Genomic DNA, 211490 nt, shown 5'->3' on the forward strand with positions numbered 1-211490 from the left:
CACTGTCGCTAAATATGGGATGTCTTGATAAAACAGCAGATATTTGAAGTTTACACACCTACATTCTCGCCTGAAAATATCTTAAAAGTTATTTTGTGACCTAGAAACACGAATAAAGACATATAAAACGAAGTGGTGGCCGCCATTGTTCACTCTGTAGAGGCGTGCTATGAATTGTGGGATATGGAGTTTTCAACACAAGGATAAATCTTTTCGGCTGTACTACTCCCGGTATACCACTAGAGAGAGCCAAGACACCACAAATGAGTCTGTTTATTTGGCGCCAAAAGATGAATTGGCCTAAATTTGTACTAAAATATTAATATTTAAAACTATAAAGTCATAAACACCAAAATCACAAATAATAGTCCAGCTCCAGCCGCACAAAATGATCTAACATATGTAATCCTAATGTCAAACTGTTTGGCAGAGGAGCGCGGGAAAATTTCACTAAAATATTAATATTTAAAAAACTATAAAATTCAAAACACCAAAGTCATAGCACACCATTCCAGATCCGGCCGCACAAAATGAGGTAACATATATGAAGCTGTCTCAAAACTGCGGGGTGATACGTGCCGAAATTTAGCGGAGATGGGGAATATAATAATAAGAATAATAAATCCGACGAATAGTAATATGTGTTGCCTCTTGGCATAGGCACACATAATAAGAATAACAGAAAGCGAAAATTTCAGAAGAATTTTATGTGTGCCTATGCCGCTGCTAATCTGTGTAGTTTTCCATTCATACGGCTACAGACAGCAAACTCAGAAGAGCAGCCATTCTCCACCATGAATTATGGTAAAAAAAACACGCTCGCGCCTCACAGATGACAGCTTACAGTTTTGGGTAAAGATGAGGTCACTTTGTACAGCCCGATTTGCAGACGCTGTGCACACAGGTTCATAAGCAGAAGTCCCTCTGTACCACGGCAGACCCCGACAATGTTTGCACGAACACACTTTGAACCAGTACGTTATGGACCACTTTTCACACATGGTTGGTGTACCCTCCAGCCAGCTGTAGCTTTTCAACTCACAGCCCGACACACACCCAAAAAACAGCCGAGAGAGCACAGACTACGCCCGAGAGGTGTGATTGCAGATGCCCTCAGGTGGGTCCACCTCCCCTGCAGCGGCACTGCAGACCACGCCCCGCCACACATATCAAACACGTAAATAATATTATGCACTTTTGCATTCACTTTTCTTTTTGTTATTTTTACACAGTGTTCTGAATGATGAACAATGGTCTACAGCCAATCTTGTGTATTATTATACAAACTTTGGTTGTAAGATTCAGATAACTATTTAATAAAAGCTAAATATTTTATACAGGGAGTGCAGAATTATTAGGCAAATGAGTATTTTGTCCACATCATCCCTTCATGCATGTTGTCTTACTCCAAGCTGTATAGGCTCGAAAGCCTACTACCAATTAAGCATATTAGGTGATGTGCATCTCTGTAATGAGAAGGGGTATGGTCTAATGACATCAACACCCTATATCAGGTGTGCATAATTATTAGGCAACTTCCTTTCCTTTGGCAAAATGGGTCAAAAGAAGGACTTGACAGGCTCAGAAAAGTCAAAAATAGTGAATATCTTGCAGAGGGATGCAGCAGTCTAAAATTGCAAGCTTCTGAGCGTGATCATCGAACAATCAAGCGTTTCATTCAAAATAGTCAACAGGGTCGCAAGAAGCGTGTGGAAAAACCAAGGCGCAAAATAACTGCCCATGAACTGAGAAAAGTCAAGCGTGCAGCTGCCAAGATGCCACTTGCCACCATTTGGCCATATTTCAGAGCTGCAACATCACTGGAGTGCCCAAAAGCACAAGGTGTGCAATACTCAGAGACATGGCCAAGGTAAGAAAGGCTGAAAGACCACCACCACTGAACAAGACACACAAGCTGAAACGTCAAGACTGGGCCAAGAAATATCTCAAGACTGATTTTTCTAAGGTTTTATGGACTGATGAAATGAGAGTGAGTCTTGATGGGCCAGATGGATGGGCCCGTGGCTGGATTGGTAAAGGGCAGAGAGCTCCAGTCCACTCAGACGCCAGCAAGGTGGAGGTGGAGTACTGGTTTGGGCCGGTATCATCAAAGTGAGCTTGTGGGCCTTTTCGGGTTGAGGATGGCGTCAAGCTCAACTCCCAGTCCTACTGCAAGTTTCTGGAAGACACCTTCTTCAAGCAGTGGTACAGGAAGAAGTCTGCATCCTTCAAGAAAAACATGATTTTCATGCAGGACAATGCTCCATCACACGCGTCCAAGTACTCCACAGCGTGGCTGGCAAGAAAGGGTTTAAAAGAAGAAAACTAATGACATGGCCTCCTTGTTCACCTGATCTGAACCCATTGAGAACCTGTGGTCCATCATCAAAGTGAGATTTACAAGGAGGGAAAACAGTACACCTCTCTGAACAGTGTCTGGGAGGCTGTGGTTGCTGCTGCACGCAATGTTGATGGTGAACAGATCAAAACACTGACAGAATCCATGGATGGCAGGCTTTGAGTGTCCTTGCAAAGAAAGGTGGCTATATTGGTCGCTGATTTGTTTTTGTTTTGTTTTTGAATGTCAGAAATGTATATTTGTGAATGTGGAGATGTTATATTGGTTTCACTGGTAAAATAAATAATTGAAATGGGTATATATTTGTTTTTTGTTAAGTTGCCTAATAATTATGCACAGTAATAGTCACCTGCACACACAGATATCCCCCTAAAATAGCTAAAACTAAACACAAACTAAAAACTACTTCCGAAAACATTCAGCTTTGATATTAATGTGTTTTTTGGGTTCATTGAGAACATGGTTGTTGTTCAATAATAAAATTATTCCTCAAAAATACAACTTGCCTAATAATTCTGCACTCCCTGTATGAGAGTAAGAAAGAAAAGTATATCTTTGTGTCCACCTTTCTCTGTTAATGCCCTACCTGGACCCCTGGCAAAAGCTTTGCTAGATCCGCCCCTGCACAGTTACCAGCTGTCAGCTAAATAAAAAAAGGAGCTTGGTGTTTATTTCTCTCAGAAACAGTTCATAACTTCCCTTCAACTCATTCATGTCACCTAAAAAAAGGTAAACCTGTTTCTCCATCACCAGTTCAGCTCTGATGATTCAGTAAGGTCATCTCCTGGTTTCGACCAGCCGCTTCTACAGCTGTGGCTCCAGCAAACATCAGCTGATACTAGAAATTAAAATCAAATGAATTCTAACAACAGCTGATCAAGCTTAAACGTGCTGCTGTTGTTTAGCGCGATAAACAAACAAGAGAGAAAAGCCGATCATTGATCAGTTTCATGACTGAAGTTTGAACAGGCGAGAGAATGACAGGGGAGGCTGTCATAAAGTTCAACATCAGTAACTTAGCGCGCACACAGCTGTATAGAAACTCCATCGTGCTAGCTACCACGCAGTACGAGTTATTATAACTGATTGTAAAAAGTCAGCACAACGAAAATAAACTACACCTAAACTCGGTTTATATCTGACCCAAATAGAGTGCAGGTCATAACTTCTTACCTGAAATTCAGTTCACCTCACGCTCCGACCGGCAGCCGCCTGCTTCTCCTGCCTTCGGTTTCCCTGATCCACGATCTACCACCGGTCGATCGCGGTCGCCTCGCCGCCTCGTTCCCGCATGTTCTTTCTGACACACACCGGTGGATAGCTGCCCTCGGTTGTAGCTCCGCGTCAGCGACTACCAAACAACTCAGTTATTTTTTCCACATCGACCAGCATCTGGACAATCACCGCCTTTCACTGTTTGTACCGTTACTAAAAAAAAACCCTCATCGGCTCATAAAAACGAAAAATAAGTCCAGCTATGACCCTGAGTCAAAAAGACAGCCAGCTCGGGTTAGCTAGCTACCTGTCTAGCTCTTTGCAGGCACCGAAAACATCAGAGCTAATATGGGATGTCTTGGTAACACGAGCAGATATTTGAAGTTTACATCTGGCCAATCCACCACCTTTCACTGTTTATACCGTTACTAAAATGAATAAATAAATAAATCATCGGTCCATATAAACGAAAAATAAGTCCAGCTAAAACACATACTGTCGGCGAGCGACCGGGTGCTGACACGAGTTTCACCCGCCTCAATATAAGCCAAGCCTGGGTGCTTTTTCACGAAGGGTCGCTAGCGGTGCTAGCTAACTATGCTAGCGGCGCTAGCTAGCTAGCCGGCTATCAGCAACACATAAGAGAACTGCTGCTAAATAAACTACACCTAAACTCGGTTTATATCTGACCCAATAGAGTGCAGGTCATAACTTCTTACCTGAAATTCAGTTCACCTCACGCTCCTGCCTTCGCTTTCCCTGATCCACGATTGACCTCCGCGTTAGCAAACACCGGTCGATCGGCGGTCGCGGCATGTCCTTTCTGTCATACACCGGTGGATAGCTGCCCACTGTTGTAGCTCCGCGTTATAGCACCACCAAACAACTCAGTTATTTTTTCCACATCCAGCTGTAACTCCGATTCTGTGCGAGCATTTGCGAGAGACCGGGGAGGTGAAACGACAGAGAGAGTCCCCTCGCTATCCATTTGCAGCCAAGTGCGGCAGCTAGCTAGGTAGCCGGCTAGCTGTCAGGCAGGACCAACGTCGTCAGAGCACTGTCGCTAAATATGGGATGTCTTGATAAAACAAGCAGATATTTGAAGTTTACACACCTACATTCTCGCCTGAAAATATCTTAAAAGTTTATTTTGTGACCTAGAAACACGAATAAAAGACATATAAAACGAAGTGGTGGCCGCCATTGTTCACTCTGTAGAGGCGTGCTATGAATTGTGGGATATGGAGTTTTCAACACAAGGATAAATCTTTTCGGCTGTACTACTCCCGGTATACCACTAGAGAGAGCCAAGACACCACAAATGAAGTCTGTTTATTTGGCGCCAAAAGATGAATTGGCCTAAATTTGTACTAAAATATTAATATTAAAAAAACTATAAAAGTCATAAACACCAAAAGTCACAACATAATAGTCCAGCTCCAGCCGCACAAAATGATCTAACATATGTAATCCTAATGTCAAAACTGTTTGGCAGAGGAGCGCGGGAAAATTTTCACTAAAATATTAATATTTAAAAAACTATAAAATTCATAAACACCAAAAGTCATAGCACACCATTCCAGATCCGGCCGCACAAAATGAGGTAACATATATGAAGCTTGTCTCAAAACTGCGGGGCGTGATACGTGCCGAAATTTAGGCGGAAGATGGAGAATAATAATAACTAGAAAAATTTGCATTTCCTGCGAAAATGCAGTGTGGATGCTGGAACGCTGAAGCTGTCAGCTGAAACTAGCTGAAAAAGCTGAAAAGTTGCAGAAATTGTAAAAACTTTGCAGAAGCAAAGGAACGTTGCTAAAATGTAGTAACTTAGCAGAACTGCAATATCTTAGAGGAAGCATAATACTTGGCAGAAATACAATAGCATAGCAGAACTTAGCAGAAATATTGTAACTTACCAGAAACACGATAACTTCCCAAAAATACAAGAATTTCGGAGAAATAGTATAAGATAACAGAAAGAATATATTTAGCCAAACATTCTTAAACATTACAGAAATACTACTCTATAGCAGAAATGATATATTTAGAAAGAAAAATATAATATAGTAGAAATACTATGATTTAGCAGAACTCCTACAATATAGCTCAATAACAATGATTTAGAACAGATACTATGATTGAGCAGAATAGTAATAACTTAAGTGAAAATATTGGAAAGGTAAAATGACAAGCTGAATAAAAAGGAACATGGTTAAGTTTGCTCAAAACTAATTTTTGTTCACCTGTGAAAAAATAAAATAAAAATACATTTAGAAATACAAATAAGAACAGCCAACAGATACACACAAAATTAAATATGGATACACAAATCAACAAATACACACAAAATCAAATATGGATACACAAATGTACAGAGAGAGACACACACACAGGGTCTATGCCAGTCAACCAGTCTGAATATATTATATTTTTATCCCACAATGAGATACTGCCCTAAAAAGGGCTTTGTGTGTCTTTCTCTCTCTCTCTCTCTCTCTCTCTCTCTCACACACACACACACACACACACACTCAAACACTCACACCCACACTCAGGCTCACACACACACGCGCGCACACACACACATAGCATCAGCAAGTGAACAGGGGCTGTTAACAGCATGTTTCTAGGTCAGTCAAACAGCTGTGAGATTCTCAATTTGAATCCACCAATCAGAGGGGCTGTGTGCTTTTTCCTGCCAAAACTGGTGCACCAAGTGCAGGCTTTTACAGCACAGAGAGAGACAGGATTTTTGCAGTCTATTTCTCATAGTGAGGACTCCCCTCAAACAAACAGCCATAAATTCCGCTAAAACAGTCATTCTTAGACCGTTGTGTTCAGAAGACATGGGAGAATCTTGAAATGTTGACCATTTAAAATAAAAATATGAAATATCATAGATATATGACATAGATGATTGGTTGTCTTAGAAGCCATGATTGCCCCAATATGCAAATTTGAATGTGCAAGGCCTAAGATATGATTGGCTGGCTGGGAAGCCATGAAGGCAACAATATGCAAATTTGAATGTGCAAGCCCTCGGATATGATTGGTTGTCTTAGAAGCCATATAAAAAGCAGTAAAACTGTACTATGATTCGGTAGAAAAAATATAATTAATCAAAAATACTATATTTGGCAGAAATACTATTTTGTAGCAGAAACACTATATTTAGCACAAATCTGATGAAATAGAAGAAATAGTATGATTTAGCAGAAATGCTGTATTTAGCAGAAATACTGAAAAGCAGCAGAAATGCTATGACTTAGCACAACAGTAATAACTTATAGAAAAATTGGAAAAGCAAAATGGACAGCTGGAAAAATCCTGAACATGCTAAGGGTCCCTCAAATCTAATTGTTAATTGAAAAAAAAATCAGCAAAAAAAAGTATAACAGTCACACAATCACAAATATGGACACATATGGAAACACACATGCACAGAGAGACACACACAGGACCAAATTCAGTCAACCAGTCTAAATATATTGAATTTAAGTGATATAATAAGATGCTCCCATCAAAAGGCTCTCTCTCGCTCTCTCTCTCACACACAAACACACACACACACACACACACACACACACACACACACACACACACACACACAGAGCGTAAAGGGAACAGTATTTGTGCCATGGAGTGTTAACAAGAATCTGAGGTCCATATTACAAAAGCTGCTAAAATCATAAAAGGTTGCAGAATTGTAATAAATGATGAATATGAATTAGTGGTCTGTGATAGTGTATTAATTTGTAGGGAAAAAAACATGTTGCCCAAGGTGTAATTGAACCCACGACCTTTGGGTTGCAGACCTGTGTCATTACCAACTGCGCCACTGGGAAAGAGAGCGAACGCCTGGAAAACAGGGTGATGAGCAGTCAGAATTAGATTGCGGTGAGAGGCGAAAAACGCCGTTTTTTGCAGTTACAAAACGTCGTGTAACTCAAAAACTAGGTGGACTAGAAGCATAATTCTTGTACTGGGTGAATCAGCGGACTTTGGTGTACTTTGACTGTGATTTGCATTGCTCTTTGTACATCTGTCGCTGAGATATGACAAGAGAAGAAAGGGCAGACCTCAGATATGATTGGCTGGCTGGGAAGCCGTGCAGGCCCTGATATGTATTTGTATGTATGAGTCCTCACAGAGGATTAGCTGCCTGGGGACGTGGCAGAAATATATAGAAATAGTATGATTAAGCATAAATACTACATTTTTTAGAAAAACTATATTAAGCACAAATCCTATAAAAAGCAGAAATACTATATTAAGCAATATAAATATCCTCTAAAAATCCTATAAAAAGCAGTAAAACTGTACTATGATTGGTAGAAAAACCCTAATTAATCAAAAATACTATATTTGGCAGAAATAGCAGAAACACTATATTTAGCACAAATCTTATGAAATAGCAGACATAGTATGATTTTGCAGAAATGCTGTATTTAGCACAAATACTGAAAAGCAGCACAAATGCTATGACTCAACACAATAGTAATAACTTAAATAGAAAAATTGGAAAAGCAAAATGGACAGCTGAAAAAATGCTGAACATTCTAAGGGTCCCTCAAATGTAATTGTTGAATGAAAAAAAAATCAGCAAAAAAAAGTATAACAGTCACACAATCAAAAATATGTACACATATGGAAACACACATGCACAGAGAGACACACACAGGATCAAATTCAGTCAACCAGTCTAAATATATTGAATTTAAATCATACAATAAGATGCTCCCATAAAAACTCTCTCTCGCCCTCTTTCTCTCTCTCTCTGTCACACACACACACACACACACACACACACACACACACACACACACACATATAGGGAGAGAAAATCAAGTTTCCAGGTCAGTCAAGCAGCCTGGGAGCTGCTAAATTTGAATCCACCAATCAGAGAGGCTGTGTACTTTTTCCCGCCAAAACAGGTGCACCTGTTTTTACACAGACACAGCACAGAGACAGGATTTGTGCTGTCTATTTTTCATAGTCAGGATTCCCCTCAAACAAATGGCTATAATTTCCTAACCATAGGGGCTAGAATAGACCTCAGATATGATTGGCTGGCTGGGAAGCTGGCACAAATATATAGTAATAGTGTGATTAAGCATAAATACTACATTTAGCAGAAATACTGTATTAAGCACAAATCCTATAAAAAGCAGAAATACTATATTAAGCACAAATCCTATAAAAAGCAGAAATACTATATTAAGCAATATAAAAATCCTATAAAAATGGTATAAAAAGCAAAAATACTGTAATATGATTTGGTAGAAAAACTATAATTAATCAGAAATACTATATTTGGCAGAAATACTGTAATCAGCACATATACTGTAACATTTTAGAAATTCCTCCACTTAGTAGTAATACTATAACATAACACAAATGTTATGATGAGTTGAGCGGCTGGTACTCTGGTGCAGTCAGCACAATCTGGAGCTGAACACTCTTAAAACTGTAGAGATGACAGTGGACTTCAGGAGACATCCCTCAACTCTGCCCCCCATCATCATATCAGACAGCCCTGTGTCGACTGTGGAGATCTTCAAGTTGCTGGGTACCACCATCTCCCAGGACCTGAAGTGGGAGACCAACATCAACTCCATCCTCAAAAAGACCCAGCAGAGGATGTACTTCCTGAGACAACTGGGGAAGTACAGTCTTCCACAGGAGCTGCTGATCCAGTTCTACACTGCAGTCATTGAGTCTGTCCTGTGCTCCTCCATCACAGTCTGGTATGGTGCAGCCACTAAACAGGACAGGTGCAGACTGCAGCGGACTGTACGGGCAGCAGAAAGGATCATCGGCGCCCCCCTGCCCTCCATCCAGGATCTGTACCTCTCAAGAACCAGGAAACGGGCAGGGAAAATCATCACAGACCCCTCACACCCTGGACACAGACTTTTTGATCTGCTGCCCTCTGGCACACGGTACAGAAGCCTGCAGAGCAGGACCACCCGACACAGGAACAGTTTCTTTCCCCTCGCCATCTCCCTTCTAAACAGTTGAACTGTCACACTGCTCCCACTGCCAGACTGCAACTGCACCTTATGTACATTCTGTAGTATTCATTCCACCTCATTTCATTTCTGTATTTTATGTATATACGTTTAGATTAGTTATTTGTAGTTGGGTTACACAGCTTTGTGTATGTATGTGTATGCATGTGTAATGTATATATAGATACGTGTGTGTGTGGGTGCGTGTGTGTGTGTGTGTGAGATTTACATTGCTGTGCTCGAGAGCCACCATCTACTGGAACCAAATTCCTTGTATTTGTCTGCACATATACTTGGCCAATAAACACGATTCCGATGATTTGGCACAAAAACCATGATTTGGCAAAAATACTATAATTTAGCAGAAATACTATGATTGAGCAGAAGTACTAAGATGTAGTAAAAGTACTTTGATTTAAGAGAAATCCAATTATGGAGGAGTAATACTTTAAAATGGGAGAAATATTGATACACACACACATTCACAGAGCCTAAAGGGAAGAGTATTTGTGCCATGGAGTGTTAAGAAGAATGTGAGGTCCATATTAGAAAAGCTGGTAAAAAGTTTTCAGAATTGTAATAAATGATGAATATGAATTAGTGGTCTGTGATAGTGTATTAATTTGTAGGGCAAAAAACATGTTGTCCAAGGTGGAGTTGAACCCACGACTTGTGGGTTGCAGACCTGTGTCATTACCAGCTGCGCCACTGGGAAAGACAGTGAGCTGTTGGGAAACAGGGTGATGAGCAGTCAGAATTAGATCGCGGTGAGAGTCAAAGAGCGCCGTTTTTTGGAGTTACAAAACGTCGTGTAACTCAAAAACTAGGTGGACTAGAAGCATAATTCTTGTACTGGGTGAATCAGCGGACTTTGGTGTACTTTGACTGCGATTTTCATTGCCCTTTGTACATCCGTCGCTGAGATATGACGAGAGAAGAAACTGCAGACCTCAGATATGATTGGCTGGCTGGGAAGCTGGCACAAATATATAGTAATAGTGTGATTAAGCATAAATACTACATTTAGCAGAAATACTGTATTAAGCACAAATCCTATAAAAAGCAGAAATACTATATTAAGCACAAATCCTATAAAAAGCAGAAAAAGTATATTAAGCAATATAAATATCCTATAAGAATGGTATGAAAAGCAAAAATTCTGTAATATGATTTGGTAGAAAAACTATAATTAATCAGAAATACTATATTGGGCAGAAATACTATATTTAGCACAAATCTTATAAAATAGCAGAAATAGTATGATTCAGCACAATAGTAATAACTTAAACAGAAAAATTGGAAAAGCAAATTGGACAGCTGAAAAAATGCTGAACATGCTAAGGGTCCTTCAAATGTACTTGTTAAATGAAAAAAAAACTCAGCAAAAAAAGTGTAACAGTCACACAATCACAAATATGGAAACATATGGAAACACACATGCACAGAGAGACACACACAGGATCCAATTCAGTCAACCAGTCTAAATATATTGAATTTAAATCATACAATAAGATGCTCCCATAAAAACTCTGTCTCGCCCTCTCTTTCTCTCTCTCTGTCACACACACACACACACACACACACACACACACACACACAAGATCCAATTCAGTCAAGCAGTCTAAATATATTGAATTTGAATCTTACAATGAGATCATCCCATAAAAAGGCTTTCTCTCTCTCTCTCTCTCTCTCTCTCTGTCACACACACACACACACACACACACACACACACACACACACACACACACACAAGATCCAATTCAGTCAACCAGTCTAAATATATTGAATTTAAATGTTACAATGAGATCATCCCATAAAAAGGCTTTCTCTCTCTCTCTCTCTCTCTCTCTCTCTCTCTCTCTCTCTCTCTCTGTCACACACACACACACACACACACACACACACACACACAAGATCCAATTCAGTCAACCAGTCTAAATATATTGAATTTGACTCTTACAATGAGATCATCCCATAAAAAGGCTTTCTCTCTCTCTCTCTCTCTCTCTCTCTGTCACACACACACACACACACACACACACACACACACACACACACAAGATCCAATTCAGTCAAGCAGTCTAAATATATTGAATTTGAATCTTACAATGAGATCATCCCATAAAATGGCTTTCTCTCTCTCTCTGTCACACACACACACACACACACACACACACACACACACACACAGGGAGAGAGAAGTAAGTTTCTATGTCAGTCAAGCAGCCTGGGAGCTGCTGAATTTGAATCCACCAATCAGAGAGCCTGTGCACTTTTTCCCGCCAAAACAGGTGCAGCCGTTTTTAGACACACAGAGCACAGAGACAGGATTTCTGCAGTGAATTTCTCATAGTGAGGATTCCTCTCAAACAAATGACCATAATTTCCTAACCGTAGGGGCTAGAACGGTCATTCTTACACCGTTTTGTTCAGAAGAGATGGGGGAATCTTAAAGTGTTGACACTTTATCATTAAAATATGAATTATTGAAGATATTTGACTTCTAATGCACCATAACTGAGTAGAGGCAAGCGAAAACTGCCTTGGCTTGCCCTCAAACAACGCTTTCTAACTCTAAATCTATTTGGAGTATTGATATCATTCTTTCACCGTAAGAGACAGCAGGCTTTGGTGAACAATCATGGAAATTTTCAGGTCTCTGTTGATATCCATTAAAAAGATATGACGAGAGAAAAAAGTGGATCATTTCCAGAGTTTGAAATCTGAAGAAATCTGAGCGAGGGACGAATTTCCTACCCTCAAACAAGTCTAACTCATTTCAGAATGGTAATAGGTGAGAAAGAAATTCTTGAATTGTGAGTGTCAGGAGTGTCTGAAGATATACTGGGACAAGCCTCATGTTTTAACTTCGCTTCGTTAAGGAGATATGACGATTCGAATATGCCTCTCATTACAGAAATCAAGCTGTGATTTTGAACAAGCTCTCCATTGACTTTCTATGGGGATTTTTGAGACTTTGTGTTGGTCTGAGGAGATTTGCCAAAATTCTATAAATCTCACAACAATGATGGTGACATTTTCTGAAAGCCAGCAAAAATACCTACGTTTTGATGTATAATTTGTGGAAGTTGAGTGAAAATTGAGCAAGTAGCAAGAAGTTGTTCGGACATGAAGAGAAGACTGCAAAACCTTCAGTGGCACACTGGAAGCCAAGTGCATAGCAACCATAACAACGCATGTATTTTGTGAAAAATCACAATTTTGCAACTCAAAACTTTAAGAGGCATAAAAGTAAAACGGTAAAAGATTTGAAAAAGCTGATTTATTCCTGAATAGCCCAATAATTTGAGAACATTTTAAAGTTTGAATGGTTGTTCTACGTGAAAGTAGGAAAAAGTAGTTAAGTTTCAAAAACAAGCAAGTTTTAGCAGAATTGCGGAAGTTTCCCATTTATTTCAATGGGACAAAAATAAGCACAAAAAGCTTAATATTTTAAAAAGTATAACAGTATAAAATACCAAAAGATATAGCGCACATTAGCAGAAATAGCAGAATAGTTTAAAATTTGAACGGTGAAAATCGGCTGAAAATTGTGGCACTAGTTAAGTGCCAAAAAGTGTACGGAACGCAACTAGAATAATAAAGAATAAAGAGAAACAGGAACTCAATAGTGTGGATGCTTAAAGCATCCACACAATAAGAATAATAAATCCGACGAATAGTAATATGTGTGCCTCTTGGCATAGGCACACATAATAAATCCGACGAATAGTAATATGTGTGCCTCTTGGCATAGGCACACATAATAAATCCGAGGAATAGTAATATGTGTGCCTCTTGTCATAGGCACACATAACAACCAAAAAAAAGGGGGGGGGCAGCTAACCAACGGAGGCCGGCAGGAATCGCTTTATATAAGATGAGGTAGTTGCTGCTTGTTTCGTTTAACTAAATGAATTCATCAGTGTGCAACCACACCTGATGAAAGACGACTGATGAGGGAGAAGGGTGTGTGTGTGTGTGTGTGTGTGTGTGTGGACGGAGTGTGAACAGATAAAGGTGTGAACGAGCAGGAAACGGGTTGAGGAAGAATATAGGGGGAGAAGAGGGGAGGATAAGGAAGAGGAGTAGGGGTGAGGAGGAGACAGAGAGAGACAGAGAGAGAGGGGGACGGAGGAAAACAGATGATGTGAGGGGGGAGGAGAAGGAGGAGCAGAGAGGAGGCAGGCACTCAGTCTGCTTTGCTTCGCAGGAGGAATCGGCAGCAACAGAAGGACAATGGACAGTGTTCACCGCGGGTCCTAACGAGCACCGGGCAGCTTCATCAAGCTGGAATACAAGGTATGGCTGAAGGTTAGCACACGGGTCAGTTCGTGCCGTCGTTTTACCCGCGTTAAAAAAGCTGCCGTGTGTCTGCGGGAGAGGAGAGAGGCTGCAGGAAGGAAGCGACGCGGCGCAGCAGACGCTGAGCGGGGCCTGCGTACCGGCTGCCTCTGGGTCCCGGAACCGGCCGGTGAAACCGTCCGATACCGCCACAGCTCTGCGCCTTCATCGTATCAACCGGGTTATAACGGCCGTGCTGAAACACAGCAGGAAAAGACACGCGGGAACACCCCATTCCACTGCTCATGCTTATCCTTAGAGAACGCCACGCCAAAGTCCTTTACAAAAACATGAGATTTTACATTCGACTCACTGCCAGCAGGGTTACCCACCTTTTTATCAGTCCATTTGAAACTTCCTCGGATTCCTCGGGGTACTCTGTCGGATTCGGCGCCAGACTAATTAATCAAACCTTTTTATTTCAAATTACAATCAATGATAACGTGCGAGCGTAGTGCTCGTCGCCTGCTGCTACAGCGTATTGGTATTGACGTGCGGGGAGCAGGACCACGGCACGCGACCCGCAAACAATAGTTGAGATTAGTGTGAGATAAACGCTGCTGTGTGTGCTGCACGGACGCCGATTTGTTGAAAAGTGTGCGCTTACTAACAGTACATATTCAGTCGTATTCGGCGAATGATGTGTTTGCTAGAAAAGAAGCTCCACCAAAAAGGAGCCGTTTTCGAATAGGAGTTTGGTGCGTGCAGCATATGTCGCTATGCCAACAAAGCCTCTCTCGAGCTTGCCAATAGTGGCAGCAGCAGCAGGAGGAGCACGCAGGCAGACTGTCTGCCAGAATGAACCTTTGCACTAGCCGAGGCCCGATGCAGCGATTGTCGTGTGAATAGATGGACTCATTGTGTTTACCATAATGTGGCTTCTGTTGGACACTGTGTGCGTGACGCACGCAGGGCATAAGGACTTTAATGCTCGAGTCTGAACGGCCAGTGTATTATCGTGCCAGTTTCAAGCATTATGTAGCTGAGCTGCTGCAGAGACTGTGACACACAGACAGATGTGAGCGGTTACAGTGAACTGAGCACTCCTCGGTTTTACAGTATATCATGAGACAAGGTCACTTGTGCCATACTAACCACCCAAACACTTAGAAAAACACAGGGAAGGCTGTGCGTGTGATGTAGCCTGTATTTAGTGATGGGAGGAGGCGTTCAGGGACCTCCCATAAATAGATTACAAGTCAATAGATGCTTGCCTCCATATGCTTAGGGTGACTGGTGCAGGCAGTGGTTCTGGTGCATTGTTTTTATTTTTTGGATTGTATTGCCGTACTTGTCTGTGAGTGGAGGATGGGAGCCCTGTCTGTGAGTACAGGTGAAAGCAATATCCTGTTATCTAGTTAGAGATTAGAGAAGTCAGTAAGAGCTGAAGCAAATCAGTGACCCTGATGTTTCGAGAGTGAGACCAGCTGGTTATAATAAACTGAAAAAGACACTGCTGCGTGTGAAACCATGTGTGTTCTTGAACAGGAAAACCGGAGCCCAGCTGGTAGTTAGACTCTACACTGAATGGCAGGAAGCAACCCCAAACCGCGAGGGATGAGAGGCAGGCAGGAGGCGGATTGAGTTGTTCTTCGAAAGATGTGCTTCACCATACTTGTGCTGGATTTAGTTACGTTTCTTTTAACTGGTGGCTACACACCAACGAATGAAGAGGCGCAAAGGCCTGCCCACGTCACGCTGGAGACTGGAGTTGGAGCCTGTTTGCTGGTGTTGTGCGTTTTGGGGGTTTGTGTGTTTGTCATGCTGTTTCTCAATCAGAGTGCGAGCTTCATTTGAACAATATCAGGAAACGAGCCAAGAACTATAAAAGCTGTTTGTGTGTGTGTGTGTGTGTGTGTGTGTGTGTGTGTGTGTGTGTGTGTGTGTGTGAATTTTGTTGGGCTTGTGTGAAAGTTATTGGCTTTACATTCAATTTGCTCACTTGACTTCACATGATCAGTATGTGAGAATTGAGTATTTAGCAAGACAGTGTCACAAGACTGTTGTTGCACTGTGTGTGTGTGTGTGTGTCTGTTTGTCCGCCCGTGGCCGGCAGTGCCATCTGGAGTAAGTGTGAGGCCAGACTGTACTATAAACACTGCTTCTTATTACCCAGACTGCCTTTCAGCTATGTTTACAAGTAGAATTCATCATTGTTTTGTCTGATAATTTCTTTTTAATTACTGGTTTTCTCCATATAAGGACTTCCTGCAGGCAAAGATGGCAAAAGTTCAGACATGTGACCCATACTCTAGCATCCAAAGATATTTAGATTACCCTCGTGTCTGAGTAAGAAATCATTAGATCCTCATAGGAGGCGTCGGATAGGTACATATTGACCTCACTGGATAACACTTTAAGCCAGTCCATAATACTGTTTGTTTGCCAGGTAACTACTCACTACTTACATTTACTTACAATGTAAATTTATCTTCTTTCCTGTAAAATACACAAAGTATGCAATACTTAAAACTGATCATGCATTACGTATACCTAGTTACACATTACTTAAAATTACTTAGTTTAATTATTTGTTCTTTCCTGTAAAAACATGACCTTATTCTAGTGTTTGTAGGTGAATATAATGATTTCAAAATAAATGCATTGAAATTCCACGTAGCTAAAGCCGTGGGCGGTAATATAAAGTGCTGCCTTTGGTAGTTTAATTAGTTTCACATCTCTAAAAACGGTTTCATCTCCATCAACATCCGGTTTGTTAGCACCGTCACGGAAAGCTAAACAGCTACATGATCCAACCTGCTCGGGGTTCCTTCAGCACCGATCCATGTTGCTGCAAAGCATTTGTAAGTAGCTGCAAGTGGGAATGAGTGGAGTTTTACGTGCAACAGCAAACGTTGGAACGTCAAACGTGCACTATGAATCTCAGTGAGTCGGTATCTCAGTCTTCAGGCTTCTGCAAACATTCTGTTTCAATCTTTTTCTCTTACCTTTGGGCCTCTGTGATGTCAGCTACACCAGCTATTCCTAATACGGCATCTCAGGCACACAGCTTTGGTTGTGAGCACAGAGGTCAAGCCAGTCCAGACCTTCTGTTTATGAGGGGCAGCCAATCAGAATGAAGCTGTCTTAGAACAACTTGCTAAAAAGCTATTCCAGAAGTTCCAACAATAAAAACATGGAGTTGGAAATGTTTAAACGTTAAGCACAAACCGCTGAGGAACATCCATTTTCATTAAGTTCTAGTTTATCATGAAGCAAAAGGAAAACATCTGCTAGTTCTTGCTACTGAGCTGTAAAGATTTCTTAGTCTGTTGAGTAGAGAGTTGCTACCTGATGTATTATGGGAAATGTTGGCGTGAGTGGCATGCTAAGGAAATGGAAAATGTAGCGATTTAGTTCGGGCAGTTTGTGGTGACCTTGTAAATTCAAGTTGTGGAAGACAAATTAAACACACCCTCAGTTGCCCATGAAATCGCGGGCTCCTGTATTGTGGGCTATCCTCATTCGGGGTCCGTTTGGTACAATCCTTAGTGGAAATTCTGATTCAGGTTTTATACTTGAAACTCAAAGAGGCAAAGTATAAGTAAATGCTGCTCGCAGTAAAATGAACTGTTGCGCTTCTTTGCATTGAGCAATGGTAAGTTAAAGTAGAGGTAACATTGTGACAGTTTAACATAAATGACAGTATGAATCTTCACACATCAGCTGTGAATTTTCACACGAATCCCACAGTCTGCTGGAAAAATTAGACGTGTCTCTGGCTGTGTCCACGTTCCATTAGATAATCCTTAAAATTACAAATTTATTTATTTATTTTTCATCAGGGGTAGATTATTGAAGTACTAAAGAAGGGGAATCACCCATCTTATCACCTTGATGCTACTTCTGCTAGCTAAGAAATGTATTTGCACAAAACCCCGTAGCACTATTTATGAAGATGTAACAGAGAAGACTGCTACAAATTGGTAACCATAGACTGTATGTAAAAGATGGATGCAGTGGTTGGTTCTGATTTTACATTTTAAGGCTTTAATGTTAGTTAATGTTAATGTTAGTTTTGGCCTCTGCCGTGTTCATTTCTTTCAGCCAGAAGTTAGCATATTTAGATGAGAGGCTTAGATACTAATTAGTGCTAAACAACAGACTACTAAAATACAAAAGCTGAAGCACACATTCCTTGGGCAGGCTGTACCACACACAAGCCATAATATTTGTCAGATAAGTCCAAAAAAAACCAAAAGCACTCCAGAATGGATCGATGCTTCAGAAGTGTTAGAGACGTTCAAATCAGTGATGCTAATAATTAGAACTGTGGCGTAGCACTAAGCTATCAGCTGTGTATGTAGACTCAGCAGCAGCTGCACTCTTTAGCACCTTCTAGGGCGTAACAGATGTATAAAAAAAAAACATACATTATACATTTGTTATGAGGAGGAAGACTATGAATCCAAACCTCCTGTACCAGGTTCACTTCTTAATATTGTAAAGTTGGACGTTTTAGCATTGGAATCTGTGGAGATTGAATCACCTTTTTTTTTTTTTTTTTTTTTTTTTTAAGCCAATTTCAAGTGGTCATTAGTAGTAGTTGTTGTTTTTTTGGGAACTTGTGCTTTGGCAGGGTTGTGCAATGTTGCCAATGGTAGCATGTGAGGGGTTGCGTAATGTAGGAGCTAGAGATGCTAGCAGTAATTGTTTGTTTTGGATTGTACAAGGCTAGCTGTCTACCCGAGTTAAGCTAAGCTAATGTAACTTTCCTAATTTAGTTTGATCTGTTAAATTTGGTGCACTCAAAACTACTGCCGTGACCTTAAATCATAAAAAGTCAGGCAACTATCAAAGAAAAATAATCAAATCAAAGTTGTCGTTATTTTTTTTTTAGTTTAGCATGTCATTGGCAGATTATCAAGAAACCCCATTACTCTTTCTATAATTCATTCTATTCTAATTGCTGTCTCTGTTATACTACATCATTTTTTCATAGTCAATCAAGCCTGATGAAAACATCAGGAATCCCCGTTGCAAAGATCTGACACTACAATCCACAGTTGCTCTCAACCAGTAAATGAGATGGCTATCACGAGAAAACACTGCGATATCTTGGGACCACAGGGGTGTTCTGTATTCGTGCTATGTATTCATGTGGCAAGTCTATCACAAAGCAAGTTTGGCATAAGGAGCAGCAATATAAAGACACGCACGGCGGGGAGGGTGTCACACTGCGTCATTGTTTTAATTGGATTATATTGACGGCTGCGGCAGTGCCGTGTGGGTGTACACAGAGGGGCGATTGTGATGTTGTTTAATGCCAAGTTTGCTCATCTTCAGCTTATGTATACTCTGTTAATATTCTCCCAGCTGGCTCTTACAGGTGGCACAAATAAATGTGTTCGTTAAAGAATCTTTGATTATTAATCACAATCATTGGCAGCCTAATTGTATGTATCAAAAACCTTGTCTGAGCAACAGCATACAGCCAAGAGGTCCTGAGTAAACTAGCATAGTTACCCTTGAGAAGCTGGCACCACTGACTGTTTGGGATTTAGGGCTAAAGTATTACTTCAGTGAAACAAAATGAAGGCCTGCTGGGTGGTTTCAGCTGTTCACTGTGAACATCTGTGGTTCCTATCTGCATGTTTGCCTTAGTTGCACAGCAATTTGCTGGTTAAAGCTTTGAAAAATCCAACATGTAAATTTCATTTGCCTCATATTCTTCAAAATGTTTAAACAGATGCACAGACGTGTCCCGTGTGCACGGCTCATTGATCTATTTCTGTTTTATTCAGGAGGTGAATGTTAGACAGCTCCAGGATGCTGCCCCCCTCATTCCTGCCAACCTGCTATTCACCACGGGACATTTGACTCGCCAAACATGATGAAGACTGAGCCTCCGTCGGCCACGGGAGGCAACGGGGCCTCCGGTGGGAGCAACGGGAGCTCTAATCTGCGAAGTCCGTCTCCCCACCGCAACGCCTACGAGGCAGGTCTTGCGGCGCTGAAGAAGGCCACAGACCACCTCAACAATGCCGCCAATGGAGGCGCTGACCCTGCCTCAAAACCTGCTCCTCTGCCCCGGCCTACTGGGAGGGGCCGGAAATACGGCTCAAACGTTCACCGTATCAAGAACATGTTCATGCAGATGCAATCTCCCGGCGATGAAGAGGATGGAGCCAAAATGATTGGTAACTAGCCTTTTCACAGAACCCTGTAGAATCAAAGAATGTAGCAACTTGTAGGGTCGGTTACCGAATTCAGTACCTTTTAGGGCTGCAGTCCCCAACCCCTGGGCCGCGGACCGGTATTGGTCTGTGAGTCATGTGGTACCGGGCCGCGAGAGTTGAGGCTCGGGTGTGAAATTTATGGTTTTCAGGGTTTTTATCGGGTTTTATCGTTATTTTTTTTATCGTTTTTAATCGTTAACTCGGTTTCCCTGGGTCTTTTCCCGTGTGTTATGAATAAATCTACCAGTACTGGTTTTATTTTGTTGTATTTATCCGCGACACCTTAAAGGCCGGTCAGAGAAAATATTGTCGGACATAAACCGGTCCGTGGCACAAAAAAAAGGTTGGGGACCGCTGTTTTAGGGTACCGACAAAATTACATTGGTACTAATGAAGATTGATTCATAGTACATAAGTGACATCGAGTGTATCCCTCGATGTCACTCTCTGTATAATTACAAGTTCTACAGAGAGAGATGCGGCAATAGTTTTGGAAAAAAACATCTGAAAAAAATTCTGCAATGTGTTGATGTATTTGCTTTCTGTCTCGACCGCTTCTGCTACTATACCAGCGCTGATGTGGAGGTTTTGTGTCTAGTGTTGATCAGAAGAATACTTCAGCAAGTGTGGCTCTCAGAGACCAAACTTAGAATATATTATGCCAAAAAGATAAACCCAATACTTGCAATGACAATGATTCCTTTTCTGACTTCTGACAATAACAGGCCAAGTAACAAATGGTGAAATGAAGAGGCCGAGTATCAAGTTAGCTAATGTGAAATATAAGACAGGATTGAATGACTACCAATGGAAAGTTGATAGACAGTAATGTGAGTGATGTGTTGGAAATATACAAGAGGGTTACAACTAGAACCACAAATATCCTCTAATGCTCAGGTGTCGGCCATCGAAAGACGGTAAAATTTTAAATTCTCCAGCGTTCACAAAGAGAAGCGGGTTTACTATATTTGATCTAGAAATCTTTAAAAACAAATGATCTGATAAGTCAGCTTCAAATGTTAGCATGGCTAGTCATGGTGTGTGTGTGTGTGTTGAGTGCTGTGCTCAACAAGTATTTTTACCTCTCACCAGTCAAACACAGTCAGAGAGGGTGGGGCTTTATGTATCTGCATTGTGATCAAAAGATGGGTTTTTTGTAACCTGGAAACAACAAATGCTTGAGAAGTGCTCTGAAAATAAAGTCACCCATATGGAAAAGAAATGGTAAAAACGTATAAAAGACTTGCATAAGATGTGGCCTACTTCATATAGTGAATCATATAAGGCTTATATGATTTACTCATGAAAGTGGCCACTTTCTCATTACTTTCATATATTATTTTAGTAAGTATTGAAAACATACAAGTTTCATTTATATAATGTTTCAGTGGATCTTATATCTGTTTTCACTCTTGTATGAAAAGCATACAAGTTTCACACAAGACAGATATAAACTTTATAATATTTATATATATTTTTTCCATATGGGCATGGAGACCATTAGTCGTCACACTCAAAGCATTTTTTGCTGTGATGATTTAGTTCTCCTCTGCCTCCTGTCAGAGTGGAACTGAGCATCCAAATACGTTAATAAAAAGATCCTCATTTTCATATCCTCAAAAGATTTTTTCTTAAATGTAAAAACACTGTAGCTTCTGTATTTTTCCACCAAGTATTTGCAACCTTAGCACTTGCACTAGTACTGCACGAAAGACAGAATAAGCCTTTTTTTAACATGGATAAGCTAGTAAGGTTGCTAGCTAGGAACTAGCTAACTAGCCTTTAGCCGTTAGCCTGTCTTTTGTGACCAGTATCCTTATTTTTCATATCATGTGCGTATTCTTTTTACAAGATTATGGTTTTGAAGTAAGTTCAGATTTTGTTTTTAACCAATTACAATGCTAACATATATTATTAAGCTCCTGCTAAAGCGGCTAAATTTGACCACCAACACTTGAGACCGTGTTTATTGATAGTAGCAGGCTTAGAAACTGGGTTATGAACACAGACAAATGTGTTGATGATATCCATGCTGTGATACTTCGTGTAGCCAAAATTCATTAATGATAAAACCACCTGCTCTGGTGAACTGCAGTGTTGTTAGCCTGTACTTCCCTTAAAGGACAATTTCGTTTTTTTACAACTTGTTTATTTTCTGTCATTGGTAGGTAAGGAACAGGCAGTGAAACTGTCCCTGCCGAGGGTATCCAGCCTCAATGAGAACGTCGACCACAGCGCCCTGCTGAAACTTGGGGGCACGGTCTCTGAAAGGGTCAACCGTTTTGACTCTAAAGTTGGCAGGGAGGGCAGTGGCTCATCTGTGGGCTTGTCCAAGCTCCAGGAGACCAGGAGGATCTTTGAGCAGCGGACTCTGCAGGTCAGATGTTACACTTGTGTTGTTATTTTTTATCATTTAGTTGACATAGCTCGCTTATAATCTTTAACTGACTGGTTATTTGTGCGTCCTTCAGGAGAAGCAAGCTGCCACTAACCGCATCTTGCTGAAGAAAGAGCGGGCATCGGGCTTCCAGGGCAGCCGTCTAGATGTCGTGGCTCGCTTTAATGGATCCACCGAAGCCCTGGACCGGCTAGATGATCCCCCTGTTCCCACCCCTCCTTCTATTCCCTCTACTGCAGCTTTAGTCGGGCCAGGCGAGGCCGTCAGTCCCACTGTGAGCCAACTCAGCGCCGCGTTTGAAAAGGGTGATCTGCAAAACAATCTCTACCTCCCTCAGCGTCGGTCAGCCCCTGCTTTGGCACCAAAACCCAAACCTCCACCCAAAGTGGAAGCAGCAGAGAGGAAGGTGAAAAGGATGTTCTCAAAAACTTGAATCTTTGCAATTAAGCAATTAATTAATTGATTGCCCTACTACATGATCTCCCTGTGCTTTTCTTCCAGACAAAGGTGATACCTGCAGATAAGGAAGAGAAAGATGAGGTAAAAGCAGGAGTTATAAGTAACAAGGCAGCAGAGCTACCTGAAGAAACGGGTTCTCTAGAAAGGAACTTGGAGGGACCAGCGACGAATGAAGAGAAGGATGGATTTGGACTGTTGGGGGACCAGCTCTCCAACTCCTCCTATTCCTCCTCTTCCTCAGTGACTGTCACTTCCATCTCTTCTTCATCGGAGGCCAAACCAGAGCCGGCAGCAACTGAGGCCAAGGGTTCGAGTACAGTGGAAGCCTCTGGGCTGCAGCCACAGTCTGGCGATCAGGACAGTGCCGCTGTGGGATCTGAGGCCGCGGGCAGGCTGGTGCAAGCTGAGGTTCACGCCTCGCTGGAAAATGGAGAGAAAGAGCCTCCGTCTTCCTCTCCTTCATCGGAGGAAAAAGAAGAGGACTCTGAGGAGAGGGCCAAAGAAGATGAGAATGACGAGGATGGTTCAAGGAAGGAGGATTATTCTGAGGGAGATCTGATAGATATCAGCGCATACAGCGGGCTTGGGGAGGAAGACTCTGGGGGAAGCCAGCTGGACGATGAGGAAGATGAAGACGACGAGGAGGCATATCAGCCAGAGTCCAGCTGCTCAGAAATCCCAGGCCTTCCGGAGGAAGAAGAGCCTCCGCCACCCAGTAGAAAGATTCGCTTCAGCACTCAGCCAATCACAGTGAGTTTTTTCTTCTTCTTTTCTTTTTTTTTGTGCTCACATAGCACACATTAGTCTTAATTTTACTGTATCCAGCACTCCAATTTCATAAGAGGAAGTCAATCTTGAGCCACTTCCTCTGTGGTTTCATCTTCCAGACACGGCAGTTATTGCTTTAGTGATATTTAAAGCAAACACCAGCAGCTTTCCAGTAGTGCACAGACTCTTAAGTGGTCATTACAATTAATATGAAACAGTCGGCTTCATTAGATTCTCTGGATTTGTGTGTGCATTTTGTGCTGATGTCAGCACAGAAAGAAAGGTTAAGGAACTAGCTGATCATTAGGATTCATCCTCCTCCTGGATTAAGGTCCTGGTCAAGGGAAAATTTTGAAGGTAGCACCAAACAAGAAGCGCTGATCTTTTAATAAATATGAGGACTTAACAATTTATTTAATTGCTCATAAAGTTGTACCTGTTACATATTTTTCTGTTCGATTGAATAATCATTTTCTGAGTGAATTATGGCGTTAGCTTGTGGTCCCTTTTGCCTCGGTGTTTTAGCGTCTTGAAGCTATATGTGTTGGTATTTCAGAACCACAAGTTTAGTTTCACAACAACCCGAGTAGCTGCTGTTTTCAGCAAGGAAGCCCTCCACAGCGCTAGCTAATAAGCACTGAAAAGGCAGGAAGACGGGGTCAGTAGCATATGAGTTAAAAAAACTTACACTGGAGTTGGTCTACATCAAAGTCTATTGTCATCATTTAGCCAGAAGTGGGATTTCAAACCAGTGCTCCCATTTTACTCTCAACAGCATGTTAATTAGCTTGTACCATCATGTATACTGGACTGCAGCCTTCTGCTCAGTATCTTGAGCTCGAGACTCTTGGTTTTCAGTAAGTTAGATCATAAAGAAGTTGAGCGATGGCACTCGCTTCACGCATGTTCTGCAGTTTATTAAACCATGGAAACTCAAAGAAAAAATTAACAGTGCCCTAAAACGATTGAAAAAGACTGACTTCCTTCTTCCTTCATCACACACGAAGGGTGCACAGGGGATTTTCACTCTTTGATTTCGCCATGCTACTTCCTGCCAGTGCTCAAAGTGTGTGTTTGTGTGTTTGTTAATGTAGCTCTAGATTCAAAAGAAGCTCTTTTCTCTGATGTAGAGCCGTACTCGTTTGTCCTGCAGCCTTGCAACAGTCAGCTGGTTTAGCTTGTTGCGTCCTGCAACTTGTCTCGACCTGCAATAATAATACAGCGTGTCCCTAATACGTTTAGACAGACCGCTGAATGACATACCACAGAGTTTGATGATGTACCACGTAACACTGATAAGAACAGGAAGGAAGAGCTGTGCTGGTATCAAAACACAGCATGTCGATGTAGAATTAATGTCACTGTATAACGGAAAGTGATGGCGAGCTTTGCCTGCTCGGTCATGTTTGCTAATGCGGGGTGGTAGCAGGAAGAACGGGTTTCATTTCAGGCCAAGCGTCAGGTCAAAAAAAGGAATTCCTTTCATTTTCATGGACCTGGAAACGTTTAGCTTCTGACCTCTTTGGCCACAGAGCGGCTAAAAGTGGAGCTGTGGCCTGAGGCTGTGTTGTGTTGTTTACTACAAAGGTAACAGCTGCACCCGGTTAGATTTACAACTTTGGATCTCAGATTCAAATTGTTTTTTTTTAAGGTAAATGTGTGTGTGTGTGTGTGTGTGTTGCTGTTCTTCCCTCTTGATTGAAAGACATATTTAAGTAATTGTAAAAGATTTACAGAGAAGAAGTATAATTCTTGGCGATGAAGTGCAAGAGTGGGCTGCAAAAACATTTCAGTCACAGTGATTCAGTTGGTTGCTAGCTGCAGCTTTGTGGCCAGTGTTTTCAAGGTACACTTCCTCCATGCCCGCCCTGTCTTTGCATCTCTGCATCATCTCTGGAGAGTGGGCTCTCACTTTGAATAAAACGCAGCGGCTTCTAAGATTTAACATTTAGGTTGTTTTTTGTTTGTTTGTTCTTTCTTTTCTTGTTTAACGCACTTCATCTGAGTTCTGCAGTAAAGACCATCCGGCTCGTGCGAGTTAGATGATGTTTGTGTGCATGGCTTTTCAGCTTTGGACAAAAACAGAGAAGATACAAGGATGCACTTTTATCCAGTCTGATACCTGATGATGATGATAATGATGCATGCAGGTGAAGTGCTGATTGGCCAACACAGGAAGAGTAATGAAAGCAGAGTTTGCAACAAAGAAAGCCAAAATAATAAATCATCAAAGATGGGAGTAAAAACGAGCCCAGACGATTAGCACAGATGACAGCGGACGTTGTTTTTGACACTTGATTTCGACTTCTTCGTTCTCCACATCAGGAGGATTTTTCATTTACTCTGTTCTTCATTGTATATTTGAGCAACTATTTTGAATCATTATTCAAAGTTAAGGTTATTATTGAAAATAACTTTGACTAAATTTACTTAATAACCATTAAAGTAGAGTTTAAGATGTAAAAACTGCATCTATGCAATCAAAATCTGAAGACATGGCATTTAAACCTCTTTGTCTTTACTCCAACAAATTGTACTTTTTCTCATGAAAGTGTCCTTCTAACTTCATTCCTCTGATAACATTTTCTGAGCATTTTAACCGTGCCTAGTGCACATTACTGGTTGTTCTACATATTTTGACCCCCCCCCCCAGCTGTGTGTACACTAAGGCTGAAACGCGTAGACGTGGGTCTACAGACGTGTCCGTAACACCTACAGGCTTCCAACACAGCAGCAGCTTAAAGCACAGCTTCTGCTGTCAATTTCAGGAGGCTAGAAACACAGTTTTAATCAAGTTTGAGGGTCAAAACTGGGAGAAAAATATTTGTTTACCAGTTTATCCTTTGCAGTGTGGACATGAGCTTAAAATGAGCTAGAAAAACATCCACAGAATTAGAACTAAGCTAGCTAAAGACTGACTGTGCTGACATAGACTCAGTTGGGAAGGTTACAGTTTCCTCCTGTTATTTCCTTTCAGTCACACTTTTGAAGCTGACTTATAAAGTCACAGAATAATACATAACATGTAGTCCACTTTCGTCCTCCTGTTCACTTTGTCGTGCTATCTCCAGTTCAACCCCGGCACTAGCTGACAGTAGATTTCGCTGTCTTTGGGACTGCTCTAAACTGGTCAAAATCAAGTAAGTTTCGCCTCTTGGTAGTCACCCTGAAACACCTCGGGGCATTTATTCTAACTAAAGTGGTCACTGGGAAATAAAAACGCCATGAAAAGTGCTAAAAAATAGCTTAAAAAGTTTTCCCCAAAACAAGGCTTTATCAAGCTCACTTCTTCTGTACCTTCTGACACCTTGTACATATCAACAAAGAACAGTTTCAGGGTTTTTCCAGGGGTAGTCGCGTGGCAGAGACCATCCTCTCTAACTTCTGATAAACACCCTGTCGTATAAGCAGGCCCGAAATATGACAGAAACCATTCAGCACAGAGGAGAGATTCAGAGGTTACTCCTAGTAAGGATAAAGCGTTGAAAAGCCTCTTTCCACTGGAAGTTACACTTCTACAACCATCTTTTTTGTTGCACGATTCTTCCACAGATTCAGATTCAGGATTCTTTGAGTGGCACATCCCTTTATCTACAATTTGCTGTTCATGCGGAACTTGTAGAACATTATACTTAGTAAAGAATCTGACAACTTCATCCACCTTTGTAAAATAAAAAAATGTTAGTATACATGACATCATCTCAGACCTATTACTGAGAGTTTCAGGAGAAACTGAGTAGGCATTCACGTATAAACTGGTGCCGTTTTTTTACAATGCAAAGAAGAAAACAGTGATACTTGCCCAGTCTCTTTGACATTACTGCATTACAAGAAACGTCAGACATGAAGAATTATTAATAAATCAAATCTGACACAGCAGATATGATAAGTTTGGTTCAGAAAAAGGCTAAAGCTTCAACAGTTAAAGCTAGACTCAGCAGTTATCTAAGTGTGGGCATGAACAAGCTTCCTGTCTGTGCGCACACACACACACACACACACACACACACACACACACACACACACACACACACTTCCTACTCATATGCTTGTTGTTATAGAAGATCTATAAATGACGCCGCACTGAAGCGGAGGTTTATGAGGGGGAAATGGACCACTTTCTCTTCTGGAGCAAATCACACCCAACCAGCAGTGCAGATTAGCCACAGTCTAAAGGAGAAAAAACCAGTGATTTCAGAGTACTGAAGCTACCTGTCAGTAGCTTCAGCTGGACCAGGGAACAATAGTCTTTCAACAGGCCTCGCCCCAGGGGCATCTTCTGTCAGGAAAAGTTGTGCAGTGCTGACACGGTGCCAAGCTAGCTAAACTTGGAAACATAAACATCCCGTCTGACAGAAAGTTGGCTTGCTTCAAAAGAGTGTTGGACCTCAACCAGATGCAGGAAGACCATTGGTTGTGCTGGGTGAAGCGCCTGATAAGCCTTTACAGGCAGGTTATATGCTTTTGGAGGGGCCTCGGTTCTCGGCACAATACAATCAAAAGAACATTACGTGATATATCTGCTATTTCGGGGTAGATCTGAATGAGTGTGGAAAATATTAGTGGGAAAACACCCACAAGCTTTAATTTCAGGTAAAACAAATAATTAAATTCTGACATATTTGTTGGAACAAACACATTTGGTGTACACGAAGCCCCATTAGAGGAGCGGACGTCGTTGTTTGATTTGAACCCATCGCTCATGTACGAGGTGTCCCGCTGCAGGGAACAAAGACGCTCACTGTCCGAGCATGTTGAGTGCCGTCAGCAACCGGTTTCTGGAATTGAGTAATTGCTGTTCTTACATCATGAAGTTAGAGTTAGCCAGCACAGCTCAGAGCTCCTCAAGTGTTGAGCAAGTCTGCAGAACATCACTTCATTAAAATGTCCTCTGCAGTTGAAATGCCACGTGATTACAGCACGGGTTAACAAGCCTGTCTGAGAGGTCTTGTGATTTTTGGACTTGCACGTGGACGCTGTGTCATCATAAAGGTTAATGCATGATAAAGACACGTCGGGGTGGCCGCTGTAGGTTGCTATGCGATTGATCTAAACTTTCTGTCACACACACAGTGGAGATGCTGACTTGTGTACAAGGCCACCTCTGTAAGACTGTTAAAAGCAGCAGTTGGAATGTGGATGGGTGTGTTTGTTTTCCTTGGGGAGGAAAAAAAAGCGCGCACAAGCACAGGGGAAGCCGGCTGATAAGAATCACAGAATAGAGCTTTGTTTGGGTTTTTAAAAAAAACTACCTGTTGTATGCAATTATGTGAACTGAGGGGGAAAAAAATCTCTTTACAAAGTTAATGATGCTCCCGGTTGTGGCTGAAATCAGTTAAAAGCCGTCTTTGAATCTGATTACGTGTGGCACAGATTCAACGAGATGCTGGAAGCGTTGCTCAGCATCACATAGCGGCTGCAGATTTGTCAGCTGCGCATCCAGGATGTAAAATCTCCCGTCTCATCCCACGTTCTACTGGATTGAGATCTGGGGACTGTTCAAACTGGTTTCTTCAACAGGTTCAAAAACCATTTTGAGATGATTGGAGCTTTGGGACATGGTGTGCTATCCTGCTGGAAGTAACCATCAGAAAATGGGTACACTGTGCTCATAGAGGGATGAACGTGGTCAGCAACAATACTCAGATCAGCCCGTCTGCAAGTTCAAAGTCACTTAATCTCCTTTTTTCTTCATTCTGATGCTTAGTTTGAACATGTCTGGACGTCTAGATAACCTGAGTTACTGCTGCGATTGGCTGATTAGATAATTGAGTTAACAAACAGGTGGACCTAATGAAGTGGCTGGTGATGGTGGATGTTCATATTAAACAGGGTTTCACATATGCATAAATGTTTAAAGCTTCAGACTGCTCTGTTTCAGACCTTTCTTTCTGCTCTTGGGTCTTTATGATGTCATAAAGACAGTTTAGGGAGTGAATGGCCTCAAATGGAAGTTTCATAAAACGGATGAATTGAGAGTCTGCAACAGGAATAAGATAAATAAGGATTATTTAAAGTTACCTAGTAGAGTCCAGGAATAAAAATACTGAGCTTGAAATGAGCATAGATAAAATGGAGCCCACCTAAATCACTGCAGGACCAGTGTGGAGGGGGAGGAGGGTCATTGGGAGGAAGAGTTGGAAGAGTGGCTTCCCTTTAACTAAGTAATGAGCAGAAACTGAAAGTAGTGTGATTCACAAATTCAGAACTAGAAGATTATGCAAACCCCCAGAGGAGCTCTGCCCACACCACTAACTCATGCTCAGTGTCACATCACTAATTAAATCGATTAAATCTGGTGCCTGTTGTTTATTAACTCAGGTTCACTCAGAGGTCATGTGACGACAGCGATACGCAGCCGTACCCTGAGCCGCCCAATGAAGACTGGCTGGCTAAAATTCTGATCCAATCCGAAATGAATGAAAGATGCCAAAAAGAAATTCAATTAAAGATCCAAATTCAGACTTCATTGTGGTAGTGAAAATAAAACTTACCTGGAGGCCTGCGATCTGGACTCGTCAAATCTGAATCCTTGGAGCGTTCAGTGAGAAACTTTCCACTGCCAGCTGCTTCTTGGCTCTGTGCTGCCTTTCAGCACGGCCAAATTACAACCCAGAAGAGTGCCAACGCCTGAGGACTCGTCTCCACCAGATATGACTCAACCTGAATTTTCTTGTGATCCATCTGTCAGACCTTAATTTAGACCCATGCTTCATCCAGGTGGCGTTCACATAAGACGCTTTTTCAAATATTTATCAAGGCACACCTAGCTCCTCTGTTGTACAGTATGTGATGGTGTTCTCCGGCTCAGTTGACGGGCGGCTAACTCGGATGACAGTTTTGATATCTCTCTGGCAGCTCACGCCACTTAAAGAGGGGGTGTCGGCACATTTGATTTTGTTTCTACCTGTTGGGACGTGCCAGCTGCCGGGACAATTGGATCACATGACTAAGCTGAACATATTTGAAAGAGGTGTTAAATCCAGACGTTAATTCCAGTTTTATTTGTACAGCTCCGGCTCACAACAACAGTTGTCTCACGATGCTTTAAACGGAGAGTTTAAAACTGTAAATTACACGGCCTCTGTGACTGACCTCCTGCTTACAAAGGCCTTAGGAAAATACTGGTTTTAAAGACATGCTGAGACAGGCAGACCTGCAGGAGGATACAAACAAACTGAGAACACCCACACGTTTATAATTACTCCGACATTTTACAGTGGGAAAGGCGAGTTTTCTCTATATAAACACTGTTTAGCTTGTTATCACGTGGAAAACTCATTTTTTAAAAAGGAGCTAATGCTCACGTATCAGAAACCAGAACTAGGAAGTCTTTGGCTTTTTTTTTTTCTCACCTGATAAATTATGTGAGCTGATTGGCCAGTACACCAGTATAAATCGATAAATTTTAGCATGACTGCAAAAAACTCAAAATATCAGGATGTGCTTGTTTGCGTTCTTGCTTAAAAAAAAAAAGTATGTTTACATGAATAATACGACTTTAAAAATCTCTACAGTCGGTAAACAAAAACTGATGGGTGGTTAACCAATGTTAGCCTGACCCAAGTACAAGCTAGCTGTTTCCTCCTGTTTACAGTGTTTATGCTACGCTACATTATCTGACTGCTGGTTCCAGCTACATACCTGCTTATAGAGATCTGACAAAAATGTATATAGTTCATGTCAAGTGAACGCACCAAAGCTTTACCTATTGCTTTGTTTTATTTTTAACTTTAAAAAAAAAAAAATATTAGATTTTTATTTAACTTATTACTTGTAGGGTTTTTTTTTTAATTGAATAAGTAAAATTAAATGTATAATGTCAGTAAAAACCAGCCTCATATCCATCCACACTAACTGAGACTGAGCCCGGCCGATATATTGGACCATGTCAGCTATTTGCTGATATATCAGTATCAGCAAATAGCTGATCTGAGCAAAGAATTTGAAATGAAATAGGAAATTAAATGAGGATCTCTTTTCTTTTAACTGTACCTTTCTAAGCACTCTAAGAAAAAACCATCAGATACAGTTGCATTAGATTTTTTGAAAGCAAAATATTGGCACCAGTTTGGGTCTGACAGGCTTTGAATCAATCCTTCACTCCAGCTATTGGTGTAGTTTCAAGAATTTTGTGTGGCACCTCTGATTGGTTTTAGCTTCACATGACTTTGGAGACAAAGCTTACTGCTGTAAGCTACAGAGAGGCTAAACAGTGATGGCGTGTGTTGAAGGCCCAGGCTGGTCCCCGGGGACTTCTCAGTGGCTTGGCTTTTATCCAGCGTGTAGTAAGTTTGTAGCTTCAGACTGACCCGGTTCTGCTGAGGCTTCCATTCACAGCGTTGTCAGTCGAAAAAAAGAAATGTATTGTTTTCACATCATATTCACTGAAGGGCTGTGCTGATCTGTATGAGCTTCACTTGTTCCCAAAGACACATTACTGTTTATTCATTCAAATTGGCAAAAAAGGAGGTATTAATACACAATTATGAAGCAGTCTGCAGGTTTGATTTGATTTTTGTAATTAACAGTCATGATTACAGAAGTGACTTCTCAAGCAGAAATTATCATTTTTGAAGTAACTCCATCTGTTCAAATACACAAAGTCGCCCGAGTTTAAAATGAACATTTTAATATTTGTCAGTGTTTGTTTCTCTCTGAGTCTGCAGCAGAGTCTGTGAGCCACACTGCCAAACCCAGTGGAGCTATAAAGTGAATAACAACAGGACAGTGCCTCTTAGCTGACCTGGTAGCTAGCTGGCCAAATCGGTCAACGGAGCCCGATACCAAGGTTTATTCTAATTATGCAAACTGCACAAACTACCAGCATATGTTTACCTGTTTCAAGAGAGTAAAATTGAATGTATTGATCCTGTGTTAAGAAAGCAATATAGATTAGTAAAGTAACAAACTTCATTAAAATACATTAAGGAGATTGAATTGTGAGTATGGATTGGACTGTAACTCATGTTTAATTGAGTAACCTCCATTGGTTTTACTCACTGTTTAACTCCGATTAAATACTATGTAGTACCACAACCAGTACTGTGGAAATGTTCATGAAGTGGCTTGAAGCACTGGAGGAGGTTCTCTCGTGAAGAACAGCCAAGATTAAGTCATAATGATGTCATTAGGTTTATCTCAGCCTGAAATCTGAGACTATAAATTTCAGAGAGATGGCCTGAGTTACAAAGCGGATGAAAATCACTATCAGGTTACATTATGGGATTCTTCTTCAGAGTGGGCCTAAATTTGGGACTCTAATGCTTCTTCCAACAAACACTCCTTTTTTTGTGCAAATCTGCCAGTCTTAAGTTAAAATATTACTAAACTGCTGAAGAAGCCATTTTATCTTAAAATGTCTAAACCGTGTTTAGTTTAGTGTTGTGGCGATTTTGGCTTTTATTTTAAGGCACCTGTTGTAATATTGGAATGTGTATTGATCTTCTGTAGAAATCCAGCTTTTCTATCATTGCTGTTATGTTCTGCTCACAGCTGATGGCCGTCCCTCCCTGAGCCTGGCTCTGCCAGTTTCTTCCTGTCAGAAGGGAGTTTTTCTTTCCCACTGTCAGCAAAGTGCTTTCTCCTGTTAGTTTTCTCTCTATTATTGTTTACCTTTGGCGCTATACAAGTAACACTGAATTGAATCTAGGTTGTTTACTCCCATGAATCTTGGTTACAGGTCCATCTTAACTTTACAGGTCAGCTTTGAGGTCAGCTTTTCTGTTAAGAGTACTTCTGCAGGGTTATAGATTTTAAAGGCGACCTTGTTCCTGTCAGAGGGTGCGCGTTGCTTTGCATTTTAGTTTTTTGTTTATGTTCTACCTGCTGTTTTATCTTTCTCTTTGTTTGTGTGTTTGTTTTCCTGAGGAAAAGTAGAGATTGTGTTTCTGACATCTTAAGGGAACACCCTAAAGCTTCATGTACACACAGACACACACTCACACACACACGCTAGCTAAACTTTAAAGCTACTTGACAGGAAGGAAGCGTGACAACAGGAAGCAGTCTTACAATCCCGCCCTCTGACCCTGTTTGTGTCACAGTATTTGTGTGTGTACCTCCTACGCTCGAGGGAATGTAATAATACTGTTACATAAAGGCCTATGGGTCTGTCTCGGACTGTCTGTCCCCACACACACACACACACATTAGCATATCTACCAGACAGGGACAGAGAGAGAGCATGTCAGTGCCAGTGCCAAAATCACGCTGGGCAAGCCTGAGGTTGCCATGGAAATGAAGCCACGTGATCACAGAGGTGGTCACCAGGGAGACAGATGCTGCTGACCTTTTTTAACAGTGGAGGGGGGGTGTGAGGTGGTTGAAGGGTGGTGGGTGGTTTGGATGGGCTTCAGTAGAAAGATCTATGGAGCAGAGTACAGTACAGGTACAGTGAGAGTGTACAGATTGTGTCTAAAGCCACAATAGATGGAAATGGTTATTGTGAGATAATATTTCTGGATGCTTTACCCAGTATCGCATGCTAATGATGTGCAGTAAAGATCTAATGCATCCGTTAAAAACGAGGGAAGTATGTGGAGGCGTACTTCCCTAGCATGCAAACATGCTAACTGTCGAAACCAAGCCACAGCAAGACCCAGCGTCCTCCTACATGTCCTGGTCTGTGTACAGTAAGCTTATAGCTCTAGAATAAAAAGAGCTAAAGCTGCACCTTTTTTAAAGCAGCACTGGATCAAAATTGCTGTATGGAATGGAAAAAGTGTTGAGACGGAGGTTTATTATGAGGCTCTCCGGCTCCCCTCAGCTCATTAGTTTTGGTGTGTGTCCTTGCACCTTTTGATTGACTCTCAGCTGCTGTCTTTCCCATTGGAGAGCTTTCAATTTCTCTTAGGAGTTGATGAAGCCAGAGGTAAATGCATATAGAGCTTATTCACTGTGTGGACAGGAAGAACAACTTTATCTGGCCTCAAATGTTGCTGTATGATGAGAGCATATGTATAATCTAATAATAATACAAGAATAATAGTATACACAGTAAGTATATACATACATACATACCTTTTCAAAAAGGTGTTGTTTTCACATTATGATCATTTTTGAGCTTTAATTTGTGATTTTTAATTAATTAATCAATTGTTTTGCAACTAAGCGGTGTTTAAGGTGTACCTAAAGAAATATTTTAAAGGATGAACCGCTTTTACCTTCATAACTGCCTTAATTATCCATTGCATAGATTCAACGAGGTGCTGGAAACATTCCTCAGAGATTGTAGTCCATATCGACATGACAGCGTCACACAGTTGCTGCAGATTTGTTGCCTACACATCCAAAGGCGCTCTATTGATTTGCGACCTAGTGGAGGCCATTTGAGTACAGTGTGTTGTCCAGGAAATAAGTGTGAGATGATTTGAGCTTTGTGACATGGGACATTATCCTGTTGGAAACCATCAAATATGGGTACGCTGTGGTCATAAAGGGATGCACATGGTCAATAACAATACTGCTGTGGTGTTAAAATGATGCTCAGCTGGTACTAATGGGCCCAAAATGTACCATTACAATATTCCTCACACCATTACACCACCAGCGGCCTTATCCACTGATACAATGGATCCATGCCTTCATGCTGTTTATGGCAAATTCTGACTTCTGAGAGTAAGAGAAAATGAGACTCGTCACACCAGGCAACATTTTAAAAAATAGTCTTTTTTACCTTTATTTGACAGCTTTGCAGTGAAGAGTAGACAGTAAAGTGTTTTCCCCAGAGAACTGGTGCTTACCGGATATTAACTGTTTTTTGGGCCATCTGTAAACCCTGCAGATGGTGATGTGGGGAAATCCAGTAGTTTCTGAAAGTGTTGTCTGATCAGCAGTTTGTGAAATACTCATACCAACCTGTCAACAACAATACCATGTTCAGACTCATCTTTCTTTGGGGCACAGCTACAGCTAATTTGGTTGAGCAGGCAATGCATATGCTGAAAGGCTGCTTTCCTCTCTGTCATTCTTCTTTGTGCCTTCACTTGTTTCCTTTCTGTTCTCTACAGTCTCTGTCCAAAAATGCCCAAAAAAGAATAATTGGACAGAAAAAAAAATCCCCAGTGTTATGCTTGGTTTAAACTTTAGCAGGTCTTCTTAACCATACCTCAGTGCACTAAGTTCCTGATTAGATATTTGGTTTAACAAGCAGTTGAACAGGTGTTGCTGACATAGTAGCCATCTTTGTTCTTGTCTACAACGTGAACAAAAACAAGAACAAAATATCCCCAAACAGTTGCTTGAAGAATACCTTTTTCAAATGGCAGATACAGTTTGATGATGTTTAAGGTTAAATATTTCAATTTTTTGTATGAAAAATGATTGGGACATATACCTGAACATGCTAAGTGACGTGTGTAACACATTAGCATCAAACCTTCACCAGTCACTGTGAACTTATGAGGCTTTTATGAAGGAGTTCCTCAGGGAACTTTCCGAGTGCCTCTGTTTTTACAGTTTTTTGTCCAACACTTAGCTAGTCCAAATGCATCAAACTAAGAGGGCTATCTGATCTTTTGCCCTCTGCATAGGTCTTTACCACCTACTCTAATGAAGATTACGACCGACGTAATGATGACGTTGACCCCATGGCAGCGTCAGCTGAGTACGAGCTGGAGAAGAGGGTCGAAAAGTTGGATCTGTTTCCCGTCGAGCTGGAGAAAGGTTTGCACGCGTCTTACATGTCACCGAGAGTCACTCAGTCAAGCCTCTTATGTAACTGTGCACACTCACACAAGAGTGACAGGCTGCTGTTAGTGGACATACACTGTCGCTCTGCTAACAGCTCCATTATCCCTTTATGGGATTAAACTTAGCACCGATTGGCCTAATTAGTAGCTAGTAATTCTGAAGGTAATGGATTTGAACCCTTGAACCATGCGTGACGGCTGCTCTCAGCACTGTACAATAGCTATAATTTGACTAATATTTAATAGCCTTGAATGTGGATAAATCCCACATGCTTTTTTTTCTGTCACTCTATAATATGATTAGTTATTATGATAGCATAATAAATATGACGGGATTCTAATTAACAGTAATGATGTATTTATGTTTTAATTTTCAGCAGTGAGATATGGTTCTGTTGTCTGTGTGTCTTTCAGACAGTGACGGCCTCGGTATCAGTATCATTGGTATGGGTGCAGGTGCTGATATGGGCCTGGAGAAACTGGGGATCTTTGTTAAGACGGTCACTGAGGGTGGAGCTGCGCAGAGAGACAGCAGGTACCTTCTTCAACCTGCCTGTACCTGCCCTGACTTTGGTTTTGACCAAAACCTGCATCTAAAAGTTGGAAGCAGCCACCATAACATTTTTCATTCTTTCAGTTTTACTTATATAGCTCAAAATCACAACAACAGCTGTCTCAAGGTGCTTTTTATTGTAAGGTAAAGAACCTACACTAAATCAAAGAAAACCGAGAAAACCCAACAATCATATGACCCCCTATGAGCGAGCACTTTGACGACAGTGGGATGGAAAAACTCCCTTAACAGGAAGAAACCTCCAGCAGAGCCAGGTTCAGGGAGTCGCAGCCTAGACCTAATGCAGCATAAGGGATGATTCAAGGTCACATGATCCAACCCTAACTTTATCAAAAAGGAAAGTTGTCAAAAACCAATAGTTGGCCTATTTTTTTGTAGGCTTAACACAATTTTTCTTTGGACAGGACACATGATTATTGATTATTAGCAAAATGTACACTAGTACATTTTGCCTTAAATGTATTTCTTTGCAAATTTACTTTATTCTTTAGCTAATAATTGCACCAATATGCTTACAAGCTAGTTGCTCACTACTGTTACCTTCTTCCCATTAGTGTGCAGTGCAAGTTTTTAAAGCTCTTTGTTAGAGACAACAGATTAAAATAAACAAGCAAAAGCATAAAATGCCATAGGCTAGGATATTACATGGAGCCAGTGCTAGTCTACAATCCTGTCTGGTCAAAGTGAATAGACTCATAGTTACATTTGTCTTTGCATGTGAGAGATGAAGATTAAAATAAAGTATGTTCACTGACTGACCTTGGTCTTTTCCAAACATCGCTCTGCATACAGTGTTCTCTTTGTGTCTCTGTATGTAGGATCCAGGTGAATGACCTCATAGTGGAGGTTGATGGGACCAGCCTGGTTGGTGTTACTCAGAGCTTTGCTGCCTCTGTCCTCCGCAATACCACCGGCAAAGTCAGGTCTGTCTCGCACTCTCTCTAAAACACGCACACACAGTTGTGTTTTCAAATGTTCGTGAGGACATCCAATTGACATAGTGCTTTCCCTAGCCGCTTACCCTAACCATCAACCCTAACCCTAAACCTAACCATAACCTAATTGTAATCCTGACACTAAAACCACATTTTGAGCCTCGTGGGGCATTTTGTCCTCACAAGGGCTGTTGGTCCCCACAAGTATAGTAACATTCCAATTTGTGGTCCCCACATCTCCCTTTTTGAAACACATTTTTTGTGAATGATAAATCCTAAGTTTTTCGTTTTGTTTTTGATACTGTTTTCTAGGTTTGTGATTGGCCGGGAGAAGCCGGGGGAACAGAGTGAAGTGGCTCAGCTGATCCAGCAGACTCTGGAACAGGAGAGGTGGCAGAGAGAGATGATGGAGCAGAGATACAAACAGTACATGGATGATGATGAGGAGGTACATGCTCAACCTCTCTTATGTTGTGTGGGAGGGGGAAAAAACAGCCACTGATATCATTTTCGAGGCACAGCTACCACACCAGCGTTGGCTGGGTGCACGCCGCTGCTTGTTGACAAAGCTCGACAAGCAGCGGCGTAGACATGGCTCAGTAGGCAACTCCCCTATGACATTTCATTGTCCTGCCCTGCGTGTGGTCTTCCTGTTGACGCGCTGCTGAGGGGCGGCTCTTGACACATGTCATGTGACACATTGCAGCAGCAGTGCTCTCAGCTTGAGAGGGAGATAAACACAGTGTATGCTCAAACATAGATGGTCAGTTCTCCTCACTGCACCTCCTTTGTCCTTTGAAATAGTCCCAAATAGTGAAAAAGTAGTTGTTTTTAGTCAGTAAACACAGATTCCAAAAGCACTTTGGCCTGCATTTGGAAGACAACATTGCACTACTTCACAAAGATATCCTGCATGTATTCATTAAATTTGTTTTCACAAGCCTTTTGATGGTGTAAGTGGTTGTTAGCCACAGGAAATCCAACATGTGTGCATGGGGAAAATGCCTGTCTGTGCTCCACCACATGCCATTTCAAACTCAGTCCAGCGTCTCCACCTTCTGGTCAGAGAGAGAAACTGCATCAATACAGAAATCATTTAAATTCATAGTTTCTAGCGTCAGGTTTCATTACTTAAAACAGTGGGATCAGGCTATTTCCTAAACGTGGCTCATAGGACAGAGTGTGGCTTGTAGGGCTGCGAATCGTCACTGATTTCTAGAATCAATTCGATTCCGATTCATAAGGTCCTGATTCGATTCAAATCGGGGAAATTTTGCCTCACACAGTCAGAAATATTATAATTCTGATAATTTATCGGTACACATCCATATTTTTATATCTATTAAAAGACAGCTGACGCTTATGAGGCTTTATCAGAGGTGTAAGCATCACAGCAGATGCCTTTGTGTCAAAGTAACTGAGCATAAAACATGAAGGAGATTCTCCTGGCCTGGCTTTTTATAGCAGATAACCTTAAAAATATTCTGCAGTACAATGAATCACCACATAAACATTACCTGATGCTGCTGAAGTGAAGCAGAGCAAAGTTACAGAGGTTTAATTAGAGACATAGAAAAGCATTTTGCAATTTCGCATAATTTTAAAATGTTTACATTTCTCCAGTATTGAACAGCAGAAATGAGACTTTCTTGTCAGAAATCAGTTAAATTAAAAAAAAAAACAGCGGCAGGCAGCGCTGTACACAACGGTAGACTGTTCTTGAAGCACACTGAGAGAGAGAGAGAGCTGTGCCCATTGTCATTTTACCGTGGTGGAAGCAAAATAGCAAAAGTCAGAGGGAATTCATGACGATGTTTATGTGAAGCTTAGTTCGGATCTTCGTTTGCTGCTGGTTCTGTCATTTTTGGTTGGAGAGTGTTGAAACCTGCAGCTTCAGAATCGAGCGCAAAAAAAGGCGTAAACACAAAGCGCGAACCCGCCGACGCATCAGAATCTGTGCGCTGTCGGCTTTACGTGCCGTCGGGTGAGAAAGCCGACATCTCTGATGCGTCGGCGGTACGCGCTTTGCGTTCACGTCTTTGTGCAAAATCCGTTTACCTGCTCTGGTTTGCTGTTTTACCTGTTTGGTGGTTGTCGAAATTTTGTGAGGCTTAACCTGAGATTCTGGCGTTTCGGGCAAAATAAATTTATATTTAAAAGTCGATTCAGGATTTTAATGAATCGATATGGCGTTATTCAAGCTAGAATCGATTTTAATTGGAAAATCGATAATCCTAGTGGCTTGTCCCAGTGATAACTTGTTAAAAAAAATTGCAACGAAGTGTTCGTTCCCAATTTCTGGTGCTAGAGCTACCATCTATTTATACATTATGGAAAACAAATAAAAGTTCACAATAACACAAATTCCCACTAGATGTAAACTTTGGGAAAGTCATAATGTGCTGAGATACAAATAAAAAAAAATAAATGTCACTGTGCATTCAGTTTTCCTGTGGAGAATCTGCTTGTTTGCCTTGCCTTGTCCACATGAGCTACTGCGAGAAATAGACTGCTATTATTTCATCACTCTATAGCCTAAAATGAAAGCGCTCTGATTTCATGCCTCGGGGCAAATATTTTGGCAACTCGAGGCTTGTGTACTTTGGTTTGGTTAGCCAGAGAAGCCACAGAGCACAGCTGCATTTATTAGAGGATGTTGATATGGACGGCAGCGTGTGCTGTGGTTTGCTGCAGCCTTGTAATAAATACAGTTACTTTACAGTATTTACCTCAAATTGTGTCAAAGGAGTAAGCAGAGAGGAAGATACAGTACAGTCATTATGCAAAGCAGTCATGTAGTAAGTAATACGTTTTAGTTAATGCATCTGTTAGCCTGGAAGAAAACATGCTGGACACGGGCTAATGTGAGGCTAATTTACTTTGCAACACAAAAGAGAAGAATAAGACAAATGATCAGCAGGCTGTTATCGATTGTGTGAATGCTTTTAGTGGAAGACCGATGTGCTGGCTGCATTTTGTTCCAAGGGAATGAGTCTGAACTGTCAAACCACTGACCAGATCGTTTCTTTCACTTAATTTGTGACTGCATACTTGACCTAGTTGCCATTTATATCATTTTATATGACAGGTACTCCTCCCAATTACATTATAAGAGACAGACAACTGAAATGTACCACACAGTGCTATGAGTGTGAAGCTAATGCTAGCAACTAGCTAGCAACTAACAAATGACTAAGTTCTGTTTGAAAAAATAATTTAAAAAAAGATAACTGAGTGAAAGAAAGACTTTACTAATCATGTTTGGGTTTTTCTGTAACATGAAATGGTTACCTTTGGAGATGTTGGTAGGTGACTGAGATACCTTTTGTCTACCAGAGCAACCTAGCTTTGCACTAAGCAGCATAAGACGCTTTGAAGCTAACTAGCTTAAAGAGTATAAGCCACCAAACTGTGAAACCACATGCATGAGCTTAGGCTAGCCAAGAGTCCTTTTTGACTCTTGGAATGACCAAAACTTACCAAATGGACTTTTGACTTCAAACAATCGCAACTGAACCCATAAACCCAAAGTATAGTGTACAGTGTATCAAACATGAGCATTGCTTCTGGGTTAGAAATATCTACTAAATGTGGTGGTGCATGCATTAGATCTGAAAGCCACCAGATGGCGATAGCTTTGATTGCAAAAAGATTTTGGGACCATGGAAAAGGCTTTCTGACCTGACTGCAGACAGTTTCCTGGTCAGCTACTTGTTTTGGGTCATACTGAATAAAACATTTAGTCTATTTTGGTAAAACTATTTTTCCATTGGATTTTCCATTGATTTGCTCTTTGGCTAAAAACTTGGAGATTGACAAGCGTCAGGCAGTGAGCCGGCGGGTTCATTGGTCTGCTATGTAACCTTATACCTGTAAAACCTACTCATACAATATGTATAAAATATCACACCTATTACCAAATGTAACTGTATTTTTTGTGTGTGTTTACCTGCAGACAGGTGAATATGCGACAGACGAAGAGGAGGAGATGAGTCCGATGTTTCCGAACTCGATAGAGGTTTTCGATCTGGCAGAAAACCAGGAAATGCTGTCCCCTGTGGAGCTGGACCCAGAGAAACTGGCCCACAAGTTCAAAGAGGTATATGTGATATAAATTATTTGGATGTAAAATGTCATTATTTTATTCAGTCTTTTGTTTCCAGTTTTACCTGGCTTGATTTTTGTTATGTTTTTTTGTTGTTTAAAGAAATCAGATTGGTTCAGATTGTTTCTCCCTTTGTCTGCAGCTCCAGATTAAACATGCAGTAACCCAGGCTGAGATCCAGCTGCTCAAGAGGAAGGTGAGCCTGTTTAATACACACTTATAAACATGCAGGTAACTAAAAAACACAAAACAACTGCACATTCAGGTTGCACTGCAGATGTACACATGCATAACACCAGTTCTTTTTGGCTCTATGATGACTTAATGCTTCCCACATACCACCTCCTCCTCCCACACTGACCCCCACCCTACCTCCAGCTGGCTCACGCGGAGCAGGATAAGTTGCGTTGGCGGATGGAGCGTGCTCAGTTGGAGCAAAATATCCGGGACAGTAAAGAGAGGATGGAAAAACTTGAGGGCTACTGGATGGAGGCACAGTCTCTATGTAAGGTAAGAGAGTAAACCTAAACTTCAAAAAGGCACGAATGAATCAAGTGTTTCTGTTTTTTTCCTCATCCCTTAAAAACTTAAAAAATGAGCTCACTGTCACCCTAAAACTAGTTTTGTTATCGTTTACTCACAGTGAGAATTTGTCTTTTCAGGCTGTGGATGAACACCTGAAGGAAACTCAGTCTCAGTATCAAACCCTGGAGAGGAAATACAGCAAAGCCAAGAGGCTGATTAAAGAATACCAGCAGAAGTAAGCAAGAAGAAGGGACAAAATAAAAAGATAGAAGGAGTAAAAAAAAAAAAAAACACCACTCCAATATGTGTGTGTGTTTGTGCATTTTAGGGAGATCGAGTACCTGAAGAAAGAGACTGCTCAGCGTCGGGCACAAGAAGAGAGCGAGGCAACACACAAAGAGGAGACAGACAACCTGCAGGAAAAGGTACGCAGTAGACTCACCTGAATCTCTCATTGTCAAGCAGCAGGAAAAGCAAAGGAGACACTAATAACAAAGGCTGCATTCCATTCAGGGTAGTGACAACCAGGGTCCTGCGTTAGTGTGCGCCAGGCCACCGTCATAGCTTGCTGGGTCACACTAGCTACCTTTTAAAAAGCCCTTTGACACAAGTTATGAAGTAATAAAAGTTCACTGTAAAATCTTGATGGCCGTGTCACTCCATTATGTTTTAGTTCACTGCTCAAACGAATCAAAGGAACACTTGGAAAACACATCTGATCTCAGTCTATGCTGTTACAGAGCAGGTAATGTGTTAGGAAAAAAAGGATGGAAATGAAAATGATCAACCTACAGATTATCGTCCCACAGGTTTCATTCACTTGATGCTTTAATTAAGTGTTTCTTTAACACTTCTCATAAAAGGTTTAACGTTATATTTCTTGAAGTTATCATCAACTATGTTTTCCACAGATTACAGACTTGGAGACCAAAGTGGATGCCTTGAAGACCCCCCAAACCCTCCTAGACTGCTGCTACTTCCTGCCTCCTATCTGTGACTGAAAGAGGAGGAGCTCCCCCATCATCCTACCGCAGGGGGGCTGTAATTTATTCCAATCAACCATTCACTGCAACGGACAGGTAGCAGAGGAGGGTAAAAATCCCAACAAGTATAACTGTAGAGAGGACCGTAGAGAAGGAAAGACTCAACCTCTCATGTGACATCTGCCAGTGGCTTAGTGCTCCGTCAGTCAACAACAAATCCCAGAATGCACCTTCTGTCATATCCAGAATCCTCCTTATGTGTCTTCCTGGCAACTGGCTTGGCGTTCAACCCGGAAACCATATTCAGCAAGTCAGTTTGTAGACGATGTGTTTTCTCCTCTCTCTTTAGCAGCATTACCCAGGTTCTATGAATAATTCCGATTTATTAAAAACAAAAAGCGCTTTTAATAACCAGGCTCGTCACAAAGTGCTTTATAGAGCGACAGAGGGAATGAAGCAGAGCAAAAGGGACAAAAGGATTGATGTTATACGACCTTTGAACTACGCAATTGTCGAACCATCCCTTAAGAGAAGAGGACGAGCCTCTCCTCTGCCCGTGGCGATGCTCGTTTTCATCTGAAACTACCAGGAGAAGCGGTGACCTTATTTTTAGAGACACGACACCTTTCAAGAAGTGGAACCTCGGTGGTAAGACTCGACAAAACTCTGAAATGGCCACGTTACCGCCCATTAGCGAAGTAATAAAATCTATGGAGCAAGATGGCCTCCCCGTTTCAAAACTGTCAAAGCCCAGCTTTTTGCTTCCTTTTTTCCGACCTAACTCTGCAAACGGTGGTATTAGTAAAGAAGAAGTGTGCATTTCAGGTCTGAACTATGTGGCGTAATGTTTGTATATATTCTATACATTTATTTAAAAGTGTTGAAGTGGCTTAAGCAATTAGATGGATCTGGAATCTAAGAGTAAGGCGGTGATGCCTTACTGTGGAGGGAATGGTTCAGTAGTCCTCAGTCTGTTTCATCTCTTTTCTCTCAACATCAATGGCAAACAGGGTGTGAATAGTCTAATTTGTGCTTGTAGAGCTTCTAATTGTGTATATCTGTTGGTGTTTACTATATAATCTGTGGGTTTACATGCACACAAACCTGCTTTCAGGTCAGCCGTGCACTATATTCTCACGTGTAGGAAGGCTTCCTTTCTAGTTTTAGAATATCCTCTTAGCTCGCACTCTCAGCTACTACCATATACATAAAATATTAAAAAATCTATCGTCCAAACATGTCATGGAAGCAGAGAATGACTACAGATAGAAACTGATTCACTGAGTTAGCAATTGAGGTCAAATCCAAAGTGGAAAACTGCACTAAGATTAGAGAATTTGCTCATTTAAAATCCTATAACAATATATTGGATATTCACTAAAAAGATACATTCATAATTTGTCCAAAAGCAGGTCCAGTTATTAATAACTTTTAGATTGGAGTTTACTATTATTACTGCCACTAATGTCCCCCATCAATAATAATGTTCCTATATTGCGCAGTAAAACTTTTCCAAGCAATTTATATACCTAACTAAAGACTCATATGAAATGTAATTTTCATTTTAATTATTATTATTTCATTAGTATGGAAAACTATTATGGCCACGGGGGACCTTTTTATTTATTTATTTTTTTGGGTCCCTAAAAACAGGGACCAGCTGAACAGAATCAACCTTTTGGGATTTACTTACCTGGATGATTGAGCATGCATCAAGACTCCCTAAACTTCAGGGTTTTTTTTCCAGAACTATCGTGCTAATCCTCTTCCAAAACTAGCGAGTATAAAAAGTATCTGGAAACTACTACTGAAAAAATTAAAATTGATCCTCCAGTTTGTTTGTTTTATAATTCGCTCACTTAAATTTCCAGATCATAAATTGACTAACATTATATAAACTGAGTATAGTGAAACACTGGACACTCAAATCCTTTATTTTATTTTTGTGAACATTAAAAAAACATAAAATGTTGAACTTTACTAGTTAAAAGTTACCTTTATGAAGTAGTTTCGATTTCTGTAAGTGTTATTGTAATAGTTAAATAGTTTTTTTGGTTTGAACATTACATACTGACTAGTCAAATATCACTAGTTCTAAATGAAGTTGGACCTCTCTGTTGTTCTGTATTGGCTAATGTCATTTGGTTGTCGGTTAGCTTGATAGGCTATAAGCGTCGACGGGCAGTAGTAGTTGTTAGCTGTCAATATGTTAATTTAACTTCCCAAAATCACAAACTAGATCTATCGAGCATGCCAGAGTCTTTGCCAGTTCTGTTTTATATTGATATTTTTATCAGTATTTATCAATTCTCATTAGCTAGTAACACCTCACTAGCTAGTGAAGCCTGCTAGCGTACCAGGATAGTGTAGCCATTGAAGTGTTTGTGTAACAAGACCGTCACACGGATATGAGCATCGGGGTTATTCAGAAAACTGTGTGCATGTAAACACACTCCACATATCTTACATTAGGAGAAAAGTAGAGGGTCCCAGTGCCAGTATTATACCTATAGAAAATGAATTTAAGTTAGCGATTCATGCCTGACGTAGTCCAAATACTGGTTAAATTTGAAAGTGTTATTATAGCCATTAAAGGTCAGGTGTTTCTTCAGGAATTCAATAACCAATGTGTCAACTCCATCTACCCAAATATGATTTTTTTTCTTTTCTTTTCCCCAAACTCCTCTTTGGTCAGATCAGTGTAATGAGTTGCAACCTTTAAGATTAGCAGAATAAAAAGGTTGATTTGCTGAGAATAGACTAATTAGATAAGGATTGAACCCGTGACACTGTGGTTACTGTACGCTCTATATGTTTATAAAAAATAATGTGAAAATTATAATGTGGACCATTTCAAATATGAAACTTGTATTCACGTGAATGCCAAAATGGTGCTCTGAAAGATGGCCTTTACATGTGAAACAAAATTCTGAACTGGTAGATTATGTATTTTACTGCTGTCATTCCCCGTGGTAGCTGTTATGAGCTCACGTGTTAATCAAGATAGTAGAGAGAGTAAAGACAGTAGAGCTTGCTGGCAAGCTCTGATTAGGTCACATTACTCGAAAAAACCACAAGTGGAGTACAATCCAGAGATCTAATTGGGCTACTTAAGCTTAACTCATAATGAATGGAGCAGTTTTGAGGTTGACAAGTTAAAACCAACCTCTACAGCTTTTTCCCCAAACTTAGCCACGCTAGCACCCTGGTTCTGAGGATGGTATCTTTTACGTCGTAACTTTGCTGCCATTATCTTCAAACCATTGTACTGATATTCATGGTGCCCAGAGGAAGCATACAGAGTTTCCCTTTTGCACCAACAGCCGGTTATAAAGGTTAATTCATCAAATATTAAGGTTCTCAAATCCACTAATGTCAGCATGCTAACGTGTTGAATGGATTTCACAAACACGGTAAGCCTGCTCAACATTACCCTGCTGGGCCTGCGATCACGTTCGTATGCCAGTGTTAGCATTTCGAAGCACTGCTGTGCCTGAGTATAGCATCACAGAGCTTATAGCATGGCTACATTGATCGTCATTTCTTTGAAACCCAAAATAATTTTGACAAATCACGATTATTTAGATAAAGCTGCTATCTGCTTGAAAATGAAGTTGCATTTCCAAGCTTACTTGCTAGGTAGAAGCATGTTTTCCTGAAGTATTTGCTTTAAAAAAAAAAAGGGAAAGAAAAGAAAAAAAGCTTGTTTTGCTAAGACCAATCTGCCCCTGCCTTCAGCCTCAGCCTGGCTTTGTTCTTCACACCCACTCTGTTGGAGCTGAAACTGATCTGAATCTGTGCTTCACCTTTGACCTACAGTATTTGTGCATTAACAGATATCTAGAGAGACATGGGAGCAGAATTTTAAGTCTTTGCACTTTTCTGTTTGAGAACTGTCGGGGGACTTGGACACAAACAGGAATATGAGGACATTCAACCACCAGGCAATTATTTTTTGTGTTTGTACTGTTTGGCTGATGAACATGGAGGAGTGACTCCAAAATCACATGTATGATTATTTTCATGTAAGAATTCTTCTTCTTTTTCTTCTAAAAAGACACCAAGTATTTGTTCCAAACCTGCAGTATGTTTTAAAGTGTTGTCTTAATAGATGGAAACAAGGATGAAAGAGCATTTTTTTTTTAAAGGAATGAAAATCAGCCATAAGCAACTCACTTGAGTATTTTTATTTCTTAAGTATTTTTTATTACAGTTTCATCTCGGTGTTGAAACAGTGTGAGCTGTACAAAAGCTGTTGCATCACCAAATCGAACCCTGGTCACTTTGGGTTTTAATGTCTAAACACAGGAAGTGATCAGCTTGCCTTTTTATGACCTATAAGTTAACCTGCTGCTTTTGCCTCTAAAAAGCCTTCCGATGTTTGCTAACTGTAGCTGACTGTCGTTTGTTACCCATCCCGCCCCATCCGCTGTGTCTGCGTTGGATAAAACAAAATTAGCTTGTCCTCATTAGTTTAAAGATAATACCAGTGATTACAGACAAACTGCCATAATGGTAGACTGACCGATTGTAGCACTACACAATGTAAGAGTTGTTACAGATTGATTTTTGATAATAAACTCATCTTTTGCCCCCACTTCATATTTCGGGGAATGACCTTCAAAACCATTTTCGTCAACAGGCGGCCTCTGAAGTGAGAGGGTTCAGTGCCTTGCTTGTAGGTAAAGGATTACGGTTCTTTCTAATCACTTTGTACATTTCAAGGAGTCATAACTGGTTGTTGTTGTTGGGGGAGGTTATAATCAGTCTTAAGTAGCCAGTACACAGAAACTGCTTAATGGGTCATTCACAAGTGTCTCAGGTTAGTCAAATTAGATTTGTTTGTGAAAGTCAGACGGTTAGCTTTGCCATCTGTTCATATCCTCTATGGACAACATATTCTAGATGTAGCTAAAGGGCGTACTGGCTTTGGTTTGGTGGCGCTGGCAATTCAGAAGTGACGTGGTCCTTTTAGGCTTTGTCAAGTGGTTAACCTCTAGCTTACAATGTTGTGCTTTTCTGCGAAGATGAGAATTGCCCTGTCCATGATTGGCGATGAGGTCCTGCCTCGGGTATCACCGGTTCTTGTTCAAGACTGGAGAAGTGGAGCCGGAGAAGTGGAGCCAGAGATTGGTGAAGGGTCTGTTGTAATGCAGATGTAGTACCAGCTTATTGCTGTGAAGAGAAAGCTGAGCGTGGAGCAAAGTTGTCAATTTACTGGTTGGATCTTTCTATCCCCATCACCTGTGACCTCAAGCTGTGGGCAGTGACCTAAAGATTGAGATAGTGGATACAAGCATCAGCTTCCTCCGGTGGGCGTCTGCTCTCCTCTTAGAGATAAGATGACAGACTCAAAATAGATCCTCCACATCGAAAGGAGCCAGTTGAGGTGGTTGGGGTGTCTGCCTAGATGCCTCTAAGGTGAGGTGTTTAAGGCATATTCTACTGGGAGGAGACACTGGATGAACTGGAGAGATTGCATCTCTTGGCTGCCACTGGAACACCTCAGCGACCCTCCTGAAAAGCTGGAGGTGGTTGAGAGATGGAGGTCTAGGTACTTCTGCTTGAACTGCTGACCCTGCAGTTCAGACCTTGATAAGCTATACTGGATGGATGGATGTTTGGACATGTACTTGCTATTATCTCTGCCTTCAGATCGCCTTGGTTGATGAGCCTCAGTCCAAATTGCACTGAAATGCTAGGACCCAAAGTCAAGTTGCTTCTGATTGTGTTCGCATAATGACCGTTTTTGATGTTCAAGGTGAAAAGCTTAAAAACTACACCCTGGCATGTTCTGTGCTGTAACCACTGGTAGCCAATCTTTAAACACCCAGACTCTGTAGAACTAGAAGAACAGATGCTTGCTATGTAGAGCAGATGCAATCTTGTGCTCACATCATACGTGTCACACCGCAACTTTTCAAAGAAACTGGAAGAAAAATGGGGGATGGGGGGGGGATTACAAGATACAAAAGCACTATGAGAATCCCTGCAATTTGTTTTCTGTTTGTTTGGGTTTTTGTTCATTTTCATGCATCGCCAAAATTTACTGCACTTTGGAGCAATTCTGTCCTTTTCTTTACAAAACTATTAGCCCTTGGCTTGAATTAGACAGTGAAGTCATGTGGTTTGAAAGACTAACAGTCATGCGGTGCCAAATGATGAGAGCGGGACAATCTGACAGTGTGTGAGCAGACCTCCGAGTGCATCTCGGGTCTGAAACGGATTTCCTTCTCTGCCTGGTTCTGTTCTTCAGTTGATGCCACCATGTTTGTCTGAACCAATACCTGTCTGTCAGCATTAATAAAGATAAAATATGACAACAAAAAAACATGGCGGCCTTTTATTTAACTTCATATTTCACTGTTCACATATGTTTGAAATGTGCATGGCTTTACAGATCTTACTTCCCCAACCTCTAGCTAACTGTTCTCTCAGAGTACTGGAGGAAGAAGAAGGGCAACCCAATGGCCTCAGGCTTCAAGGGGGATTTCTTGATGCTCTGGATGCACCTTCCGTTTCGCAGCAGCTGCATGACAATATGATGGAAGATATACTGAGAATTACCTCAATTCACCCCCTGCTTCAATAAAGCTGTTTTACCTGAGAGTCTGAAAAGTGAAGCCAACATGTTGAAACCCCTTAAACATGCATTTTTTGTAATGGCCAGCAGAATGGTTGCAGTCTGTGGAGAAAATGATCATGAGTATTTTGTTTTTAAATACCTTAGTAAACACTTTGCTAAAAACTTTCAGTTGCTAATTTTACATCTAGTTTAATACAATGTGGCTTTTATGTTGTAAAATTACGGTTCCCAAGCAAAGTAGACAAAGCAGGAAAGGCCTATTGAATGGTTGCAAACAGTGTAACTTCCTCATGAAGAAGCTTCTTGGATGAGCCCCAACTAACCCTGCAGATACTCATCAATGTTGCTAGCACTACAAAAGAGGAGTGATCATAAAGGGAGTGATGTTTTTGAGAATCAAGGCAATTCAAATGCAACTTTTCAATCAGCACGACAAACATCACCAAACACACATTTTTTGTGTGCAGTTTGTGACAGTGTGATGCTAGCTAAAGGTCCAGCTACTCTATTTCAGAGGGAGAGAAAAGAAGGGCTGACTTCGCTCAGAGATGGAGAAAGAAAGACGACAGAGGAAGAAGAGAGGTTAGATTTAAGGACTGTTCAGTGGAAATTTAAAGCTTACATGTAAGTCCTCATGTTTTTAAATCAGATATTGGGTCTGAACGTGACATATTGTCAAACTGGAGCAAATCAAACTGAGGTAGACTAACTATTTAAAGGTAACATGAAAATCCTCTGCAGGTTAGTGCAGAATAAAGAGGTTACTTTCCTGTACTGTGATGGATTTAAAGTAAAGAACAGTGTGTGTGACTGGTGCACAGTGGCTGTGGTTTCATGGTCTGAGTGAGGATGCATCAAATGTAAGTGAAGTTAAGCTGATGATACTGACCAACGTTATTCTGTCTAATATAAAGACAGCATAAACAGTGTACCATCAGTGTAGAGGATGGAAATCAGCCAGGACGCCATCTGCTGACATCTTGTTCATTTCAGTTGTGTAAATACACAAAGAGCAGTAGTAGCCCAAATCAGCTGATCACAGCTTGTACATTAGCTTGTACCTGCTGAATCCACTTTGACCTCTTCCCTACTTATTTCCTGTTCAAAGACAAAGTCACATCTACGATGTAGACATCAGACACAGCGATTTTCCATTTTTCTGATCATGCTCGACTTAACTCATTCAAGCTGAGTACCTTTATTAGAATTAAAATTTTGAGTGATATAAAGTTTGCTTTCCTATCTACTAATATTATTTTATTATTACATTAATACAGCACAAGGTTCAGCTAGCTTTGCACAGAAATAGCTGGTAGAAAGTCTTCCAAAGAGCCGCTTTGGGGACATTTCAGAGCCCGAACCTTTTCACTTTTACTTGGTTGAATCAGTACTTCAGCTTTTACTGGACTATTTTTAACACTAGTATCTGTACTTCTACTTAAGTACAGAATGTCTGTACTTTTGCCACCTTTGTACCAAAGTCAGTTCTTCATCTTTACTAAACATTCAAAGTATTTAAAGTTCACAGTATCGTACAAACCGATGGGTGACATCATCAATATTCCTTTAAATACAGTACATGATTACATTAAACAGATATTTCAATAATATGTCTGGACTCATCCAGTCCACTTCAATAAAACCGAGTAATGATATTAAGAGTAATATTACTACATTAATATGGAAACAGCATTTCATGCTTTCAAGCAAACATGGTCCCAGTTATGAAGCTACAAACCACCACAGCAGAAGACATTTTCCTTTCATAGGTTCTCTTTATTCATATTAAATCCAGAAAATAAATACAAAACATTTCGGGAGCATCTGATAAAGTGACAAAGACCCGCTTCAGTCAAGGTTTGCTAGTCAGAAAAATGTACTTTTCCTGTTTTAGCCACAGTTTGGAGCTTTATTTAAACTTGGACAATGTGTTGAAGCAAACTTCATCAGTCTCCTTCACAGGGATCTAACAATGGAAGATTTCCAGTTTATTAAGAACAACCTCAAACTTCTAACCAGAGACTGACTGTACTTTAAATCTGGAACTGGAGCGTCAGTTTTAACCATCTAGAGCCCTCCTCAGCCTGGGAGTGTTTATTTGTGACACGAAAAAATATTCAACACTAAGTATTGAGATGATGGCACATTTATATGGATGACTTACAGGTAAACTGTCATTAAATGGAACATCCAATTATCAAGATCCAAAGACTTCCTGTTAAACCCAGCTCAATATTAGCATTTAGTAGATTTGACACCAGATTAACATCTAAACACTATGGCATCCACTCAGACGTATGGCTGCTGGGACGAGTCGAAATGAGCTGTGTTAGTTGCACATTCGGACACCACAGAAATAATCAAACACAGATTTGGATTTGAACATGCACAACATGTGGTCGTTAGCTGTGAAGCTGTATATTCCAGAGTTGCTAACGAGGGCGAGGTGTAAAAGAGCAGCGAAGGCCTGTGTGTTGTGTCCTGTGGAAGGCACTGACATTATCAGTACAATCTCCTTTACTAATAACATCAGACACATTCAGCGCTAACAAATGAGTACTAACATGAGCTGATTTAACCTCGACATCATTTCTATGGGGGAAAAGATACAAGACAGGGTTAACTACAAAAGTACTGAGGCGTGTGGAGCGCAGCCACTGGAGAGCTCGGCAGTAATCCCTTAATGTCCACTGAGGACACTAATCAGAGTGTGTGTGTGTGTGTGTTTGGTCAAAGCTATGAACAAAACTAGGTGTGCTTAGATATGTATGTATGTATGAGAGTGTGTGTTGAGTCACCACATCCTTCAGCTGCAATCAAAGAACAGGTTAGCATTCATATTCGTATGTTATGATAGAGGTAGCACTTCAGTGTGCCGACTACGCTCATCATTCATCTCTATGTATCAGGAGAGGATTGAGAAGGCAAATGGTGTGTGTGTGTGTGTGTGTGTGTGTGTGTGTGTGTGTGTGTGTGAGACACAGGTTATTCAGTCGTCCACTCCTATGTTGCGGAACAGATAGGACATGGACTCTCCGTTGTGGATGCGGCGGATAGCCTCTGACAGGATCATGCTGATGTCCACTGTCTTGATCTTCGGACACTGGAGCTTCTGGAGCTCGTGGGGAATCGTGTTGGTCACCACCACCTGGAGACAATGACAGACGTGAGGAGGCGGCGGCAATGCTGACGGAAGCATAAGAACGACAACTCACCTCATCGATGGCCGACTCCTCTATGAACCTGGGGGCCTCTGAGGAGAGGAGGCCGTGTGTCGCCATGACAAAAATCTTGTAGGCCCCTCTTTCCTTCAGCGTCTCCGCTGCTGCCACGAAGCTGTCCACGTCATCGATGATGTCATCCTGGGGACAAACGGGCATCGTTTTAAACGTGCTGAGGACAGTCCGCCCCACCGAACCTTTTTTCAGTGTTCCTGATCCAGCTCAGTAATTTTGCTTAGCTTACCATCCTCTCTCAGTTCTTCCCATACGGATGTTGAACTTTTATTTTTATGTTAACATCATTGGTAATTTGTTCAGGACACTTACATTCAGTAAATCTTCTAGTGCTCCAATTAATGATCAGTTTTAGAATCAACTGATTTGCACACTCACACCCATCCAGAACTGCAGTTTACTGAAATGTGACAAAGAAAAGAATCAAATTCTCAGACTGAACGTTTTCCACCTTGGACGCCTACTGCAGGTAAAGCTTGTTTCTCTTTTCCGAACTGAGCGGTTTCTCTCATACTTCAGGCCTGCTTATAGAACAAAATGTCTGAGTCTGCGTCAGAAGTTAGCGACTACGCAGCTTACTGGGCCAGATCTGTACTATACCAAGGTTTCAGGACACAGAGGAGGTCGCCAACGTGGGATTATTTTCCACATTACTCAAAACCATTGCTCCTTTTCTGACTGAGTGACAGTCGACCCACATTCAGACAGTTCAGGGCAAAAGATGCAGCGCTGTTGCCATCAGTGGAGCGTTCCTGCTAAACCCAAAGTTTTTGCACATATAAAAACTATGCAATGAGGTAAAATTTTATTTTATTCTATTCTGTACAGTTGTGTACTGTATTTATTCTTATTTTATTTTATTCTAATTTTTGCTTCATAACTTTTGCACTGTCCACTTCCTGCTGTGACAAAACAAATTTCCCACGTGTGGGACTAATAAAGGTTATCTTATCTTATCTTAAAAAGACAAATCCACATTTAGACGAGTTGAAATATTGCAACTTTGTCACAAAATTTCCCTTCACACTGTGTCGTGAAAACACCTCAGCTGGGACTGTCCCACAGACTGTGGACACTCTCCTGATGCCAACTTACTGACACTATTAGAACAGGTCGAGATGTACGGTCCAACTTCGACAGGACAATAATGAAAGGCTTGAAGAAAAGTAAGCAAAATCATAAGATTTAATGTTACGTTAAGAAAATATGTTACTGTAACAGCTGTGTCCAGCTATCTCCTCTTTGTCCTGCTAGTCTTTAGAGGCCAATTTCAACTGAATTCAACTTCATGTTTGTATGAAAGACCTGTGAGTGAGTGAGCTGGCACTCCAACAATCACAAATAGAAATATATTCTGTGAGGGAAACATGGAGGCTGTCCCACCTCTGCCCCGAGAGATCTAACCAACAGCCACACAAGGACAGGATCAGCATTGTGTGCTGCAGCACTGACGCATGCATGACAGTTTAAAACATACATATATATATATAAATATGTAAGGAAAAAATGGAGGTAACTGTACTTGGCTAACTGTATTCATAGCATGAGTTATCAGGGTATTTGTTGAGTGCTGGTAAACAGAGACACAGATTAAAAGTAGCCATTAGTGAAGCTGTATAATGTGTGTAACAGAGATCAACATGCTTTTAAACTTTAGGGCAAAGTCACCATTCAAGTGTGTTTGAGTGTGTTTTCTAATCACTTTTGACTAATAAATCTATAAGTGACACACTTTCATACTAACTACTGCACTACAAAGACGACTCCTGAGTGGCTAGACTCGTCTCACAGTTCCCGCTCCCCCTTTATGAAAACAAGATGGCTTTACTGCTAATGGTAACGCTGTGCTTACATCTAATGCTGGTTCACCTCAAAAAGGATTCAGTGAGTGAAATGCAGGGTGGATTTCATTTTGAAGTAATTAAAGGATATTGACTTTTTTCCTCACAACAGTTCATGCTGATCATGTTCGTGTTTGTTTGGGGCTTTTTTTTATTCTGTTAATTAATTGCAGGGAGCAGCCACCACGAGTTGTCAGGAAGCTCACAGCTACATCTTCTCAGCAAACTATTAACTTTCACTGTTACTGTGAACTCATTATGGCTGCAGTTACCGCCGACCGATTTCTCAAAGTGTTGGCTCAGTTTACTGCAGCCACTTTCACTCACACGCATTTTCAAGTGGGTAGAATTGAGATATTTTCTACATTGACACCCCAAATTTCGGAAACTGTGCGTCGTCTCTCACCACTATGATGGCGATGCGTCCTCCGACGTCTCCTACCACAGTGATGGGGGGCTTCTCTTTAGGGATCAACACTGGAAAGGAACACAGACAGTGAGTCCTGCTGTGATTCATACGGGGTGCACAAAGTCCTGTGTGTGATGAGTTCTTTGCTAGTGTGCATTACATGGTATCTCCATGCTGGGGTGAATGGCTCCGGTGGTCTTGACGGTGGGTGGGGAATGTCGGCCGTCTACTTGGTCTGATTCGGCGTCCTGAGCTTCTCCGTGGATCACAGCGATACCCAGACGCAGCCGCTCTGCGAACGACTGAGCCCTGCGCACACAAAGTCAGCAGTGCTTCATAACTTACTCCAATACAAGATACACAGAAACCAGCCTGAACTCGTGTCCACACTGTGACAAAAATTAAAAAGCACTGCAAAAAGAAAGTGAGTGAGGCATCAACCTGGCCTCATCAGGAATGTTAACACAGATAAAGGTGACTTCGCAAATACAGACGAGAGAAGACGAGCTACCTTTTGGCAGAAGCTGGCGACTTAGCAACAATCACAGCGTTTCGGTAGTCGGGGATCTGAGGGGGGTGAAGACACAACACTGGGGTCAGATTTACATACGGTTAAGCACACAATAGCTTACCCAATCAGAAACCAGCAACAAGCAAGAATGTCAAGCTTCTTTGTTTCTCTATGTGTTGAAGGGGAATTAATTACAATATATATTTATATCCAAGTGTTAGCAGGTTTGCCTGGATAGATAGTTTGGAAATCCTGCATTATTTAGCAGGTGTGTACTGCAGGTTACAGATTCCTAAATTTAAAATACATCCTAAATAATAATCCCAGTATAAAAATGGACAAATTGAAAACTGATCTGTTTAAAGAAAGTTCAAAACAAGTTTCTTTTTTTGTATAAAGTGACCTTTGTCCATGTGCTACTTCCAGCAGAAGTGATGCTGTTTCCTTCAGGTGTGATGGTGCTCTGCAATATTAGACTGGACCTGGTGGCTTTGGACCCTGTTCCCATTTACTAAACTGAATTTTGTATGTAACAGCAGGCAGATAGCCCCTGACGTAAGCAAAATTGCCTTTCTTATATAAACACTGTAACTGCGGTGGATGCTAATGCTAAACGTGGTGCAAGTGTCAAAAAACGATGTCAGGAAAATACAGCTAATCCCTTCAGACTGGCTTTTGTTTACGAATGAAGTCAGTAAGGAAAACATGGCCATCTCGGGCACAGAAGCCCCTCCCACCTGCTGTTCAAACTTTCTGTTTTTGAGTCAGGCCAATCAGAAGTAAGCTTAAAGGGAGAGGAGCTAAAATGACACACAGATGATGAACTAATGTAGAAAAGTATCAAAAAAGTATCAAATTTTTTAAACTTGAGACTAGAAAACATAAAAATGACAAATGATATGTGTGTGTGTCATATCTGTATTGATAAACAACCTCTTCCTGGATATATTGCAGCAGAAACGGGGAGGCTCTCAAATTGTCCACTGGGATGTTGAAGAAGCCTTGAATCTCTTTCTGATGGAGGTCCATGGTGATCAGGTGGGTGAGGCCTACACAAACATGGTCATGTTAGCTTGTAATATGTCTGTGGTTTCTACAGATTATGCATTTGAAATACTACGATATGTGACATTGAATAGAAGTGTCCTGTCTTCTTCTTGAGTGCTTTAAAGGGATTCCCACAGACTCACCAGCTTTACACATCATTGAGGCAACAAGCTTGGACACGATGGAGCCCCTCTTCCTCATCTTACACTGCTTGCTGTAGGGGAAGTAGGGGAGGACGCCCGTGATGCTTTTGGCGCAGGACGTCCTGCATGCGTACACCATGATCAGCATCTCCATTATGGTGGTGTTCACGTCCCTGAAGTACAGAGAGACGAGCCGGGCGGGATTACGTGTGAGTGGCATGTTTCTGGGGAAACATCCAAATAAATATTTGTCTTCTCTCTTACTTTGACATCGTTTGGATGACAAAGACATCTTTGCCTCGCACCGACTCTTGGATCTGTACCCGCGTTTCTATGGAAACAAAAAGCGGATGTGAGAAGGAAGGGGAGAGAGAGAGAGAATGTGCGCGCACACAAACATACACGCCCCGTAACAAAGCCTACAAAAGCCTGTCAGCTCCATTACCACCACCACCTCCACCCTCACTGTCCTAAATCGTAGACAGTAGCATTCCAAAAATGTGCCTCCCACAGAAAAACAGATTAGAAAACAAAATACTTTCTAAGCTGAGCCAAATGTCCAGCAAACACAAAGAGACGAAACAGGGAGAATCGTCCACAAACGCCAGTGTTTTTAGAGTTTGGTTACTCAAACAAGCTGAGCTGCACACAAATCAAACGAATCATGGCGTGGAATTTACATCTTACCACCTCGGCTGCTACGAAAAGCACGATTTCCCCTCCATTTCCCTGCCACACTAAATACTTTAACTTCTTCCACAATTGTGTGCCAACAGCTCCAAGCAGCAGCTACTCAAAAATAATACTTTGGAATCAATGAAACCACTGAAGCAGCAACTTCCTCTTCAAACCAGGAGTGATCATGAGGCATGAAGGACGTTTTACTTTTACTAGAATCACATTTAACCAGAACAGTCGACCCTCTACTGACCATTAGGGGGGAAAAAGCATGTTTAACACACTTTTGCTTTAGTTCCAGACCTGAGAGCTACCTCCACCTTTTATATACAGACTGGGTCTGTTCCTGATGACCAACTGATCAGTCATTTTAAGAAGGAAAAAAAAAGAGTAGTTGACTAATCTAAAAGTAAGAAAAACATTCTAAAGAGAGCACAAACTAATGGGAATGAGGTTAAAGGCTGGTCATAGAAATTCCTTTTACCTTCCATTCATTGTAGGAGCTGATGAGCCAGGGCAGCAACAACTCATGAGTCACATATATCCCTAATACAGACTAAGAAAGAAACACAACCCCTCTGGACATGTTAAACCACTAAACCGTTAAATCTCCAGCCGTTACTGTTACTACAGTGTCAGTCGCAGGACATTTTAGTATTAGCTGTACCGCCTGTTCATCCCGAACTGAGAAAAAACTGGACTTAAATACTCCGAGTATAAATGGAACAAGCTACAATATTTTAAGGCTGTATTTGTCTGTCTGCAACTACTCGTGTTCTCTTAATTTGTTATGTATAAGGTGTCATTTTAATGTGTAGCAGTCCATCTCAATGTTTGTACTTCGTGTTTTAATTTAAAAACACACAGGTCTCAATGACACGATCAGGTAAAAAAAAATGCAACGTGTTTTAATATTAGATCAATATATTAGTGTAAATTGAGTAAATATGGTAATTTAAGATTGTGGAATTTGCATTTTTAATATGCCCATGATGCACAGTGGGCGTAGCTTGTTTCTTTTTCTTGTTTTTTTATTTATCATTATTATTATTATTAGAAGAAGAAACTAACATAGTAAAGTAGCTACAGATTGTTATTTACAAAGAAGCAATTATATCCTAATGCTGCACTAAAAAGCTTGTAAATGGGTTTGCCTGTGTTTTTTCTCTTCATTGTAAGATCACTACAGACATGCTGTACAGTAGCAGCATAGACCACTGCAGGTCATCGACAGCAGTAATGCCAACAGTACAGCCCTTTGCCCTCAGATATGCAATATATCTCCCTCCATAAATTCAACGCCATGCATTTATGGAGGGAGGTGCACAGGATGAGTGGTGTCACGTTCTAAACAGCCGTATTTCTCATTATGGTTCAACCCTTCTATCTGTGTTGGGAAAAACTGTTTACTGGAAACAATGGCTTACAAAGGGGAAACACAGTACAGGTGATTTATGTACAGAACTCATGGTTAGAACGAGAAGAAAATGTGTTCATAAGATGGTACACAGATTTTACTTTACTGCATCAAGGTTTCATAGAATGGGTCTACTTACCAATAATAATAAATACAACACATAGGACAGTGTCACTGAGACTATGCCTATTGGGGGACCAACAGTAATACCTAATATTTCAAAACACCAGAGTACAGTGATACAGGTACAAGACTGACTGCAATTCATGCTGAAAACAGTGTCATATGAACTTATGCTGGCCAGGCTAAATACTGATACTGAAAACTCTCTCTTGCAACACAGGCACAACCTGATGTCATGAAGGAACGCAGAGTCTGAGAAACACTTTTTTTTGTTTGTCACAGTTTTGGTTTTTTTCGTTCCCTCTGAGGACATATGTAAAAACAAAGCATTTCTTTTTTGAAGCTTTTATATTATTATTTTGGTATGATAGGTGCTGACCGGGCTGCTGTATGTTGTAAGTTTTGTAATTCATTTGTTTGTTATAAAAACAAAAAGGTTAAATGACATAAAAGTTGAAGCTTGGGGAATAACTTGAGTGATAGATTCAGCTTTTCTTGCTGAGCTGACAACTTGACACAGGGCCACTTTCTTTATTGGTTAGTATTATTATTATTATTATTATTGTTACCTATTATTCTTTTTTATGTCTATTACTTTCTGACTTCTTTCCTTCTGTCGTGTCTCTCTGCTGCTCTGAGCGATACATTTGTAATCGCTGATCTTTTGTTTCTCGTCTTTCGTGTCATTTTTCCTGCATTTTTCCTGCACAACAGTTTTCCTCATTTTTCTGCCTCTCTTCTTAACTGGGATGATGGTCCGAAACACTCAGAACCTTTTTATTTTGTTGTCAAATCCTCTGAATCCATTATCAAACCCATTCCCAAACACCAGTAATGAGAGAAACTGTTTCAGTGGTGAATAATGCGAAATGCTTCGCGTTCTACTGCTTAGAAACATTTAAAAATCAGCACAGTCATGGCCCAGTGCAAGCCCATTGGACAGTTGTGATTTTCTAAGAGGAAATTCATTTGTAACAGGAACAGACTCAGTTGAAACGGTGACCCTGTGCCTAGTTCTGCTGTCTTGAAAGGGGAAATAGAAGTGTTTCAGTTTTTGCTTTAGAAAAATACTCAAGCTCAAGGATGAATTTACGCCTACACTTCTGTGGCATTTTATTAAATGTAGGAGGAGAAAACTTGACAAATACAAGCAGAAACGCTTATATAGTATGTTCCATATAAATTTGTCACTTTTTAAGGGGAAAAAAAAATATTTTTTCAAAAACCAAAATTGTGTGACTTGCAGCTGATTAAGGAAGTTTTTGTACAAGTTCTGTACAAAAATCAAAGAATTCTGTTGCTAAACGTGTGAGATATTAAATAGAGAATGGCAGTACTAACTCTTGGGTGGGTGAGAAGGATTGAATAATACTAATAAAAACATTTTTTTAAGTCACGACACTACATATCATACACTTTGCAACAGACTTCAAAGAACTCAAAGAACATGAAGCTTTAACTTTCAAGTTAAGGTAACATTTAACACTTAACCTGATGACAAACACAGTGAGACTCTACTAGAAATCATTTATCAGTTTGGAATTTACACCATCTCGTCTGCTTTAGTTTGGATGAGGTTTTTGTGATGGAGCCAAGACGGCACCAAAAGGCTGAAAGCTTCATGTATTTGGAATTACAGCTGCAACTAACAGCACTCCCCATAACTTATTACTCTGCCATATATTTTTATTTAGGTTATTGTTGTCCATCACAAAATGTCCACTGCCCATTTTTATTTGGGTCATCTAAATGTCAAAAGCCCAGAGAGATTTTAGCTTGAAAATGACATTTTTTCCAAAACAGTTGCAGATATAATTTTTGTTAATCGACAAAGCTCAACTACATATAATATTCTTTTTTATGCAGATGATACAATAGTTTACAACTCTTCTATGACTCCATGTATCACCTTGTACTCTGCCTTTAAAGAGTTTTTCATTGGAACCTCATTATCAGCATTCATTATTCCCAGACATATTTCCACCTACAATATTTTCATTTTAGCTTTTTTCTAGCTGCTACAGCAAACTTTAAACTAGGAAGACACAAAATTATTGTTTTTTAAAGAATCTTGCAAGATGTATTATTATATGAGCTTACCTCTGTTAGCTTCCTGGTACACCTGCACCTTGCCAAGCTCCACCCCTAAACGCCTGAGAAAGAAAATGACAAAACAAGAGTAATTAAGTTTGTTTAAACTTGAAACAAAAAAGGAATTTAAAAAAAAACACAACCAAATATATGTATAACATTAAAAATGTACTATTGATTTGGAAATGTAATGAAAAGCAGTGTTTACATCCTCTCTCATGCACAGTGAGCTATTTAGTGTCCACTGAACCAAGCCAAACACTGTTTGTTCTATAAACACATGCAGACTCAAATGTCCTTGTGCAGTCGAGGTTTGGACTGTGTGCATTTAAAGTAAGTTTGGAGTTTAGGAATGTTCGGTTTACACATAACATGATGAAACACTAACAAAGCAACCACACATGTTCTGTTAAAATGAGGCTACACATCCTTTATCCATTATTATTTTAGCGCTGCAGAAAGCTGTCTTTTGAGTCTTTCATCTCCCTTTTAATTATAAAACTTTTCCTTTTTTAAAGGCTTATGCAATGATGGGAGTTAAATGTATTTGATGAGCTGGTGACAGGGAAGGTGGGCAGGACAATCATCCTGTTGTTTTGGATAGGTGGCTAAAAACAGAAAAGACTGCACAGAAGTACTGCACATGTAGACTCAGGCTATCAATAAACACACATGTTAAAAAGAAGAAGAATTTAAAGTTCCAGATGAATGTCAAAAATTAGAAATACAAGGTCATCCTTAATAATCATTTATTTTCACAGACAAAATACAGAATGATTCTTGACACTTTGGGACTCGTATATATCACAACACAATTTTTTTAACTGAAGATTCCTGGCAATTTATGCAGACTAGAAAACTGAACATGAACCTCATAAAGAACACACCTGAGTTAAAGAAAGAAACACAATGTGCCGACCTTGATCATTTTCGCTGTTTAAACACGCACTGTGAGAGGGTAAGAGGGGCATGAATAATCTGATACCAAGCTGCAGGAAACTGTCATTGTGAAACCGTTACTGTTGTTAAGTGGTTACATTTTGCTGTGTAATGAATGAATGTCAAGAAGCGTAGCCACACTTTTGACTGCTGGATCTGCTCAGCCGTGTTGAAGCCTGCGGGGATGATTTAAACACAGCACATCCAAATTTAGCTTTGAGGAAGCAAGAGCAAAACATGCCTTCTTGACACATGTGCAGTACGTTCAAGAGTTTAAATGCCACTTTTTAACCATATGAGACAAAAGAAAGGAGACTGACTTTCTCCTGGAGGACGTGTATGGGCTTTGACTCTAAAATAATCCGTTTTGCTTTGCGTGTCTGAGTGCATGTCTAAGAACTTACTCTGCAATCCTCTTGCCGAGCTCACGGCTTGAGGGGTGCGAGTTGGCGGTGAAGATGACCAGGCCACCCTTGGTGTGGTTCATGTCTCTGGGGTCTCGGCCGCTGCTCTCCCCACACTCAGGCAGTGGATCCCTGGGCACCCACGCTGCACTGAGCCCTTCCTGTAACAAAAGAGAAGGGCGGTTACTTCCTTTAAAAAAAAAGAAAAAAAAAAGTCCTCTAAAAAATGGAAGCAGGAAACAGATTTGGTTTAGTCCTTAAAGACGTACAGTCAAGATGCCACCTGTTAACCTAATGACTGCAACATCATTTAACACCTCAGTTTAAACCACTGATTATAAGCTTAACATGTAAACTCTTAATAAAATCTAGAAGGAAAATACAAATAAAAAATAAACAGAAAAAATAATGGATTAACTCCTAGATTTAAAACTAAAACCAACACCGGTTAAATTAATCACAAAGGACCGTCGCTTTACTGATGTCAAGTCCAGGAACTGTTTTTTCTTCTAAATGGCTCAGTGGTGACTGCCAGACTTCCCTCTTTTTAAATGATCAGGAACAGTGCTTAGTTTCAATGCATAGCGATCACCACTCCCACAATTGCTGACGTTTGACACTCACTCTGCAAACTAATGTTCACGGATTGAAACAATTTTACGGTAACAGCAACCTCCACCAATGAGAGACAGCACTGTAGGGTTTGTGGTAGAATCCTGTTTTTTCCACGATATCATGAATAAAATGCATTTTTGTTCAAACAAAATTGGCTCTCACAAAGAATGGTGTGCTCCTGCAGAAAGCAGATACCACAGCTTCGCAATGCAAGCCCCGTTTACCCAGTCACACAAAGGTCCTTTTTCTATGCCCGTCTCACATGTGCACACTCACACTCCAGTAGATGCACTAGGAGCAACTCGGGGTTCAATATCTTGCCCAAGGACATTTTGACATGCAGACTGGAATAGAGACTGGTAGACAACAATCTGCTCTACCCTCTGAACCACGGCCGCCCCCCGAGTCGTTAGCCAATGAGCAAGTGCTTTCACAGTCAGACCCATACCGTCTGCTTGGTTTTTGTTGTTGTTTTACAACCAACACTCAACTCAAGAACAGGACTTCAGAAACCAATGGCTGACATCACCGACGTTATGTCCATATTTTATACCAACTATGATCCAAATATATGTAACTCCTGCCAAGTTAAATAATTTCAATAAAAATATACCAAATATGTAAATGTACAGAGTCTAGAAGACTAACATTATGGGACAAAGTAACATTTAATGATTTCAAAATTCTGGTTCCCCAAAACACAATTATTAAAAAAGAAAAAAAAAGAAAAAGACCTAGTGTCACGCTCACTGGATAAAACAATCAATGGCAAACAGCCCAGGAGAATTTTTTTTAAATATGTGGCCAATGTGGTGGCTGCGGCAGCATTTAGGACAGTATATGGTAACCATGCAGTTTTTTGTGTGGATTTTGAATTGATTTAAATTTGAGTATGAGATTACCACGTGTGGAACTGGATCAGGTGGTTTGTTTTTCATTTTATTTGCTTGTCTTTGTTTATGTTAAAATATAATAAATCTATTTTCTTTTTAAGGTAAGAATTAAAACAATAATAATTCCTATCATTTTACTGGCAGACGCTTCAGAAATATTAGCCAATCATAAAAAAGGGAATAAGCTTTTATTATGAGGGGGCATCACTATCCAAATCTACTGAAATGCCACTTTTAGCTTCAAAATTCATACTTCTTTTCACAGTGCCTTACACGTCTGTTCTGCTGAATTAAAATATTTGCATATGTATTAGAAACAAAAAATGCCATAGTTTGGAGTATATGCAGCAGGAAAGGCTTTTAAATAGATCTGCTTGTGCATGCATATTACAACTGTAGAACAATAGAGAAAGCAAAAGACTGGGAAACAATGAAGTGTCATTAGAAGCCCAAATGTATGCGACCTTTCTATTAAAGATTTATTTAAAGACAAAATACTGTTTTGAGAGGTGCACGACGTTTAATCAGGTACCTCTATAGCATGTAATAGGTGGTATAAACGGTATAAACAGTCACGACATTAGCTTCCTCGTGTGGCTAAGCTAGTCGGATTTCACAGTGCATGATGCCATTTGTTATTCGGGAATTAATACGTTAAGAAGTCAAGCTGCGTGGTGAAACTGTGTCTGCCATGACTATTATACACAAGAAAGTAGAGGAATAATAGCCAATACAACCCCAGCTACTACCAAAATGTATAGCTGTAACATCATGATCTAGCTTTAGGCTAGCCTGTGTTACCATAAGTACTAACGCGATAGCTCAACACAAATAATCTTGGCAAGCCAAAGCTCCTGAACGCGCGAGTTGATTCTTCATGCGTCGGAAAGCAAGCCTGTCTGTACGGCAGGCAGAAAACACAACCGTATATATATATATTTTTTTAAATCCAATAAATGAAGCAAAACTAACATGACTCCTCACCAGCTTGTGTGTTAGATCCGGTTACAACCTGCAACCAACAGTATTTGATTGTACGAGCCTCCGTCGGGCTCTTTCCAACCTGTTCCCCTCGCTCGAACAGACTGTGAGGTTCGGTTTTGACGGACGTATGACTCAACCAATCAAAGACTAGAAAATTCTAAAGGGTCGGCCTTAGGGTGCATTCAAGTACTCTGAAAAATATTATTTTAAAAACCCGTAGACAAGACGAGTTATTGGAGACAAGCGATTTTTTATCATTAGTCGCCTTGATTGAGTTCCGACAATTACATTTAAAATGCTGAACGGACTACATTTTTCAGCGAGGTTTATTAATATGTTGTATTTCTCCTTCATGTTTATTCGTTAAATCTTATTTCAAATTGCAAACAACTGAGGTTGGCTAATTTTCAGAATTTCCTGAAGATGTTGAACTCAACCTTTAATGCTATCATAGTGACACATGATTTTCAAAACACTGAGCAATGTCAATGGCTCAATGGTCACAAGTGTTTTAGAATGTGATTTGCCCCCCCCCCCCCCCCCCTTTTTTTAGGTCTTTATGATAACTATACACAGGTACAAATTACTGATGAAGTCCATATGCTCATATATTTACTCATATATTAACCACTTTTTTCTACATAAAACTAGGTTTAAAATCCCCAATGCTTTTATCCATCACAGATCTCTGGGAAACATTTGTTTTACCAAGGTGCAAAGACTACCCACTAAAGGCCGGAGGTGTGTGCTCTTGGACCGGCCACTTGAGGGCACTCTGTTTTTATGGAAGCTTCACACGAACACTCCCAGCTCCAGCACATGTTACATGAAGTGACTTTCAAGCTTTAAATAAACGTGATTTCATGATGTAAAACAGTCCTCCTGCTGCCTAATTACAATTACTACATTTCCCCCCTATAATTTAACCCTTATTCATGTGACCCAGACATGTAGATGAGTACAGACAAATCAAATGTAGTTTGAAGATATTTATTTCAGTGGAAAAAAATCTTTGCTAAACTCTTGTTTTTCTCCTTTTTTCTCTGCTTATTGTTGTGAATGTGAATTTCACTAAAGTGTAAAGTGAAAAGTGTCAACACGTGCTCAAAGATATAACAAGAAAGACAGCATCCACTTGTCTGTGAGACAAATGGCTCATGAGTGTCCAGTTCCCTCCTGCGTGTACATATATTGAATCCACTTCTGAAAGCCTCTGCACTTAACAATAACAGGAGATATGCAAATAGAAACAGGGGGGAGGTGCTGCAGGTAAGCACTCTCTAAGTAAGCATCTATATAGCAGGCATTAGCATTAACACGCCTCTGGGGTAGTGGGGTTCTTTTGCATTGACAGAGGCATGTTTATAAATACTCTCCCGGTACCATACGGGCTACTCTTTAGAGTTCTTACATAACTCGCTGGATATGTGGAGGAGGAAGAGAGCAGCATCCAAGTACTGCTCACTGCCCACACACACACACACACACACACACACACACACACACACACAATGGAGAAGAGAGTGAAATAAAAAACGTGGAGGAGGGTGGAGAGGGAAAGAAAACATTAGATTTTGCAGTTGGAAGTCAGGGTCAAATTCTGCAGTGTGTGTTCTCTAATTGTCTTCATGACCACAGCACATGCTGCATGTGCACGAGGTTCTAAGAGTACTTACAGGCAGTTATGATTGAAAAAGGGATTATCCCAAAGATCAACAATGATTTTTGGCAACAAAAGTTTTAACACAAACAGGCCTGATCTTATAGATTTCTTTTCATTAGTTTTGAAGGAGAAGCCTCTGATAGAAAGTAACAGTATAATTAGCCAAGTACTTTACTGAATTACAGCTTCCCGCTGCTTCTAATTTGTTCAAGTATTTCTATGTTTCTGCTGCTTTGCATTTCAACACCACTGTATTTTGGATGACAACACCATTGTTTGAAGGTTATATGTGCGGCTAACAGACGTTGTTAAAGACAAAACTACCCAGCAGCATATTAATAATCAAAGTAACTCTCACCTATAACATCAAATTGATGTACTTCTTAATAAATCAAATGTTATGATAAATTAAACTTCATGCACTTGATTCTAGATAATTGAACTGTATGTCGAAGCTAAATCATTTCAACTACACAAGTACAAGTACTACTTCTACTTAAAGGGTGTAAATACCCATTTCTGTACTTTGCAAAGCAGTTAGGCTGCTCAGTGCAAAGCCAATTTCATGTCACATTTCATATATTTGTATTAGGAAATAAGGAGCTGAAAAATTGAGCCCAGTGTTTTTGTTCACCGGATTTACTTCTCATCAAAGAATCTGAATTCCCGTGCCACCCCAATGAAATCAGTACGTTCTAATCAATAAGTAATTTTTAATTTAATTTACAAGCTTCAGTGGTGTGGCACAGTTTTGGGTTGGTTAGCCTCAGAGCAAGATAATCATGTAGGCGTGAATGTGAGCATAAAAAGTTGACTTCCTCTTTGTGTTGACAGTCTATCCAGGGTGTAACCTGCCTCCTGCCCCATGACAGCTCGGACAGGCTCCACCCCACGATGCTGATTTGGATAAACAGAAGAATATGAATGAATGAATGAATGAATGAATGGATGGATGGATGGAAGATCCTGTAAGCTATGCTAAGCTAAAAAAACTAGCTGGAGGTAGTAAAATCATATTTGTAGTATTTGAGCTAATGCTCATAATGACAATGTTGATAAACATGCCAATGGTTAGTAGATTTAATTTTTACAATCTTACTCCTGCTTTTAACATGTAATCATTGTTTAAAAAGCATCAGTGTGAGACACTCTTATGGCTTTGTAGTAAAAATAAAATTGCTTTGATGGCTTTTCTGAAATTCTTTCAGCTATGAGATATTTAAAAAAGTATTTTCTATATTAAAAGTAGAGGTGGGTTTGTGTGAATATCTTCTAGCTATCCTTGTCATTTATTGGTCACTTGGTCTGCCACTTGTCCCAAACTTTGGTCCCCTTTTGTTGGCATTCCTACAAAAATGTCGGGAAGTTCATCCAAGGTTAGCCTCAGCCCACTGAATTCACTAAATTAAGCAATATCTTCTTAGTGTGTGTGTGTGTGTGTGTGTGTGTGTGTGTTTAAGAAATTATGTAAGATACCCATGTGACTTGACAAATTCAGACTGTGAAGCCCCACGTAGCACCAGATTATTGTCCAGATTTTTGCACTGAACAAGGACAGTGGGTTTTGTCTTTGATGAGATCATTATGGGAGGAGCTCTGCAATGAGCAGTAATGCCAAACATCAGTTGGATTTGTGGTTTTGGTGCTGATTAGAAATTTCTAGCATTTTAGCATTTGGTTAATATTACTCTTGGCATTACAGCTGAAAGCATGTGTATGTATTTTCCTCTAAGTTTAAATATTTGTTCATAAGGTCAAAAACAAAACACATAAAAGTATGTTTATATATATTAATAACATTAAAAAGACTTGAGCAGTGTGTGACATAGTTAACTATCGATATTTACACAACAATTAAAAATATTAATGGAAAAAAATAAAGGTGAAAATGAAATGTTGGCCAAACAGCTGGTTAAACATATTACATTCAGAGATTCTCATAGATGCTAATCTGAAAGTGCTGCTGAGCTGAGCACCTGCTCAACTTGCCTGTTTTAGTCATGATACATGGTCAGAGCTGCCATTCCCTCTCCATCATCATCACAGCTCTCCTTGCTAATGTACTAAAGGAGTTATTAATAACTTTTTCACACTCCATCTTCTCTAAACCACACATAGTGGTTAGCAAGAGGAACCTTATCCCTTATGATGATAAATCACAGAAGCTTGTTTGCCTGCTAATGTTAGCTGTGCTTACACACAAAGTGCAGACTGTAACTCATCTCAGAGCAGTGAAAGTAGAGACAGCAGCAACTTGCGTCACAAGCTGGTCTCCCATCAGTTTACCATGAAAGAGCAGTTGCTTATTCACAATGTGCAAACCACCAGAAAAAAGTGGCTAGCTTCTCAGCTTGATCAGCTCAAGTCACTGGTAACGGGAAACGGACATGTGGGTAAAATGGAGACAACTTAAGTTTCCTATGAGCACAAAACAAGTGGAGCTTTCAGCAACAATAACTCACTGCAGCCACAAGATGGCAGAAAGGTAATCAGCTTGGAGCTTTATGACACCTATGTCTATTTTTGGATTTGACAAGGTAAGCACTGCTTGCCTTGCTTGCCCTGATGGAATGCCATTAGTATATGGAGCTATATGGGTGGGGGTTTTAATTTCCTCAAAAATTGTTTTATTTAACACAATATAGTGGGGTAAATGAACTTAGAAGATAAAAACAAAGTGCTGATCCTAGTAGTACCTGGCAATACCAATGCCAAGTTTATTATGGATACTTGCCTTGCCTGGAGGCCTTGAATATCTATCTAAAATAGAATGTAAGTTTTAATACAAATCTGAAATAGTTTGTGTCGTGTATCTTTGAATTATCTTTGAACTCTTAGGCTAGAATGCAGGTGTGTAGTCTGATAAGATTTCATCGAGCCAATAAGCAGAAAGGAGTGGCACACCTCCACTCTCTCTCTGTGTCTTCCTCAATAAATCTCTGCAGCTCTGCCACAGAAACAGGGCCAGAGAGAGAGATGCGAGAGAGAGAGAGACGAGAAGGAGGCGGGAGAGCACCGCGCTCCTGGTCCGCCCCCAACTTTCAGCACGAGCCATTTAGCAGTGCGAGCTGGCCCAGCTGTAGAGCGCGCGGGCACGTGCCCCCCTTCACTACCTCTGCACACCCCTACCTACCCACCCACCCCACTCGGAGAAAATCATTACCAAATAGAGAGCGCGAGCGCACGCGGAGCTGTGGCTGCAGCCGCGTCACCGCTGGGCTGCGTTTACGACGCAAAGCACACGAGCGGCACATCCTCGGCAGATACGAACAGCGCGCGCACCCGCCTTCAAACGCACAACCATTTACGCGCAGTGTGTCTGAGCCTGCGAGGCTTCTCCGTTTGACTCCTTCCTCCCAGTGACCGTCGGTTAATCGTTTATTATCGAGGGTAGCTGCAGCGGGGGTGACACTGAGCAGCCTCCGGCCGGTGAGGCGAATCCTGGAGCCCCCACCACTCATCCGCTCCGTCAAAATACGACGCACGCGACGCCGCCGCGCGGTTGCTGGGATCTCGAACGGCCCGGTAGCCTCCGGTCCCGTCTCCATTCAGTAGCGCTGCACGTAGCCGTGGGAGAACCCGAGAGCATCCCTCCATCCCACCCAGCCTATCCCCACCCCCCTCCCTCTTTCTCTCCCCCCCTTTCTCTCTCGCTTTCAGCCCCTCTGGACCCGTGCTATGCCGGAGCTCTAGGGAGAGAGGAGGGGGTCTCATCAAGCCAGGGACCTGGGGGGGTGGGAGGAAGGAGGCTTTTCGTGGCCGGGGTGTAGACGTACCCTCCGCGTGGCGAGGCGCCTCTGTATCGGAGGATGCTGGAATAGAGCGGCCGAGCGCGGAAGATGGGAAAGGACCAGGAACTGCTGCAGGCGGTGAAGACCGAGGACCTGCTCACCGTGCAGAAGCTGCTGCAGAGGCCCCGGCCAGGGAAAGCAAGTAAGACAGTCGGTTCTCTCCCACTGCAGAGATGAGAACACAGCTGTGGATTTCTGTTGAAACCCTCCCCTATAGATGCCCGTGTTGAGCCATGGGCAAAAGCTTTCTCTCACATATGAGCTGTTCACCGCTGAGGTGATGGTGATGTGTGAAGGCTGCATGTATGAGTCTTCTGGGAGAGAGGGGTTTGCGTGCATCGGGGTGTATCAGAGAAGATTAGTGGTGTGATTGGAGAGTGACAGCGCATCTTCAAACCCCTGTCTCGGTACACTGCAGCACAGAGAGAGGGAGGGAACACAGCGAGAGGGAGACAGAGTGGAGTGTGTTTTTGGATCTGTGTGTGACCCTGGCTCTCCAGTGACATGATACTGGTGGCCGTGTGATTGTTAAGGTTTCAACATCACAGTCAGTGTGACACGCCACAGACATACACGACTCCCAGTGTTCTTCTTTTATCCTGCATACTGCAAGGCTCGCTTCATGACTGCTCCTCTAATTGTTTTTTTCTCCTTCAGGCAGTGTAGCACTACAACATCCAACAATGTTTCACTTGCACAGCCCACTCTAATGTGTGGGCAATACAGAGAGAGCTGCAGATAGATCATTCTGTAGAGGCTGGCGGTGGCTTGCTGATACTTCCACTGATATATAACTGGCTGGTCCAGTTATGAGCAGACAGCGAGGGGTACCGTACAGGCCGAGCTGCAGGAGTTAGAATTTCTGCAGATTGGTTTGGGATGTTTTAAGCACAAAGGCATAACAAGTAATTCAGCTATAACTGTTGTAATTATTTTTATAAAAGCTAGTTGACACGAAGCCTATTATCCAATTACTATAATTGTTCTGCTTGGGCAGGTACGCAGCAGCATCTGAACTGGTGCTTACACTGGAAAGGCTCCAAACAGCAGGTGGGCCTCATTTGAATAAGAAGAGGCAATGCTAATGACAAATAATGATCCACATTTGAGCCTCATTGCAAGTGATGACTTTATGAATTCACTTGTCAGTCTGTTTATGTACTCAGTAACAGTAGAGCTTTATTGTACTTCTTGACCTCTGTGTATTTAAAATGACTGGTGTTGGCTAACATAGCGGCTGATTATTCTCTTCTTGAAGACGCTGCACATCCACTAAATATTGTGCTTACGGGCAACTAGATTAGTTGGAACTACGTCTTAAAATAATATCTAATCGGCCAATTACATGACAGAAAGTAAATGCATTTGTCATATTTAAAATCCTTCTCCTCACATGCAAGGTCTTGAATAATCAGTCCCCATCTTATCTTAAATACCTCATAGTACCATATCACCCCATTAGAGCACTTTGCTCTCAGACTGTGGGTTTAATTGTGGTTCCTAAGATATTCAAAAGTAGAATGGGAGGCAGAGCCTTCAGCTTTCAGGCCCCTCTTCTGTGGAATCAGCTTCCAGGTTTGACTCGGGAGTCAAACGCCCTTTCTATTTTTAAGATTAGGCTTAAAACTTTCATTTTTGATAAAGCATATAGTTAGGGCTGGATCAGGTGACCCTGAATCCTCCCTTAGTTATGCTGCAGTAGATCTAGGCTACTGGGTGCTTCCCATGATGCACTGAGTTTTTCTTCTTCATTCACCTTTCTCATGATGTCTTTATACACTCCTCTGTTCATAGTGTCTCTTTTGTCCTGACTTCTTCCATTCACGTGGCAGATGGCCGCCCCTCCCTGAGCCTGGTTTTGTCAAAGGTTTCTTCCTGTTAAATGGGAGTTTTTCCTTCCCACTGTCACCACGTGCTTGCTTTTAGAGGGTCGTCTGATTGTTGGGGTTTTCTATTGCTGTAGGGTCTTTACCGTACAATACAGATGGGTTTGAGGGGACTGTTGTTGTGATTTGGCTCTATATAAATATAAACTGAATAGAATTCATAAGGTTGTAACTTCCCATACCCAATTCTATCGTCTATTTTACTCTGTATGAGACCATAAACTACAAAAAGAGCATTATATTGTACTTAAGAAGAAGTTATTCTAGCAGCTGAAAACAGAAGCTCATCAGGAGGGTGTTTACTGGGATTAAAATCAAATAAGAAGCAGGACCATTTTCACCTTGAGTTCAATACAACTTCTTCTGGAAACCAGTTCAGTTGACCCTATTGGAGATCGCAGGTTTAAGATGCTTATCCTTCATTTTCAGACCTGAAAGCTCTTGCCTGTCTTTTTGTATTCTGTTTGTGGGTCAAGAGGACCCGCTGAAGTTTAAAGCAAGAAAAGGGAAAGAAAAGTCGATTTAGGGGAGCTAAACGTGTCGTGGCTCTCGGTGTCAGATGAGCTGATTTAACCTTTTTAGAAACTCATGAGCTGTTGGGATTTTATGCACACAGAAAAAGGGATGGAGAAAGAAGATAGGTTTAAGTGAGAAGTGGTTCTCTGGGAGAAAAGGCCTCATTCGGTGACATAGAGAAGCATGACCAGATATGCATTCAGAAGAGCACAACATGTTAAAGCTTTGAAACAGGAACACTGGCAACCAACTGACTCAGCTAAAAACTGGTAACTACAGCTGCAGCTGGACAAAACTGGGCATAAAAAGTTCTCAGGACTCTTGATTTCTGCTGCAATATAGATACTTTACCATAAACAGCGTAAAGAATGAGAACCTTTCACGCTGTTGATGGTTTCTTAGTGTGGGGGATATTGTCTTGGCACACTTTGGGCCACTTACTGCCAATTGAGCATCATTTTTAGCCAGTGCTGTTGATAATCATGTCCATTCCTGTTTATCTTTTCATGACTACACTGTTCTCGGCTACTTTAACAGGAAAATGTGCCACATCACAAAGCTCATGTCGTCAGTCTAGTTTGTCGACGATGACAATGAGCTCATTATACTAAAGTGGCCTCTGCACTCACCAGATCAGGGTGGTGGTGTCATGGGAGAATCGCATCATGAAAGTGGTGCCCTGTGCGATGCTATCATATCAATAAGCACCAGAAACCCGGAGAAATGTTTCCAAGAAACTTGTTCAATCCATACCATGAAGAATCAAGGCAGTTCTTAAACCCAGCCCAGTACAAGCCAAGCAGAACTTCAAAGTAGTCGGTGGATCATTAAAGATGTAATAAAAGTGGAACAGCGGTGACCCGATCTGTCTAAAATAAAGTCACGGAAACAAAACGCAGAGAAAGAGTAAATCTTTTTAGATCTGTTGTAGAAGTGAGACAAACATCCCACCCATCCAACTCCTATGTGTGTTTAACTTCTGGATTTTATAAGTTGCAGGCCTCTGTACCTCAGATGGCAGTGCTCACTCTGCAGGATTAAGCGAAGCATATGGCTTCAAAACAGTGTGTAGCAATTAGCGGGGTTCACTGCATTGACGCAGGCGCTGAAACAAAAGTCTACAGCAGAGCAGGAAACCCCCTGGATTATAAACAGTCTGTCTACTGCAGAAAAAGACAGGCATCCTCTTGACTGTAAAAGAACCGGTAGGGTCCAGCACATAGAAGTTGTGTCCAAAAATAGTGTGTGTTTGTGTATGTGGAGCTCAGCGAAGTACATTATGTACAAGAGCACAAAACAACCTTTAGGCTACACTTAAGTGCACTTCAGCTGGAAGCTGCTTTCTGACTACTGCTCAGTACATGAAATGCAGAGGACAGGTAAGGCCTCAAACAAATTTTTCATAGGCAGCAGACAGCCGCTTGCAGCATGCATAGATGTGCTGCAAATTGGAGCCAGTCCTCACCGGACTGCAGTGCATACAGATGGCGACTAAAGCAATTTAAAGCAGATACTGCAGGTGAAAGAGGCAGCAGCCTGCAATAGGCTGATCCTTGAAGGAGTCATTGGGGAAGCCTGGCAACGTTACATTTTTGAACAAATTTTGTGATCCTGTATTTGACTTCCTTAGAACATGGTTAAATAATAATGTGAGTGCACTTTCTGTATTTCTGTTTATTTCAGTTCTATTTATGCTATTTATTATTTATTTATTCAAAGGAAAATGCTTTGCTAAAGATTAAATTAGTAATTCCAACTTAGCCAATGCCAACTGTTTATTGTGTTTTAAGATTTACTTAATAAATTTAATAAACTTTTGCTGAAATTGAAATTGAGATTCTGGGACCTGGAAGCCCTATAGTACAAAAATACAAAATGTATGCATCTTATTTGTGAGCAGATTTTGGATCCGGTTTGCATTTTTGTAGTTGTTGCAAAATCAACACTTTAAATTTCAATCACTTAACAAAAAATCATATTTTTAAAGGAAAAACCAGGATTAGCTGAGTAATGTAACATAATATAAAGGCAGTTGATTACCTTCAGTCTTAAAATTGGTAAAAAATATATATAACTATAAATATTAGATACAAAACAGGCAAAAACATTTATATTAAAACTATTCTGTACTGCAAAGTGTAATAAGTTAGCTTTATGTAAATACTCACTGACACAGAAAGGTAACATAGGACCTAAAATAAAAGATTTATTTTGCGCGAGCTATACTTAAATAACAAATATAGCATCTCGGATGAGTCACATCAACTGTGTGAAAGTAAGTGTGCTCACTCTACTTCATTTTTAAATCAGTGCACTTAATATTTCTTGCTTTAGGGTAATTAGGCTACTTTAGTCAGACTTTCTGTAACACTGAAATCCAAAATATACATGTTTTTGTCATCTGCAGTCATCATATCATCACAAAAGGTATGAAATTCACATCACATTCAAGTCACTTAGAGAAAAAAGGGGAGCTGGGGTTGAGGTGGGTTGCAAATTGGTTTGCAGGAGTGCAGCAACTGTGTGGAGTGTGTTGCAGACATGTTGGACCATCGATCAGTAATCTAACATCTTATGTTCCTAAATGAAGTCTTAAATCACTCGCCTATGTTGTCACATCACTGGCTGAGTGGAGTGTTTCATGGTTCGCTTGCGGTTTAACCTTCTATAACTTACAGTGTTACGTGCGGTTTGACACAAGCACAACTGAAGGTGTTTAAACGCAGACTCAAGGCTCGTCTCTGCTCCGCCTCCCTCTTTCAAATCCTTTCAGTCTGCTGTGAAGCGCTGTCTGTCCAGTATTAGGCTGAATTTAATTATTTGTGTAATTGGCAGCTGCTGATACCGCAGGAACTGCTTTGTGCAAGACAAACTGTTTAATATGCCCTTTGAAATTTCATTTGTGGACGTGCAAAGCAAAAATAAGCCACTTTAATTTTTTTTCCTCAGATCCTGAAAAGCTGCGTGTGTTTTAAGGGAGTGCCTGCAAAAGTGTCTGCAGAACACTGATACTGACCTATTTGTTTCAGGGAAAAAAACAAAAAACAAATAAAGAGGACAGAAGCAGCAAGGCGGTAATGACAGAGTGCAGCTGACTGTCCCAGACAGACAGCAGGGCAGTTTGACGCTAGGCTGATGTTCACACAGACCTGTTTGTCATCTTAGCACGCAGCACAAAGCTTACAGGAGACTTGTGTTGTGTGTGTGTGTGTGTGTGTGTGTGTGTGCAGCTGCCAGTGAAATGTGTGAGTGGTTTGCGGTGGTAATGAGTGGACGTGTGTGTTTGTCTGTGGGTCTGGTGGAGGCTCTGCCCTAATGCACATCATTTACTCTCACTCAGGTCAGACACACAGTCCACACATATGCAGGTATTTACCTCCATCTCAGACACACACACACACAGAGACACACACACACACACAGACACACACACACAAACACACACACAGACACAGACACACACACAGACACACACACACACACACAAACACAGACACACACACACAGACACACACACACAGACACACACACACACAGTTACATTAACACAAACATCTGGCACCATCTGGAGAGCTATCATCAGTTTGCTGTCACTCAACTTGCCTTCTGCACATAGCACTTGACTGGGTCATAGCACTGTGTGTGTGTGTGTGTGTGTGTGTGTTATTGGAGCAGACCTTGAGTGTGACATGAGGTCTGTGTTTGGTAATGGGCTGTTTCCGTGTTTGTGTGTTAAGGCAGTTGGTGTAATCTCTATTGATTGTTGTTTACTGTGTGTGTGTGTGTGTGTGTGTGTGTGTGTGTGTTCAGCGAAATGATAAAGACGCCATGTCCTTTCGCAGCCACCACAGACTGACGCGTTCTTCCACAGCTATCTTCCTCCTTCACTTTCTTCCTTTGCAGCCATGAGAGATGCTAACACCCCCAGACCTTTCTAGATACCAGTCTCTCTCTCTCTCTCTCTCTCTCTTTTTCTCTTTCTGTCTCCCCCTCTCTTCCTCACGCCCTCCCCCACCAATCTTTTCTGTGTTGACGTGCGAGGCGGGCTAGCAGGAGCAGAGCAGATGATTGCATCCACACCAGTGCACATTCACAAAGGAGCAGCAGAGAGGAAGCTCCACACGCTGTCAGCCGGAGTCTCTCAGATTGGCTAACGATGCTCTGTCTGCATCCATATGCTTCAGTGGAGCGACGTGACGTGAAGAAGGAGCTAGCGTTTGCACTTCACAGTGTGCTAGATGATAATACTTCCTTCTTTTTTTAATTTGGCGTAACTGCTGTTGTACCTCCAAGTATACGACTCTCTATGCACATGCATATTGTGCAATACAATTAAACAGGTACCTAATATATGTTTCCTGCATTGTATTTCAATTCAAGGACTCTAGCCCCTCAGTTCATTCACTGTCAGCATGGAGCTTCTCTTCCTGTTACCCAGCGTTTTTCTGATTGGCTGCCCCTCACAAAATAAAGGCATTTGAACATGACACTCAAATACTCTGCTTGTGAAGGGCAGCCAATCAGAAGAAAGATAAAGGTGAAAGCTAAGACAGCCTGTGTGGATGAACTGAGAGGCTCAAAGAAAGATACGTAAGGATTGTTTTGAACTGTCAATCATGCAAAGCTAAGAGTCCAAGAATAAAAGAAACGAGCATAACAGCCCCCTCCCCCCTTTTTTGAGGTAGATAAAAACGCTAAAAACAACAAGGTGTAAATGACATAAAATGAAAGTGTGCGTCGGGGGTGTTGCTCTTATTTCACCCTGAAAATATTATTAAAATGTGGGCGGCTATGTGTTTTCACCGCTTCGTAAATATTCGGCGAGTCCACACGGATAATGTACTCAAGCTGATATTTCCCCGTCAATCAAGCGCACCTAAAGGACTTTACTTGGAATATATTACTGCAGCAACACTTGCAAGAAGAAGCAAACATGCTCGGGCGGCGTTATTGATCCTGAGAGTGATCTTGAAAATTGAAGCACAGCATATTAGAAATGATAATACGGAGAGAGGGGAAGATTGGCCGGCGCTGTTCCCTGCATTTTCTTCCAAAACATCATCACTCACTTCTCCTGCTACTGCTGACTGCCTCCATGATTGAATTACAGAGCAGATGGGGGGAGAGGCGGGTGAATAGTTTTTGCTTGGAGGAAAAGGGGGGGATAGGCAGAGGAGTTACTAAGAGAAAAGGAAAGAGGAGGGGAAGATGCTTGTTGATGTGTGAGTGGGACAGATGGAGGGGGAGTGATGAAAGACTGAAAATGATGAAAAAGAGAACAAGGGAACGAGGTGATGAAACGCAGGGGTAGCTGAACGCTGTCATTTTCCACCTCCCGTTTATTCTGATCGCAGACTGCTCGGCTCACATCAGGTCCCTCTGTCTCTCCCTCTCACACAGACACACACACATGCACCAAAAATAACATCCACACAGTTTAATGGGTCAGCGGCAAGTTCAGGGAGAAGTGGAGAGCACAGCAGAGGTGAGAGGATGGAAGGAAGCAGATGTAAGGAAAGAGAAGGAAAAGGAAAGGAGTAAAAATTATAGGAAAGGAAGTGAAAGAAGAAAACTGGAATGGAAAGGAAAGTGAAACAGAGCATATTAAAAAGGAAGAGAGAAGAGGAGACAAGAAGGAAATAAAAGAATATACATTAAGGAAAGAAAGCGAAAGAGAAGGAAGGAAGAGAAAGTAATAAAGTGCAACGTTGAGGAATGAAATGGAAGAGAAAGAAAGGAAATGAAGGAAAAAAGGAAAGGAAACAATACCATAGAGGAAGTAGGGAAACAATGTGAAAGGAAAGATTAAAAAAAATTAAAAGAGAGAGAATTAAATGAATATATGTTATAAAAAAAAGTGAAAGGAAAGAGAAAAATAGAAGAAAAATAAATGAAAAATTACACAGAAAGAAAAGGGTGAGAATGAATAGAGAAGAAGAGAAGAGCAGGAAGTACACGCCAAAGGAAGTATAAATTAATTAATAACAAATGACAGCTCTGAGAAAGGACAGGAAAGAAAAGGTAAGGGTTACTCTAGCATGGTAAAGGAGAAAGAAAACTGAACGAATGACGAAAAGGACGGTGCTACAGAAAAATAAGGAAAAGGAAATGAAGCAAGCTGTTTTACAGGAAAGGGAAGGAAAGAATAGGACAGGAAAGGAAGGGAAACAGAAGGGCAGCTGAGGCGAAGAGAACAAAAATTAAACCGGAAAGGTGGATGAGAAATAAAAAAAGAAAGGGCGTTTGTTACATCAAGTGTGAGCAGATGATCAGGTGATAGTAAATCTATTCTATTCTATTGGACTGTTGATGAGAAGGGAAGGAGAATAAGGGCTTGAGTTAATATAACGGCCACCCACAAAATGAGAAGGGCAGCAGGGTGGGACTCACTCATTCAGCACCGATTAAAGAGGTGGCATTAACCACCCACTGAACTGGCTTATGCACACAAACACACACACACACACACACAAACACACACACACACACACACACACACAGATGTAAATTCCAATAGACACTGTACCTCTCTGTGTCAGTCGTATGACGGTGGGGGGAAGAAGTGTGTGTGTGTGTGTGTGTGTGTGTGTGAGCTTTAATTGTGAAGAAAGGGGACAACAGTTAACTACAGAGTCACACACACACACGCATAATGCGATAGAAAAAAAATCCTCTGCAGTCATGAGCTGATTCTCAAAGGCATGAAGGGGAAAAAGATTGAGAGTCAGAAGAAACAAGAGAAAGCTGAGCCATGTCACTGGAGATTTGTTATGTAAGTAAGTAGCTGTACCTGCAAAGGTGTGTGTGTTTTCTCAGCAGCTGCTATAGAGTGAGACTGTCCCCCTCCATCGCCTGGCAGGACTTTCTTTTTCCACCCACACCCTGAATTCATAACACCGAGAGTGTTCTTACTGCTTCAAACTGATGTTTGAGCAGTTAATAAAGGCAGGAAATGATTTTTTTCAGACCCTGCTCCTAAAGTTAAACTAACACGGTCGGGACAAGGTTTGACTGTACTCTACATGAGAGCCTTCTAGAAATGTTCCACCCGACAGCATGCAGTTAGCATCGCCTTGGGACTTTCTGAATGAATACTGGTGCTCTCCTGCTATGCGAGCTGCCACTAAAAACAGGGCTGTGACACAGTGTGGGTGCAGGCTCAGGGGTTGGGAAAATGTGTTGGTTACTGACACACCCTTAGGTCTTTGATATGTGTGAGAAATTTTGTGGAGTCAACTGGTTGCGTGACACTGCGTAGCCTGCTTTTTCCCCTTAGCCTGTTGTTTTTGCTTTTTGCTATTCCTGGCCTGTTTTCTTATTAGTTTACAGTGATAAAACTGGCAAAATCAACATTAAAGTTGGCACAGTAGGTTTTTAATTTCAGCCAGAAGCAAGAGACACAAAATGTCTCATTTTTTGTAGCTTGCTGCAGTCGGGTGTAGCTAGCTAGTAGAGCTAATGTTAGCTTCACAAGCTAAAAGCGAAAATGCTGCTTTTGTCAGCACCTTCTAAAATAAAAAAATGAATATACTGTACACAACTTTAGTTACAATATTTTAATCTACAAATTATTCACACAGATTTTATACATTTGATGTGTAAAGGCTGAAACTGACAATTTTGTGGCAGTGCATTTTAGGCAAAATAACCTCTCCATCCACTTGCCATATGCAGTGATTTTCAGCGTATGTGTCTGTTGGCTTCTTTTAGATGAGACTCTGGTAAAGAAGGCATAACTGGCCTGAGAAAATGAAGGTAGAGCTGCAGGTCCCAGGCAACAAAGAAACAGCTTTGTTCTCATATTGCAGTTTTACTTGGCTGCTACTAGTACTTCATAAATATAAATAGGAAAAATAAAAGACCAGGCTGTTTCTCGTAAAATGAGCTGCTCTAAACCTGATATGTGTGCTGAGTTAGACACTAAAAGGTTGTGTTCACGCTGTGCTTTAACTTTTAAATGGGGAATTTGGAACATTGTTTTTAATCTGGAAGCCAATTTTGGTTCAGTATGAAACTTGTGACAAGGACTTAGTCACTGTCAGCGATCTTGTTTTATGTAGTTGGAAAGGAGCTATATTTGCATATTCACATTTTTATGAAAGAGTAGCATTATTAGCTTTTTAAGAAATATTTCTTACATATTTGGAGGCTTTTGGAGAAAAACACTTTTGAGTTTCTCAATATTTGTTTAAAATTTCGAAATTTGAATGTTGCTCCGGAGATTCAGTTTTGCAGAAGCATTGTAAAGCTATGACGTGTCTAATTCTGCTACTGGTTCCCGGCTGTTTCCCCCAAACTGTTGACGTGGCAGATGATTTTGTGAAGCGATTAGCCTTTAGAAGAACTGCGTGGTCTCTGGAAATGGAAAGGTAGCTATTCATTAATGCCACTATTTGCAGGAACGCCACCATCTGCTGCAACAAAATATCTACTCCATCGCTTCCTTCATGTGTCTGTATATGTGTGTGTGTCCTTGTGCATAAGGAAAGCTATCAGAGACCAGAAGGGCCTGTCCAGCAGGGACAGATGTTGATGTGCGTGTGTATGTGTGTCCAAACATAGCCATACATGTGCAGCGACTGAACAGATGGTTGGTGTTGGACTGCTGCCCACACAGCTGCAAATCTGCAAAAGAGTCCACATAATGTACCTGACCTTCCAGCACGACCCGGTTTAAAAAAATAAATGTAAATAATGATAGATGGTAATGATTTGAAAATCATTAAAAACCTATATTTGGTTGAGAACAGTACACAGTTAGCATATCAAAGAGTAGAGTGCTGATTGGAATCAGCGACGTGTTTTACAAAAAAGTTGCGACAGGGGCAACAAAAGACTGAAAAGGTGTGTAGTGCTTTAAAATAACTAATGAGGTTAATTAGCAACGTGAATGGGCTTATAAGAGCATCCTGGAGAGACTGAGTCATTCAGATATAACTATAATGAGGGTTTCACCGCTCTGTGAAAGACTGCACGGCTGTTCAATACTTCAGTATTTTAAGAATAACATTTCTCTGATTAAAAGGGCAAATAATTTGTCTACAAAACCTTTAATTTACCATCTACAGCACATCATATTATCAAAAGATTCAAAGAAATACTCAAGGTATGAGGCTGAAAAACAGGAAATTATATCTCAGCCGGTGCACGAGCGTCCGGTGTTAGTAAACAGTTGATGCTGAAGCTGGCGATGAAACCTCCCCCCCGTCCTTTCACTTAACTTATAAATATTTCAGTTACTCCTTGTGTAGTCTCTTTGGCTGTGAGGAAGCCTCTCCCACTGATATGGAGTCAGATATCTGGGTCAGGTTCATTTTCCAGGAAGCTTGAACTTTCCCAAAATATGTGCATAGACGGTTAGAGATGATCAGCGAACTTGGGACTTTCACATCACCTGAATTCAATCCTCCAAGCAGATGTGAAAACTGGAGTGATATGAACTGGGGGGAAAATAGGGATTAGGACGGGACAAGAAGATGAAAAATGACGAGAGAGAGAGAATGGAAAGTCGTGTCACAAGAGTGTCACAGACCCGTCTCTTTAAAGTGAACCATCATGTGATCGTTGCACCCGAGTGCACACACACACAGACACACACACAGACACAAAAGTGGGCTGATCCACAAATCACTCATACACAGTGTTTATTCTTGCGCTACGTTTTCCAATCTCATCAAGTTCCTGGATTGATTTCTTCCACTGCAGCAATTTAATTTTCCACATACCTGCAATCCAGTCTTCATCTTTCTGTCTTCCATTAGTAATGAAAACTCGTACCACATGTGTGTGAAAAGAGGCCATCTAAGCAGATCTGGGATCAGGCGTACTAAAAACTAAATTGTGTACGTATTATTAAAGGCTCTGTCTACATTTGTATACCGATACTCATTGCACCCATGGGATGAATTCCCAAAACAGTCCATCAGATTAAGGTTCTGTACCTAAATCGAATAGTACATTAATTCATCTCATTAGTAACACCTCTTCTCCTTCATAAATTACATTCAAAGTCTTAAATACAACAATACTAAATGGTAAAACTGAGTGCTTATTAGCATGGTGATATCAATATTAAGCTCCAAGCATCACTACCTAGCCAGGTGCTTCAAAAGACTCTTTCCTATCATCTTTAGCATTCTAACATGCTTAACCAAATCATGGACACCAGCGGTCCCAAACCTTTTTTGCGCCGACAATATTTCACCGACCGGCCTTTAGGTGTTGCGGATAAATAAAACAAAATCAAACCAGTACCGTTACCAAAAAAACATTCATAACACACAGGAAAAGACCTAGGGAAACCAAGTTAACGATAAAAACCAATAAAAACCAATAAAAACCCCTGATCCTCAACTCGCGGCCCGGTACCAAAGGACTCATAGACCGGTACCGGTCCGTGGCCCGGGGGTTGGGGACCGCTGATGTATGCAATATCTATAGTATAGTATTTATAGGCCACACCTAGGGCTAGTGTCACAGCGTCACCTGCTAGATTGCAGACTTCTAGTCAAATTTCAATATCAATTCAAATGTGAAAGTATTAATATTATAAATCTAGACCCATGTCCATGTCCTACATGGGTCTGTGTTTTTAGATTTTAGATTACTTTTTAAGGTTATGTCCAAATGAGCAGAATCGACTTTGTGGGCTTTCCAACAATAAAATAATTCTCTTTATTATTTGAAGCTCTAAGGCTACATTCTTCATTCTTGTGCTGAATTCTGCCTGCAGACAAAGTGACACATATTTTGGTCTGGTTATGTTTGCGTTTATTAATGTTTCTAATAAAGCCTGGAGGCTCTGTGTCTTACACTGTCTGTCTCTATGTTTTTTTGCCTTCTACATCTCTTTCTGTTTCCTTCTTACTGTTCCCCTGACCTCTCTCCATCCCCCAAATCCTGCCCAATGAATCAGTCTGGCTGGCAGTGTGTTGCTGTCAAGGAGCCTGTGAGGGTGATTTGTCACGTCAAACTGGGCCAGGATCTGGTCGGCCTGGGCCGACAACAGGAAAAGAAGAGATTCTGGAAGATTCCACTAAAGCAACAGCTGCTCCTTGCCTTCCAACGTTTATGTCGTAACTTTGTTTTCAATTATAAGTTATGATAGTCATGTGATATCAGATGCTGGATTGAGAATACCACATGTACCATACATGGTACTGTTCACTGTACTGTAGAGGAAGAATCCTGCTGACTTAGCTAATGTTTTTAGCCTAATTCAAAAAACTCACTGACCAATTTGATAAACTGCCGTTGAATTGGTTGTATTTACTTAGGGTCTGCTGGGTGTGTTGTCAGAGACGATCTTGTCACATGGTTGGATGGATCAAACTCCACCCAGATGAACTTGGCTGTAGATCGCGATGAGGTGAATGGCCACTCTTACATCAGAAACCTGACTTATTGCTACACTAAGCTCATAGAAGCAGAGCAGAACAAGGACTAACACTCTATATCAGCGGTCCCCAACCTTTTTTTGCACCACGGACCGGTTTAATGTCAGACAATGTTTTCACGGACTGGCCTTTAAGGTGTCGCGGATAAATACAACAAAATTAAATGATACGACCAAGACAAAAACTGTTTTGTAAATATAATAATAAACAAAAATTCACTGTGTAATTGTGTAACTTTATTATCAGCGTCCAAGGAGTAACATCCTCCTCTCTGCCCCTTAATGCTCTCTGGTCACTATGGTAACGTGTTAATGTTTCACACCCGAGCCTCATCTCTCGCCCGGTACCAAACGACTCACGGACTTCAATACAGCATGCAGAAAGCATGTGATGTCAGTGAAGTTAAGTAACTTGTGAATGACTATCAAGTTCAGCCTTTCTCAGCTTTAAAGTAACTAGCAATGGGGGTGAATGATATCACAGACTGACCACAGAGGGTTGACAGTACTGCATTTTCATGAATAAATACAGAACAACCTTTCCTACATTACGTCCATTTAGTGCTGATTAACAGCTCTTAGCATTCTAACACGCTAAATTAAGTTGAAGGACGGGATTTTGTTATGGCTGGAGATCGCTAAGTTCAAGTCCAAAATGAAAGCATAGCTGCTTCTTTCATCAGGAGGCCATTTTTGTGTCTGTTGTGAGTCCCCTCTTGTCGCTTTGGTCTGGTTTTATTGGTAAATCTTGTCTTTTTGTAGTCGTTCTGAATGACTGTGCCCCGAAGCCTTGGGTGTCTGGGTTTGTGCCCAGTAGGCCCATTCAGTATTCCAGTCATGTACAGTGTAATCATACAACATGAGATATTCTATTTCACACTCAGTTTCTAACAAATGAGACAAAAAAACAATAAAAATAATGAACTATGTGAGATTTTGGTCACTTTGCGCACTATTAAAGCTTAAATTGACATTTGATATTATGTTACGTGAGGAGACAGAAGCTTAATGTTCAGTGCATGCGAGTGTTTTATAGAGTATCATACCAACATCCGTGTTCAGTTAACACTTTGATCCCCCTGCTGCAGTAGGTGTGTGTTACTCCGGTTTAATCAGAGGATTGCTCTGCAGCACATCAGCCAATGGAGGGGAAGTAGTGGCGCCATGAGCCAATGAGCACTGTTGTTTGTATGTTCATGCTGGCGGGCTGGTTGTATCCAGCTGTCCAACACATGCAGAACATGTGGTTTATCGCTGCACGCTTGTTTGTGTGTGCGTGTGTGTATCCACATACTGTACATGTGTGTGTTTGTGTGGAGCTGGTGCCAAATCCACCGTGGCACCGCCTGGTTCTGGTCTTAGTTTTTGCTCACTTTTTTTCCATCTCTCCCCTCCCTCTCATCCCATCTTATCTCCTCTCACTTTCCTGCTCTGTCTCTCCCTGTTCCCAGAGCTATCACCATGGCAACAGGCACGCAGTGCCAGCCAGGAAATTTCTGGATCACAAGCAGTTATTCCAGTTCATCACTGCGGGGTCCAGCCAGACACTTTAGTCCTTGGACCTATGTGGGGTTTTTTGTTTTTTGTATGGGACTCTTGGCATAAAGTCAGACAATACAGATTAGCCCAGCAGATCTACTGACCTACTGTCTATTTTATATCCATCACCCTTTTTTCTTTACTTCCTTTCTCATTCCCTTCGTCATTTCTTTTACCATTTATTCCCTTTTTCGTCTCCTCCATCCTATCTCATTACCATGGCCCTCCATCCTTTTCATCTCTGCGGTATCCATTCTTTTATCCCTCCCTCCCTCCTCTTCTGTCCTGATATGTCCGCATGTCTGCCCTGCTTCCCTCTTCTCCCCTCGTTTGCCTCTCCATCGCACCCTTTCCCTTATCTTCTTCCCTCCATCCCTACTCCGTCTCTCATTCATCAGATTCTCTCTCAGCCCTTGAGGGAAAAGAAATTCCCCTTCACAGGCTTCTCCGTAATCACTCTTGATCTCGAGACTTTTGTTGTTGTCGGTATCATCTCTTCTTCCACGTCTTTCTTCTCACCCTCACCCACCATGCCCTCATCCTGGGCCCCCTCTGTGTGCTACAGTGGTTGCAAAGCTGGGTGCCAACACAGAACGGGGTGGGGGAGGGTGCAGTCTGGGTTCAATTTATTGCAGTTCTAGATCAAAGCTTTTAGCTCTGTTCAGTCATTGTTTCATAAGCTTCCTTTGCATGCACAGAAATATGAATTATGCTGATACTGCACTGATTTACAGAATGTATATAAGACTATTTCCTTTTTATGGTTCCCTTGTAGCTACTGCTCTAGTTTGGTTTACAGAGCGTCGTGGAACAATAAACATAGATAAAAATTATAAATAGAACCCTGTGGGAACTATGGGAGAACCGTTTTCTAAAGCCCGCTGGTAGCCTCACCTTTGGTAACAGGCATTGAATATTGACTGCAAATGTGACGGCTAAATAAAGAAGCTGAAGCTTTTATTGTGTCCTCCACTTTACTTAACTCGCCCCGTTGGAGGGACTGATGCAAGCATATTGTTTTTAATAAACCGTGTGTAATAATTGTCCCCATCCATTATTATTGAGATATTTAATTTTCCCTAATAACTCATTCTTTTTTGGAATGAGTGTAATATGAAGAACACTGATGCCAGATGGAGAAAAGAGGAAATTAGACAGGAGAGCTACTATGGTGGGCTAACGCAGCATGACTAGATGGCGTTAGCTTGCTGTCTAGTTGTAGCGCTGAATGGTTTTTATCCATGTGCAGTTAACCTCTGAGGTCCCCTCTAAGGTCTGAACCCCTGACCATAACCCTGGGTTTTAGAGACTGGCAAAAAGTGCTTTATTGGAAAGTTTCTGTAAGTTCGAGTGACAATAGCAGGGACAACAATAGGACAGGGTTATGCTAATCAAGATTCTACCAAGAGGCTAAAACTATCTACAGTGGTACAGCCCATCCAAGATGTTTATGCATCAGTTGTACTGAGTGAAACTCTTGTAGTATTTTAGCCTGTCACAGCACTGATTAGCAGATATGAGTCTGTGTGTTGTACCTGTGTAGTTTATGAAAAGATTACTGTCACAGCTTGCTTATGTTAAGTCCTAACTTTGCACTTCAGCCTGTTTTCCAAATATGGCCACTCAAAGATGAAAATCCATCCATTTTCTTCACTGCTTATCCAGTTCAGCATTCCGGGTGGGCTGGAATGTACCCCAGCTGACACTTAAAGTTATTTTTTGTTCACTTTTAAGTCACATAGCTTTAATACACTCTTGGAAATATGCAAGTTTTAAATTGCCATACAGCTATTATTTTGTGGCATCTGTTACAAACATGAATTTTATTTCTGTTGAAGAAAACTTATCGTCTGAAATGTTAAACAATAATGTTTTATACAGTGAATCTGGCAAAGCAGCTCAGTGCAGAACTGGACTATCGACCCAAGACAGACAGTAGCTGCAGACACAGGTACAATAAGGCTATTGTTCTCCATGTAACTCTACCACACACACACATTAGTCCTGCAGGCTCTCTTTCTTTTTCTCTTGCGTCTTCCCTGTCTCGTTCACACACACTGTGTTTAATGAAGTGCATCTAATTTCTAAACTAATAAAGTCACATCGTCTAACTGACTGTGCCGAAAAAACCCAACAAAAAACTCGGGCAACTTTATTATGACAAACCACACGCACACTCGCTCAATGAATTAGTCCAAGGCTTTCTATTGGTTAGCGCATGTGAATAGGCGAGATACAAAGAGACATTTAATAGGTTGGCAATTCAGAGAGGGGAAGAGGAGAAGAAAGAATGCGGTTGTGTGCCTGGTTTCAAAGATCTCAGTATGGGCTTTAACTGAAAGTCATATCAGTTTAAAAGCCTGCTGCAAAAAGTTTCGCTGCTCTTAAAATTCTATTAAGAGCGTCTGTCGTTCTGGCTTTCCCGACCCTCTGTGCAAAATCTCACTCTGTACACGTCCCTTTGTAACAGCTGTGAAGTGCTGAATTTTCATCATATTTTAGATTGAATTTGTTAAAGCATAAAGTACTGGTATGGCTGCCTTGTGTGCCGACACAGGATGCTGTAGCTACTAGCTGTCTGTTGTAGCACAGCTAATATACCTTTCTATGTGAAGAAGTTTTATTGAGTGAAATTCAGTTTTTTTCGTTTATTGCTTAAAAAATTTTGTGCAGTTTCTTTCAGAAAAAAAAGATTGATGAAGTATAAACATAAAAATCTCATGTGTCAACCATGATGCTTTTGGTTTTACAGGTTAAATATCAATAGCAATGAAGCAGAGTTGATTTCACAGCGGCAACGCCAGCTGTTTGCAACAAATGGTGAGGTGTGTTTCAGGATAACCATGCAGAGAGCTTCCACAAGTTGAGGCCATCTTTCATGTGTAGTATTTGTGGGCATCCGTCTTCTTCTTGCATGTAGGGATACAAATTGAATGTGTGGGCTGATGTCAGCTCTGGAAGAAATCGAGCAGCATCACATTTTCAACATTTTGGTATTGTAAGTTGGTTCTGGTCAAATCTCTAACTGTTAATAGTGATTATAGCTTCTTTAATAAACAGAATACATTTACAGTTGGTGATAAGAAAGAAATTTGTTGTCTAAAAATTGTGCGTTTCTCAGCTATATTTATGTTTTTGAGTGCTTCTTTTATCCTTTTATTATCTGTACTACAACAGCTCTCACTTTGAAGGTGAAACAGCCTTTGCTTGTTGTTCCTTCTCTTTAACGATCTTACTCTGTGTGTAACTCTCTCTGAGGGTTAATCTATAGTAGTGAATTAAAGGGGCAGCTGCTGACACTGCATTATATCACTTCATTACGCGCCCCAGTGGACCCACTGTTCTCATCACCTAACACTCCTGTCCTCTACCTGATATCCTCCGTTTTTGAATTTTCGCCATGTTTAATGTTGTTTGAGTGTTTTTCAAGTGTAACTGTGAAAGTAATTATCCAGACGGAGGCTTTGTCCACATGGTTTGGAAATTCACAGCAACTACGCTGTGGCTGTTTTGGCAGAAGCCTGATAAAAACATGGCAGGTAACAGCTTAGAATTTCAAAATAATAGTTCATCTGCAGCCATATCTTGTTATTTGGGTAAGATTTGGACAGAAAACGAGACACGGCAGCTGTTGAAAAAGACATTTAAACTACCTACCTGTATACGTGTGTATATGAGGACATTGGAAGCACAGAGTGGTATTATGTAGGCCCAGACTTCTGCCTGTTGGATCGGATTCAGACCAGGGAGGGCTGGCGGTTCTGTGTCTGTGGGATTGGCTTCCTGTGATTGTAAATCTATCCCCCTTGCTCTGTAATGGATGTGAGTGTTTATGTGTGTGAGCGAGCAAGAGATAGAGAGCTCTGGGTGTGTCGTCAAAATTTTATAACAGCAGATCAGACAGTTTGTTTTCTCTCTTGTGTCTGATATTAGAAACATTTTATATCCTCAATGTCACCTTTTTAAAAGGATGATGTCATCAAAGAAAGACCAGGTAATATACCTTAATGAATGCTAGCCACCTCATTCTTTCTCATTGATTAAGAACAAATTCATTCCTTCAGTACAACGACGTTTCATTTTCATTAATTAACCAGATGTACACATTACATGTGTAAATAAATCTTCAGTAATACAGCTTTGTACTCTGCAAATATTTTATTTGCCAAGCCAAATAAATAACAGCTATAAAATCAGCTGACTGCAGCTGACGACAGTAGTTTTGTTTTGCTTGATTGTGGATGGTGTCCTTCTCTCTCACACACACACACACAGGCTTTGTGGCAAGACTATTTAACTAGCTGGCTATGTCCCAAAACGTCGGCTGCATCCTTCGGAGGACGCATTTGAAGGCCGATTATGTCACAGCCAAGCGACGAAGGCTGTTCCAATTCGTCGACTCCTTCAAATGCGTCCTTCATTTCCCCGAATTTGAAGGATGGATCGGTTGTGTCCTTCGTGGCCCACCATATCCCAGAATTCATAGCGCGGCCCAGCCAATTCCAGTTTCCAACAATGGCGGCCGCTACTAAGTTTTAATATTACTCTTATTATTCTTTCTGGGTCACAAAATAAACTTTTAACATATTTTCAGGCGAGAAAGTAGCTGTGTAAACTTCAAATATCTGCTTGGTTTATCAGGATATTGCATATTTGCAAAAGTGCTCCAACGTTTTCGGAGACGTCTGTTACCCACCCGCTCGATAGCTAGCCGGGTGGTTCAATGGTCACTCGAGCCGGCGAGAGCAGCGAACTCCTGGATTCATCGTTTTCAGACCCCCGCGGTCTTTCGCTACTCAGGTTAAACATATATAAGTCACTCGGATAACTTAAAAATGTAATTGTTTGGCTTTTTTTGGTGTTTTATTTGTTCCGGAGTAAATCGGTTTGGCTGAGATCAAAGTTATTAGATTATTAGATTAAATAAAACTTTAATTATCCATCGGGTGGGTTCCTCCAGGATTTTCACACAGCTGAATAAACGTCAAACAGAAAACTGATTAAACAGAAGTGTGAGACGGTCGAGAATTTACGCCAGTGTCCTGTTATATTTTAGATAGCAAGGAGCAAACAGACGAGTTTATTAAACTCCACCGACACAGCGGTGACGCAAATCTGAAGGCTAGACCGTCCCATTTCACAGCCTCGCACTTCCGACCTTTTCGGTCTTCGAAGGACCCGGCCCACGTAGACTGCGAAGGCCGGGTCCTCCGAAGGATGCGGCCTAGGTTTTGGGACACAGCTTATGTCAGCCTTGCTCCCAACACCTACGAAACTCACATTCCCAAATCCAAACGTTGACAGTATTCTGCTGCTATAAAGTCAGTGATTTCAAAAGTAGTTTGTCAGCTGAAAAAAACAACACTCCAATCACTGCCACCTGTAGTTTTTGTTTAGTGCAATGCTAAAATGCTAACTTAACCAAACATGGTGATATTATCTCTGCTCAACATCACAGCCTCACAAAGCTGTTAGTACAGCTGCTGTTGTAGTAGTCTTCTGGGTTTAAATCCTGAAAAATCTCAGAGCCTTTTGCTGATTTGAGCTTTTTACTGATATTTTTAGGCTGCAGGATCAGCTCAGAGGATCTCTGATGAACACGTTGTTACAGTGTGGATGGCTTTTCAAAACATCACTATCAGTCAAAATGTCTTCATGGCGTCAACAGTGTTATTTTGCTACAATAAAAGCAAACTGCCAAATCATTGCGGTTAATGATGCATTGATATTTAAATGCAACATGTAGCTGTCTCGATAGCGGATTAATATTGATCCGATCCATCAGCGAACGCTTTCATCTCGACTTTTTGTCTAATCTGCTGCCATCATTCTTCTGCTCCTCCTTTCATTTGGTCGTGTCGTCTTGTTTCCCTCGTTCCTTCCCTCATTTAGGCTTCATCTATCCATTTGTGTTCCCAGCAGTCAGACAGAAATAGCCCTGTGTGCACCAGTAGTCAAGTGTAATAGATACACACACACACACGGGGTTAGACTGTGCCTTCTCTGGTAGAAACCTGACATTTACACTCTTAGGATGCACAAACTTGCACATCAGACTCTCCTAAACTTAGGATTTCTCTTGCCTTCTCACTCGCAGGCCATCTAAAATCACACACCCACATTTTGTATTAATTTTAACAACAGGACTTTGCTATTTTGAGACACATTTTTTCCCAGCTAAGAAGGTTGTTTTTGTATTTAAATACTGAGGTCAGATATTTTTCCTTGATGATCTACTTTTCTCTTATATAATAGAACACCTGTCCCCTCCTTTTAAGGAAATAAAACTTCCCATTGCTGATACAGCTGTGGCCCCAGACTCTCAGGGTTCCCAAAGGCTTATGGTTTACTTTCTAACAATTACTTTGTGGCAACTTGGTGGTGAAAGGGCAGTTTTTAATTGTTTATTAGCATAATTTAAATCCATAAAATACAAACTAACTCTACACTAGTGATGAGGGATAACTTGTAAATTGTAGGAAGGAATATAAAATCGCATCTTTCTCTAGATGGGGTCACTGCTGCTGCTGTTAAACAGTCCCAAAATACTGACGGTACATTCATCATCATGTGCTGTCCTATAATGAACGAATATTTGTGTGTAAATAGTGACTTAAGGAAGCTGAAATCAATTTAGTGGCAGAGGGAAGGAACAAATAAGTACAGGGTGGGCCATTTATATGGATACACCGTAGTAACATGGGAATGGTTGGTGATATTAAAGTCCTGTTTGTGGCACATTAGTATATGTGAGGGGGCAAACTCCTCAAGATGGGTGGTCACCATGGTGGCCATGTAGAAGTCGGCCATCTTGGATACAACTTTTGTTTCTTCAATAGGAAGAGGGCCATGTGACACATCAAACTTATTGGTAATGTCACAAGAAAAACAATGGTGTGCTTGGTTTCAACGTAACTTTATTCTTTCATGAGTTATTTACAAGTTTCTGACCACTTATGAAATGTGTTCACTGTGCTGCCCATTGTGTTGGATTGTCAATGCAACCCTCAAGGCTAGGGATGGGTATTGATAAGATTTTCACGATTCCGATTCCATTTTCGATTCTGTTTAACGATTCGATTCTTTATCGATTCTCTTATCGATTCTTTTTTAAAAAAAAAGGAGAACACTAAGGTCGATTAGCTTAGAACTGTTTTATATCTTCTCTTTGAACAAGATAGAAATTTAGGAGTAACATGGCCTTACAAACCCAACAGTGAGATCTTAAGAGATCCACAGCCTACGGCTCTTCAATGGGGTGTCACAGGGTCCCCAGGAAAAAAACATTGTAAATGTAAAATAATAAAATAAATATTCTTCTGTAGCAATAACAAAGTATAACATAAATTATTCTGTAGCAATTACACAAGAATATCCAGTAGTGTCCCTGCCTACAATTAAACACATTCAATTACAGAAAATCGGGGCAAATGGGTGCAAGCCTTTGACCACAAACTAGTCACTGCTCGGTGACATTCGTCTATCCTGGCCTGAAAGGAGACGCTACCGGTAGACTGTAGCGAGAACTCCCAGCCAGACTCTGTCTGTCTCTCTCATCATGGTCACCTAAATGCACAGTAATAGCAGGTTTTGTAATAAGGCAGATCGCGCTAACATAACATGCACTGTTAGTTGATTATTTACCTGCCGCATTAACGGGAGAGGACGTGCAAACGTTACCGCTGCTGCTGGGTTGAGATTCACGAGTCCGGAGTGAAATTAAAAACACGACATTCATTTAAGGTTATCGCGTGTTTTGTAAGCAAATGCTTTTGCATATTCGTAGTGTTTCCTCCTTTAAATGAAATATCTACTTTGCAAGTATTGCAAGTTGCCCTGTTGTCATCCGTTCTCGTAAAGTATAACCAAACCCGCTTAGGCGCCGTGTTTCCTGCCAGGTAAATGACGCTCCGCAAAGTGGTGACGTCATTCGGGGCGACTGGAATCGATAAGGGAATCGTTTGCAAAAATGGCAAACAATTCCAAGGAATTGAAACAGTGGGAACCGGTTCTCAACAAGAACCGGGTTTCGATACCCATCCCTACTCAATGCCACTGGATATTTGAAATTGCTACATGATGATGTGTTTCCCTCTTTATGCACTGAAGCTGGCACGTTCCCTGAGTTTTTCCAGCAAGATGGTGCACCACCACATTATGGGTGCCAGGTCCGAGCATTCCTAGATGAACAGTTTCCTGGAAAGTGGATTGGTCGTCGTGGGCCAGTTGAATGGCCCCAAGGTCTCCCGATCTGACCCCCTTAGACTTTTATCTTTGGGGTCATCTGAAGGCAATTGTCTATGGTGTGAAGATACGAGATGTGCAGCACCTGAAACTACGGATACTGGATGCCTGTGCTGGCATTTCTCCTGCGGCGTTGCTATCAGTGTGTGAAGAGTGGGAGAAGAGGGTTGCATTGACAATCCAACACAATGGGCAGCACATTGAACACATTTTATAAGTGGTCAGAAACTTGTAAATAACTCATGAAAGAATAAAGTTACGTTGAAACCAAGCACACCATTGTTTTTCTTGTGACATTACCAATAAGTTTGATGTGTCACATGGCCCTCTTCCTATTGAAAAAACAAAAGTTGTATCCAAGATGGCCGACTTCTACATGGCCACCATGGTCACCACCCATCTTGAGGAGTTTGCCCCCTCACATATACTAATGTGCCACAAACAGGACTTTAATACCACCAACCATTCCCATGTTATTATGTTGTAGCCATATAAATGGCCCACCCTGTATAAGTCTCACAACTTTACGTCCTCATACATTGATAAAGTTTAAGACAAGCCCCTCTTTTTTATTAGTACCTACTTGAATCGACTTCCCACGGCTCACCAAGACTCGATTAGGCAATCAAGTACCACCTAATGTGCGTGGTTGTTGCCATAACAATGCGACCGAACGTTACATAATACATATGTAACACAAATGCTACTACAAAGGTAGACATCGAGGCAAGAATATACCTGCTGCTGTCTGTAGCTTTTCATCAGATTTGAGGACCAATGAGTTGTTTTTTGTGGCTAATTTTTCCGTTCCGTTGGCCCGGGTTTCAAAAATAGGGGTTTTGAGTTTCGTGACCTAGACGCTTTGAGTGACACCACTGAGTAGCCAGTCATTGGTTGCCAATCGTCGGCATGCAGTCTGACGACATCATATTTTAGCGCCTGCTTGGATCGCTTGGAACCACGACCGAGCTGGGACTATTTTAGCACCTGGTAGTAGGTTCTATGACCAACAGAAAACCCTGAAAACTGTGGCGAGTTGATCCAAGTAGGTACTAATGGAAAAAGGACTATAGCATCTAAGTCTGAAAAGTGAAGGCAATGCAGAAATGCATAGTTTTAGCTAGTGCCGTATTTAGTGTTTCATTCATTGATGAGACTGACAAAAGGCTGGAATACTAAACTGTATAAAAAGATACATGAAGGCAGACTAGATGTAAACTTAAGACTTAAAGTATTAAATGATATGAGAAAGCAGAGTGAAGTAAATTTAAATCTTGCTAACAGTTCCTTAACCGAAATTACAAAAATACATTGACATTTATTCAAATTTAGATCCCATACCTGATAGTAGTGTTCTGTTGGGACAAGCAAAGCAAGCACTGCTTGCCACGTTGTCTCTTCTTACATCGCAAATAGCATTCTGTCATAAAAACGTATATTTGCATCCATATTTTAAATTACTGTGATTTTTGCCCGACTGAGAAGCATTGTAATCTATAGTTTCTGACGTTTTGCTGGTACTGTCCTTGTCCTTGTATTGAAGGCTTGAGCTTATCAAGCTGAGAGGCCAACAGCGCTTTCTGGTTGCTTGCTCACATGCGTTGTGGATAAACCTCTGGTCCGTGTACTAGACATGCTGCTCCTAAATCTGCTTTCACTGCTCTGAGATCAGTATCCATCTGTGCATTACTGTGCACATGCACGGGAAACAGGCATGGGGTTAGCAGGTAGACTAGCAGATTACTCTTTGGGGGGTCTCTGCTTACCTTTCTGAAATAGTCATAGAACACCACTTGGGTATATAGTATTTACATTCAATATTCAATATATATAATTTTTACACTTTTTATCCTTTACCAAAGATTAATTAACAAGGTCCCTTAACCCTTTAAAGCCGGTCAGAGCGGGCACGCTCCGTTTTGCGTAACTATTTTTAAATCCCTGTAGAACCGGAACCGCGAAAGCTAGCGCAATAATTTTTTTTGCATATGAAACCGGAGGAGTTGTACTTACATCTTATGCCATCAGCTTGTCATAGGTCACGGTTTCCTTCCACATATGGCTTTGCAAAAATTGCATAAAAAGCGCTTGCAGGAACAAAAACATAATATTCCAGAAACACGCTTTGCCGATCCGATCAGCTGTTCGTAACACTTCCCACATTGAAACAGACGTCAGCGAGAACGATGGCATGTCCGCCATTTCCTGCCCGAAACCGGAAGTGACGTCATTTTCGTGGAAAATGTAGTTTCTTACTTGTAGGCCTTGAAAGCCTATACTGGTGTTTTTATAAGTCATATTTGACTTGCTTGCTTTTCTGAATAGTTTCTGGGATGCTTAGAACTCGAATTGCACTGCTGGAAATAGTTTATTTTGATGCACATGCTGTTTTCTTTGCAAATTTGCATCACAGGATTGTTTTTCCTGCAGTATATAAAAATTGGTGTATCTCAAAAATAAAACTATGAAGACAGTCAAAATAAATTTCCTGTTGTAAACTATTTTTTTGCAACTTTTTTGTATTTAAAGTTTTGAGGGATAAACCTCTTAAATTTCTCCAAGCAGAAATATATGTAAAAAAACCAAAAACGATTTTCAATTTTTTTGTAGTTTAATTGCAAGAAAAGTGCAATAATGTAGTTACTATGGACTTAATGCATACATATTATTAAAATATGGGCTATTACAGTTGTATTGATGTATAGCAACTTGAAATGCTCCCAAAAATGGCACTACAGCATGTAAAAATATAAAGTAAGCTCTGGCGGACTTGGTTCTATGGTAGGTCTACTGTATTTATCTGTCTGTGTGAAGTTGTTTATACCATACAGCATAGCAGCTTATCCTACTCAGAAAACCCTTCTTTATACCCAAGTCAGACATTTTTTAATGTTTCCAGACGATGGTCATGCAAACTACAGTAACATTATCTACTCGCTGATCAAACCCTCATCTACACATGAGGGTTGATGCTCACATGCTGTTAATTTGAGTTAAGATTAATCACCTACTCAACTATAAGTGAATTTATGAAATATTGTAATAATCTGATACTTGAACCAGATACATGAATCAGTATACACACACACACACACACACACACACACACACACACAACCTCGGGTGTCTGTATGTCTTTGATAATTATATGAGTATAGCGAGGGAGTAATTTACTGCTGGGTAATTGATCTTCACAATATTCAGACACACAGGACCTAGCAGCACACACTCACAAACACACCAGCACATAGTGGAAGAGGGAGTCAGTGAGCCAGTGTTGAATCAGTGCAGTCAGCCTGGTTTATGAGCTAAATTGGGAGTGAGATTGAAGAGTCCCTCTCTGCTGAATTTGACGCTCTGATAGTTAAGGGACCGCTGATATAATTGTCACGTGTAACTAAAAAGCATGTGTGCGGAATGTTTGTGTGTATATTTTGTGTACAATTTGTTACATTTTTCTAATTGATAGCATGCTAGTCTCTGCCCTGGCCTGCAAATGACCCGTCACAGGCTGACTAGCTTTCTTCATAGCTGTGCAAAGTGCTGTAATAACTCAGACCTCTGGCATTCAAAAAGTTTGTGAGTGTTAGCAAATAATAGCTTTTAACTAAAGGACAAGAAACATGCTTTACTGGTAAGGATTACTACTTTTTTTTCAACAGCATTTGTATTTTCTAGAGTTTGCTTTGTTTTTTAGTACACCCATCAAGGACTCCTTTTGTTTAATTTTTATTTGAAGCTGCTTGAAAACTAATTGAAGCTAATTGTGAGTTTTTTCCACAATTAGTTGGCAAGGTGATACAATCTGGCAGCAAGGCTGTCATTTCAGATGGCAAATTCATCGACATCTAGGAGTTAAAAGTCCACATTGGTCTCTCTGAAGTCCTGTATACAAAGAAAAAAAGCAATTAGCACATGCACAACGTGAGAACGGAAGGTGTAGCAGCTAATACTCGGTTTCATGTGTCCATTTGCTTGTTGCGTCCATTATTCCTTTATTGGATTTGATTTGTTGCCTGCTTATGCACGTGTGTATTTATGTGCTTGTGTGGATGTGTGTGTTTGGTTGGGGGGTTGATGGGGCGTTTAACCAAGTCCTGGCTGTTTTCCAGAGCCAATTTCCAGCCTGAAAGCTGGAGATAACGCGGCACTGCCCGGAAAGCGAGTAAGAGGATGACAGAGAGGGGAGCCAGAGAAGCAGCTGGGAGAGAAGTGGAAATGGGAGTTTACAGGCCAGCCGGGATGGACTAAGAGGATGATGGTGAGAGCAGAGAAACAAGAATAAGAAATGGGGGGGAGGATGAGAGAGATAGCGTGGCAGTTCTGGGAGAAAGGAGAGGATTAGAAACGGGAGAAGAGGGTGAGGTTAGAGAAGTAGAGGAAGGGAAGATGCAGCTGGAGTGGGGAATGATAGGTGAATGGAGGACCCTTGGTGGAGAAGGGAGGAGGAGGTGTGGTGGTGGTGTAGACTGTGAGTCATACCCAGGGAGGCTGCATGGCCGCCGGGGAAACAGCTCACTGACAGTCCCAGGTATCAAAAGGCCTTCAGGAGCTTCTCATAATGTGTGCGGTGCCATTAGGGAGAAGAGGGACAGACAGGCAGGCAGATAGAGGTCAAAGTGAAAGTGGGACAAAACCTCCCTCCTGTCTTCTCCTCTCTTTTCAGCTCTCGCCCTTCAGTTATATAGGAGGAGATTTACTGCTGCATTGGAAAGCCAGATAGACACACACACACACACCTTGTTCTGTTTTACTGATGCCCCAAGGCTAACTAGCTTTATGTGAAAGGTCATATAGTTGTTTTTTTTTTAATAATCTGTCTCTATCTTTGTCTCTCCCATATTTCTCTCTTCCACCTCCCCCTCTCCTCCTCTCACAGTCTAAATGCAGTGAGCAATCACGGTATCCCATAATAGTCCGAGCCCACGCTGTTAGGGTATAATAGAGGGTCAAAGAACAACAGTGAAACACAGAGGGAGAGGCATATAGAAGAGATATTGACAGATGATGAATAACTGAGCGTGCAGAAAGGAGGATGCAAAAATGTGAAGGGAGGGAGCGCGAGGCGGTGCCGCTGTTTGTTGTTGCTGTTGTGTTCAATCCTGCAGCTCCCAGTCTGTTTTCCAACGCGCTGCTGGTTTATTCCCGGCCGCGATCACCGCCACACTTGTGATGAATTTGTCACCTCTATCTTTTTTCCCCTCCTTCTTGTTTTCACTCAGCTCATCGCAGCCTTGAGTGGAATTTTTCCTCCCCTACTCTGTCGGTCTGTGTCCTTATTTCAAAACGATTTTTTGTGTGTGTTGACATTTCCTGGCCTTGTTTTGCATTCCTGCTCTTTTCCATCCTCCACTTCTCTCAGCACAGTGGTTCTCAAACTTTTCACAATGAGTACCACCTCATAAAATATATGGCTCTTAAAGTACCGCCCTTATGACCGACATTAAAGTACAGTAGTATAGGCCTATTTAACACCATATACAGTTTACACAAGACAATTTTATTTCTTATATGAATGTTATTTATTTCATCTGTCATAAACAGGATGTGACAAGTGATAATAACAACTGTACTGCATTAAAACGTTCACAGCAGGTGGGATATCCAATCTTTAAGTCATGGCCTGATGAAACCGATGAAACCAAACTACTCTGCGTTTATTAAGGCTGTTGTGTGTTTAACACGTTTTAATGCTTTGTATCTTGTTCTGTTTAATCTTAACAAGCCCCTAAAAACAGTCAGTGATCACTGTCGGCCTCTCTCGGTTTTTTATTACAACTGTTTATTTTAAAGCTCAGTTTTTAAAACCTTACGATGTAACTACAGCCCAGCCCATGCAGCAGTATATTAATGACTAACCTGGTATTGTGGATGGATTATCTCAGTTGTTCTCCTGACTGAAGTTTGGTCCGTTTACAGCATCCTGCCATGCGATTGCATTGTCCCTAACCATCGGGAACCCTCAAGTTACCTATTAACGAGTGGAAAAAGGTTAGCGTTCATCCTCCAGCTTCACTGTTTATGTTATGCTAACATAGCTGTGTCGCTAGCGATCACGTAGCACATCATTATATACCAGCTAGTCCAGCTTCAGTAACCCTACAAACATCACTGCTGTTTAGTTTCCGGTCTTCATTTATGTCAGAAGTGATATCAGATTTATACGTTTTAATTTTTCAGATATCCCTCAGTCAGAACATGCTATATTATTTCATCTTAAAAAAATTTTTGGAGACTTTCCACGTACCACTAGAGGGAGCCTGCGTACCACCAGTGGCACGCGTGCCACCGTTTGAGAACCACTGTCTTAGCAGATAAATGACAGCACGAGTCCTTTCCCTAATTTATGTTTAGTAAATAATAAAAGGTGATTCGTTGTTTTAAATAAGGTAGGTGCGTTTTAAGTCATTTCTTACACTTTGCAGAATGTATAATGTATTTATTTTTTAGTTAGCGCTATTAAAACACTCAATCCACATAAAAATGTTTAATCACCGGATATCAATATCAGCATCGGTCTTAAAAGTCCTACACTGGTCGGGCTCTGTTACGCCAGATGGCCAAAGTTGTTGGGCAGACTTCAGTCTGTGGCAGCTGTGAACATCCTTCAGCTATGTGCTTGCCCAAAACAATAAATCCTTAGTGTTAGCATGTTCCATAGCTAACGTAGCAAACATGACCATTAGCTTTGACTGTGAAGCCACAAACAAGGACTGGGGTTGGGTTATGTCTCCCGTTGTGCCACAGTGTAACTGGAATTGAGCTACCATTTTTTGGTTAGGTATCGATATGAAGATGTGAAAAATAAAGGTATCACTGTACGTAACGGGAAAAGACCCAGTTATAAAGTAAGCTTTGCCACTGATGTTACAGTCTACATACCTTCTCTAAGCCAGACACTTTACATAGGGTTAAAAAAACTGGACATAACTTTGTAGGTGCTGGATAGCTGTAACTGAACATGCAGGTCATTTTCTAGGCAATAATTTGTTGTTGTTTAGTCTTGTTTTCCTCCCTCCTCCATCATCTGTCTCCTCCTTCACTCTGTACTTTACCAGTCAGCAGATCCTCTCTTCTTCCTCCCCCTTTCCCCCAGCTTCCCTCCCTTTATTTCCCAATGACAAACATGTGGCTCCTGTGATGAAGGAAGTTAGAATGAAGACATAATGACGCCCTGTGACTAAAATGTCCTCCAGGTGCTGACTGTGGACTGTTTTTACTGCATGTGTGTGAAGCTGTATCTTGAGCTTGCACGTGTTTGTCAAATGCAACGTACTCCCAGGCAGTGCATTGTCTGCACAGTGTGTCTGTGCGTCTCTAAATGTGCACAATTTAGAGGCAGTTCATACTGTAACCAGTCTATGCAGTGTAAGCGTGTGTGGAAATTTGTCTGCAAATGACAGCCGTTTGGTAATTTTTGGGTGAACAGAGTGGAAACTGTGGTCTGACAGTGGGTTAGCCTAATTTCTGGCTTGTGTGTGTATAAGTGTGTCCCTGTTTGTGTGCGAAGAGGTCATTGTCTGTTCAGGATGGTAATCACAGAGCTGCCCTGAGGTGTGTGCTGGAAGAGAGGCCACCGAGTCAATTGTAGCACTCAGCAAAACAAACACACTACAAAGCAGCGCGACTCACAGTGACGCCTGACAAAATCATGTTAAAGCCACGAGAGAGTTTACTTTATAGCACACACAGTGTAACTGGCAAAAGGAATCAGTAATCAGCTAACTTAAACAGCGTCACTTTGACCATCCTCAGATACTTTCATGTGGTTTCAAGCAGAGTCCTGACACGAAACCTACAAAACATGACCTGTTACTTTGTCCCTTCTCAATAACTTCCCATCTCAGCCTCTCCTCTTCTTCTTCTTCTTCTTCTTCTTCTGTCTGTCTTGATCTAATGAGGGGAGCTTCCATGGGATTTGAGGCTTTACTTTCACTACATTTGGTCCTGACAGTGGCACAGACTACGCTGCTCCAGAGCTGCTTAATCTGACAATAATGAGATTCTCTCAAGTCGATAGACAGCAGCTTAGCTGCACTATCAACACCATTAGATTAGTGTGCACGCATTTGCACGCGTGTCTGCGTGTGTGCATTTAGCCCCATTTACTGTACGACTGTCACTTTTTCAAAAAGTCAAATATAAATGAAGTCGATGGATGATCAGCTGGAGTGTGCTCAATGTCAATACAGCTGCATTTATTATGTGGACTGGTTGTGGACTGGTGTGCCCCAGTTCAGAAGTAGAAAAAGATCTAGATCACACTTCACTCTTTTATCAATCATTAACAATAAAAAACAAGGTTCGAATTCAAATTTTACTTAAATAAATATTACATGGTGACAGAATCACTCACTACCTGCCCCCTCGCCCGTAAATCTGCAGCAAATCTGGCGTCTGTTTGTGCATTTCGAGTATGATTTGCTTTATCCTCAGCGTCGTTGTTCAGCGGATGATGACAGCTGACGTGTGACACCTTGAAAACTTGTTGAAAAATCTAGAGACCGTCTCAAAACTCCCACAAAGCAAGCAGCACCTTTTAAATTTGACAGTGTATTCTCGGTTATTTTCCTGTTAAACATTTTGCGGCATTTCCTCCGTTCATATCCGCTCGGAAGAGAAAAAGTAGACGGTTTTTCAGATGAACCAAGTGTTTATTACAGTTTTGATGGTAAATGTCTGTCTCTGTTAGGGTACTTCGTGCTGCAGGCGGCGGTCGACCGCTTGCTTACCTTTTTTGTGCTGATATTTAACTTGGGTGATGTTAACAATGCAGACAGTAAGGATAAAAAACAAGAACCACGTGATTTTTTCCCCTGCAGCTCATCACTTTGAAACACAGCATAGTTTATGGAATATTATAAATTATTATTGAGCAAACACTTCAATTGATTTGATTTGGACAACCGATGAAGAAGTCATTCGAACAATCCGAGCTCCACTGGGGAGCATGGATATTTTTACCAAACACTGTGACAGTCCATATTTGTAGCTTCTTGAATGATTATTCAATATTACAGTTGTCTTCTTGACACAGTTGGTTTGCTGTTGTGAAATCAGCTGTATTCCTCAAGCTAAGATGTTTTTAATGACCAGACTTATATCCACGCTAAAGCTAACATTAGTAACTTTAGTAGGCTACTTGACCTGTCAACAAGATTTAAGGTTAAAAATTTAAATAAGCAGTTTCCCCTTCCTTGTCTGTTACATTCCTTTTTATATCCACATAGATCGCCCCCCGATGGCCATTTAACAGAAAGCGAGTTTGGGACACTTCCTGTTTGAATTCACTTTTTAGAGCGCTACAACCATCTTTTGTCTTTTGATGCTTGCACACAGTATGAATACTGTAAACATGAACATTGCATGTTAGCATCCTGACGTCAGTGTTTAGCTCAAAGCACCGCTGCACCTTACAGAGACGCTTAGTCATTCCCGAAGAATCCGAGTGTCGTTTAACCTCTTAATCACATTTACCTTTCGAAAGAATACTACAAACAGTCAGATAGCCTGAAAGATTATTTATTAATGTCTAACAGCAGCAGGATTCCCTATTAGCCTTGCATTTATCCTGTTTCCTGATGCACTTCACTTAAAAGGCCTTGTTTCTGTTTTCAATTACATCTAAATGCCACTCATGATTTTTGCCTTTAACAGCCTTTAACCAGTAATCTGATTTAGTCTCGCTTAAGGTCAGACACTTAACTGTGTTAGTCGAGCTCTACTGATGACAATAATGTTGTTGTAGAAAAATCTAAAAAGCCTCGGCCCATTGCACATTTTTGTCTTATGTATGCAGCAGCAGCCAGAGAAGGTGCTAATGTTGCCAACAACATCACGCCACAACTGTAGATCTAAAACAAAGGCTGTTCACCCAATATAGATGAGATATTGGACCATAAGATATGTTCCTATATATGTTCCTATCAGACTCTTGGGAACAGGAGTGCTGCCTGTGCAGGAAATCTCTCTTTCTCATCCTTATGAATGAATTACTGAGTAATGCCAAATCAGCAATCCTATTCTGGGTGATTTAGCACATACTGGCCCAGATTTACTGTCACTTATTTAACAATCTCACGCTTAGTTCAGATTTTAGGTGAGGCACACTGTGCCTTATTATGGGAGCTTATCTGCAATACTAAAAGTTGGAAACTGCTGTAAATTTGCTTCTCGTTTCAAGCGCCATCCAATGCACAGTATTTGTGAATCCCCTTTTCTCAGATAAATCAGCGCTGTTAGAGTGATCAGAGTTTCTTGGTGGAGTACGTCCTAGACTGTTAAGTAGATCATTTTGTGTTTTATTACACGTGCAGGAGTCTTTGTTCGAGGTCACATTGGGAGGCTGGAAAATTGGCCACGGGTGATTAGAATCTTCTAATTGAAGATCAGAGAGAAGCAGGTCAGAAGCAAGAGAGAGGGAGGGTGGGTCATTTAGATAGAAGGGCTGGCAAAAGTAAAGGTGGATGTAGAGGCAAACAGAAGTAGTGTTGGGAAGATAATGACAGAGGAGATAAGAAAGAAAACAAGAGGTTTCCTGCAAGTGAGGAAAGGAGCAGTGGAGACAGAGTGTGAGAGAAGGGTAAGATCTTTGTACAGCAGACACATGGTCTCTATTGATCAGGGAGCCATGTGACCGTCCCCCGGGTGTGTCATGGTCCTCTGCAAGCCTCTCTTTGCCTCTGAGTGCTCTCGCCTGTCTGCGTGGGTGTCGTCATACCGTCTGCGTGTCTTGGCGTGTTAAGTATATGGGGATTGGAATTGGCGTCTGTGTCTGTGTCTGCACTTGAACTTCATCGTGTTTATTTCTACAGGCAGACAAGCTAAGATGTAATAAAACGACAATCAGCTCGGAGCAAGAGGGCGGCGAGGCACGAGTTCACGCGGTAAATCATGTTTTGTATCTCGGTGTAAACATCTCTTGACTGAAGCGGTTATTCCACCGAGATCAGCGTTCTCAACTTCTTATGAAGTACCTCTGCTTTTATTTACCAGGTGTTTCGACATTTGACGCTGTGCCCCCCCCCCCCCCCCCCCCCCCCACACACACACACACATAATTAACTTCAGGTTTTTAATCCACCAAAATGTTAATGTGAGTTCATATAAAACTGGACTCCATATGCAGTTTGTCTGTGGATCAGGAGATAGACGGAGTACTGCTCTCACTGAACCTCAACTCCTCCACCCGACAGGTTGAACTGGCCTTGAGGAAGATACTGAACCCCAAACTGTCCCTGATACATTCTTCAGAGTGTCAGTGTGTGTGTTGTATAGTGAGAAAATGTGCTAAAAAAAAGGTAACAACTAAACAATGTATGAATTTCTGTATAAATGGGTGAACGTGGTTTGTAGTAAGAAAGCACTTTGAGAGTAGGAAAGCAGCATGTAAGTCCATGTAAGGCTCAACTATGGATGTGGTCAGCAGGGGATCTTCATTAGTTTGTGAGTTAACCACAAGCTGTGATCAAGTGATCTCCAAAATCTCCACTGACACTGCTACCCCGTCAGCTCCTCTTCCTGTTGCTCGCTCTCACTTTTGCTATACAGAGTTGGGAATGTTTAAGTCGAGCTGTACTCATAAAAGAAGGACTCCAAGTCGCTTCCTCGGAGTGAGAAATATAGGTGATTCATTTAACACTGATATCCGATCAGTACTTGACAGTATCACTGTACTTGCAAATAGGATGGTATTTACGAATGTTAGTGGCCAATATTTAGCTACTGTGTCACATTGGTTTTTGCTCTGGCTGAATGTTTGAAAAGTGTGATAAAGTCCTGAAAAACCGTTCAGATATCAGTTAAAATGAAGATTTACGGAGAATAAATAGTAACAAACAAAAAGTAAAATATCTGCATCTGCAACTGACCAAATTGTTAAATGGCCTGTATTTGTATAGCGCTTTACTGGTCCCTAAGGACCCCAAAGCGCTTCACACATCCAGTCATCCACCCATTCACACACACATTCACACACTGGTGATGGCAAGCTACATTGTAGCCACAGCCACCCTGGGGCGCACTGACAGTTTAAGTTAGGCTGTAAAAAGTCATCATATTTGGAGATAAGCCGATAAGTAAAGATCAGTTGATACAGATCATCTAAGGCCAGCGGCCCAGAATCGGCCCTGCAAAGTCTTCGATCCAGCTCACTTTAAGCTTTGGAAAATGTGAAGTAGCGCATACATTATGGATTTTTAACTGTATTTTAATACATTTTACACGTTGTCCTGCTGATAAAGAGCCATTCATACTACAGTAATGAAGTAATGACAGTTAAATGACAGAGAAGTTTTATTTCCCACTATCTACTACAGGAATATCAGTTTTTTTACAATGTGTCCACGGTAAAATGATTAAATAAATAAATACATGAAAAAAAAATTGAATTGAATTTAAAAAACTTTCTCTTATATAATTAAAAGACAGTCAGACTTTTTCTGTAATTTGACACATTTATTTCTTACAGTTGAATCCCAAAGAGTTGTGCTGACAGAGCTACTTCATTAACCACAGCGGCATTTTGTGTTTTTTTTAATCATGTAGAAAAACTGATACATGCTGTGGAATCTGAAATTCTCTTTCTCATATTGAGACATCTCAGGGATTAAATGTGTTTTAAGATACCTTACACTGGCTCGGCTTACAACAGCTCTATGTAGTTTGTAGTTGTAAGCCCAGGTTTTCTTCAGGAAGTCTGGTTTCTTCCATAATTCTGGTAATTCTTCCATAATATGCCAGGTTAATGCTTCCCAGAGCACTCTGACAAAAGACACTTTTAATCTCAGGAATTTAACTTCCTGGTTTAGCCCGATAAGGTTAAAGTCATCACTGGTGACAAGGTGACAACCCCAAACTCTCATATGAGTGACCTCAGCGATGTTTCACCATGCCTACAAGCACTTTGTGGAGACATTGCATTCTTTTTCACAACAAGCTGCGCACACACCTCCACAGACAGACCAGCAATCACCAGTTTGTTGAACTAAAAGTGGAAAACTTGAATGTGTTACCAAACCCCACAGAGAGCGACAGCGTTCCATGTTAGAGACATCTGGGCCTTCCTTGATTCAACCAAAACATCATTGCTCCAAATCAGTCAAACCACCTAACATGACCTTTAAAACAAAAAAAAGAAACAAAAAAAGGAAAATAAACACCAGATTAGGCCATGACAGCAATACAGGGGAAAAATGTGGTGCTGGAAATTTTTAAATCAAGCTAACAAGAAGCAGACCAAGAGAGGAGTTTACTTGATTTTAAAGAATGTGCATGACATACTGAAGCGTACACGCGTGTGTGTGTGCAGACTTGTTAACCATCAGGGAGATAACCTTGATAGCAGGTGAAAAAGCTGTTGCTAGGTAACCATAGAGCACCAGTGTCCTCCGACTGTGGCAGCTGAAGCATTTTGAATCAAAGGTCCAATGAGCGAGCGTAATCAAAACATAAAACACATAGTTGGTCTTTTTTTGTTGCAGTTTTTGGAAGCAGCTGAGCCGTCCTAGCAGTCTTTCCTTGGCCTGCTGATGAACGTCCACTCTGTTCTGTTAAAACTCATCGCGAGCAAAAGTGTTTAGAGAAGCGCTGGAATGACAGTCATAAACAGACGGAGCCTTAAGCAGTTTAGGAGTGCTCGATGCTCAGCTCTGCTAATAGAAATGATTAAAAAAACATGTCTGTCATTTCCCCGTCTGCATGGAGCACGTTTTCTGCTGCGCGTGACACGGAGACGTCTCATCTGACTGATTATTTCTGTAATATGGACATAAACACAGTTGCAAAGCCTTCTGCTGTTTCTAGCTGAGGGATTTTTTGTTATCCAGTTAGAAATACATGGACCAGTAAAGTCCCAGTGCATGAAGAATTTAGTTTTTCTGCCTATAAGTGACCATTATTAACCCAGCCGAGGTTATCACTGGTGATGACTATAATCAATTGTTTCACCAACCTAGGCCTAACGTTGTGGAGTTTGAAAACCATCCATAAGAAACTGTGGGTAAGATAACGTTTTGACTAATTTTCACATTTGTTGCGACCTTGACCGTGACCCAGTTTTCACCAAAGTTAAATAAGCTCAAGATGTTATTGATATCTACCATCACACAAAATTTTAAAACGCTATCTTGACAACTGTGGATGCTAGACTGCTAACAAACAGACAAATAAACTGAGCCGATAACAGACTCCAGAATTAAACACAGCTCTAGCATACATTATTTTGGTTTTGAACTCATCCTGAATCGAGGTGGGAATCACCACACACAAGAGTATAATACACTGCTGGCGAAACTATATTATTGGGATATGTTGATTATTGCAGTAACATTTGTTGCAATACTGAATTAGGAGGTGGCTTTGTCAAGCTGAGTATGTCCAGTGTTGGATGGCTTATCTCAGGATGGTGGTGCAAGAGATGAGCCCAGAGTTTTCATTTATTTAACAAGATATTGATATTTGGTGTCACTGTATCGGCACAATTAGCTGCACAGATTTTTCTCCTTCACTCTGAACATATTTAAGGAGTGTATGGCAAACTCATCACCCCTTTAAATCCCACTCAGTGCTTACAGTTGGGTTAGGAATAACACATGAAGGTCAGCAAGATACCAGATTGTTTATTTCCTTCCACTCCTTCACTGTGTGTCTAAGATAGAAGACATTCCCTCTCAGATTGGTGTTGGTAAAGTTCCAGCAGGGATGGCCCACAGAAGACAATGTTGGTTCCCAGTGCTCCCAGTCCTGTTTCAGCAGGACTTCACTCTTGTATCCATGGAGACAGCCTCCCATGTTAAGATGTGTGTGTTTGAGTGGTCAAAGCCGGGGATAGAATTTCACTCGGTGTATAAATAGCGGATAATAATGGAAACAAACCCAGTGTCCCAGCAAAAGCCTGCAGTGTACAGTAGAGCACACCATCACGTGCTTTCTAGTCATCTCATCTTCTAATCATTTGTGAGTTTAGTTATAACATTTTAGCATAAAAAAAGACATAAAAACACGTTTCTAAATAAAAGGCAAAATTACATACATTAGGCAGAGAGATAATTACAGTTCATTTCAAGCTGCATATTCCCCGTTAATGTGTCTGTTGTGGCTTTTACCATGCTAACGTTGTATTCTCCACCCCTGCTTTTCATAATTACATAGTGCAAATGGGGCCAGTTTATTTTTTAAATTATTGTTATGGTAATTATTTTGAACAATGAGTTCTTGATTTTTGAGACAGGCAGAGAAATGTCAGTTATTTCTGAACACATGAGAGATACGAAGTCATTGGTTCAGCTAACCAGTTAGCTAGCAGCATTAGCTAGCTAACTGCTTAAGCTAAAAACATAGTGTTTTTTTGGTGGAGTCATTTTTTGTCTTACTCTTAAAAGGGTGCGAACATGTAACATGAAAATGAAAAATGTATGTTTCTATTTTCAAGCAGTAGACTTATGTCACTTACAGTAAGTGACCGTTTTCGTACAATTTAGCTCTTTTCTCTTTTCACTTTCGGAAAGGCTACTTCATCCTTTTAAATTCTGTAAATGCTGGTTATTACAGCCAGATGGTGTAAAGCCACTTCCACTTTCATTCTTATTACAGTCAGGTTTATTGGCAGATACAGTTTTCCATCTAACACTCAGCTAAATGGTGTAGATAAATGGCATTCACAAATGGCAAAGGATGCTAGCAGATAATGATGAAAGCTTTCATATGTCAAGCTGTCACCATACATTAAGACTAATGTAGGTGAAAACTTGTATTATTGTTTAACAACGCAGCAATAATGCAGTGTGCTGAAGCCTGCATTGATCAGATTGCCTCATAATCACTTTCTGTATCAGTGCTTCCTGTCCCACCATCTCTTTTTGCCTTTCCTCCTTATCCATCGCTGTCCTTTGCTCTCAGATGGTCTAGTAAGTCTTTCCACTGTAATTCAATCAGCCGTCTTCCTGTTTACCTGCTTCTGATGTCACATATATGGCTGTGTACGTGTGTGTGTGTGTGTGTGTGTGTGTGTGTGTGTGTGTGCAGCTGAGCAAATATGAATCTGTAGCTTAGAGGTAATCAGTATTCATCATCCAAATGTTGTGCCTACACACACACAGAGAAAAACAGTGAAATATAAGAAGTTCCCATTCCAACTGTATATTACACTGTGTGACACAGTGAACCTCCAGGCTGTTGCACAAGCTAACAAAAGTAACTTAATATGAATGTAGTGGCAAGTATGTTCTACTAGTATACTGCTAGTTATACATTGTATTACTAGGTACACAGGAGTGGAAAAAATGTAAATTTAATTATGTTTTAAAAAATATGTATTATAAATCTCAGTTCTTTTGTAAATATTATGTTCATTTCATCATCCCCCTGCAAATGCAATGTTAAATCCTTTATTTCCATTTGTTTGACATATCACATTGAACATATGTCCCCCATGTGTAACTTAACGGTGACCAAAATGAGAATTTGCAGCAGAATTGTGTTTGAGTCATCTCGAAACACGAAATGAAGAATTTGAAAAAGTGCGGCCACCCTGGCAAAAACCATCTGCTCACTGACTGGTTGGTGGCTGGTGCTTCAGGATGCTGCACTGGATGTTTGTTGGATTGAATCAGGACTTTATTATTACTGACTGCTCATCAAAAACCTTTGAAACCTGTTGAAAATAAAGATGATTGCTGTTTTAGTTAGCAGCAGCTGTTTCTGGCCTGGGCGCATGTTCCTGCCCTTGTTTTCAATAAAACTCAAAGTGATTCATATTTCTAGTCAAAGTTATGGGCTGCTCTATTACTTTTCACTTCCTGCCACACAAACACAAGTCAACTGGGTGTAGCGCGAGAACACGGGGGAAGGTGACGTTTGGGGACGCTTCTTCTGTCAGCCCATCATGCAGATAATAGTTGCAGATAACTGAAGAATATACGTAGTGCAAGATTAAAGTAGCATGTTAACCCCAACATGAATGGAAAGTACCTGCTGAAGCCTTTGACAAAGAGTGTTGCATTATGGGTATTCTGAGTGTTTCATGGGTATCCAAATATCGATAGTCAACGCTGGTGAAATCCTGCAAACAGTCGTACCTGCTTTGTGTGATCCTATATTGTGGCGATATTATCAACTTAAAGACAAGAAAAAGACCAAGAAAAAGAGAACTTTGTCCTGTAACAAGCAGCAAGAGAAACATAGAGGAGAAAGCAGACCCAGACCACCAGCACATAGACAGAACCCACTGATCACAGTCCTTCCAGAGAGGCAAAGCATAACCAGGTAGCTCATAGAGGGGTTGAAGCAATGACTCAGTCGTGACTCATGTCAGTTCTTCAGAATTACTTAATGCTAAAGTGTCATTGGTCATCGTAGCTGTTGCTTTAGCTAACTGATTACCTATATATTCAGCCCACTGAATAGTGTTAAATAATACAGTTGGGTTAAATAACACAAATGGTTGAATGAGCCACGTTGTATATCGCGCTTTATGTAAGAGTCAGACTGTTTATCATTAACCAGAAAGGACTCTAACGATGACAACTGCTCTCCGTGGATCATCCTCTAAGAGCCTGCTCCTGATAGCTGCAGGTGTTCACGCTTTGTAGCATTACTTCAGTTAGCCACTGATGCTAGGAGATAAGGCCCAGTTCAATACCAGCGGTCCTCCTCAGAATCATTGGAAAGTAGTACTTATCACAGTATATTGACAAAAAATAGAGGAGGAGATAATCCAGAGGAACGTGTCAGCAGGAAGATTTAAGCGGAAGAAAGGAAGGGAGGAAGTACAGAGGACAGGAAGAAGATGCAAACCAGAGAGAAAAGGAGGCAGGTTTGGAGGAGAAGATGAGAGAGGAAGCAGCAGTAATTGATCAGGTAATAGAATGAGAAAGACTGGCTGTGCTGTTAGCTTCATCTGGGAGCCAGTGTATCACAGCCACACACAAAAACAGCACACACGCCCTTTGTGTTCCTCCATCCTGTGCTTTATCTTCCACTCTCATCCTGCCTGCCCTGTTGAAGCAGATGTGTCAGGATCACATGTGTGTGAGGAAGCACACAGAGATGCTTCTGTGAGTGTTTGTGCTCTTCTCAGTGTGTGTGTGAGTGGAGAGTTAGTGAGGCTGTGATGTGTGTATTTATAGTAAATGAATTCATCCGGCTGCACCTCTGACTTCCTCTGGCACACAGTGAACAATGCTCATCATTGTGTGTGTGTGTGTGTGTGTGTGTGTGTGTGTGTGTGTGTGTACCTGCTATGTGCATGCTTAGCTTGCACGGGTGTTCACGATGAGGTCGTGTATTTGCACTGACACAGGCTTGTTTCCATTCTTCTGATCAGATTACGATGCATCCATCGTGTGTGGTCGTCCGGGCTGAGAGCGTGCAATTATTGACTGTCGCTTTCTCATAATGCTGCTGTCAATCAATAAAACTGTCCCATGGCAACACCCTGAGTGACAGCGATGGTGAGGGGGTCAACTGGGTGGCAAGTGATAGTGATCAAATATATAAATGGTCATTTTAGCTGTTTTACTTCATTGATTCTAATTTTAATGCTGCGTTTGTGTGCTCTAGAAACAAGTCATGAATGTGTTAGCCATAGGTCATTTTAATTTACCTGACAGGTCAAACCAAATGGTCCCCTACATGAAGGAGAGAAAAATACTAAAAACATTGTCTAAGTTAACACCAGCCCTTTTGTCCCGCCCCCCTCCCTTACCCCTGAGCCAGGATCTGCTGCAAGTTTCTTCCTGTTAAACATCAGTTTTTCCTTCCTGCTGTCAAAAAGGGTTTTATTTATTTTCTTGTTTAGTTTTTTAAAGAAAGCCTAATTTCAAGAGTAATTCTCAGTTTTTCAACATGATAAAGAAATGCTGCTGTAGTAAATGAAAAAAATCTGTAAACATGGCTCTTTGGGCTTAAACTGTAAGAAAAAACATTTGTGAAACAGCTCTGTAATTGGACTGTCCAGTAATTATAAAACAGATTTCAGCCTTTGTTTTTGTTTTCACCGCTTCGTTTTTTTCTTTCTTTCTTTTTTTTGTTGAAAAAAGTCAATTTTTTTAGGAAGGACTGAAAAACAGATGCTTTTCTGTCACTTAATCGTTTATCTATCACTTAATTCCTTTGGTGTAGTATGAATGACATAAGAAAATCTGTAAAACCTAAAAAAAAAAATCAGTTAAAAGTCTAAAATTGATGTCCTCCGTCACATTTTCCAAAGCTGTCCTGCGGGACCTATGGGAGTCTTTGCTGGGACAATTTTGACCCACGGGCCTTATGTTTGACACCCCTATGTCACAATTTGGCACCTTGAGGTGAAAGTTGTTGTTCAGTTCAGTGAAATTAAATTTAATTAAAAAGCTCATGCAAGTTTTAATATTTTTTTGCTTTTTTTTGTAGATCAGTCTTAGAGGAAAAAGTGTTATAGTACTCCCGAGTGACATTTCATTCATCGCAAATCTATCAATATGCAACACTGAGTACAAAAAGATGAATGAAGAATAGTTATGGTTTATTTCTAACTGGCTAATGTGGCTCTCTTGTCCCTCTTCAAATCCACTGCAGAAGTATGGCAACAACCTATTAAAAAAAACATGAGCAATTTTAAATGTTTGATACTCCACATTAGCAGTGATGCCACAGTTACCGGCTGGAGGCTGCTAGGTGAAACTGAGGTCCACGTGACTGCTTTGGTTGGTAGCAGGCTGCCTGCTGCCATGGTAACTGTTAGCTATGGAAACAGAAAACAGAGATCGTTAGCCTTCAGTGTAAAAGTTGTTCCTTTTCATGTATCGGTGGCAGTAAGGCAAAACTTCCATTTGTGTTGCTCTTTTTCCCTCGCTCTGCCAGTAGTAGGCAAGTGTTTGGAGACAAATTGGCGTCTTCCATGGAAACTGTGGGTAACCAAGGCAACCTGCTATCAACCAGAGTGATCACAAGGAGGTTTCTGGTGTCTCTGCAACTGATTTAATCTGGCAACAACCAGCCATATCTTACCAACCAACTGGGGAATACACAGTGCCCATGCACTACAAATGACTTTTAATTGTGTTGTGTTTCTAGAACTCCCGCTTCATATTACAAAACCGATTAAATTTTTCACTGCTTTGTTTGACGTTTTCTTTTTTATTACACCCACAGTTATGGCCGGTTTGATTTAGCAGTGTTTGACTGAAATAACACACAACAAAAACTTAAATTAGAATCACTCATTTGTAGCGTGAACGCTGCTGTTTATCCCTGGTGTGTCATTTCTATGAGTTAATGTGTTTGTGTTTTGCTTGCATGTCTATGATTATAATTGCACCGCCTTCTGTTTTAATGACTTAGCGCTCCCCTTTGCGTTGCTTTGCTTTGATTTGCACGGGGCTCCCCTGAAAATGAGGATCGGGCTGTTAGAGAGTTATTTAAATGCACAGGCAGTGCGCTCGCTACCAGCCTCAAGTACGGGTTGAAGGCGAGGAGAGAAAGTCTATCGCTGATACGGTAATTAATGAGTGTAAAAACGTGGTAATGAACTGAAGAGCTGAGCTCAACTGATCTGGATTCAGGTGTCAGCTGAATTTCTGAATAGAAGAGTGTGTGTCTCGATTGTTCGATCCTCTGCGGAAGAAGCAGATGCTGTTTTACACAGTTCATGTGGAAATAAGGATGTCACACTGTCACCGCTCTCATTATGTCATGATTTTTACTGTGAGTGTGTGTGTGTGTGTGTTTGTGTGGGTGCATGTGAGTCTGAATCCTTGTGTTTTTGGGTGTGTGTGTACAGCACACTTCTCCATGTGTAGGAGGAGCCAGAGGATGCTTGTTACCTAGCAACCGCCTCCATGCAACCCAGAGCTCCCTGGTTGAGTGTGTGTGTGTGTGTGTGTGTGTGTGTGTATGAGAGGATAGAACAGAGTTAGGCTGCAGGATGAGAGGTTGCAGCAACATCGTGAAATCAGTATTTTCCCAGAGTTCTGCTGCGGCAAGCAACAAAATTGTAAAGTGATTTAGTGTGGCTTTGTGTGTGTGTGTGTGTGTTTATGTGCGTTTGCAGCACATATATAATAACACTAATGAAAAGATACAGCATAAAATGCGTAACTATTTGGGTGATTGCTTTACTTAAGTGCTTTAGACTTGCTAAAATTGTTGATAGAGTTGACTTGTCACATTAAAAGAGTGCATCTCGAGCATTAGCACAATTCATTGAATGTTATAGCCTGTGTGTGAAAGCAAGACTGATGACTTCAAAATATTCCAGCATCTATTCCTAGTGTTTAAAACACACTCCAGCTCATTTAAATTCAGATAAAAACCCTCTGGGTGGAGGTGCACCTGCCACCGACTGCCTGGAGTATAGGTAGGGGCTTCAAGGCAGCCTCTATCAGGGATGGACTTAAGAAGTCAGCTCCTTTAACCTGGTCTGTAGTCTGTGCACAGGCTGTAAATAAAATATGGAAGTAGCCTCTGGCTCTAAAAACTTAAGCCAGTGCAGAAATGTATTCTTTTTAATAGCCAACAGGGAGCAGCTCCCTTGGATTGAAAAAGGCCCTGAAATCAGTAGAAAATGACTCTCAGTCACTTAACAGTTTCTTGATGAAATCATAGTCTTTTAGTAGCTTCAAGTCCTGCTAAACAAAACATGGGTATATGGGAATCAAAGAGGATGACAAAGCAGGCTATGCTTTAAATGCAATGTCAACAATGCAACAGTTGCATCAAAGCACTTTATTTTGAAAGGTTTAGTCCCTACAATATTAGAAAGGGAATGCTAAGAATAAGATGCCCCCTTTTGAATAAGTACTTGGCAGCTGTACGGGGGAAGAAGAAGGCACCTGTGATTTCAAAACACCAAGATGGCAACCAGTGGGTTATATTTTGTCTATCTTTAATAAACACTCTATGGTTGTGTGACATGGAGGCGTAAAAACTGATGTGTTCCACCTTAAACTTAAGAATAACACAGTAATTTTAAAGTCACAATTCAGAAAAAGTCAGTCTTGGTAAAATTTGAGTGCTTCACATTAAAAGCACAGTTAAATCCTTTTATTGTGAAACAGCAGCAGTAGAAGATTTTGGGGGTAAAAACTTAATAGAGGAAGGAAACATGAAGCTATGAATTTTAATTAAACTGTTTGATGGAGAAAGACAACTCAAATAATCAAAATATGTCTTATTAGCAATCCTAAGTCATGCACTTCCACCCAGCTCTTTGTTTTGGGCAGTATGACTTGTTTCCATCTAAGCGTTGGTTACTTGGATGGAAACAGTAACAGATGTGGAGCTAACACCAAAGTTACCTCCAATTCCCGCCGTTACGCCATCACTGGCTGGACCTGCTCTTTGGCAGAACACTGAGTTCCTGCAGCGCTGCACATTTGATCTATCAGCCCACTTTTGAGTATCACTGCATGTGTTATGAACATTGAAAATACAGTGTTTGACAGCTGCAGCCAGAGTTTAACACATCGCTGGCCAGCATGTCGGCTCAGCGGTTGGCTTTATTTATGGTGGTAAACATTTGAATCATACAGGGAAATGAGGAATGCAAAATAAAATGTCAATATTTTGTATATGGGTATATGTGCATTTTCACATCCACATGCTTGAATTTAGAAGTGTGTGCGTGTTGAGCGTGTGTGTGTTTGTGTGTGAACTGAGAGCAGATGGTGTGTGTGTGTGTGTGTGTGTGTGTGTGTGTGTGCGCACGATACCTGCTCAGGAAATTCCAACCAGGAAGTGTTGATAAGGAGGGAGGAAAGAAAGAGGGTCAATGAGGATCAAACAGCTCCTGCAGTGTTGTAACACGCACACACACACGCACACACACACGCACACACACACACACACACACGCACAGAGAAATATCTACAGGGTAAATTATTATTGCTAAATGTTATATATTGAGGAGTCAGTGTTTTGCTGTTGTTCACAAATCACTGTAATGTCTGTAAATCTGTTTTGGAAGCAAAGCTGCCTCTCACTGCATGTGTATACGTTCATGATGCAGAACTGTGTGTGTGTGTGTGTGTGTGTGGGTGTTGGCTGATTTACTGTGTGTACATCTGGCAGGCAGAGGATGATGTTGGCAGGGCTCCCACTCTTACCCTCTCTGTCCTTATATGATGCCGTGTACAAAGCTTCCATCCTTATTTGATGACATGGGGGTGGCCATGCCCTTTTATGATGTCAGGAAATGAAGCAGAAGGCCGCAGAGAGCTTGCTTCAAAGAAAAGCAAAGATTCAGGCAGCACACAAAAGACATAAACGAACATCCTTCTATATCTTGTTGGATTTCCAGGGTTTCTATTATGCTAGTTCCCATTATAAAGGTGGACGCTCATATTAAAGATGGCCAGCGTGTCAGATAATACAGTCTACACGTACAGTAGAAAAGCACTATAAGAACCAGTCTGTTTACCATTTAGCTCCCACCATCTCAATTAGCGATTCAAGTAGACCAGGGGTGGGGAACTCCAGGCCTCGAGGGCCGGTGTCCTGCAGGTTTTAGATCTCACCCTGGGTCAACACACCTGAATCAAATGATTAGTTCATTACCAGACGTCTGGAGAACCTCAAGACATGTTGAGGAGGTAATTTGTTCATTTAAATCAGCTGTGTTGGCTCAAGGACACATCTAAAACCTGCAGGACAGCGGCCCTCGAGGCCTGGAGTTCCCCCAACCCTGAAGTTGAAGTTAACTAATTCATCGCCAGACTGATATTATCAGCTTTTTGCCGATCTGTTATTATCAACATTTAAAATAGGCTGTTTGATCATTCAGTTCAGTTTGATTTATATGGTGCCAAATCACAACAACAGTTACCTCAAGGTGTTTTATATTGTAGGTAAAGACCCTACAATAATATTAACCCTTGAGCAAGAACCTGGCGAGAGTGAGAAGGCTAAACTCCCTTTTAACAGGAAGAAAGTGAAAGCAAAAAAATAAATAAAAAAAAATAATGGCCATTATATTGGAATATCACATTTTTAAATCACCAAATATCAGCCTGTTCTCACTCCCGAGGCGTAACATCCCGACGATTTGTCACGTCCCGCGGAGTTCCTGAGGAACGCGAAAGGTGACCTTATTCTTATGCTACGCTCCGGGTTATGGATGAAATGCAGTAGAATGACGGTCCCGGGGTAATACACTTTCCAGCCATGTATTCCAGCCCTAACCCTAACCTTACCCCTAACCTTAACCAGCACTTTAATGACGTTAAATAGTGTTTTCCAAAGTGAATTAAGTAAAATGAACGAACATGTGTGGATTCATTCCAAACGGTTCTCATGTTTCCTCATTTTTCTGATCTTGTCATTTAGGGACGTGTTGGGTGCCCGAAAGAGTAATATGTTGACGATTTGTCACCCTGCATCAAATATTATGCTTTGGGAGTGAGAACATGTTGCAAATATTGGTACCAGAATCTGATATCGGTAGGACTCTATATCCTTCCCACAGGCTGCAATAAGCCTAGACAGACAAAATGACTTGCTTTCATTATCAGTCCGAAAAGATGAACAGCTGCATTAGGAAATTTGATTAAAAGCCTGTGGACATATAAATCCAAGAGGATAAGTTAATCACGACCTCAAAGGAACATTCAGATAAGACAGATCCAATCATAGCACTTAAAAGTCTGCAGAAAAAAAACTTTGTAGAAAGAGCCGTAAATATATGAACATTAACGTGTGCAAGGACCTTTGCATCTCCACATAATGACATAAAAAATATATCAGCCCCTCATCACTACACAACAATGCATCACTCGTACCACTAAGAAAAACAGTGTTAACTTAAAATGTCAACGATGGAGTTTCACAAGACATAAACTTTTTATGGTTTTTGTGTACATTGTGGCAAATATAATTACTGTCATTTATTGCTGTTGCAAAATCCCCCCAAAGTCAGGCCGTGCAAAGCTCAGAGCAAGTTAAAAAAATACCAACATATATGTTTTCTCTTAAATAAACAAAAACTGAACATTGTATAATTACAGGACAGTCTGGAGAATGAACTATACATGAACTCATGTATTTTTTTTACCCATCTGGCCTAGTTAAGATCAAACTAATCTGTATATGGGCCACAATGTAAAATGAGTTTGACATCCCTGCTCTACAGGCTTCAGTTAGCATGTTAAATGTTAAAGGTCATGACAGTACAATTAGAAGAAGACTGAACAAGTATGGCTTGTTTGGAAGGGTGGCCAGGAGAAAAGTCTTTACTCTCTAAAAAGAACATAGCAGCACGACTTAAGTTTGCAAAGGTGCATCTGAACAAATCACAAGACTTCCAGAATGATGTCATTTGGATAGATGAGACTGAAGTAGAGATGTTTAGCTATGAGGAGCAGCACTACCGAACACAGCATAGTCAAGACAGAGGGGTGATGATTTGAGCTTCTAATGCAGCCATAGGACCTGGGCATCTTCCAGCTGTTGAGTTGACCAGGAACTCCTCTGTATACCAAAGTATTCTAGAGTCAGATGTGAGGCTGTCTGTCTGACAGCTGAAGCTTGGTTGAAACTGGGCCACGCAGCACAGCAATGAATCTACAACAGGCCCAGTGCTCATGCTGTGGTGGGACCTTTAGAAAGCTGTGCATAAACACATGCCTGCAAATAGTAGGAACAAAATAGTTCAAAGGTCAGATAAGGGACATTTCATGGGTTAAATGTAGCATTTAAACAAGTTAGGGGAAGTTCTGAACACTCCTGATTTGATTTTTCTGGGTAAATGTTTAAGAAAGAAAAAGAGTCCACCTTCATAATGCATGAAGGCATACCCCGCTCCAACATCTGCCAGTGTAATTTACATGCTGCAATTGAAAAATGGAGAGAGGAAAAGCGATTCACTGACACAGCAGAGAAGTGCTGTTACCTTTCTCACTGGTGAGCCTGTGGGGAAGAATGTGAGAGAAGAAAGCAGGAAAGAGGGATGAAAAGGTGAAGGAAGCAGTCAGAGTGGGACAGATCGATCTGGGCCAAGACAACAGGTCTGCTCTCAGAGACAGAACGACTGTTTTCCATCCTCATTGCCAGGGAGAGAAACGGGAAGGTGACAGAAATATGCAAAGAGAGAAGAAACAAAGAGCTAAAGACAACTAGTTAGCAGAGCAAGTGAAGCTTCCTTTTCTTTAGCAAACAACTATTTAATGTAATAGAACAATAAATGACATTGCCTAAAAGTAATCTTTACACTAGGCACAGTCTTTCCCAGGATAGATATTACATAAGTGAACACATAAAGAGAAAAGCAGTGACACGGTTTGCTTCTCCTTTCCCATGATGATAGCATCGGTCCCTTTTTGCCACAGGCAAGAAAACAGAGGATCAGCAGACTGAGAATAATCCTCCCTAAGAACAACAGCCTCTTCTTTTAGCTACACCAACTGTGTTTAATATTAGGCATATGAATAAATCTAACCTTTTTGAGCATGCACCTTCTCTCCGGCATGTATAACTTAAAGGAGCCACAGTGCCTTTCAGCTCTCATTGACCTTTCACCTTTACATGAGCCTGCTAAAGGGAAGCAGCCCACAGTTAACATCAGGACCCGAGAAGGATTGCAGAGGGGAGGTAGATGGCTTTTAAATTAACTTTGAGTTCATCCCATAGGGTGTATATAAATGATGGATGTGAACTCCATAGGTCTGTGGACCACATAATCCCTAATATACTGTTTCCTTTGGCTTTTGGAGCCAGAGACGAGCACATGTGGACGACAGGGCAGAGTGCTACGTTGTCAGCTCATGCCAGCATGCTTGGTTAGCAACCTTTAACGGTGACCTATCTGGTGCAATGGAAAGATGCTAACAAGTTTTAGGTAAAAGACTAATTAAATGCTACAATTTTACTCAAAAAGAGTGAAGCAAAAACTTCGTAGATGCTGTGTACCACAAATTAAGGCATATAATTATATTAAAATACCCTAAACAGGAAAAAACAACAATGAGCCTGAGTTATTGGAAGTGAGCGACAAGCTGTACCCTAGTAGTATTTAAATGAAACCTACTGTACAGTTGTTACAAGATGGGAAACTCTCCATAGAGACATAAATAGTTGTTTGCATTAGACTATCAGTGTAATTTTATTGCTATAAATTTGGGCATCTAAACATGGGAGCCAACTGACTCATTTTTTGAAGCCAGCCTCCAGTGGTCACTCCAGGAATTGCAGTTTTTGGCACTTGAGCGTTAGCTTAATTTTTTTCAAATTGGTATCTCCACAGTCTCTCTCACACAGGCTGGTTAGTCCCACAGTTTGCTTACAAATAGCTTAAACAGTCCAAGTACAAACAAACAGTTTACCGTTCTTAAACCTGCTTCTTTATATGAGATGTATTTTATTTCTTTTCTCTTTTGGGGCCTTTTTAATTGACTTTGCAATAACAGATTGTAGTTCACAGTTTTTCAGCCTCCAGCAGTTTCAGAGAAGTTTTGCCTCTGAAGCTAGAATAAGCTCAGAATTGAATCAGCTGGTGAGCAGCGATTTTCTATGGTGCTGTATTCTTTAATATTCCATTAAGGTTTACACTGCAGGTGCAGTCTTCCCCTCAGGCAGGTCTTGGTTGGTAAAATACAGGAAACACCTCTTCTTGAGAAGGAAAACTGATGATTTTGTGGTTCGTTCTTATTAATAAGGCTTGTTTGAATTCATGTGTGTCAGTAAGCATAGCAAAGGTATCTATGTATGTATATGTATACATATGTATAGTTAGTGTGTACATGTGTGTGTGTACATGTCTATACATAGGAATAGTAGTGGTACAATAGTTATGTTAAGCTATATAGTTTATGTCTTGCATATTTCCACAACCATATCCATAATCACATACTGTGTATGTTACCGTTGTATATAGTGTATTATCTTACTTATTTTTCATTGTTTGTACTTATTTGTTTTTTTTGTATTTTCCTTCTAATATCTGTACCTGAGCTGAGGTAACGCAAAAATTTCCCCGTCGTGGGATCAATAGTCTTATCTTATCTTATCTTATCTTATCTTATCTTATCTTATCTTATCTTATCTTAAAGAGATACACATAAAACATTAGAGTCGTGTGTCTGAAAGAAAACAACACAGTAGGCGATATATTGGATTTTTAAATCACCAAATATTGGTATCGGCCCTTATGTGACACCAAAGATCCCGACAAAGTTTCCAAGTATGGTCTTTTGAAAGTGAGACTGGTCTCTCAAAAGAACACTATATTCGAACCTCTAAGATGCCAGCGGCTTTGTTAGAATAGCAGTATTCAGCACTCCAAGTATGACAGAGAGTTGGTCCATCTTATATAACGGTAGCTCTGTGAATGTGGAGTCCTGAGCTGTTTTCGGCTGGGTGACTTCACATTATACACACACACAGACTAGGCATGGACAGTAGTAACAGTTTTTACATGTGGTTTCACATTTGGAAAATCTGTATATGGTTCTCTCTAAACAGCTTTAGCCTTCCTGCAAGCACATCTGCAAGCCACTTTGCAACCCACCTTTTTGTCTTAGTCATATCGTTTGTCCTTGGTACCTGCTCTGTTTGGTGCTCGGATATTTCTACTCCTTTCCCAGAACTGTTTGACTACAGTAGTCCTGACTGAACTATAATATTGCATGTTGCAGAAGTCCTATTACTAGCCATCCCCTTTATGTAGTCTGACAATAAAAATGCTGAATTATTAATGCCTCATCATGTGTCGCTATGAGTGTAGACTCCACTGAACCCACTTATTTTTCATTCTCACTTTCCTGAATACTGTTGGAGATCTTTAATGTTGTTTTCAGTTAGCTTTTTTCCCCCAATATTCATTATGACAAATTTTCAGCCCAAATTCTGGACACAAAAGGCCTCATTTCACTCACAGTTTTGCTGCTGCTGCTCAACGTACTAACCAATTTGTTTAGATGTAAATGGAAAAACACATTTATTCTTTTTTCTTTTTTTTGCATGCATGTTGAAGAAAAACTGCTCTTTTGATTTCTTCTATTTTTGGTTAATAGTCCTGTAAATCGTGATCCATGAGTTAAAGCAGTAGACATGTGGCAGTACAAGCATTGAGAGTTGGTGGTGCCTTTTTTTCAACCTTTCCAAAACCCCTAGCATGTTAGCATGTTCATCTAACTATGACATTCTCATATGACATGCCTGGTAACAAATCCAAGAGTTACTTTTTGTGTGTTTCTGTTTCATAGTCTTCCTCTTTATCCAGTGAAAAATGTGGTAATTCGGTTACCTAACCTTTTGGGATTTCCTTACCTGGATGACTGAGCGTGCATCAAGACATATCCAGATGGCGTTTTCCTATAACTTTGGTCTGTCTCAAAGACTTACGTAAAAAGGGGAATTTTACCTGGTTTCATTTGAGTTTTTTTCTGTTGGCTCGGGGTCATAGACGATAGCTGGTAGCCATGTCATGGGGTTAAAGGAGCTTGGTTGAGGGCTGCTGAACACATGGAAAAGACTGCTGTGTGTATGTGTTTTGTTCTTTTATGGGGAGAAGCCAGTGATTGTTCAGTGTTTATCAGGAAAATTCAAAAAAGTGAGCTTTATTTGTTTTTTCTGGCCTCTTTGAACTTTTCTTCCTTTTATCATAACCTCCCCACACTTTAGTATTTATGTAAGTTAGCGGAAATATATCAGGTTTTATTGTCCACACACACACACACAACACACAGGATGTACATTGTGCCTTTGAAAGCTCCTGTATTAAGAAAAAAGTGAATTCCTGCATTTAAGTGGCCAGAAATAGCCTGTTAGGAAATCAATGTTCCTCTCCCAGTGGTGCTGGGAGCTGTCTCCCCTACAATAGAGGGACTGTCCTGTTTCCTGCACCCTAGAGGGAGTGTGCGTGTGTGTTTGTGGATGGAGCAAAAATGTGAGAGAGAAAGAAGGGAGACTGCAAGCTCATCCTTGCTGTGCCTCAGTTCTGCACCATCAGCTAATAAGAGGCAAAAACAAAGGGCAGAAAATGAAAAATAATGAGGTTGAAAGTAGCAGTTGTGCTTGTAGATTTAGTGCAGTATTAAACTTGTCTGTGTGCATGCGTGTGCATGTGTGTGCATGTGCGCGTGCGTGCGTGCATGTGTTCCGCCCCTGCAGCTGAGCCACAAGCCACAACGCACCACAGTATGCATGGATCTGCATCTGTTATTTCAAGCCAGCAATTGTGTATCTGTGTGCGTTTACAATGAACTTGACCTAAATCTGGACGTAGCCACAGTGCCATCGCCACAATAGTTGGTTAGATAACTCCTGTCGGGAAGCCTCATGTCGTGTGTTTTCACCAATTCCACGTTGGTTTTTTCAAACCAGATGTGATGATGGGCGATGGACTAACCGGCTGAGAGGAACTGCGTGTTCTTTGGCTAACAACTTGTGACTGTCAGGTTTTAAGCCTCCAAGCATTTCCTTATTTTCCCCTTTTTTGACTTGACTGTGATTGTGACAAAAATACACAAAATGAACTCAGTGGTTTGTTCAGTATGGCTTGAAACCAGTGAATGAGCCCACAAAGTTCACACCATATCAAGACTTTTTGCCAGCCGAGGAGTCGCCCCCTGCTGGCCCTTAAAAATAATGCAAGTTTAAGGTACTCCCTCATTGTCTCTGCAACATGAGGATTGTTCCGCTCATTAGGGAGGCAAAACTCTATTAAAAATTTGATTTTATTATTTTATTTCAAGCTTTCTCTTTCTCAGTCTGGGGCAGCAAAGACAGCCAGTGTACATTTAAAACCTTTTCACTAGAAAGAATTCTAGCATAGCATCATAGCTTCAGTTTGTACTTTTACAGTAAAACCCTGAACATAATTCTAATAAATCATAACCGAGCCTGGTTCCATGCTGTATAGTTCATATCCTCAGTATTATCTGTACTTTATATGCCATGAGCAGGAGAGGTCTCTGCTCATGAATTGACATTCCAGTCTATGATGCACACTTTTCCAAGTCGTGCTTGGTTATCTCCTGCACAGATTTAATGCACAGTCCATATTGCAGCTACACTGTGTGGATTCAAATGTGGTGTGTTGCAATGTAAAAAAGGTCAGAAGCCCAGAACCTGCATCTCATACTGAACATAACATCCAGTTATACTGATTTCCAACTCCTCATTTTTATTTTTGGACTCTATGAGAGTAGCTTTGCATGAATCCTTATTAGTTTTATAGTGGGACTTGGGAGCCTGTTAGTTCATCCTCTGTCTGAAACAAGCTGTTTTGGCTTCTCTCATTTTCAATTCAACTCAATTCAATTTTATTTATATAGCGCCAAATCACAACAACAGTTGCCTTAAGGCCATCCTCTCTTAAAGGCATCTTTCTTCTGATTGGCTGCCCGTTATATACAGAGGGTTTGAAAGCAGGTGGGCGGGGCTTCTGTACTTACAATGAAGCTGTCTGTATATATCATTTATATGTCATTTTTGGGCGTCCAATTTTGGTCCCCTGGAGGAGTTGTCGTGGACGTCTTACACATTTAAGACGTCGTTTTTATACTGCTTCTCTCGGCTCTGTAGTCTCGTGGTTCCAACATGTCCTCCGCCCTCTGGAAACATGATAAACAGTTACATGTGAAGGATGTCTGCAGAGTGACAAGCAGACTTCTCTAAGGTGATATCAACAAAGCCTGTCGAGCAGATAGCCCAGTTCATACATTCACTACTTTCCGTCGCAACTTCTGTCACAACCACATTCACTTCCTCTTCCAAAGCTCTTCACAATAAAACAGGATACTTGGAAAAATGAACCATATATAATGCAAATGCTCTTTAAAATGTATTAAACACATTGTACCCATTTTAAAAGGAAACACTTTAACCATTTTTATTTTACATCTTTTCTAATATTTAAACACATTTTAATGAGTGGCAGTTTTAACCTGGTTACAAGCAAAGTTGATTAATTGAAATACATAAACCTGTTAAAACAGGAAAATATAACATAACACAAAAATCCCACAGGAGCCTAACACATAATAAATCATGTTTGTTTAAAAATAATATGTACTCATATGTATCATGTTGATAACAACAATGTTGATGTTGGTAAATTAAAAAAACTAAACATTTATTAGTTATGTAAATTTCCCGCACCTGTCATAGATGTTCATGTGACGTCCAAAACAAATGACCCAGTCCAAAGTTCAAAGGTTGAACATCATATTGGCATCCGAGGTGGGTCGTGGTTGGACGTCCGAATTGTGGACCTAGTTCGGATGTCATATAGATTTCCAGAATTGGTCATGGACCCAATATTGATGAAATCTGCATGTCTAGCTGACCTCCAGTGTTTAGTGGGTGATATTAAGACATCTGCCCTTCTGGACATCACACAGACCAAAGAGTAAAAGTATATATTCCCAATAAGCTGGGAAAAATCATTTTAATAACTATTGTGTGACTTGATTTGGAAAACATTTTCACATCTTTTTTGTGGGTTTTGAATCTAAGTGCATTGTCATATTACCTAAATTCACACACATGAGCGAGCATGCTCTGAATGACGTAAATATTTAGAATGACAGACACGTACGGTGCCATCACCGCGGGGGGGCTGGACTCGAAGTAATGGCATTCTTTCATGCAAACAGCGGGCGAGGAAATGTGACGGCAGCGTGACTCATAATGAGATCTTGGCTTCCGTTCGGTGGAAATGAGTGAGGGGAAAAGTGGAAAATGCTGTTTCGGCTGGCTTGAGGAATGAATAAACCTTACCCTTCCTCTAGAGTACGATATTGTTGCAATCATAAACGTTAAATATTGCTCATAACAAGGTACTGATGGGGCTATTGCTATCATATTTGTGGGCTGCAAAAATCCACTCATGCTCCCTTTTATTTGTCTTTCAGAGCTCCTCGGGTCTGCAAAGAAAGTGAATGTCAACTTCCAGGATACAGATGGGTGAGTTACCCTCCTTTTCCTCTTCCATATATCATGCCTCCATCCCAGGCCAGCTTCTCCCCCTCCTTTCTCCTGCTTAATAGCATTCCCAAGCAGCATTATCATAGTACTTTTACTTCTCTCTTTACAGTATTAAAAGCTAGGGGATTAGCCCATATACCACTCAGCTCAGAATGTTGTGTTTATTTATGCGTGTGTGAGAGTATTAAAGGCATGATATTAGGTATTACATCTAAGCACCTTCACCTCTTTGCTCCCATTTTGTCATTAAAAGCATCGCGTGCTCCCAGTACGCGGCTACGGGCCCGTCGGCTCTCGTTGGTGAGCCGCCACTTGAAATCCACCAGACGATGGCAAAACAAAACTGCAAACAGAACTGTGGCCCACTTCCACGCAATCTGGTGTGTTATGTAACAGAACAATTTGGAGAGACAGACTTTTATTTCTTTGACAAAAGGCTGGGGAGACATAAAAAAGGGATTCTCAATGTGAAAAATCAGGTGATTTGTTGTCGGCAGCTTACCATTGGCGAGAAATCACAGTGAGTGGCAGCTCCCACAGACAGGTGGAGGAAAGGAGAGCCAAAAAAAAGTAATGGGTTGATATGGCCGTCATTAAACAGGCTGTCGAGATGACTTACATCACTTTAACGCAATGTAGTGGAAATGCAGTGCAATGATGTTGTTGTTTTTTCCCCGTGTTTCACATATGGATCATATTGCAGTCTGAAGGTTAACGCTAAACTCATCGTACAGTTTATTTTCAGTCGTCCTTGGTTGGTTTATGGCTGCAACCATTTCTCCTGTGAGTATTTCAAAGAGAAATGAACCCATGGCTGTATCTGGGATTCTGGCTCAGCATAATGTGATAGAAGTGAAGTCTGTTCCAAATATGCTTCTCATCGTTTTCATAAACTTCATGGTATTTCTTTCATTTTATTTTATAGACCTGTTATTACATGTTTGATTTTTAAGTATGTTTTAGCATCAGTGTGTAAAAGGTACTTTAGAGTAATGACAACGTAATGTGTTAGAAATTGAAAGTTAAGTAGATAAAACTGATAAAATTTCACTTCAATCAAAAGTCAGGGTTCTCCTGGGAACACATAAAACTTTAAAAGTGATTTTTATGCTCTATGTCTCAACACAGTTTAATAACAGAGGTCTACAGAGAGGTGCTGGTACCTATTTGCATCCTGATATGATTTGTAAAACTCTCTACAAACATGGTTTTAGTTTGTCATTATGGGTTGTTGTTCTTAAGTTGAAGGGAAAAGAATCCAGAGTTGCTCATTTTAACCTCCAGTTCCATACGTCTTCATCTTTGTCTGTAATAGCTTTGCATGATTAGTTGTCCAAAAGAATCCCTTTGTATCTTGCAATAGGTCTTGGTGTCCCTCAGTAACCATGCCGTTTAGTTCCATTCCCTGTAAGCTATCTCTCTTCTGATTGGCTGTCCCTTGCAACCAAAACGTTTATTTTAATTTGAATAATCAAGTGGGTGGAGCTTCAGGTGCAGCCCCTTGAGGCAAGCATGCGATCTGACATATTGAACTATATAAATCAAGCTGACTTGACCCATCACCCTTTATAAACATTCCAAAGGACCTAGCCAATAATGACATGAATATTGCAGTGAAGTAACTAAAACCATGGAAAAATAAAAAGGAAACAACATTTTTAGCAGATATATCTGTGCAGTTATCTTATAAAAATTACTTACACTCAAGTTTTCCATTCAAGCCTGGTTACGTGAAAGCATCAGGTGTAGAAAAAATGAACAAAATACTGACTTTAACTAGTTTAATTACAATAAATTTTCTCCTGTAAGTTTGTTACATGAGTACAGTGTAAAATGTTGAATTTAATGGAAATTGGTTAGATGAAAATTACTTGATTAATATACATTCAGTTTATAACAAGCACATTTTCCTTAAAGATTAGCTGCATGAATAAATAAACCATTGCTTTTATATATGTCAGTTGCATTTTAGTCAAAATTATTGCTTCATGTTTATTGAGGGTGAAAAATCTTTTCTTGAGTGTAATTACTTTTAACTTCTGAGGCAGACATTCGTCAAACGAGTGTCCCAAACGGCACACTATAAATCCCCTGCTAGCACCTTTTTGCACTTCACAACAATCAATGATGGTTAAAAAAAAAACACAGCGTCATCTGAAACACACTTCCAAGAAAACAACAAAGGAGAGACGTTATGATATTCTTTTTATGTCCTCTCTTTGTTGTGTGACAGTTATGTTTGAGTTGGGTTTAATGAGGGTTGTAAAGGATTGTGCGGAGGTGGAAATGGAGGCTGCGAGCGCTTGTTATTGGGCCGTCAGAATGCGAGGACCATGAAACCATCAGTAAATCAACTTTAAATTCTCCTGGTGACTCACTTCACCATCATTCACATGCTAGCTCTCTTTTCCTCCTTTCTAATATGCACCCTCGCCTATGAGTCATATCCAGCAATTCTTGTTGTACTAACAGAACCAGAAAAAAACGGAGCCGACCCCTGATGGGAATCTAGAAATTAATAGAAAATTAGCCAAGTGGGACAGTTTCTAAGAGGCAAGGCTGCTGCAGGAGTGCCTTAGATTCATTCTTTCAGATGCATGAACTGCTAACTAAAGTTAGATTATATCTCTCAGTGCATCCCAACATGGGTTATTCTTGGTGGAAACATCCCAACATGGGTTATTCTTGGTGGAAATGACAGTAGGTGGAACGCTTGCATGGATCTAGATAATTCAGGACTGTATTTGAGAGCCACTTAGTAATTTTTAAATAAAACAATATTTACTTCCTAAACCAAAACAGCAAACTACATTTTTACATTGACCCTAGACCCTGTGATTAACACTCTTCTCTCAGAACTGAGAGGATTGTACTACCAGAAAGCAGCACTGCAGAGATTGAGGATAGCTAAGTACCCGGGAATCCCACAGGCAAATGGTAACCATGAAGAGGCCGCTGGGAAAGCTGCAACCACCAAATACCGACAGGGTGTAAGGGAAGGCCTGAAGAGTCTGTTGAATGGGTAGAACAAGATTAGGACAATTTACACCTATGCCCTGCTGGAGGTTAGATACCCTGCTGGGATGATAGGGTGGCCAAAGGAGGAGATGGACCCACTGACATCAAGACAAGGAAGCACCTGACCATGCATGGAGGGTTTTATTCCAAGTCCACCATCCTGAGACTGTACGCTAAGCGGAAGGAAGGAGGCCGAAGACTGGTGAGTGTCAGAACCAATATCCAACATAAAACAATAGGTCCATGTGTACATTAGGAAGATAGGCCATAAGTGATTATGTGCTTAGTGAATACTTCAGGCAGCAGAAACCAGAGGACAGAGAGGAGTAAGAAGGGGAGCCATCATGGAAGAAATGCATGGAAGTAGCAGCTGATATCGATAAATAATATCAGCGGCTGGACTGAAAGACAGCATAGAGGCACTAATCACGGCAGCACAGGAACAAGCTCCTAGCACAAGATCCATAGAAGCTGGGGTCTGTCTGTGCAAGCTGTGTAAAGATGCCCCTGAGACAATCCAGCACATACCAGCAGGGTGCAAGATGCTAGCAGGCAGGGCAAACATGGAACGCCATAACCAAGTGGCTGGCATCGTATACAGCAACATCTGTGCCCAGTATGGCCTGGAAGTCCCGAGATCAAAATGGGAGACGCCCCCTAGCGTGGTGGAGAATGACCAATCTAAGATCCTGTGGGACTTCCAGGTACACATACAAACTAGTGATTGCTAAGCAGCTGGATAGTAGTGGTGGACAAACAGAGTAGTGAGTGATGTAACTATACCGAGTGATAGAAGAATCAAGAAGAAGGAACATGAGAAGCTTGAGAAGTATCAAGGGCTGAGAGAGGAGCTAGAGAAGGTAAAGGCAACAGTGGTCCCCATGGTACTCTGAACACTCAGGGCAGCGACCCCCAACCTCGGCAAGTGACTCCAGCAGATTCCAGGAACGACATCTGAGATCTCTGTCCAGAAGATTGCTGTCCTACGAAGGGTGCAGGACCCTCATGCTTTGGTCGAGGACCTGAGCTTGAACGATAAAGACTGCTCTGCATGGTAAGTGGGGAATTAACCTTCATGTATCCAGAGTACGTGGACTATCTACTTTCTTATTAAAGTGATCTCTTGGGTATTTGTATTCTTGTACCATTTCCACCATGTCCTAACCTTATGGAAAGATGAATAGTAGGAGTCCTAAATCTCTGGAGTCCAACAGCAACCTAATTTTGCTTGTGGTTACACGTCCTCCCCAAATGGATCCAATGCCTGACCAACCAATAAGTAATACTACCCATAAGAGAGGCAGGGACTAACTTTCCAATACCAAAACTACTGATTAATGTGGCTTAAACAGTGCAGTATCTCCAAGCCTTTTTTCCTTTGTGTGCCACACCTCTAGATTAGTTCAAGTTGCTTGGCTGGGATTGTTTGCAAATTGCAACAACAACGCAGCTCATTTTTGACTGATGCTGTAACAGAATATTTTTGGCTTAGCTGTACTTGTTTTAATTGATGCACTGCTCTGAAAACTGGCTCGTAATCAAATTAAATTCATCAGCATGTAGTACTGCAAAAGAAAAAAATTGTAAACCGTTTAGCTCAAAAGACAAATTGGACAAAAACGTAAATGCATGAGTGAACTTTAATTAAGTTAGAATGCATGTATAAATATAAGCATTTTTAGAGTACCAGGAGTTCCCATTTATACTGAGCACTCTTGTTTTTTGCTTCTCCTTCCACGGTGGTCCATTTTTTTTCGTCAGTCTGGCACTCGCTGTCAGTTCATCCATGATTGTCTACTTAATGCAGCAGGAAACAAGAGAAGATAGAAATGCAAATTCCTTGAAGCTCGACTCATGCCAGCTTCAGCCCCGGTGAGGATGATTTAAACTGAGCTAAAAAGACTGCGAAGCGTGCCGAACAAAGTGGCCTCTGTAAAGATAAAGATGAAGAGTAATCCTTGCAGAGCGGCGTTTCCACTCTGAGTGAAACTAAACAGTTTAATCTAATTAGTGTGTTTACTGTTATTGCCTGTTTGCCCCCTAATTCCTCTCACAGTAATGAGTACGGGGTGATGCTGGTATACTGCCCAAATAACTCATGAATATTGTTTCTGAGAGAAATGCATGGGTCAAGATAAATATTGCGAGTAATGAACTGCATAAACTGATTCATTTTAGATTCATTTACTCCTCTTGGCAGTGGCTCGAAGACTCCTAATGAACTCACTCTGCAAAAGAAGAAAAAAGAAGCTCATGTCATAACTGGCAACTTTTATTGTCAGTGCTGTGCATGTGTACAAAACAGCGTTTCCAGAGTGAAAATGGAGGCTGGTGTTGCACTGTGATTACAAACAGCAGGAATCTAAAAAAAAAAAAATGCTCGTCACTAGTGTGGTTATATTTAGATATTTTGAAAACTGAGGAAATGAGAAATTAGAGCAAAGACTTTTCACATGTGTACGATTGACATTCCACAAGAGACCTGACATGCGACAACAACAAACCACTTACCGAGGATGAAGATTCCATTTTATAAACCCTGACAAGGAGATGTCCATTGAGACATGAGAGTACATTACAGAAGAGCTCCGCTGCAATTATGTATTCACTTTAGTGGGTGTGAATGTGTTTGTGCACGCATAGCGGTTTGCTGTTGGAAAGTATCATAGAGGACGGAGGCTTTTCTGGAAATAAACACACTGAACATGCGATACTACTTAAAGATATAAGGCCTAAAAGTGAGGATTAGATTAAAAACGCTGCAATGAATTGGCTTTATTTACTTGGAGCTGGAACTAGAACAAGTCAAATCAATACAAATGATTTAACCAAAAAGAGGTAAAAATAATTTTATATGGAAGGACAAGCCCCTGCACAGTATGTACCACCGGCAGGTAGGCGCCCTTTTGGTGCAAAAATACTATTTTATGCTTGTCAAACTGTTATCTTTGGCATATTTATAGCTTCACCTAAAGAAATTAGAACAAAGTATGTGCTTTTGTGACATACTGCTAGCAACAAAGTGACTAGAGATACAATTTAAAATGCATTTTTATTAGTGCTGTCAGCGTTGATCTCGTTAAAATGGCAAATCTCCGTTAGCGAGTTAGCGATCATTGCTCAGGACTTTAAAAAGTGCAAGAAAATATGGCTATAACTATACTATAAAGAAACAACAATGGCTCAAGACTTTTTCACAGTACTGTATGTTCAGCACACTTTTTTCCTCCTGCAACCAGGAGGAAAATCTTAACATCAGGCTTTTTCCAGAACTAACTCTGGTCAATAAAAACCTTCGTTACGTTTTAGTAGACAGACACATGCTTCTCCAAAATCACTCCATAACACATTTTGCATCACAGTATGACATCTATTAAAATTTGAAATGATTAAAGTTGTTACGTCGAGGAAGATCTCACGAGAAACAAGTCTGTGACATTAATGAGACTCATCACTACTGACTGAGCTAGAAGAAGATGATTATAGGAGCTGAAGTTAGTTTGTTGCTTCCAGCTGTTTGTTGAAGTATTTCTCCTGAGTACAAAACTGCAGCATCAGAGAGCAGCAGAACCCATCTTTGAATATTTCCATAGAGAGGGAGAGAGAGCGGGTTTGTGCAAGGGCACGACTGCTGTAACTTCATTAGTTCTAATTATTTGTCCCCTGACAAGGAGGCAAGCAGGCTCAGTGAGGAGCTAACGACAATAACTGACATTGTGTACTTAATTCAGACAGGTGAGCGGCTGCTCAGGGTCAGACTTCGTAAGCTGCAGTGTGTGGATGTGTCCCACAGCTACATCTGGAAGGTAGCCTCTCTAAATCTTGGTCACTGTCAAAATTGAGCCACCAAGTTAACAAAACTGACCTCAAGCATTATATGTTAAATCACCCATAGTGCAAAATGTTGCAGTAGTACTGCGTCTCTGTCCTTGTTGTGTGTGGGTGTGACTGAGTGAAGAACATAAATGAAAAAGTGACCCACGTCTGAATCATAGACTCCAGTCACTTTAACACAGGGGTCGGCAACCTTCCTGATGATGAGTGCCATCTAAAATTTCCTCGGACGTCAGTGTGCCATATCAACCATTGCATTAGCAAATAAATTTAATAACGCTCTATATCAACAGTTACACACTATAATGAACAACTTTATAGAACTATATTTGTTCACAGATGCTGGCAAAGCAAGCAAAACAATGCAAATGCTATTTATGGTCTCATCACAACAATGATAAGAAAAAATACAGGGATACACATGTTAATGGGATCTCTGGTCTCCCACTCAGAGATACAGGTCCCTGAGTGTCCAGCATTCAGACGGCTACCTGAGGACACTCATGTGAGAGAAAATCTGCTCACACAGATATGTAGAGCCAAATACTGTCAATGAGGCCTGTGCAATGTTCTTAAGACAGTTAAACTTGTCAGGTAGTGATGTCCAGCAGGTGAAAATGCAAACTCCATGAACACGCAGAGCTGCGTTCCAGCTGCGTTTGTAGTTCTGCAAACTTTGTCCCGCACAGAGTCGAGCTTTTCAGTTTTCAGTTCAATCAGCTGCGTTTCCATGTCCTCTGTGTCCAGCCAGTTAAAGAGAGACAAATCCAGCTGCTCATTAAAGCTTTCTGGTTTGATCAGAAAAGAAAACATTGGTCCACCTGAAAGTCCCCAAAACGCACTGTGAATTCTGTCTCGTGTCGTCGGATGTATCCGTGTATTTCCGTGGTGCTGCAGCTGCGCTGAGCGACAGCTCCCTGAGGCGTTGGAAGTGTTGGAATGTGGAAATTTCAACATCGCTTGTAAAAACTGCCAGCTAGCAACGTCCCTCTCACCGGTAGGCGAAGTGATTTTTAGCCAATTACAAGTTGAGTCCGGCAGGCGGGGTTGTTAGCTAAAGATACCATTGTTAAGAAGTGCACAACTAATGTGTCTGTGCAAGCTAATTTGCGATGTGCACTGGTGACCCGGCTGTAGATACTTATTTTTTAATGCACCTTCTCGGATTAATTCACTGCGTGTCAGGCCATCAGTTAACCCTTTGCATGCCAGCTGTGACACGAGTGCCCAGGGTTGCCGACCCCTGCTTTAACAGATCGACTCATGGCGAAACTAGTCCGCGCCCCAACCCTCTGAGGTTTTAGTCATCATAGGTGCTAATGCTAACCCTACCTATTTAGGAGAAGGTAAAAATGTGAACACTTTTTGATGTTTCAATGAAGAACAATTTAATAAAAACTGACGTTTCATATTCTCTTAAACTCGGGTAAGAGTTGTGGTTATCACTGATGGGAATGTTTAAAACCACTCGTGAATATTCTGTGTGCAGCTAGACAGGCAAGAAGCATAAGCAGAAGTAACAAGATATTTACTTTTTGTTGTTACATACACACTTACCTTCTCCATACGTACTCGCCCCCTCGTACGCTCCGCTCTTCTTCAGCTTCCCTTCTGTCTGTTCCACCTGCTCACCTGACTTCCATGGGACTCAGATCCTGTATTTGTTCTGCCCCGAGACTTTGGGATGCACTTCCACCAGATCTCTGGACTAAAAAACTCGCTACCTTGTTTAGCTTTCATACTTTCATACCTGTTTTTTATTTTTTGTTTTACCTTATGTTTTTATTTTCTTGTACTAATTTAAGGTGACCTTGAGGGTCTTTAAAGGCGCCTATAAATAAAATGTATTATTATTGGTAAAGGAATGTAAAGTTACTGTGTTACTCACTGATCAACATTATTAGCTTGTTTATTTACCTTATTATTTATTATTTTTTATGAGCATGTTTTCAACTTGAAATTTTTTAGGTGCCTAGAATAAGGAATCTTTTTGTTCTTCAGCTGAGGTGTTAGGCATGTAGAAAGGAAGCCAAAAATGGCGCCTAGGATAGTTAGGCCATGAAATCTAGTCTCCATCTAATACACTGTACACACTGCAATAGTTACACGCTCTACAGAAGAATAACAAATAACAAAGTTTCACAGGTTAGAGTTAAATGTCAATCATATAGATTTAACTTGTGTAATACTCTTGATATTTATAACTGAGTGATTTGTATATATCAGTGCTATTTCTTAAAGTTGTAAACTGGTAATATATTGTATTATTTAATTAGTTTAGTCTGTTACTGTTACTGTCTTGGAGCAACTGTAACCCACATGTTTTCCTTAGGGATTATTAAAGGATTCTGATTCTGATCAGCTGATCTCAGTACCAGAGCAAGTTAGCTGATGCCTTTAATTGTCAAATCTTATACAGCACTCTGTTTAAGATGCTTTATCCTGCCTACAGGCAAGCTCCTCCTTTATTTCATTCTCACCTTTGTTGTCAAAGTCAGGTTAAACATCTGAGACTTGGTGGTTTCACTGATAAAAGAGGAGCACTGGGTTGGGTGGGTTTGCATCTTTTGAAGAGTGAGCGGCCAGGTGAGTGTCCGGTGGAGAAGCTGGGCCGTGGATCACAGAAGACACAGGTAGCAGACGATCAGGTGACGAATGACGGCTCGAGCTGGTCCTTAAATACCGGCTCCGATGATTGATGATGATGACCTGCAGGTAAGATGACCAAGAGCAGGAAAAAGGAGGGAAGAACCTGGGTTTAGAGGCAGGAATGGAAAAACATTCCCCACGACGTGGCACCCAGCCTGGACCATGACACAGCAAGAGCTAATAATTTCTCTGTATATAAAAAAATAGGCTCAAAGGTAATTAAATGAATAGACGTGTGTGTGTGTGTTTAAGGAGGTAATCTACAGTGAGAGTAAAACTGAAACTTTAGTTAACATATCGAGCTTGTTTGATGAAGTGAAGCTGGACGTGTACACATAAACTGAGCACACGAAAAAACAGAGTGTTTATTGTGTGTGTACAGCACTGGTTATTTAGAGAATAGCAGCTCTCTTTTCAGGTCAGGTCCGTGGTGAACTGTACCACATTGAGAGGCAGCTAACTAGGTTGTGACCTAACCAGTGTGTGTGTGTGACTGTCATCTGTCAGCTAAGCCTGCTGCAATATTAATAGCCCACAGTGAGGGCCCAAAACAGCACAGGTCCAGTGGAAATTCCTCTTAGTCCTTGTAATTATGACAACGACAACGATTTCATTGCCCACAGAAGGCAGAGGAGCTGTTATAGAAGCCGTTGGCAGTTGTTGCCTAATGGCTCGTTATTGTAGCTGGTGGTGGTTTTAGATTATTTTATCCTCTGTGAATCTTCAGGAGCTGAAAATGAAGTAATCAGAGTATTAAAACAGCACATTCCTCTATGGAGAGTGATCACTATCTGTGTATATGCTTAGCAATGACATTCTTACTTTGAGGACAACACACACAAACAATAAATGCAATAAATAACTAAACTATACTAAAAGAATAATAAGCATAAATAAAAAAAAGCCAGTATTATGTACAGAAGGGTGTGTGGGGTGTGTTTAATGGCCTGAAGAAAGTAGGAGAAACTAAAGGACCCACACTTTCTGTACAGGCAACGTGACAGACATTGATTAGCAGACAACAGAGACAGAAGACAGCGTGTGAGGCAGGAGCTGGCACCAACACACGCACACACATTAACAGGTTTACATGCGGTTTGTCATAGACGCAGCTCGTCCGAACTGCACGCCAGCAGATGGGAGAGAAGAGTGACGAGACAGACTGGCGTCCTTCCTTTCTTCCCTCTCCTCAGTCCAGTGTGTGATTGTTGGAGCGGCGTGCTTCTCGGGAAAGCTTGACAGGCATAAGAAATGTCTCATTACTGAAAATGGGTCAAGCCGTGTGTGTTTACAGTACGTGTGCGTGTGTGACAGGTGAAAAGCTCGCAGCAAAACTGCACGAACAGGCTGTGTGTGTGCTGATAAAACTGATTTGGAGTAAATGCATAAAAATTAAGAGAAAGAGGGAAGGAGAGGAGAGACGGATTTGGGAGGCTCATAAAAGAAAAATAAATAAAGAGAGGCAGCAGGTGAAAACCCAAGATATTAAAGTGGCCTCCCTGGTGTCTGAAGTGGATGTAGGATATGGATTCAAGAACAGCGTGCAGTGTTGTCTTTGAGAGCGGGTTTTGCTGTGGCTTGTGTTGTATTTGTCTTGAGCTGCTAGTGTTTTAAAGGGATACTCCAGCAGGATTTAGCTGTGTGGTAAATATAGAGCTGCAAACACATTACAAAATGTCAGTGTTGTATTTGGTCATAATTTATGTTTGCAAAGCATGTTTGGAGCCAGACCACACACAGAACTTTATTCAGCGTTGTAGGAACGTTACATCGATTTTTTGGACATTGTCTGTACACGTTTACAGACGGAGCATCAGGATCTCAAAATCGCAAAAACCTTTCAAAAGAGAGAGAAAGTTTAGTTCCACATTTATCGATCGAGCAGTTTCCCCGTGCTTCCAGTCTTTGTGCTAATCTAAGATAACATATCAGAGAATGCAGAATAAATTGAAATGTTTGGAAAGTATTTGATATTTCCCAAATATCTCCCTTTGTTTACCTGTCTATACGCACACTATCACTACTCAAAGACAGAGAGATACCTCCATAGTATAAAGAGTGTAGCATAGCGTGTAGCATAGCTGGCTGCACAGTCGTTGCTGTAGGATGGACTTTGGGGCTCAGGAACTGGAAGCAAAAGATGGAAACACAGTGGAGAAAAAGAGTTCAGAGATGAGACAGCGAGGAACACCCTCGAGAGGAAGGATGAGGCTGCAGAGAAAAGTAGTATCAGCTGCTGAGTGTGAGACAGACGAGGGTTTTTTTGAAAATGAGGAAGAATAGGAGGAGAAGCGTATGAATATTTCATGTAAGGTTTTACTAGAGTGGGCTTCCCTTCCCTCCCCCTAAACATACACCCCACTGACACAGTCTTGAGACCCACACACACAGACACACACACATTTCTTTCTGGCTCAGCCTATTGCAGCATTATGTAAGACTATCCTTTTTTAACCCTGAAGTTAAAGACGAATGGAAGAAGACGAGGTCGCTGCGGAGATGCGGGGAAGGATTATGACACAGCTCGTTGTCGATGCACACACCTCTGGCTTGCAGGGCCACGTACAGAATGCTTGTCTGTAAAACGATGTGAATTTCCCCTCTTTTGTTTTCCTGTTTCCTGTCCTTTGTGGTGTCTACAGAAGACTGTCGTTGCACTGGTTTTTGTTATTTCACTGGTGCTGCTTTAGGAAAACCTTTAGTCCCCAGCTTCAACCTCATAATTTGCATATACATTTATGATTTCTTTTTGTGACATCAACTATTAAATGCAATATGCCCACAAACAAATCTCCGCCTATGAGACGAGTTCTTGTGGAGGAAGATGGAAGAGTGACAGACGTGTGCACAAACCTGTAGATAGAAAACGTTCCTTTATTTTTCTTTTGTTTCAGTAAATTTGGCTGTTAATGATTTCGCAGGTGCACTCTGCAGCCTTGTGTGGATTATTATTTGGCCTTTTTAATGATGATGTATTGCATCATTTATCCAGACTGAGATCAAGGACAGCCCATAGGGCCGGGAGAGCTGAAGACATAAGGACGCACTTGATTTGAATGTGTTATCAGACAGTAGATGGTTGCAGTAGAGAATGTGTAACACTTGTGCTGCTTTTACTTTTCTCCTGAACAGAAACCAGAAACATTTTAAAAGAAAAAGAGCATCTTTAAAACAAGAGAATGTAGTCTGTTACATAATTACCAGTCAGTGAAGCGCTAACTGAAGGTAAAACTCTGGAATCTGGAATTGCTTTATATTGTTATTGGAGTCTTTCTCAGCCCTTTTTATTCACATGTAAGTGCGCATAGGTTGTAGCTGAAGGGAGATGTGGACATACACAAGTTGCATGCTACATGTCAGCTAACATTTAAGCTACACGAGTGGCTTTGCTGTGCGAATATTAAACCATTTAAATTGATTTTGGTGTCACATCATTTTGCTTTAATGTGAATGGTCATACAGACCAACTGTTTATAAATTACCTCTCAAATTCAATTTAAAAAAGTAAAAAAAAATGTAAATGTTGCATCATTCTGCAATCAGTCTGCGATTAAATGGGGTCAAGTGGACAAATCACTGTGATAAATGATTATAAATCACATTTCTGTTGTTGTGTTCATGATCAGAAATTCACATTTAATTATTACATTTGCACTCAGCAACCTTCCTGTTCTATAGGAATATAACCAGAATACAACCAGCTGGAGGCCCGAGTTTGTGTGGTGGGTAACGTAGTAGAAATGCTCCTCAGCATGAACCAATCAAACTCGTGCTACAGTATTGAATCATAACCTCTTCACAGGTGCTTCTTGTAAATTCCTGTTTAAAATAGTTTGAATCTCTTACAAGTTAGCCAAAGCTGTCAGCTGAATGTGAAGAAACAACTGCAACCCCTCCATGTCCAAAACATGTATGATTTCAGCTGTCAACTATAGTTCAATCAGTTCTGTCTTTTTGGGAAATAGCAAATGGTTAATTGCATCGCACGTCAGAAAACCTGTAAATTCAACACTGGTGAAACACCGCCCACTGATGATTTAACAAACCAAGTTTACTAAATGTACTAAACATTTGAAGTAAGCACAAAATAAGGATGCATTCAAAAGTATCTGCTTGTGTCTTGTGCACAACATTGTATGTATTTATATACGTATGACTCAGTCAGATAATGTGCAGATTTCTCAGCTTTCTGTGTGCATGCTCTGTGAGCTCATTTTAGCAACATGTACTCCACTTTAAAGGCTGATCAGTCACTTCCTGCGAGATTTCTGGTCACCAACACGATGATGTCAGTCATGTCGTTTAAAACCTACTGTGAAAAACATCCTGCTTAAGCAAAGGTTAACTAACGGCTCCGTTCAGTTCACTTTTCTTTGGATCTTTTTTTCTCATGACTTTTTTAATCCGGTCTAATAAAAGTTGGACTTTTTCTGTTCAATAAAAGTTGAATATTATCTATTATATTTGTGTGTGTGTGTGTTTGAATCTTTGTAAAAATTTCATGTAGCTGCATTTTAATAGGAGACACACTCGCTACCTCGGTTTCATGATTTGTCACGGTAAGAGTGCAGACGCTCCTCGAGCTCGTCTGTGACAGTGTTTGACAGCAAGGAGCAAATCAGGCAGAGGAGCGAGGACACACATGTCACAGCAGATCTGAGTCAGATAGAAGGTGTGCATGTTAGGAAGGCTCAGAAACAGACTGTTTTATCCCTGCTTTCATTTACGTTTGCCTGTCGTCTCCTCCTCAGACGCTCTCTTGGGCTGATACATCAAGGCTGACGTATCAGTCTCATCTGCTTGCTTTTTATCCTTGCGCACAGTCACCGCATCCTTTCCTTGATGAAATACTTCTCCTCCTGTGACTATATCCCACCATCTCATCTCTGCTGCTCTGCTGGATTTTGTAGCTCTGCAGCAGATACAGCTCCAGCCTAATCAGCTGCTATTAAATCTATTTGTCACGCCAAGCCTCGCCGTTTATCAATGACCTGTGTGTGTTTGTGTGTTTATGCATTTGTGCTGCCTAGTTGTATGTGGTTGTTTGGTTCAAAGGGGCAAAGGTATCTTTCGCAAAGGTGAACAAAGCTGATGTGTGTGTGTGTGTGTGTGTGTGTGTGTGTGTGTGTGTGTGTGTGTGTGTGCGCTACAGGTTTTCTCCGCTGCATCATGCTGCCCTTAATGGGAACCTGGAGCTCATCTCCCTGCTGCTGGAGTCACAGGCTGCAGTCGACATCAGAGACCAGAAAGGTGAGGGCCAAACGTGCACACGCGTACAGAAACACACAGAGACAACAGCAAGCCTCCCGTGTGCCACGTACACATACTGCTCGGTCAGTAAGATGATATACCACAGCTTGCCGTGTGATGGACATGTCCTGTGTTTATGCACCGTGGGTGTGCAGGTATGCGGCCGCTGCACTATGCAGCCTGGCAGGGGAAGGCAGAGCCCATGAAGATGCTGCTGAAATCGGGTTCGTCTGTCAACGGCCAATCAGACGAAGGACAAATTCCTCTCCACCTGTCAGCTCAGCACGGCCACTATGATGTGGTGAGTATTATGTAGTTTTACCAAAAAACCAAAAGCAAACGACCACACTGTGTGAGAGCAGCACAGGAGGACGATGCTAATCTCAATATTAGTTGGTTTAGCGTAACATATCGTGGCCATTAGATAAATGACAAGTTATTCTGCACTAGTCAGCCGAGCATGGCCAACATGATGTGGTGAGGAATTCTTAGTTTTTTTTTTAAAAAGTACCAAAGACATCACCCTGTGTGTGAAACAGAGAGCAGAGGAGAGAAAAGTCACAGTGGTGAAATAAACGTCAGTTGTTTCGGGTAGCATGTCTACTGCTTTAAATGGGCTGGACAGGCAACCAACATTTGTGCTTGGAGTCACACATGCTGTGTCCACTCACGCTTTTTTATATATCAGCACAAATAGCAGTAAACTGCACTTTGAATGTAAACAAACTACTAAATCTGGCCCTAAATCAAAGTAAATCTGTCGTAGTTAAGAGAGAAAGTTGCTGCAATCCTGCTGCAAGCTTAGCAAAGAAACAACACTCAAATATAGCAGATCAACTACAGCAGGTAACATACAGTAGAAAAAAGAAGAGATGTGCATTTCCCTGTTGCACAGCTGAAGAAGTGCTGCTTCTACTTGATTAAATATCTGTGATTTATAGAGGGTAACAAACGGGGGCTGAAGCTTTAATCTGCAGCCGCTCTCCATGTGGAAGTTCAAATACATAAAAAAAAGTTACGGAAACTGAAACCGAGTACAGATTGAAAAATGAATCATTTATAATCCAACAAAGCAAACAGAAAGCACTGAAAGGATTCAGGAGATGTTGGCTTTAAAACACAGAGACACTAGAGGCTTCAGCGCAGAGTATTGTTCTAATTTGTTCCATTTTAAGCTGCAAGAAAAGGAAACTGAAAACATAATGAACTCCTTCCTGTGGTGCAGCCTCGCTGCCGTCCCTCTCTGAGCCATTACTGAGTTGTGTTCTTTGCTTTTCTATTTTCTTAACAAACATCGTCAGCTGTAACATTTATAGCCTACAAACTGTCAAACTGACCTGTGTCTGAATTTCAGAAGGCCGTCACTTTAACAGACTGATGCAGCCTCAGTGTGGTGAAACCTTTGCACATCTTATTGTTCTGCACACTTTATCCAGTCTAACGAGAGAGCAAAACATTTTTTATAGTATTTTTATGCAGCATAATGTACGAATGGAGTCTCTAACATGTGAGGCACATTCTGGGATTGTGCTGTGCCTTCCATTGACGCTGTTTTATGTTTTTGTTCCATTATAAAATCCCGAGGGCATTACGTAATGGATGACTTATTTACTATGTTACAAATTAAAAGGAAAAGCTGACAGTAGTGCTGTTATGCTGCAGGGGACGTGGGCTGGCACAGTTTGTGCCCACTTGGCTCCTCAGATGGAGGGGTCATTTCACATCAGAGATCAAATGTGATGAAACATGATGCGAGTGGTAGTAGGCTGATACTGATATGTCTATACTGCAGGGCTCTAGACTCACTTTTTGCCACGGTTGCACTGGTGCGCCTAACTTTTTTTCTTTGGTGCACCAGCACAAAAGTTCGGTCACCCAAATTTTTCAACCGCAGCTTTACATGTTCACTTTTTTAATTGCTGCCCATACAGACAATATCGATTTGTAAATGATTAACTAACAATCTTGTCAACACAAAGTTCTTTATTTGGAGCACATTTGTACAAGAAAGATAAGTTACTGTATTTTTTGGACCATAAAGCGCATTAAGCGAAACAAAACAGTCAGATAAGTCAAACTTTACTCAACTCATTCTTCTTGCTTCCTCACTTCTGTACCATTGATTCATTAATGTTGAATTCTCTGGCAGCTGCTCTGTTCCCATGTTCTACTGCGTGACTGAGTTTGAAATCCGCTTCGTAAGCATCTCTCTTAACAGGTGCCAACTTGGGGTCCTTATACACACACAATACGGTAATATTATGTTGAAGCACGGTACGTATTACTCCGCAAGGCTCCTGACTACGGTAGCCTTAATGCTCCAACAATCTATCAAGTGGTGCAGCTTCGTAGCTTAGCAAAGTCGTACTAGAACATTTTTGACAAATTTTTGAGCGCCGCCACATAAAATCAGTCCAAGGTCAGTAAGGAAAGGACTTTAAGTGTGCCTGAAAAATACGGTATTGAAAAAGTTCTTGTGCTTAAAGTGATCCACTGAGCTGAAATGTAAACTTAAAATATCTCAAGATATATAAAATAAAAAGAAAGTCAAAATAAAAAGTGCCTCAAAGGCTTCGAACTGAACATCTTAATATCTGAACATCTTACCTTGGGCATGTGCATCTGAGAGGTCCCGCCCTTGACTATCTCTGATTGGTTTAGACCACGACATGGGCATAATGTGTTGACCACACAGAGACTTTCAGAGTTGTGGAGACTTTTCTTTTACTTGAACGGCTGGTCCCACTGGTGCAACCTAGAATTGTTTTGAGAAATTAGGTTGCAGCCAAATTGGTTGCATTCTCGAGCCCTGTACTGGAATGTTTGTTGACTTTTTATTGAAGAAAATGCAGAGAAACAAGTTTATGTTGTCATAGAGTTTGTCCTGCAGAGCAGCTCCGACTCCAGCAAAAAACAGGTCTCAACCCAGCTGAGTGAACCACAAACTCTATTTACAATCTCTGGTAAGACTTCACCATCATCAAAACACCAAATGGACGAAGTGTGGTCTTCATCCCTGCAGCACATTTACAAAATCTTGGACAGTATGTGCTAAAGCAGGTTGATGCTGTTCGGGTGGCTCCTTGCGAGACACTTTATCCTGATACTTCCTTTAATTTGCTTCTGCAAACGATCTAGTTACCAAGCTGGTGAACGCACCTTTACACTCCTTACCCGTTTGTTCCTGTGGCGTGGATCGAGTAAACGCTTGATGCTACCTTCAGAGCTTTTCAAATTGAGAGTTTTGCTTTGTAGAGGATCATGGGAAATGGTGTTTGTCAGAAGCCGGTTAAAGTGTAACTTCTGACAAAACCTCACTATTAAAATTGTTTATTTAAAAAAAGAAAAGCCTACAAAAATCTGTGTAATAAGAGAAACAGCATAGTATTGAAAATTGCTCTGATTCTGTCTTCATCTCTCTTTTGTGAGAATGTCTGTTTTCTCACCTTGTTATCCTTGTGATAGACTCGTGCCCTTTCCTGCGCCCTTTGAGCGTATGGATTTTTGTCTCATGTGTCTGTGTGCCCCGTCTCCAGTCTGAGATGCTGCTGCAGCACCAGTCCAACCCGTGCATCGTGGATAACGCAGGGAAAACCCCTCTGGACCTGGCCTGTGAGTTCGGCAGAGTTGGGGTAAGAACCTACGGTTTCAATCAGTATTCGTCAACAAGATTGCAACAATGTGTTGCTTATTTTCTCTTTGTTTATGCGTGTGTAAGGTGGTCCAGTTGTTGCTGTCTAGTAACATGTGCGCTGCTTTGCTGGAGCCCAAAAAAGGAGACACCACCGACCCTAATGGGACGTCTCCGCTGCATCTAGCTGCTAAGAATGGACACATAGACATCATCAGGTACACACACACACACACACACACACACACACACACCATATCTAATGATAAACTGGCTTTAAATGTCCTCCTGAGACTGCTGATCAAACAGATGCGTAACACAGCAGGGGAACCGTATAATCCAACACACGCAAAGAATAATGGAGCAAATGCGTGTCATACACTCACTGCTGATGCATCAGTCCTAAATACATTGTAGAGATGTGGAGACAGCTGATGGCACTCCAAATCCGCACTGCACTTCATTTTATCACGCTAAATATTCAGTCATTATAAGCTCATCTCAGCATGGATCTGTCTGATTTTTGTTTATTTTATTTATTTATTTTTTTGCAAACATGCATCACGGCAAAAAGACTCCTGTTGCCTTGGTGAAGGCGTTTAGCACAGAGCCTGAAAGGATCCCAGCTGAATGGTGCGCCACGGCGGATAAACACACAAACATGCAGAGCCCATTATGTTCTCTGTTCGCTCTCAAATACTAGTAACTCAGAGCTGCTGTATATGTGTATGTGTTGGTGCAGACACCGGCTTGCCCGGTGGACGCACACAGAGGGAAAAAGGGAGGTGGTGAAGGATGAGAAATGAGAGAGAGACCTGCAACTGAGGGGAGATAAGAGCAGGAGGACAGAGGAGAGAGGGGGTAGTAAAAGACGACGAGAGAAAAGGAGCTCCAAACAGAGCGGGAGAATAAAGATTGTCATAGTTGATGGAGCACAGTGTGGCTCTCTTGAAGTGACACTGATAAATGACGCTCATTAGTCATGGCCAGCCGTCTGTGGAAGACAACACGCACACATACTCAAAGTAAGAGGAAAATTAAATACGCTTTTGGCAGCTTTTTAATTTTCTTTCTGTCGTTTATTTTTTTATTTATTTTTTAGTGAACTTTTCTCTGACCCTGTCATTTTATGGGTCAAACTGGTGATTTTCTGTACTCATTGTCAACAAATCCCATTAAAAAGACCAACATTATCAGTGACTGATGCTACAAACAAGTACAGCCTGTGTAGCCAAGCCCTGATGGACACTTACAGATTTTTCAATTATCTACGGCTAAGCTAGAAGCTAACATCAGTGTCCTGATATTATCACACTTACCATGCTGATGTTTAGTAGCTATGTGTCAACATGCCATCTTCTGGCCCAACAGATTTGAGTGATCCTCAGTCTTTGCTGCTTAAGTTCAGTTTCCCTGTGAGGAAGCACTTGGCGATGGTGGGGATGAAAAACTCCCACCACAGGAAGAATCCTACAGTGGACCCAGGGTCCGGGAGGGGCAGCCATCTGCTGCTGCAGTTAGGATTATAATTAATAAAGACATCAGAGGGTTAAGTGTGGACGCTTGTTTCTGCCACTGTAAAAAAAAATGGCTTCCATAAAACAAAATTTCAAGTTATTTTCTTGAAATTTAGCCTTTAGTGTTACAGCTGCAAATCAGGAAGCTCGGTGAATGACATCATTTCCTATTTACCTTGTTACCTGGAAGCATTTTGCTCAAACACATGCACGCTCAAAATCAGGTAGTGACAGCATTAGTGAGCTAACAGTGTATGGCAAACATCGGCACCCGGTTCTTCAGCTTTGAATGCCTTCTAGTGAGTGATAACCTGAGCTCAGGTCAGCTCAGGTCTGGCTCCCATAGACCAAGATAGCACACCGTGCTGTGCACAGTGGATTCCTCAAAAGACTATCAGAGCTCTCTGATATTCAACCTTCTTCATATTTTATATGTTGTATGTAAAACGTAACCAGTGTATCAAACAGAATGACCTGAATATCTCCTGCTTAAAGTGTGATTCAGCAAAACAACTCTAGCGTAAATGGAATTATATTTTGCTCCTTACCTAAAGTTTTTGATTAAAAGTGCATGCAAGATACTTTGTTCCTTTGTACATTTCCCACATGCTCCCACCTTTGAGTCCCCTTGTTCCTGCATGCTTACATGTGTGCACCGGTGTTTTAACACCTCTCCTGATTTTCTCACCTCTCTCTTTTGAAATGATCTTTCTCACTTCACCTTTCCTCTGTCGTCTTTTATTATACTTTTGAACTTGCCTGTTCTTATCTTCTCTCTCTCTCTCTCGCTCTCTGTTCCACCTGGTGCCTCTCCCCGGCAGGCTGCTGATCCAGGCTGGCATCGACATAAACAGGCAGACCAAAGCAGGCACTGCCCTGCATGAAGCTGCCCTCTGTGGAAAGACTGAGGCAGTGAGACTCCTGCTGGAGGTGAGTGGAACTACGGCTGCCAAGAGTTGGGTTTCTGTCACGGTGCACATGCAAAGGTGCAGTAGGTAGCACCAGCGTTGTGCTACTGCACATAACTAATCTAGAATCCAGCTCATCTAAAGATTTACAATCATGTCACCTTTGACCTCTGACCTTTCCTCCAAGGTCAATAGATTAAGCTGAAGGTCAAAGTGATAATAATGCTATAAAAGACTATTAAAACTAATGTTTCTGATTTGTTTGATATTTATTATTAAACATTTAACATAATTTTACTAAATACTGACATGAATGCTGTGTATGTACTATACTCACCTAAATAAAAAATGATCAGAAATAATTGCGCTCAAATGTCAACAGAGCAAATAACTAAACTACCCGCCTGTATGGTTGATTTGAACACGCCACGAGGTTTCATGCTTAAGTGACTGTGTGTGTTTCATCGCAATAAACTAACCTCGTCATTTAGCTCCCGAGCTGTTGAAAAGGTTACCAGCCGTCACCCTGAAGCGTCTTTGGACTGAATTCATCTTTGTTCCCTCGGCCTACATTTGTGTCAACAGATTTAAACGTGATATTGCTCTTTGGCTTTCAGCTGCCTCGGCAGAAAAATAAGATGCTGGTGTAATTAGCAGAAGAGGCCCGGGGAATTAGGGTTATGTTATCCTGATGTCAATTATGGTAAATCATCGCATCCCTACGGCGTTTAATCAGCATGTAGACGTTCTAATTTATGAGTTTAAGTAACTGGATACAGTGTGTTTTGTGGAATCTTTTTGCTGTATAAAGAGCCATATAGGACTGTTAATGTAAATTGTCCCCTCTTCTGCAGAGTGGTATCAATGCCACTGTGAGAAACACGTACAGCCAGACTGCGCTGGACATCGTCTATCAGTTCACTGCAACACAAGCAAGCAAAGAGATCAAACAGCTGCTGAGGGGTAGGATGGATGTATCTGTGTATATATAACAAATGGAGAGGAATACATGGTTGAATGAAAAGCACCACAGACAGACATAGTTTAATTTGAAATGTACAAATGGTACTGCCAGCAATCTGTGAGTTTAACTTTGTATGAAGACTGAAAGTGGAGGAATCAGTCAGCTAAGCTAACCAGCTGCTAGCAGTACAGACTGCATCTCAAACAAGCAGCCAATTTCCCTGTTATTATAATTATACACTTAATATATTTACAAATGTATACTTTAAAAACTGTATTCATATATTCAATCATTATATATGTATTTACAATTTACTTTTTCAATCACGTTTGTTTTAGTCATTCTTTTTTAAAGGTAAAAAAATACTGTGAAAACTTAATAATAATGTAATCTTGAGAATGTAAAGTTCTTTATTGACACATTTTTACATCAATTCATCATTATCTAGTTCACAATAATAATTTACTTTCTTTGCCTCTCAGATGCGTCTGCAGCCCTTCAAGTTCGGGCTCTGAAGGATTACTGCAACAACTACGACCTGACCAGCCTCAACATCAAAGCAGGAGATGTCATTACGGTAATGCATGCACACAATGGCAGCTGTTCCTGTCAGAAGCAAGAGCATTTAGTGTGATGCTGTATTGTGTTCATTGGAGGCTAATGAAGTTTTTAAAAAAGCTGTAAATTTGTGAGGCAAAACTTTGTCTTCCATAACAATATGATTGAAACAAGCTGCTGATCATTTCTAACGGTTTTGTATAAGCTATTAATTCTGGACGTTCAAATACATGGATACATTTCCACTAGAGCTTGAAAAGTGCACTAATATTGTTCTTTAAAAAAGATAAATTTTTCACCGGCCCCCTTAGATTAGCTGGTTATCAGGGGCAGTTATAATCCTGTTCATTTTAGTTAACTCTTTAAAGCCAAGTGTATCGTATTTGTTACATGTGTTTTTAAGACTTCTACTTTTTTTACCCTCAAAAAATGATTTAAATTTGCATGACAAATTTTTAAAGACTAAATTGCAAAAATATGGCTTATGTAGCAAATGTGATACAAATGACAACTCATATCTGCAGATTAAAATTTGATATATTTTGATATATTTTGTCTAAAGGTTCAACAAACACTCCATTATCAAAAAATTAAAGATTTCTGGCAGTGATTTCATGGTTCAGGTTTTAAAGGATTAAGGTAAAAAACCCTTGAAAATATTAAAAGAAGTGTGTCATATGTGAATATTTGTTTTGTCACTGCCAGAAAAAAACAAAAAAGTGCCATTTTGTATGAAATGATTTACCAAAAATTTGAAAAACTGACGTGCAGACACTGCGTAATCCCTGCAGACTCATTATCCACGAGTCCGACTTCCAATCCACTGATTAATCTAAACAGATAGGACACTTTTTCATCGTGTAATATTCCAGGTGGCAGTTTACTGGAATCAGAAATGCAAGCACGATGGTTTCAGCATCCTTTATTTGCCGTGAGCATGTTTTACAGAAGCATGTTTTCATTCCCTTCATTGCAGCGATGAATATTTGTGAGCATGTTTGTAGCCTTTAGGTACTTATTACAGTAGTGAGGAAGCCAAGTAGTGCCAACGCTGTTTTCCTCAGGGTCTGAATGAACAAGTTGACTTTGGGGATTTAGCACAAATGTGCAGCTTTGCGTTTTTTTAAAGAATAGAATTATTAAGTATTCACATTGGAAAGCTTTAAATAAAATTCTGTGGTATTAATCATTTATTAATTTATGTATCGTCCACATTTAATGTTATGAATGTGCTCGCCTCACAGGTTTTGGAGCAGCATCCCGACGGACGCTGGAAAGGCTGTATCCATGACAACAGAACAGGAAATGACCGCGTGGGCTACTTTCCATCCACCATGGTGGAGGTCATCAGCAAACGCACAGGTGAGTTTGCGCTAATATGTGCGCGCATGTGAGGTTGTGTTGGAGCTGCTTTTGAAATTTTGATGAAGCTGTTTGCTAAAAAGCTTCTGCAAATGAGTCAGGCACATGTGCACACTTGGAGCGAACGCAGGAGATACTTGGAGGCACACATCTGTAAAACCGGTACATTAAAGGTAACCTCGATAAAAACCCTCAGCCAGCTTTTTTTGGATAGAGCGAGTTAAAATAGAAGTCACATCAGAGACTTTCATCGCTTTCATCTCATACACTGGGAGAGGAGCTGTCTGTGAGTCGGCCAGCATCAAAGTGGTACCATACAGCCACCTGTCATCTCTGCATTGCTCCAGTGAAGGTCCAAGCCTTGTGGTGGAATTTTTGATAGTACTGCATCTGCCTGGGGAAAAAAATAATAAAAAACCCCTAAAAACTGAAAACATTTAGGTGGTCGACCCAAGGATGCAAGTAATATATCCCACAATTATCAACATCTTTCTGATGAGTTTCAGTGTTACCACCACAGACAGTGTAAAAGACTGATGTAGTCACCATGATGTCATACACTGGCAGTGAAACCTGTTGCTCATTGGTTAACGAATTGTCGATCACATGATGTTTGCCAATGAGCATAACGCAGATAATCCTCCATTTTTAAATATAGTATGACTAACATTTAGAAAATAGACTTTTTTTATTCAATATGGCCTGAAATGAGCAACAGAGGAAAGTGTTTGCACCGAATCTTTCCAGCCTGAAAGCTACGCCCATGTTTTATACTGCCTGTGGTTGCAGCTTACCCTCCCCATCCTAATTGTTGACAGGAAAATATAACTAAAACCAAAGCTAAACATTTATGTACTTTAGTTGCGTTCATAAAAAGAATAGTTTGACATTCCAAGATAAAAATGTCTGCCTTTACATGTGGAACGAAGCTGCTGCTCCTAACATTCAGATAGCTTAGCTTAGCACAAGACAAGTGGCTTAATGGAGCTCAGAAGTGTGTGCATATATATTTTATAAAAGTAGTTACCCTGTTGATTCTCACCTAATGCTATAAAAGTAGCATTAGGTGAGAAAACTGACAACATGTCGTATTTGTGTGCTGATTAGCTTAGCTTTAGCAAGACTGAAAACAGCTAGCCTGGCTTTGATCAGAGGTAAGAAAATCTCCCTAACAGCACCTTTAAAGCTTACCGTTTAGCATGTTAGATCTGATTTTATAAAAAAAGTATAAACATGTTTTAGTTTAAACCTTTTTTCAGGGTTTAAGATGAAACTACTGGCTGTTGTCTTCTAACCCTCTGCATGAATAGACATTCCCCCAAAGTATCAAACATTTTCTTTATTTGTTTAGCATGTAAACTTTCATTGCTTGGTGCCCTTCCATCTTAATCAGCTTTTATTCACCTGGATGAGACGTACACAGCATATTCAGACCCATCCTGTCATCTCGGTGTGACTGAGCAGCCACAGAGAGGCTCAGATGTTTTTAATTGTTTGTCGCGTTGGTCTCTATAGGTCTGGTAGTTCTGTTTACCATCTGTCTGTCTCTCTGTATTACAGTATATGTCTTCCTGTCTTAGTCTGTATGAGTGTCTCTCTAATTGTTGCTCACCACTGACAGCCATTACCTGTTGTCTGTTCATGCTCATCATGTCCTCCTCTGATTACCTTTGCACACTGCATTACCACCTCGGCACTATTGTGGCATCACCCATCCTTTCATACACTAAATCATGCAGCAGCTGTACGCCGCCTTATACTGTATACGGCAGCTGTATGCAGTGCAGAAACAGCTGGAGTGCTCCCACTTGGCTTGCAGAGCCAGACTGACTAATCACTGCTACCGCTCATTCGCGCATACACACTGTGCAGCATCAGCAGCAGCTGTTCTAACGGGGAGTTTCATTTACTCAGCTGTTTTTCATCAATTTTTAATTATTCTTTTCTCTCAGTCAGTCCCCTCTCCATGTTATATTGCTCTCATCTGCTCTTTTATTCCCGCTAACAGGGAAGCAACAGCAAAAAATTTCAGAGACAACCGTTCATAATTTGATCTAAATGTTGCTGTAATAACACCTGTGCCTTTAAGCGTTTAGTTTCAGTGTAGAGTGACCAGTCACAAAAACAGAACAAACTTTAGCAGCTAGCTTGTGAAAGAATGTCTAGGCAATTATCTAGTTATAAATATTAAGATATATTAGTTATAAATATTTTGCAGCTTTGTGAAGTCAGCGTTGTTTTGCTAGTGTTGTGCTGCTACTAGTACCAGCAATACATTATATAGAATTATAGACTTCAGTAAAATGTGGAAGGCATCAAAACTACGAATGAACACATTTGGAATTATGTAGTAAACACAAAAGTGTAAAATGACTCAAAACATGTTTTATAAGCAGCCACCCGTTGCTTTGATTAATGCTTTGTAGAGTCTTGGCCTTCTCTCTCTGAGCTTCACGAAGTCGTAACCTGAAATGGTTTTCCAACATTCTTGAAGGAGTTCCCAGAGATGCTGAGCACTTGTTGGCTCTTTTGCCTTCACTCTGCGGTCCATCTCATCCCAAATCATCTCCATTTGGTTTTAGGTCAGGTGACTGTGGAGGCCAGGTCATCTGGCTAGCACTCCATCACTCTTCTTTTTGGTCAAATAGCCCTTACACAGCCTGGAGGTGTGTTTGGGGTCATTGTCCTGTTAAAAAATAAACGATGGTCCAACTAAATACAAACAAGATGGGATGGCGTGTCGCTGCAAGATGCTGTGGTAGCCATGCTGGTTCAGCGTGCCTTCAGTTTTGAATAAATCCGCAACTGTGCCAGCAGCAAAGCACCCCCACACCATCACAGCTCCTCCTCCATGTTTCATGGTGGGAGCCATGTAGAGACCATCCGTTCACCTTTTCTGCATCGCACAAAGACATCGCAGGTGGAACCAAAGATCTCAAATTTGGACTCATCAGACCAAAGCACAGATTTCCACTGGTCTAATGTCCACTCCTTGTGTTTCTTGTCCCCAAACAAATCTCTTCTGCTTTTGCTTTTTCTTAGTCGTGGTTTCTTAGCAGCTATTTGACCATAAAGGCCTGATTCACACAGTCTCCACTGAACAGTTCATGTAGAGATGTGTCTGCTACTGAAACTGTGTGGCATTTATCTGGGCTCTAATCTGAGGTGCTGTTAACCTGCCATTTCCGAGGCTGGTGACTTGGATGAGTTTATCTTCAGCAGCAGAGGTGACTCTTGGTCTTCCTTTCGTGGGGCGGTCCTCATGTGAGCCAGTTTTGTCGTAGCGCTTGATGGTTTTTGCTACTGCACTTGGGGACACGTTCAAAGTTTTAGCAATGTTATGGACTGACTGACCTTCAGTTCTTAAAGTAATGATGGACTGTCGTTTCTCTTTACTTAGCTGATTGGTTCTTGCCATAATATGAATTCTAACAGTTGTTAAATAGGGCTGTCAGCTGCGTACCAACCTGACTTCTGTGCAACAAAACTGATGGTCCCAACCTCATTAAGAAGGCAAGAAATTCCACAGATAAACCCTGACAAGGCACACCTGTGAAGTGAAAACCATTTCAGGGGACTACATCATGAAGATCAGGGAGAGAAGGCCAAGCACTGTCAACAAAGCAAAGGGTGGCTACTTATCCAGCCGGTACTAAAGCTAGGAGTTGTCAATGCTACATTTTATTGTTTGGTTACAGCTGGCTAACGACTTGCAACAAAGTAGCAAATTTAAAGTGAAAATAATACAAAAAAATTCTAATACAACAAAAGCGAAATAAATTTTAACTATGCACCTGCAAGGAATAAAATATATTGAATGGTCAATTATGCTGTTAGCTCGCACACTAGAGAGAGACATAGTCCTAACATTGCATAAGGTTAGCATGTGGTCGGCTAGCTTCATTACTAAAGTGCTATCTCTCGTTCAGAACATATTCTTTCCATATTCTAAAAGTTATTATGTTAACATGAAAAATAAAATGCTATTCCAACAAAAGTATGCAGTTGCTGTCATAAGATGCTATACAGCCTCTCCACAATGGTTGATACAAACAAGATATTTATATTAATTTGCTCCTCTGTGTTGAGGCATGTCTCTACCTCCAACGTTTACTAAAAAGAGGCACATGTGAGTGAAAGACCTGCATGTTACCTAGAAGTAACACTACTCTATTGTATGCTTGTAGCTAATAACATGCAACAGAACATATTTGCTGTTTTGCACAGTAAGGCTGCTTGATTCAAATGCAAGTTTATTATCAGTCCCTCAGCCCATTTCCACTTTCACAGCATCCCTATTACAGCGCTCCGTTCATTTCATTTCACCGATGCTCACAGCTGTTTGTCATTTACTACACCAGCTTTGTCCTTCATTCCCCTCTTCCTCTTGGTTTGAGTTCTAACTTCAGTCCTTGTTTTTAATTTTCCTTTTTTTTCTTCCCTTTTTTCTTACATGTAATTCTCTGTTTTGTCGTTTGTTTGTCACGTGGCGGTGGCTCACTGTTGGCTGGTTGTGTGTGTGTTTTCCGTGTGTCGTCACGGTGGGTGTTATCTAGGTTTGGCCAGCACAGTCATTTGCACTCAACAGTTTCAAAAGATACCGCTGGTTGCCCCGGCGACGGTTGCCCCTGCCAACGCAGTAGTCAACGGCAACGACACCACGTTCCATCAGATCCATATCCTGCCTCCACCGCCTCCTCCTCCACCACATTCCCATCAGCCACTGCTTCCACTTTTCACTTCCTTTGGCTATAACAGGTCACCCGTGACAAGTCCACAGGGAGACACACCTACTGCCCCAGGTACACGGCCCCTTTTTCATTATTATTATTGTTATTATTCTTATTATTATCATTATTATTATTATTATGTTTATTATTACGAAAGCTTTAAGGGATGCTTTCCTTATGTTTTATGAACTAACTGCAAGTTTTAAAAAATCTGATTGGCTATGTAAGATTCAGATTGGCATTTTTCCTTTTACGAAGGCATCCATTAAAGTTTTCTGTTATTAAATCATTATCCATGTAATTTTATGTGTTGCTCATACTGTCTAACTTTTGTTTTTCAATTGTTGCTGTTGTCATTTCCATTACTGAGATCCAGAATCCGCTTTGGGAAAGAAGAGTTTAGACCACCTGATATTTCTGGTATTATTATTTTAGCTGGCTCTGTGGACAAAGATCAAACCGTGCAGGGAAATAGTCCCAGACCATTGCACAAAAAATAAGCAATACATACAGTTACATGAATTACATTATATGTAAAAAAAAAAAAAAAAGATTATTAAATAAAAACCATAAAAGTTTAGATAGAGTTTGTTTTTTTTTCCGTCTCCAGTATACATTACAGTCATTTCAAGTAAATTAGGTGATAAAACTCAGATGCATATTGTTTTTTCTGCATTAGTTTCCATTATTATCCATGGAATCTATTCCCTCATTACATTCAAATTGCTTTAATATACATTAACCTCTTAACCCTCTCTGGTCATGACAACCCCCAGTTCTAACCCTAATCCCAACGCTAATCCTAACCAGTATGAGTGGTTAACTTTTATTTTTATTATCAATCAGGAAAAAAAGAAAATAGTAATTCTAACTGACACATGAGAAAACCTATGCACATTTATTTTTGCTAAAAGAGACCATTTCGGCTTTCTCAAAAATACAGGAGAGGGTTAGGGTTAACCTCTGTAAGTCACTGGCAGCTCATCTGGGGTAGTGGGTGGGATTCAGGTTAGGAAATAGAAAAGTGTTTAGGAGAAAAATCATAATGCCATAGAGAATATGCAAGACTTGATTTGAAAGGTACCAGCTTCTAGTTTCTGAAAGGCTGCCAATGTAACGTTTGGCTAAACAAAAAATAGCCTAACCGGGACAACTTCCTGGTAACCAAAGGGATGGTCCCCCTCTGAGGTTCCATCCATCCATCTTCTTCTTCTTATCCGAGGCCGGGTCGCAGGGGCAGCAGCCCAAGCAGAGAAGCCCAGACCTCCCTCACCCCAGCCAACTCCTCCAGCTTATCCAGGGGAACACCAAGGCGTTCCCAGGCCAGCCGAGAGATATAATCTCTCCAGCGTCTCCTGGGTCTGCCTCCTCCCGGTGGGACATGCCTGGAACACCTCACCTAGGAGGCGCCCAGGAGGCATCCTTGTCAGATGCCCGAACCACCTCAACTGGCTCCTTTCGATGTGGAGGAGCAGCGGCTCTACTCTGAGCCCCTCCCGGATGGCCGAACTTCTCACCCTATCTCTGAGGGAGAGTCCAGCCACCCTTCAGAGGAAGCCCATTTCGCTGCTTGTATCTGCAGTCTCGTTCTTTCGGTCACTACCCACAGCTCGTGACCATAGGTGAGGGGAGGGACGTAGATCGACCGGTAAATTGAGAGCTTCGCTTTTACACTCAGCTCCCTCTTCACCACAACAGACCGGTGCAGCGTCCACATCACTGCAGCACCAATCCGTCTGTTGATCTCCCGCTCCTTTCTCCCGTCACTCGTGAACAAAGCCCAGAGATACTTAAACCTCCACTTGGGGCAAGAACTCGTCCTCTGAGGTTGACTCTATATTTAGGCCAAACAGTCATTGATGGGACTAATATAAATATGTGTCGTTAGAAGGACTATTATCTTCATTCCTTGAAATGCCAGGACTTAAAAGAACAATCAGACATGACGTACTTTCAGTGCGTAGGGTTAGAGTTAGGGTTAAATTACTAATTCATTTTGCAGAATTAATCAAAAAACTCTTTTACATTATTTGGTTGTATTCAGACCATTTCAGTAAAAACAGTCCAACAGACGAGCAGAAAACATACGAGTAGTCGATGCTGTTAAAGTGGTGCAATTGAACAGAAGCGCCACATTTTAAAAAAATGCTTTCAGCGTCTTTACTAATAAGAGACGTTAGGTGTCAAACAGGAAGGTAGGCTCCTCATTTTGTGACAAACCTCTGTTCTCCTGAGTTGGTTTGTGCTTTAGTTGTCTTGATTTGTAGCTTTTGGTTTTTACACTTCTTTTTCCCCCCTTCCGTCTCCTTTTGTTCTTCCCTCCTTCCCTGAATTTCACCATCGTCCCAGCCACCAGGGCAGCCCTGCTCCTTACTTATACCGACACGCTCCACTCAAAGCTCTCTCCTGAACAAGCCAGAGTGTTTTCTGTTCTGTCCTCGTCCTGCGTGCTGTTCTCACGTCTGTTCATTTTAACATCACTTTTACCCACCTTGTTCACTTACCCTCAATGGATGTGAGTGTGTGTTTGTGTGTAAGGAAGGTGGTGAATTATTTCAGTAAACTCTTAGGTGTGTACATGTATAGAGGGGTTTAGAGAATTGTTATGATTGAAAGAAACATACAGTAAAGGTGTTTTTCTTTTCATATTGGGAGGAGTTTTAGTTTGAATAACAGTTTTGTGTTTGTAATACTTTTGGCGTTTCTCTTTATCAAATGGGTGACATTTTCTAGCTATTCAGTGAGAAATTGCTTCCTGAATAATACAAATTTTAACTTTATCTTCTTTGATTGTTGAACATGACATATTAGAGGGGAGAAAAAAAGACTATGTAAAAGTTGGCAACTTACAAAGTATAAAATGTCAAGTGTTGCATAAGAGACCCAAATACATTGCTAGAAAATGTCACCGTCAGTGCTGTGCAGGTAAGTTCTTCACTGATTGTAAACGGCTCTGTGAATGGGAGACCATTCTGTTACCTCGAGGAAAATAAGGCCTTCCTTTCTTCACCATAACTATGTCAGCTCAGCATGTTTTCTCTGAGCCTTGATGGTTCAAAGACGGCACATTTCACAAACAGCTGGAATATAGGGCTCTATGAAAGGATGTGGAAACAGACTGGTCAATAACGTTCCCAAGGTCACTTGGAGGGATGCAAAATGTCCACAAGGAGCTGTGCCATCACGCGAAACACGAAGGGAACTTTTTTTTAATGCGTGTGTTTCTCTGGAGCACTGTTGGTCACACATATAAACCATTATCCAGCCCTTATTAAGATGGTTATAATGGTTTATTTATAATACTCTCCAAATGCACTACAGCAGCCCCATTCTGAAAAGCCCAACATATATAATCACATATTTTTGGATGCATTATATATGTATGTGTATGTACATTATGGCATATATGTGTATATACACAGATTTTCATGTTATGGATTTATTTATGTACTATTGGTATATAAATGTTTTCATATATCTATATATATATATGCTGTATTTTTTTCTGTGTGTGTGTGTGTGTGAGAGAGAGAGAGAGACGGAATAAATGTGTGTAAGTTTGAAACCTTTCCTTTATTGCTCCTCTCTCCTACTGGACCCTTCCTTATTTCCTGTCTTTTCCAAGAATTACCTTACAGTTAATTTAATTAACTCCACTTTATCCTTGCCGTTCTGAAAATAGGAAGAATATGAATATGAACAGACTCCAGACGACGTGTAAATTTAGCCATTGCAACTTTTTTTATGGATCAATGCAGGCTGTGATTCAAGATGCTGTCGTTTGAAGCGATTTAGGACTAAAATGAGAAAATGTGAGGCCACTGAGAGGCGTTAAACCTAATCTGGGAACCTCAGTAATCTGCAAACGTCAGCCGTTACCACGGTCTGTACTTTGTTTAAAGTATATTTAAGGAGCAGATATAATATCATGTATTTTATACAACCTTATATACATAATATATATAAATATATATCATATATAAACTTGTTACATAGTACAGTACACATACATAGTATTGATAGCTGCAGTATTAAGTGTAGACCTGTGTGCTAACCTCATATTCAATCAACTCTGAGATCAAATTTGAATGCTAAATATCACAAACATATAAAAAGAAGGAGCAGACGTAAGCCATGCAGTATTACTGTTAATCTGTTAGTTTTATGACATATGGCTTACCTGCTCAACCTGGTTAGCTATACTAGCACCCATGGTTTATCTGATATATTTATTATAGTATATAAAGCCTGTAAGGATTTTGATCTGACATTAAAGTGAACTGGTTTGCTTATTGTGGTGAACATGTGGACAGTTACCGCTAGTCCCACTTGTTCTGTGGAGCCTTTTAATTGAATACAAAGCTACCGTACGTTGATGCATGACAGATGGTGTTAGCAGCTACCTGTGAAATGTGAACATTTAGCAGCAAAATACACAATTATTAGTGTTTTTATAAAATAAAAGTGTAATGCATGGCTGCATAAATAAGCACCGTGCTGATTACTATAGTTCTGTTCCACTTCCGCGTAGTAGGCAGAAAAATGAACTATTACTGCGTTAAGTGGCAAAATTTTCACTGTAGAAAACACCAGTTTCCTCGGTCACTTTAGAGTCAGTTAGCGGCTAACAGTGGTATTCTGTGTTGAAGGTTGTCGCGGCTCAGAGGCAAGTCCTCAAAGTTCTCCTACCCCGTCCAGCGGGCCCCATGGAGGCTCCAATGAAGAGATCTGGGTACTGCGCAAGCCTGTGGCAGGTAACTAAGCCGCGCTGCGCTGAGCCCTCAATTCCTGAAACCTGAAGGTCTGACCAGGGGTCAAACAGTATCTGACGCCATTCAGAAAAAACCTTTCATACCCAGCGCTGCCATTTCTGAGTGCTTACAGTAGTGCAAATCTCTGGAAGAGCAGAAACCATTCATCATCTGTTGTTTGAACCACAAGATGATGTGGTTTGAAGGCTTTCAGATACTCTTTGACCTGCTCCTGACAGTCTCCCATCTCCTGCTTATCCTTCCATCCGAAGCTTAGCTGAAGTCAGCGGCCTTATGTGTAGGACTGCAGCCATCTGCATCGGTCTACAGTCTTTGTGCGTGCGTGTCTTTCCAACTGCTTGTGTGGGGACATCAAGAAAGCTAAAAAATCTGAGAGAAAACCCAAGAGAAAAGATGGTGTGTGCGCGTGTGTGTCTGCAACATGTATGAAAGTGTCTTTATTCCACTTTTCCGTTCGTCACTCAGTCGTCCGTCACCCTGTCTGTCCGTCCTGTGCATCCAACCACATGCTGCCCAGTGCATTTCAATGGAGAGTCTCACCTCTTACCACACAGCTTTGGATATCAGCTAAACCACTCAATGCGTGTGTGTGTGTGTGTGTGTCTGTGTGTGTCTGTGTGTGTCTGTGTGTGACTGTATGCATCCATCTTGTTGCATGTTTGCATTCGTATGAACAAAATCTATACGTGTTGTTTTGGCGGTTGCATGCGTGTGTGAATGTATGTGTATGTCTTGTGTGTGTGTGTGTGTGTTCCAGGTGGAGATCGCAGCAGCGTCGGTAGTTCCGGCAGTGTAACCAGTGTGAGGTCATCAGGCAGTGGGCAGAGTGCTGGCAGCGCTGCACACATCCTCCACGCACAGGCTGAGGGGGTTAAGGTACCCTACACACACACACACACACACACACACACACACACACACACACACACACACGACTAAACCTAACCGATGATCTTAAACAAGTAGTGAAATTATGAAGGTATTATGAAATGGTCCTTTAGTTGGTAAAAGGTAACAAGCTGGGAGTAAAAAGCTGAAATTGAAATATTTGGGGCTGTGCAATAAATTGTAACATCTAATGACTGGCTACTTAGCTACTGGAGGTCAAAAATGACAACTGAACAGGCTTTGGGGGCTTGTGTTTATTTAATTTAAAAAAACAACAACAATTTTATAAAAGATTAATGTAGCCAGTGTGACAATATCCATTGGTTTTGACTATATTTTAGGTTTAGGTTTTAAGGTTTTAAGTTCAAAGTTATATGACAGAAAGAGTAGCTTGCTAAGTTATTAAGTAATGCTAGCAAGTTTAGAGAGTTTCATTCATGTGGGTTGCCTGAGTGCTAAGGCAACGGGCTAATAATGGCTCAGTCACACTAGAATTAAAACAGGACCGCGGCCTCTGCAAGTGGGGAAAATGAGTTGGTGGCTGCAACACTCTCAAGTCCCACCCAGTACTTTCGATTACAGTTTGGATTGTTCAGGTCGCCTGGGGACAGACCTGGTCCACATCTTGAGAGCGTTGCTGTTTGTTGTTCCAGTGATTTTTCCTGTGCCGTGGTCTGTGTGACTGTAGTATAAAATACTAGAAAACCTGTAGCAAACGCTTCAGGGATTGGCTCTACCACCATGTACATCATCACTGATGAAGGCTTACATGATGATACTAATGCTGCTTTTAGAATATATAACCTTTGTTCCTTATGAATGTTTATTTATTCCAAGTCTTACCAATCAGTGGACAACATCAGTCATTTTTATTTCTTCTTGTCATTAAAATGAAGGTACAGGGTTGTTGTTTGAAGCTTGAGTTCAGGACGTCACATGTAATTAGTTTGTAGGCAAACAGATAAGTGGATAACTGTAGTTTGACTGTTTTATGCTATGCCTTTATGCACTCTACATTATTCTTTTTAATATTTTCCTATTTACCTGGTAGCTTTGTTATAGATAAGATGTAAAATTAAAAAAACCCATTTGATAATCTATCAAAGTATACCACGACGTTAAAGATTGAAGTAGTGGTACAGAGATATGCCACATGGACATTATATTCCACATTTTTCTCTCATAATCCACACTAACCGATTAAAAAAATTAGGCAGATGGATGTCATTTATTTAAACGTACAACAGTAAAAGAGCCACACAGCAGATTTGTGCAGCTCAGACTCGGTGAAAGCCTCTGTTCTCTCTGCATCTCGCTTCTCTTTCGTTGGAAGTCCAATTTTTATTGCAGTGCTGCAGGTTTCAGAAGGAGGTTTTAATGTGATTAATGCAGTGGCAGTCGGCATACATCATGTCAGGGGTTTTTTCCCAAAAGACAGCCTTTTCTACAGAGATCAATTCTAACTGAGATGATGTAGGTTTTGAATCTATAAAATGCAGAAACAGCACCCAAGCAACTGACTTTTTTCTCACTGAGGATACGTTATTCAGCAAAGGTGTGACTGTCCCCTGAAGGCAACAGTAGGTAATTTAGAATGAATATATGAGCATGAAATGGACACTTATCATCAGATATTATGATTTCAGGAAACCCACCACTTTAAAAGCATGTATTATCCAGGATTGATGGGTTGTGGAGTAACATTTATTAGAAGCGATACCACATTTTTCTTTAACAAATGAAAAGCAAAATTCATTATTCCTGAAATATACTCACATGTACTTTAGTTTTGCTGCTACAGCCTCATTTGTTCTGGTGTAATGTGTAGCTTGTGGTGACTATTTTAACAGTAGTGAGTTAATTCCCTGCCTTTATATATAACCTTTCCATACTCCGGCCATTGTTATGTTATGTTTTAATGTGCCTCAGATAAATTCAGTTTGGCCTCCATGTTGGCACAGGGAAGCCAACACACAGTTTTATATCTATAATAAAAAAGAAAAGAAGCTCTGACTGAATTTTCCACCGTGTTTCCAGCTGTGTTGTTTTTTATTCACCTAATCGTCATCTTAATAGCTTATAAAATGAAGGATTTCTTACCGTGATGCATCGACTTTAGTATGTTTGGAACAAAAAATATATGATAATGTGAAATGTTATTACCTTTTGCTTGATCTGAACATGTCTTTCATTAGAACCTTAAAAAACTGGTTTGACCAAATATGTATCCATTTTCATGCAAGCTGTGGTAAGATATGCACAGTTTTCTAATTTATAGTCTTTACTTTCTATATGATGCTAATTCTGACGGTAAAGTTTTGCTAATGAAGAGTGCCATGTTTGAGATGGTACACTGTAGTTTCCTAAGTGTACAGAGGAGCGAGGTGTTCGACAGAAGGGGGTTAAAGTTAACAGAAAGGTTTTGGTTAGCAGTAGTTAATCGAGGGGACTACTACGCAACTCCTAGTTCAACGTAGTGATACGGCTGGAGCTTTCTTTAGGTGATTGGGGAAACCTGCAGTCAGCTGAGACTGAAGAAGTCACTTGGATGAGTGACGAAACATTTCTCCCTCTGAAAACGCTACGTCCAGATAAACAGAATCAAAATTTGGGGATTTAATTACCTGGATGATTGAGCATGCATCAAGATGAAAATATGCTGTATTTTCAGCTTGCACTGGCCTAAAGTGGTGAAAAAAAGTGAATGCCACGTCAGGGCAGTAAAAAGAAAGTCGTTAGAAGTTGCTGCTCCTGTGTATGAAAATGTGGTCTCATAAATGTGCTGTGTGTATTTTTTTTCCAGCTTTTAGCCACCGTCTTGTCTCAGTCTGCCAAAGCGAAGGAGCATCTGATGGAGCAATCCAAGTCTCTGGATCAGCCTCCAGGTAGGCCAGGCAGGTGACCAGAAAAGAAAGAAGGCTTTCTCCGTTTCCTCCTGTTGTTGCCTATTACTAATCTCACCGCCAAGTGTTTTAGGCATACTGTAATATTTGATTACACGACCGAAGCGCAAGCAGTAGGAAGCTGGTGAGAGAAAGAAGAGCCAATGCTTTCTAATAAAGAGGAGAAGAGCAGAACCAGGGAGCAAGAGAGTGGGATTAGTCTTAATCTACAGGTCTTTTAGAAAATGTCATCATTTACTTTCACACACAAACAGATCTTGGCTTGTTTGGTAGACAGATGGCCAAGGCAGGGGATGTAGGAGGGAGTGTAGAAGGGTGTGATTGGTTAAAAAAAGGTTTGCTGTATGTTGGGAACCAGGAATTCTATTGGTTGAGCATCAAAACAATGAAGGAGACCGATCGCAAGGCAGTTAAAGGAGGAGATTCGAGGTCAGATAGCAAGCGATAAACTCACCTGTTGATCGATCCAAGTTTGCAAGCATAGGACAACAATTTGTGACTGGCCAACAATATTTCTCCTCACAGGCTCTGCCAGCTCCTCTCGGACATCGAGCCAATCAGGCTGTCCACTCCACGAAGCGCCGCCTTATGATGCCACGGCAACCAGGAAGGGGGAGGGTCCATCCGAGGGGAAGGTAGGACAGTCCCAAATCCCTACAGATTCCGCCTTTCATGCAAACACATACAGGCAGTCGCCACCATCAGCATCTAACTGCAGGATGATAACAACGTAGCTTCTCAGTCACAACAACCACAAAACTCACTCTCACACTTGTACACACGCAAACACACACACACACCAAGATGTCCCATCGGTTTCTCTCGCAACTGGCTTCGTCCGTGCTGCGAGTTTTCGGATGCAGCCACGACACGGTGAGTGTGAGAGTGGATCCTGTATGAACGTGAACGAGGAATTGTGTGTGCGTGTGAGAAAATGCTGCATTTCTGTTATTTTTTACCTGCTGTCCATTGTTATTCGCTCCTTTTAGTTGCAGCTTCTCTTCTTCCATTGCTGCATTTTTCTTACTTTACTGGAAAAACATCTGATAGTGCACCTGAGGGAAGGACATCCTAGTTAGATATTGGCGAGTGTGTGTTGTGTGTGTGTGTGCTGGCAGGGGCCCAGCAGTGTGCATAACGTGGGTGGACTTAGCACTAAAAGTGTGAAATCTGAGCTTGCACCATGTGCAATAAATTGTCATTTACTGTACAGTGTATGTGTGCATGTGTTTGACTTCACGTGTCATTGTACAATCGTTTCATGTTCAAAACAAAACCAAAAACAAAACAGTGAGCATATTTAAGTAGCAGGTGGTCATGGTGGTAGTGTGCATCACTTGCCTGCAGTATATGTGTGCACACACTATCATGTAAGCCATGTTCTAATGACCATCTGTTAGCTAGAGTCCCGATTCCTCTGCACCCAGCTTCACAATACTTCCCTAGACGGGTTAACGTGGAAGAACGATGGGAAGAACGCCAGTGGTTTTTGAGGGACTTTGAGGAAGGAGGAGGGACACGGGAAAAGATGGAAAAAGGGAACGGAAAAAGAGAGAAAGAGCCTGAAAGAATGGAGAAAAACGAGAGTGACAGGAGGAATGTGGGAGTTTAAAGAAAAGCAGCGTGTGAGTGGGAAGAAGTCAAGCAGTGGTTTGCTAGTTAGACAGAGTGCTCTTTCATCTGCTGTCACTCATTCAAAGCAGGACACTACTTTAACCATGCTCCATCATAATAAAGGTCTGGGTCATAATGAAGGTCACCAAGAGGGACTGCACAACATTTTTATTCCTTCGACGCTCACCCCATATATTGGTACAGTGTTCAATCTTGATTGGATCCAGTCTATAAAAGTCAACACATGAACCTCATGAGAAATAGGTGCCTCAAAAAGAGACGTGCTGACTTGTGCAGCTGTGTAGCCATACTGATGAATACCATAACACTTACTGTGACAGATAGAGGGCAGACATATCATAAGACCATATAAACAAACTTTAGTTTTCATTTCTGAATGTTGTATGGACTTATCGAGGCAGAAAATTGTATCCCGTAATTCTGTAGTTGTCCTACATGATCAATATCAAGTCACCTGGAAAATCCACACCACATAACAGCATTCATAACCTACGGAAGAGGATTAGGGCCACTGGGAAAAACAAAAGTGGGCATGTCTTTTTTTTTCTTCTTTTCCTGAATTCTGAGAAAAAAAGTCAGAATTCTGAGAAAAAAAATCAGAATTCTGAGATTAAAGTCAGAATTCTGAGGAAAAAAAATCAGAATTCTGAGATTAAAGTCAGAATTCTGAGAAAAAAAATCAGAATTCTGAGATTAAAGTCAGAATTCTGAGAAAAAAAATCAGAATTCTGAGATTAAAGTCAGAATTCTGAGGGAAAAAAAATCAGAATTCTGAGATTAAAGTCAGAATTCTGAGTTTAATCTCAGAATTCTAACTTTTTTTCTCAGAATTCTGAGTTTAATCTCAGAATTCTGACTTTTTTTCTCAGAATTCAGGAAAAGAAGAAAAAAAAAAGATGTGCCCACTTTTTTTTCCCCAGTGGCCCTGATCCTCTTCTGTAATAACCTGTCCCACATTCTCCAACTTTTATTGCTACACATTCAATCAAACCTTAAAGCCACTAACTAATTGGTTTATTAAAATCTGTATAAAGTATCAAAATCACCTAGAATTTATTTTAGTTATTTCAAAAACAATAACGATTGCTTACTCCAGTAGCAATCTAAGAAGTCAAATATTAGCTTAAAGTTACGTTTAACAGTAAGAGGCATTTCTTTGACCCTGTGGTATTGTTGCACTGTAAAACAGGAGGGAAATATTGGCTAGTCTGACTGTTGTTTAGCATGCTAAGCTACATCCCAGACCCAGCATTTCCAGGCCTCAGTGTAGATTGGATGAACTGAATACTTCATTTAAGTCCTGCTCTCTTCTCATTTTTCATGTTGCATCCTGGTTCGCTAACATCTACCAGTCTAACAGACGCCAATCACAGATAAGACATGGACAGAAAGCTGAACTTATAATGTGAACTTTCAACGTTTTTGAGTTTACATGGAATCAGTCAGAAAATCAGGGTTAGAATTGTGAAAATATTTGAAAAGGGGAAGTGTGCGAAAGCGAATGTGCATGCTTCTACAACCTGTTTCTACCTAAGAGCAGCATTTTCTGGCCTCGCCTTTTTAGCAGCACTGTGCAAGACAAACAGTAGACACTATGTTTTTTTCTCTGCTTTCCAGCTATAAAGTGTAAGATACAGATTAGCCTGTTGTTGCTAATCTGACCTTCTGTAGTATTTGAGATTCTGTCGGCTGGACGTTTCCCCTTCCTAACCTTAGCCTGGTTTTCACTGCAGGACCAAGGCAGGCTGTCCAGGGCTATTTCATTGACTGCCAGTAGCCAACCACCTTATAATACCACTGAATCATCCATTAATGTGTAAGAATTAGCTTAGGACCACCCTAAAGATGACAAGACAGGCACGATATGAAGTTTTATGGTCATTAAAATGTAGCCCCTCTTTAGCCCTACTTGGCCCTGCTGAGAAAAAAAAATGGCTGTCGAAGAAACACATGGAGCCAGTGACCGCATGCCCCCTGTCTTCTCTCCCGTAGAGCTCAGAGGCCGTTGTCCAATGGCTGAGCGACTTTCAGCTGCAGGTCTACGCTCCAAACTTCCTGGGCGCTGGGTATGACTTGCCCACCATTAGCCGAATGACCCCGGAGGTAAGGCAACTAAACCCTGACCCTGACTCCCAGAGAGGTCACAGGCACCTCCAAGGACCACAATGAGAACAAGTCTGCACGACTTTGATTTGTGTTGTCCTTGATGTTTTCAACATGCATGTAAATAATTTATATTACAAAAAAAAAATCGCAAGTGAGCACAATTAAACCACTCAACCAACCACCTGCCTTTTCCTGCCTCCTGCCACACCTGTCCTACGTTCACTTTTCTCCTCCCTTGATCACATATTGCCTTCCCCTCTGACTCCAGAAAAGGTTTAAATGTGTGAACCCCTTCGCATATTGAGTCTCCAGGCTCTCACCAGCCCCACAGTATTAAAACCTTGCCATTGGCTCAAGTCTGGCATTTAGCTCTTGAAGAAAGGTCATAAAATGGCCATGAAGATAATAAGACATAAGTCATCTTGCTGTTTGTATCCCTATTTTTGCAAATTGTTAAACAGAAAATAACCAGTACAAGACGACTGTATGTTACTGCGTACTGTGGCTCTTGGTACACCCTAGTGGTCACTTAGTGCAAGTTGTATTTCGTACTTAATGTGTGGACCTTTAACAGTAGTTCCTTTTTACTCTGAAGAGAATGTCAAATAAAGAGTTGCAGTATGGAGAAACGTAGTACTTGATGTTTTCGTGTTTAAATATTGTGTTCAGAATTCTCCCTAAATATGAATTAAAAATAAGCTCTGGTTTAAATGATAGAATCAAGATCTTAAAACAAAGTCCATAAAAGACAAAAATCCTCCTTTGATGATACCTATATTATTTTTACATGTTCGTTGTTTCCATTTTAAGCTGCCGGTTGAACGCAGAGGAATTTAACACATTGAAAAACCAACTCAGTGAACTTCTGTTCGACTTTGTGACCCTCCCCTCACCTTCAGCACTGCTCCTGCTGCTGCTAGCTCTGAGGAACAAGACCGGTCCTCCCTGCCACACTCAAAAACAAATAATTTATAGCATTCATAAATTACTTGTGTATATATGCTCACTTTGTGCATGCTGAAGGGACTCAGATCAGCGATGACTTAAAGGGCTTTTGTCATCAGAGATGTGTCACTGAGCGGAGGCCTCTTCTCCTGGTTCGTGCCACAAAATGATTTATGCAGCCAAGTGTATGTGGCGGGTGTAAATGTGTAAAAGTGTGTTCTCGGGTGTCCATAACAACTTCCAGTGAATTACACTGAAGTCAAATGTAGCACTGGTGTCGTGCCGTGCAGCGCTCTGATATTTCTGTCTTCTTTATATCAAAGTGCGGTCATGTTTGCGTTTTTTTTAGCCGACTCCTTTCACTGCAGACATTTGCTTTTGTTTGCCATGCTTTTCTTATGGTTTTGACACATCTGCATCTGCGCTCTTCTCCCTTTAGCCGACAGAAGCCTTCATCAGATATCACGCCATCTCTTGTGTTGCAAATTTTCTTCTGTGTATGTGTGTGTGTGGAAGACAGAGAGAGAACGAGAGAGAGAGTGATGGGCATTTGGGGAGATTTTCTTGTACTTTGTGGAATAAAAATGCCTGAACATATACTTACAACTTCTTACTTACATGTTTGTGTGTGTGTGTGTGTGTAGGATTTGACCGCTATTGGAATAACTAAACCAGGTCACAGAAAGAAGATAACATCAGAGATTAACAAGCTAAGTGTTACAGAGTGGCTGCCTGAGCATAAACCTGTGAGTACACACACATGGACACACACACACACACACACACACAGACTTTTTAAACCAGTCAAATAGATACTTGTATGTTACTGCTATGCCAAAACTATGATTGGTTGATCATGAAACAAAGTGTCCTGTGGGCTAATATTCTGAACTACAATGGGAAGCTACTGCCTGGCCTGCTTAGCGCTCTTATTTCTGGCATTCCTACAGGCTAGCCTAGGAGAATGGCTATCTTCTATTGGTCTAAGCCAGTACCACCAGATGTTAGTGCAGAACGGTTACGAGAACATCGACTTCATCACGGACATCACTTGGGAAGACCTGCAGGAAATAGGCATCACCAAACTGGGTACGACAAACAAACAATGCAGTGCTTGTTTTGTTTTTCCACTGTAAAACCTGAAAGTTAAGCTACAGTATCCCCTACTAATCACAAGAATCTGCATGTGGTGTACAATGTGGCCAACATTCACATTTGAGCATAGCTTTATGTATGTTAGGTGCAATTAATAGAGATGATAATAACCAGTAAACTCAAAAATAAATAAGTGAAGTGACTAAAATGGAGACTTAAAACCAGAATACGTATATAAGCATATAGTATTCTCAGGGCTTCACTTGTTCCACATAATGACATGTTACAGCCTCCAAAATTAATTAAATTAATTTTTCATCTCAAAATTCTACACACAATACACTATAATGAGTGAAAAAAGTTTGTTTGCCTTGACACTCAAAATTGAGATCAGGTGTTTCCTTCTTCCACTGATCATCTGTCAGATGATGAACTTGATTGGAGTTCATCTGTACTAAATTCAGTTGATTGGACATGATTTGGAAAGACTCACACCTGTCTATATAAGTTCTCACAGTTGATAGTGCATGTCAGAGCACAAACCCAAGCCATGAAGTATATATTAATGATGAAATATGAAGAAGTCTTTTAGATTTTCTTACAGGGACGCTAACTAGTCCCCCAAAATACTAGCACTCTGCTAGTGGGTGCTGAATGGTGCATGAAGGGTTTACGACAGGATATCTGTAAAAAAGCAGCTGGTTGAAGATCGCTGCTGCTAGAAATTTTCTGTTGCTAATCATTTCATGACTGAAATAAAAGCTAAAGTAGCTCTACAGTTCTGTGGCATCCCTAAAATTCAAAGAAAGGTAATTTACTACACTCAAAACCTGCCAAAAGCCTAAAAACTGATCTTTATTCAATATCTTGACCCCTATTAACCCGCCCAACCCAAAAAACTATGATGAAACTGATTTTTTTGGCCTACAAAAAATACAGTAAACTTAAAATATCACACCCAACATCTAAATTGTGGGAGTTCTGAGTTACATTAGAAGTTCTCTGTGCACACTTCCCCATCTATAAAACATTCACTAGCTAAACTGGTTAGTGTTACCATGTTAGCTGTAGCGTTTTTAGATAAGCTAGCTTCTGTAGCCCTACAGTTTTCTCAGTTATTTAGTCAGGTTTAGTTTTCCTGTTCAGGAGTTAAGGGAAAGTGCACTGATGACAAAACTCATTTTCAGTGAATTTGATTTGTATTACCTGTGTTATGCCAAACTGTAATTCCACTTGGTTAATGCTGTAGGCCACCAGAAAAAGCTAATGCTGGCGGTGAAGCGGCTGGCTGAAATGCAGCGCAGTTCAGATGGGCGGGGCTCCCTCCGAAAGAAGCCCCCACCAATCACACAGCAGCAGGAAGTCATGTCGATGGATAGTCCCCCCCCAGATGGTGAGATCATTCGTGAAAATCTCAGCCTGTACAGTTGTAACTCCACCTTTAATTGGAATTATCTGTATGTTTCATTTGATTATGAAACCAGTAAAAAATAAATCATGTTAGAGTTGCTTTGGTCGTCTGTTGGTCAGATAGACTGGTGGTCCACTCTTCTTTGTTCTCAGTGGATAGTCCTTGAGACCATCTCACCTCAAGTCCCCCATCAGACCACAGCTTTCAGACTGTGGTTGGTTTGGCTATCTTGCACATCTGTTAACATCTGTGACACCTAACTTACTTTACAGATAGCTTGTGGAAATATCAGAAGCTTCCCTTCACTTGTCTAGGTGGATTCATACAACTGCATAAAGACTGTATTCAGTTCAACTTCCTGAATGAAAGACTAGTAAGCGTCTCTATTTTTGACACTTGACCAAATCTGAGAGTAGTTAAGAGCTCATGCTGTTTGCAGTTTGGGGGTTAGGTTGACTGAATAATGAAGCTACTAGATTGAAAGTAACTGCTGTGTAACAGCGGTAAAGCATTTCATCTGAGTTTCATTTACCTAATAAACCTTTTGTGAGATAAAAAGATAAGATTTCATTTATCTTCATCTGAGTTTCTCTTTGTCTCTCTTCAGAGGTCATGTCTCCCAAAATGAGCACCTTCCAGGACAGCGAGCTGAGCACCGAGCTACAGAGTGCAATGACCCAGCCAGGTCAGGAGGTCAAAGCTCAGCGAACACGCAGCCTCAGCAAAGACCACGATGAGGTGCTTACAGGGGGAGGAGGAGGTGGCGGTGGGCCACCTAAGAAGGAGGCCCGGACTATGAGGCAGCAGAGCAGCCAGGGAAGCACGTCCTCTCACCGAAGCAGTGTATCCTCACAAGGCAAACATCGTCACTCTCATTCTCACTCACAGCCTGCGCCTCCCTACACACCCCCACACACTCCTACCAAGACCAGGACCTCTTCCTCCTCTTCCACATCATCTGTGCAGAGCACCTCTTCCCCACAGGCCAAGCCCAAGCCGTCCCCACAGTTCATCCAGGGGGAAAGACCTCAGTCACCGCGCTCACATCCTCCTCAGTCTCCAACCCATCGCGGAGCACCATGTCAGCTTCAGCCCCAGCAGCAGCAACCTCAAATGCAGCCGCAGCACCAGGCTCACCCTCACCCTCAGCACCACCCACAGATGCAGGCGATGGAAGTCAGGGAGAGTCAGCAAGTCCCAGTCCTCTGTCTCCCACCAGAGGCAGAGTTAGCAGAGGAAGAAGGACCAAAGAACTCGTCTGTCCAGAATAAACGCGCTCACACGCTCAACCGCTACGCTGTCTCAGATAGCGAGTGCGATGAGAGAGCGGGAGGAAGAGGAGGGGGTGGAGGAGAAGGAGAAGCTGACGTTGTAAGCCAGAGCTCAACCGCTGTGAGAGGGGAAGGAGGGAAATACGCCACAGTAACACACCGAGTCAGCCGTAGCCACTCCGTACGCAATCAGGAAAAGGGCGCCAACCGAAACCAGAGCCAGTCGTTTGCTCTCCGTCAGAAGAAAAAAGGACCACCCCCACCGCCGCCCAAACGCTCCAGCTCGGCCATCTCCACCTCCAACTCCAATCTGACGGATGCCAACACACAGCCGAATACACTCACCACTACTGGGGGGATGCTGGATGTGCCTTACTACCAACAACGGCGAGCCAGCGACCTGGGGGTGTCCGTGGAGACAGCTGCCGTGGAGACGAGCAGCGTTGGCAGTGTGAGGAGCATTGCCGCCATGTTAGAGATGTCTTCTATCGGGGGAGGAGCCAAAGGCATGGCATTGCAGAAGAACTTTTTGCAGGTAATGTATACAGAACTTCATTTCTCTAACATAACACTATATATATGTTTATTTATTTATATGTATGCGGTAACTAAGTTAAATATGGTTGTTGTGCGTTCACCAGGTGGGAAAAACACGTGATGCCATCGGTCTGGATGGTGAGGTGGTAAACCGACGACGGACCATCAGCGGCCCCGTCAGTGAGCTTGTGGCGGCAGCAAGGCGCGACCAGCCAACTCCTTTGACTTTCCCCTCTCCCTCCACCCAGCCTGAATCCTCCCCTCCTCCTGTTAATTCCTCCTCACCCCAACCTCCATCCTCACCCCACCCCAGCTCAGGAGGCAGTGGCAGCTCTTCAGAGAATCTGCCTTTTGCAGAGGAGGGAAGTCTGACCATCCGCCGCCAAGGTCGAGGAGAAGGAGAAGGACAGGTAGCTATCAATATATATGTTTGTCTATCTATCTATCTATCTATCTATCTATCTATCTATCTATCTATCTATCTATCTATCTATCTCTCTCTATCTCTCTCTCTATCTATTTATCTCTCTCTCTCTCTCTCTCTATCTATCGATCTATCTCTCTATCTATCTATCGATCTATCTATCGCTCTATCTCTATCTCTCTCTATCTCTCTCTCTCTCTCTCTCTCTCTATCTCTCTATCTCTCTCTCTATCTCTCTCTATCTCTCTCTATCTCTCTCTCTCTCTCTCTCTATCTCTCTATCTATATTGCTTTTGTATTATCTATGTAATGTAATGTGCTAAAGGTAATGTGCTCTAATGTTTTGCAAATCCATAGTCAAGCTTCTGTGTTCTGTAAGCTTTATTTGTCTTATCCATTTATCTTTGTCAGTGTTTTTTGACTGTGCAAAAATGACCCCTTATCAGGAATGTATGAATTTTCCGTTAGTGTGTATTTTGTGTATGTCTGCAGGGTGACGGCGAGGGTCACCAGGGAGACAGCAGCTACACCCAGGATGACATCTCCAATGTTGAAGCCACGGCGACCTTAAAACGACGACCCCGCAGTTCCAAGCCCCACACCAACGGCTCTGACTTCACCCTTCAAGAGTCATCCACCGTCAAGCGACGACCCAAGAGCCGTGACAAAGAGCCCGAGGGCTACGCAGACCTGGCCACAGCCAACGGGGAGCCTGCGAACACCGGGCAGCCAAACACCACACAGCCAGTTCCCTACCAGAACGGCACAGCCACCGTGAAACGCCGCCCAGTGTCTGATGCTGGAGTGATCGAGCAACCGCAACCCCAACCTCAACCTCAACCGCAACCCCAACCTCAACCTCAACCCCAACCTCAAACACAACCACAAGTGACTGCTGCTCCTCGCAGGGACAGCTTGGACCAAGGAGCTCCAGTGGCAAATGAAGGTGGTCCTGTGAGGAAACCAAAGCCTCCAGTCTCCCCAAAACCTGTAGTGGCACAGATAAAGAGACAGGGAGGACCTCAGACCCCACCGCAGCCTGTATCCAACAAACGAGTACCCCTACCAGGTCCAGGGACACCTGGAAGTCCAGGTAAACACAGTGGATTTTGGGTGTTTTTGTGTAGATATCAATTCCAAATGCCCTTCAGGAAGTTGAAGCAAAAAAACAGTGATAAAAAGGCAAGTTGAAAATTAATTTTACTAAATGTATTTTTATGAGTAAGGAGTATTTCATGCTACCCGGTCAGTCAAAGCTTATCGGTAATGGAGGGGGTTTCAAATAATGTTATAGGCCCATAACAGCCAGTCTTAGATAGTGTTTATAAAAGAAAACAGGGTATTTTCAGCTGCTCAGTAATCCAGTCTTTCTCTGTGCTCTCTTTGTAGTGGAAGGAAAGAAAATCCCTCCACCAGTTTCACCCAAACCAGCGCCACCACCCACAGCGCCCAAACCAGCCAAGCTCATCCACTCTGTAACTGGCCCCGCACTGTCGACCCCAGCCTCTGCCCCGGCCAAGCAGCACTCTGCAGTGGCCCGACAGACCAGTTCACCGCCCTCCTTCCCCCCATCTAACACTCCCAGCCCGCCGAACGCCAAACCGACGAGCCCTTCCTCCCAGAGTCCCCACACCCCACAGACACCCACCACGCCACAGACGCCCCAGACTCCTGCCACGCCCAGCCCCACCCCTCCGCCTGTCAAACCCCCACGATCCTCCATTGGGGGGGTGTCAGTGGACAGCGGGATGTCAGGGGCGGGGTCACGGCGCCAGCCGCCACGACAACAGAGTTTGGAGTGGATTCATTGGTGCACCAGAAGTTGGAGGAAACAAGCGCTTCGCTGGCTGCTGCTCTGCAAGCCGTGGAGGATAAAATACTACGACAGGAAGAGTAAGGGCCACACACACACACACACACACACACACTCACAGTCATGCTGTTAACAGTGGTTAGCCACACAGAAGCATCTGGAACATTGTCCCTCAGTAGGTGATGATATGAATCCTCCGTCTACAAGTGTCTACTACGGATTAATCTCATCAAGTGAGATCAGTGAACTGTACAGCATCAGCAAAACAAGCCACAGTCTAAGGAACTTTGAAAACTAGCACCCACTCCACATAGGTTGCTGTGTTTTGCATGTCACTAGACTTGAATTCTAGCTATTTGTGAGGAGAATTCGAACACTTGCAGACAATCACATTCAAAACATACTTGATTTGTTGCATAACAGCTGAAGTACAACAATAGATGAACTCTTCTTGCACAAGGAAGTCTGTTTTTGTCTGAAATCAAGACCTGCTTACTTCAAAAAAAAAATTAAATGTTAATTTGAAGCTCTTATTATTACTTATTACAGAGAAAACCCAACAAACAGACAACAGCCTATGAGTCAACACTTGGCGACAATGGGAAGGAAAAACTCACTTTTAACAGGAAGACTCAGGCTCAGAGAGGGGCAGCCAACTTTACATTATTGTTTTTAGTCTTTGTTTTTTATTGTTAATAAACTTGTGTGTGTGTGTGTGTGTGTGTGTGTGTGTGTGTGTGTGTGTGCGCCTCTAGCTCTGTGGCTGAGCAGAAGACCACAGTTAGCATCCTTGACGACATCGGCAGCATGTTTGATGACCTCGCCGACCAGCTTGACGCCATGTTGGAGTAACTACAGAAACCAGCCGGTGTGTCTCCTTAGCAACGCTGCATCAGAAGTGACTCAGTTGGCACAACAGACAACACGCCTCTCTATCTCGCACCTTCTCCTCATCCTTCTCTCTCTCATCATTCCCCTCCACCCCTCCCTGTCATCCGTCCATCGGTCTGTTGCTGCGTCATTCCCGTCCTCTTCCTCTCGTCTCCTGATGATAACGGAGCAGCACCGCAGGCCCGGACAGACTTGGCGAGAGAAGGAGAGAGCAAGAAAGAGGAATAGATAGAGAGACTAAAAGAGAAATGTTGGTTGGGGAAAGGACCAAAGACAAGCGATGGAGGAGAGAAAGTAGAAAAAACACACAAATGATGAGAGATGAAGAAATGCAACAAAACGGAGGAGACTGCAATCAAAATGTGAGTCTTTAAAGAACTCTTCTGCTCAAAGCGAGCAAAGAAACAAAACCAATACAGAATGAAAAACCAACTGTGTAATGAATCATAGTATGGTATGTGTACATTATAAGCATGGAGAGTTTATATCTACTGAAAAAGTCCTGCATTAGCACAGTAATATATAATATACCGATAAATATGAATCTTTAGCTCTTTGGTTTGATGTCTTGGTTCTGTGTGGAATGGTGACCTCTGGTGTTGTGATGATGTAAATGACTTGATGGATTTTTTTTTGTTTTGTTTTTGTTTTTTATCCGTGACCAAAACGAGACTATTCAGCTCCTGAGGTATGTGTGTGTGTGTGTGTGTGTGTGTGTGTGTGTGTGTGTGTGTTGTGTGCACGCAAGAGAGAGAGGGAGAGCAATAGGAACAGGGTGGTAGATGTATGTATGTGAGTGTTTCAGGATCAGATTCTGTTTCCTGTCCTGGCTGCATCTCTGCCAGATCTTCGTCATCACCCTGTACACACACACACACACACACACACACACAGGAGAAGCACAATGCAGTCAGATTGATTACAGACACACACACACACACGTACACAAGGGAGCGTGCACAATTAATAAATAAAATAAAAAAGAGAGAAGGGGAGGGAGAAACAAAAGCAAGTGTACAGCAGGTTGTGTTTGGGACAAAGTAGGTCAAATTCCTTTTGGAAACAGTTTGGAAAGGACTTAACCATGTGAGGTCGAAGCCACCATTGGTGAACATGGAATACATGATTAGAGGCGGGTTAGGGCTTCCGCCTATGATGGCTTAGACCTCAGAGAGTTAAAGGGGTTTCATGCTTTTCGTGAGGTAAGGTAAAGGCAGTAGAGTCAGGCAACTGAGCAAAGCTTGAACTGGTCTTAGCTGCTTCTAAGTACTTTGCACAGTGCAGCACAAGCACCACAGTGAAGCTGAACGTCTAGAGAGACAAAGCTTTGCCACAAACTCAACTCAGCTCAATGAAAAACTTGTTCTGGCTAAAGAGATATTGCAAAAAATTTCAGGTTTCCCAATGTGTTTAATTTTCAGCTTTGTGCACAGGTTGCTACAGAGCACCTGATACCATTTTTGGGCCTATTTGGAGTCCCTGCACATTCTATCCGTCCAATGCTGAGTCAGAGTAGATTCTATAGAGGTTTTTTCCAACACTTATTAACCAAAAAAACTAAAAGCAAGTATTTGAAAACAGATCTCAATATGTCATTTCTAAATGCCCCCAGCATGATACTGCCACTGCCGTGCTTCGTGCTGTGAATTGTGATTACTGATTATGACAAGTGTTTTACTTAATGTGTGAATTCTACTTCACACCTTCTCACTCAGTCTGAAGCCGTCAGATTTACAGCTGTACTGAACTTCCAAGGACTTTCTGTGACTCGACAACATCCTTGTGTCCGTAGCCCTTTTTCATAGCAGACACGCCACAGCAGGAAAAGCAAAAGTGTAAATGGAACTACATTTAAATGTACCTGTAAAGTCAATTACACAAAGGTGTTTTCATTCGATCTAGATATTGATTAAACTGTATACTATTAAAGCCTCTTTTTCTTTTGATAAAACCTATATAAAAACTACTTTGATTCACTGTGTTGGCCAATAAAAAAGATACAGTCAAAATTTTTTATATGCTTCATACACTACATTTAAACATACATAGCTAAAGCTGAATCTGCAGACTGCCTTTAGTCAATGATTTTTCACTGAAATCCTAATATCCATGACAAAATACCTGCATTTAACCTGTTAAGAAGGTCTCAAGGTACTCCAAGATAACACGCTCCCTTCCACTCACAACCTTTCTATCGCTCTTGTCCCACACACTCCCAAACACCCACCCTGTGTTGCCATGACAATCTACATCACCACCATTGTAATCGGCATTACCATGGTTACTACACGGTGCGATGGCACCGTGTACATGGGATGAAAATATAAAAAGTATTCGAATGGAGCAAGTGGCGGCAGAGATCTGTGAAGCCTGGTGGTTTTTTCCGAGTGCAGCTCCTCAAACCAGAAGTTGGTTCAATACTGAGATTCCAACTGCACCGCTGCCCATTAAGAAAATCAAGGTTTCACAGTACGTTAGCAGCCACACTGTTTATATAAATGAATAAGAACTCAGAGAATAGTCGTGGTATTTAAATTATGATCACATAGAGATTATATATATATGGATATTTGAAAAAAAAATATAAGAAGAAGTGTATTTATGAGTGTGTTTCATTCTGAAGACTATTTTTAAAGTAAACAGATCTAATCTGAGTGTTGAATCAGTTTGCTTTTTCATGCTTAAGTGGTCTGAGCTGATGAACCATTGTAGGATAACATGTTGGGATATTTCCAGGAAGTGTTCTTTTATTATTATTATTAATATTATTACTATTATTTTGTATTGTTTTTTTCTGCGCCTACATGTGTACATGTGTCCTGGTGTGGCGATGTGTATAGTATAAGCAGTTCTTGTTCAGTTTTGTTATCTTTTGTATAGTTTTAAATGTCTTTGTTTTTCTTTGAAACATGTGCCTTGCTTTGTGATTTTGGTCTGACTTCAATACAGTAGATGGATATGTATAATATAAGGGCATCACTCTCTTTTTCCAGTTTGCTATCTTACTTGATATCTTGGTATGAAAATTATGCTGCCCTCCCCAGCACCACAGAGTTGTGATTTTTAATCCATAAACTCAGCCGACTGAAACGAAACGTTCCGTTACTAGCATAACCCCGGTTCTCTGAAAACCAGGAGAGGCATTTCACTCTAGGAAGCACCCTCATGGAAGCTCCGCTACCACTGCATCATTCTAAAGACAGACCAATCACTTCAAGGATATGGGTCCCCCCCAACCCCTTTTGTAATAGCCCCTGGCACCACACCAGGTACAGAAATCAGTGTTCAGTTGGCTTGGATGACAGAGAATCAGTTTCAAATAAAGACCTACATTTTAGCTACTTCTCCTGCTTTCATGAAGAAATATGTTGTGGGTCTGCTGTGTTAGCATGTAAAGTTTTACATTATCACAATGTTTAAGAAAGTTTTAGAAAATAAACGTGGTTCTACCCAGTTAGCTGAGAGGATCAATGCCACTTTCAGAGTGAAGCCACAGATACCAGCTGGTTAGTTAAGGTTTGCTTAAAATTAAAGGACTGAAAACACTTTGGAAAAGCTAGTTAGCTTCCTAGGGAATATTTTATTTGTTTAATTTGTACAAAAATCGATGTATGATATCTACAATTATCTTCTGACATAGCAGTAGTTCTTTTCTTACAGTTTACATTCATAGTGCTAAGCTAAACAGAAAACCACAGTCTCACGTGTTGTCCTCTCAATTTGAACTCATTAAAAGATAAGCATATAAACTGGTTATAAAGACTGAACAATGAGATATAAGTTCAAGTTCGACTCTGCCCGAGACTCTTTGGTTTTCATTCCAGCTAAAACTTTAGTTTAAGAAATTTGCTAACCGCGGCTAGCAACCAGCTGGAGGTAGTTTCATGGAGTGTAACTATCTCCAGGTCGATGATCGTTAACTTTTTTGTCTACGTTTTTTCTAATTACATAATTGAAATTAAACGTGTGCAAGACTGTTAGATTTCATTCCTGTTAAGAGTTTGTGATATTTTGCATCAAATGTACGCTGTGTAAAAAATGTTTGCTTAATTATGCTAACTGTTAGCTGAAGGTAGTTCTGCTAAGCTACGCCATGAGAGTGGTATCAATCTTCTGATCTAGCTTTGAGTGAAAAAGCTATCCCAACCCACTATATCCCTCAAAACATGGACAACAACAAATAGACCTATCATAAACTCAGTGGCTCAATTTCTTCTACATCTTCTAAGGATTTGGCCTAAGCACATAAATATTTCTGAACTCCATTAGCTTAGTTAAGTAAATTGTTACTGAAAGTGATTGAGCCAGCTGTCACCAGATGTGTAGGTGCATATTTATATGAAATTTAATTTCTTTATTTTTTTTCCCCCCTTGAGTTATTTTTACCTTGTGTTTAATCTGGTACCAAACTGTCCTCTGTTATTACAAACTAGACATTGTGGTGACATTATCCGACAGATGCTTGGTGGTCTGACCTTTGAGGGTTCACTGTACTGTGTGCGGCTTACAGCTGAGACACTTTAGCTTTTTCATCCGCCATCATGTCAGAGATAAAGTTTTGCCTTTTTTCATCCTTCCTTAGGTCTCATTTTGGTCATCCTTCATATCGTAGGAATTATTTTGAAGTGTGTTTTGGTATTTGGGCGTTGGGGTGAGGCTACTAAGGTGAAAAAAAACACAGATGGTCAAATAAGCTGTGGAGAAAAAGTACTTTTCATCCCTTGTTCTTCTTAACAAAAGATGAAGCCAAACTGTTTTTATTTGATTTTCCGCCTGTGCTTATCTGAACAGACACCCGAGTGGTGTCTCCTCTGCTCTGCAGCGACTGTATGCGAATGCTTGAGAGAGTGTGTCATGTGTTGCTCTGCTATTGACTGTGTGAAATCTGTGTGTGTGGGAGTGCGTGTGTGTTGTAGTGACTGGACAGTGGTGTGCTTGCAGTGACTGCATCTTATGGCCATCTGCTCTGAATAAATAAATGTTCTGTACAAACTTCACAGCCTCCTTTTGTGGTGTTTGCATTTTCATTTCTTGGTGACAGGAGAGTCTCTGCAGAGCACAATATAGCTGTTTATGATTCGCATGAGGCGTTACAAAATTAGCAGGTGTTTCAAAAATGTTAAAAAAGATTGATTGGAATCAGCCATTCAGCCTCTAACCCTAATCCAACCTTGTGTAAAGCCTGGTGAGCATCCACTCTTGTTCTGAAAGATAACAGTACCGTAATACTGGACAGTGAAATTTGAAATTTTATTACCTTTGAAATGGTTGCGTCAAAGAACAGGACCAGGTGACTCAAGACAGCAACAAGTTGGAGTCAGTCTGTGATTAACTGATAAAAATGCAAATCTGTTGCTGTCTGCATATGCAAAAATTCACATTTACTATTTGCATTGAGAGTCTGTTTTGAGCCTGAAATAGAAATCCAGAAATTTCTCCATAAATTGTGATGTAGTTGTTGCATGACGGCAATTTAACTACAAAAACGAATAGATGCTCAGCAACGCTGTAGAGGAGTATAACCAGAATACAACCTGTTGGCAACCAGCTGACTCAAGCCTCCTCCTGCAAAGTGACACATTGCACACGAGTTGTGCACACCAGCACAGACTGATTGCAACATGTGTGAAGTCTGTCTGCGTTTATAAATTACACAGCGATTATCTGCAAACCTTGTTCAGTCTGCCTGAGAGCGATTGCAGGTTGGACTGTAATTTTTACAATTCTTTTATAGACACAGTTATGAGTGCCACCCCAGCTCACCCTTTATCCCCTAACCCAGGCCTCAAGGGCCGGTGTCCTGCAGGTTTTAGATGTCACCCTAGGTCAACACACCTGAATCAAATGATTAGTTCATTACCAGGCCTCTGGAGACATGTTGAGGAGGTAACTTTGGGGTCCTTAGGGACTAGTAAAAGCGCTATATAAATACAGGCCATTTACCATTTTAAATCAGCTGTGTTGGATCAAGGATCTGCAGGACACCTGCACTTGAGGCCTGGACATGCCTACCCCTGCCCTAACCCGACAGGTTTTTTCAACATTTCTTTAAACTATAGTAACTCTTGAACGGTTTGTGCAATCTAAAAATAAAAATCCTGATAGTTCCTGAAAGCAGCGAATCTGCGCTTTTCAGTGATATTAGAGTCATTAAGGTAATCCCAAGCGTCACAGCAGCCCCGGGAAGACGAAGGTTGAGAGCGAGTGCTATGGAGCTACACAGAAAAATGACATTATGTCAGACCTTTTTTTGGGGGGGGTTGTGTATTTGAAAATTATTTTATTTTTGTTGTGTTTTTAGCGTTTTATTGCATGTTTTTTTTATTCCATATATGATTGGTCATCCATCTGGAAACATACACTGTCCAGCCCTCTTCCAACACCTGAAAAACCAGGAATTTAAGGCTTGTACAGGCAGAGCACAGTGAGAGTTTTACAGTTCATAGTTCAAATTGGCTATTCTAAATCCTTTATTCATGTACATTCTGATCCTTATTCAGTAAAAACTGTAAAATCTTTTATTTCATTTGTGTTTTGCTGTTATTAGTCCCTGATTACAGTAAAGCAACACACCACATGTTGAAAGAAGTAGTCCTGAAAAAAGGTACATACTCTCAGCTGATTTTATGACACTTTTACAGCTAAAACAACTAAACAGGCAGCCTGCTTAACATTATAGGGGTTACACCCCTGCTGGTGAACACACTCATGCTCTTAGACCAAAGAGAAATGACCCCAAGGGAGACTGTGATATATGGTCAGTGTCTCCCTTTCTGCTCTAGTTACGACTCTGAACAATAACAAAAAGCGTTGCTGCGAAACACTGTAACAACAGTTTACATTAAACCCAAGTTTTTCATTTAATTTAGCAACAGAATGAAATAATATGATATGCAACTTTTTCCAAAAGGATTCCGATCATTTCCCCCTCAAGTCCTTTCGTGCTTTATTTCATCAAATAAACTAACGCTTCTCCAAGTGTACAACACTTTTATTGATCAACGACCAACTTAGGCTTACATGATTACAAGTATACAAGAAATCACTTAAAGTGTGACCAGTGAAGATGCTTCCTCTCTTCCCTTCCTCTGCCTCCCTCACCGAGGCTGCAGTCAAATAATTAAACACCCGTGAAACTCGGATTCAGTCTCTGAATCTCCCCGACTATCCTCACAGGAATATTTAAACCCTTTCGCTGTACTGTCAACCCAATATGGGTCCTTACACATCATTTAGGAAAGCACAGGCGCCTTCTCTGGAGTTTTCGTCGGGGTGGGAGTTAATGTTAATTGCAGTCAACTGTTTGTGTTACTCTGTGGTTCACTGTGGTCAGAGAGGAGGAGGGAGGGACATACAGAGGAGAGGAAAAGACATCATTACAGCTGTTCCTTATTTTTCATCCACACATATGGCACTCATTGAAACACTCATGTATAGACAATAACAGGCACGTGCATGCACGCAGGTCGTCCTTCTCGCTCCGCCCTGCAGGCCGGGGTGAGTCGTCCTATCTGTTATCTTACACGACTTTACAACCGTCAAGTTGCTCTCAATACATCTCCATCATGGCACAAATGTAAAACTAAATCTATAGATCTTTCTCTTAAAAGTCTTTGCTTCGTTAAAAAGTGTTTTTTGAAAGGCTGGTTTCACAACACTGGACTGGGTGACCACCAACGTCAAGCTTCAGCTGAAAGGGAGACGCTTTCTTCAATCTTGGACTGCTTAGAAATTGATTTATGATGCTACTCAGGCGAACACTGAGATCGGTTATCTGATGGAGTGTAAACGGAGCGTAAGCAGTAGAATCGTGTGCACTACCCGGTTCAGTTTTTACCTCGAGGTGCATCGCCGAGAAATCAGTGAAGCTAGTTTGAGGAAAAAAGTCGACATTTAAAAAAGGAAATAAAAAATGTGCAGGCTGGATTAACAAAAGTGCTGACTGCTGTGGCCCTGAAACATCAACATGTGGCTCAGGTTTCAAAAAAAGAAGAAGAAGGTGTCAGCCCAACATCTGGCAACAGTTAATGTGATTTATCAGCTCTGATTCTGTACATAATACTATATAATTCATAAATATATTATTTTTTATTGCACACAATGCCATAAACAAACATAATTTAACTTTATTAATTATAATTTCACTGTTTAACGGAAATAAACTGATATTTATTTAAGTATCAATTTACCTTTTTTATTTATTTTTTTTTAAACAGGATTAAAACTCTTGAGACTGAGAATCTCTTGCAGTTATTTTGTTAGTTGGCACTTTGGACAAACAGCTGCAGGAAGATGTTTGCACATGTGGAGTGCTGTTCTTGTGGTTTGCTAACCAGGCAGAGGGTTTGTCAAAACTATTAAAATGAAACATTCGGAGTTGTCGCACGCCGTGGATGCAAACCTTTGCCCAGAATAACGTCTTTTGCTCACTTATACAAGCTTAAATCATCGAGGACGTAGTAAACATACGGTATCTGCATGGTGTCTCCCCAGGGTAGTGAAGCCAGCCTTTAAACTCATTTAAACAGTATGTGTTGGGTATCATGGGTGAAGTTCGTCTGCAGCAGGCAGGACCATCGACTGTGTGAAAAAAAGCACAGCCGCAGGCCTCTCCACACCCTGCTCGGGTTAATGGAGTGCAGCATCCAGTCAGTCCAGTGTGGTGCAACCGTAAGGCAGCTTTGTCTTGCTGTGCCCTGTAATGCACAGGTGGATGAGGCCACTAAGGAGTGTGTAAATCACAATCAAAGAAATGCGTGCTGAGGCGGGGACTGCGTGGAAACGTTAACGGGAGGTGAAGTGGGCTGGACGCCTGTGGAGCCAACGGTTCGTTTAGCATGTCCACACCTGAGGGAGACGGGAAAAGACACAGTAAGACAGGAGACGCGCACAGGGATACATCGGCTTTCAGAATGACTAGAAAAAAGAAATATTTCTAATAATCTTATTTTGAAAACGCACAAGATGCTGGTAGAAGCAGAAAAAATGTGACACAGATGACATAAAGGGTAAAAAGGTGAACCGCTGATGCAGTGGGTGGGTTGAGCTCAGATTTAAGGGTGGGGGCGATCTGTCGTACCTTGACGGTGCTGTCGACAGCTCCGGAGAAGAGGCGCCCTCTAGAAACGGCGAGCGCTGTTACACTACCCTGGTGTCTCAGCAGAGTCTGGGTGCAGATCATGTTGTCCATGCTCCACACCTACAACACACAAACACAGCACTGCTGTCATGTTTGGCTGTGCACAGCGTGACTCGTAGGATGAGATGATGGGATGGTGTCGTCAGGGATTCCCAGGTCAGCGCTGAGTGAGGTGCAACCTGACGGCGTCAGATGGACCAAAGCATAACGTCCCAGAGGTGCTCTGTTGGATTTAGGTCAGGTGAGTGTGGGGGCCAGTCAGTGGTGTCAAGAACACCTGCCCACTAGTAAACCAACCACAGACGACTCAGATTAAATATAAATAAATAAAAAGTCTATAACCCTACAACCATCTGCAATCTTATTTGATCCTGTTAATCAATGTTCTATGCAGATCCTACAAAGATAAGTGTGCTTGTTATATGAAAAACAAAACTTAGTTTTCAGCTACACTCAGAGCACTGAAAATAGTTCCACTTTGATAAACCACAGTGCTTGTGAGTGTCACTTGCCTTTAACCAACTAATAAAACATCAAGTAAGTTAGAAACTACTGACATCTACAGTGTGAACTATCCCACTACCACCATGTCCGTCACAGGCCTGTCTCCCTTTATAACATCCTGTTTTCACACCGGGCAATCTTGTTTCCTTTCCTGTGAACTCACTCAGGCTCCGCCCATGCTGATCACAGCCTTGTATATATTTATTACATCGTTATTAACATCTTTGGGAAGAAAATAGTGTTTTTCTGAGCGGCAGCTGTTGCATCATATAGAGGGCATGGCTGACAGGGATGCTCTCAAGTTAGCTGATCAGCTGAGCGCAGTTGTGTCCATTACTTTCATTTTTTGACTTAAGCTAAACAAACGGATATGAGAGTGGGAGGAAAATATTTTACAAAATGTCAAACTATTCTTGTAATTCTGTGTAATGACACAAGGCACTAAAATGTTTTCCAGTAGAATGCATCCACCTCGACACACACACACACACACACACACACACACACACACACAGGACTCACCCTGAGGGAGCGGTCATAGGAAGCGCTGAACACTTTGGTCTGGTCGGGGGTGGAGATGACGGCCAGAGCGTAAACTGTCCCCACATGACCTGTCAGGGTCCGCACCTGCTCTTTAGACTCAATATCCCACACCTGGGGAGGACACACAAACATCACCATTACCACCATCCTTCCTCCTACATCATCATTACAAACACACACAGAAAGCAGCTTTGTAGCAATTTCCCCAGCTGGACTGCTTCAGGTCATATCAGATGGACTTGCTACAGTCTTTGTGATTGTAATCTGAACATTCACAGAAAAACCTATGCAACTATGAGATCAGTGTGTCCAACAGGATCAGTGACACAGGCTTGGCCACTGCCAAGAACGACAGAGGAAATGAAAGAGGAAATAAAACGGTTTCTTACGTGGATGAGGTTTTCATAGGTGCCACAGACGATGTGGTGGTTGGTGACAGCAATGGAGTAGACGCTGCCCCCACTGGTCTGCAGGACATGAACACACTCCAGAGAACGGATGTCCCAAATCTGACACACAGAGACAGAAAAGGGGAAGTTCATTTCAGAAAAAAGAAAAAGGGAGCGTGAGGGAATGTCCTTGACACCAGGGGAATGAACACAGCGCGCATACACGCACACTCGGTTATCAGCAGTGGAAAAAGTGAGTTACTCAGCAGCTGGAAGCCATCAATTTTCATCCCCATTGAATCACACAGTTTAACTGGCCAATTACAACACAGCACTGAAAACATTTAGGAAGCTGTAACCACAGTAATTCATAGATGACTCTGATCATTCATAAGTTATGAAAAACATGAAGTTTGTGTGGGTTGTGTAGTCAATGAGTCATGTTCACAGCGTACAGCACAACATGACTGACAGGAGAGCAGAGGAACATCCAGGAGTTATTCTGAATCCTCTATTTAAACTTGCTTTCAGTGATTTCCTAAGAGTACAGTTAACTAAGCATTACCAAAACACTGTTGTATAATCACTTTATAAACATCTGGCTAACAGGAAACATGATCTGGCTACCTCCTGAATACTGCACTCATTCTCCCATCACCTCTGATTTGATCTCCACTCGTCCTCCTTGTGGAAACATGCTGTTTTTATGCCATTAGAGGCCAATTCTCCCCCCCCTTTGCCTGTTATAGATTTAGATGTTTTCAAAAGCTCTCAAATAAAATGAAGAGAAATACAGTAAAAACATGCGGATAGATGACGAGAACTGTAGAAAACAACTCTGAAATATCACTTCAAGCCAAACCTTTCCCACCACGTCGAGTCACTTTAACTTTTGTTATTGCTATGTAAAAATAATCATGAATGCAGCTTTTTTCCAACATGAATCTGCCTCAATGCTCCACAGGGTCAGAGTAAACCTTTACCCATTACAGACTCATAAATGTCTTCAATGTTACGCTTCTAGAGACTTATTAACTCCAAATACAATATTCAATAATGATTCCACCTAGAAGCATGAATGGATTTTGGTGAAAGAAATGCCAAATGAATACAATGTGAGCATAACATCAAAGAGCTGAGCAAGGATTGAGTTTTTAAACTGGATAACTCATTTTTGTTGAACTGATTTCACTGCAGTTAATAAGGAGAGGGTGGCATTGTGATGCCACACAAAAAAGTCCTTTTTGTCTCAGTATTTTCAAACTGTCCCAAAAAAAAATAATACCACTGAATGATTCTACTTAAACTATATCTTGTTTCTGATCTGATCTTCTGATATCCAGGGATCAAACAGACCTTTGGGAACTTTGTAACCAGTCTGTGTCAAATGTATGAAACTGCCAAAATATTTAAAAGCTTAACCGTCACCAAATACTGCCAACATTTGTCAGAACAGTTTCTGTGGCAAACATTTTCTAAATGGCTCCTCCAGTTAAAGTGATGGCTAGAGACCAACTGCTCTGCTCACAGGCGTCACATAACGGAGCGCTGGCTACTTCATCTCTGCTTTCATCTCTCTTCCCTCATCCGTCGTTCTTCCACAGACACAGTCCTTCGTTCCTACAACCAGTCCCTCTCGCTTTGCTCTCTGTTCTCTCTTCAACGTCCCTGAGGTAGTCATTAGTGGCCAACTGCAGCAAGACAGTGAGACGCGAGCATACACAAACACACAACATGAAACAAGCCCAGACAGACACACACACAAACAGGCATTCCAAGTACTTTGAACAGTGAGGAAGTGAAAGAAGCAGACGCACAAACTTTTGTCAGTGAGAACATAACCGAGAGGATATACTCATGGATGCAGCTGTAACTGCACACGGGGGTTCAGTACTCTCACCAACACCCAGAGATGACAGAAAACAGAGCTGGAGACCTTGACCTAGCTCAACACACTAGCAGCAGCGCCTGCATTTAAACCGAAATGTATTTTTGGCTGTTCGTCCAGCTCTGCGTGTCCATCTTCCTCCGGATGTTTTTTTATTTTTACACATTGGCTCCAAATTATCAACCACCACCTTCCAAATCCCACTCAAATCTGTCCCTGCCAAACCTCTCCGCTCTGCCGCATCTCACGACCAAACTAAGAACATTTTGGATTACAACACGAAAAACAACCTGTGCCTAGAATAAGCATGCAGTAAGCTCTGATCTCCTACCTGTTGTTGCTATGTCAAACTTGCCATTTTAGCACAACACACATGTGCAAAGTGTAACAGCAACAGATTCAGTGCTGAAAATTCTGGAAAACAGACTTTACTGCAGGAAAAGTTGCTGTTGTTGTTGTTGTGATGCCACTAGCAGATTTCTACCAGCAAGTTATTGGTAACACTGTATAAAATTAGCTTCAGCTGACATTTTCAAGTTGACACGTTTTCTTTTAATACACTCTGAAATGTAAATTACTGATAAAACAGTGGAATTTATAAAGCTACAGCATTCAATTCATCTTAAATAGTTTGAAGGTTTTCTGCAGAGAGATGAGGATGAATAATAACCAGTGACTCTGGTAAAACATCACTGTTAGCCATTCTAGGCGCTCAAATGTAAACTTTCACAGCATTAAATAAAAAAAACACAGCTGCTAGCATAACCTGTAACCTGGAATAATATTACACTAAGTTAATGATGTGGGCGATAGGTTTAAACAGATAAACACAATTTAATTTTTCTAGTTTATTTTTTTAATTGTAAAGGAAAAAAACAAAAACAAAACATCACCACCCCACACAAAAAAATACATAAAATATAAAAAAAAAAATATAAAAAATATATAGTACTAAGAAATATTAAGACCAGCTGCTGTGAAAACAACAAATATTTTAGGAATCTGTCAAAAACTGTAAAAATTTAAGCAAAAAATGAAATAAAATTATTTATTAGACAAATGACAACCTGAATTCATGTTTTATACCTAAATTTAACAAACACACTGGACGCAGCTCCTGGTATCAATAGAATCAGGGCGTCCAAATTCGATGGGATCTTCAGAGAGGCGCATTCGCCACATCTGGAGGGGCTGAGGTTGTGCTGGGAGAAGGATCTGAGAATTCAGATTTCAGAGGATTGTTGGAAGAAGCTGGTTTCATCGTGGTATGATTGCTCACGCGAAGCACAATCTCAGCTTATCCAATTCAAGTTACTCCACAGAAATAACTGGACCCCCAGTAAGCTAGTCAGGCTGAATCTTGCTGACAATTACACCTGCTGGAAATGTCAGAAAGAAGCTGGGACAAATGACCATTTGTGGGACGGGATTATTAACCTTTTGAATGGTCTTTTTTATCTTAACCTTTCTAAGTCTCCAGCTTTGTGTGTCCTGGATCTGTTACCTGGCAGCATTATTCTCACTGGAAGACGGAGGCTATGGGTGTATTTGGCTTTCATGACAGGTTGCAGGATAATACTGAGGCACTGGAAGTCATCTAACCCCTGTTTTTTCAAGGAATGGACTGAACTAATGTCCAAAATGGCATTATATGAACGGGTTACGTACACAGTTAAGAGGAGAGAAGAAAATTTTAGGTCTGGGGTCCCTTTTTGCTGTACATAGACAATATGTCTTTTAGACAATGTGGTAAGTTGTTGTTGTTTTTTTCTTTTTCTTTGACAGATAGCAGAAGAAAGAAAATGTTTAATATAGCCAGTGGTCAAGGTCGTCTTTAGTTCCTAGGCACCTGTGTGTTTTGCCTCTTTGTTTTTGTTTTTTGTTGTTGTTTCCCAGTAGGTGATTTAGTATTTTGTTCCTTCTGGGTTTATTTTTCTTTTCTTTCCGTTTTTTTTCCTTGCTATTGTGCATTTCAGTTTGCTTATTTGCAAAAAACAAACCAAAGGACAGAGAGCTGACAATATTATTATCCCTGTAGTTTATGTTTGTATGGTTCTGTCTATCTAAAATGTGAATACAACAAACAAACACACACTGACACTGGACTTCTCTGAGAAGTCAGAAATGAATCAGGCACAACATTCAACATCAAAAACTATTTTTTCTGTTCAGGAGTTCATGTAAATAACTGTAATTTGGCATCTTAGCCAAAACAAAGTAATGCATGTTAATGATTTTCAATTGTTTTATTTGTGAATTAATGGATAACAACAATAATTATATTAAAAATATATTAATTATTTGTGAATATATCATTTTGATTAAAGAATGATTTTGCTGGTTGAACAAACGTCACAGACAAATAAAAAATGATTTTATTTATTGCCATTACTGTTTTGGGCAGCTGTGAAATAAACCTCACATTGTTTTGTGGTCGAATAAATTTGTTCGTACGTATCAAATTTAAACAAGGAAAACTTAGAGACAGTCTTGATGTTTAACATAACAGCACAAAGGAATCCAGATCCAGAAATCCTTCTGGCTCCAAGGACTCAGTTTGTGCATAAAGTGGAGGGAATTTTGCAGTCTCTGCTTTTTTATTTTGTTTGAATCATTTATAGCTGCTGAGTTATGATTGGACATAAGTAGGTAAAACAGGCCACATCTTACCTTGATGGTCTGATATGAGCCGCTGTACAGGTGGTTCTGGGAGGCCACCAGCGCTCGAACCCAGTGATTCAGTCCTGTCAGCTCCTTCTTTAGCTTCAGCTCCGTACCCACGATGTCCCAAACCTACACACATGCACATGAGAAGAAAATTCACTGAACTAACGGAAGAGAAAAAAAGTACTGGATTCAAAGATTCAAAGATAAAGTCAATAAAATTATAAAAATACCTGACGGTGAAAAAATATTAAACGTTTGGTAAAACATTTGTTTACCAGAGTAAAACATGGAAATTTTAAATACTCGACTCATTTTCAGCTTCACCTTCATCAACATACCACAAAAAGCTAGATTCTCACACTCACACACGGAAACAGCTGAGCTGGGGCAGATACAACGACTCGAAACACAGCAGCAAGTTCACTTCTGAGTGGCTCAAAACACAAATAAAACCCCCCAAAATGAAGGTTTTAGACTTAAAATCAAATCAGATTGAACTCTTTTGGCATGACCTTAAACAGGAGTTCATGCTGGAAATCCCCCCAACGTGGCTGAACTAAAACAATTCTGCAAAGAAGAGTGGGTCAAAACTCCTCCGCAGTCATATGAAGACAAATATCACAAACGCGAGATTGTCACAACCAGTTAATAAATTTAGAAGAGAAATGACTTTTTCACATTGTCCCAGGCAGTTTGTATAACTTTGTTTCGTTTAATAAATGAATTCTTCTTTTAAAAACTGCATTTTTTTATTTACTCTGGTCAACTTTTTCTAAAGCTAAAAACCATCTGATGATCTGAAACATGTTTAAAAACAAAACAAAACAAAACAAAACAAAACAAGAAATCAGAAAATCCATTTAAACAGCACTGCAGAGGTCAAAACATTCAAGTGTAATATGTCACTGAACTGATGTTGAGAAATACTGAGTGAAGGGGGCTGGAGTGGGGGGGAGGGAAAGCCTCAAGTAAGGAAAGTCCCTTGTGTGGGAGCACTGACATCACAGACATACAGCACCAATTCATCCTCTTCTTCTCTGTCACTAAAGGCTACAGTCCAAGTAGATTTATTTTTTCACATTTTCATTTTCTTTGCAGATGTCAGCTGTGCAGGATTTAGGCAAATCCATCTACTTTTACAGATTTCAAAACCATAAAATAATCCAACATACACTGTGTGAAATATGCTGCACATAACAGTACCTTGATGGCCTTGAGGGAGCCGCTGAACAACATGTTGTGGGAGGAGACCAGTGTGCATACAGGGTTGTCATGGGCACGGATAGTATTGACTTTCTGGAGCGTCTGAATGTCCCACACCTACGCAAGATGCACAGTTGGAGGGAAAATGCATGACACAAATAAATGGAGCTTCTAGAGATATGAAAACATTCCATCGTGAAATTTTATAAGCTTGGTCCTAAAAGAGGGAGGACGCAGATATGTTACTTACAATGATGGTGCAATCTGCAGAGCCACTGTATAGCCTGTTACTATGGAGAGGAAAAAATACAACTGAGTCATCCTCTGAGATTCCTGCAGCTGATAGAAATCTAATGATTACAACATGTGTGTTTGCATGTATGAATTATGTTACCCTTGGATACACAGAGCCAGCACGATGCCATCATGACCCTCCAGGGTTTTCTGACATTTGTAGGTGGTGCAGGTGTCCCACACCTTAGAGGAAGAGAAGCCATCACTTAGTATTTCTATGCATAACAACAACTATACAATTCCAAATTTCTACAAAACAGGGTTGTGTGTGGAAGTTGTCTGAATCTCTTTGGAAACAGGAGTGAGCAGGCAAAAATAGCACGTGTACAATAAATAAATGACTGTAGCCGTTACCTTAATTGTCTTATCAGAAGAGCCAGAGAAGAGCAGGTCTCCAGTGGAGTAGACACAGAGACACCAGACGGGACCCTGGTGGCCCACAAATGTCCCCTTACACTTGAAGATCTGCTGGGGGTCGTATGCTACACACAGGCAGAAAGACGGCATAGACTGGATTTGTATTTTTCATTGGAGAAACACAGTGTGAGGAAAATAACTGAAACAAGAGGTTAAAAACATGACTGAGGTGGATAAAGAAAAGGGAAATGGAAAAGCGTGAGTCGGGGGAGGAGGGAAATCCTGAGAGCTGGCAGGGCTACAACTTGAATTTCAGGTTAAAGCTTTCACAGATTTTCACCCAATGCTGAGAGGGGAAGAGTAAAGGCAAACAGACACTTACAGCCCAGGATTCCCATGTTGAGCCTGGCGTTGATGTGGGACAACTCATCCTGTAGGGACAAAGTAAGTATTTGTGTAATATTTCAAAACCTTATTAGTCACATAAACTCCAGTTCAATCATTCTGGCCACACACACACACACACACACACACACACACACACTTACGTTAAGCATAGAGGCATCTCTACGAAACTCCATCAGGTCTTCGCTGAGCTTGCTCTGGTTCTCATCCAGCACATCTGAAACACACGCAGACACACAAGGTCTTTAAGACGATGAGATAAACTTTAAAAAGCACAGCTAAAAGTTTACTATAATTATTAATTATGGATTGGTGCTGCAGCTGCAGTGATGTGGACACTGTACCGATCTGTTGTGGTGAAGAGGGAGCTGAGTGTAAAAGCGGTCGATTTACGTCCCTACCCTCAGCTATGGTCACGAGCTGTGGGTAGTGACTGAAAGAACAAGATTGCAGATACAAGCGGCAGAAATGGGCTTCCTCCGAAGGGTGGCTGGCCTCTCCCTCAGAGATAGGGCGAGAGGTTCAGCCATCCGGGAGGGAATCAGAGTAGAGCTGCTGCTCCTCCACATCGAAAGGAGCCAGTTGAGGTGGTTCGGGCATCTGACAAGGATGCCTCCTGGGCGCCTCCTAGGTGAGGTGTTCCATGCATGTCCCACTGGGAGGAGGCCCAGGACACGCTGGAGAGATATCTGGGCTGGCCTGGGAACGCCTTGGTGTTCCCCCAGACAAGCTGGAGGAGGTGGCTGGGGAGAGGGAGGTCTGGGCTTCTCTGCTTGGGCTGTTGCCCCCGCGAACCAACCCCGGATAAGCGGAAGAAGATGGATGGATGGATGGATATTAATTACCCAGGTTATGTGTCTCTTTTTATTTTAAGTCTGTGCTGCATTTTGCAAATCATAAAGTGCTACTGTCTTATATAGTTTCTCCATTACAGAGCATAGCATAAGGCAGCATTTGAGAGGGTCTTCTACTAGCTCCTAAAGGAGCAGTTACCTGTAGCAGCACGCCTACTCATTTAGTAGTTTTTAAATCTGTAGCCTTCAACCCTACCCACATCGAGTTAAGAGACAACACACACAGGGAGATGCACGTGATGCAGATTCTTAAAAGGCTCCAATTTTAACTCACACATGGCTGACACTCCATCATATCCAAGATCCAAGGGGTATGGGGATGCTATTCCCCATACCCCCCTTTCCTTTCCGGCCCAAAAACAACCCTGATATACACTGCACTTCTTCTGTCAGCAAGCTCCAAACTACAGCTGTTAATGGTTTGCTGTTATACATTGCAAGTGGTGGATGTTTATATTTATACAAACATCTTGGGGACACTGACCCATGATGGTGCAATGAATCGCCACTGGCAGCCATTACAAAGAAAGAAAGTAAACATCATTGGAGACGAGCTAAGACAGCTTGCTTCAGACGGAGGATGAACTAAGATGCTGCACACATGTATGGTATAAGATGAATACGAATTATTTTGAACTCCTACAAAAGCTCCAGTAAGACGAGCTCAAGAACAAAAAGATAGAACTAAAAATAATCCTAACAGGTCCATGCGACTTTGGAAACTGGCCTGACCAAAATAAAACTATTTACCAACAACTATAGTTCCACTTAAAGCCTTATTAGTAAATAAACTTTACTAAGTTGGAACTTCCCTTCAGACTGTGAAACATGCAGAGGAAGTATGAGCCAATATCTTCTTACTGAATCAAATCAAACACATTCTTTATATAAACTGTATAACTGAGGTACCATAGCACCTGTTTCATGACAGCTGCCTATACAGCATCACTGAGCCACATACAAACAGCCCACCTGTTCACTGAAGCTCAACTACATCTTGATCTAAGCATATAAATATGCAAATGATGTTGCTGAATGTTAGAAAAAGAGAACTGATTCTTAGTTCTGCTTTTCTGTGCATCTCACCAAATTTAAGCTCCAGGTTTTTCTCTAGTTGATCCAACTTCTCAGATAATTTCCCCAACATGGAGCGTAGGAAAGCGATGTCTTGGTCCTTCTGAGCCAGAGTGAGCTGCATCTCATGGAATCTAAGCAGTCAAAAGTCAGAAGTCACATTAGGACCGATGGAGAGGTTAACAGAAACGGTTCAGCACAACAAAAGTCTGGATATCTGAGCTCACCTGTCATCAGTTTGCTGCAGAAACTCCTTGAGGCCCTCAAATTTACAGACCTCCAGGTGTGTTTCATATGTGTCCTGGTTGCCTATGAATGTGCAGCTGTTGGCAAGGAGACAAGATGGAGATTACTGACAAGTATAACAGAGCAAATATGAATACAGTAAAGTAACAGTGCCAATGGAAAAAGCAAGAAATAATTTCATAGAATGAACAAAATATGCTGGATAAGAAATGGAGAAAGTTGAAAATAAGACATCAAAGCACTGTTTTTAGGATTACCCATATTTGGAGTGTGGACATTTGATGTGTTCACATTCTTTGAGGTGAGCCTCCAGGTTCATGGTGAGCAACGGCGGGCAGGAGGGGTTGTTGGGACATCGCACGGGCCTGTAGTCACAGCTGGCCTCATGTTCTCTGCAAACAGAGATGTTGGGGTGATGAAAGCAGAAAATGTTTCTTAACAGGATACAAATAGACTATACAGCTCTTCGTTTCACTTTAGATTTCAGAAATGTTTCCTTACTTGCGTGTAGATAGTTTGATTGTGAACGGGCAGCCCAGTGGGTCCACCTCGTAGGCTCCAGGTTTCCCGGCCACTGAGGTGTTGGAGGCTGTGGCGCCGGCCGTGCTGCTGCCTACAGCCCTGCAGCCGTATTTACAGTGGATGAAGAGCTCTCCGATCTGCTCGGCTACTGCGATGTTGTTCACCACAACCGTTAACTTAGCTGCATCCACAGGGCACTTATCTGCAAGGAGCACAAATATTAATTAGGTAGGGTTAAAATCGAGTAAACTTCAAAAATGTACTGCAATAAATGTCTGTTACACATTTTTTAGGGTTACCTGAAGTCAAGGCACATCGTCTGCAGAAAGTGTGCTGCAGAAAGAGGAACTTAGAGTTAGTTTAGTTTTATTGTGGTTTAAAACATCTGGATATTTGGTGAGCCCTGCCCGTCACAGATGCATCTTATAATGAGTGGCAGATTTTCTGATTTACTGCACTTAGCCACCAGGGATTTACATTCACTTCTACTAGTGCATTTAAAATAACCTAGAATATTGTGGAAATGCGTTTGGTTTTTTTAGTACTTCATTAAAAAGGGTAAATATCCACATAGTCTTTTTATTCCAATTCACATTTTTCAAAAATCCAGTAACTCAGGCACTGGATGTGCCCTGTATGATCCCCTTTCTCAAACAGTCCTTTGTCATCACCATTTATTTATTTGACAGCTGGATATCAACAGCATGTCAGTTTTAGCACTTTTTCAGAGTCACAATCAAACGTAAGCTTTAGAGGAAACCGAGCACAAATGTGATGAAATTCGTTGGAGGTTTTTACAAGCTGTTGGACAAACTATGAAAAAAAAAAAAAAAAAATGGGAAAAACTTTCAAAGCACAGGCAGATGGACAGAAAGAAAAAGATTACAAGTTAAAAGAAGACTCACCCCACACGTGGTGATGACGGGGTCCTTGAAGACGTTGCAACACAGCTGGCAGCAAAGTTTGACTGAAGGCTGCTCGGCAAAGACCTGCGGCTCCTGCTCACACACATAAACTTGTGTTAATTTACTCAGACTGTGTGCGACTTCAACTCCAAAACTGTGCTCTGTCTGTCTGTGTACATCTCTAAATGTACTGCAAGGCATCTGTTTATATTTGCTTCCATATATGTAGAATAAATATAAGTGCCGGCTGCCATACCGTGTCCTCCTCCTCTTCGTGCAGAGAGAAAGTGGAGCGCAAGGACATGTTGGACTCGGAATGGAGAGATCGGACTGAGATAGCCGAATCTGACCTCCGAGGAGTACCGATGGGAGGCTGAGGAAGGGAAAAGAAGCAGCGGGTAAGAAGAGGTCATCATAAACAAATCCCACACTAACAGTATCACAGCAAATCCTCATGCGTGCAAATATGAAAAAGATGCAGAGCATGAAAACATTTTATGTTTTAGTCCAATAAATGATCACTTTGACTAGGTTTTTATGAACTGGATGTTGAGTTGGATGCGTGCTCACCATTCCATCGTCATCATCACGGGGGGAGTAGGTCAGAGTACTTGAGGAGGAAGGAGTCCGTCTGTGTTGCTTGTAAGTGCTGGAACCTTCTGCTGAAAAAAGAAAGGGAATACTCAGAGGATAGAACACTATAATAAAACAAGCGCTTTGGGTGCCTTGAAAAGCGCTATATAAATCCAATCCATTATTATTATTATTATTATTATAAAACAAAAGAACTTCAGTGACATCAAGCAAACAGGCAGTGGTGTGGTAATTATGTGTCACCTTTAGCTCCAGCAGCTGAGAAAGTTGGAGCGAATGAGGCCTCCATCCTGCTCTGCAGTGAAGAAAGATGCACAGATGGAATAGCTCAGAGTCAAAGTTTCAGTTTATTTTAAATTAAAACAAAAGCTGTGATGGGAATACATTGCATCTCATAAGTACAATGAGTAATAGTGTACAATGAATAATAATCCCGTTACATGATTCAAATTTCTGCAATAGTCTCTCACCCCGTTGCCAGAGTCTGCTGAGGGGCTGGAGGGGCTGCTGGGGATGGTTGCTGTGCTAGCTATCGCTGCTCCTCCGGAGTATCGGTTGTAACGAGGAGTCTTACCACTGCTCATAACCCAAAGCACTCAGAATATGTGAGGAAAGACTAGCAGCTAGCTGGACTGCTAGGCCTAGGAAGAGGTAAAAGGACAAGGAGGGTATTAGCGTGACACATACTGTAAAAACGATATCAGGTGGTATGGTTATTTCCCTCCGACCAACACTACAGAAGTCCGAGTAAAAAGAGCTTAAGCACGTAATGCTTGCTTTAAGTTAGAGTTGTGTTTTAACACAGGAAAAAAAATTAAAAATAAAAGCCACACGCCCACAGTTGGCTCGAGGAATGCCAGCAACTGCCAGAAGCTACAGCACAGCTTTAATCTACATGAGAGGCAACGCAGTGAAAAAGAAACGAAACAGTGGAGTTACTGTTGTTAAGGAGATGTTTGACCTACTTGACTGGCCTCAAGCACAACAACAAAATCAAACATAATTATTTCAATTCACGGAAAAGATGACGTTTATGAAGAAGTTTTATGTTTTAGTCTGTTGAATCCGAATATCCAGAAAACGAATCCAGCAATAACAGGAAGTTCAAAGTTCAGTCATTCATTAATTAACTGGTTAAATTAAAAACAAAAACTCTAAAGTTCTAATGTTTCCTTTCTGTTAGTACTGTGTCGTTTGTCTCATTCACAAATATACACACAAAAAACTCCTCAGGTACCCCCAGACTGAAATCTGAGGCCCAACTGATCTTACTGAGAGGATACAAAGTAATGTGAAATTTTTTTAATGTCATTACAGGATTTCCTATCTTTCTGTGAACAAACCCTGGCCTCTTGCTGCTTTACAAGAAAGCTTTTCAGTTTTGGTTCTGACTGATTTTCAGACCATTAAAAAATTAATGACTCATTAAAAAAGTAGATGTCAGCTTGCAGTGGACTTATGCTTATTTTCATCCCCCCCCCTTCTTTTGACACACCTTTCTACTGATTGTGCTTTGTGGCTGAGATGACCATATTAGGAAATTTGCTCCAATGACATCATACAGAGCCAAGAGTAGAAAAAAACTCAAGCCGGAGCTTTTGTTTCCCAAGGATTTCTTGCATATATCCTATCCATATTTCAAAGGAGCATCCAATTTTGTAATTATTTATATCTTATTTTTTTGGCCACAGCAGATTATCTTTCTCCAGCTCACTATATCCCTAGCAACCTCCTCTGTCACATCAACCCTCTCCGTGTCCTTCTCGTGAACCTGCTCTGAAGCCTCCTTGTTATGCTTCCAACTGGCAGCTCAATCTTGATTATCTTATTCCCAATATATCCACTATCCCTCCTCTTCACATGTCCAAACCATCTCAGCCTTGCCTTACTAACTTAATCTCCAAACTGCTAACCTAAGCTGCCACTCTGATACAATCATTTCTAATCCTGTCCATCCTGCTCACTCCCAATAAAAATCCTAACATCTTCAATTTTGCCACCTTCAGCCCAGACTCCTGTCTTTTGTCAGTCCCACCATCTCCAAACCAGCCTTCACAGCAGCTCTCTCTACCATATTGTAAACCTTACCTTCCACTCTTGCTATTATTGCTGTCTTACATATGAAGACAGAAAAAAATAAGGTAAAACATAAAAGGTTGTGTTTATTGACAAAGTGAAATAATTATAAGTCTCTTAACTGGGAGAGTAAAACTGCATCAGCCAGCAGCAGATCAGCAGAGGAAGTTTAAAATTCTACATTCTACTTTCTATAGAAAGTACACATGCAGATAGTTAGCAAACAATAGCAAATCTCTGATCCTTCTACCTTGTTAAAAGTAGTGCTCCTCCAAAGATATACACAGAGTCCAATTTATTCGTGTGCTAAACTTGTGAAAAAGTGCTCAACATCTGCAAACCGTCAAACCAAGGGGAGGAGTGAGGGAGGCATAGAGAGAGGGAGCAAAACAAGCACAATGGGGAGAGGGGGACGAGACAGCCAAAAAACCAGTGACCCGGATAACTAGCTAATGATGCAAACGGAAAGGTATGCGGTCTGTGGGCTGCAGAGTCTGCCAGTGAACCTATTCAGGAGCTGTACTCGCTGTCATAAGCCCGGAGATTCCCGTAAAAAAAAAGGGGGGGCGGAACACGAACACACACACACACACACACACACACACACACACAAAACGGAACAAAGTTAAAGACAGCTAGCTGGCTAAATGCTTAAACGCGAAATATATAAGCGAATAGGCGTAAAGCGCGAGTTTCCTACTATAAAAGAAAACTGTCTACAACCGTGTCTGCCTGCAGTCATGTTGTCAACAACCATGTAAACCGCGACAATTGCTAAGCTTAAGTATCTTCTTTGCTAGCTTAACTTAGCTTATGTTACATTTTCATTAGCAATCACTGCGACTAACAGTCTGTGGCAAAAAAAACTAAAAACAACGGTCGAACAATCCGCGCTATTTTGTATTTAGCAAGAAAATTATTACAAAAAAGTCGTTTTGGCTTAGTTTGTAGACTTACCATTATATCTGTTTAACAACAGCGCAGCTCCAATTCTCTAGACGAATTCTGAAATCTTCCTCTTTGCCTCACATACACACGGCTCAAGATACCGCAGTGTGTTCTGGGACATGTAGTCGAACTCGTACCGCGTTCTCTTCACCAGTATACTTTTCTCCGCTGTTAGACTATACCACCCACAATGCACCTCGCGCACCTGCCATTGGACTTGGTGCTGTCAGTAAAATTCCGCAAACCAACTGGGAAGTGCGTTATTCCCAAATATATCCACAGTCTGACGGGTTCAGCCTCGTATTGGTTCCTGACCGACACGGACACGGAGCGGCCACCATCACGTAATACGTGCAGGGCACGTGGAGGGTGGTCTGATGCGGAGAGATATTAAAGTGTAAAATTATGTTACAAATGCTGTGATTTCTCGGGAAATGGGGACATTTGGAACACATGAGCTTATTTCCATCATATTGCGCCACTCTCATAGACAACTTATTCCGGCCCGGGCATTTTGACTAGAGACTGGCCCACCAGGTATTATAGGAAAAACCATAAAGCCTATGAATGAAAACAAACTCTGTTGTCACAGTGATGTACACCGTCTTGTTGGTATATATGTATCAGTCTAATAAACTTAAACCTACACCATCCTCCCTATTCTGGTATTCTAAACAGTACCCGAAAGTAGACTGCTTGGTCGAATTAACCTCCTGAACTATCTACAACACGCGGTGAAAACCTGAAATTAAGACAGAGAAGACTAGAGGTGAGACATGATCATTACTGATTACTGATGACAGATTTAGATATATTTTCATAAACCATTCATTTACCACATCAATAAACAGCATGGCAGGGCAAAGTATTTTTTCTAACATGGCAACCTTTAAAAAGTGAAAGGAGACAGAAAGAGGTGAGAAAGAATAAAACTTCATTGACTTTTTGATGGCATTTTACACACAGTACTGGTACAGAATCTAGAAAATGTGGGAAAATAGTGGCATCATATACAGTACTTAGCTACTTCTGAAGAAATTATGATGGGACCCTGAAAAAAAATTACTACGTACAAAAATGGATTTCTATACATTTTACATCAGATGAAAACGTTTGTTGTAAGATTCAGATAATTATTTAATAAAAGCTAGACATTTTAAATGAGAATTAGAAAGAAAAAGTATTTCTTTGTGCCCTCCTTTCCCTGTTAATGGAGGGGGAGAGAATGAGAGGAGAAGAGGCAGCTGTGCAGCAAAGACACAGAATAACTCCAGCTTTGTGTCTTTTTCATTGTAGCTGAAGTCCGGGACAAACTGTGTTCCTTTTCACCTCAATACGAAACGCGCAATATTTTCTCTGAATACGAGACGATTCCGTTTTTTACGGGACGGTTGGAAACTCTAATAACTAACCTTATAAATAAGATAAAACAAGTTCAGCATCAATAAAATCATAGTACCCGCCCAGCAGTATATAAACTCCGTCATGCTAGCTAGCACGCAGTACGAGTTATTGTGACTGACTGTAAAAAGTCAGCATAACGAAAATAAACTCCACCTAAACTTGGTTTATATCTGACCCAGATAGACTGCAGGTCATAACTTCTTACCTGAAGTTCAGTTCACCGCCTCGTGTTTCTGCTCCTCCTGCCAATTGAGTTATTTTTACACATCTCCCAGCATCTGGCCAATCCACCACCTTTCAGTGTTTATACCGTTACGGGAAAAAAAAACAAACAAAAAAACCCCCATCAGCCCATAAAAACGAAAAATCACCATCGGGATGGTGATGCCCGATGGCCAGTCCAGCTATGTGGCCAGTCCAGCTATGCTTCCAGGCACGTTAGTCACACATTGAAACAGACTGACGTGCAGAGGTACAAGGCAGCCCAGGCAGAGAAATGTTGCTTTTAGACTTTGCGACTCGTTTTATTTCTCTATCTGATAAGAAAACTATTCAATCAGATAGTTATTTGTGGTGAATGAAATACGGTTACAGTTTCACGAAGTTTTAAGCACCAAATCCGAAATCCACGAACTACAATATTAAAATCACAGATTCTTCATTACTTTATACAGAAAAGCTTGACGTGGTATGCAAAAAACAACAACAAAAACCCCCAAATACAAATAAACGAACAAAAAGTTTTGTAACTGTCAGTTTCCTTTTAAAATTCTTAGTGTGAACAACATTACACAAACAACCACGTGCGCGCACATATTCGAACGCCTCGATCCCTTGTGATTCGGTAACTTTGCTTTGATCCTTCCTGACGTGGCAACTTTGCTTTGATCCCAAAACCCATAAATAGGAGCGCTCACCTATTATACTTTATGGCTTGACATTGACCTGACAGCGACTAAAACCCTTTCGAGAAGTTTTGAGAGCATTTTCTGACAGAAACCAAAACAAGTTCAGTTTTGTTTCTAAACCAATTCAGAAAACAAACAGACATATTACACCATGTCAGCCAACCCATCCTTCGGCTCAGATGAGCGTAAAAAATCTGAAGGGACCATTTTGGGAGATCACCACATGGTAGAGTCTTTCCTTGGAGAAGGAGGCTTCGGTGTTGTAACCAGGTGTCGCAATACAAAAAACAACCAAATTGTGGCTATTAAAGTCAACAAGAGCGACCCTGAAATTCTGCAACAGGCAAAACAGGAAATTTTCATCCTGGAGCAGCTGCAACGCTTGGATCCAGACAGGTGCAACATTGTTGAATGGCACGGCTATTTCCTCGATGGAGAGCGTATTTGCTTAAATTTTGAACTCCTCGATCAAAGCCTGTGGGACTACATAGGGGACTGGAATAACCAGGGTCTCCCAATAAGAGAACTCAGGCCAATTTTGCATCAGATCGCAAATGCTCTGTTCCACCTGGGTTCTGTGGGAATAGTGCATGCTGACCTCAAACCTGCCAACATAATGGTTGTGAATCGCCACGAGTCTCCCATCAAAGTCAAACTTATAGACTTTGGCCTCGCATGTAACACTTCTGCAGTGATTACTGGTGACCGTGTGGGGACGGTTGGTTATTGTGCACCCGAGGTTATGCTTGGCATTCCATATGATGAAGCAATTGACATGTGGGCTCTGGGGCTGGTAGCTGTGGAGCTTGCTACAGGGGTGCCTCTCTATCCTGGGGAAGACGATTATGATGTTTTGAAATTCATAATTGAAACTCAGGGTCAGCTACCAGATCATCTTCTAGAGTCTGGCTTGTACACTGATTGCTATTTCATCGAAGATAACTACTACGAACAGCGCTGGACATTTAAGACCAAAGAACAATTTCAATACGAGACAAATTATCAATCCAAGGAAACTCGATATATAAAACTTAAGCGTCTCGATGACCTCGAACAACTACTGAAGGTAAGGCGAGGACCTGAAAATGGCCAACCATTATTTGTCAGGCTAATCAAACAGATGTTGGCCTTGGATGCAAATCAGCGCATAACACCCTCGGAGGTTCTGAAGCATCCCTTTTTCAACACTGGCCTCTCAGGAGTGCCCCCTGTACTGACATGAATAGCACAGGGGGAGAAACCTTGTGGTCTCTCAGCAGCCTTCAAGCTGGAAAAGTCAAGGATCGCAAAAATTCAACTGCAGTTTCCAAAACTCAGTTGAATATCCTCAAAAGGACATGTCAACACCTCAGCCAACCCATCTTCCTCTGAAGATGATCTTGAATATATCTGAAGGGACCATTTTGGGAGATCACCACATGGTAGAGTCTTTCCTTGGAGAAGGAGGCTTCGGTGTTGTAACCAGGTGTCGCAATACAAAAAACAACCAAATTGTGGCTATTAAAGTCAACAAGAGCGACCCTGAAATTCTGCAACAGGCAAAACAGGAAATTTTCATCCTGGAGCAGCTGCAACGCTTGGATCCAGACAGGTGCAACATTGTTGAATGGCACGGCTATTTCTCGATGGAGAGCGTATTTGCTTAAATTTTGAACTCCTCGATCAAGCCTGTGGGACTACATAGGGACTGGAATAACCAGGGTCTCCCAATAAGAGAACTCAGGCCAATTTTGCATCAGATCGCAAATGCTCTGTTCCACCTGGGTTCTGTGGGAAAGTGCATGCTGACCTCAAACCTGCCAACATAATGGTTGTGAATCGCCATGAGTCTCCCATCAAAGTCAAACTTATAGACTTTGGCCTCGCATGTAACACTTCTGCAGTGATTACTGGTGACCGTGTGGGGACGGTTGGTTATTGTGCACCCGAGGTTATGCTTGGCATTCCATATGATGAAGCAATTGACATGTGGGCTCTGGGGCTGGTAGCTGTGGAGCTTGCTACAGGGGTGCCTCTCTATCCTGGGAAGACGATTATGATGTTTTGAAATTCATAATTGAAACTCAGGGTCAGCTACCAGATCATCTTCTAGAGTCTGGCTTGTACACTGATTGCTATTTCATCGAAGATAACTACTACGAACAGCGCTGGACATTTAAGACCAAAGAACAATTTCAATACGAGACAAATTATCAATCCAAGGAAACTCGATATATAAAACTTAAGCGTCTCGATGACCTCGAACAACTACTGAAGGTAAGGCGAGGACCTGAAAATGGCCAACCATTATTTGTCAGGCTAATCAAACAGATGTTGGCCTTGGATGCAAATCAGCGCATAACACCCTCGGAGGTTCTGAAGCATCCCTTTTTCAACACTGGCCTCTCAAGGAGTGCCCCCTGTACTGACATGAATAGCACAGGGGGAGAAAACCTTGTGGTCTCTCAGCAGCCTTCAAGCTGGAAAAGTCAAGGATCGCAAAAATTCAACTGCAGTTTCCAAAACTCAGTTGAATATCCTCAAAAAGGACATGTCAACACCTCAGCCAACCCATCTTCCTCTGAAGATGATCTTGATATATCTGAAGGGACCATTTTGGGAGATCACCACATGGTAGAGTCTTTCCTTGGAGAAGGAGGCTTCGGTGTTGTAACCAGGTGTCGCAATACAAAAAACAACCAAATTGTGGCTATTAAAGTCAACAAGAGCGACCCTGAAATTCTGCAACAGGCAAAACAGGAAATTTTCATCCTGGAGCAGCTGCAACGCTTGGATCCAGACAGGTGCAACATTGTTGAATGGCACGGCTATTTCCTCGATGGAGAGCGTATTTGCTTAAATTTTGAACTCCTCGATCAAAGCCTGTGGGACTACATAGGGGACTGGAATAACCAGGGTCTCCCAATAAGAGAACTCAGGCCAATTTTGCATCAGATCGCAAATGCTCTGTTCCACCTGGGTTCTGTGGGAATAGTGCATGCTGACCTCAAACCTGCCAACATAATGGTTGTGAATCGCCATGAGTCTCCCATCAAAGTCAAACTTATAGACTTTGGCCTCGCATGTAACACTTCTGCAGTGATTACTGGTGACCGTGTGGGACGGTTGGTTATTGTGCACCCGAGGTTATGCTTGGCATTCCATATGATGAAGCAATGACATGTGGGCTCTGGGGCTGGTAGCTGTGGAGCTTGCTACAGGGGTGCCTCTCTATCCTGGGGAAGACGATTATGATGTTTTGAAATTCATAATTGAAACTCAGGGTCAGCTACCAGATCATCTTCTAGAGTCTGGCTTGTACACTGATTGCTATTTCATCGAAGATAACTACTACGAACAGCGCTGGACATTTAAGACCAAAACAATTTCAATACGAGACAAATTATCAATCCAAGGAAACTCGATATATAAAACTTAAGCGTCTCGATGACCTCGAACAACTACTGAAGGTAAGGCGAGGACCTGAAAATGGCCAACCATTATTTGTCAGGCTAATCAAACAGATGTGGCCTTGGATGCAAATCAGCGCATAACACCCTCGGGTTCTGAAGCATCCCTTTTTCAACACTGGCCTCTCAAGGAGTGCCCCTGTACTGACATGAATAGCACAGGGGGAGAAAACCTTGTGGTCTCTCAGCAGCCTTCAAGCTGGAAAAGTCAAGGATCGCAAAAATTCAACTGCAGTTTCCAAAACTCAGTTGAATATCCTCAAAAAGGACATGTCAACACCTCAGCCAACCCATCTTCCTCTGAAGATGATCTTGATATATCTGAAGGGACCATTTTGGGAGATCACCACATGGTAGAGTCTTTCCTTGGAGAAGGAGGCTTCGGTGTTGTAACCAGGTGTCGCAATACAAAAAACAACCAAATGTGGCTATTAAAGTCAACAAGAGCGACCCTGAAATTCTGCAACAGGCAAAACAGGAAACTTTCATCCTGGAGCAGCTGCAACGCTTGGATCCAGACAGGTGCAACATTGTTGAATGGAACGGCTATTCCTCGATGGAGAGCGTATTTGCTAAATTTTGAACTCCTCGATCAAAGCCTGTGGGACTACATAGGGGCTGGAATAACCAGGGTCTCCCAATAAGAGAACTCAGGCCAATTTTGCATCAGATCGCAAATGCTCTGTTCCACCTGGGTTCTGTGGGAATAGTGCATGCTGACCTCAAACCTGCCAACATAATGGTTGTGAATCGCCATGAGTCTCCCATCAAAGTCAAACTTATAGACTTTGGCCTCGCATGTAACACTTCTGCAGTGATTACTGGTGACCGTGTGGGACGGTTGGTTATTGTGCACCCGAGGTTATGCTTGGCATTCCATATGATGAAGCAATTGACATGTGGGCTCTGGGGCTGGTAGCTGTGGAGCTTGCTACAGGGGTGCCTCTCTATCCTGGGGAAGACGATTATGATGTTTTGAAATTCATAATTGAAACTCAGGGTCAGCTACCAGATCATCTTCTAGAGTCTGGCTTGTACACTGATTGCTATTTCATCGAAGATAACTACTACGAACAGCGCTGGACATTTAAGACCAAAGAACAATTTCAATACGAGACAAATTATCAATCCAAGGAAACTCGATATATAAAACTTAAGCGTCTCGATGACCTCGAACAACTACTGAAGGTAAGGCGAGGACCTGAAAATGGCCAACCATTATTTGTCAGGCTAATCAAACAGATGTTGGCCTTGGATGCAAATCAGCGCATAACACCCTCGGAGGTTCTGAAGCATCCCTTTTTCAACACTGGCCTCTCAAGGAGTCCCCTGTACTGACATGAATAGCACAGGGGGAGAAAACCTTGTGGTCTCTCAGCAGCCTTCAAGCTGGAAAAGTCAAGGATCGCAAAATTCAACTGCAGTTTCCAAAACTCAGTTGAATATCCTCAAAAAGGACATGTCAACACCTCAGCCAACCCATCTTCCTCTGAAGATGATCTTGAATATCTGAAGGGACCATTTTGGGAGATCACCACATGGTAGAGTCTTTCCTTGGAGAAGGAGGCTTCGGTGTTGTAACCAGGTGTCGCAATACAAAAAACCAAATTGTGGCTATTAAAGTCAACAAGAGCGACCCTGAAATTCTGCAACAGGCAAAACAGGAAATTTTCATCCTGGAGCAGCTGCAACGCTTGGATCCAGACAGGTGCAACATTGTTGAATGGAACGGCTATTTCCTCGATGGAGAGCGTATTTGCTTAAATTTTGAACTCCTCGATCAAAGCCTGTGGGACTACATAGGGGCTGGAATAACCAGGGTCTCCCAATAAGAGAACTCAGGCCAATTTTGCATCAGATCGCAAATGCTCTGTTCCACCTGGGTTCTGTGGGAATAGTGCATGCTGACCTCAAACCTGCCAACATAATGGTTGTGAATCGCCATGAGTCTCCCATCAAAGTCAAACTTATAGACTTTGGCCTCGCATGTAACACTTCTGCAGTGATTACTGGTGACCGTGTGGGGACGTTGGTTATTGTGCACCCGAGGTTATGCTTGGCATTCCATATGATGAAGCAATTGACATGTGGGCTCTGGGCTGGTAGCTGTGGAGCTTGCTACAGGGGTGCCTCTCTATCCTGGGGAAGACGATTATGATGTTTTGAAATTCATAATTGAAACTCAGGGTCAGCTACCAGATCATCTTCTAGAGTCTGGCTTGTACACTGATTGCTATTTCATCGAAGATAACTACTACGAACAGCGCTGGACATTTAAGACCAAAGAACAATTTCAATACGAGACAAATTATCAATCCAAGGAAACTCGATATATAAAACTTAAGCGTCTCGATGACCTCGAACAACTACTGAAGGTAAGGCGAGGACCTGAAAATGGCCAACCATTATTTGTCAGGCTAATCAAACAGATGTTGGCCTTGGATGCAAATCAGCGCATAACACCCTCGGAGGTTCTGAAGCATCCCTTTTTCAACACTGGCCTCTCAAGGAGTGCCCCTGTACTGACATGAATAGCACAGGGGGAGAAAACCTTGTGGTCTCTCAGCAGCCTTCAAGCTGGAAAAGTCAAGGATCGCAAAAATTCAACTGCAGTTTCCAAAACTCAGTTGAATATCCTCAAAAAGGACATGTCAACACCTCAGCCAACCCATCTTCCTCTGAAGATGATCTTGAATATCTGAAGGGACCATTTTGGGAGATCACCACATGGTAGAGTCTTTCCTTGGAGAAGGAGGCTTCGGTGTTGTAACCAGGTGTCGCAATACAAAAAACAACCAAATTGTGGCTATTAAAGTCAACAAGAGCGACCCTGAAATTCTGCAACAGGCAAAACAGGAAATTTTCATCCTGGAGCAGCTGCAACGCTTGGATCCAGACAGGTGCAACATTGTTGAATGGACGGCTATTTCCTCGATGGAGAGCGTATTTGCTTAAATTTTGAACTCCTCGATCAAAGCCTGTGGGACTACATAGGGGCTGGAATAACCAGGGTCTCCCAATAAGAGAACTCAGGCCAATTTTGCATCAGATCGCAAATGCTCTGTTCCACCTGGGTTCTGTGGGAATAGTGCATGCTGACCTCAAACCTGCCAACATAATGGTTGTGAATCGCCATGAGTCTCCCATCAAAGTCAAACTTATAGACTTTGGCCTCGCATGTAAACTTCTGCAGTGATTACTGGTGACCGTGTGGGGACGGTTGGTTATTGTGCACCCGAGGTTATGCTTGGCATCCATATGATGAAGCAATTGACATGTGGGCTCTGGGGCTGGTAGCTGTGGAGCTTGCTACAGGGGTGCCTCTCTATCCTGGGGAAGACGATTATGATGTTTTGAAATTCATAATTGAAACTCAGGGTCAGCTACCAGATCATCTTCTAGAGTCTGGCTTGTACACTGATTGCTATTTCATCGAAGATAACTACTACGAACAGCGCTGGACATTTAAGACCAAAGAACAATTTCAATACGAGACAAATTATCAATCCAAGGAAACTCGATATATAAAACTTAAGCGTCTCGATGACCTCGAACAACTACTGAAGGTAAGGCGAGGACCTGAAAATGGCCAACCATTATTTGTCAGGCTAATCAAAGATGTTGGCCTTGGATGCAAATCAGCGCATAACACCCTCGGAGGTTCTGAAGCATCCCTTTTTCAACACTGGCCTCTCAAGGAGTGCCCCCTGTACTGACATGAATAGCACAGGGGGAGAAAACCTTGTGGTCTCTCAGCAGCCTTCAAGCTGGAAAAGTCAAGGATCGCAAAAATTCAACTGCAGTTTCCAAAACTCAGTTGAATATCCTCAAAAAGGACATGTCAACACCTCAGCCAACCCATCTTCCTCTGAAGATGATCTTGATATCTGAAGGGACCATTTTGGGAGATCACCACATGGTAGAGTCTTTCCTTGGAGAAGGAGGCTTCGGTGTTGTAACCAGGTGTCGCAATACAAAAACAACCAAATTGTGGCTATTAAAGTCAACAAGAGCGACCCTGAAATTCTGCAACAGGCAAAACAGGAAATTTTCATCCTGGAGCAGCTGCAACGCTTGGATCCAGACAGGTGCAACATTGTTGAATGGACGGCTATTTCCTCGATGGAGAGCGTATTTGCTTAAATTTTGAACTCCTCGATCAAAGCCTGTGGGACTACATAGGGGCTGGAATAACCAGGGTCTCCCAATAAGAGAACTCAGGCCAATTTTGCATCAGATCGCAAATGCTCTGTTCCACCTGGGTTCTGTGGGAATAGTGCATGCTGACCTCAAACCTGCCAACATAATGGTTGTGAATCGCCATGAGTCTCCCATCAAAGTCAAACTTATAGACTTTGGCCTCGCATGTAACACTTCTGCAGTGATTACTGGTGACCGTGTGGGGACGGTTGGTTATTGTGCACCCGAGGTTATGCTTGGCATTCCATATGATGAAGCAATTGACATGTGGGCTCTGGGGCTGGTAGCTGTGGAGCTTGCTACAGGGTGCCTCTCTATCCTGGGGAAGACGATTATGATGTTTTGAAATTCATAATTGAAACTCAGGGTCAGCTACCAGATCATCTTCTAGAGTCTGGCTTGTACACTGA

The 211490-nt window shown here is 41.3% G+C and overlaps 4 protein-coding genes across 12 annotated transcripts; 2 read left to right on the forward strand and 2 right to left on the reverse strand.

Moving 5' to 3' along the window:
• Positions 1 to 13459: 13459 nt before the first annotated feature.
• On the forward strand, positions 13460 to 49884 carry LOC100700825 (neurabin-2). The gene is made up of 15 exons (XM_005468553.3): positions 13460 to 13893; positions 19680 to 20075; positions 22283 to 22491; positions 22586 to 22918; positions 23014 to 23721; positions 36273 to 36405; positions 36846 to 36966; positions 37824 to 37928; positions 38253 to 38388; positions 41896 to 42039; positions 42188 to 42241; positions 42424 to 42555; positions 42708 to 42805; positions 42899 to 42995; positions 43482 to 49884. The coding sequence occupies exons 2-15, from the start codon at positions 19766 to 19768 to the stop codon at positions 43569 to 43571; spliced, it is 2670 nt and encodes an 889-aa protein (XP_005468610.2). The 5' UTR covers positions 13460 to 13893; positions 19680 to 19765; the 3' UTR covers positions 43572 to 49884.
• A 2010-nt stretch (positions 49885 to 51894) lies between these two features.
• prpsap2 (phosphoribosyl pyrophosphate synthetase-associated protein 2) lies at positions 51895 to 65605 on the reverse strand. Of its 2 annotated transcripts, none has more exons than XM_003446418.5 (11): positions 65471 to 65605; positions 62979 to 63139; positions 61645 to 61697; positions 57591 to 57657; positions 57327 to 57499; positions 57070 to 57185; positions 56137 to 56192; positions 55786 to 55934; positions 55623 to 55693; positions 53355 to 53501; positions 51895 to 53287 (listed from the first exon to the last, which is right to left on the reverse strand). In XM_003446418.5, exons 2-11 carry the CDS (start codon positions 63059 to 63061, stop codon positions 53129 to 53131), a joined length of 1074 nt encoding a protein of 357 aa, XP_003446466.1. In that variant the 5' UTR covers positions 63062 to 63139; positions 65471 to 65605; the 3' UTR covers positions 51895 to 53128. The 2 variants fall into 2 exon arrangements, with proteins under 2 accessions (XP_003446466.1, XP_005468609.1); XM_005468552.3 differs by having other exon boundaries at positions 65459 to 65596.
• Positions 65606 to 70208: 4603 nt separating this feature from the next.
• caskin1 (CASK interacting protein 1) lies at positions 70209 to 181506 on the forward strand. 7 transcript variants are annotated; one of them, XM_019358342.2, is made up of 24 exons: positions 70211 to 71066; positions 127327 to 127378; positions 142053 to 142150; positions 142306 to 142451; positions 145687 to 145782; positions 145869 to 145999; positions 148120 to 148228; positions 149061 to 149169; positions 149653 to 149747; positions 150973 to 151090; positions 155647 to 155892; positions 160470 to 160574; positions 161350 to 161468; positions 164284 to 164365; positions 164909 to 165018; positions 168011 to 168121; positions 169714 to 169815; positions 170020 to 170158; positions 171414 to 171557; positions 172183 to 173381; positions 173488 to 173793; positions 174276 to 174900; positions 175197 to 175700; positions 176376 to 181506. In XM_019358342.2, exons 1-24 carry the CDS (start codon positions 70973 to 70975, stop codon positions 176741 to 176743), a joined length of 5208 nt encoding a protein of 1735 aa, XP_019213887.1. In that variant the 5' UTR covers positions 70211 to 70972; the 3' UTR covers positions 176744 to 181506. The 7 variants fall into 7 exon arrangements, with proteins under 7 accessions (XP_019213891.1, XP_019213887.1, XP_019213888.1 ...); XM_019358343.2 differs by having other exon boundaries at positions 70212 to 71066; positions 174300 to 174900; XM_019358346.2 differs by lacking the exon at positions 171414 to 171557 and having other exon boundaries at positions 70209 to 71066.
• Positions 181507 to 183484: 1978 nt separating this feature from the next.
• On the reverse strand, positions 183485 to 201282 carry traf7 (TNF receptor-associated factor 7). Of its 2 annotated transcripts, none has more exons than XM_019358349.2 (22): positions 201129 to 201282; positions 198566 to 198736; positions 198339 to 198390; positions 198072 to 198160; positions 197758 to 197874; positions 197502 to 197594; positions 196896 to 196929; positions 196576 to 196798; positions 196332 to 196466; positions 196056 to 196151; positions 195841 to 195962; positions 194044 to 194117; positions 193878 to 193926; positions 193493 to 193620; positions 193239 to 193321; positions 193095 to 193134; positions 192845 to 192961; positions 191645 to 191767; positions 187087 to 187206; positions 186677 to 186808; positions 185591 to 185710; positions 183485 to 185358 (listed from the first exon to the last, which is right to left on the reverse strand). In XM_019358349.2, exons 2-22 carry the CDS (start codon positions 198677 to 198679, stop codon positions 185344 to 185346), a joined length of 2076 nt encoding a protein of 691 aa, XP_019213894.1. In that variant the 5' UTR covers positions 198680 to 198736; positions 201129 to 201282; the 3' UTR covers positions 183485 to 185343. The 2 variants fall into 2 exon arrangements, with proteins under 2 accessions (XP_019213894.1, XP_003446520.1); XM_003446472.5 differs by having other exon boundaries at positions 198072 to 198163.
• Positions 201283 to 211490: the final 10208 nt, after the last annotated feature.

This window comes from Oreochromis niloticus, linkage group LG4 (assembly GCF_001858045.2).
Source record: "Oreochromis niloticus isolate F11D_XX linkage group LG4, O_niloticus_UMD_NMBU, whole genome shotgun sequence".
Lineage (NCBI taxonomy): Eukaryota > Metazoa > Chordata > Actinopteri > Cichliformes > Cichlidae > Oreochromis > Oreochromis niloticus.

What these genes read in the sequence shown, in the direction of transcription:
- LOC100700825 (XM_005468553.3), top strand. Translation starts at nt 19,766, where the DNA reads ATGATGAAGACTGAGCCTCCGTCGGCCACGGGAGGCAACGGGGCCTCC. An exon ending in TCAGCACTCAGCCAATCACA is followed by an intron (nt 23,722 to 36,272) that starts GTGAGTTTTTTC and finishes CCCTCTGCATAG; the next exon opens with GTCTTTACCACCTACTCTAA. An exon ending in AATACCACCGGCAAAGTCAG is followed by an intron (nt 37,929 to 38,252) that starts GTCTGTCTCGCA and finishes ACTGTTTTCTAG; the next exon opens with GTTTGTGATTGGCCGGGAGA.
- prpsap2 (XM_003446418.5), bottom strand. Translation starts at nt 63,061, where the DNA reads ATGAACCACACCAAGGGTGGCCTGGTCATCTTCACCGCCAACTCGCAC. An exon ending in GTACCAGGAAGCTAACAGAG is followed by an intron (nt 57,658 to 61,644) that starts GTAAGCTCATAT and finishes TTGTTTCCATAG; the next exon opens with AAACGCGGGTACAGATCCAA. An exon ending in AGGAGTCGGCCATCGATGAG is followed by an intron (nt 53,288 to 53,354) that starts GTGAGTTGTCGT and finishes CATTGTCTCCAG; the next exon opens with GTGGTGGTGACCAACACGAT.
- caskin1 (XM_019358342.2), top strand. Translation starts at nt 70,973, where the DNA reads ATGGGAAAGGACCAGGAACTGCTGCAGGCGGTGAAGACCGAGGACCTG. An exon ending in GCCCCGGCCAGGGAAAGCAA is followed by an intron (nt 71,067 to 127,326) that starts GTAAGACAGTCG and finishes TTTGTCTTTCAG; the next exon opens with AGCTCCTCGGGTCTGCAAAG. An exon ending in AGGGTCCATCCGAGGGGAAG is followed by an intron (nt 165,019 to 168,010) that starts GTAGGACAGTCC and finishes TCTCTCCCGTAG; the next exon opens with AGCTCAGAGGCCGTTGTCCA.
- traf7 (XM_003446472.5), bottom strand. Translation starts at nt 198,679, where the DNA reads ATGAGCAGTGGTAAGACTCCTCGTTACAACCGATACTCCGGAGGAGCA. An exon ending in GAGATGCCTCTATGCTTAAC is followed by an intron (nt 193,927 to 194,043) that starts GTAAGTGTGTGT and finishes TTGTCCCTACAG; the next exon opens with GATGAGTTGTCCCACATCAA. An exon ending in CCTATGACCGCTCCCTCAGG is followed by an intron (nt 185,711 to 186,676) that starts GTGAGTCCTGTG and finishes TGTGTGTTGTAG; the next exon opens with GTGTGGAGCATGGACAACAT.